The 226,527-nt window shown below is 39.4% G+C and overlaps 2 protein-coding genes and 1 pseudogene across 3 annotated transcripts; 2 read left to right on the plus strand and 1 right to left on the minus strand.

The window, feature by feature from the left end:
* Positions 1 to 46,769: 46,769 nt before the first annotated feature.
* On the minus strand, positions 46,770 to 56,321 carry MMGT1 (membrane magnesium transporter 1). Its single transcript, XM_053580584.1, has 4 exons — positions 56,156 to 56,321; positions 53,713 to 53,765; positions 51,404 to 51,507; positions 46,770 to 49,924 (listed from the first exon to the last, which is right to left on the minus strand). The coding sequence occupies exons 1-4, from the start codon at positions 56,232 to 56,234 to the stop codon at positions 49,765 to 49,767; spliced, it is 396 nt and encodes a 131-aa protein (XP_053436559.1). The 5' UTR covers positions 56,235 to 56,321; the 3' UTR covers positions 46,770 to 49,764.
* Positions 56,322 to 65,393: 9,072 nt separating this feature from the next.
* SLC9A6 (solute carrier family 9 member A6) lies at positions 65,394 to 134,256 on the plus strand. 2 transcript variants are annotated; one of them, XM_053579951.1, is made up of 17 exons: positions 65,394 to 65,781; positions 76,968 to 77,167; positions 78,545 to 78,622; positions 78,899 to 78,975; positions 79,280 to 79,392; positions 82,469 to 82,574; positions 89,117 to 89,258; positions 91,682 to 91,787; positions 92,045 to 92,133; positions 94,975 to 95,088; positions 97,935 to 98,046; positions 100,928 to 101,081; positions 105,356 to 105,445; positions 106,568 to 106,598; positions 109,210 to 109,289; positions 127,052 to 127,157; positions 131,584 to 134,256. In XM_053579951.1, exons 1-17 carry the CDS (start codon positions 65,457 to 65,459, stop codon positions 131,854 to 131,856), a joined length of 2,196 nt encoding a protein of 731 aa, XP_053435926.1. In that variant the 5' UTR covers positions 65,394 to 65,456; the 3' UTR covers positions 131,857 to 134,256. The 2 variants fall into 2 exon arrangements, with proteins under 2 accessions (XP_053435926.1, XP_053435925.1); XM_053579950.1 differs by lacking the exon at positions 105,356 to 105,445.
* Positions 134,257 to 139,372: 5,116 nt separating this feature from the next.
* LOC128577073 (zinc finger protein 41-like) lies at positions 139,373 to 220,785 on the plus strand (annotated as a pseudogene).
* Positions 220,786 to 226,527: the final 5,742 nt, after the last annotated feature.

Genomic DNA, 226,527 nt, shown 5'->3' on the forward strand with positions numbered 1-226,527 from the left:
AGATGAGAAAATGGAAAGACAGAACCAAAAACTGGATGGGAGATATGTAGAATATAGAAAGGATATGGCAGTACTTAAGGAAATGAAGGAGATGATCAGGGAAGGTAAAGAGGTAGTAGAAAGTATCAAAAATAGGTTAGACCATGGAGAATAAAGAACCTCAGAGCTAGAGGATAAAGTTTTCCAGTTAACCCAGGTTGTTATAGAGGCAGAAAAGAAGAGAGAGAAAGCAGAACAGGCACTTAGAGAACTACGAGACTCCATGAAGTGTTCAAATGTACAAATAACAGGGATTCATGAAGGGGAAGAAAATTGTCCCAAAGGAATGGAATCTCTACTGGAGACTATCATAAAAGAAAACTTGCCGAGTTTTACTAAAGTCTCAAACACACTCCTTTCGGATGGATATTGAACCCCAGGTCATCTCAACTCAAACAGAGCATCTCCAAGAGACACTGTAATGAGCCTGTCCAAAGTCAAGATGAAAGAAAAAATTCTGCAAGCAGCCAGGAGTAAGTGCTAACTGACCTATAGAGGCAGAGCCATTAAGATGACAGCAGACTTTTCAACTAAAACCTTCCAAGCCAGAAGAGCATGGTCATCCACCTTCAACATTCTTAAACAAAACAATTTTCGGCCCAGAATTCTGTATCCTCCTAAAATAAGCTTCAAAATACAGAACACACTATCCCAAAGCTAAGGAATATATATTTTTCTCATCAGCCCATGGTATGTACTCAAAAATAAACCACATCCTAGGATACAAATCAAACGTCAACAAAATTTCTTCTCAAAGAAAGAGGGCAATAAAGGTGGATCTCAACTCCAAGAAAAATGTTCATCCCCACACAAAGACTTGGAAATTAAACAACCTTATGCTGAATGATAGTTGGGTTCAGGAAGAGATCAAAGAGGAAATTGCTAAATTCCAAAACATAACAACAATGAAGACACAAATAACCAAAATCTGTGGGATGCAGCAAAAGCAGTCTTAAGAGGGAAATTTATGGCATTAGTTGCCTACATTTGAAAAACAGAACAAGAATGCATTGATAAATTCATGAACCATCTTATGGAATTGGAAAAAGAAGAACAGTATAATCCCCAACCCCAGCAGAAGAAAAGAAATAACCAAAATTAAATTAGAGATTAATGAAATTAAAAACAAATGAATCATTCAGAAAATTAATGAAACAAAAAGAAGCAGCCATCTATGACAAACCCACAGCTAATATTATATTGAATGGAGTAAAACTGAAAGCTTTTCCGCTTAGAACTGGAACCAGACAAGGTTGTCCTCTGTCGCCATTACTATTCAACATAGTGCTGGAAGTTCTAGCTAATACAATCAGACAAGAGAAGGAAATAAAGAACATCCAAATGGGGACAGAAGAGTTCAAACTCTCCCTCTTTGCCAATGATATGATCTTATACTTAGAGAACCCCAAAGACTCAACCACAAGACTCCCAGAAGTGATAAAAAAAATGCAGCAATATCTCAGGACATAAAATCAATGTCCACAAATCAGTAGCCTTTGTATATGCCAATAACAGCCGAGGTGAGAAGCTAAAGAAGGATATAATTCCCTTCACAGTAGCCTGAAATAAAATGAAATACCTAGGAATATACCTAACAAAAGAGGTGAAGGACCTCTATGAAGAAAATTATGAAACTCTAAGAAAAGAAATAGCAGTAAATATTAACAAATAGAAGAACATACCATGGTCATGGCTTCGAAGAATCAACATTGTTAAAATGTCTATACTTCCCAAAGCAATCTACAGATTCAGTGCAATTCTAATTCCCATTAGAATACCATAATCATACTTTCAACATACAGAAAAAATAATTCTTCATTTTGTATGGAACCAGAAGAAACCCCGTATAGCCAAGGCAATTCTTAGTAATAAAAACAAAGCTAGGGGCATCAGCCTACCAGACTTTTGGCTGTACTACAAGGTCATAGTGATCAAAACAGCATGGTAGTCACACAAAAATAGAGATGTTGACATTTGGAACTGAATAAAAAATATGAGGTAAAACTAATACCTAATCTTTGATAAGCCAAACAAAAACATACACTGGGGCAAAGAATCCCTATTCAATAAATGGTGTTGGGAGAATTGGATAACCACATGTAAAAGACTGAAACTGGACCCACACCTCTCACCACTTACAAAAATTGATTCAGGATGGATAAAAGTTTAAATCTAAGGCATGAAACAATAAAAGTACTTGATGAAAGTGTCAAGAAAACACTTGAAGATATCGGCCTGGAGAAAGATTTTATGAAGATGTCTTCTGTGGCAATTGCAACAACAAAAATAAGTAAATGGGATTAATTGAACTGAAAAGCTTCTGTACAGCTAAGGAAACAGCAACCAAAGCAAACAGACAACCTTCAGAATGGGGAAATATATCTGCATATTATGAATTGAACAAAAGCTTGATAACTAGTATCTATAGAGAACTCAAATTAATCAACAACAACAAGAAAAAACACAACAACCCCATATATCACTGGGCAAGAGACACGAATAGAACCTTCTCTAAGGAAGACAAATGAATGGCTAACAAACATATGGAAAAACGTTCATCATCACTAATTATCAGAGAAATGCAAATAAAAACTACCCTGAGACATCATCTAACCCAGTGGTTCTCAACCTTCCTAATGCTAAGACCCTTTAATACAATTCCTCATGTTGTGGTGACCCCCAAACATAAAATTATTTTCATTGCTACTTAATAACTGTAATTTTGCTACTGTTATGAATTGTAATGTAAATATCTGATATGCAGGATGTATTTAAGCGACCCCTGTGAAAGGGTCTGATTCTAACCCCAATGAGAATGGCTCACATTACAAAATCTCAAAACTACAGATGCTGGCGTGGATGTGGAGAGAAGGGAACACTTTTACACTGCTGGTGGGACTGCAAACTAATACAACCTTTTTTGGAAGGAAGTATGGAGAATCCTCAAAAAACTCAAATTAGATTTCCCATTTGATCCTGCAATCCCATTACTAGGCATCTATCTAGAAGAAAAAAATTCATTTTATCATAAGGATATTTGCACTAGACTATTGATCATAGCTCAATTTACAATGCCAAAATGTGGAAACAGCCTAAATGCCCACCAGCCCAGGAATGGATTAACAAGCTGTGGTATATGTATACCATGAAATACTATTCAGCCACTAAAAATGATGGAGACTTTACATCTCTTGTTAATACAACCTGGATGGAGGTGGATCACATTCTTCTTAGTAAAGCATCACAAGAATGGAGAAGCAAGAATCCAATGTACTCTTTCCTAATATGAAGGCAGTAGATGAGCAAATACAAGGGGGACATAGGGGAATGAGCAAGTGAGGGAGGGGAAGATGAAGTGGGGTGGGGGGTTCATGGTGTATGTCACACCTCTTGGGGGTGGGACACAATTATAAAAGTTAACAAATTCAATCACTGCAACCTAATTCTTTGTACCCTCAATGAATCCCAAACAATAAAAAATAATAATAATTAAAAAAAGAAGCAGGGAGAGGGAAAGGAGAGGAGAGGTAAGCCCCCACCTATAGTGAACACTATTCTAGTGATGGGCTGACTAAAAGCCCTGACATAAGCATTATACATGTATCCATGAAGGAAAAACAGGTGTATTCTATAAACATATATATATATATATATTTTCTTTTTGTCTGGTTTTTTTTTTGAGACCAATTTCTCACCCTTGGTAGAGTGCCATGGTTTCATAGCTCACAGCAACCTCAAAGCTCTTGGGCTCAAATGATCCTTTTGCCTCAGCCTCCCAAGTAGCTTGGACTATAGGTGCTTGCCACAAGGCCCAGCTAGTTTTAAGAGATGGGGTCTTGCTCTTGCTCAAGCTGGTCTTAAACTCTTGATCTACCACCTCGGCCTCTCAAAGTGCTAAGATTATAGGTGTGAGCCACCATGCTTGGTTATTCTATAAATATTTTGAAATTAAAAAATAAAATCAGAGCCCAGGCACAGTGGCTCGCTAGCACTCTGGGAGGCTGAGGCACTGGGGTTGTTTAAGCTTAGGACTTCGGACCAGCCTGAGCATAAGTGGGACCCCGTCTCTACTAAAATAGAAAACTTAGCCAGGGGTTGTGGCAGGAACCTGTTGTCCCAGCTACTCAGGAGGCTGAGGCAAGAGGATGGCTTGAGCCCAAGAGTTTGAGTTTGCTGTGAGCTGTGACACCATCACACTCTACCAAGGGCGACAAACTGAAATTCCATCTCAAAAAAAGAAAAAAGAAGAAGGAAAAAGAAAAAGAAACCAGAGAAGGTAAAATATGGACCTATTGTTAATAAACAGAAATGAGTGGGAGAATCCCGTCCTGGGGCTCTGCATGTCCAAGGAACATAGTAAATACACCTGTCTTCACCTTCTCTTCATGCTGTATCCAGTGCAAGCTGCCTCCTGCTTTCTCCACACTACTCAAACATTCCTTATCAAGGTCAACAGTTTCAGCTGATACCAACATTAATTTCTTAGCAGCTTTTAACACAGTTGTTCACACCCTCCTTCAGGGAAACTTTCTAGGATTTTCATTCTCCACAATGTTTTCCCTATTTCTTGTCCTGATTGGGGAATCTCTATCATCCTTTTTTCTGTCTTTCCGCCTTTCCTTTCTTCCTCTCCTCTACCTGTCGTAACAATTTCTGAATCCCAGCATTTCTCTCCATCCCTCTACTCCATTCTGCCGTGATCTACCACAAAGCCACTATTCTATCTACACGTTCCCTATGCTGGTTGCCATCTAGCCCATATTCTCTATGCCCTAGGCAGAGTGATCCTGTTGGCACAAGAGTCACACCATGCCATGTCCCTCTCAAAAACATATGCTCAACCTTCCTAAGCTCTTGGTACAGACACTGAGCTCCCGACTCTGGTCTGCAAGACTCTGCCCAGCCTGGACCCTGCCATGCTGTCCTAAAACATATCCCACAGGGCTCCTCCTGGCTACCTCTACCTCTGTCCTTTACTCCATAGTGCCCACCCTGCCCTTCTGTGGCCCCTGTCCCTGCCCTCCCCACAGCCTGCAGTGCTCTCTCCCTCCACCTCTGTACAGGTCACCACTGCCTCTTCCTCCAGGCCCTACCCGAGGAACCTCCTCAATGGCCCTGCCAGGCCCCTGGGCTCCCCCTACTGCTCCCCCACATGCCTGCACATCCCTTCCCTAAGTCCAGCCCTGCTCTGCTGCTTTCCTTCAAATGGAGAGCCTTGGTTTAATGACTCTGTTAAATTTGGTGTGTGGTTCAGTGCCCGTAGCACAGTGGTTATGGTGCCAGCCACATGCACTGAGACTGGCAGGTTCGAGCCCAGCCCAAGCCAGCTAACCAACATTGACAACTGCAACAAAAATATAGCCAGGCGCTCTGGTGGGTGCCTGTAGTCCCAGCTACTTAGGAAGCTGAAGCAAGAGAATCACTTAAGCCCAAGAGTTTGAGGTTGCTGTGAGCTGTGACGCTACAGCACTCTACTGAGGGTGACATAATAACACTCTGTCTCAAATAAATAAATAATAAATTTGATGTGATTCATATTTATTTTTCCTTGGCCTTCATACTCCGTCTTCAAGGACCATTTCCCCTCAAATTCCCTAGGTTTATGTTTATTTGTATTGGGGAAAAAAATTATGTGTCACGCTTTGTCACTCAAAGTTTTGGGCCTGGGGATAATTTGTGTTTAGTTACAGGGTTTCAAAGGAAATAGAGGTGGTGAGTGCAGCCTCTCAAGAGGCTCGGCAGTGTCCTGCAAGGCAACTACTTCAGATGAGACCATTGCAGGTTCTTCAGGCAAAGGAGAAAAACAGGCAGTTGTGCAGGTGAGTTTCTCCACTGGAAAAATATATCTCACAGAATTTATGGGTGCAAGGTACCCAGCTTCATCAGACCCTGTCATGTTCCAGTTTTCAGGATCTCAATTAATTCAAAATCAGTCCCCTAAATTAACAGAAGACACCTTGAGGGGTTAGAAATTCCATTTGTGTTGTAATTCACCCAATCACAACAACATCAGGTTTTGGATTTACTTTTCCCAAATCTTGCCCCTGTGGCTGTTGGAAATAATGATTCCTGTCATGGACAGTCATGGAAGCTTTGAGGTCCTTTATGTGGACCTTGATATGGGAACTTATGGATCTGAACACATAATTTTCTTTCCCTCTGTTCTTCAGCACAATTAGAGGCAGCCAATCATTTCCATTATACTCATTTTGGCTACTGTGTTCACAGGGAGAACCTCTTTGATCACCTAGACCAGTGTTTTTCAACCTTTTTTTATCTCATGGCACACTTGAACCTATAGTTAAACTTCCATGGCTCACTTAAATTATGTTGATAAAAAAGGAGTAAATAAAAGAATATACTTACTGTGTTTTCATTTAAAAACAATTTAATTAGACTCAGTGCCTGTAGCTCAAGCAGCTAAGGCGCCAGCCACATACACCAGAGCTGACGGATTCAAATTCAGCCTGGGCCTGCCAAACAACAATGACAACTGCAACCAAAAAATAGCCAGGCGTTGTGGCAGGCGCCTGTAGTCCCAGCTACTTGGGAGGCTGAGACAAGAGAATCGCTTAAGACCAGGAGTTTGAGGTTGCTGTGAGCTGTGATGCCACAGCTCTATCCAGGGCTACAGCTTGAGGCCCTGTCTCAAAAACACACACACACACACAATTTAATTAAAGATCTTCAAAAATTTTCACAGCACACCTAAGATCCCCTCATGGCACACCAGTGTGCTGTGGCACACCAGTTGAAAATCAATGACCTGGACGATTGCATTCTACAGGTGCTTGAGTATAGGTATCAGACGGTGATCATTTAAGAAATTCCCTTGCCACCCCTTGCCATAGACTACCAGTGTCATTTTATCATTGGAAACAGGGTCACTAAGGCCTTTAAAATGAATCTGATTAAAGAAAGAATTCCAAAAAAACCAGAACAATTTCAGGTAATTTCTCCTAAGATTCAGTTCTTCTGAAACCACATTTAATACAAAAAATCTGTATCAAACAGGCTTCAACCAGGGAAGCAGAACCAGCAGAAGATAATGTGTGTGAGTGTGTAGAGATTTGTTGTAGGGAAATGGCCTTATGCAATAGTGGGAGTTCATTAAGCTGTTTCTGTAAGATTGTTATGTCCTCATCTTATGCTGGAGCAGGGAAGACATTCCGGAAGAAAAGATTATATGCTGGCTGGAACCCACAGACAGGAGCTGGAATTCCCCGGAAGATTTATTAAACCCATGGCCCTTCTTTTACTCTGACCTTGGAGAAGAGGAGACTTTGCAGAGGTGGAGGCCCTTCAGAGCAGAACTAAATGCCCAACGCCCTTTATTCTCAGGTTAGATGTCTTCTCCTGAGAGAGGCTTTCCCTCACTACCAAATTCAAAGTATCATCTATTAATTTCCCATCTCTTCACTCAGCTTCAGCTTTTGGCAGACAATTTACCATTATTCTACAATTGCTTTGGTTGTTTAGGGCCTTAGCCCCAAATGGAATGTAAGATCCATGGGAACAGTGTTTAGTTCACTGTTCATTCATGCCTAGATAAGTGCCTGGCACTTGGGAGGTTTTCAGTAAATATTGAGTAAACATTTTTTTTTTTAATTCTCACAATAATCCTGGGAGGTAGCTACTATTATTCCTCAGTTTACAGAAGTCTATATGGAAACACAGAGGTTAGTTAAGTAGCCCCAGGTAAGAAGCAAATAAGGGCATACCTGGAACAGCACCTCAAAGCCAGGTCTGTCTTGAACCCAAAGCACTTTTCATTCCTCCAATGAGACCTCACCAGATATTGCAGCTTTAGGATCCTCCTGACCTACAGTCTCCCATTGTCTCCTACTTACTGGTCTCATAATCCTGGTTCCAGAATGTTCTTTACTCACTCACCCTTCCTAACAGGATCTCACAGGGAAGGAGGGCCTGGCCCTCATCTACATCTATTTCTGCCTCTGCTTCTTCTTGTCAGCTCTGACTACTCCCAGGAAGCTGTCTCTTGTCATACAGGGCCCATTTATTCTCCCTCAGCTTGACTCTGACCCTTACATCTGCTATGTTCCCCAGAACAGATACTTGAAAATCAGCAAATGGGGCTCGGCACCTGTACCTCAGTGAGGGCACTAGCCACAAACACCAAGGTTGGCAGGTTTGAGCCCAGCCAGGGCCAGCTAAACAACAATGACAACTCCAACCAAAAAATAGCGGGCACTGTGGCAGGTGCCTGTAGTCCTAGCTACTTGGGAGACTGAGGCAAGAGAATAGCTTAAGCCCAAGAGTTTGAGGTTGCTGTGAGCTGTAAACACCACGGCACTCTATTGAGGGCGACATAGTGAGACTCTGTCTCAAAAAAAAAAAAAAAGAGAGCGAGAGAAAGAAAAAGAAAATCAGCAAATAGCCCACCTTGAACCACTCTCTGCCCAAGAGCTGCAGTCTTTACTAGGTACTAGTACTGGTATTTGATTGTATATATAGGAGATGGGAATCTGGGAAGGGCTACTATCTCAGTCAGTTCAGGATGCTATAACAGAATCCCGTAGTGGGTGGCTTAAACACCAGACATTTATTTTGGTCAGTTTTAGAGGCTAGGAAGTCTGAGATCAGGGTGCCACCATCATCAAGTTCTAGTGAGGGCCCTCTTCCTGACTTACACTTGGCCACCTTGCTATATCCTCACATATTGGGGAGCAGGAGGAGCAAATTCTCTCTGCTCTAATTATAAGAGCACTAATTCCATCATAAGGGCCTCACCCTCATGACCTTATCTAAATCTGATTATCTCCCAAAAGCTCTACCTCTACATATCATATTGGAGATTGAAGTTTCAATGTATCACTTCTGGGGGGACAAAAGCATTCCCCAACCTACCACCCAAGCCAAAAATGGACAGCTACTATAGTACAGTCCCAACTGAGACAACCCTTAAGGCTTGTGGTGAAGGGAAATAATCCCAGAAAGAAGAACTTTGAGCAGTGCACTTAGTTGTTCATTCTGCCTTGAAAACAGAAGGCCAGAGGTATGCGTATGTATCCATGCATAGGCTCTGTCCCATTCATTGGCTGAATAGTCAGGGACTTTGAAGATACATGACTGAAAATTAGTGACAAGGAGGTCTGAGGAAGAGGTATGTGGATATACCTGTCCAAATGGACATACAATGTGAATGTATTAGGGCCTTATGAAAGTTTCCAGCAAAGAGCAACCTCAGAAGAGCATAATTTTAATAATCTGATGGATAGGAGCCTCATTATCTGAATATTAATATACCTCTTCCCCCATTACTTATGTCACAATCTTATGGGCTCAAGAACAAAGTGGCCAAGGTGGTAGGGATGGAGTTTATAACAGTAGCATGGACTTCTGCTCACCAAGGCCAACCTGTCTCGAAGCTGAGCACTCAATTTTCCAGAAGCAGAAACCAACATTGAGCCTCTTATGTGGCACCTGTCTCCATAGTGATCAGCCAGTTAGCTGGTGGCAGATGATTACACTGAACCACTTCCATTAGGGAAGGACAGTGCTTTGTTCTTACTCAAATATAGAGTACTTTGAAAAAAACATTTGTGGACTTAGGGAACGCCTTATTCACCATCATGGATTTCCATATAGCATCATCTTTAAAATAAAGGGACTCACTTCATAGGAAATAAAGAGCACCAATGGGTCCGTGTTCATGAGAAGTCACTGGTCTTATCATGTTTCCCCATTATCTTGAATTAATTTAATCAATAGAACAGTGGCATGGCCTCAAGAAGACTTGGTGATGAGGCTACCTAAGTAGCAGTAATTTGAAGAGCTGTGCAATTACTTCTAGGAAGCAGTGTTTGCTATGTATTAGCATCCATTAGTTTGTTCTCTCCCATAGTCAGGATTCATGGGTCCTAAAATTGAGGGGTGGAAATGGGATTGCCTCTATTCACTATTTCCCCCAGTGATTCACTAGCAAAACTGCTTTCCATTCCTCCGTCTTTAGGCTCTGCTGAGCTAGAGGTCTTTGTTCTAAAGGGAAAAATGCTTTCACCAAGGGACAAAACAGTGATTTCACTGAAAAAGAAATGATAGTTGAAACTGGCCATTTTGATCTCTGTCAGTCAAGAGGAGAAGGAAGGGCTCAGCACCTATAGCTCAGGGGCTAGGGCGCCACCCACGTACACTGGAGCTGGCTGGTTCAAACCCAGCTAGGGCCTGCCAAACAATGACAACTGTAACCAAAAAATACCCGAGTGTTGTGGCGGGTGCCTGTAGTCACAGCTACTTGGGAGGCTGAGGCATGAGAATCACTTAAGCCCAAGACTTTGAGGTTGCTGTTAGCTAGGCTAATGCCACAGCGAGTTCTAGCCTGGGCAACAGAGTGAGACTCTGCCTCAAAAAAAAAAAAAAAAGAGGCGAAGGAAGAGATGCTGTGATCCTGTACTGGCTGGGATGATTAAACCTGATGATCAAGGGGAGATTGAGTTCCTACCATATAAGTGGCTAAGAAATAGTATAGTCCCATGTTTTGTGATTATAGTCAATGGAAAATTACAACAATTCAATTGAGGAAGGATATCTACAACCCAGACCTTTCAGCAATTTTACTGAAAGATTTGAATCATTCCTCCAGGCAAAAAGCCATGACCAGCTGAGGTGCTATCTTGGGGCAAAAGAAATAAGAAATGGGTAAGTGGAAAAAGGTCATTATGCATATCAGCTATGATTGTGTGAGCTGCTGCAGAAAGCAGGACTGTAATACTAAATAGCTCAATGAGTTATTAACTCATCCCTTCCCACCCACCCCCGAGGTAGGAAAACACACAAAGAAACAAACAACAAACTATACTTTGACATAAAACTTTTAGGGCTTTTATTATCAGGAAAAGCATAACATTTTAAAAGCTCCAGTGTTTTGTCTTAGCTCTAAAAAAGGGAATTCTCTTGACTTCAAAATTCTAGGGAGCTTTGGTAATATCCTGTTCCACCCTAAAACACAGGAAACTTGTCTTAAATTTTTATCTTTGGTTTTTGCAATAACAGAATTATTTTTTTTTCGTGTAATAACTTGGCAGAATGGGTGGTTAGAAATCTGCTTTTTAAAGAATCTTCTCAAGCTGCTGAATTAAGACAACTCTTTTAAACCTGAAATTAAAGAGGCGTTTTGTTAATCAGAGGATATCAAAAGCATCTATGTTATGTAAGAAACAGTAGTGGATACAAGAGTTTACAATCTGTATGCATATAGAAAATGCATCCTCATGGAAAGATATAACCCATCAAAATACCAAGTGAGTAAGAAAAAATAAGGCCAGACCTGAAAAATAAGGCCCCCACCCCAAATTGGGCCCACGGCTTAAAACAATGGAAGAGTTCCTTTTTACACCCACCTTGCTGCTTCCTTGATGGTAAATTCAATAAATTTTTTCTTGACTTCCAACGGTCCTTGCACTTTGTCAAGCAAAACAAAAATTCTATCATAGTCTGAAAATAATTAAAAAACACTCAGTACTTCTCAAATTATGAAAATGCAATATAACTCAGTCTAAGTGCATCCACTAACAGTATTCTTCATGGACTACAATGTTACATAATATTTGTGCTTTGAATGCTTAAACCACAACACCTGTACATATTTACTAAAGAAATTATTGTAAATACTAACCAAGTAAAACATTTTAGAATATGTACTAGAAATTTTTAGTCAAATTAAAAAGAAAGTAGCCTAAATTATGTAAAAAAACCACTTTAGCCAAATGATGATCTCAAGAGAAATGGTGGGATTCTTGACTGTTCTAAACTACATGAGACTTCCGATGAGAGACCTTCTTTCACTACTTACTGCGTCCAAACTTTCGAACTTCTTTCATTAATTGATACTTTATATCATCGTTAATTTTCTGTGCCATGGCAGGACTGATCTGCCGTGGACTTGGCACAGTTTCCGTTGAAGATGCTGCTGCGACATTTGGGTCACTCATAGAGACACTGCAGCTTTTGCTGCTTCCTTCAAGTGCACTGCTACCAGGTTTGTGAATCAGAACATCTTTTCTAGAATTAATGAAATCCTCAGGCACAGAATCCACTTGGCTGTATGCAGCATCACCTCCTGCCATATTCACAGACTCCGGTGGAACATCTATAGACATGAAGTCTTCGGGAATAGGCATGAAGTCTTCGGGTGGTGGTTGATCATTTTCCACCTCCACATGGTCACTGCGAATGGCAGTAGCATCTAGAAACCAAATTAATAGAGGTTAAGCTGCCAGGTAAATGGGTTTTATCCCACACTCTCTCACAGGGCCATCCACATACACAACAATTTCTAGAGAATTATTTCATAAGACAGAAGGATGTATTAAGTGGAAATCTCATATCTCACAAATAGTTTGGAAAAGATAATACAATAAGACCATCTTTTCCCCTTTTGGCACTATGAATATATATGGAAAACAAACACGAGAGTACAACTAATTAAACATTCATGGATTCCTGGTACTCATCTTGTTGCCATTTAGAATTCTCACTTAATGTTTAAATTTTTATAATTTACATATAAACAAAATTTCCTGCCATGCTATACTGTGCTAGAATCCAGATTTAGTGAGCCCCCTCAACCTGCCTCCTCTCTACTTCAAACATTCTGAGAAAACAGAGGCAGCCACTAGGGCTGAACACGATCTCCACCCCATCACCAAAAACAGCTGCCTGTACAATCCTCCCCATCCTTCCCTTCTGTTTCAGAAAACTGACTTTCTTTTTACTCCAAGTCTGACCCTCTGTGTCATTTATTCATCCTCTGTGCCAGGCACCATGCCAGGAACCAGGATCAGCAGTGACCAGCACAGAAGAGACTTCCCTCCCCTGTGGCACTTACACCTCATGGGGAAGTCAGGCAGGAAGTGCACAGTGAGCAAGGGAAAGCAGCAGGGCTGGTCTGGGCTTAGGGAAGGGACCCACAGGCCAGTGGGGGAGCAGCAGACGGAGCCTAGGGGCCTGGCAGGGCCATCTGAAGAGGTTCCTTGGGCAGGGTCTGGAGGTGGAGGCAGAGGTGGAGGGAGGGAATGCTCTAGGCTATGGGTAGGGCAGGGGCAGGGACCGTAGTAAGGAGAGGCTGTGCACCACGGAGTGAAGGACAGAGGCAGAGAGAGCCATGAGAATTCTAGTGAGATAGTGGCACTAACATGTGATAACAGAGCACGTTGGGGGTCCAGGCCGGGGTAGAACCTCAAAGACCAAAGTCAGGAGCTCAGGGTCTGTGCTAAGTGCTTAGGAAGGTTAAGGATGGATTTTTAGGAAGGACATGGCATGATATGACTCCTGTGACAACATGATCACTCCAGCTGCAGAGTATAGGTTAGATGGGTGGGTGGGAATGGGAAACACTGAGATCAAATAAGAAGTTACTGTAGTAGTTTGATGACAGATGAAGGCAAGTGGAATATAAGGACAGAGAGAAATGGTGGGATGCAATACTTATACTGGGCATTAATTGTTGAACTTGGTAAGATGTTGAAAGTGTGAGAGTAAAAAAAAGAATAATAAGAGAAATCACAGGTGACTCTAAGCATTTTACCTGAACTACTTGACAAAAGGGCCAGGGTTGTACAGGGAGGTGTTAAGCAACTGATCATGAGAGTGAACTGTTACCAGTCCATCCTGATTCTGGTTCAGTGACCTCATGCTGACAGGTTGAACTAGGCCATGATATAAGTATTTACTCTATAAAGAGCTGCAAACTAAAAACCAGGACCTACCAAGCTCCATCCCTGTTATACATTTATGTATGCTACACCAAATGGATGGTGTCACTGAGATAGGGAGAGCTGAAAGTAGAGTGTTTTTGGAGAGAGGCAGGTCAGAAGTTTGAGTATGGAAGCCAGTTGAATTTAGATGTCTATTAGACACCCAATGGAGCTACCATATACACAGTTGTATTTGAATCTGGATTTCAGGAGCAGCTGTAGTCTAGGGGTGTAAAGGTGAGAGTTCTTGTAGTGTGTATCATACTTAAAGCTCTAGACCACATTACCTAGGCAGATAGCATATTGAAGATAAGAAGTCCCAGTATCAGGCTTTGGGGCCCTGCAATATTTAGAGATGAGAAGAAGGGTGGGGGGGGACAGAAAAAGGAGAAGGAAAATGAATATCCAGTAAGGGGGTAAAAAAACATAATGTGATATCTGGGAACCCAAGAAGCTTTCCAGGGAGGAAGGAATGAACAACAGTTATCACATGCTGCTGAGAAATTAATGCTAAAGTGCAGCAGATGCTGATGACTTTGATGATGGAAGTTTTGGTTAGAGTAGAATCTGAGGACAGGCAGAAAGTGAGCAGCCTCATCTTCTTTCTAAGCCCATCATCATCTGTCTCAGGAACATCCTTTATTCTTCTAACTCTTCCAGCAACTCCAAATTGTTGGACCTAATTAGAGACTTTACTTTCCTCTTGCAAATATGCTCACATCTGTTCATCTGCTTCAAATACCTGCCTGCAAATTTCCCTTGACATGGATGGCCCTAAAGATGGGATTCTCCCTCCCCTTTCTGTTTGCTTAACCACAGGGACATACTCTGCCGTCTCTTGGAAGATGAGTGCCTCTTGGAAGCTGAGCGCCTCTTGGAGGATGAGTGCTTCTTGGAAGATGAGCGTCCCTTAGGTTCTCCACAATGTTTCATTCTTTTTGGTTGGATTGCTGCAAACTGATTTACTTCAGTATTGGTTTGCGGATTTGCTTCAGTATTGGTTTCCTGATTTGCTTCAGTATCGATTTGCTGATTTACTTCAGTATAGGTTTGCTGATATGCTTCAGTATCGATTGGCTGATTTGCTTCAGTATCGGTTGGCTGATTGGCTTCAGTATCCGTTGGCTGATTTGCTTCACTCTCCGTTGGCTGATATGCTTCACTCTCTGTTGGCTGAAAAACATCAGTAAACATATTCCATTAAAGTCAAAATTCAACCATTACAAAATCATAGTCTTCATATGAATATCCAGCCATGCATTTATGTCAGCAACATAACTTTTAATCACAGGCCAAAGATTTATCACCTCCCAATACGTACTATGTTCTTAGAAAATGCAAACTAATTTTTAAACTCTACTCTGAGTGAAACAAGAATGTAAAGCAAAGTGTTGTCCAAAGCCAAACACAATACAATCAAACTTAATAAGAATCTTTGGGGAATGAGTGGCTCTCATTAACCAACGCAATAAACATATGGTCATCTCTTTGGTGAAGTACATATCATTTTATTTCATCCCTTCTTAGGGGAGAAAGAAGGGAACTTCTTTTTTCCTTTTGTGCTTTCAATTGATTAACAAATACTGATTAATATTATATTAAATTATACACATAGATAGTGAAGGGCGGGGAAGATTGAAAATGTAAGTCTTCCCATCCTTAACCTTACAGAGAATCAAATATGTCAACTTGGAACCAGGCAAGAGTAGGGAGTGCTTTTCAATGGTAGTGGTAGATAAGACATGAAATTGAAGGGTACAGTAGGTTAGTGAAAAGATGTTTGCACCAAAGGCTAACCCAAGAATATACCCCTACATTACTGAGTATAATTTTAATTTAAAATGTTCCAAACCATTTGCATTTTGCATAAAAAGAGGAGTTCAGAATGGGTGACAATATTTTCACCAAGCATTTAGTACCCTCCAGGTACTGTTTTGAATGATTTACATGTATTAACTCAATCCTTGGCTAAGCCCTATGGGTGAGGTATGATTATTATCTCTATTGTTAACAAGGAGAAAACCAAGCACAGAAAATTAAGGAAAAATGCAATTAATTGAGGATTTCTGGGGATGAGGTGGGATAGCTTTAAGTCTAGTTTTGTTACAGAAGAAATTGTATATAATTTCTTTATATATATAAAATAATTTATATATATATAAAATATATAATATATAAATATATAAAATACATAATATATAATATATAAATATATAAAATAATACATATTATTTATATATAATATATAAATATATAAAATAATATATAAAATACTATTTATATATTATTTTATATATTTATATATTATATATAAATAATATATATGTGGTAATATATATATTATTTTATATATTTTATAAATATATAATATATAAATATATAAAATAATATATATGTTACATATATATTACATATATATTACATTATATATATAATATATATAATGTATATATAATATAATATATATATTATAATGTCTTTAATATAAAGACATTATATTAAAAAAAATTTATATATATAAAAATTATAAAAAGTTATAAAAATTATTAAATATATATAAAAATTATATATAAATATATAAAATATATGTAAATGTATAAATATATAATTTATATATAATATAATATACAATAATAATTTATATATTATATATAAATATATAAAATAATATATAAACATATTTTATATATTTTATAAATATATAATATATAAATATATTATTTTATATATTTATATATAATTTTTATATATTTAATAATTTTTATAACTTTTTATAATTTTTTATATATATAAATTTTTTTTAATATAATGTCTTTATATCAATGGTCTCCTTCATAAGTACAGATACAACCATCTCTGTCTTCATGGATTTTATTTTTTTATTATTTTTTATTTACTGTTATTACCACTAAGTTCTGCACCTGCAGTGGCTGCATCTGGGCCAACTCCCTAGGGTTCAAAGGTCACCGCAGTGGCCCTCCCAGTGATTGCATCATAATGGCTGAGGATGGCTCAGGAAGGTTCTGGAGATTGCCCTACTCCCACCATCCATGTCCTCCGTCCATGTCCTCATGTTTTAATAGCGAAGTCAGTATGTTTCTCACACACACAACACATATACCACCTTAAGATCTCCATTCTGATGATCCAATTAAGCCAACATCACCTAGTACCTCATATTTCAAAAGGGACGCACAGTCATCACCTAAAGAGAACACTAATGACTTGAATAACAGAGTAAGAAGACTATAATCTCAATCGCAAAGGAGTTAGTGTGGGGAATGGGAAAGAATATAGACTCTAGAGTCAAAAAGATATGGGTTCAAACACTGGCTCTATCTCTTATCATCTGTGTTGCTTGGGGCAAACCATTTGAGGAATGTCAGCCTTGATTTCTTCTTATTAAAGAGTAAATAGTAATACACACTTTCAGAAAAGTTTTGAGTATTAAATGCAATAATTAAAAACACCAATTCCCACTACAGTAAATGGCAACTATTATTTCTGTTCAACCAACACACTCAGATCACAAAGCTCCCACTCTTTATGTTCACATAAGAATTCTTGTGTCATATTTTATCTTTTCAACAAACATAAGTAATCCACATGATTTATATTCATCTCTTCAAGAGGAAAATAATTACAGTAAGAATGTCACAATTTAAGCAGAAACAGAAATCATTATCCTACCTGATCATTTCCCAATGGTTCATCAAAAATATTTACTTCTACGGGTGGATCTAGATTTACCTCTTGAAATGGAGTAGTCAGGATTGTCATATACTCCTGATAATTCACTACTTGTGTGATTACAACATTCGGATTAAAAATTGGAATATAAGTGGATAAGAAATTGACGCTATACAGCTGAAAAGTGTGCTCTCCTTGAGAGTACATGGTCGTAGACAGCCTTAGTGACTGCCCTTCGGCACCAAACAGAATTTAGAATGTCGTATCTAGGATGTCTATCATGTTCTACTATATGTAATCATCTCCCATCATGGCAGTCATTCTTCAGTCCACCATCATAACTGCTTACAGGTTCAAACCACTAGGTCCAGAACAATTTCTTTATGCCTCTAGCCATAAGTTAGAATGGGCTGACCTCTCCTACAACACCATCTCAATTCAAAAACCATACTTGTTCCCCACTGGCAGAGCCCAGGCTCCATGGCATTCTCTTATCATCCGGACAACTTTAAGTACTGGGCCTAACCTCTTTGGATCATTTGATTAAATCTATAAATTTTTCCCCAGAAAAGTACCGTTACACACAAATTTTGGTGTATAGTTTCAGGGATGCATCCAGATCTGTTTAATTTAGTAAACAGATGGCCACACCTAAAATCACCACAATGAGGGTAAAGAAGGTTTGTAAACTGATGCCAATTATCCTAGATACTGTAAGTTTCATTATTTCCATGTAAATAAGGAATTCTTTGCTGAACTGGTAACAGTAGGCAATGTAATATAATATTTGGGTGTGTAGTCTCTGGAATCTGACAGACCTAGTTTCTGCTACTTTCTAACTGGTTAAACCTAGGAAAACTACTTAAATGCTTACTCTAAGATTCTATTTCCATGAAATGGGCACAAATAGTATCTAATTCATAGGGCTATTATAAAAATTACCAGAGATAAATCATGGAGAAGGTAGTATATAGGCTGATTAATACACACTTCCCTTTAAACTTGAGAAAAATAAACTTGTGGGTGGATGTAGGGATTAAGTGAAAACAGACATTCTAAATTTTAAAATATTAAAAAATAACCTAGTCATGCAATAAAACCTTTCTGAAAACTAGACTTGATTTTTTCAATATCAACAAAAGTCCTACATAAAAACCTCTCTGTTTTCAGCAAAATAAATTTCCTTCTAGTTAACTAAGTGACCACTATATGCAGTATTATAAATATCTATACATGTCTTAGGTTTCGAATCCTGTTTTAAATGAAACAAGTAAGTTTAATTACTCCTTAAGTTTTAAAATTGTGCATTTAATACAAGCAAGTAGAAAGAAGGAACTGATTAGAATAAAAAAATGATGTAACAGAAAAACAATGACAAAAGTCAATGAAATCAAGTTGGTTCACTAAAAAGATGAAAAAAAAAAAACTGTCAGGTGGCGCCTGTGCAGTGGTTAGGGCACCGGCCACATACACCCAGGCTGGTGGGTTTGAACCTGGCTTGGGCCAGCTAAGCAACAATGACAACTGCAACAACAACAAAAAATAGCCGGGCATTGTGGCAGGTGTCTGTGGTCCCAGCTACTTGGGAGGCTGAGGCAAGAGAATCACTTAAGCTCAAGAGTTTGAGGTTGCTGTGAGCTGTGACGCCACAGCATGCTACCTAGGGTGACATAGTGAGACTCTGTCTCAAAAAAAAAAAGTCACAATTTTAGCTTGAATGACCAAGAAAAAAGATAGGAATGCACAGATTATCAAAATCAAGAATGAAAGGGGAGACATTAATACTGACCTTATAGAAATTTAAAAAATTATATTATGAACAACTTTATGCCAACACATTAGACAACTCAGATGAAATGGAAAAATTCCTGGAAGACACAAATCATTGAACTGACTCAAGAAGAGAAAAATCTAAATATAACTACAGTAAAAAATAGATTTAATTTGTAATTTAAAATGCCTCCAAATTTCAAGCCAAGCCCCAGTAACTTCACATGTAAATTTTATCAAACATTTAAGAAAGAAATAATACCAATTATTAGCAATCTCTTCAAGAAAATAAAGGAAAAAAGAATACTACCTCATTCTATGATCTTGCTATTACCCTGATATCAAAGCCAGACAAAGACATTACAAGAAAACTACAGACTAATACCTTCATGGATAGAGAGCACGTAAAAGCAAAAATCTACACAATATTAACAGACCAAAGCCAGTTACATACAAAAAGATTATGCACCAAGATCAAGTGGGATTTACTCCACAAATTAAAGGTTGGATTAATATCTGAAAATTAATTAATGTAATACACCATATTAACAGAAGAAAGGACAGATCCACACATGATCATCCCAATAGACGCAGAGAAGGCATTTGACAAAATCAAAATCCTTTCATGATAAAAATAGTATACTTGGAATAGAGAGGAACTTAAATTGATAAAGAATATCAACCTCCCCAGGCCTAACAATATATTTAATGATGGAAGACTATGCTTTCTATCTTATTGGAAACAAAGCAAAGATGACCATTCTCAACATTTACATTTAATATCATACTGGAAATTCTAGCAGAAGAAACTAGTCACAAATCATAATAAAATGCATCCAGTTTGGCTTGGCGCTCATATCTCAGTTGAGTAGGGCGCTGACCACATACACTGAAGCTGGCGGGTGTAAGCCCAGCCTGGGCCTGCTAAAAAAAACAATGACAATTGCAACCAAAAAATAGCTGGGCGTTGTGGCGGGCGCCTATAGTCCCAGCTTCTCAGGAGGCTGAGGCAAGAGAATTGCTTAAGCCCAAGAGTTGGAGGTTGCTCTGAGCTATGACGCCACAGCACTCTACTGAGGGTGACACAATGAGACTCTGTCTCCAAAAAAAAAAAAAAAAAAAAAATGCATCTAGTTTGGAAAGGAAGAATAGTTACTACCATTACTTGCAGATGAAATAATTTTGTACATAATGAATACTAAGGAATCCATTAAAAATATGTTTTAACTAATAAACAAGATCAGCAAGGTGGCCAGATTCCAAAGCAATATAAAAAAAATCAATTGTTTCGGGCGGCGCCTGTGGCTCAAGGGGGTAGGGCACCGGCCCCATATGCCGGAGGTGGCAGGTTCAAATCCAACCTCGGCCAAAACTGCAAAAAAAAAAAAAAAAAAAAATCAATTGTTTCTCTGGACGCTAGCACTAACCAATCTGACAAATGTAATTAAGAAAATAATTCCATGGCTCGGTGCCTATAGCTCAGTGAGTAGGGCACTGGCCACATACACCAAGGCTGGTGGGTTCAAGCCTGGCCCAGGCCTGATGAACAACAATGACAACTGCAACCAAAAATATAGCCAGGCGTTGTGGCAGGTGTCTATATTCCCAGCTACTTGGGATGCTGAGGCAAAAGGACTGCTTAAGGCCAAAGAGTTTAGGGTTGCTGTGAGCTGTGACGCCATGGCACTCTACCGAGGATGACAAAGTGAGACTCTGCCTCAAAAAAGGAAGGAAGGGAGGGAGGGAGGGAGGGAGGGAGGAAGGGAGGAAGGGAGGGAGGGAGGGAGGGAGGGAGGGAGGAAGGGAGGAAGGGAGGAAGGAAGGAAGGAAGGAAGGAAGGAAGGAAGGAAGGAAGGAAGGAAGGAGGAAGAAAAAGAAAGAAAGAGAAAAAGAAAAAGAAAGCAATTCCATTTATAATGGTATTTAAAAATATAAAGTACTTGTGAATAAGCTTATCAAAAGAAGTACAAAACTTGTTCTCTGAAAACTATGCAACATTATTGGAAGAATTTAAAGAGGATATAAATAAATGGAAAGATCTCTCTTGTTCATGGGTTGGAAGACCTATTATTGTTAAGTTGGCAATACTCCCCTAATTGATCTGCAGATACAGCACATTCCCTATCAAAATCCAAGCTGGATTTTTGGGTTTTTGCAGAAATTGACAAGGTGGTCCTGAATTTCATATGGAAATGCAATGGATCTCAAATAGAAAAAATAAGTCAAAAAAAAATAAACATCACCAGATTTCCAAACTTACTACAAAGCTACAATAATCAAGACAGTATGGTACTTGCATAAGAACTGACATGTAGCCAGTGGCTCAGACCTGTATTCCTAGCACTTGGGAGGCTGAGGTTGGTAAATTGCTTGAACTCAGGAGTTCAAGGCCAGCCTGAACAAGAACAAAACCCTGGCTCTAAAAATAGCCAGGTGTTGTGGCAGGCACCTGTAGTCATAGCTACTCAGGAGGCTGGGGCAAGAGAATCACTTAAGCCCAAGAGTTTTGGGGTTACTGTGAGCTATGATGCCACAGCACTCTACCAGGGTGACAAAAGAAAACTGTCTCAAAAAAAAAAAAAGAATTGGCATATAGATTGAAACAATAAAATTGACAGTCTAGAAATAAACCCTTAATTTATGTAATATATGGTCAACTTAATTCTGGCAAGGGTGCCAAGACTCTTCAGTAGGGGAAGAATAGTCTTTTCTTTCTTTTTTTTTTTTTTTTTTTTTTGTAGAGACAGAGTCTCACTGTACCGCCCTCGGTAGAGTGCCGTGGCGTCACACGGCTCACAACAACCTCTAACTCTTGGGCTTACGCGATTCTCTTGCCTCAGCCTCCCAAACAGCTGGGACCACAGGCACCCACCACAATGCCCAGCTATTTTTTTTGTTGCAGTTTGGCCGGGGCTGGGTTTGAACACGCCACCCTTGGCATATGGGGCCAGCGCCCTACCCACTGAGCCACAGGTGCCGCCCGGGAAGAATAGTCTTTTCAACAAACATCACTGAAAGAATTGAATATCCCACATGCAGAAGAATGAAGTTGGACCCTTTCCTTGCCCTGTATACAAAAGTTAACCCAAAATGAATTATAGACCTAAATATAACCAAACAATAAATTCCAACTGCATACAGGCCTTCTGTGATCAGAAAACAAAAGCCCAATACAACATTCATTCATTGAGGGGGGGGAAGAAGGGGAAAGAGGAGAAGTAGGAGGTAGGTCAGTGTGCTGTCTTCTAATGGGCACACCTCCCAGGTGAGTAGCACAACTACAACAGGATCTTACCTAACAAACATAAACATTGTAATCTAATTGTTTTCACCCTCGTATTAATCTGAAATAAAAAGAAATCATTCACTGTCAAAAACTGAAATTAAAAAATTAAAAATAGAAAAGAAGGGATAAAAGCATAAAAGTACAAAGTAACTTGTAAATAGTAGTCCAACTATTATCTCTAATGACAATACAGGTAAATAGACTACATTTGCCATTTAAGATTGCCAGAAGAGATTTTTTTAAAAATCCTAGCTATATACTCCTTGAAAGAGAAACATTTAAAACATGAAAACAGAATAATTGAAAGTAAGGAAAAATGAATAGTTTATACAAATCAAATACTAAGCAAAAGAAAGCAGAGTCTTTTCTATCTACCTGAAATACCAGCCTTCTCATGTTTCTTAGCTTCCAGAGCTATTGGATGGGACACAAGATAATATGAATGACCTTGGAAAAGATGTGGAAGTATAAGAGTGTGCTGCAAAATCAAATTGGAGTTGAATTATAAGTAGAGTCATAGCAACCATGTGTTAGTTGCTAGCAAGAATAGTCAAGCCATAGATAACACCTAATTCCAATGCTGGAATAAAAGAAAAAATTGGAGCTCATCCAATCAAATCCTCTCACTTTTCTGATGAGAAAGTTTGACTTGCCTAACAACCTTTAAGGTTGATCATGGACAGGACCAGAATGAGATGTGAGCTCATATTAAGCTTAGCACTTTTACCATGTACCACCTTCTACATGTTTGTACCTCCTATAATTTCAATCCAAACAACATGTTTCCTTGTGGTATCAATAAAACTCAAAATATCAAACATCAAAAAAATGAAAGAAAACTGAGGAAGTCATATTGATATCAGGAAAGGAAACTTTAGGCTCAGCACCCATAGGGCGCCAGCCACATACACAGAGGCTGGCAGTTTTCGAACCCAGCCCAGGCCTGCCAAACAACAATGACAACTACAAAAAAAAAATAGCTGGGCGTTTTGGCGGGTGCCTGTAGTCCCAGCTACTTGAGAAGCAGAGGCAAGAGAATGATTAAGCGCAAGAGTTTGAGGTTGCTCTGAGCTGTGACGCCACAGCACTCTACCGAGGGTGACAAAGTAAAACTGTCTCAAAAAAAAAGTTTATTCCTCCATAAATATTTAACACTTGTATAGTTGTACGTACCTAATAAAAGTCTCAAAACACATAAACCAAGAATAAATAGAACTATTGAAGGAAACTGAAAAATTAACCAAACATCATTCTCTCAATTGTTGTTAGGGCAAATAGAAAAAAAATAGTAAAAAGATCAACGTGAACAATACAATTAAAGCTTTATTTATGGCTAGTTTATAGAAACTTGTACCCAACAATCAGCATCTAAATTCTTTTCAAGCATGCATGCAAAAATGGACCACAGTCTCAATGATGTTCAAACACTTAGTTTCATGAATACAATACTCTTTAACCGAAATTAAATTGAAGTCAACAGCAACAAAAATAATGTATTCGGAAAGTTTTAAACACTCTTCTAAATAAATACTTAGAAATGAATGATAAAAAATATTGCAATAAACATTCTGGTACAGATGCCTTTGTTATATTGTGATTTTTGGTCTTCTGGGTATAAACCTAGTAAAAGAATTATAGGATCAAATTACACTAATGTACACAGCTATGATTTAACAATAAAAAAATACTGCACATGAAAACTTTTTGAATGCAGTGCAAGTGAATCTTAGAGGGAATTGTTTGTATATATGGCCTTAAGCATTTATATTAGGGGAAAAAAAAACATAAAAGTTGAGCCGTGTCCAACACAAGAAATTGAGAGGACAGGGCAGCACCTGTGGCTCAAAAGAGTAGGGCACCAGCCCCATATGCTGGAGGTAGCGGGTTCAAACCCAGCCCTGGCCAAAAACTGCAAAAAAAATAAAATAAAAAGAAAAGAAAGTGGGAGAAGAGTAGAATAAACCTAAAGAGAGTAGAAATAAGGAGCTAATAAAGACAAAGCAGAATTCATGAAAAAGAAATTGCAACAGAAAAAAATTTTAAAAACTAAAAGTTGGTCCTTTCAAAACACTAATAACCTACACAAACTTTTAGAAAGATTTATCAAAAAAAGGTAATCTATAACAAAGTGTCTATAATCGACAATAAATTAGGATATACTTTGAACTGGAATGTTCCTAACACAAAGAAATGTTAAATGGCCGAGGTGATGGATACCATAACTAACGTGGTTTGACTAATTCAATTGTATGCATGTATCAAAACATCACAGGTACCCTATAAAAATATACAATTATTATGTACCCCTAATAATTACAATATTTTTTTTTCAATTTTAAAAAGAAAAAGGTAATCCATAAGTAAATAACATTAGGGGACATAATTATGGATCTAGCAAAGATTTTTAAAAAGGAAGTAAACTGCTGTGGACATCTTTGTATTAAATTTGAAAACTTAGATGAAATAGACAAATTTACATAAAAATATAACTGCATATCTGCTGGAAATGATAATCTTTTAAATAAATCCACTAAACAACCACAGGGAAAAATTAACTTGATATTTACCTCATTCTATACACCTAAGTTTATTTGGTCAGAACTCTAGAAGAAAGCTTGAGACACCATCTTCATGACTTTGTGGTTGGCAAAGTTTTTAAATAGTATACAAAAGAAAGATTAATTGGAATTAATTAAGAACTGTTCATCAAAAGACACTAATAAGCGAGTGAAAAAGCAAACCAGAGACTCATAGAAGACATTCATAACACATACATCTAACAAAAGAGTTGAATTCAGGACACCTACAAATTGTTAAGAAAAAGACACGCTAATAAAATATGGGCAAAAGGGCCTGAAAAGATATTCACGAGAACATACACAAATGGCTACTAAATATAGAAGTAGGTACTTCTACTCATTAATCAACATAGAAATGCAAATTAAAGCATAATGAGATACTGCTCAACACCCACCATAATGGGTACAATTAAAGACAGACCTTAGGGTGACGCCTGTGGCTCAAGGAGTAGGGCGCCGATCCCATATGCTGGAGGTGGCGGGTTCAAACCAAGCCCCGGCCAAAAAAAAAAGACAGACCTTACATGTGTTTATAAGGATATGGTACAACCACAACTCCTCTGTGTTCTTGAAACAAGATTAGTGTGCTGGTTCCTCAGCACTTCACTTGGCATGCCATCAGTTATCCACTGTGACATCTTGACAAACTGTGATGCCAAATGCATGGCAAGGCTTACTTTTGTATCATTTCCCACTGGGCAAGAAGCAGAAGCAGTATGTTCAAGTCCAAAAGTACAACCAAATAAATCCCCAAATCTCATATTAAAGATCTACCCCAAGGACCATTCACAGTACCAATTGTGCTTCAGACTTCATCAAATCAGGAGTTTTGTGAAACAAAACACAGTGAAAGTTTAATATAAAGAATTATTAACTATCAAATATAATGGGGGCCAGGCACAGTGGCTGACACCTATAATCATAGCACTTTGGGAGGCCAAGGTGGGTAGACTGCCTGAGCTCAGGGGTTTAAGACCAGTCTGAGCAAGAGCGAGACTCCATCTCTATGAAAAGTAGAAAAACTAGGCAGGCATGGTGGTGGGCACCTGTAGTCTCAGCTACTCGGAAGGCTGAGGCAGGAGGATCCCTGGAATCCAGGAGTTTGAGGTTGCTGTGAGCTAGCTGATGGCATGGTACTTTAGCCTGGGAAACAGAGTAAGGCTCTCAAAATAAGTAAGTAAATAAACAAAAATAATGTAATGGGAATAGAGTAAAACGAGATTGGCTAGTATGAAATAAAAAGAACTCTAAATATAGAAAGAGCAGATACTTTATATAAGGAGTGGTCACTATCCCCAAAACTGAGATAGTGTACCTAAGGAAGTTCACCTCCCCCCTCTAGCCCCTCACCTCCAAGCCATTGCTGAGATAGAACATCTAAGGAAAAGCCATCCTAATTCCTTGGGAAATTAAAGCATCCAAGGCAGAATACCACAAGGATTGAGTTAGATTCCACAAAGATTTTCCTGCTGGAAGATGAGAAGGAGCAACGAAAGAAGAATCCCACCTAAGCTGAGATAGAGCATCCAAGAAAAAGTCCCTTCCCTGTCTCCTGCCCCTGCACCATGGTAGAGCTGAGATAGAGGTCTTAAGAAGTCTCTCCCATAGGAGCTAAGATAGAGACCCACGGGAGAGCCCTCTCCACAGATGAGTTAAAGCATTTTTTTGTGTGTATGTGCAGTTTTTGGCCGGGACCGGGTGTGAAGCCACCATCTCTACTATATGGGCCCAGCGCCCTACTCCTTTGAGCCACAGGCGCCGCCCAGAGTTAGAGCATTTTTTTTCTTTTTTATTGTTGGGGATTCATTGAGGGTACAATAAGCCAGGTTACACTGATAGCAAGTAAAAATTCTTTTTTTTTTTTTTTTTTTTTTTTTTTGCTCTGAGGAAAACCCAGAGTCACTTTTTTTTTTTTTTTATTGTTGGGGATTCATTGAGGGTACAATAAGCCAGTTACACTGATTGCAATTGTTAGGTAAAGTCCCTCTTGCAATCATGTCTTGCCCCCATAAAGTGTGACACATGGAATTGGAAAAAGAAGAACAATCTAAGCCTAAACTCAGTAGAAGAAAAGAAATATCCAAAATCAAATCAGAGATCAATGAAATTGAAAATAAAAGAATCATTCAGAAAATTAATGAAACAAGGAGTTGGTTTTTTGAAAAAATAAATAAAATAGATAAACCATTGGCCAGACTAACGAGAAATAGAAAAGTAAAATCTCTAATAACCTCAATCAGAAGCGATAAAGGGGAAATAACAACTGATCCCACAGAGATACAAGAGATCATCTCTGAATACTACCAGAAACTCTATGCCCAGAAATTTGACAATGTGAAGGAAATGGATCAATATTTGGAATCACACCCTCTCCCTAGACTTAGCCAGGATGAAATAGACCTCCTGAACAGACCAATTTCAAGCACTGAGATCAAAGAAACAATAAAAAAGCTTCCAACTAAAAAATGCCCTGGTCCAGATGGCTTCACTCCAGAATTCTATCAAACCTTCAAGGAAGAGCTTATTCCTGTACTGCAGAAATTATTCCAAAAAACTGAGGAAGAAGGAATCTTCCCCAACACATTCTATGAAGCAAACATCACCCTGATACCAAAACCAGGAAAAGACCCAAACAAAAAGGAAAATTTCAGACCAATCTCACTCATGAATAGAGCATTTTTTTAAAGTATTGTGAGCTCGGCGCCTGTAGCTTGGCTCCGCGCTTGTACCTCAGCAGCCAGGGCACCAGCCACATACACCGGAGCTGGAGGGTTCGAACCCAGCCTAGGCCTCCCAAACAACGACAATTACAACAAAAAAATACCGCCTCTCAATGCTAGAGTTACAGGCCTGAGCCACCACGCGGGCCAGAGCGTCTTATAAAGACCTCAGCCTTGTCGAGGGAGCAATAAAGCACCGAAAATACAAGCGCTCCCCCGCCCCAGTTGAAACAGACCGCACAAGTAAAATCCCCAGGGAGAGAGTTACAGGTCCCAGAGAACAATTCCCCCCAGCCCAAGGAGATAGAGCATTCACTGAAAAGTCCTATTCCGGAGTTAAATACCTCACAAATGCCACAACAGAAAGCCAACGACGCGCCACCTCGGGGTTGCGGTAGAACCTCTACCCCAGAGGTTGTATATAGCACCCAAGGAAGAGACAGCGTATCCTGCGAGAGCAGCCCCCCGCACAACCATGATGGGTGCGCAAAGTAGAGTCCCCAGCAGGGCTGAGACAGCCCTTCCTCACCGGAGTTGGGCATCCAGGGAAGCTCCGCCAGGACATGTCTGACGAGGGTAAACCAGGAAAACATCTCCCCACGGCCCACACGACCGTGATGAGCCCCGGGAGAAGATCACTCCGCGGCGCCCACGTGAAGCACCTGAGTAAAAGTCCGCCTCCCAGGGGCTGAGACGGAGCCCCACGGAGTAATCCCTCGGGACCCAAATAGCGGGCCATATAAAATGCTTTCTGGAGGCAAGACAGAGCACCTCAGAAATAGCCCCACTCAACAGGGATGCGACAGAGCCACAAGGAGGCACGACCCACGACCCAGGATACGCTGTCTCTTCCTTGGGTGCTATACACAACCTCTGGGGTAGAGGTTCTACCGCAACCCCGAGGTGGCGCATCTTTGGCTTTCTGTTGCGGCATTTCCAAGGTATTTAACTCCGTGCCCAGATAAGACGTTCTCCCAGGATCAAGTTAAAGCACACAGAATCATCACCAGGAGGCTGAACCAGAGAACCTGATGAAGGGTCTCCCAAGGCCTTGGGGAGGGCAATGTGAGGAAACAGTTCTAACGCCACCATCACAAGGGTTCAAGTCCATCACGGAGAGGTCCAGCTGTGACTCGCGTTACAGCTAAAAATTAGCTGAGGTTCCACATTAGCAGAACTTATTGAGGCGACGCCTGTTGCTCAGTTGGTACGGTGCCAGCCACATACACCGAGACTGGCGGGTTTGAACCCAGCCTGGGCCAGCTAAAACAACGACAACTGCAAAAAAAAAAAAAAAGAAAAGAAAAGAAAAAAATAGCCGGGCGTTGTGGTGGGCACCTGTAGTCTCAGCTACTTGGGATGCTGAGGCAAGAGAATCGCTGAAGCCCAAGAGTTTGAGGTTACTGTGAGCTGTGACACCACAGCACTCTACCGAGGGCGACACAATGAGACTCTTGTCTCAAAAAAAAAAAGGCAGAACTTATTGGAAGTTCTGGAAATATGTCCCCTGGAATTTGAGATGCAATCCCCAAACGAACCCCCAAACGAATCCCTTTAATCAGTACTGAGACTGCTCACAAAAAAATTCTCCTGAAACACTGCCGAGATAGGGTGCCTTGGAAAGAGGTCCTCATACAGAGGGTGCCCTGGAAAGAGTTCCCCATACAACACTCGAATGGCTGCTGCCCCTCAAACACGCAGGACACATGATACACGACACCCAAGGGAGAGTACTTCCATCCCCCTTGTTGAAAGTCTAACCTTGTTGAGGGAACTTGAAAATACCTCACAAAATGATAGTAAAGTCACTGTGGTGCGCAATCACTGGTGGAACTTTCTAGAAATCTGCCCCCTGGGAATTGCCAGAAACGCACCCCTAGAGAGTCTAGGAATAATGTACACGGAGTTGGGGGGCATCTCACCAGAAACGCTCTAATATGTCACTGCCCAAGGGGATGTTAGGGAAGCTGCTGGCTCCGAGTGCCGCTGGCCACCGTGCCCTGCCCCGACTGGGCACTGGGGAGCCGCGTGTGGCGTCAGAGCCCCGCGTGGAGCATCCTGGTGCCTGCAGCCCACCAGACCAGGCCAGGCAGCAGTTTTCCCTTTCGGTGTCTCTGGCGCCCTCTACAGACAATCCTCGGTGACAACTGCCACAGCAAAAGTGATGGAAGGAACTCACCACCTTTCCACAGGGCAGGACAAAAGGGCGAGTTGACAGTTGACAGGGGCGGTATAACCCGCACACCGGCACGTTAAAGGAGGAAAGTCACGTGGTCGTCCCAATCAATGAGAAAAATGCGTGTTAAAATACAACATCCCCCAAAATAAAAAGATAATGCAACACCCACTCTTGAGGGAAAATTAAAAGGATTTAAGAAAGGTCTCTGTCGGAAATCCACAGCACACATTATTCCCACAGGGAGCAACATTAAAAGCATTCTCTGTCCAATGATAACAGGACAGGGTTGCCCACTGTCATCGCTTCTGTCCAACGCTGCACCGCAGGGGTTGCTGGCTTGCACCTAAAGTGGTAGAGGGGGCTGTTCACACACAGCCAGCTCTCACAGTTGAACTGAGCACAAGCTCTGAGAATGGTGCTTTTCAGGGGGTTTGGGGGCATGCCAAATAGTGACAATTGTCTGGAAATAGGGATTCCAGGGAGTTCCAACCAGTAATCGCCTCCAGTGGCTGATGGCTGGCGCTCAGAGCCACCACTGTGGTGAGGTTGTTGGTTTCGAGGTGACCTCGGAGCTGAGGACAGGAGCCTGGGAATAGGGAAAAGTTAAACACCACAGAGAAAGCTGTTCTTACTCTGTAATTTAGTCTGTTTTTTGTTTGTTTGTTTGTTTTTGTTGTTGTTGTTTTGTTTTTTTGTAATAGATGTTCTTCAGAATGTTGCATGTCTTTGCTAATTTTCAGAGTTCTGAAAACGTTGATATTGACAATATTTGCCCCTTATAGAGGAGTGGATTTTCACAGGACTATCCTCATGATTACAGAGCTGTCTCTTCCTATATGCTACATTTTAAACTAAGTATAAATCCAACCAACGAGATTGTGAGTGATATATATATATACTTTTAAAATTTTTTTCTTTCTTTTTTTTTTTTTTTTGTAGAGACAGAGTCTCACTTTATGGCCCTCGGTAGAGTGCGGTGGCCTCACACAGCTCACAGCAACCTCCAACTCCTGGGCTTAAGCGATTCTCTTGCCTCAGCCTCCCAAGTTACATTTAAAATTTTTTTTTTGTAAGAAAGCTAACATAGGTGGTGTCTGCATATTGTTCACCTGTGTGGGTAAACCAGTGCTGAGGCATTGCCTCTTCAGTCAGCTGCTTACAGTGTACTCCCCAAGGGGACATAGGTACAGACTGAGAGGGTGTATTTGCTTTATTGCCATGTAACAAATTGCTTCACACTTAATGACTTAGATCATTACCCACTTCCTATTTATTACCTCACAGTTCTGGGCCAGTCTTGACTTGGTTTTCTACTTTGGGTTTTAAAAGGCTAATATGAAAATTCTGGGCAAGTTGTGTTCTCATCTAGAAATCCTGGGGTGGAATGCACTTCCAAATTCATTCAGATTGTTGGCAGAATCCAATTCCTTTCCTTGTCGGATTCAAGTCTTTGATTCTTGGTGTCTGTGAGCTGGGGTCCACTCTCACCTCAGGCCATTAGCAGAGCTTTTCATGTGGCCCCCACCCCATCTTCAAGCCAACAGCAGTACATGAAATTCTTCTTTTGCTTCATAACTATCTCGTCATCTTGTGCTATCAGTTGAAGAAAAGGTTCTGCTTTTTCTTTGAGTCAGAATCTCACTTTGTCACCCTCAGTAGAGGGCTGTAGTGTCATAGCTCACAGCAACCTCAAACACTTGGGCTCAAGCGATTCTCTTGCCTCAGCTTCCCGAGTAGCTGGGACTACAGACGCCCGCCACAATGCCTGGGTTTTTTTTAGAGACGGGGTCTTGCTCTGACTCAGGCTGGTCTCAAACCCACAAGCTCAGGCAATACACCTGCTTCAGCCTCCCAGAGTGCTACAATTACAGGCGTGTGCCACTGCGCCTGGTCGCTTGTCCAAAAGTTCTGCTTTTAAAGGACTCAAACATGCTGGGTGCGGTAGCTCTCACCTGTAATCCCACTCTGGGAGGCCGATTGCTTGAGCTCAGGAGTTCGAGACCAGCCTTAGCAAAGGGAGACCTCATATCTACTAAAAATAGAAAAACTAATCAAGCATTATGGTGGGCACCTGTAGTTCCAGCTACTTGGGAGGCTGAGGCAAGAGGATCCCTTGAGCTCAAGAGTCTGAGGTTGCTGTGAGCTATGATGCCACAGGGTGAGACTCTTTTTCAAAAAATAAAAATAAAAATAAAATATAATAAATGGCTCAAACCATAGAATCCTCCTATATTTATGTTGACAGATGAATAAACTTAATTGCGTCTGCAAAGTCAGTTTTGTCATACTATGTGACATATTATGTAACATAATCAAGGGGTGAACTTCATGAGGACTATTTTAGGATTCTGCCCTGTATAGTGGGTAAAGTTACATAGCAGGAGTAGGACCCATGGCATTTTGGCCACTCCTTCATGGAACTTACTTTTGCTTTGAGGACATGCTTGAATTCAGACTTGTGTATACCACTTCCGTTGGCTAACAGGGTGCTTCTGTGCATAGTATGCCATGGTGAGTCAGAAAACAACCAGGTTAGGATGGGCAGTTCATGTAGCATGGTAAGGTGTTGTCCCATGGTCAAGGGTTCAGTCTCTATTAAGGCCCATAGTAAATCAAATATTTCTCAAAAGGACCTGAATGATATTTCTGTCTAGGAATTTAGTGCCAATGCAAAGCTAGGGTCCAATAATCACTGAGAAATCTAATAATTTCTTTCCCCCATGTACTCTTGCTTTAGTAAAGGACAATAGACCTTCTTTGTCTAGGAATGGGAGAAAGTTTAATGATATAAATTTTTTCAGTGTAGAAAGGTCCCTTCTCAAGAGGCCTCCTCTTAATTCATGAGGTTTTAGGTCTACAAACTAGTTAAGTCTGAGATTTGATTGAAGCACAGCTACTCAATTACCATGGGGTTAAGGAGGGGTATATCTGAAATGTACCGCTTAGTACTCCCAAGTCCAGTGGTTAAAGTCAATGGAAACTATAACAACCCAATTCATTTAGGACTGCTAATGCTAATTGCCACGAACCTCAGGAATGAAGGTTTGCATCAACCAACCAGGAAAAAGACCATCACCAGGGTAGGTGCTTGCTGAGGACAAAGGGAGTATGGAACAGGTAGTGGAAGAAGGGACCACATGACCATATAGAGAAACAAAGACTGCAGTGATTATTACTTCCTTATCTTCATACGAGCTCACTTAGGCAGCACATACACTTATCTTTATGTGAATTAATTCACATGTACATTAACCAGATATTTTTGGGTTTGACCCCCCCTCTCATCCTCTGATCTTCTAACACAAGATACATTATTATGTTAACTTTATTTTTTGGTATTTAAAATACAGGATATTAGGCCAAGCATGATGGCTCGTGCCTGTAATTCTAGCACTCTGGGAGGCCAAGGCAGGAGGATCACTTGAGTTTAGCAGTTTAAGACCAGCCTGAGAAAGACCCCCATGTCTACTAAAAAATAGAAAAATTAACTGGGAGTGGTGGTATGTACTGTGGTTCCACTACTCGAGAGGCTAAAGCAGGAGGATTGTTTGAACCTAAGAGTTTGAGGTTGCTGTGAGCTAGACTGATACCATGACACTCCAGCCTGGGCAACAGAGTGAGACTCCCTCTCAAAAAGAAAAAAAAAATACAGGATATTAAAGGCAGATAATGAATTAGGTAGCAGAATGAATATGATTAAGAAAAATATATGACTTTAATGCCCTCTTTTGGGGAAAAGTTAGTGTTTTCTTGGTTTAGGTGGGAGTTGTATCATGTTAGACAAAATTATGATTTTGTTATTGTCTCTGTTTAGAGATGTAAAATGGTATAAAGTGATGCTCATGGATACCAAAGTGATTGGTGGGGGTGGGGGAAGGCTATCATTTGTACTCTGTCAACTTGGCTAGGGTGAATTATATTACCCACAATTCTCTTTCTGGGATATCTGGTGGGCCACAAGAAGGTTCTTTAAGATTGTGCATGATGGCTGAAGAAAAACAGCAGTCATTTGTAGCTCACACTCACATTGTTGCTTATCTGCTAATTCACCTTATTGGCATGAAGCAGCAGTCAGACCTGCAATTTCTCTACCTGCCCTGGGATCCTCCCCCAGCTTCTCTAACTTCTGGGCCAGGTGTGTGTTTAGCTGTATGACAAAGGGCCCTCCCTGGCTTCTGCAGGATGCTCTCATTAGCAAGGTCAAGGCAACAAAAATGAACACATATCTCAATCTGTCCTTGTAGGGTTCCAGATCATATTTGTGGGTTTCAGCCTATTATCTCCTATTCTCAGCAGAGATGACAAAAACCTTACAGACATTGGTTAACCACCTCCTGTGATTGCATAAGGCCAATTCCTTTTAACAAAGCAATCTGTCAGTCTATCCCCTACTTTTACTAAGCCTCATTATATAACATGAGTTGTGTAGTTTTCCACTGTGCTGATAGCTTGTACACATGGCCTGTCTTGAAATCTATCTTTTAAAATTTTCTTGCTAAGCTCAATATTCCCTAATCAAGCAGGAACAAATAACCATTGTTAATGGCGAGTGATGTTTTGAAGTCTAAATCCTTATGTTCTCATCTTACTTTTTAAAAGAAAATAATACAATTTATTTTTCTGTGAGGGAATAACAAAGCACAACAGAGGAGACTAGAAATTTCTCCAGCATTAATGAACTTGTGAAAATCAATAAAATATTTTATTTTTATATATGCAAAGTCAAAATTGTTTTGCATACAAAATGTTTGCAAATTAATAACATTACTGCTAAGTATAAACCTTTGTATAAACATTAAAAGAAAACTACACAATATTTTGTTTTTCTTTTATTGCTTTTAAAGCATAGAATCTGCAAGTCATACCTGGAGAAAACAGCCTTATAGAAACTGCTGCTGCAACTCCAAATAATTATATCAGGTCAATTCCATGTAGCAATCACCTTTATTATATATGTATTTGCAAATATCCACATGCATATACATATACATAAACACACATACATTAAAATCTATTAGTTCTTGCTTTTCTTATTGAAGGCTGACTAATATACATTTTTTTAATTAAAAATGTTTCCAAAGTACCAAAATCTTTTTCTTGAGATGGAATCTTATTCTGTTGTCCCTGCTAGAGCACAGTGATGTCATCATAGCTCACTGTAACCTCAAACTCCTGGGTTCAAGCAATGCTTCTGCCTCCTAGCTTCCCAAGTACCTGGGACTGCAGGCTCCGGCCACTATGCCTGGCTAATTTTTTTTCCATTTTTAGTAGAGATGAGGTTTCATGCTTGTTTAGGTTGGTCTGGAACTCCTAAGCACAAATGACCCTCCTGCCTTGGCCTCCTACAGTGCTAAGATCACTGATGTGAGCCACTGGACTTGGCCTCCTGAAGTATTTTGACTCATACAAAATTCAGCTTTCACCATCACTGTTGTTTCGGAAAACTTGGTCTTTCTAATAGACTGATGGAACATTTTTAGTCACGGAGAATTGGCTGACTTCCATTGTGCACTTTGATGCTTTCTTCAGGGTCATGTTGGTACACCATGTTTCATCACCAGTGATTATGTGGCCCAAAACATTGTCCTGCTTCTCCACACGGCCTTGGCAAACTTCAACTCTCCTTTACTTTTGTGCATCAGTGAGCTCCTTCAAGACCATTTTTGCACAGATGTTTTTCTCATGCCAAGATTTTCAGTTAAGATTTCTCTGTTTCTTGGGCAGCCCCATATACTGAGGGTGATGGGTTTGAACCCAGCCCTAGCCAAACTGCAACAACAACAACAACAAAAGAATAGCCAGGCATTGTGGCAGGCACCTATAGTCCCAGCTACTTGGGAGGCTGAGGTAAGGGAATCGCCTAAGCCAAAGAGCTGGAGGCTGCTGTGAGCTGTGACGCCACAGCACTCTACCGAGGGTGACAAAATGAGACTCTGTTTTTTAGGGAAAAAAAAAAAAAAGATTTCTCTGTTTCTCTATCAATGTTTACTTGCTGTGCTATGCTTCTCACAATCAGCTGATGATTGTGATGCACAATTCGATGAATTTTTGCAATGTTGTAGTCAGTTCTGCTCATTACTGGCTTCCCTGACCTCTCTTCATCAGTGAGACTTTCTCTCTCCTCAGAAAAATGTTTAATCCATTTCTACACTGCCATTTTCCCCATGGAATTATCCCCATAAACTTGAACTAACATATCCCTGATTTCACTTCCACTCTTGTGAAGTTTATCAAGAAAGTCAATATTTGTTCATTGCTCTCATTCAAGCTCTGACATTCTTGCAACAGCACACAAAAACACGCAACAACAATGAATGCCACTCAGCAACACACTGCCACATTTCAACACCAAACAACTGAGACACCAATATACCAAGGTTATAAAACCTTGCTGAGCTGTTTTTACAGTGCTGCCAACATATGTGCACAGAGGTAAGTTTGTGAACTTAATTGTCAGAACTTGCATGTAGCTAGACCATGCATTTACTAGGATGAGTTCACAAACTTAATTGCCAGACCTCGTATGTGTAGAAATATATGGAATATTCATGAACCATATATATGCAGTATATATGAGTATATTTAAATATATATAATGAAACTAAACATATATAAAACCAGTATGCTAATAATTATAAAATTCTTACTGAAATATGTCAGAGAAGACTTAAAAGGAGGGCTACACTGCAGATGAGAAGACTCAGCATCCATCTCCCCCAAATTTAAAGCATAAATTTAGCAAAATTGCAATGAAAATCCCAACAGGTTTTTTTTTTTTTTTTTTATAGAACTTAACAAGCTGATTCTAAAATGTACATGGAAAAGTAAATTTTCAAGACTAGCCAAGACAAACATGAAGAACAAATTAGGGGACCGACTTTACTATTTCCAAGACATATTACTAACCTTTAGTAATAAAGATGATATGATATAGGTACGTATTTGGTACCAGAGGTACACAAATTAAACAGTGAAATCGAATAGCTGAGCCCAGAAAGAGTCCTATGCACATGTGGAATTTGATACATTTCAGAAGTGTCATTACAGATAAATGGAGAAAGAATAGATTTTGCATTATATGGCACTGGGACAGCTGGCAATCTATGTGAAAAATAACTCAATTGGATTGCTTTCTTTTCTTTTCTTTTTTTTTTGCAGTTTTTGGCCAGGGCTGGATTTGAACCTGCCGCCCTCAGTATATGGGGCCAACACCCTACTCCTTGAGCCACAGGTGCTGCCCTGGATTGCTTTCATATACTATATTTTTAAAAAATTCACATGGATTAAGTACTTAAATGTGAAAGAAAAATAACTTTAGACAAAATTATAGAATTTTGTTTTTTGAGACAGAGTCACACTATGTCATCCTTGGTAGAATGCTGTGGCATCACAGCTCACAACAACCTCAAACTCTTGGGCTTAAGTGATTCTCTTGCCTCAGCCTCCCAAGTAGCTGGGACTAGGGTGCCCACCACAATGCCCAGCTATTTTTTTGTTTAATTGTCTTTGTTGTTTAGCAGGCCCAGGCCATGTTCAAATGTGCCAGCCCCAATGTATGTGGCTGGCGCCCTAACCACTGAGTTATGGGCATTGAGCCTATAGAATTTCTTTAAAATGTCAAAATGAAAAATATTTCTTAGAGAGGACAAAAGGTACCAAACACAGGATACTGCAATAGCACTGGCAATACTCTAATTTTTAAGTTTGATGGTAAATCAACGTATTCCCCTTTGATTTTCTTCTTATATATGTTTCACATATTTTTGTACAAACCAAATATTACATTATAACACATTTGACCACGACAAGAAAGGGATATAAATTATGGCAGAGAAAGAGGTCAATATCCTTTAATAATCACAGAAGAAATAAGGCTGACTTTGAGCAGCATTCTACTCTTACTAGTGAATATGTAGTCTAAAGAAAATATTATAAAAGTAATGCTAATTTTAAGGAAATTTTAAAAACCAAGATCCTAGCAAGGCATTATTTTTAAGAAATACTTGTTTCATTGAATGAATATAAAGATGATTCAACATTTGAAAACCAATTCTTTTTTTTTTTTTTTGTAGTTTTTGGCCGGGGCTGGGTTTGAACCCGCCACCTCCGGCATATGGGACCGGTGCCCTACTCCTTGAGCTACAGGCACCGCCCTAAACATCTTTTCTTTCTTTCTTTTTTTTTTTTTGGCCGGGGCTGGGTTTGAACCCACCACCTCCATCATATGGGACTGGCGCCCTACTCCTTGAGCCACAGGCACTGCCCTGAAAACCAATTCTTACAATTCATCATTTATTAGGTAAAAGGAAAAAAAAAAATGCTTATTGTACTAGATACAAAAATGCATTTGACAAAATTCAAGATTCACTCCTGAAGTTTAAAAATAATAACAGAGTAGGATAAAAGATTAATATATAAAACTCAATAGCTTTCCTAAATGTCAACAATTAAAATTGAAATTTAAAAACAATATTTCCAGCAGCACCAAAATAATGAGATATGTATAAATCGAACAAAGTATGTATAGGATCTATATAAATGCACAGATATTCCATGTTCACAAGTTGGGAGATTCAATATTATTATCAGTACTTCCCAGTGTGATCCATAGGTTCAAAGCAATCCCTATCAAAAATTTCACCAAGCTATTTTATAGATATTGACAAACATAACAAAGTTTATAAGGGAAAGATGAAAAACCCTGAATAGTCAATACAATACTGAAAAATAATAAAGTCAAGGTCAGGCATGGTGGCTCACACCTGTAATCCTAGCACTCTGGGAGGCCGAGGCCAGTGGACTGCCTGAGCTCAGGAGTTTGAGACCAGCCTGAACAAGAGCGAGACGCCATCTCTAAAAAATAGCCAGGCATTGTGGCAGGCACCTGTTGTCCCAGCTACCAGGGAGGCTGAGGCAAGAGAATCGTTTTGAGCCCAAGAGTTTGAGGTTGCTGTGAGCTATGATGTCACAGCATTCTACCCAGGGCAACATAGTAAGACTCTGTCTCAAAAAAGAATAGAGTACTCATACTACCCAATTTTAAGACATCATATAAAGGTATAGTAACAAAAGACTGCGTGATAAGAGCAAAAGAACAGACACATTGATCAATGGAACAGAGTAAACAGCCTAGATATAGACCCACACATATATAGCCAATAGGAATTTTTTTTTTTTGAAACAGGGTCTTACTTTGTTGCTAAGGCTAGTGTGCAGTGGTGTCATCATAGCTATAGCTCACTGCAGCCTTGAATGTCAATTGGCTTTTGACAAAAGAGCAAAGGCAATTCAATGGAGAAAGAAGCCTTTAAAACTGGTGCTGGATCAAGTAGATGTCCAAATGGAAAAAAAAAAAAGTGAACCTAGACACAGACCTTATACTTTTCACAAAAAAATTAACTTAAAATAGATTATAGATCTAAATGGAAAATGAAAAACTATAAAACTTGTGTAAGAAAACACAGGAGAAAATCTAGGTGAGATTAAGTTTGGAAGTAAGCTTTTAAATTCAATACCAAAATCATGATCCATGAAAGAGAAATTTGGTAAGTTGAACTTTACTACAATTAAAAACTCCTTTCCGGTAGATACTGTTATAGGAACGAAAAGATAGCCGGGCAAGGTGGCTCATGCCTGTAATCCTAGCACTCTAGAAGGCTGAGGTGGGTGAATTGCCTGAGCTCACCAGTTCAAGACCAACTTGAGCCACAGCGAGACCTTGTCTCTAAAAATAGCCAGGCATTGTCGTGGGCACCTGTGGTCCCAGCTACTTGGGAGGCTGAGGCAAGAGAATTCCTTGAGCCCAAGAGTTTGAAGTTGCTGTGAGCTGTGACACCACAGCATGCTACCAAGAGTGACAAATATTATATTATAAAAGTAACACTAAAAATATAAAAGAATGAAAAGATAATCCATTGACCAAGAGAAGAAAAATTTTTTTTTTATTTAAGATTAATGTGGCAGTACAGTTAGAGTTCATAGTTTGCATTTACAAGGTTAAAGTCCAATTTGTAGGTGTGTCTTACATCCAGGTAGTACGCCACATACCTGTGCAATGCATCCGTTGGATAGAAATTTACCCAACCTTTTACCCCCGGCCCTCCTCTACTCTGTTTGAATTTCATTGAGTTTTTTCCTCATGTGAGCATGTTGGTGTTAATTTACAAGTTCCAATTTAATACTGGGTATATGTGATGTTTATTTTTCCGTTCTTGTGGTACTTCACTTTGGAAAATGATCTCTAATCCCATCCAGGTTGTTGCAAAAGATAATCTCCATCTTTTTATGGCTGGATAATATTTCATGGTATACATACACCACAATTTATTAATAATCCATTCCTGTGGTGAGGGGCACTTGGGTTGTTTCTACATCTTTCCAATTGTGAATTGTGCTGATATAAATATTTGAGTTCAAGTGTCTTTATGACAGAATGCCTTTTTCCCTTTTGGTAAGTATCTAGTAAAGTATCCCTTTACTAGATATTGTAAATAGGCCCCATGCCTCCCCAACCCCATCCCCTACCTGTTACCACCTTGTTTCATTTGTAAAAGGAAATACAGAAACGCATACAAAAAAAACAAAAAAGGATCAAATGGAATGTTACTTTCAGCTCTTTGAGGAATCTCCACATTACCTTCCAAGGAGGCTGTAACAAGTCTGCACTCCCATCAACAGTGCATAAGTGTCTCTTTCCTTCCACATCCACACCGTTTGGGAATTAATGATGTAAGCCATTCTCTATGGGGTTAGGTGGTATCTCAGTGTGGTTTTGATTTGCATTTCTTTGATGTTTAGAGACAAAGAGCATTTTATTCATGTGTTTGTTGGCCATTAGTCTACCTTCATGAGAAAGGCTCTTGTCCATGTCTCTTGCCCACTTTTAAATGAGGTTGTTCGATTTTTTTCTTGCCATAATTTATAACAGGGATTCTCTTTCATTGCTAATGGGAAGCAAAATGGCACAGCCACTTTGGGAAACAGTTTGGAAATTTCTTATAAAGCTGAACATAATCTTACCATATGATCTAGCAATTGTGTTCCTCAGTATTTACCTAACATGAAAAATTAAGTGTACACAAAAACCTGCACACAAATGTTTTATTAAGCATGTTTACTAGAAGAACAAAGATGTCCTTCAATAGGTGAACAGATAAAAAAAAAGGGTGGAAACATCCATGCAATAAGGTATTATTCAGAAATAAGAAGAAATGAGTTATCAAGCCACAGAGAGATGAGGAGGACCCCTGAATGGATATTGCTAAGTGAAAGAAGCCAGTCTAAAAAAAAATGGCTACATACATACATACTACCAAATATACTGCATGATTCTAACTATGTGACATTCTAGAAAAGGCAAAATTATAGAGATAGTTAAGAGATCAGTGGTTAATAGAGGCTCAAGTGAAGGAGAAGGGGGATGAATAAGTGAAGTATAGAGATTTTTAGGACTATGAAACTTTTCTACAATATTATGGATCTGTAAAAAAATCCACTGAACTTTAGAGTACAAAAAGTGAATTTTAATTGTATACAATTTAAAAATCATTTAGGAGGCCAGGAGAATACCAGAATAGAATTTGGAATATGACAAAAGAATCTAACTTTATTATAAATGTATGAAATCACCTTACTGAAAGGGGTAGAGAAAAAGGTGCTGACCTAAGGAACTTTGGAAATGAGTCTATAAAACTAATGGTAACAAACAAAAAATCTACATAATCCTCATGCTCTAGTTGATATAGTTGTTTTCCATAAGAGAATGTTTACATGTACACTGGAATTAAACAATTCAAGTAAGTGGATAGCAGATAGTGCGAGTCCGGTTTCTCAGCTGGAGTGGGAGTTAGATAAGCAAGGGGAAGAGGTTAGAATGATTTATGTGGTAATGGATTGAACATCAGTATGAACTCACGTTTCACTTACTAGAAATACAGATGCTACAGACAGAAATATTTACACTTATATATAAATACAGAATTTAATATGTACTCATATATTTCTTTACTATGTCTGCTAAAAGGGTTTAGAGGCAATGAAACTCCAATAGCAATGAGCAAACTTAGTGGCCAGATATTGGTTTATAATACTATTCTTCAACAAAAGGAACAAGACTCTTTGCAGAAATGGCTGATTCTAGGGCTGGGGGAAGGAAACAGACAACATGAGTCTTGGAACATCTTGTAGTGCCAGAAAGTAAGGAAGTGCTCCAAAAAAAAAAAAAAAAACTCACAGTTATGAAAGTATGTCAGACAGACACAGGAGCCCACTGAAAGAATTCTCAATATCTGAAAGTAGAATAATTTTAACAAAAAAATATAATATTAAATGATTGCTCAAAGTATAAAATATCCATGAGCCCCAACTCATCTGAATATATGATTATATAAATTAATAAGTGGGAGAAGATACATATCTCCCATCTCCCATGCAGAATTCCAAATAAGTTATGTAGATACTCTGTCCTCAAGGAGAAGGAGCACAATTCCTCACTCCCTAAGTGAGCTGCACATAGTGACTTCCTTTCAAAGAGTGCAGTATGGAAAAGGGTAAAAGAGAGTAACTTTACAGTAGAGAAACCTGACAACATACCTCAGCCAAGATTAACATCACAGCCGGGCATTGTGGCGGGTGACTGTAGTCCCAGCTACTCAGGAGGCTAAGACAAGAGAATCGCTTGAGCCCAAGAGTTTGAAGTTGCTGTGAGCTGTGACACCATGCCACTCTACTAGGGGCAACAAAGTGAGATTCTGTCTCAAAAAAAAAAAAAAGATTAACATCAACAGGGATAATAAATGTGTCCTACTTGTGATGTGATGAGAATAGCACTCTACCTCAGTGGTCTTCCTCCCAAAACATATATAACCCAGTCTAATAATGGAGAAAACTTTGGACAAATCCCAGTAGAGAAATATTCTACAAAATACCTGACCAGTACTTCTGAAAACTGTCAAGATCATCAAAAACAAGAAAAGTCTAAGAAATTCTCAGCCAAGAGCAGTCAAGCAAGACCTAATGACTAAAGCATCATGGATGGAATCCTGGAACACAAAAAGGATGTTAGACAAAACCCAAGGAAATGTGAATAAAGTATATATAGACTTCAGTTAATAATAATATATTAACGTAGGTTCATTCATTATATCAAAAGTCTTATGGTAACATGTTAATAACAGGCAATACTAAGTGTGGGCTATGTAGAAACTCTGTACTGTACCTTCCCTAATTTTCTATAAATCTGAAAGTTCTATAAGACAAAACTGAGAAAATATTATTTTAAAAAGGGGTGTTGAAAAGGGACTTGAGAGACACATTAATCAATGAATTTGTGAAGCATGAAGGACCAGCTATAAAAGCTATTTGGGGGGGACACATAGAAAGGCTTGAATATGAAATATTGGATGGCTGATCTTTTTTTTTTTTTTTTTTGTAGAGACAGAGTTTCACTTTATTGCCCTCGGTAGAGTGCCGTGGCATCACACAGCTCACAGCAACCTCCAACTCCTGGGCTTAAGCGATTCTCTTGACTCAGCCTCCCGAGTAGCTGGGACTACAGGCGCCCGCCACAACGCCCGGCTATTTTTTTGTTGCAGTTTGGCCGGGGCTGGGTTTGAACCCGCCACCCTCGGTATATGGGGCCGGCACCCTGCTCACTGAGCCATAGGCGCCGCCCAGGATGGCTGATCTTTTTGTTTACTTGTGAGAATAGAATTGTGGTTAAATGGAAGAATGTCCTCACTCTTGCAGTAGAGGCACAAGGACATATTTAGGGATGTGCTGATGACATCATGAAGGGCAATGATGAAGTCTTCAACTTATCTCAATGATTCAGGAAGACAAAAAGCACATTTGGAGAGACCCAAACCAACATTGGCAAAATGTTAGGAATGGCAAACCTAAATGAAAAGGATACTGGTGTCCATTACACTGTTCTGTCACATGTTCTGTAGGTTTGATAGTTTTTGAAATAACATTTCAGGGAAAATACCAGTATAACTTGAAATTTGGACAGAAATAATACTAAAGTATATCTGGAAAAATAAACATTCAAGAATAAGTAAAGAAGCTTGGCGCCTGTAGCACAGTGGTTACAGCGCCAGCCACATGTGCCAAGGCTGGCGGGTTTGAACCCAGCCCGGGCCAGCTGAACAACAATGACAAATGCAACAAAAAAATAACTGGGCATTGTGGTGGGTGTGGTTAGTCCTAGCTATTTTGGAGGCTGAGGCAGGAGAATCGCTTAAAGAGAGTAACTTTAAGAGAGTAACTTTACGGTAGAGAAACCTGACAACCTACCTCAGCCAAGATTAACATCACAGCCGGGCATTGTGGCGGGTGACTCAGGAGGCTAAGACAAGAGAATCGCTTGAGCCCAAGAGTTTGAAGTTGCTGTGAGCTGTGACAGCCTCCAGCCCAAGAGTTGGAGGTTGCTGGGAGCTATGATACCACGGCACTCTACTGAGGGCAACCAACATAGTGAGACTCTATCTCAAAAAAAAAAAAAAGAATAAAGAATAAATCCTGACAAAAAATGAAGTATGGACTAGCAATGCCAAATATGAAAATGCATAACAACTTAAAATGATTAAAATGCTGGTATTTCTTGCAATATCCAGAAGAATCCCAAACAGATCTGAATATATATGTGGAAATTCAAGGTATGAGTGAGCATTGGTTTTCCCAGTGTGGGAAAAAGTCAATAAATGGGATAACTATATTGAGGGAGAAATATGATAAATTCTTACCTCATTCCTACTATGTACCAGGGGTGTCCAACCTTATCTTCACCACATTGGAAAAAGAAGAGTTGTCTTGGGCTGCACATTAAATACACAAACACTAACAAAAGCTGATGAGCAAACAAAAAGGTCTGTGCATAATTTTCATTATATCCCCCACCACAGACAAGCAATAAAGTCTTCACATAATCCACATGTGGCCCACGAGCTACAAGTTAGACACCCCTGAAACAAACTCTAAATGAATCAAAGATTTAAAGGTTAAAAAAAAAAAAACCTTAAAAATACTGAGAAAATACATTAAATTTATTCTTAAATCCAAAGACCTTTCTAAGCAAGGCAAAGTGCCAGAAGCCATAAGACTGATAATTTTAACTATATAAATAAATCTCAAGAAAATATTCAACATATGACAATAGGCCAGTTTTCTTAGCTTACAAAAAGTGCATACAAATCAATAAAAACCAAGTCATCTAGTAGAAAATGGAACATGACCACATAGTTCACAGAAAATATCAGTAACTCATAAACATGAAAATGTGTTCCAGTTCCTTCATTAAAATGCATTTAGACCTTCACTAATCACAAAATACCATCCATTCACTTTCAGATGATCAAACTTCAAAAGCTTAGTACTGAGCCTGATAAATCATTTTTCTATGTTAGAGTATACTGTGCAAAGATTTCTGGAGGACAATTCAGAACTGAAAATAAAAAATACTCAGCAATTCTATTGCTAGAAATTAACCATGTAGATAAAATCTCAATATATGTACAAGCATGTTCACTGCAATATGATTTAGTAAAATATTGGAAACCTAAAAGCCTATCAATGTTTAAATAACACAAATATTAAAATACTATACAGTCATCAAAAAGAAAGCATTTCTATATGTGATTCAGAAACAGCTTATAAAACAGGCAGCAAAAATAGCAAGGTATAGAAGAATGTATATAGTCTGATTCCATTTCTGCAAAATTTTAAATTCGTTTTTTTTTTTTTTTTTTTTTTTTTTTTGTGGCAGTTGTCATTGTTTAGCAGGCCTGGGCTGGGTTCGAATCCGCCAGCTTAAGTGCATGTGGCCGGTGCCCTACCCACTGAGCTATGGGAGCCACCAAACTCTTTTAAAGTATATATTTGCTGGCAAACAAAACATTTGTTTCCTATAAAAACATATACTTGAAGCTGGTTACCTTTGGAGAGAAATATTAGTGTTATGAGGTAAGAGCAAGTTTTACTTCTATGCCCTTTTGTGCCATCTGATATTTTTGCCATCTGCACATACAATAGAACCTCTGTGAGTTGACCACCCAAGGCACTGTAACAAACTGGTCAACATAAAGGGGTGGTCAAAATAAGAAACTAGGCCTACTGTACTGATGAAAACATATGGTGCATGTCCAGTCTATGAAAATTAGGTCAGCCTAGGAGGTGGTCAGTGTAGGGAGGTGGCATCATGAAGGTTCTACTGTAGTGTCTTTCTTCTCTTCCACTTCTTAAGAACACTTGATTACCAGATTATTTTGAGATATCCTAGATAGATTTGAATACTGATGTTATTTTTCAAAATACTGTAGTTAAGTGTCAAGTTCTACAAACTAGAATTTCCCCTTGGATTTTCATTAAATTTTGTATTTGCCTCCTGATGAGTTAATAATAATGATTTCCTTGTAAGTATAAAGTGACATTCTGTAACAGCAGTTTGGCTCTATAAAAATTTATGATGGGATGATTAGGCATTGCTGCTCAAAGACCAATTCTTACACCCCAAAGGGCATTTGATGATTTGTAAATATAAACGAGATTATACATATATATATATATATATATTTTGACTACAAAACATCAAATTGCAGTAAGATTTCACATATAGAGTTTAATATAAAATATCCATTGAATTTAGAAAAACAGTATCACGGTGGAAAAAACAGTCATAAAATTAGCTCTTACATTTTTCTGGGGACAGAGAAGCAGAAGAAATGAGGTTAAAAGTCCCCAAAGCAAACAAGCAAACAAGTAAACAAACAAACAAAAAAAACCCACTACCAAAAACAGGGTGAGACAATCATTTATTTATTGGACAGAGCAAGGTCATTTAGAGAAGAAACATTTCCAAAAAAACATGTTTAGCTTTGTGTTACAGGCATCAATGTTCACAACAAACAACACTAGTCAATACATCATGGAAACAGGCCACATACAACCAGGAAGATGCTGTCATGCCACTCAGAGAAAAAAAAGCCACAATGCTTAGGAAACACTCATTGGGGAGGTACAAAGCATAATAGTACCGATAATTCACTGATCTGTGTTTTTTGCAGCTGGGCCATTCGCCCATACTATTTGGCTAGTTCCTTGGTTAAAAGTGAATCCTCCCATATTTTAGAGAGCTCCAACTCGTAAACACTTCTGAATGTCACTGAAATCATAGTCAACTGCAGTGTTAACCAGCTCACATCACTTATATTTTTTAACTACCTTAGGCAGCAATAGACTTTCATAGTACTGCAAATAAAATTCTGTACTTAATACATTTAGCAGTGCTACAATCAGACTATATACACCCAAATCACTTTTAGTCCTATGATACATACTTGAAAAAAATAGCAGAAATTCACTGAAGTTAATTTAAAAACATTGAGTTCACCTGATATACAGGTAGCAAATGTAGACACACTTGACAACCACCATGTCAATTACTTGCCAAATTATTTGGCATCATTTTTAGCAGGACTTTCTTTCCTGACCAGGCAGGATTAGCCTATTTTTTTGTTTGTTTTTTAGAGATGGAGTCTTGCTATATTGCCCAGGCAGGTCTCACGCTCCTGGCCTCAAGTGATCCTCACACCTCAATCTCCTGAATAGCTAGGATTACAGGTTCAAGCCACCACATCTGGCTTAACCAAAATGTTCTAAGGAGCAGTACACCATGAATGTTTGGCTTTGAGAAATTATTCAGCATAAGATAAACTGAGAAACCTGTTAGGTATCTGGCTCTCCCTCAAGTATATTGATTTTACCAACTACTTCCTTTCATAGCAATAAGCATTCTTATGATAGGAAGAAGAGTCTGTCACTCCACATAGAGTTCTGTTTATCTGAAGTGACTACAACAGGCAAACCTACAGAGATAAATATAATAGATTAGTGGTTCCCAGGGGCTGGAGCCCATTGGGAGGAAAGTACAGGTGACTGCTAAGGGTTAAGGGGCTTCTTTTCTGGGTAATAAAATGTTCTAAAATTGCGGTCATGGTTGCACAACTTTGTGAATATTCTAAAAACCACTGAATCGTACCCTTTAATTGCATGAATCACAAGCTATATGAATTACAGCTTGATTAACATTGTTACAAAAACATATTAGGAAAGGAAAACAACCTCCCCAACAGCAAACAAGAGGCTCTCTACAATCAAGTCATACCTGAGGAAATGGTAGACAAGCCTGATGGGAGGAGTTTGTTTCTCACATGTATTTTCATTGTCATCATTTTAACCCCTGATTTCATATGTTTAATTCATTCCTAAGTCATTTTAAGTTATCAGATTTCTAACTTGGTTCTCATTAGAGACCATAGTCAGTGTTCCACAGACAGACTGTGTTGGCAAAACAAAATTAAACAACAGTAAAAACCCAATGACAAAACAATCTTGTGCTTTGGGGCTACGTGTTACCAGGCAGCATAGAAGAGCTGAGGTTCATCTCTAACACGTGCCATTAAGTGCCATTAAGTACGGGTATAAGGCCATTTTATGACTTTTGCCTAAAGCACATTTCCTTTTCAAATTGGTGTACAGTTATTCCCTTTACACCTATACAATTTGACAAAAGCAATGTTTTTATACCTGTACAATTCAACAAGAGCAATGTTCTCTACAAAGAAATGTTGAGTTACCTGTAGCTTCCTAACTCAAAGAGCTAGCCAAAATTTCCTAAAAGTAAAATTACCGTTTCCAAAAAAATTCATCTTTGTATCCTCATCTTCACCTTCGGTAACATAAAGTGAAGGTGGGAAACTAAGCCTGCTACAAATAAGTACTACCAACTTCCTAAATGACCTTAATTTCCTAAAAAGTAAAAAATATCATTTAGTTCCAAATATTTAGAACATATTTGGCCCAGTTCCTTTGAAGTCTGTCTTTAGATTAATGAGAAGTTTCCTTATTTTCATTAACACTAGTTCAGTATGAAAGAAATAGAGACTTTGAATAAGTTATACTAGTTAATGACAGACAAGTAATCAGTTCTTCTCAGTGATTATTATTCTTTTACATAGGCAGGATAATGAAATCACGAATGGTCTTTTTGGTTTATCTCCCACTATTTTTACACTACATAATCAATCAGGGAAAAATTTTATAGATAAATAAAGAGAATACATGTAGCTTTACATCAAGTTGAGCTTGTTAAGTATATTTGTCACGACCAAGAATTTCTGACACAAAATTGCTCACTATACAGAACCTCGGAAGTACTGAAACAAGACAGCTGATGTTAGAATTTATATAGGAGTGGGGTAGGGTGAGAAGTCATGGATAAAATTAAAAGCTGGCAAGTATCTGCTGAAGCAGAGCCACTTTTTAAGGAGATACAAGAAAAACTGATAAATCACCATTTTGGTCTCATTAGGAAAATTCGTATGTTGAGAAGTAAAGACCATTTTGCTACAATTCATGCTGCAAAATGCAGTAGTCACACAGTATAAAGAATTCCAAAAACTGTAGTGCAAAAGGAAAGAAATCTAAGAAAATAAATAATCGCAAAAACCAACATTTTCTAAGAAAATGTGCTCAAAACAGTGGGTTTTACAAAAGACGTAAATTGATTTAAATGAAAAAAATTCTCTATGTGATATACCAAAAATTCATTTCATGGATAATGTAAACTCCATTGATTAATTGATTAACTGTATATAAATAAGTGCCATAGTTTTTTTTTTTAATTAGGTCTGAAAAATCAGTATAAATACTGATGAGGGGAGTGCTTTATACCCCAAACTCCAATATTCCAGCTCCGTGTCCTGTCCTATTATTATAATTTGTAAAAATCTTAACGACGCAGTGATTCGAGTTTGCGTAACTTCAATGATGTGTTAGAGGACAATGCATCTTGGTTTGAAGAATTTGATGTATCTGAAGGCCGGAACAGTACTCGACCACGATGATTAAATACATAAAAGGATGGGTGATTCCTTAATGTGTCAAATGTCCTTAAAAGAAAAAAAGCACCAATTTTAGGTAAACCTTTATAAAAGCCTATCTTAAAATAAGCAAGATTTCTAATGAATTATGAATTTGCTCTCAGTGATATTTTTAACAAGTATAAATCTATGAAATCAGACTGTAAATGATAAACACACTATATCTTGTTTTTTCGTATATAAAGAAAATAAGAAACTTGGAAAAGCAGCATAAAGACCTCAGATTTCTTTTTTATTCAGCCATTCCTTCTAGGATGCTTATGAATAATAACACAAATACTACTTCAATTTTAACCACCTCTGTCACTCTAACAGTAACCCATGCCAAAATAGTCTTTTAAAAACCCAGCACATAGATTACAACTTTGACTATTCTCGTTTGGTCCTCACTATTCAAACCATACAATAGTGTCACAGATCTGTTTTACAAGAATCTTTCTAGTATAATGAAAAATTCTTTTTGGCACTCTATTCCTGCTATTGTCCAAACTCATGTATTTTGCTACCACCTACTTAGTGCCATTCTGCTTGGCTTCTTTCTTTCCTGGCCGCTTGCTGGTGATTCTTGATAGACTCTTTGTAAAAGCAGTGGTGATAGCGGAATATCCTTTCCTCCTTTTCAGCGGGTATATGCACTGCAGTGTATGGCCTTTAGTGTTTGTTTTTAAACATTATTTTTCTGGAAAGAATAGACGAATTCTTCCTTTGATAAAAACTCAAAGTCAGTCCACCTAAACATCCAAGCATACCCCCACACAAAATAGGAGGGCTGACATGTGACTATTTAAAATGTTAAAAACAAACTAAAAAGGAAAAATTAGTTTAACACATAAATATTTACTGTGACTCCTAAGAAAATAATGTAAAGGGATATCACTTTTAGATAGGTCAAGTCCAGAGAGGGATTTGACAAAGCTAAGTTTTAGGAAAGTAAAAATGTGGGTAAAAAAGCAAACAAAAACTTAGTAAAAGGATAGGAGGAAAAAAAGGAAAGAAGAGTAACAAATATTCTTTAAATCCAGGGTAAAAAAGGGCCTGAGAGTAGAGTTTATATCACAGACTAGGCTCAAGTGAGAGAGGAAACAGAAAACCCCTTATTCTTCCAAAGACAAAGCTCTGACAAGAGGATAAAAAGAGGGAGGAAAGCAGGAGGGAGGAAAAGCAGAAAGGGGGAAGGAAAAAATAGGGAGCTTGGTTAAAATTTCTGAGAGATTATCTTTCTATATTATCTATTTCCATCCATCTGTCCATTTATCCAACCAGTCAACTAGTAGGTACCATGACATAGTATCATACTCTAATGCCAATAATCTGGCAATCAACTCCCATTTTTCCTATCATTCGAACATGTCCTCAAGATTTTTACATCATTATTCATACAAATTACATAATCAAAATGTAAAATGTATCAGAAATCATATATTTTAAATTACATGAATAAAGCAAACCCGTATAATATTCAGTGCCTATGAAAAGGGAAAGACTTACTTATTTTTTAGTTCTGAAGTGGCATCCATGTCTTTAAACTCCCCTGCAATATGAACTATACCATAACAGGTAACTGCAAAGGCCAGAAGTGTCTGAAGAACTATCTGTGAGTATAAAGATGAATTACTAGATAACACATAAATGTTATTATAAACATTTACAATATCCTCTCCACTTCTTAGAGCCTCTAACAGGTAGTCCTTTCAGGGATACTCATCAGGGAGTGAATTCTCACTTGAAATGAGTTGGACTCAGATACAACATCTCTAAATTCTGTGACTTGGCTGCAAAAATACTTCTGATACTTCAGTAAGTGAACTCAGCGACATGTTTGAATAAGCAAAATCACTGAGTACTGAATGGGACTAAGCCACTCAGAACTCAAATAGCAAATATTACCCACTTCAAAGAACAACTAAGAATTTTTAAGGTATTATTGTTAGATATCATACATAGAGTACATAAAGCCCATGTATACCATGTAAAGAAAAGCAATAAAAAAGGTCACCCACCACCCAGGTTAAGAAATAAAACATCCCTAGCACCTTTCAAGTCCCATGTGTCCCTCTGATTATATCCTTTAACTACTGTCCCAAATTGTGCATTAATCCTGCTATGTATGAATCTCTGAAAAACGTTATTACTTTTGCCCATTTTGAACTATTTTAAAATGGGCTCAAATGTCTTTTGTCTAGCTTTCCTCATTCAACATTGTTACTCTTTTTCGTTGTGTTTTGTATTTCATTATTATGAAACTACTACAATTTATCCAATCCACCCTTGCTGGATAAGTGGGTAATTTTCTGTTTGTTACTTTTATGATATCAACATGAACACCCTCGTGTACGTCTCCTAGTGCACATGAGCGGAAACACTGAGTGTAGAGAGTGCATATGTTCATCTTTATCAGGTAATTCCAAACTGCTTTCCAAAGAGATTAAGCAAGCAAAAATGTCAAACATTTGATACTAAATATGGAATTACAGGCATATTTTCTTGTGCTTTTGTGTATTTTCCAATTTGTAAGCAGAAGAAAGTTATTTAAAACAGATATAAATGACTATATGTGTGTATCCACAGCAAAGCAAAGGTGTTAGGAGAAGTTAATAGCCCCAATAACCATATCCTTAATTATAGACAACTACAGTCAAAATTAACTACAAGCTATTATTCTGTCTAAAGCCTAATGTCATATGTAATACCAGTTTACATTCCCACCACCAGTGTAACAAAAGTTACGTATGATGCAATCATAGGCACTTTTAACAAGAATGTAGTCAGTCTGTGAGCTGTCATGAAAATATGTTCAAGATAAATTGTTAATTAAAAAGCTAACTACAAAACTCTAATACATATGCATGCATTAACTTCCTAAAGAAAAAAAATGTATTTTGATTAGGTTAAACTCTCTATATATATATGTACATAAAGATAATGTTTATGCACAGGAAGAAGAGTGATCTGCTGGTATACTCCAAACTGATAGGAATAAAAATGGAATTGTTGAAGATAGGATCAGTTTTATTTTTGTTTTTTAATTATGTAGAATCAGTTTTAATTTTTATACTTACTGTTTGATTCTGTTACAAAGAACTTACTATTTTTGTAATTTCAAATTCAGTAAAGATAAAACACTTTACGGTTTTTCTTTAGTTTTACTGCCTACATGTGTCCCTAAACAATATTGCTAGCTTTGCTTGTTTTTAAATTTTATATAAAAAGAAACTTTTCTTAATAAGCCAGTCTGGGTGATGTGGCTCATGGTAACCCTAGCACTTTGGGAGGCAGGAGGATCACTTGAGGCCAGGAGTTTGAGACCAGCCTGGGCAACCTAGTAAGGCCCCATCTCTCTCTCTTTTTTAATTAGCCAGGCAGGGTAGTACATGTCTATAATCCTAGCTACTTGGGAGGCTTAGGTGGAAGGATAGCTTGAGCCCAGGAATTTGAGTTTATAGTGAGCTATAATCATACCTCTGCACTCCAGCCTGGGTGAGAGAGCAAGACCCTGTCTTTAAAATAAATAAATAAATAATCTTTTAAAAAGCCAAATAATCAACTTTTTAAAACATTCTCATGCTACAGATAGAGCAATTTCTAGAAAGACTATTTCAACTATAGTTCTAGAAACTAGAGAAATCTTTCAAGGTTTTCAAATCCTTGGGTTTTACAATAAATGATGAAAAGTAGAGAACATATGCTATTTAATGTCTGGAAATTTTTAAAAGAATAATGACCAGTAAAAAAATTATCATAAGCTATGTGGCTAATTTTAACAATATATTTTAATAGAATATAAATGACCAACTTACGTCTATTGGCAGTGATTCATCTTCCTTTTCTGTTAATCGCATATAAGAACGATCTATAAACCAGAAGCATACCAGTAAGGAAATTGTAGCCCATTTTTTCTTTCTTAAAATGCAAGCAAATCAATATACCAAAGAAGTGGCTGACATATGCTACATAAAGTAATTCTTTTTTTTTTTTTTTTTTTTTTGGCCAGGGCTGGGTTTGAACCCGCCACCTCTGGCATATGGGACCAGCGTCCTACCCCTTTGAGCCACAGGCGCCGCCCTACATAAAGTAATTCTAATACCAGATTCCTCAAAAACTTCTATCTTCTAATGCTGTCAGCCTTAATGAACTATCTTATTTTTCTTATGACTTGCTTTGTCACCTTATAAAACCAGTGATAGATGAGTATGAGGTAGAAATACCTAAACAAAACTTTTCTTTCATTCATTATTATGGAAAAAACATAAACCTCTGAAATAAATTTTCTTTCACAACCTGATCAAATAAATCATAATTTTTTAATTAATAAGTCTATAGAAAATCTCAACTCTGATATAGCACCACCATCACACAGTATGGACAAAGTGATTCTGGTATGGAAATGTTTCTCCTGAGAGAATATGCTGGGCAGTGGCGGAATAGGAATTCCAGCACATCAATTTCTGCCTCTACTATTTAATTATAATTCTGCTGCTTCCTCAACCTCATGAGGCAGCAAGGAGTAAAGGAAAAAGATCATGATTTGGAAGCTAATAAGCCTAGATCACAGTACCACCTTTTTAATTTACAAAAACTTCCCATAATCTCATTCAATTTAAGACACCCTCAGTGATTGTAACATGTATCTCAATTTTAGAGTTTAAAATGTGGGAGGGGGAGAACTTAGAATCAAAGAAACAGTATCTGTTTTTTCATTGCCCTAATTTCCACAACAGCTTAATGAATGTAGTATCAGAATTAAATGAGTCAGCCAGTACATGATTGACAAGCTGTTATAACAAAGTTCTCTACAGCAAAGCATGCCACAGCACCATGGTGTGCTATCTGTTACAATTTGACTTGACACAATTAGTCTTAAAGGTAAACATTAGTGTCTTCCCAGCATGAGCATTATAAATGCAGTGATAAACTCAGAATAATCCCTATTCAATAATGTACTTTGGACTAAGCACTCAAATTGTTTTGAGTGAACGGGTATTGACTCTTAAAGAGAATGTGTTTAGACACATTTCTGAATTAACTTACAAGTTTGTCATAAGGACAGGTGTAAAAGAAAAATACTACCAATACCAAAAATAGATTTTGACTAAACTCCTACTATCCATTCAATTCTCATCTAGCTTTCTTGTTAGCATGAAGGTTAATCTGACTCTGACCCTACCTTTAACCAGGCATTTCCTCATCTGCAAAATGAAGGAATTGGACTTCAGTGATCTCCTCCTTGCTCTGAGTCTATAATTTTACAGCTGAAGCTCACTGTAGAAAATGACATAATAGAGTACTCTGATATAACCTAATCTCCAGGACAGCGCTTCTCAAATCAACGTGCATACAAATCACCTGGGGATTTCATCAGATGCTGCGTTAATAGATCTGGGATGGGGCCTGAGTATGTTCCAACAAGCTCCAGGTGATGCCCATGATGCTGGTCTGTTGCCCACACTTTGAGCAACTCTGGAATACTTACCTTAATCCCTCAGCTCCCGCACAAAATGACTGTCCCAGCTTCCATACATCCTTACCTACTTTCAGCACTGCATCTGTCTCATCTTATTGTGATTATTTCTCTTTTATTTCCCAAGGTGAGAGGAAAGAATAGTCATTATCTCTTGATCCATTTGTTTCTCCAAGAGACTTTGAACTCCTTCAGGGTATCAATGTACCTCTAGCTCCTAACCACACTGCAACTTCAATAACCCAAGACTGAATTTAATAACGCAGTGTAGCACAAATATTTTCCCAAGGTCACACAGATTTAGCGGTAAAGCAAGTTCTTAACAACTAGCTCTTTGGACTCCCAGTCCAGTGCTTTCCCCAGTACCAGAGTGCCTCCCATTACTTAACTTCTCAGTCTCTGCCTGGACAGCCCAAGATGCTGTCTTCCTAGCTGTCGTGGGACCAGGAGGATTCCGAGACCTCCATTCCATAGTTTGCCTGATCTATACTACGCTGGATCTGACATCACTTGTCCTGGATTACCTTATAGACTTCCAGTTTGAACCCTCTCCCAGACACCTCCTCCATTCTTCCTGCAATCCCAAGTGTCCCACTCTCCACAAATCGAAACTTCAAACCTTACACCGGAGACACTTGCACTACTTTTCTTAGTCATCCCAAACTGTAAGGTCTCAAATGACTGTTCCTTGGACACTGGGTCCGACAGTCCTTTCAGTGTGCGCCCACATAGCGCCCCTAGGGACCCAAATGGGAGCGGTCCGCATCCCCCTAGACACTTACGCTGAGCAGCAGAAAAGGCGGCGTGGGCTAGGGCAAAGAGGCCAACGCCCACCAGCCCCTTCCACAGCGACGGCGCCATGATTCCGAAAGAGCTGCAAACCAACAAAAAAAGCGAAGGGCGGCGGAACTGCTCCTTCTTCCACCGCCCGGTGTCCGCGCGGCGCGGAAAGATGACGTCAACGTAGTCCTGAGGGCGAAGAGTCGCGGCGGTGGAAACCAGACGGCCGAGAAAAAGCGGAAACAGGAATGCCGGGAAGAAGCGGAGAGCGACACGGAAAAGGTCCACTAGAGCCTTTGAGTCTACGCCAAGTGGCCTCTCCGGGAGGGGCGGAGAACGTAAATGAAGAAGGCGAAAGCGGGAGCAATGGGGAAGCAAGGAGGCAGGGCGCCAGCAAATGAGCGCAGGCAGCAGGAGAAGGGGGCGAGGCCTGCGGAGATGATAGGGTGCGGCCGGGGGCGGGGCTGGAGGCGGTTGGGAAAGAAGGTGGGTGCTGGGTTTAGGCTGACTCAGTAGTGGTTGGTTGATTGGTTGGTTGGTTGATTGGTTGGTTTGGGTTTTCTTTCAAGCTTGTGCCATTTGTTTTCTGTAGGCCTTTTTGGTGCTTCAGCCCTCTGGGACCTGGTACTGCGGAAGAAGGCAAGGGTATTAGAGGAGGTAGACGTATCGAGGATAACAATCCTCTGTACAATCCTCTATTTGGAGCCTAAACTCTTAGCACGCGGGAGGTGCTCTGTAAACCTTTCTCCTTAACCTTCAAAATGTCTTGGAGAAAGCTTCGCATCAAAAGGGTTGTAGCGCTGCGGGAGTGTTTTGTCATGAAGAGTGCCAGCTAACATCAAGGAAGAAATGAAAGGGAGGAAATAAAAGGATGCTAACAACGCAGTCTCAGCTTCTCTCTGTCTTGATCAGGATAAAATGTGCTCTCCTTTCTTCGTTTTTCTTTGTCTTCATCACCTAAAATGAAAACATTCAATACTGAGGTTCTCCCCTTGACCTCTTTTTACTCTGCTGTCCTCTGGTCAACTCACCCATTCATTTACACCGCTTCAGCCAGTAGAGATTACAGTGATTCCAAATCTTTATCTCAAATATTTCTCCGGATCTGCGTTTCCGACTACATGCTAGATGTTTATTTCCACGTGAGTGGGCCTGTGGTGCTTTAGACTTAATATGGCCAAAGTTCTTCCAGTACCCCCTGGTTGAGTGGCAAAGCTTTGTAAACTTCATATCACAAAGTGAATGCAAAGTGTGATCACATTCTTTCCTCTTAATCTTATCAGAAGTCTACATTTTTGCTGCATTAATTCGCTCAGCTTCACTTGCTCAAAGATGCCTGCTATCCTGACCACCCCTTTAAATTTCGCAATATTCCCATTCCCGATCCCCTTATCCTGCTCTATTTTTTAACATCACCTTCTAACATACTATATATAATTTGCCTATTGTATTTGGTGTGTTATTGTTTACTGTCTCTTTTCCCCCACTGGAATGTAAGCTCTGAGAGGACAGAGATTTCTCTGTGCCCAGAACTTTGTTAACTGTCACATGGTAGGCATTCAATAAATGTTTGTTGAGTGAAAAATGTATGAATTATGGAAAAGAAGTGGGAAGGATGTATCCCTGTTTGAAAGGGTATCTACAGAGAGTCCTTTCATTATTTTGAATTGGGTTAAAAAATCCCTGTGGACTTGTATGCACTCTTAAATTTTTATAACATTTTTGATTATAAACATTTTTCTGGTACACTTGAGTTTTTTCAAAGCTGAAGAAAAAAATAAAATAAAGAAGACATCCAAGATTCATCATATTTCCTCAACTGTTTTTTTTTTTTTTTTTTTTTTTTTGGTCCTGAATCCTATTTCCGTACTGTTTGGTCCTGGTCATTATTTTTCTGTGGACCCTCTCCAATTTCTTCACCTCTAAACCAAAATTTTACACAGTAGTAGATCAATTGCAAGTGCTGTATAATGTGTTCTATACAAATGTAGTTCTATTTATAACCTTTACAATCAGGAAGAACCAGGAAGTAATCTCTCTCTAGTTGGCAGGAAACTGCTTCCTTCTTCACCCTTGGGAGGTAGCAAAATAGAAAAGATAACTGACAAAAAAAAAAAAACAAAACTTAAAACTTCGTTTTAGCCTGGATAATGGTTAAATTGAAATTAGTCTTTTCAGGTGCCCTGCTAAATGACCTCTTTTTGTATCAATTTATCTAAAACAGAAAATAATTAAGAGTTTTCTTAAAGAATCTGAGATCTGATTTCTTCCTTTTGTTTGTTTAGAGACACAGTCTCACTTTGTTGCCCTAGGTAGAGAGCTGTGGCATCACAGCTCACAGCAACCTCCAGCTCTTGGGCTTAGGCGATTCTCTTGCCTCAGCTTCCTGAGTAGCTAAGACTACAGGCGCCACAACGCCCAGCTATTTTTTGTTGCAGTTTGGCCGGGGCAGGGTTTGAACATGCCACCCTTGGTATATGGGGCCGGTGCCCTACTCACTGAGCCACAGGCACCGCCCTGATTTCTTTCTTTTAAAAAGATGACAGCATAGACAAAAAGAGAAAGTCTGTAAGGAATCTGGTATTTGTTTAAGCCACCAATGCATTATCCTAATCTTCGGGGAAGTGACTCATGTCCAGGTATTGAGTTTGTTTTCTCTATTTCCGCCTTAAAATGTATTCTCTATTTTCTTCTTTTTATCATCTTACCCTCCTGTACTGAATGCAAGAGAAACTACCCTAGTTTTGCATTTGCTGGTAATAAATGGTTAAATCATGTTTATGGAGTGGGATTTTAATTGTCTTTTCTATAGATTTCAACCTGAAGGGAAGCTAAGGTATTCATAGTCACAGTTACTAAGGACTGTATCATCCAAATAAATACCTTGCATCCACTCATTCGTGGTTCTCTAGGTTGGAGTTAGTATCAAAGGTGCAAGGTTCAGCTAGTGGCAACACTTTTTATGAGCTCTTAGAACAAAAGTCGAATCTGTGAGAAAGAATAAATTCCTATGTGACCGAGAAGTGCCTTTAGGTTTTCAAAGAAGCAGACATTTTCCATATGCAACATGGGTAAGTGATGTGGATGTCATTAAAGGTGGGGATAGTTATCTCTAAAGTGTTTCCTACCAAGATGTAATTTGTGAAGACTCCTCACATTTTCCAGGATAGTTTACTGGAAATAGAGAAAGTGCTGCTATCCCAGAATTGTCTTCAAGTTAACCGACTTTGTTACATGTCACGTAGCTTGACAAGTATATTCATATACTGCTCATCCATGTTTTCATTTCCCATGCAGATTCTTCCTCTATCTGGCACACTCTGTCGTTTCCTATCCAATTCAAAGATCTATTTTTCCTAGGAATATGTTCCTGACCATTATAGGTATCTATAAGAGGCACATATCTGTTGTAGGCACAAAACATTTCTTCAAGCTATTTATGTTTAGTATAACCGTCCTGGATAACACACTCCAGAAGTTTACTCCCTGCTGGGTAAACTAGTATTTTCAATATTGAAATTGCATTCTCCTTTTTTTTTCTTTACAAAAGTGGTGTTTGCTCATTGTAAGAAATTCAAACAACAAAAATATGTATTCCTCTAAAAGCATTAAGTGATGCCTTGGCATCTTAGTTTTGAATCTTAGTAAATATGACTGTGGTTATATGATTCATAGTTTTAAGATTTATTTTCTGAATGGTTTATATTGTAGTAGTTAAAACAATATACTCTGTAATTGCACTGGGTATGAATCCTGGATTTTCCTTTTCTACCTCTAGGAGACTGGACCAGTTACTTAACTTCACTGTGCGTCAGTTTCCTCACCTGCAAAATGAGGATAATAATATCCTCATGACATGGTTGTTATCAGCATTGAATGAGATGGTACATACTCATTTGAAGTGTTTAGAGTCGTCTGTTTCACACATAATAAGCACTTGATAGGTGCTAGCCATTGTCAATATTGACTTTGCTGTTTTTCCAAACCGAAGAAGGTCCTTATCCCTTTGGTTTTTCCTAAAGCATCAGTTGCTTCTCCTCCTTTATTATTTTAATTGCTCTTCTCTGGACCATTTCCAGAACTGCTAATATCTCTCTTAGGGTTTCATTACTGCAGCTGTACTCTGGAATATCCTAGGCTACTTGTGTATGAGGTTAATATGATTATTCATTTCAAATAGCCTTCCTACTGACACTGAAAATCTTACTTGCTTATTTAGCACTTTGGGTTGGTCTGTTCAGGAAATAAACTGAAAACTCCAGCACTTTTATGCTGGGTTATAACTGATACCTATGACCTATTCTTTGTTCCACTTGAATATAGGCATTCCCTATGCTACTGCCCTAGGACTGAGTCTCCTTTTACCTTCTTTTCTTTGGAGAATGCAAAAGCACCCACAGCTCCCAAATCTATCGCTAGTCCTGTCCTCACTCCTGCATTGTAGAGCCAAGTTTCTAAGTGCTGATGTTGATGTCTGTATTTGATATCCCACCAGCTGTCCATGGTTGAGCTTTACCTTCTGATGTCCAGATTAATGTTACTAATAGCACTCTTTTTTCCAGTTATCCAGGTTCCCCACCTTGGAGTTATCTTTCAATTCCTCTTCCTTGGCCAGGCACAGTAGCTCACACCTGTAATCTTGGTACTTTTAGGAGGCCAAGGCAGGAGGATAACTTGAGACCAAGAGTTCAGGACCAGCCTGAGCAAGAACCCCCCATCTCTACAACAAAATAAAAAAAAAAAATAGGCATAGTGGCATGCTCCTATAGTGTAGTTCCACCTGGGATGGGGGATCAGTTAAGCTCAGGAGTTTAATGCTGCGGGGAGCTATGATCACACCACTGTACTCAAGCCTGGGTGACAAAGATAAACCCAAAAAAAATTCTCAAAAAAAAAATTCTTCCTCAAGGGCAACCCAATCAATTGTCAAGACAGGTGAATCCAAACTCCGTGTTGGCTCCTATATCCAGCTTTCATTTGCATTCCCACTCTACCCACTAAAAGCCTCAATACTTTTTAGCAAGGCAAGTTTTCTAACCTCCTAACTGGCCTCCCTACTGCTCATCTCTCCATGTTTTATTCATCCCTTTTCTGTTGCCAAATTAATATTGAGAAGGTTTTTGGTCAGGAAAATGAACAAGTTAAAAATTTCTGTGGCATCGAGATCTTCCACAATATGACAACCTAGTTTTTCAGCCTCTCCCCCAGTACATGAATTAGTTAATTCAGTGCTTATCAAGCATCTTCAGTGAACCATGACTGTGTGGACTAAACTTATTTATGCTCTTCAATTATTGGGTATTTACTGAGTAAAGACCTTTTCCATTTTATCTTTGAGTTGAACCTATGTGTCCAGAGGAATTTGATGTCATCTGCAAACAGAGATTTCCTTGGCACTCAAACTTAAGAGACATTTATCAATGCACAGATATGCTTTATTGAGTACCTATTTTGGTTAAGCTTTGTACCAGATGCTATCAGTAAAGAAATAAGTGAGGCCTAGTTCCTGCCTGCAAGGTGCTCATGATTTGTTGAATAACAAACTTGTAAATCAAAGATGATGATGTATCATGGGGGCTAGGATAGAGATTTGCCCAGGAAGCTGTGGAAGCATTTTTCCAAAGAGGGGCCCCTAACTCAGCTCTGAGGGCATCCTGGAAAATTTGGTGACTTTTAATCTGATATTTTTTTGTCAGATAAGTAGAAGTGAGGTGAGAAAGGAGTGAAGGAGTATCCAAGCAAAGGGAACACAGAAAGGCACAAAGATGGCATGAAAACACATGAAGCATTCTGGGAATGAGAGAATGCTTTAATGGTTGAAGCAAAATTTATTTGTGGGAGGACAGGACATAAGGGTGAATGGGGTATTCTAGAAGCAGGGCATGTGGAGTATTGTGTGCTGGGCTAAGGAATCAGAATTGAAGGTAGAGGGGCCTATTTGAGGGTTTGGAGTGGAGTGATATATATATATGTACATATACATATATACAATCATATAGATTTCTGCTTTAGAAAGACCCCTCTTGAAGAAGTATGGAAGAATGGTCAAAAGATACTAAGGAAGAGGACAGCCCACCTTTCCAGCAAAGGACTAGATAGTAAATATTTTAGGCTTTGCAGGTCACACAGTTTCTTTTGCAACTACTCAACCCTGCATTTGTATAGGCAATACTTAAATGAATGGGCATGGCTGTGTCCAATACATTGTTATTGATGGACATTGAAGTTTGAATTTCATATAATTTTCACATGACAAAATGTTTTTGAAAACAATTTTTCTCAATCCTTAAAAAATGTAAAAATCATTCTCCAGGTAAGAATGAATGAATGAATAAACAAATGAATGTAAAAATTATTCTTTAGCTTCAGGTCAGAAAAAAAAAAAGGCAGCATGCTGGATTTGGCCAGTGGCCAAATTTTTCATAATCCCTGGACTAGGTTACGGGAGAGACTACAGGCAATGTAGACAACTCTGTTGAGAAGCTTATCTCTGAAGGGGAAGGGAGAGAGAGTGCAATAGCCATAAGAAGGTTTAGATGAAAAACTGTTTCTTAGAAGATACCTCAAAGTGTTTATGGAAAGCAGAAAGAAACAATGAAGAAGGGGCACTGAAAATGGTAGAGGATGACAGGTGTGATTATTGGAGTAGATCCTGGAAGAGGCAGGAAGGACATGATGAGATGTGGAGTACAGGTTGAGGAATTAGCTTCAGCTTCATGAGGGAAGAGGAGACACCTCTTCCGCTGAGGCCAGAGGGGAGGAAGAAATGATGGGCACTGATAGGATATTTAAGCGGATTGCAGGGTGGTATTTTCCCAGTGACAAAAGCTTTAAGGCTGAAATTCCAGTTGAGTTGTCTGTATGAGCATTGAAGTCACTCAGGATGATGGCAGGGCTGGAGAAGGGGGTGGCAGGAGAGAGGGAGCCTGTGAACCAGATGCCCAAGCACTCCGTGAATGTGTGGGAGTGACCAGGAAGTCATTAGATGAGGACAAGAAGGAAAGGGGAAGGTGTTAGAGCTTCAAGGAAGGGTGGGGGAATAATGGGCTTGAAGTCATAATGAGTAGGCAAAGAGCCAAATCCTCCTTTAGACCACATGATACAGGATGCAGTTTGTGTGTATGTGTGTGTAGAAAAGGTGGGATTGGAACGAAATGAACAGCTTTAGAGCATGTGATAACCTGGGAGAGATTAAGGTAAAGGGAGGAGATAGAGGGGCCATCAATTCAGCGACCAAGAAGTTTGGGTTGGTTTGTTCACAAGGAAGGGCATTCCAGAAAGGATATTGACAAAGATTGGGGGGTGCAGTAGTGACCAGAGAAAGTAGGGGTCGGTGGAAGTCAGCAGTATAGAGTAGTGCTGAGTCCAGAGAGAAGTACCTTCTGAGGGGAGTGGAAGACTCATAGGGGTTAGCTGCCTGGTAGCTATGGGCATCTCAAGATTCCTCCTAGAATTCAATACAAAGAGGTTACTGAGGAGGCATGCTATTGCTGGTGCCACATAAATAGAGGTAGAGTGTGGGGCTTGAAGACATTTGCTAACTGTGGTCAAGGAAGCAATCTGTGACTCTATTTCTCTTCCAGTTACAAACACTCAGAGAGTGAAAAGTAGTTTTGTGCTGAGGCTAAACAGCCTTGGAATAAGTGGTTAGGCTTGAAGAAGCAGATAAGCTCATTTGCTAGGTCTTCTGGGGTGACCAAGAGAGGTCTGACGATCGGAATCATGGCAATCCTGGGAAGGATCCTCACCTGGGTTTCTTGCCTCTACAAAGTCCAGCCCTGTGTGAATAGGGCAGTGTGGTTAGGCTAGAGTTGGGGTATAAGGGACAGCCAGATTTCCTGGGAAGACAAAGATAGGCCCAGGTACTAATAGGAGAGAATGGGCACACAGTCACTGTCTCTGGTCTGGCACAGTTTCTGACCTGACAAGGACGGAGCATGGAGTTGAACACCACCCTAGTTCTTTTATTTCATTTAGCTCACCATCCTTGCAGCTTAATTAGCTGATTATTGGGGGTGAAAACACCTTGGGGCAGCTTAGAGTTGCCTGAGTGTTGCTTTAGCAGGGAATTATATGGCCATGAGCTGAAAACATTTGAGAATCATGAATTCTAGGCAGAATGATAGGAATTGAATTGATAGTAGTACCACTGATGGTACGAAGAATTTGAGAAAGAACATATATTTGTAGAGGAAAAATAATGAGATCATTTCAAAATATTTTAAATTTTTGAGGGTGATAGGAGCTTCAACAAGATATGATCAGAATCTAACAGAGGCCTGAAGGTAGGGAGGCAAGCCAGGGCTTGAGATCTGTAGCTCATTCATGTAGAAATGGGAGTCTAGGGAACACAGAGAGCCCACACAAACTAAGGAGTGATCTGAAAAGTATGGAAAAATAGGAATCCACTGTTCTTCTTAAAGGCAAAGCTGGGGTATGGAAGTGAGATCAGTGAAAATTCTGATGTGAAAGGTTGAGATGCTGAGAACCAAAAAAAAAAAAAAAAAATACTGTTCTGAGCGGTACTGAGGAAGAGCAATGAGAGATAGGGGTCAGAGGTGACTTCCAGGCTGGGGACATTTATTTTAAAATAGCAGTACAATGGAGCAAGAGAAGGAGAAACCCACTGCACCACCCGAGGTTTCTTCTTGGGAAGCAGAGGGGGGCGTTTACATGCATTTGTAGATCTGAGCAAAAACTGAGTCTTTGAGAGGTTGATGAGTTTCTCTGTACAGGTTTCTGACGTGAGAGATGACTTATGTCAGGTGTTTAGATGTAAAGAAAACTGACTACACACATACACACACGCTCCACGCCTTTGAATTAATTCTACAATACTACAGTGTTGTTTTTCTCCAATGAGGACAAAACAAGGAGAATGCGATTTAAATTTAGAAATGGAGATTTGAGTCCACTCCCAAGGGGACAACTTATCCTGTTAAGAGACACTGGGGGACGATATTCAGAGGTTATGAAAGATCGATTCCCCTGATAGCTCTAAGAATAGGATCAAAGAATACAGAGTGCAATCTGCCTCTGCTTGATTACAGTGAGTGGATGTTTCTTTAGCATAGGTCAGTGGACTAGATTCGACGGCCTTTCGTTCCGGGAAGCGCCTGAGAGATGAGGCCGAAGGGCAAAGAGGTTAAGAGTGGGCTGGTGATGCCGCGGCCCCTTTAAGAACGGCGGCGGCGCGCCTCCGACGGCTTCCCTCGGGCTCCGCCCCTTTCCCGTGAGCCCTCGGGGAGTGGTCTGACCGCGGGCGGCTGCGGGTGCGGAGAGGGGCGGGGGGCGGGGGGAGACATGGCTCGGCGCGGCTGGCGGCGGGCAGCTCTTCGCCGCGGCGTTGGCGGCAGCCTCCGGGTTCGCCAGTTCGTGCGACCCGTCTGGTTGCTCCTCTTAGTGGGCGTCTTTGACTGGGCAGGGGCGTCGGACGGCGCTGGCGGAGCAGCTAGAGCCATGGACGAGGAGATCGTGTCCGAGAAGCAAGCCGAAGAGAGCCACCGGCAGGACAGCGCCAATTTGCTTATCTTCATCTTGCTGCTCACCCTCACCATTCTCACGATCTGGCTCTTCAAGCACCGCCGGGCCCGCTTCCTGCACGAAACCGGCCTGGCTATGATTTATGGCAAGTGCCTGAATCCCTGTCAGTCTCTTGGCGTTGCCCCTTTCTCTGCCTGCCGGCAGCTTCTCCTCCTCTCCTGGCCTTCCCTGGCCTACGTTCGGCTCCCTTTCTCATTCCTTCCATTTTCTGCCTCGCCTTCCCCCCTTCTCCATTTCTCTGCTTTGGCCCCTTTTTTTTCCTGCTACGTCCCCCCACCCCCCGTTCTCTGCCTCACCCCTTTTCCTCCTTTGCCTCATCCCCCCATTTTCTCTGCCTCTCCACACCTTTCTAGCTTCCGACCCCACCCCCTTTTTCCTCCACACTCTCCCCCCTTTCTCTGCCTGCTGAGCTCGGGACCCAGGCTGGAGATGGGAGGGGGGGTGCAGGGTCTTGGATTGTTCTGGGGGCTGGGGGAGGGGAGGACACCCTTGCGATGGTTTCCCAGAGGTATCAATTTGTTTAAGGTTCATTGAATCTGCGGTAGTATCTCTACTGCCCAGAATCTGGCGTTCTTTTGGAGCCAGAGTCGACCTTTACTCATCACCCAGCTCTTGCTACCGCCCTGTCCTTTAGAGGTTGAAGATGAGAACCATACTCTTGTGGAGCCGGAGTAAAACCCTGAATGTGAGATAGGCTGTAAAAGGCTTAGGGCATTTTTAATTACGTCCTGTTTGTCGTACTATGCCTGTAATATCTGATACGGATGCGTATGGTTGACCCTTCCAGTTCAGGCGTACAGAAGTGAGGACGAGGAAGAGTTAAGGTTCTTCTAACAGTGTGGTGTACTATACTATGATCAGGACAGTTCAGACAAACAGTAATTACAAAACCACGCATATGCAGTATGGGTGGCTTGCTGTTGCCATCAGGTTATTGACAGATTGTTGAATAAATGGCTTCGGTTCTGCGTCTCGGTGTGCTTTCTTTCGAGCTTTATTTATTTATTTGTTTATTATTTGTTGGTGATGAGGCGAGAAGAGTAAATCAAAACATGGGCTCAGAAGTATTTTGAAGTGTGCTGGGGCCTCATGAAGGGAAGAGATACCTATTGCCGACTGCCTTTATCTGACTGTGAGAGTATTGCTGAAGAAGTGAGGGCAGTACCTGCGTGAAGATTATCTTCATTTGAAACAGTCTTAAAGTGATAAGCTTGCTGAGATTTGTCTCTGCGACTAGCAGATAGGTAAATGAAGCTTTGGTGCAAAAAGACATTTCTCAATGCACACACCCCTGTCCCCCACTGCCCCCCCACCACCCCGCAGCCAGACTTTTGGAATGTGCATCTCGAGGATAGCAAAGAAAGGTAGTCTTGTACCTTAGGAAAATTCTAAGCCTTTGTGTAAAATATTTCTGCTCTCTATGGTTCCTAGGTATTTAGACATATTAGTGGTTTTGATACTTAATATGTTTTGTATTTTATTTGCAGTGCAGTACACCTTAAACCAAATTGACCAGATAAGGTATACATTTCTACATAATTTTCTGTGTAACAGTGATTTATTTACTATCCTCAACAAACATTTGTTGATCAACCTACTATGTATTATGCACAGAAAATACAAAGAGGTATAAAACACTTGCCATTAAGGAATTTATAGACAGGCCATACAAAGAAAATAATGGCATCTTAAATTTGATTAAATGCGTATCAGTATTATGGTGTTAAAATAAGGAACTGATCACAGATACCTCTTCCTTATAGAGACAGATAATATGATGTGGTTAAAGGTACAAGGCCTTAGACTAGAGATCAGGGAGTTTTTTTCTGTAAGGGGCCAGATAGTAAAGATTTTCAACTTTGTAGTACATAGATATCCAGGTCTCTGGTTAGATTTTGCTCTTTATTTTATTTTTTTACAATCCTTTAAAAAGGTAAAAACCATTCTTTTTTTTTTTTTTTTTTTTTTGGCTGGGACTGGGTTTGAACCCACCACCTCTGGCATATGGGACCAGCGCCCTACTCCTTGAGCCATAGGCGCCACCCGGTAAAAACCATTCTTATCTTTTGTACCATATAACAAAGAACCAAGGGCTGAGTTTTCCAACCCTTTTTTAGAGTCAGACCGAGATTCTTGTCCCACTGTGCCAACAGCTCTGTGTGGTCTAAGGCAAGTCACTTACCCTCTTTTACCCTCACTTATATATTTAGAATGATAGTAAGATTATTGTGAGGAAGAAATGTTTTTAGCCTAGTATCTGACCTCCAAGTAAATGCTCTGAAAGCAATAGGAGTACTATTATTATTGTTATTATTGCTGTTATAACTGCGTTTTCTCTGGTTATGCTCACACCAGTTCTTCTGATTGCTCAGTCTTTTTTTTTATTGAGACAGTCTTATTTTGTCTCCCTCGGTAGAGTTCTGTGGTGTCATAGCTCACAGCAACTTCCAACTCTTTGGCACAAGTGATCCTCTTGCCTCAGCCTCTTAAGTAGCTAAAATTACAGGTGCCCACCACAACACTTGGCTATTTTTAGAGATGGGGTCTTGCTTTTGCTCAGGCTGGTCTCGAACTCCTGAGCATAGGCAGTCCACCCACCTCAGCCTCCCAGAGTGCTAGGATTACAGGCATGAGCCACCAAGCCTAGCATTTCTCAGTCTTAAGAGGAAAACATAGTATTTACAAAAAAATCAAATAGGGACTTTGAATTGCCCTGAAAATATTTGTTCTTTGGTAGCTGATCTCATTAACTTCATCTAACTCTTTTTTTTTTTTTTTTGTGGTTTTTGGCTGGGGCTGGGTTTGAACCCGCCACCTCCAGCATATGGGACCGGCGCCCTACTCCTTGAGCTACAGGCGCCGCCCAACTTCATCTAACTCTTGAACTAAAGTAGAAAAGTAGAATGACTGATGGCATTTTATGAAGTTTCTAATTTTTTTTTTTTTTGAGACAAAGTCTCACTCTATTGCTCTGGGGAGAGTGCCATGGCATATCATACCTAACAGCAATATCAATCTCTTGGGCTCCAGAGATCCTCTTGCCTCAGCCTCCTGAGTAGCTGGGACTGCAGGGACCTGCCACAACACCTGGCTAATTTTTCTATTTTTAATAGAGATGGAGTCTCCCTCTTCTCAGGCCGCTCTCAAACTTCTAAGCTCAAGCAATCTACCTGCCTCAGCCTCCCAGAGTGCTAGGATGAAGTTTCTAAGTTAATAAAAGGTGATAGAGTACCTTAGTAGTGTTAGTATTTTGTGAAGGAAAAAGAAGGGCATCTCTTGTGCAAATAAAGTACAAATCTGGGGCTCATATCTGGGGTTGAGTTGGCATTTCTTAGCTTGTCCCATTTTCTCAGTATGGACAGTGGGTACTGTAAACTAACCAGCCTCCTGACTAACTCTCAAATCCAGTTCAAGAACAGATGGAATTGGGCCAAGGTATTTTCTTTTTTTTTTTTTTTTTTTTGTAGAGACAGAGTCTCACTGTACCGCCCTCGGGTAGAGCGCCGTGGCGTCACACGGCTCACAGCAACCTCTAACTCTTGGGCTTATGCAATTCTCTTGCCTCCGCCTCCCGAGCAGCTGGGACTACAGGCACCCGCCACAACGCCCGGCTATTTTTTTGTTGCAGTTTGGCCGGGGCTGGGTTTGAACCCGCCACCCTCGGCATATGGGACCGGTGCCCTACTCACTGAGCCACAGGCGCCGCCCATGGGCCAAGGTATTTTCAATACCATGGAAATTGAAGTTTTTAAATTCTAATTACTATCAGTCATTTATCTCCTCTTATAGCTCTCACATCATCAAAATTATTGCATTGGTATATTATTTTAAGAGCTTTATTTTGCAGCATGACTTCCAGGTGAAAAGGGAATGCCTAGACCTGCAAGATTCAGCTCACTGGTGATCTTATTCTCTTTTTTTTCTTTTTGCAGTTTTTGGCCAGGCTGGGTTTGAACCCACCACCTCCGATATATGGGGCCTGCACCCTACTCCTTGAGCCACAGGCACCGCCCTATTCTTTTTTTTTTTTTTTTTTTTTTTTGAGACAGAGTCTCACTTTGTCACCCTCGCATCCAGCTCACAGCAACCTCCAACTCTTGGGCTTAAGCAATTCTCTTGCCTCAGCCTCCTGAGTAGCTGGGACAGGTGCCCGCCACAATGCCCGGCTATTTTTTAGTTGCAGTTGTCATTGTTGTTTGGCAGGCCTAGGCTGGATTTGAACCCACCAGCTCCAGTGTATGTGGCTGGCACTCTTAGCTGCTGAACTATAGGCCCCGAGCCGGTGATCTTTTTCTTATGATGCCAGTTAAGGTCCTTAAATCATGGAAAAATGCTATTAAAAATAAGCTTTGTCTTTATCTTTTTAAAAAGCAAGGGTATAAAAATATGTCTAAATTGCCAATGTGGTCAGTTTGTACGTTGTAATATAGACTAATTGCTCCAGTTACAAACATAATCTCAAAGCACCCACGTGTTTTATTCACAGGGCGAGCTTTCTTAAGAAGCTTAAAAGTGAGTCACTGTTTGTAAACATTGTCCAGGTAGTTAATTAAGTCTGAAAAGTGATCACTCATTGCTGTATACTTATAGATGGTATAAAAAGCAAAAGATGGAAGAAAATATTTGTTTTGCATTAAACTCCAGGCACCCAAAGTCCTAGACTTAGCTAATGTGATTTCTTCAATAAACTTTTTTTATTGAGACAGAATCTCACTCTATTGCCGTTTTTAAATTCTAATTACTATCTGTCATTTATTTCTTACAACTCTAACATCATCAAAATTATTGCATTGCTATATTATTTTAAGCTTTATTTTTCAGCGTGACTTCCAGGTGATGCTCTGTTGCCCTGGGTAGAGTGCTGTTGTGTCATTGTAGCTCACAGCAACCTCAAACTATTTGGCTCAAGAGATTCTCTTGCCTCAGCCTCTGGAGTAGCTGGGACTATAGGCACCTGCCATAACTCCCAGCTAGTTTTTCTATTTTTGGTAGAGATGGGGTCTCGCTCTTGTTCAGGATGGTTTCCGATTCCTGAACTCAAGCAATTCATCTACCTCAGTCTCCCAGAGTGCTAGGATTATAGGTGTGAGCCACCATGCCTGGCTGTTCTTCAATAAACATTTATTAGATGTCTACAATCTATGGGATTTAATGAGAAATACAGATATGAGCCATAGTCCCTGCCCACAAAACACTTATAATCTGGTGGCTTAATATATAATGTTTATTGAGCATTGCAATGTGTTAGACACTGTGCTAAAGCACTTTGTAAGTAGCATTTTATTTAAACCTTGTAAAAACGTTGTAAGATAGATACTATTATTTTTTCCATTTTATGAATGAGAAAATTGAGGCTCAGAGAAGTTATAAGACTTGCCTAAAGTCAGATAAGTAACTTATGAATATTGAGCCAGGATTCGGATCCAGTCAGTCTGGCTCAAAAACCACACTCTCTTAGCCCTTAAACCATATTTCCTCATGTCAAAGAGGTAAAACTTAACTATATAGTTAAATTTGGTTATTATTTTCATCACTGCCTATGAGAAAAGGTCACAGACTAGAACTTGATGGAAAGCTAGAATTCATACAATTGTCTGACTTCCAGACTTGTGCTTTTTCTCCCACAGTGTACTCAGTCTCAAAAATACCAAACATATAAAGTGATAATACTTAAAGTTGTAGTGGTTTTGAAGGTAGATTGTGAAGGAAGTCTATGAGAGAATGGAGACCGAAACCATTCTGATTCTCCAAGAGAACCTCTGGAGAAGCAGGTGGTAGTGATCACGTGAGAGCAAAGAGATGATTAGAAAATTACAGTTGGCCCTCCATATCCCTGAATTTAACCAACCACAGATCGAAAATGTTTTAAAAAAGTAAAAATAAATAACAATACAACAATAAATAATACATTTTTAAAAGGCAGTGCAACAGGGCAGTGCCTGTGGCTCAAAGGAGTAGGGTACTGGCCCCATATGCTGGAGGTGGCGAGGTCAAACCCAGCCCTGGCCAAAAACTGCAAAGAAAAAAAAATAAGCAATGCAACATAACTATTTACACTGTAAGTAACCTATAGATGATTTAAAGTATATGGGAAGATGTGTCTAGGTTACATGCAAATGCTATACCATTTTATATCAGGGACTTGAGCATCTGTGGATTTTGGTATCTTCAACGGATCCTGGAACAAACCTCCCAGGAATACTGAGGGATGAATATACAGAGGCGTTGGAAACAGAAAATCTAGATTTCAATTCTGGTTTTTTATTACTTGATGACAATGTCAGGCAAGTCATTTATCCCCCTACTTTTTTTTTTTTTTTTTTTTTTGAGGCAGAGTCTCACTCTGTTGCCATGGCATCATAGCTCACAGCAACCTCAAACTCTTGGGCGCAAGTGATCCTCTTGCCTTGGCCTCCCAAGTAGCTGGGACTACAGGCACCCACCAAAACAGCTGGCTAGTCTTGTTTTTGTTTTTTTTTTACTTTTAGTAGAGTTGGAGTCTTGTTCTTGCTCAGGTTGGTCTCCAACTCCTGAACTCAGGCAATCCACCTGCCTCAGCCTCCCAGAGTACTAGGATTACAGGCATGAGCCACTGCACCCAGCCATTTATCCCAATTTTATAGATGGGGAAAGAATGATAGATTTATAGTAGTATCCATGTCATAAGGCTAAGAGGATCAAATGATACATGCAAAAAACAAGATAGGGATTGGTTTAAGGTCCTAGGTGAAAGATTTTCCTTGGAAAGAGATTTATCTTTTCCTGAGAGGGGAGTTGAAGATAAGTGAATTTATACTGAGAAGGAGAGACTTGTAATTAAGACAGCCTATGTAATTAAGACACCCTACTTTTTCAGAAAAGTGGGCAGTGGGGTTGAGGACTCAAGAAAGAGGATAAAAGCCTGAAGAACTACTGTGAAGAATGTGCTGGGAGACAGAGAGATGAATGAAGAAATGCATGTAAAGCTAACCAGAGGGTCAGCAAAAGGCTTGGCTATCTTGAAGTTGAATTAGCTTTTAACACAGAATCTAACAGTGTTCTTCAAGCAAGTAATGTTTATACACACTTTTTAATCTGTGGAAATTTGGTCAGTTTTGGCCACACTGAATGCCCCAGTGATATTCCTTCCATATTTTTGACTATTGGAGGCTTCAGGTATGATAGGCTAGAATAATGGGCTGGAATCCATGAGAAAACCAGTTTCTACTGACTGGGAGAATCAAACAGTGATGGAGGCTTGAGTGATGCCGAGTTCCTTATCACTGGGAGGTTTACCAGCACCAGTTAGGAATGTGGAGGAGGGATAGAACTTCCCTGTTTTGTCAGTGTTATCTCTTTGTACTTGTGTTCTTTGTTGCCTTTTGGTACTGACTTTAAATTTCATAATATCAATGTTTCTTTCTTCCTCTCTATATAAGAGGCTAGAAGTTTCTGCTATCTTCTTTTTAAAAATTAGATTAAATTTATTTATTTATTGAGACAGAGTATCACTCTCTTGCCCAGGCTAGAGTGCTATGGTGTCAGCCTAGCTTACAGAAACCTCAAACTCCTAGGCTCTAACCATCCTCCTGCCTCAACCTCCTGAGTAGCTGAAACTATGGGGATACACCACCAGGCCCAGCTAATTTTTCTATTTTTAGGACAGATGGAGTCTTGCTCTTGCTCAGGTTGGTTGCAAACTCTTGAGTTCAGGGGATCCTCCTGCCTCAGCCTCCCAGAGTGCTAGGATTACAGGCATGAGCCACGGCGCTGGGCCATATTTTATTCTCTTAACAAAACATTCTCTTTGTTTTGATTAGGATTTGGCCTTTTTAGGAACCCATGTTAACTTGATCTGTCAACTTTTTCAAAGAAATTTCATTTTTTTAGATGGCTGATGCTGTAATAAAAGGATCTTGATTTTTTTCCAACCTAAGTAATTATTCTCCATTATGTTGTTTTATCTGCCAAGGTGAGTGTTTCAAATTTGTTCAAGTGCTGAGCCTTCCTGACGGCACCTAGTGATGCTTCACCACAGGGCTAGGCAAGTAATAGAACCAGTGGATATCGTTCCTGCATAGGTGGGCTTGAGGACATGGAAAGAATTTATGCTACTGTTATTAGTATTTGTAGTAGCTTGTCTGTGACTTTTGCATGTAAATACAAGGACAGCTTCTACTGAGCTTCTTAATTTGGTTTTGTGGAATAAGCTGTTTCTATATCAAATAGGCAGAATGACTGGATTTGTAGCCTTTTCTCTCCTATGTCTGTTAAGCACAGTTGATAGCCAGCAGTCACTTTTTATTTTGTTTTTTGGAGGTGAGATATTTTCAGAGAGTATCTTTCATCTATTTTAAATTAGAAGCTTTGTTAAAACATTTTAAAAGTTGGTGTCATGGTACTGTTCACCAGTTAATCATTACTACTCTAAAAACGTATGTGACTGCAAGTTGACTAGAAGGATTCCTCATCTCTGCTCCCTCCCCTCTTCCTGTCTAACTACTGCCCTTACACCCCCTTGTTTTTGCTTCTTCACTTCTCACTCATGTCTGCCTTCTATCCCTACTATTCAACTGAAACTGCTCTTATGAAGGTCGCCCATTACCTTCTTTTTGCCAAACCCAATGGATACTTTCAATGCCCACCTTACTTGATGCTGCAATATTCAATTAGTTTTCATCACTTTCTCCTTCTCAACAATGAAATTTTCACTTCCTAACCTCTTTGCCTCCAGTGCTTCCTTTTCTCTTTCTACTCCTGCAGCTTTTCCTACTCAGACTCATTCATCCAGCCCCTTAATGTTGGCTATTAAGGGATAAAACCCCACCCTATATCTCCATAGTCTTCTTGCCATTGTATTTGCTCCCCTTTTGATTTCATTTGCACCTGATATCAACCGTCTTATGACTGCTAAGTCAGAAAATATCTCCAGTTGAGATCTTACTTCTTGAGCCCAGATCCTGCATGTGTCACAAGTACATTTAAGCTCAACATGCCCCAAACTGAACTTCTCTTTTTCCTCCCTGCCTCATTGATTGGCCCTGGTCTTTACCTAGTGCTCAGGAGGACACTTACCCACCCTGTTACCAAGTCAATTAAGGCTCTCGGTCTTTCATCTCCCTTTCCCCTACTCTGTTCTACTCAGTTACTAAATCTTTCTAAAATATAATAGCTTCTAAAAATCCTTCTTCTTTCCTGTCACTACTTTTTGAGACTAGATCCTAAGAGCCCTTATTGCCTGAATGACTGCAGTGGCCATGTAGCTAACCTTTAAGATCCTCTCTAGTCTAAACCAGTCTTTCTAAAATAGAAGTTGATGTCAGACCCCTACTTAGAACCCTTCTATGATTTCCTTTTGCTTTTGGGATAAAATCCAAACTCCCTTCCCCAACATATAAGGTCTTTTATGATTCAGCTCCTTGCTGATCTTTCAAACAGCTCTTGGCACTTTATAAGCCAGCTTTACTGAATTACTTATGATTCCCTGAGTGGGCTGTGTTCACTCCTTCCTTGACTGGATATGTACTACTATTCCCCTACCTGGAATATATTCTTCCTTCTGTTTTGTTACTTGAAGAGGTGACATCTCTGGAAAGACTTCCTTAATGTCCTACTCCCTCAGGCTTGGTTAGGTATCTCTTTTCTGTTTTTATAACACTTTATAAACATATATATTGTATTATGATTTTTTTTTTGTCTGCTTTAGTTAACTGGATATTCCTTGAAGGAGGGACCCTGTTTTCATCTCTGGACCCTGGAGGCCTTCTTAGTATAGTACTCCATTCATTCAAATATTAAAAGAATGACTGACTGGTCAGAATGAAAGGCAATAGGAAGGGAAAATGTAGCTAGTAGTAGTATACTGTGCATCTTGGAGTTAAGGAAAATTTCAGAAGTTCAGATTCAATTTGTTTAGATAGATCCACACAATGGACTATTATGTGGCCATTAAATGGGTGGTGTTCTAATGCATGCTACAATGTTGATAAACCTTAAAAACATTTTGCAAAGTAAAAGAAGCCAGATACAAAAGGCGCATATTATAAGATTCCATTTATATGAAATGTCCAGAATAGGAAATCCATAGAGACAGAAAGTAGATCAGTGGTTGCCAGGGACTAAGGGGTGGAAAGTGACTGCTAATAGGTATGGGGCTTTTTTTACAGGGGAGGGTGGGTAGGAGGTGATGAAACTGTTCTAAAATTAGATGCTGGGGATTGATATACAACTTTGTGAATGTACTGAAGACCACAGAATTGTACAGTTTAAAAGGATAAACTTTATATTATATGACTTAGATATGGATAAAGCCATTATTAAATGGACGCATTTGATCAGTATAGGTTTACAGTACCTAGAGCATTATGCATATTTGAATATCAATAGGATGATCCAGGAAAAATCCTAGCAATATGTTGATCTCATAGTGCCAGATTCAGTACTTCTATTCTGTGTTTTGATTTTGAAGCAGATATTTTAAAATTAAAATCTGTCCTTTTAAATAGCAGAACTCAAATCAATCTATAAATATTATTGATGTTCCAATTTGTTAAATATGTATTAACGTATTTGGTTAGCCATGTTCTGTGGAAATAAACTTGGGAAATGTATATGTTTTAAGTCTAGTGAATTGACAGAGGTCAGAAACCTATTTCTAGCATGATTGCACTGTCAGGTTAAGATGCCTTGGAGTATATTCTTTGTACAGGTGATTTGAAGGTTTTTTTTTCTCATTTTGTTATCTTTCTCATCACTTAATTAACATATTGATCTAGAAATGCAGTGATCTGCACTGTTATCTGAGGGACTAAAAGGTTTTTCCCTCCTTTATTACTGGGTTAAGATTGGGCTCTTGGATGTGTGAATTTAATAATACTTCATTTTTTCTTTTTTTAAGAGATGGGGCCTTGCCCTGTTATGTAGGCTGGAGTACAGTAGCATGATCATAGCTCACTGCAGCCTCATACTTCCTGAGTAGCTGGGACTACAGGCATAAGCCATCAGAACCCAGCTAAATTTTTCATTTTTGTTTTAGAGGCACAGGGTGTCATTGTGATACCCAGACTGGTCTCCAAACTCCTGGCCTCAAGCAATCCCCCCTTGTCAGTCTTATTGGTAGCTGGGATTGAATTTAGTAATTAATTCTTTAAAATGAACAGCATTTGATCTAAAAATTGGTCCTGAACTAAAGGGAACTATCATAAGAGATTTTCTGTTATCAATCCAGAGTTATGTGGAGGGTACAGAAGTAGTCTCTGTGTCCAAGGAAAATTTATGTTGTTTTGTTTCCAGGTCTTTTGGTGGGCCTTGTTCTTCGGTATGGCATTCATGTTCCAAGTGATGTAAATAATGTGACCCTGAGCTGTGAAGTGCAGTCAAGTCCAACTACCTTATTGGTAAACGTTAGTGGAAAATTTTATGAGTATACGCTGAAAGGAGAGATTAGTTCACATGAACTAAATAACGTTCAAGATAATGAAATGCTTAGAAAGGTAAGTGCTTACTTAAAGGGAATGTTTGAGGTGTTTTTTTTGTGTGTGTGTATAACTAAGCAAAATGATTCAGAAGAAAAGTAATAATGTTTAATGGTATTTAAAATAACTAGTCTTTTAAAATGGAGTAAAACCTCAATTTAACAAATGTAATAATATGACGAAATAGATATGTCTGTGTATCTCTTTTTCTGATTGAAGCTAAGTACTATAAAACCTTTTTGTTTCACTGTGCATTTTTTACAATTGTTGTGATAAGCGGTGACCAGGATTGAGTTAAGCACAATGTATAAGCATTTCTTTCAGCTTGCAGATGGACCTTTCACTTTGATAGCACTTCAGTACATTGGGTTTATTTGATATTACCTAAAATAGTCCATTAATATTTCTTTGAATCTTTTCTTGCCTCGATTGTGTTCTATACTGAGCACTATTTCATTTTTCTTTGATTTACAGTCTGGCACAGCTTCCAGGGCCTTAGTGTGAGTCTGCATTATTGTACCATGCTGTGCACAAAGGAGGAGGTGGTGGTGCAATGGTACTGGCTCCTAGACGTTCCTAGAGCTACTTTCTCCTGTCCCTTTTATACTTTCTTTCTGTCATGAGGTTTCTCAGTGCAACTTTGCTTGTATCTCTTTGTTTTTAACCATGTTTGGCTGTTTGCCATTACTTCTCCTGTCCTTCTACATTGGCAGGAATTTTATAGCTACTTCATTGTGTTGTTAACCATCTTTAATGCTTTTAAAATTTCCTATGAACTTCAGGTTTATTTTGTAGCAAGACTTCTTTTCACTTGTGCAAAATTCCAATTTCTTATAAGTTCTAGTAAACGAAGCATTAGCATAGGTATGTGTGTAGCTGCTTTGTGTTTGCGTTAGATTCTGCTGCAGCCTTGTGAACAGAGAGGGGCATCTGCAGTTTTTGTAGAGGAAAAAGTCTTAAAATGAGTGGGCTATCAGGACTAGAAATCTGAATTGTACAGAAACTTTTTATTACAATGCTGTGTTATATACCTTTAGAGATGAACTATGTATTTAGGTAAGAAATCTGCTTTTTCTTGCCAACAATAATATTGTAGCAGTTTTGGGTCTCTTATTTAAAGCAAAGATCTGGTCATGCTTTCTCCTACTTTTAAGAGTTTTAATATCAATGTTTTAACAGACTTTCCACAGATATGCCTTAACTGATTGTTCTAATACTATGTCTTTGTTGAGAAGTAGAACAATAGCTATCCTGTATGAAATATTGTTAAGTGATCACAATAATGTTCTTGCCTTTAATGAGTTTAGCATTTAATCTTTTTTCATTTTGATGATTTGATAATGTAATATGAGGCTTTCTATGGAATGCATCTAAGAGAACTCTTTATTTTAACAGGTTACTTTTGATCCGGAAGTATTTTTCAACATATTACTTCCTCCAATTATATTCTATGCAGGTTATAGCCTGAAAAGGGTAAGTGCTTTTGTATTGCATATACTTTCAAAAGCCTCAAACTAAAGTGTTTGACAGGCAGTTCTTTCCAGCTTTTCTTCCTTTCTCCTCTCCTTATCCTTTTTAGATGCTGAAAGTTCTGCCTATATGAGAATGCTTTCTCGTACTTATTTCTTCTAGTGAATAATGCATTTAACATTGGCTATAGCACACTAGAACAGAAAACCTTTTCTTTTTCAAATAATTAGTAAGTATTCTAACACAGTGTTTCACCGTTTTGTTTTGTTTTCTTGTCAGAGACATTTCTTTCGAAACCTTGGGTCTATCCTAGCATATGCTTTTCTTGGAACAGCAATTTCTTGTTTTGTTATTGGGTAAGTATTTGAAGCTTAAAATACTTCTTAGCCTTCAAATTGAAGTTTTAAAATAATGTATTTTTATTTGTTTGGTGTTGTATTTCTTAATGTGTCTAAGAACTTTTGCAGTAACGTGTATTCACATAAGTAATAAGTTTGAATTTTCCTTAAGGCCAAGGTATTACCATATTTAAATGACACAAACTAAATTTGGGATTCATCACAGAGTACTACAGTAGGCACATCTTCCTGTTCTTACTTTATTCTAACTTCTTTATCAGTTGATATTTTCTTCTAAAGAAGGAAAATGTTTATTGAACAGGTCAATAATGTATGGCTGTGTAACACTGATGAAGGTCACTGGACAGCTTGCTGGAGATTTCTACTTCACAGATTGCCTGCTGTTTGGTGCCATTGTATCAGCAACTGATCCAGGTATGTTTTACATGAGTGGAGTTTAAGTACTTCAGGTATGGTGTTTTATAGTCAAAGCACATGTGGTTATTTCTTTCTCTGAAGCATAGAATTCATGATTAATTACTTCCCTACTATTATACTTTCCAATTGTGGAGGATAAAACAAAATTTATTATTCCTTTTGGCTTAATCACCTGCTTATTTTTTATTCTTTTACTATTTTATTACACTTATCTATTACTGGTCCACAAATTGATGCTGCTTAGATAAGGGCTATAAAGTATTTTCTTCAGAAATTCAGGTTGATCTCTATCCTCAAGGATTAAAGAGAACTAGATTATAGATTAGTTAAACTGGGTAATAATACGCTTTCTTTCAAACTTCTTGTGAACCAATTCCCTAAAAATCTGTTTATATGCAGCTATCTGCATTTAATGTTTTTTTTTAAGACAGTTTCACTTTGTCACCCTCCTTAGAGTGCCATGGTGTCATAGCTCACATCAACCTCCAAATCCTGGGCTTAGGTGATTCTCTTGCCTCAGCCTCCCGAGTAGCTGGGACTACAGGTGCCTGCCACAACGCCCAGCTATTTTTTTGTTGCAGTTTGGCCAGGGCCGGGTTCGAACCCACCACCCTTGGTATATGGGGCTGGCGCTCTACCCACTGAGCCATAGGCGCCGCCCAATCTGCATTTAATGTTAAAAAAGAACAAAACATTTTAAATGATTGTTAGAAGGTAGTTCTGCTAATATGGGTATGGTTTTGGGTCATTTGTGGACTTTAATATACATTAAAGAATTGTTTTTATAAAATTGACCTTAAGGTTGTAAAATTGTTTTGATATTAACACAGCTTGTACCCTTGTGCTTTTAGTGTCAGATCTTTTAAAGGTTGTTATAGAATGAATTTAATTGTACTGCATTAGGTCTTAGTTATCCTAGCATAGTATTGCTAAGTTTAACAGCTATATTCAGATTAGGAATTTGGAGAAAATGTAGGATGAAAGGTTGGGTTAGGAACATAGACTGAAGTTTATGAGCTAAGGATGGAAGTTTTCTTTTACTAGGCTTTGGACCTTGATCAAAGTTTGTTCTGTTTTACTTTTTGACCTTGTAAGTTAATCATCTTCTTTAATTGTCATCTAGCACAATTAAAAAGGTAGGATCATAAGGTTATCTCTGAATTCCCTTGTTAACTCTGATAACACAGGGCATTATGGAAGGAGAAAAATGTCTTCTCTACTTTATAAGAGATGGTTTTGAAAGATTAGTCAGAGGGCCCTTTTAAAGAGAGACATTTGTGTAAGTTAGTATTTTTAAAACTAGAAATCAAATTGCTTCCTTGAAGTTTGTAGCTGCTTCCATTATCAACATGAAGGTAGGATGGTTTTTGCAAGGAGCCAGTCGTCTCTGGTGTCTGTGTCTTCTTAGTAGAAGCAAGTTCCTTGATTTTACAAAGGCTTTGAGAAATCTAAGTTGATTGGATTGGCTACATTAACCTTCTCATTTTGTTTTGGTAGGGCTATTGCCTGAACAGCTCAAGCAAAAATCTTTTGCTTGTATACAGATGGACAGTTATTTTTTTCTGAATTATGTAAGCAGTGGCCCTAATTCTATTATTTTGTGATTGTTACTTGCTCTTAGAAGAGTAAGCCATTGGTTGTCTTTTCAAAATTCTGCAGTACTGCTCTCCCCTCCTTTTCCCTGTCTTTTGATAAGCTTTGGTATCAGTATATTCCAGCTGCAATGTTTTTCAGTAGAGACTGTATCTTTTAAAATGCAAGTTTCCTGTTTTTATGGTTGGTATTTAAAAAGGCTCTCCCATCTCTGGTTATATTAATATTTCATGTCTGCTTGGATTTATTTAGCAAGTAAGGTGTATGTGACCTAGCAATTAAAGTTTTAATGCAACTCCAGTCTTACCTGATATTCTAAGGATTCTCATGATTGCTTTCTTAAAAGAATTGGTTGTTGTTTTTTGTTTGTTTGTTTGTTTGCTTTTCAAGCTGTAATATCCTGGTAGGCTTCATATTACATCAAAGATAGCAGCTATAGTTCCGGTCATAAATTTTACTCTAGCCCCAAACTAAACTTTTTTTTTTTTTATTTTGTACTGTTTTTGCTAAACTGGTGTGCTTGAAATTTGTAAGTCAAGTAGGAGTGAGGTGTAAGGCTTTAAGGAAAAAAATGAAGCTTGCAGCAGGTGTTTTTCATAACATTTTTCTTTTTTTTATTGTTAAATCATAGCTGTGTACATTAGTGCAATCGCCTGTACCCATTCTAAGATGCACCATAGATGTGGCCCCACCCATTACCCTCCCTCCACCAAAACCTCCCCCCTCCCTTCCCCTTCCTTGGCCCTTTCCCCATAGTCTTGTGCTATAGTTGGGTTATAGTCTTCATGTGAAAGCTATAATTTAGCTTCATAGTAGGGCTGAGTACATTGGATACTTTTTCTTTCATTCCTGAGATACTTTGCTAAGAAGAATATGTTCCAGCTCCATCCATGTAAACATGAAAGAGGTAAAGTCTCCATCTTTCTTTAAGGCTGCATAATATTCCATGGTATACATGTACTACAATTTGCTAGTCCATTCGTGGGCATAATATTTTTCTTTACTAAAGATTAAGACTACTTTATTTGTAAGAAATTCTGAATAGGGTGGCGCCTGTGGCTCAAGGAGTAGGGCGCCGGTCCCATATGCCAGAGGTGGTGGGTTCAAACCCAGCCCCGGCCCCAAAAAAACAAACCACAAAAAAAAAAAAAAGAAATTCTGACTATATTCTGTATGGAAAAGAAATATACAAGAAAAGATCATTAACATTTACTTGAAGAATGTAGGCCAACTCAGTCCTCCAAGGTTATTTTCAACTGCTTTTAAGAGAGCAAAAGGGGATGTTGCATGCACACAATTAGGGAAAAGAAAAATATTGATATAAAATCACTGAATCTTTAATATGGCAAGAGAATATTTATGAAGATTTAATTCTAAGAGGAAGAAATGAATTTCTATATAACTCTTCTCATCATCTATTAAGGGGAGTAAGTTATGTTTGTCACATGTAAATATTCCTCTGACTCTTTTCCCTTGCCAGTGACTGTTCTTGCCATATTCCATGAGCTTCAAGTTGATGTTGAACTCTACGCACTTCTTTTTGGTGAAAGTGTCCTCAATGATGCTGTTGCCATAGTGCTGTCCTCGTAAGTGTCTGCTTTCTTATTATGTTCTGAATATTAAATGTGAGGGTACTAGGAAATGGAAGTTACTTACTGAATAAAGTGCATTGTGAATGGAAACATTTGGAAGAACAAGACATGTTTTTCCCTCTTGAAGAAATACATACTTTATAGATAAATTGGGAAATTCAGGGAAGAAAAAATGAAAAATATGCACTCCTCCTACCTAAAGACAATCACTGTAAATTTTCTAGGGCATTTCCTTTTTCTATGTATGATATTTTTACATAGTTATTATATTGTCTATATAATTTTCTATTCTGTTTTAGCATTATAACCTGAGTGTTTTATTTTTTTAATTAGATCTAATTTGGGGGTAAATAATATACTTACATCATTCAAAAACCAAAACTATGTAAAAAGTTATACACTGGAAAAGTCACATTCTTACTCTTATCCTTATCCACCTGTCCCCATAGCCCCTTACAATCATTTTATTAGTTTCTTGTGTATCCTAGTATTTCTTTATTCAGTGCAAGCACACTTATGAATAAGTGATCTATTTACCTCTCATTTTTATTTTAATAGCAGCATACTACTTATGTTCTCTCACATAAGTATGTTCTGGAGAATTTTCCCTACCAATAGGGAGTGTTCTCATTCATTGTAGCTACACAGTATTCTGTGTATGAACTGTACTATAGTTTATTTGTTTATTCTCCTATTGCTGGACACTTGAAGGGCTTCTAATTCTTTGCTGCCCCAGATAGTGCTACAATGATGAACTACTTTGTTTTGTACATGCATAGATGTATCAGTAGAGTGAATGCCCAGAAGTGAGATTGGTGAGTTAAAGGGTAAATATATTTATAATTTTGTAGATATTGCTAAATTAGGTGTCAAAGGGATTATACGACTTTGTACTTTAACCACTAAATTATGGGAGTGTCTGTTTCTTCACAGCTCCACCAACAAAATATTTGTCAAACTTTTATATATTTACCAACTTGATAATTGAGAAATATCTCATTATAGTTTGTCTATTTTATTTAACATAATCATTTCAGAAACATTTAATCTTTAGAAGTGTTAAGCTATATACTTTTTATTGAATATAATTAAGTGAGCAGTATTTTTATCTAATTATAGAAAGTACTATACATGTTATTACAAAGTGTTTGCAGGTGAAAAAATGGATCTGAACCTCTGAAGAACTTAATCCTGTTGGCCTACTCTTAACTAAACAAAAATCCAACCCTATAGACAGTTGCCTTTATACCAGAACTTTCTGTAAGAGAGAAGTAAGAACCCTTCACATTTTCTCTTTATTTATCTTCTTAATTTCTACTTTGTTAATTATAAAAGGGCATACAATCACTGACTCTGGTTTATACAGCCTGATATCCCTATTGCCTTACTGCAAAGTTGGAAATTGTTCTTTCTGAGATATAACACTGATCCCTAAAATGATATGTATGATGATGTACAGAAGGTCAAATCCTTTTTTGTGAATGCAATGTATGTAAATGTTACACCCCATATTTATTTCTAGAATTTTTGTGTCTGTCTACGACTTATATAAATTTAACCTGAGAAATAAAACCTATAGGCTATAACTAATATCAATACTGAATATAAGCCCTTTTAATGATGATTGGTACCAAGTAAGAGTTTATATTATTTAAAGGAAGGGAGAAGTGGGTAATGTGCTTATAACTTATGTGTTTTTAAAAAAAAAAAGAAGCTACAGAGATTATTGAAGCTTCCAGTATGTAGGTCCATGTGAGGTCACAAGCACCACTAAGTGAAGAGAATAAGTTACAGGCAGTTACTCTTAGCATCAATTCCCTGTCCTAGATAATTCTTCTACTGTTTAATCATCTTACTAGTAAGTATTCCTTTATCATTCCCCTAACGTATTAAGAGTCAGAAAATCTCTGTTGTGGTCCTATCTTAAACTGATGTGTCCCATGCCTTAGTTTTTTCCGTTAATAAAGCAACCCATTTCCTGCGATTTTAGAAACAGTTGAACAGTGTTAAGAAAAAAAAAAAACCTTCATTGAAAGATTTTGAGCTTGGGGATGTAAGTAACCTCTTTCTTTCAATTTTAGGAACAAATGAATAGTGTTAAAGGGAGAAGAAAACCTCAGTGGAAAATTTGAAGCTTGGGAGTGTACATGTCAGTGTTGGTGAAGAATAAATGTGTTAAAAACAGAAAGCCCTTTCCATAGCACTTCGTACATGGGGCCATGCTCATCCTTCTCTTTCAGCCTTTCTCAAAAAGAGTTTTGTGAGAGGATGAAGCTTCATAGGAAAGAATATGAATAACTCTTTTCTCAATTCCCCCAAGGATGGGACATTGCTAGTAACATTCTAGATGGATAGGAGATAAATTAAGTCATTGCATCCACTGGTACTCTGGTGGAGAAGGACAATATCTGGAGAGTGTCAGCATAACAGGGAACTTGTTAGTTGAGCAAATGTGTACCTGTCCAGAAGCTGAAGAGAAACCAGTCCCATCGCTGGCTATGGTAGGTTACTAGCTAGAATGCTCAGTGGTATCTTGATCATCATTTTTCATTTGCCTTTTCTGTGTTTTTAAGTAGGTTAGATAAAAATGGTCTATTTTGTGTTGAATTCTGCTAGTTTAATGATTATCTACTATATATATTCTGTATAAGCAGCCTTGCATCAAAGTGGAGGGGACCCCCTTTCTGAAGTTCTGTTTGACTCTTAAGAGGTTAAGGCACCTCTTCTTTTTTTTTTTACAGTTTTTGGCCGGAGGCTGGATTTGAACCCTCCACCTCCAGTATATGGGGCCAGCACCCTACTTCTTTGAGCCACAGGTGCCACCCAAGGCAACTCTTCTTGAAATTTATGTTGGAAGTTGTTTTTGTTTCTGGTTTTTTTTTTTTTTTTTTGTTATTGTTGGGGATTCATTGAGGGTATTGTTTCTAGGGTTTTTTAATGTCACTTTTAATCAGGTGAGGGTGAAGTGAAACAAGTTCCCTCATACATGCTGTATGAGGTAGATGTATAAATATGGATATAGTATGCTATGTATAGTCTGTCTGGTTAGAGATAAAGTATAAGTTGCATAGTATTCCACTGACTGGAGACTCTGTCTCAAAAAAAAGAAAAAATGCTGAAGTTGAGAAACCCTGGTGTGGTAAAACTAGACTACTCATACATTGTTGTTAACATTGAAATTGGTATTACCTTTTATCATTATTTATGATGATAATAAGTAATATATGCTTGTGACAAAAATTCAAAGTATTTGACTCAGAAAGTAAACATTTTCTGAAATTTCAGCTCAGAAATAACCACTATTAGGGTTTTCATCCAGACTTTTTCCTTCAAGATATTAATATACAAGTATATTAATAATTTTTAAATAATAAAAGACATAGTACTATACATACTTTTCTGTAACTTGCTTTTTTTTCACTTGGACATTGTCTATTAATACCTTTATTATCCCATTGGATGAATGCATTATGAATTTATCTCTCTAATTCCCTGTTGATTAGTATTTGGCATTTCCTAATATTGTATTATTATGACTAGCATAGGTAGTGAACATACTTATGTGTAAATCGCTGTGAATCTTTGATAATATTTCTGTAGTTTTTTTTTTTTTTTTTGAGACAGAGTCTCACTTTGTCACCCTCAGTAGAGTGCCATGGCGTCGTACCTCACAGCAACCTCAAACTCTTGGGCTTAAGCAATTCTCTTGCCTCAGCCTCCCAGGAAGCTGGGACTATAGGCGCCCACCACAACACCTGGCTATTTTTTTAGAGACAGGGGTTTCATTGTTGCTCAGGCTGATCTCGAACTGAGCTCAGGCAATCCACCTGACTCGGCCTCCCAAGTGCTGGGATTACAGGCGTGAGCCACTGTGCCTGGTCCATGTGGGATTTTTTTAAAAAAGAGAACATTCTACTTATTAAAGAATAATGGAAAAGCAAGAATCCAGTGTACTTAATACTAACATGAAGCCAGCAGAGGAACAAAAACATGCCCATACAAGAGAAAAACTCAATTGAATTTAAGTTGGTGGGAGGAAAGGGGAGGATGGAGGGGGACTGGTATGCTTGCACCAAATAGGCATGATGTAAGGGTATATGGCACACCTCCTGGGTGAGGTACACAACTACAACAAGGACTTTACCTAACAAACACAAACAATGTAACCTAATTGTTCATACCCTCATATTAATCTGAAATATTTTTTAAAATGGTGTTCTTCCCAATAACATTGGAAAATTTTTATTCAGAGTATATTATAAACAAGTTTCTTTACCATTCATCAAAAAGAAATAATACATTTTTTAACAATGTTTGATTAAAAAAGAAAAGTTATGGCACAAAAATAGGCTGTTTTTTAGAAGTAGAGTTTCTAGGCCAATGGGTATGATCATTAAAAAATTGAGAGATATTGTCATATTTCCCTCCAAAAACATAATCAAAGGCTTTTTGAAAGCAGTGGAGCAACATGTAAAAAGAGCCACAGGTATGGTAATACTCTGTTGCCCCAGTTTAGAATGGCAATGCAAGGAAATAGTCCAAAGTCAGTAGAAAGCACAACGATGTTCTTCCATACTGTTATTTGCAGTAGCAAAAATATTAAAAGCAACTTTTAATTTTCTAACAATGGGGAAATGGTTTGGTTAAATTATGCTATATACATTTGGGCCATTTTTAACTGTAATTATAAAGACCACGACTTGTAGAAACAAAATTCAGAACTGTATATTCTCCTGTGATTATGACTAGACACAAATTAGCATGCATGTAACAAAAAGAGGGGAAAGGAATACAGAAGGAAAATAAAATAGATCTGTCAGGGCAATGGAATGATGAGGTAATTTCCCCCCCTAAACTGTACATTATATTACTTTCAGGATTTAAAGAATATGTTGCTGCCTCAAGCTAAAATGTACAAAAGATGAATTAAGATTTCAATTCAGAGGCCAGTATTTGTCTTAAAAAGAAGAAGACAAACTTCTCTTCTGTTCTCAGTCCATATAAAATGTACATGTGTTCTTGTACACTTTAGTGATTAAAGAATGAAATAATGATTTGCATGTACTAATCCAGGGAACACAACCTCAGGCGGCATGGCATAGATATTTTGTTCCAGCCAGCATTTTGAAAGAGAAAGAAGGTTGTTGTAGCAATATCCTTTCTTTTTTTCAGCCAACTACTACATTTTAATGTTATAACATTGTCAAATCTCATTCATGGTGGTGAGAACCTTTATACCTAGGTAAGCTAGCATGATAGTAAAGGTCATTTCATATTGATCAAAACAGTATCAAATCTGCTAGTCCCCAAATGATCCAGTTAAACAGTACACATTTAAACGCAAGTATTTAAAATTTTCAATTCAGATTGAGTTTCGGAAATTTCTAGATACCATTACCAGAAATTAATGTTAATGCTATACTTCCATAAAATAGCTACAAATCAGAATATTTTAGTTTGGTCTTGGGTTTTTTCCTTAACCTGGGAAGTATGAAAAGGACTTGTTTTAATTTACATGGTATAGCAAGCACATTTTTTTAGCTTTGAATCAGAAAAAAAAAAAATGCAGTAACCACAGAGAGAATTCATTATATTCTTAGGAATGTGTTTTTTCTCCTTTTCTTTGACGTGACTTGTATGATGTCTTTGAGTCTGGACTTTTTATAAGGCTGGTCCATCAATTAACCGAGATGAGAACTGATTTAATAACGGTAAGCACTGTTGCCAGAGACCTGCTGGCAACAGCGATTTTCTCAGCTATTTTTATTTCCTGGGGTGACTGTTATAAAAGAAGCTTTTTCAGGCCAGGTTTAGACTATGAGTTCACGATGGAGAGTGTCTCCTGTAATTGCCTGTCTTGGCCTGGTATAGAGTGACTTTCTTTCAGAAGTTTGGGGTAGAGGATCCAGCTGGTTATGCGAAAAGTGCTATTGAGTGGATTCTAATTCCTTAGAAGGCTTTTTGAACCCTTTTTCATATAAAAGTCCGTTTCAGTGAGTGAATAGATATTAGGCATTTGGCCCATTCTGGTATTCTAAAAGTTGGAAGGGGTCCTTCAGTCACCTTTTTTTCCCATAGGAAAAATAAAATGTGACCAGGTTGAGTATTGAACAATATCCTTTATATTCTTATGCTTCTGTTGGAAACAAATGGGATTTTTTCATTAGTTTGTTCCCATTAGTATGTTAGGGCTTTGGGGCACTCAATACTAGTAATTCTTAAGCAGAATTACAAAAGAATAATACTGCACAGTATCTTGAGGATGGAAGAAAAGGCTTGGTACAACTTTCATATAGAGGACTTTTAAAAATGTTCTATCTACTGAAATTATCATTTAAGAAAAAGCCAAGTTGTTTTTCTAGCTGGATATACTGCAGGGTTTTAGTAGCTTTTTGTCTTTATTTTGTCAATTCAAATCCAAAGGTTGTAGGGCTTTTTTCCCCCCTCCCTCTAATTTCATCTTTCAAGCTTTATACTAGACAATGTTTTTAAAGTATAAGTTGCTTCTAGAAGTAAGAGCAATCTCTCTTTTATAGCTCAATAGTGGCATACCAGCCAGCCGGAGATAACAGTCACACCTTTGATGTCACAGCCATGTTCAAGTCGATTGGAATCTTCCTTGGGATCTTCAGTGGATCTTTTGCTATGGGTGCTGCTACAGGAGTGGTGACAGCTTTAATATCCTTTTGTTACCTTGTTAACCTGACAAGTAGTCATATGCCTTATTCTATGATTTCTTTTTTTTTTTTTGTAGAGACAGAGTCTCACTTTACCGCCCTCGGTAGAGTGCCGTGGCATCACACGGCTCACAGCAACCTCCAGCTCTTGTGCTTATGTGATTCTCTTGCCTCAGCCTCCCTGGCAGCTGAGACTACAGGCGCCCGCCACAATGCCCGGCTGTTTTTTTGTTGTTGCAGTTTGGCCGGGGCCGGGTTTGAACCCACCACCCTTGGCATGTGGGGCCGGCGCCCTACTCCCTGAGCCACAGGCACCGCCCTATTCTATGATTTCTTATACTTTCATGATTAGAATTGTGTTAGAATTATTAACCTTATAACTAAGTACTTGGTTTGAAAACATTAAGCAATAATCTTTGCTAATAAATAAATATTTTCATTGTTCTGCACAGGGCACAGTGCCCTAAAACCTTTTCGTTGTTGTTTTTGTTTTTGAGACAGATTCTTACTTTGTTGCTCTCGGTAGAGTGCCAGGGTGTCATAGCTCACAACAACCTCAAACTCTTATACTCAAGCGATCCTCTTGCCTCAGCCTTCCCAGTAGCTAGGACTATAGATCCTCACCACAGAGCCCAGCTATTTTTAGAGGGGGGGGGTCTGAATCTAGCTCAGACTGGTCTAAAACTCCTCAGGTCAAGCAATCCATCCCCCTCGGCCTCCCGGAGTGCTAGGATTATAGGCATGAGCCACCACGCCTGGCATGCCCTAAAAATTTTAATGCAAAAGTGTCATTAGATTCAGTATCCCTTTGAGGGTAAATTTTAAGGTTGTAGATTAAATTGATATAAAGGATATATTCCAAAGAGCTTCTGGGTATTCTTTGCTGCTGGTCAGCCTGGCAGTCTTTTGCTCTTTGTTTAGTAGGACAAAATCTATAACCATGATGCCAAATGAACAAAATATGGTTCCTGGGTTAGGATATATGGGTTCATTTCAGCTCTCCTGATTTTAAACTTTGTGCTCTAGTGTCCTGAGACACCCAAAGGACCTAGGTTTTAGTCCTAGTACTGCTCTAGTTAGCTATTAGAAATATTGGACACATTATTCTTGTGTTCATTAAAGAGACATTTCTTGATTACATGCTATTTGCCAGATGTTGTGCCTTGGGTATCAAAGCTAAACAAGACAAACATTGACCTCTGGCTCCTCGGAGCTTTCATACAGTGGCAGACACATGTGATAGAAGCTTCAATACTTCACCTCTTTGGATCTCAGTGTAGGAAAGTGGAGTGTGGGGACAGTGGGAAGGATGAGTGGGACTAGATGATCTCTAAAGAGTTTCCCCCTCTAAAACTTCTATGATAATTATTCTCCGAAACAATACATCATTCTTTTTCAAGAATCACTTATGGCTAATGCCTGTAATCCTAATACTCTGGAAGGCCAAGACAGGCGGATTGCTTGAGCTCAGGAGTTAGAGACCAGCCTGACAACAGAGAGACCCTGTCTCTAAAAATAGCCAGGCATTGTGGCAGGCACCTGTAGTCCCAGCTACTTGGGAGGCTGAGGCAAGAGGATCACTTGAGCCCAGGAGTTTGAGGTTGCTGTGAGCTGTGACGGCATAGCACTGTACTGAGTACGATGAAGTAAGATTCTGTCTCAAAGAAAAAAAAAAGAATCCGTTTGATATACTTGAGCCTTGTCCTAGAAGAGGCTACTTTTACGGTTTTATATAGGTGAACTGAGGCATAGAGTGGCAATAAAAAGACTTCTGAAGAATGAGCCAGTAGAGATAGTATCTTTTCCCCAAAACAAGTCCCTTGAGGGTAGAAAGGATATCTTGTCAATCATTTTGTTGTAGTACCTAGTGGTTGAAGTGACTCTAGATCCTAGCCTGAGATTTGTAATAACTTGGCACAAGGCCTTCCACTGTCAAATACTTGTTAGACTTATACAAGTAAGTGAAGGGCTTCACTTTCTTCATCATGGAATGATTGCTGTGTATCGCAGAGGTGTTAGAGGATCAAATAAATGTGAAATCTCATGGAAATTACATGTTTTTATAAATGCAAATTGCTATATTAGAGAAGGTGTCTTGCTTTTAGGTTGGAAGTGAATAGAGTTGACATGTTCGTATACCTGATCTGTTGCTCCTGTCTCTACCTGTTCTTTATTGCCTGGTTTCTAGCAAGGTATGTGATAACCATAGAACAACTGGAGTGGTGAAACCGTAAGATGTCCTCACTGAAGGGAAGGCAACTGATGCCCATTTTAAGAGTGTCTTCATTGTGGTGCCTCCTTATCCTGTGACTTTTGTATAAAGCTGGAGAATCCTTTTGCTTTCCTACTTGCTTTGCTTAGACTGTTTTTTTCTAGTCGCACATCTGTAATACAAGATCTTGTTACCAACCTTAACAGTCTCACGTGACAAAGTTCACCAAATTACGGGAGTTCCAGTTGTTGGAGACAGGCCTATTTTTCTTGATGTCCTGGAGTACCTTCCTCTTGGCTGAAGCATGGGGTTTCACAGGTAGGTTACTTTCTCCTTTTGATTGTAAGTACTTATGAGTGACTTTGCCAGTCACATGAGTGGATCACCTCCTTTAGTGTTTGAACATACTTGTGGTTGGGATTTAAACTGTCACTTTAGAACATAAAAAAGATATGCAGTGGAAGTGGTTCCTTTCAACAGAGTAAGTCACAGATGAACATTTCTGTAAAAGAAGGACTGGTATAAAACTTGGGAACCATTCTTCTATGTGAACTTGTGACTTAATGTCTTTATAGGTGTGGTTGCGGTATTGTTTTGTGGCATCACACAAGCACACTATACATATAATAATTTGTCCACAGAGTCTCAGCATAGAACTAAACAGGTAAGAGAAACTTCATAGTTTATGAATAAACTTTTTGTTCTTTCAGCACAATGGAAGTCATTTTACTTAAAAGTAATCTTTGATCTGTTCAAAATGATGTTTGCACATTTCAGCTTTTCTTCCTTTGACGCTAGACATCGCTGAGATTGGCAAATTAAAGAGTGACAACTTTTAGGGTAGAGGTAGGTCAGCAGAATAGCCAGGGGCTATTATTGTGGCTCCAGTACACAGTCAATTAGCTTCCTTTTCTCTTAGTGTTTTCCTAATCTAATGGCTTTTAAAAAGAACCTTTTGGAAACTTACTCTGTCTTGACTAGAACTACTGCTGTGTGATATAGATAAGATTAACTTCCAACCTGATGGGTGTACGGAGAGAAGATTAACCTCCTTCAGTCTTTACTCTGACACTGCAAAACTGCTATGTTCTGGGAACGTCAAGGGTCAGGGAACTGTGTCACTGGTCAGGCTTCATATAGTACTGAACCATCAGTCACGCAGGGTGCCTGAAGGGAATCCTAAAGGAAGTAGGCATAAAATTTTCCAGCTTTATGAGGTGTATGGGACAAAAATATGAACAAAATGTAATGTCTGGAATAGAAACAGGTGCTTACTTGACTGTGGTTATAGTGAGAAATAGAAGCTATAAGTTTTGCTAAATAATTAGAACATAGTGAGATTAGCCTGGAAAGGACTGGTGCTAAAGGAAGAGCAAGAGTACTTTTTCTTCTTCTGGAGCCACAGATTTAGTTTATGATCTGTTTTCCCCCAACCCTCAAAAGAGGTTAAGCTTCCCCTCCCAAGCCTAAGCATTGAGGTTATAACTCCTTTTTATAAATTAATTTAGTACAGTAAATATAGAGGAGCAAATCAGCTGGGAAGTTCAACATTTTTCCAGGTAGTGGAGTTATGAATGAAAAGCAAGAACAGGATGAAAGCTTCTGAAAGCTTCTGGTTTATTGGTGATGTGAAGCTTTTATATGTAAAAAAAAAAAAAAAATGACTCATAGCAATCCTAGATTGTATGCATTTTATTGTGTGTCACAGAAGACATTAGAGAAGGGGGAAAATGGTTTGAGGCTTAAGGAACTGGAATGCTATTATAAAAGAAGTGGTGAGCTTAAAAGGATGGGAAGGATTTTGGGGGGAGCAGTACAGAAAAAGGCAGGAATAAAAAGAACCCCTTGAGGAAGGGTTGGCCAACTCCAGTCCTTAGGCCAAATCTGGCCCTTGCTGATCTATGAGTTAAAAATGATTTTATTTCCATCCATTTTGAAATGGTTAGAAAAAGATCAAAAGAAGAATATTTTGTAACCCATGACCATTATAAGAAATTCTCGTTTTCCTGTCTATCAGTAAGGTTTTCTCTTTTTTTCTTTTTCTTTTTTTAAGAAAAAGATATCTACATCTGGATATCAGTAAGGTTTTCTTGGAGCACAGCCACATCCATTTCTTTTTAATATATAGTCTGTGGCTGCTTTTGTGCTATCCTGGCAGAGTTAAGTAGTTGTGACAGAGACCTTGTAGCCTGCGAAGCCTCAAATATTTACTCTCTGGCCATTCACAGGAAAAGTTTGTAGGCCCATGTTGTGGCATAAAACTGGGACTTTGGAGTCACTGTAATGTTTCAAATTCTGGTTCCACTCTCAGGCTGTGTGGCCAGCAATAAGTTTCATAACTTCTTTGTGTTTCAGTTTTGCCATCTTTAAAATGGAGATAATAATAGTACCTACTTCATGGAATTGTTGTGAAATTAATATGCGATAATACATGTAAAGTCCTTAATATCATATTGAGCACATTGTCAACACTGGATAAAATGTAGCTTATTAGAATTAAACAAGAATAAGTAATAATAGTAATAATAATATATTAAATGGTATATTAAGTGGTAATTATAGTATAGTAAATCATTTAAAGAGAATTAAATATATACTTATTTTAATTTTTATTCAAATTTTTAGGTAACAAAGAATAGGTTTTAAAGAATGAATGAGCTTGCCAAAAGCTACACAGCTAGCAAGTAGGGAAGGTAGAGTTTAAGCCTAGGCATTTTGATTCTCGAGCCCATGTTCTTAACTTTTGTCCTGTTGTGGGGCGGAGGCTTGTGGTAGAGAGCAGTGGTAAATAACTGTGGTGGCTGTAAGGACAGCAGATCATGCAGGGCCTTAACTTCCTTCATTCAGCAAGTCTCCCACACCTGCTGGGTTAGTAACACATGCGGAGGCATGGTGTGAACAGGGTGGAGTGGGCGGGTAGTAGGTGAGGACGTGGTGTGCAGGATTATATGGAAGAAGCTGTGTCTGCAGGAAGCTTGCTTCCTAAAGGAGGACCAAGACCTATGGAAAAAGTGAAGTCACATGGCCAGCCAGTTATAAGAGTTGTCACAAAGCATTTTATGTCAGGATAAAAAGTTGAACTGAATCTTTTAGCTTGTAAAGCAGGAAATATCCTGAAAGTGATATTTTTAGAGAGGTTCACCAATTGGGTGGGGATGGCTGGGATACCAGTTAGGGTCCTTCTGCAGCATTATGGGTGGGAGTGGATGAAAGCTAGGCTAAAGCTGACAAGGTTTGGAGGAAGAGGAGAGAAGTGACTAAAGATGGGGGTGGTTTGGAGAAGAGAAGCTGATTGGAAAAAGTGAGAAAGCAGCATTTCTGGCTTTTTCTGTAGGACTAGACATTGTTGTCTCTACATTTGCTCCCCTCTGAATCACGTTTTTTTGGGTGTAGGCATGAACTTCACGTATTTAAAGTGTCTGTTTCATTATGTTAGTAATACTCATGTTTTCTGATTATATCACTGAATGTATTTACTGAACTAACCTTTTAAATTTCGTTTCAGTTGTTTGAGCTTCTCAATTTCTTGGCAGAGAATTTCATCTTCTCCTACATGGGGCTGACACTATTCACCTTCCAGAACCATGTCTTTAACCCAACATTTGTAGTAGGAGCATTTGTATCCTTTATCATGTATTCTATTTTGAAAACTATTTTAACTGAGATTTTCACGTGATTTGGGGGCATGTGGTTGATGAGAGTACATTTAAATATATAAAATTTTCCCTGAGTAAAACAAATATGGACCCCCCCCTTGTTTTCTGTTCTATTTATTCTATCCTATTTTATTTTTATGTATTGCACAAATAATGTTGACAGATCAAAGTAACAGAAAAGTTTCCTTCCGTCCTGCCCACCCCAAAAGATAAAACTGTTTGTCCTCTGTTGCTAAAGGAAAGAAAAGAGGATGGCTCCTGGGAAACATTTAGCAGCCTATGCCACAAGGCAGCAGGGTACAGATGGGGAAAAGCTGAGTGAGGCTGCTTTGGTTTCTTTCTTTCTCTGTCTCTCGTGAGTGAATTAAGTCTTTAGAAACTAGTTGGAAAGAAGAAGCTGAGAAGTTTCCTCTATTAAGATCTTACATTAGCCTGGTACATTTGTCATAATGAACGAACCAATATTGATATGTTATTAGTAACAAAAGTTCATACTTTATTCATATTTCCATAGTTTTCCCCTAATATTCTTTTTCTATTCCAAGGTCCTGTCCAGGATACCACATTACATTTAATAGTCACATCTTCTTAGGTTCTACTCGACTATCACAGTTCCAGATATGTTCATTAGTTTTGGTGACCCTTAATAGTTTCAAAGGGTACTGGCCAGCTATTTTGTAAGATGTCCTGTAGTTTGAACTTGTCTGATATTTTCCCCCATGATTAGAATGAGGGAAGAAGACAACAGAGGTGAAGTACATTCTCATCACGTCATATTAAGGGTCCCTACTTGGTAATGCTAATGGTAGTTGTAATCACTTGGTTCAGGTAGTGTTTGTCATTGTTCTCCATTGTCAAGTTGCTTTTTGTTCCACCTTTCTATATATTACTGCCTAGAAGGAAGTCACTATGCACAGATACTGAGAAGTGAGGAATTATATTCCACCTCCTCAAGAACAGAATATCTATAAAATTATTTAGAATCCCTTACACAGGAGATTCTCCCAAATTTATTGTTTCATTCAGTCATTTTTTTATATCAATATGGATTCATTGATATTTATTTTATATTTTGGGTTATAATATAATACAACTATTTTTTTTATTTTATTGCTCAAACTATTTCAGCTTTGGTCACTGGGAGCTCTTTCAGTGGGTCCCTGTGTCTCTTTGACATGCCCCATTATTGTTTGTTTGTTTGTTTTTTGAGACAGAGTCTCACTTTGTCACCCTTGGTAGAGTGCCATGGTATCACAGATCACAGCAACCTCAAACTCTTGGGCTTAAGAAATTCTCTTGCCTTAGCCTTCTGAGTAGCTGGGACTATAGGCACCGGCAACAATGCTGGGCTATTTTTAGAGACTAGGTCTTGCTTTGGCTCAGGCTGGTCTGGAACCTATGAGATCAGGCGATCCACCTGCCTCGGCCTCCCAAGTGCCGGGATTATAGGCATGAACCACTGCACCTGGCCCTTATTTTTATTTTTTTGAGCACTTCTCTACTTTCTGGAACTAAAATATTTTTTTTTAGGTTCATCTTGTGTATTTTCTGCCTCAGCTAAGAATTGGCTATTTCTCCAAGGAGCCCTGGTTCCTTTTATTAGAGAATAGTATTAGAAACCAATATCTGGGCACTTGATGTGTTCAGTGCCACCTGACAGAGCAAGGAAATGCGTATGTATATACTAACTCATGTATATTCATGGGTCTATTCATATATCTGTGTGTAACCATCTGTGTCTCTGTTAAGCTAAGCATGAGTTCATTCGGATATCTCCAACTCAATTCATTACCATGGAATCCTTCTGGCCTTCTCCCTTTGCTGATTTGCACTTTCCTTGTAACAGTAAGAAACCTGACTCCCACCACATGCCATCCGTTTACTTGATTGTACAGTTCCAGTACACGTGTATAACAGTATCAGAACTGTTAACCAGTACTTCCGTGGGAAATAGCTTTATCTCTAAGCATAGAAAGCTTCTGTGCAGTTCCTTTTGCCTTTAGTCTTATAGACTCCATTCTTTTCCAAAGTTACTTAGGCCAGCAATATTCTTCAAACTTTGTTCTGTTTTTAATCTTAGATTTTCCTTTCTGTTCCTCTTAAGAAATGGGATGGAGACTGCAATGTGACCCTTGTAAGAAAATTTGTAATTATAAAGTGGAAGTCTCTATAGATAGTAAACTGTAAAAAAAGATATTAAAATTGGCTTCCAGTTAAAACCAATCTGTATTTCACATTAAATTTTTCCTTTGAAGCAGGTAAGAAGTATAGACTATCCCTGGAGTATATTGAGGCTAGCAGGAATTTAAGTGGTATGAAATAGTTGAGCTGCCCTTTTCTTTGTTTTAAGGAGGGAAGAGGAAGTTTAGACAGTATTACTCCTCTTCCTACCAACACTCACAATGAAATGAATTATCCTATTCTATTAATAATCTTAAAAGTATAGTAAAAAAGTTTTGCTTTTAAACATCTTTCTCTTTAGCTAGTAAACTGCCTGTGTTAGACCTGTACTGTCTAATTTGGTTGCAATTAGCCACATGGGATTATTTAAATTTAAATTAATTCAAATAAAAATATTAAAATTTTCAGTTTCTTGGTCATACTAGCCACATTTCAAATGTTCATTGTATTGGACAGTGGAGGTACAGAAAATTTCCATTGTTGTAGAAAGTTCTGTTGGACAGCACTGTGTTAGACAATGAAACCAAGAGACTGTGTTAGAAACTGAGCTCCCTGAAATAGACTTTAACCATCTTGAATGTATAATCCAAATAATAAGAAATGATCCCTAACCTATTGATAATTTTAGATTGCTATTTTCTTGGGAAGAGCTGCAAATATTTACCCCTTGTCCCTCTTACTCAATTTGGGTAGAAGAAGTAAGATTGGATCAAATTTTCAACATATGATGATGTTTGCTGGTAAGTTATAACTTTCCTCTTTTTTTTTTTGAGACAAGAGTCTCACTTTGTCACCCTCGGTAGAATGTCATGATGTTATAGCTCACAGCAACTTCAAACTCCCAGGCTCAAGCGATCCCCTTGCCTCAGCCTCCTGTGTAGCTGGGACTACAAGCACCTACTATAATGCCCGGCTATTTTTGAGATGGGGTTTTGCTCTTGCTCAGGCAATCCGCCTGCCTCGGCCTCCCAGAGTGCAAGGATTATAGGCATGAGCCACAGCACCCGGCCTCTAACTTTCCTCTTTTGCCCACTCCCAGCAGTCATTCGCACTGCATGTACACTGATGTATACAGCTTGATGTCACACTGAGATGTTAATGCTGGTAATACAAGACTCCTTTAAGTATTGAAGTTGTATCCTCAAATAGAATTTTTTTTTTTCATTATGTCTCATTCCCTTCTATGGGAATGTCTTCATATTCTGGTTCCAAATCCTTGGTTCAGAAATATGACACAGAATGGGGGAGATAAAGATGAACACATTTTTTATACCAAAACCTGTAAGTGAATGATTTTTGCCATTCCATTCATAATTGCTAAAACTTGGAAACAGCCCATTTGTCTTTCTTTCAACGGATGAATAGCTAAACAAACTGTGGTGCATCTATGCCATGGAATACTACTGTGCACTAAAAGGAATAAATGACTGATCCCCTCAGCAATGTGGACAGATCAGAGGTATTATGCTGAGTTAAAGAAGCCAGTCTGGAAAGGTTATATGCTATATGATTCCATTTATGTGACTTTTTTTTTTTTTTTTTTTTGAGACAGTCTCACTTAGTTGTCCTCAGTAGAGTGTTGCGGCATCATAGCTCATAGCAACCTCCAACTCTTGGGCTCAAGCGATCTTTTTGTCTCAGCCTCCCAGGTAGCTGGGACTTCAGGCACCCACCACAGCGCCCAGCTAGTTTTAGAGACAGGGTCTTGCTTTTGCGTAGGCTGGTCTTGAACTCCTGAGATCAAGCAATCCACTTGCCTCAGCCTCACAGGAGTGCTGGGATTATAGGTGTAAGCCACCACGCCGGCCTTACATTTATGTGACATTCTTTTATTTGTTATTATTGTTGAGGATTCATTGAGGGTACAGATATTATTGTTGAGGATTCATGGAGGGTACAGAGAACAAGGTTACAGTGATTGCGTTTGTTAGGTAAAGTCCCTCTTATAATTGTGTCCTGCCTCCAAGAGGTGTGTCACATACCATAACCCCCAACCCCCTCCTTCCTTTCCTCTCTCTGCTCCCCTCTTCCCCCCCCACCATGTACTAGGTCATCAATTATCCTCATATCAAAATTGAGTATATTGGATTCTTGCTTCTCCATTCTCGTGATGCTTTACTAAGAATGTGTTTCAACTCCATCCAGGTTAATACAAAAGATGTAAAGTCTCCATCTTTTTTAGTGGCTGAATAGTATTCCATGGTATACATATACCACAGCTTGTTAATCCATTCCTGGATTGGTGGGCATTTTGGTTGTTTCCACAGTTTGGCAATTGTAAATTGAGCTGCGATAAACAGTCTAGTGCAGGGGTCCTCAAACTTTTTAAACAGGGGGCCAATTCACTGTCCCTCAGACTGTTGGAGGGCCAGACTGTACTTTAAAAAAATGAATGAACAAATTCCTATGCACACTGCACATTATCTTGTTTTGAAGTAAAAAAACAAAACGGGAACAAATACAATCACACCACCTCATGTGGCCCACGGGCTGCAGTTTGAGGACCCCTGGTCTAGTGCAAGTGTCCTTATGGTAAAATGATGTTTTTCCTTCTGGGTAGATGCCCAATAATGGGATTGCAGGATCAAATGGGAGGTCTAGTTTGAGTTCTTTGAGGATTCTCCATACTTTGTTTCAAAAAGGTTGTATTTGTTTGCAGTCCCACCAGCAGTGTAAAAGTGTTCCCTTTTCTCCACATCCACGCCAGCATCTGCAGCTTTGAGATTTTGTGATGTGGGCCATCCTCACTGGGGTTAGGTGATATCTTAGGGTGGTTTTGATTTACTTTTCTCTGATAATTAGGGACAATGAGCATTTTTTCATATGTTTGTTAGCCATTCGCCTGTATTCTTTAGAGAAGGTTCTATTCGTCTCTCGATATGTAACATTCTTAAAAAGACAAAGTCATATCAATCAAGAATATATCAGTGATTGCCAGGGGTTTAGTGAGGTAAAAAAGTTTGGAGTTCAAAGATAACACAAAGGAATTTGCAAGAAGCGGATGATAAAAGCCTTCTGTATCTTGACTGTGATAGTAGTCACACACTTCTATGCATTTGTCAAAACTTGTGGAGCTATAGACTGAAAGAGAATTTTAATGTATGTAAGTTAAAAAAAATAAGGCTGGGCATGGTGGCTCATGCTTGTAATCCCAAAACTTTGGGAGGCCAAGGTGGGAAGATTGCTTGAGGCCAGAAGTTCAAGACCACCCTGGACAACAAGCGAGACCCATCTCTGCAAAAAAAAAAAAAAAAAATTAGCTGGACGTGATGTCACATACCTGTAGTGTGTATTCAAGAGGCTGAGGTGGGAGGATTGCTTGAGCCTAGGGGTTTGAGGCTGCAGTGAACTGTGATCATGCCACTGCACTCTACCCTGGGTGACAGGGTGAGACCCCATTTAAAATAATTAATTAATTATATAAATAATAAAGAATTGTTAGGAGTTCAATGCTTGTCAGTGTCATACAAATTCTATTCCTATTTGTATATACAGGTATTTTAATATTGTGTATTTTTTCATGTGCTTCTAAGTTTTTAGAATGTGCTTTTTCTCTCTGAATTTATGAAGCTTGTGTTGGAGATAAGTTATTGGAGATACACGTTTTCCATTCCCTTGTAGGCCTTCGAGGTGCAATGGCATTTGCCTTGGCCATTCGAGATACTGCTACTTATGCACGGCAAATGATGTTCAGCACCACACTTTTGATTGTGTTTTTTACTGTTTGGGTGTTTGGTGGTGGCACCACTGCAATGCTGTCATGCTTGCATATAAGGTAAGTGATAACTGGACACCTCTTTTTAATATTAAATTTTAATTCCGTTTATGTTTCTGCTTATTTTCAGTTTATTTCTAAGCTTTGGTGAATATGTAGTATTTTATTTTTCCTTTTAAAATATCTACTAGGTGGCACAGAAGAAAGGAAAACATGCAAAAGGAAAACAAAAACCAGTGTTAATAATTTAAGGAATATTTTTACAGAATTTTTGCTATGCATTATGTATGCTTTTAACAAAGTGGGGCAACACTAAAGGTACTCTTGTAGCCTGACTTTTAAACGTCATATACTTTTAGCATGGACATTTACATTAGTAAATATATTAATTATTTTAATGGCTGTATATATCCTGATTTATTTAATCAAATCCCTGGTGTTGAACGAGGATTTTGCTATTACCATTACCATTTGAAGATTTTGTTATTACTATTACCATCAACAATGTGAACATTCTTAAATGTATACTCCACAGTGAGGTTGTTTAATTATTTCCTTAGGATACATTCCTAGAAACAGAATTAAATGGTCAAAAGGATATGTTATGGTTTTTAATTCATATCACCAGGTTGGATCAAATTTTTTTCTTCCATCTGCAGGAAGGAAGCACTAGATTTTATCATTTTTTTCACATCTTTATGATCAGCACTGTTTCCAACCTAATAATCCAAGGCCAAGATCATGAGGACTTAGTCTTGAATGTGTAACTAGTTAATGCATTCAATTGGAAAGCTCCTCGTATCTCAAGAGAAGAGTTCTGCATTTGTTTCCATGGATACAGCAGCCTATGTTGCTAAAGCCTTTGTTGATTTTATTTCTGTGTTTGGCTGAAACTTCATAGACATTAAGATGTACCAAGCTTCCAGAATACATAGGGTTCATTAGAGAAAACAGTATTTCACACTTTACAGATTCTGTCCTCCATTTTTTTTCATTCTAGTATGCCTTTCTTTTAATAGTCTAAAGACCAACCAGCCCTAAATCAATCACACTTTAAGTCACACTTAAGTGTTGTTGTTACTGTCTTAATCTCTCCTTACTATTCAAATCCATTTCTTAACATTTCTGTGCTGTTATTGTATATAAAATAAAATACAGAAAAAGAATGTTTTTAAATCATATGTTTTTAAAACAGTGTGTTTTTAAATCATAGCTGTGTACATTAATGCGATCATGGGGCACCATACACTGGTTATATAGACCATTTGACGTATTTTCATCACACTGGTTAACATAGCCTTCCTGGCATTTTCTTAGTTATTGTGTTAAGACATTTATATTCTACATTTATTACTTCAAGGAGGACCTGGCATTTATCGAGCAACTACTGTGTACTGGGCATTGTGCTAAGTGCTTTTAAACACAATAACTCCTTTTTACAAGTGAAAAAATTGGAGATTAGAAAGGTTCTGATTTGTTCAAGGTCATCCACATAATTAAATGGTGTCTAGAAGAGCCTCTGGGCTTTCTTAATTTCTTCTATACCATATTTCATCAAGAAATTAGGATGGTAAATTTTGAAAAGACAAAGCTGCTTTCTTTTCTCAAGAGCTTGTAATAAAGATTCTTCCTCATTTTACAAAGGAGAACAAAATTAAATGTAAGGACAAACCAAATAGAATACCCAGGCTTACCATCTCCCCTCAAAAGAAAAAGCAAAAACCCACCTACTGATACAAAGTTTAATCTACTTCACTACTTTTGAAAGTTCTTTGACCTCATTTTGCCTATCCCAATAACATACTTTGGCACTTAATTATAAACAGCGTTGACTTATAGTCTTAGATTATTTCTTGTTGCTTTCTTGTTTTATTGGGTTGGGAGGGGGGTGCTCTTTGCATCACAGGCTATATTTTAAGTTTCTCTTTTCTTCCCCCAAATTTATCTAGTACAATTTTGAAGATGCTGATAAACCCTGGAAGCTTAATATTCATGTTAGTTTGGTTGGTTTAAACTTGGTTTTGAGTTCTCCCCCCTTCACTTGCTAATTTTGTGATCTTGGGCAAGTTCTTTATGCTTTTAAAGCCTCATTTTCCTGATCTCTAATATCGTGTCATGGTACCTACCTCCTAGGGTTGTTGTTGCAAGGATTCAGTGAGTTAATGTCTGTAAAGCTCCTAGTATGGCACTTCAAATGTTTCTTTTTTTCATTTATTCAATAAATACTTACTGAGCAGCAGCTATGTGCCAGGCACTATTTTAAGCTTCAATTCAGTGGTTCTCAACTGAGGATAATTTTGTTCCCTAAGGGACATTTGGCAATGTCTGGAGACATTTTTGATTGTCACAACTAGAAGTGGGTGATGCTACTAGCATCTTCTGGGTAGAGGCCAGGAGTGCTGCTGAACATCCTACAGAGCCCAGGATGGAGAGGCTCACCCTCTTCCTCTCCACCAACAAAGAATTATCTGGACCAAAATGTCGGTACAGTAAAGCTAATACCAAGAAATCGTGCTGTAGAGAAGGGCAGTGATAGTAATGAGATAGAAAAGGTCCCTGGTCTCATAATATCTATGCTTTAATGGGAGAAACAAACAAAAAACTAGTAAATAAATGAACCTGACAGTTTTAGATGGTATTAAATGCTATGCTAGCTGTCAAGCAAGGTACTATGATAGTACCTTGGGGATGGGGGTGCATTATATAAGGAGGTCAGAGGTGGTCTGTCTGAGAGATTACATTTGAGCTCAGGCTACCTGAACGACAGGATATGGCTAGATGGCTAGTTAAACAATTATTAGGAAGACAAGCAGTCCAGGCAAAAGGAAGAGCAAGTACAAAGGCCCTGAGGCAAGAACAGACTTGGCCTTTTTAATGAACAGGGGGAAAGTTCACATAGCTGGAGTATAGTGATGGAAGGGTGGGTAGGAAATGAGGTGGACAAGATCCCATGGGGATAAGGCTCTGCAAACTTTTACTGAAAGGGTCAGATTGTAAATATTTAGGCTTTGCAGGCCATCCAATCTCTGTCTCAGCTACTTAGCTACTCTAGTGTGAAAGCAGCCATAGATCACATTTAAATTAACCTGTGTGGTTGTATTCCAGCAAAATTTTATTTACGAAAGCAGGAGGGCTACCAGATGTGGCCCGTGGGCTGTAGTTTATGGACACCTGCCATAGGGGCTTGTAGGACATGGTAAAGGGTTTGGATTTTTAAATATAATTCCAAATCTTGGAGGATTTTACAGTGACTTTGAACTAATTTAGAGTGGAAAAAGGTCATTCTAGCTGTTGTATAGATATTGGATCCTTGACAAATTAGAACTAGCCAGCTGTTCCTCTGACCTTTCATATAATGTGACAGTCACACTTGGCTCCCTATCATTTACTGCACATGCTTTGCACTTGTCTGTTTCTGAGCTTCTGTTCATACTGTTCCCTCTGCCTGAAATTATCTTTTACTCCCAGTAAATGACGCAGCTTAGTGCCATCTCCTTTGCCCCCGTTCTTGTCTCTTGGAACCACGCTTCTGTTTGTGTAAATTGATTCTCCTTATTATTGCACTTATTTATTCATTATTCAGCCTTGTAATGTTATAAGAGCTACCACTTAGTATTAATGATGCATCAGACATTCTTTTAAGATCTTCCAATACATTTTCTCATTTAATCCTTGCAGCAACTGTGTGGTAGATATTTGCCCCCATTTTCCAGGTGATAAAATTATAGTTCATAAAGCTACATAACTTGACTGAGTTCACACTGCTGAAAAGCAGCCAAACCCAGATTTGAAGCCAGCACTCCCTGATAGCAAGCCCTTAGGGATTATGCTCTAGTTGTGTCTGTTTCCCCCACTTGTCTGTGAGTTCCTTGATGGCAAGGGTCGTATTTAATTCACGTCTATGCCTTGTGCCTAGTACAGTGCCTGGCAAATAAGTGTTGTATAAATGCTTATTATGTGGAATTGGCTTTTAATAATATGCCATCTGAGTATTACAAATGTGCTATCTATAAGACCACTAGATGTCACTTGAGATGCATAAATGTGGTTAGAGTTTAATGTGACTGAGAAGATATTAAGTAGCTCCTGGCCATGTTAACAAAGAAAAGAAAAAGAGTTTTTCTTTGAATTATGAATCTGCTCATGGCCATCTCTTTTTAAGTACTTAACTGTGAGTCCCTTGCCTTCCAGATGTGGTCTTGCATCATTTTCCTCCCTTCAGTATTATTCATATTCTGAGATTCTACTGCTATAGCTGCTCATGCTGCTATTTTTTTGTGTGTTGTCTATAGTAAACTTAACTGATAAACATATGAGCACCTATTATGTGTCAGGTACTGTGCTAGACTCTGGGGATACAGAGATGAATTGAGACATGACCTTTATCCTCAAGGAGCTCACAGTCTTTTGGGGGACACTGACAGGTAAATAACTATACTGTGCTAAGTATTATATTAAAGGACAAGAAAATACAGCAAATACACAGAGGGAAAAATGATTCTGCCTGAATGGGTCATAGAATGGTTACTTTGGAACTTGATAAAATGAGTAGAAAAAAATAAGGGCAAGCACATTTCAGGTAGAGGGAACACCATGAGCAAAAGCATGAAGGTTTAGGAGAGGACAGGGATTTGGAGAGGAGTAGGTTGGTATGGCTAGAATAGAGTATGTAGAAAAGAATGACGGGAAATGAGGGTGGAATGGTAGGTTGGAGTGGAGCAAGGAGTGGGGGGGCACTCTTTTGTAGAGAGTCTTGACTGCCCCACCAAGGACTTCAGACTTGGCTCCCTGGGTTGTAAGCCACTCTCAGAGGCTCAAGGGAATAACCTAGTTCTATGCCATTGACAGCTAACTTTGGAGAGAGCCTGGTGACTGGAAAACCTGCTGCAACAGACCCTGTGAGTCAGGGTGAGGGCTGCGCGTGAGCTCTTGGGATGGAAAGGACAGAAGACCTGCTAGTGTAAAGGAAGAATGAACAGAGTTGGTTCATTCCTGTCAGAGTTGGTTAGAGCAGAGTCAGAGAGAACTCAATGAAGCATCTCCCTGGGGTAGGGAAAGCAGGAATTTTAAGTAGATAAAAAAGACTTGTGAAGAACCAAGGCTAATGTCTATTTGCCTATGAAAAACCTGTAGTTGAATGAAAGCTGTGAGGCGCCCAAAACATGCAGGTCCTCCCCAAATTGCCAGCCTTGTTTTTGGAACTACCTGGTAGTTCTTATTCAGCAACCCGGGCAGTGTTGCTCTCCCTGCCTTTGCTTGCAGGGATTTAAATTCAGAGAAGAAAATGCTATTTTCCTGAAACGGGTAAGTGGGATTGCAGGAGGAGAATCATTAGTACACCCTGCTTGCCTCAGAATCCAAGCTGTTGCTAAGAAAAGTGGCAGGAGCCAGAAATCTACACAACAGCCATAAAGAAACAAGAAAACATGAACTGTTCCATAGCTTCTGTGTTGAGAAAAGTAGTTGCCTAACATAACAATGTACATATGTGAATAGACCTTTTTTTGGCTTTGAAATCTCATTTGCTCTTTGTGTTTTTCCTTTAGGGTTGGTGTTGATTCAGACCAAGAACATTTGGTAAATATGCGTTTGTGTTGTCCCTAGCATTTCTGGCGAATGTGCAGTTGTTTGGAAAGAAAACAGTCTAATGTAGACTTCATGCCTCCATTCAGATCCTGTCTCATTTGCCTGAGCTTTTAACTGACATCATTCCTGGCTTTTCTCACTGCTCCACAGAGACAAAACCAAATTTTTGACAGCATGTGGTTATCAAGGGTGACAGCTTTCATATCTGTGGGCCACCCTGGGCTTTTGCCACAGAGGAAAGCAGTCTCTCAAGCGCTGCTGGGTTTTCAAGTGACTCCTCTGGCACAGGGAGCCTTTTTCCACTTGGGTTTGCGCATGAAGGCCTGCCTCTGATGTAAGCCCTGCTCCAGCTGCTCTTCCTGTGTACCTTTCAAATTGGACGACCGGCAGCTGTCCTTGAACGCTGCCTAGAAGCTTTTGACTCTCTAGTCAGTCTTCCCTGCCCATTCAGGGGAATGCACTTTCTTACCCTGTGCCTCAGCCTTGGCCCCATTTCCTTATTTTTTTTTCCTTCCATTTCCATGTGTCAGTTTCTCAGTTATCTTATGAACCTGAGCCTGTTGGACTGAATGCAGTGTAACTGGCTGCCTTCTCTTGAATGACCACCCTTTTCTGGTATTTTCTATCCACTTTTCTATGGTTTCTGAGTATCACTGAGTACTCAGTACTAGACATTAGATGAGAAATCACAGAAATTAGGTTTTTGAAGACAGAAAGCATCTTCTTCAAAATTCTGAAACAAGCCTTAGTATATTTGTCTTCAGGGTGTGGTTTAAAAAAATATATTTCTCAGATTTATTTCCTAAATGCTCACTTTGTTAGCTGTTGAGCCATGAGTGCAAATGTATGCATATGATATAGTAAGTGCTTGTCTCTTTTGTGGTCAGAGCCTTAAAGTAGAATTCCATGGGCTTGAAATATTCGTGCAAACCAGGCTGGATAAATTCCCATGATACCAAGCAGCTGGGGTAGCATTCAAAGGGTAATAGCTCCTCAGTGCTTCCTCCTGTGTCAAAACAAGAATGAAGTTAATTAACAGCTCCCAAGACAAATGCTTCGTCACTCTCTGCATGAGTCTCCACCAGCTGTGTCACCTCTCTCACCACAGAGGATAAGTGGAAATGGAGTGACATGGATAGAGCCATATAAGTGATACCAGTTATGACATACAGAACAAAAGGCCATTTCCCCCTTGCCTCCAAAACCCTATGGACATCTTGGTTTTACTGTTTACTTGATATTTTGAGTGTCCATTGGGAAGAACAGAGGGACATTATAGTAAGCATGCAGTGAGTGAGGGAATGGTGAGACTTAGAGATGAGCTGCTCATCAAGAAGTGGAGGCACACAGACCTCATGTTGTGAAAGGAAATACAGAAAGGTTTCTTGGCTCCTGTAAGACCCTACAGCATTCCCAAACAATTTTATGTTGGCTCGGCACCCATAGCTGAGTGGGTACGGCACCAGCCACATATACTGAGGCTGGTGGGTTCGAGCCCAGCCTGGGCCAGCTAAACAACAATGACAACTGCAACAAAAAATAGCTCAGTGTTGTGGCGGGTGCCTATAGTCCCAGCTACTTGGGAAGCTGAGGCAAGAGAATAGCTTAAGCCCAAGTGTTAGAGGTTGCTGTGAGTTGTGACGCCACAGCACTCTACCGACGGCAACATAGTGAGACTCTTGTCTCAAAAACAAACAAACAAACAAAGTGGAGGCACACAAACCTTATGTTGTAAAAGGAAGTACAGAAGGTGCTCTTGTCTCTTGTAAGCCCCTACAGCATTCCCAAACAATTTTATGTTGTTGATGTGTTGGTACATATTGAGGAAAAGAATAATTTATTTTGAGGATTAGGAAGGAACAAAAACCCTGAATCTAAACTCTTTGCTTTTAGAAAAGAAAACCATGGAACCATAGAACATTGGCACTGGAAGGGCCATACGGATTCTCTAACCCTCACATTTTATACATGAAGAAATTCAAGCCCAGAAAGGGAAAGAGACTTGCCCAAACTAGTTAATGTCAGTGAGCTGGGACTGGAACCAATCACCCAACTGCCTGACTGCTGACTATAACATATTACAAACAAGGACATGGTTTATCTTTTTGGAAGCTATTTTAGAAGATGCCTGTTTGCTATGTTAGCTTTCCCTCCTAGCCAGTCAGGCTTACCATGGAACTTTTACTTTATTCATTTATTAGTGTTCTAATAACACAGTAGCTGCTTTGAAGATGCCAGTTACTTTTGAGGACCAGGAGAACAAAGATAGGGGTGTCGATGTGATGTTTTCTGCTTAAGGTCCTGTTACATTACGGGGATAAGACTTTCAGATTTAGGATCTGAATGATCCCACAATGATTTTTTTTAATGACAATACATTTATGAATAAGCAAGCGACCTGAATAATAAAGGTGTTCAGAAAAACATTTCAATTTCTTATTCCACAGCTGTAATACATAAACTATTAAATTTCTAATGGTACCCATGTTGGCGAGTATCTTATATGTAGTGGCCTCTATTTCTGATTCTACAAAGGAATGGCTCAAAGTAAATGTGTTGGTATCTGTGTGTCCATATGGATTTCTGTTTTATCTGTCTGCAGGGTGTTCCTGAAAATGAAAGGAGAACTACAAAAGCAGAGAGCGCTTGGCTCTTCCGGTTGTGGTACAACTTCGATCACAAGTATCCTTAATTGTGGAAAAAAATGATAGTGTAGTCATGGATAATTATAGTTTAATGGAACAACTGTTTTGACTGCTCCCTTCCTAAAGCAGAATGTAAAGCCCACCTTTAGTCTTCCCTTTCCTCATCAGTGTTGCGGAGAAGGAAACCCACACAAATGAATTCTACCGCAAACCTAGGAAGTCAGAGAGAGTGGCTATTGCAGAAGCTGGCTGGGTGAAGGGAATCAAAAGCCCAAATGACACATTTCCTTTGCTATAGAGATTTATTTATGGAGCAAACTTTAATATTTGTTGACCTTTTGCTAATTTGGTGAATCTCGTAAAAGGTATTTGTTGGTTCTTGTCAATGTACTTCCTAGGGTGAAAGAAGAAAGGCTGCCCTAGGGAAAAGAATGAAAATGAAATAAAAGTTCAGCATTATTAGATACCACAACATGCAGTGAGATGCCTTTTTCCCCCGACCTTTCCAAAGACTGAGCGATTCTCCCTCTCATTTAGAATGCCACAATAGCTAAGGTTTTCATTGTCCAATTTCTTTCTTGTCCTGTTGTAAGGCTTCCTCATAGCTATACTTTTAGTGGTATTGATATTCTCTCACCTCTTTAAATTGTGCCTTTTAAAGAGCATCACTGTTGGGTGGCGGCTGTGGCTCAGTGAGTAGGGCGCTGGCCCCATATACCGAGGGTGGTGGGTTCAAACCTGGCCCTGGCCAAACTGCAACAACAACAACAACAAAAAATAGCCGGGCATTGTGGCGGGCGCCTGTGGTCCTAGCTACTTGGGAGGCTGAGGCAAGAGAATCGCCTAAGCCCAAGAGCTAGAGGTTGCTGTGAGCTGTGACGCCATTGCACTCTACTGAGGGTGACAAAGTGAGACTCTGTCTCCAAAAAAAAAAAAAGCACATCACTATTAAAATTAATACCTCATTTGAAAATGGAACTCGACATTTATCAGTACATGCATCAAAACTTGGTTTATGTTCTATTGAAGCAAATTTATTTTATTTTATTTTATTTTTATTGTTGGGGATTCATTGAGGGTACAATAAGCTAGGTTACACTGATTGCAATTGTTAGGTAAAGTCCCTCTTGCAATCTTGTCTTGCCCCCATAAAGTGTGACACAAACCAAGGCCCCACCCCCCTCCCTCCGTCCCTCTTAGACAACCATGTAAAATGTTTTTCTTTGCTTTCACCCTTCTGATTAAAGCCTTGTATATTTAAGAAAAATGTACTTAACAGTTAGGATTAGAAGCTGCTACTTAACCATATCCTGTTTACTAGATTTTTGCATTCAATTTGTATAAGTACTTCAAAATCAATTTATGGAAACAAGAATGCAAGCATATCTGTGGTATTAAGACTCCTATTAGGGAGAGTGAGCCTGGCTTTTGAAAATTGTTTAAAGATTATGTCATTACTTTTGGCTCCATTGTCAGCATTTTGGATATAAGCCACTCCCATATCTCTTGGGGCTTTTTCATTCCTCTGATTTAACAAAAATTTTTTAGTGCTTTCTACATAAAATACCTTACTTTTTTGCATAATATGCTTATACAATGCAGATGATCCTGATACAGAGAAAGAGTAGAATAATAGCTTATTTTTAAGTTTGTTCTTATAGAAGTAAACACCAAAACTTATTTGACTCCGTAATACCCTATTAAGTACTGCTCAACTAAGACCTGGTCTTTTTTTTTTTTTTTTTTTTTTAAGAGACAGAATTTTGTTCTGTCACCCAGGCCAGAGTGTAGTGGCACCATCATAGATCACTGCAGCCTCAAACTCTTGGGTTCAAATGGTCCTCCCACCTTAGACTCCCAGTTAGCTAGGGCTATAAGCATGCACATCACACCAGGCTAATTTTTTGAATTTTTTTGTAGAGATAGCGTCTTGCTATGTTGCCCAGACTGGTCTTGAGCTCTTGGCCTCAAGCAAGCCTCCTGCCTCTGGTTTCCCAAAGCACTGGGATTATAGGTGTGAGCTACCATGCACAGGCAAGACCTAATTGTTTTAATACCCAGTGCCCTGGTAGAATCAATTATTCATCTTTCTAGATTTTAGTTGTGTAGACAGATTGTTATAACTGAGATATAAGTTAACTACAATAAAGTATACAAATCTTTAGTGTACAGCTTAATGAATTTTGACCTGCGTCTACACCTTTGTGCCCACCAACCATATAAAGGTGTATATAAACATTTCTAGCACTCCAGAAGGTGACTGTGTTCTCTTGCCATCAGAAACACCTCCCTGAGTCTTGCTTCTTTCATGCAGCTTTTTTTTTAAAGCCACTTTATTGAGGTATGATACACATATAAAAAGCTGTACACATGTAATGTATACAACCTGATGAGTTTGGGAATAAGTAGGTACCCATGCAACCATTCCCACCATCAAGGCCATAAATATATTGATCACCTCTCAAAGTTTCCTCCTGCTACCTTTATTATTACCATTGTTGGATTTTTGTGATGAGAACCCTTAACATACGGTATAACTTAGCAGATTTTAAGTACACAATGTGGTATTGTTAGCTATAGGCACTATGCTGTGTAACAGATTTTCAGAATTTATCTTGCATAGATACAAGTGCATGTTCATTGACCATTACATCCCCATTTCCCCTCCCCCATCCCTGGTAACTCTATTCTATTCTGCATCTATGAATTTGACTATTTTAACCCCCATAGCACTCAACATCTTCTGTGTAATTTATTCTTATTGTTTCATGTAACAGTAATTCATTCTTTGTTATTGATGTGTCGTGTTCCACAGTATGAATATACTACAAAGATTTGGATTTTGCTGTTTGTTTGTTTTGTTTTGTTTTGTTTTTGAGACAGAGTCTCAGTCTGTTGCCCACACTAGAGTCCAGTGGCATCATCATGGCTCACTGCAACCTCAAACTCCTGGGCTCAAGCAATCCTCCTGCTTCACCTGCCCTAATAGCTAGGACCACAGGTGCATGCCACCACGGCTGGCTTTATTATTATTATTATTATTATTATTTTAGAGATGGGGTCTCACTCTTGCTCTAGATTCTGTTTTTAACCATTGTACTCTTAATAAACATTTGGGTTGTTTCTTGCATTTAGTTATTACAAATGAAGCTAAATATCTGTAAATATGTAACTTTCGATGGACATAAGCACTCATTTCTATTGGGTATATACCAAGGAGTAGAATTGAATATGTTTAGGTTTAATAGATATTGCCAAGCAGTTTTTTTTTCAGAGTGCTTGTAACCTGTTTTATCAGTTATTTGCTGAATTTATCATCACCCTCCACTAGCAAGTCAAGGGAGTTCTTGTTCCACATCTCTATCAACACTTGCTATTCTCAGCCTTTTAAAGTTTAGCCATTTTGATAGGTGTGTAGTGATATCTCAGGTATTTAAATTTGCATTTCTCTGACCAGTAAGCACTCTTTAATGTGTTTTCTGGCCATTGGAATGTCTTCTTTTGTGAAGTGTTTCTGTTTTGTGAAGTGTCTTCTGTCCATTGTTTAACTGAGTTGTTGTTGTTTTCCTTGTTGATTTATATTTCTTTGTATGTTCCTGAATTGGGTTTTTTTGTTGATTAATGTATGTTGTACCTTCTCTCAGTATGTAGCTTGCCTTTTCATTTTCTTATTCTTATATTTTGAGGAATAGAAGTTCTTCATTTTAATGAAGTCCATTTTATTAATCTTTTCTTTCATGATTAATGTTTTCTGTGTCTTAAGAAATCTTTTATATCCCAAGGTCATGAGGAAATTTTCCTAGACTTTCTTTAGAAGTTTCATTGTTTTAGCTATAACATTTAAGTCTTTGATCCATCATAAATTAATTTTTGTGTATGGTCTAAAGTAGGGGTCAAGATATACATTTTTCCCATATGAATAACTAACCCAGTGCCATTTATTGAAAAATACCATCATTACCCTACTGAATTGCAGTGGAGTGTTTGTCATAAATCACTTGACCATATAAGGGGGGGGGTGTTAGTTTCTAGAGTCTCTTTTCCATTCTATTTCTCTGTTTTTATATCACTACTATACTTTATAATAAGTCTCCTATCCAGTAGAGTAAATAAATCTCCAGTATTGCCTTGGCTATTTTAGGTGCTTTACATTTTCCTTTAAATTTTATAAACAGGGCGGTGCCTGTGGCTTAGTGAGTAGGGTGCCGGCCCCATATACTGAGGGTGACGGGTTCCGACCTGGCCCTAGCCAAACTGCAACTAAAAAATAGCCGGGCCTAGTGGTGCGCACCTGTAGTCCCAGCTTCTTGGAAGGCTGAGGCAAGAGAATCAGTTAAGCCCAGGAGCTGGAGGTTGCTGTGAGCAGTAATGCCACAGCACTACCGAGGGCAACAAAGTGAGACTCTGTCTCAAATAAATAAATAAATAATAATAATAATAATAATTTTAGAAACAGCTTGTTAATTTATACACACACCCAAAAAGTAACTGCTGGCAATTTTATTGGGTTTGTATTAAATCTATAAATGAATTTGGAGAGAAATGATAACAGTATTGAGTCTTCCAATTTATGAACACAATACATCATTCTGTTTAGGTCTTTGAAAATGTCCCTCATTAATGTTTTTTGGCTTTCAGCATACAGCTCTTATATATTTTTCATTAGATTTATCCATAAGTATTTGATGTTTTTGGTGCTATTGCAAATGGTTTTTATTTCCTACATGTTAATATATAGACATACAATTGAGTTCTATATATTGATCACATATCACTACTATAGAGTAAATAAATCTCCAGTATTGCCTTGGCTATTTTAGGTGCTTTAAATTTTCCTTTAAATTTTAGAAACAGGGTGGTGCCTATGGCTTAGTGAGTAGGGCGTGGCCCCATATACCAAGGGTGATGGGTTCGAACCTGGCCCTAGCCAAACTGCAACAAAAAAATAGCTGGCCCCGTATACTGAGGGTGTATACTCAGCAATCTTGCTAAGTTTACTTATTATTGTTAGTAGTTTGTAGATTCTTTTTGATTTTCTTTGTACTCAAATGATCTGTGAATAATGATATTTTTTTCCTTTTCTAGTCCCTTGTGTGTGTGTGGTTTTTTTTTTAGGTTTACCTTACATTTAATTTTCTTTAATCATTGAGGATTTATTGAGGGTACAGAGAACCAGATTACACTAATTGCATTTGTTAGGTAAAGTCCTTCTTGTAATTGTGTCCCACCTCTAAGAGGTGTGTCACACATCATGATCCCTCACCCTCCTCCCTCTTTCCCTCTCTCAGCTCCGCCCTTTCCTCACCCCCCACCATGTACTAGGTCATCAATTATCCTCATATCATAATTGAGTACATTGGATTCTTGCTTCTCCATTCTTTTATTCTTTTCTTTTTATTTTTATTGTTGGGGACTCATTGATGGTACAAGAAACCAGGTTACACTAATTGCATTTGTTAGGTAAAGTCCCTCTTGAAATCATGTCTTGCCCCCAAAAGGTATGGTACACACCAAGGCCCCACCCCCTCCCTGCTTCCCTCTCTCTGCTCTTCCTTTCCCCACCCCTCCCTCCTTTCTCTCTCTACTCTCCCCTTCTCCCACCCCCACCGTGTCCTTAATTGTCCTTATATTAAATTGGAATACATAGGATTCATGCTTCTCCATTCTTGTGATGCTTTACTAAGAATAATGTCTTCCACTTCCATCCAGGTTAATACAAAGGATGTAAAGTCTCCATTTTTTTAATGGCTGAATAGTATTCCATGGTGTACATATACCACAGCTTGTTAATCCATTCCTGGGTTGGTGGGCATTTAGGCTGTTTCCACATTTTGGCAATTGTAAATTGAGCTGCAATAAACAGTGCAAGTGTCCTTATGATAAAAGGATTTTTTTCCTTCTGGGTAGATGCCCAGTAATAGGATTGCAGGATCAAATGGGAGGTCTAGCTTGAGTGCTTTGAGGTTTCTCCATACTTCCTTCCAAAAAGGTTGTATTAGTTTGCAGTCCCACCAGCAGTGGAAAAGTGTTCCCTTCTCTCCACATCCACGCCAGCATCTGCAGTTTTGAGATTTTGTGATGTAGGCCATTCTCACTGGAGTTAGATGGTATCTCGGGTGGTTTTGATTTGCATTTCTCTAATAAATAGGGATGATGAGCATTTTTTTCGTATGTTAGCCATTCATCTGTCTTCTTTAGAGAAGGTTCTGTTCATGTCTCTTGCCCATTGATATATGGGATTTTTGGCTTTTTTTCATGTAGATTAATTTGAGTTCTCTATAGATCCTAGTTATCAAGCTTTTGTCTGATTCAAAATATGCAAATATCCTTTCACATTGTGTAGGTTGTCTATTTGCTTTGGTTGTTGTCTCCTTAACTGTATAGAAGCTTTTCAGTTTAATGAAGTCCCATTTGTTTATTTTTATTGTTGTTGCAGTTGCCACGGCAGTGTTCTTCATGAAGTCTTTCCCCAGGCCAATATCTTCCAGTGTTTTTCCTATGCTTTCTTTGAGGATTTTTATTGTTTCATGCCTTAAATTTAAGTCCTTTATCCATCTTGAATCAATTTTATTGAGTGGAGAAAGGTGTGGGTCCATTTTCAATCTTTTACATGTGGATATCCAGTTCTCCCAGCACCTTTTATTGAATAGGGAATCTTTCCCCCAAGGTATGATCTTGCTTGGTTTATCGAAGATTAGGTGGTTGTAAGATGTTTCATTTCTTGGTTTTCTGTTCGATTCCAAATGTCTATGTCCCTATTTTTGTGCCAGAACTCGGCACAAAAATGTTTCACAAGACAGTTTCACAAGACATGCTGTCTTGACCACTATGGCTTTGTCGTACAGCCTAAAATCTGGTATGGTGGATGCCCTCAGCTTTATTTTTATTACTAAGAACTGCCTTAGCTATACGGGGTTTTTTCTGGTTCCATACAAAATGCAAAATCATTTTTTCCTAATCTTGAAAGTATGATGTTGGTATTTTAATAGGGATGTCATTGAATTGGTAGGTTGCTTTGGGAAGTATAGACATTTTAACAATGTTGATTCTTCCCAGCCATGAGCATGGTGTGTTCTTCCATTTGTTAATATCCTCTATTTCCTTTCTTAGGATTTCATAATTTTCTTTATAGAGGTCCTTCACTTCCTTCGTTAGGTATATTCCTAGGTATTTCATTTTCATTGAAGCTATGGTGAAGGGAGTTATGTCCTTAATTAGCCTCTCATCTTGACTGTTATTGGCATATACAAAGGCAACTGATTTGTGGACGTTGATTTTATATCCTGAGACATTACTGTATTTTTTGATGACTTCCAGGAGTCTTGTGGTTGAGTCGTTGGGGTTCTCTAAGTATAAGATCATGTCATCAGCAAAGAGGGAGAGTTTGACCTCCTCTGCTCCTATTTGGATTCCCTTTAGTTCCTTGTCTTGCCTAATTATATTGGCTAGAACTTCCAGCACTATGTTGAATAGTAAAGGTGACAGAGGACAACTTTGTCTGGTTCCATTTCTAAGAGGAAAAGCTTTGAGTTTTACTCCATTCGGTAAAATATTGGCTGTGGGTTTGTCATAGATAGCTTCAATCAGTTTCAGAAATGTGCCACATATGCCTATACTCTTCAGTGTTCTAATTAGAAAAGAATGCTGGATTTTATCAAATGCTTTTTCTGCAACTATTAAGAGGATCATATGGTCTTTATTTTTGCCTCTGTTAATATGGTGGATAATGTTTATGGACTTGCGTATGTTAAACCAGCCTTGCATCCCTGAGATGAAATCTACTTGATCATGATGTATGACTTTTTTGATGATAAGCTGTGCAATCTATTGGCTAGGATTTTGTTGAGAATTTTTGCATCTATATTCATTAGTGAAATTGGTCTGAAATTCTCCTTTTTAGTTGTGTCTTTTCCTGGTTTTGGTATCAGGGTGATGTTTGCTTCGTAGAACATGTTGGGGAAGATTCCTTACTTCTCAATTTTTTGGAATAATTTCTGCAGTAGGGAAATAAGCTCTTCTTTGAAGGTTTGATAGAATTCTGGTGTGAAGCCATCTGGACCAGGGCATTTCTTTGTTGGAAGATTTTTTTATTGTTTCCTTAATCTCAGTGCATGAAATTGGTCTGTTCAGAAGCTCTATTTCTTCCTGGCTAAGTCTAGGGAGAGGATGTGATTCCAAATATTGATCCATTTCCTTCACATTGTCAGATTTCTGGGAATAGAGTTTCTGGTAGTATTCAGAGATGATCTCTTGTATCTCTGTGGGATCAGTTGTTATTTCTTCCCATTTATCATTTCTGATTGAGGTTACTAGAGATTTTATGTTTCTATTTCTAGTTAGTCTGGCCAAAGGTTTATCTATTTTATTTATTTTTTCAAAAAACCAACTCCTTGTTTCATTAATTTTTGGAATGATTCTTTTGTGTTCAATTTCATTGATCTCTGATTTAATTTTGGAGATTTCTTTTTTCCTACTGGGTTTAGACTTAGATTGTTCTTCTTTTTCCAATTCCATAAGATGGCTTATAAGTTTGTTGATGCACTCTCTGTTTTTCAAATGTAGGCATCTAAAGTGATAAATTTTCCTCAAAACTGCTTTTGCAGTATCCCACAGGTTTTGGTAGCTTGTGTCATCATTGTTGTTATGCTCAAGGAAGTTGGTGATTTCCTGTTTTATTTCTTCCTGCACCCATCTATCATTCAACAGAAGGTTGTTTAATTTCCATGCCTTTGTGTGGGGTTGAACTTTTTTTTTTTTTTTCTTTTTGTAGAGACAGAGTCTCACTGTACTGCCCTCGGGTAGAGTGCCATTATGTCACATGGCTCACAGCAACCTCTAACTCTTGTGCTTACGCGATTCTCTTGCCTCAGCCTTCCGAGCACCTGGGACTACAGGCGCCAGCCACAACACCTGGCTATTTTTTTGTTGCAGTTTGGCTGGGGCTGGGTTTGAACCCGCCACCCTCAGCTTATGGGGCCAGCGCCCTACTCAGTGAGCCACAGGGGTTGAACATTTTTGTTGGAGTTGAGTTCCACTTTTAATGCCTTGTGGTCTGAGAAGATACAAGGTAAAATTTCAGTTCTTTTGATTCTGTTGAGGTTTGTTTTGTGTCCTAGGATGTGATCAATTCTGCAGAATGTTCCATGGGGCAATGAGAAAAATTTATATTCTTTATCTTTGGGATGGAGTGTTCTATATGCATCTATCAAGCACAGTTGTTCTGGGGTCTCATTTAAGTCCCTTATATCTTTGTTTAATTTTTGTTTAGAGGATTTGTCCAGCTCTGTAAGAGGAGTATTAAAGTCCCCTGTTATTTTGGTATTATAGGATATCATATTGTTCAGACTGAGTAAGGTCTGTTTTAAAAATCTGGGAGCATTTAAATTGGGTGCATAAATAGTTAGAATTGAAATGTCTTCTTGGTGTATTTTTCCCTTGACCAATATAAAGTGACCATCTTTGTCTTTTTTGACTTTAGTTGCTTTAAATCCACATGTATCTGAAAATAAGATTGCAACTCCTCTTTTCTTCTGAATTCCGTTTCCCTGAAAAATTGTCTTCCAACCCTTAACTCAGAGTTTTAATTTGTCTTTTGAAGCCAGGTGTGTTTCCTACAGACAACAAATGGATGGCTTGTGTTTTTTAATCCAGTCAAGTAATCTATGCCTCTTCAGTGAGGAATTCAAGCCATTAGCATTTATTGAGATAATTGATAAGTATGATAGTGTTCTATTCATCTTATTTTGTGAGAGTCCATTGCTTGGTTTTATCTTTTGCATCAGTGTGGAAGCTAGGTTCTGTCCTTTAATTGCTGAGTTCTTACTTTGCTGTTGATCCATTGTGATGGTCAGTGTGTAGAACAGGTTGAAGTATTTCCTATGGAACTGGTGTTATTGTGGTGAATTTCCTCAATGTTTGTGTATCAGTAAATGATTTGATTTCTCCGTCAGTTTTAAAGCTTAACTTAGCAGGATATAGCATTCTGGGCTGGAAATTGTTCTGTTTAAGTAGATTAAAGGTAGATGACCATTGTCTTCTTGCTTGGAAAGTTTCATTAGAGAAGTCTGCAGTCACCCTGATGGATTTGCCCCTGTAGGACAACTGGCGCTTACTCCTGGCAGCTTGAAGAATCTTTTATTTTGTCTTGACTTTGGACAGGTTCATCACAATGTGTCTTGGAGAAGCTCGGTTAGAGTTGAGGCAACCTGGGGTCTGATATCCCTCTGAAAGGAGTGTGTCAGAATCTTTGGTGATATTTGGGAATTTTTCATTTATAATAAATTTTCATTTATTCTCTAGTATGGCTTCCATTCCCCTGGGGTGTTCTTCTTCCCCTTCTGGGATACTTATAACTCATATGTTTCACTGCTTCATAAAGTCCCATAATTCTGTCAGTGAATGTTCTGCTTTTTTCTCTTCTTTTCTGCCTGTTTAACTATCTGAGTTATCTCAAGAGCTTTGTCCTCTATCTCTGAGATTCTTTCTTCTACATGGTCTAATCTGTTGTTGATACTTTCTATTGCATCTTTAAGTTCACTAATTGACTGCTTCAGTTCCTTAAGCTCTGCTATATCCTTTCTATATTCTCCATAATGTTCATCTCTTATTTGAATCTGTTTTTGGATTTCCTTTTGGTTATTTTCCACTGTATCAGCAGTTTCCTTCACTGTTTCCATCATTTCCTTCATTGTTTTCATCATCTGTATTCTAAATTCCTTTTCTGTCATTTCTCACATTTTGTTATAGGTGGAATCCTCTGCATTAGCTACCTCACAGTCCCTTGGGGGGGTTGCTCTGGACTGATTTTTCATGTTGTGAGGATTTTTCTTTTTCCTTCTTTTTTTTTTTTTTTTTTTTTTGTGGTTTTTGGCCGGGGCTGGGTTTGAACCTGCCACCTCCGGCATATGGGACTGGCGCCCTACTCCTTGAGCCACAGGCGCCGCCCGAGGATTTTTCTTTTTTAAATTCATTTTTTATTTTTATTTTATTTTATTTTATTTTATTTATTTATTGCAGGTTTTGGCCGGGGCTGGGTTTGAACCCACCACCTCTGGCATGTGGGGTCGGTGCCCTACTCCTTTGAGCCACAGGTGCTGCCCCACCAGGATTTTTCTGCTGATTCTTTGTCATGAGTGATTTCTTTTCTCTGTTTCCTTGCCCTAATTTTCCTTTCACTTTCTCTTGCTCTTTCATTTGCCATGCCTCTGGACCAGGGTTTCGATGAGTCTTTTTGGTACAGGACCAAAAGGATGAGATGGTTAAAGAGCAAGAAGGGAAAAAAGCAAGAAAAAAAAAGGAAAAAAGAGAAAGGAGAGGGGGTGGATAAAAGTGAATATTGACAAAAAGAAGAGGGGCACAGAAAGAAGGAGACAGAGCAATATAGGTGTACAGTAGGGTACTTTGACCCAACCTTAAAACCCTGCCAACCTCTGGGGGTGCCGGTTTCGGTGGTTCCCTTGAGGTCAGCAGCTTTTTGCTAGCCTGTTCAGACTCAGTACCTCACCTCCACCAAGTAGAGAGGAATGACAAAAATGCTGTAAATCAAACCAAAACAAGCAAACAGAAAACTTTATGGAATAAAATTGGGGGAAAAACCATATAATAGGGGTAGAAACACTAGCAAAAATGAAGTTCTAATTGTTGAAAAACACAACAATGGGAAATTATATTTAAACTAGAAAAATGAAGAAAGAAGAGAAAAAAATGAAAAATCTATGGGGAAAATGTTGAAATTAAAAAATAAAACAATAACAACAACAGCAACCATAAAAAAAAAAAAGCGGTGTCTATCTCTTGCTGAATATTGTCTGGGCAACAGGTAATCTTCTGGGGTATGAGATGTTAATCACATTGCTGATACACCTGTACGAGATGGAGACTGGAAGCCTCTGCTGATTTCTCAAACCCCGCAGAGTGGAGAGCCTAAATCTCTCCTTAGTCCACGTAAAAGACACTTTAAACTGCTAAACTTGGCTAAGCAGAAGCTTTCCCAGGAAAGTGCTTGTTGCTAGGATCACGCCTGAAGTGGCTATCCGCTTAATCAGTGTGCCAAAACCCGTTTTGCTTATGCCCCTGAGGGCTAAGGCTGCAAGGTGTCTCAGTCCCTGCCTTTAGGCTGCTCATTCACTAGATTACTAACTCCCACCCGATCCTTGCTCTGCGACCCTGAGGGCTGACCTTGCTGGGGCACTTCTCCCACAATGGCTCCCCACAGCCCACAGCTGAACACTATTAGCTCCATCTGCCTCAGCAGCTCAGTCTGGGCCCTAGACAATGGTCAAAGTCCTCCGCATTCTTGCCCAAGTTCTCCCAAGGTAATTCAACTGAGTGCCAAGTCCAAAAAAACCAACGCAGCTTGCAGGTAAGGCCTTTCCAGTTTGCAATCTCACTGCTTCTGTATTTACAGCTGCTGGTGGGGTTAGATCTAACAAACACATGCAACCGCTTGCCTGTTTTCCACTGCTTTTGTCCTCCTCCTGGGGTCCAAAAGTCTCTTGCTGACTCCCTGTGTCCTCAAGGGGATGTTTATGGGCATATCCCACTAGCCAGAGATGCCTGGAGTCTTGTCTCCCCAGACTCACCGTGCCCAGTTGCAAGGAAGGTTTTACTTGGCCGTCATCTTGCTCCTCCTCTCTGCTTCTCCATTCTTATGATGCTTTACTAAGCATCAGAAGATGCTTTGTTTTCATCATCTGTATTCTAAAAAGATGTAAAGTTCTATTCATAACAGATGTAAAGTCTCCATCTTTTTTAGTGGCTGAATAGTATTCCATGGTATACATATACCACAGCTTGTTAATACATTGCTGGATTGGTGGGCATTTAGGTTGTTTCCACAGTTTGGCGATTGTAAATTGAGCTGTAATCAACAGTTTAGTGCACATGTCCTTATGATGAAATGAATTTTTTTCTTCTGTGTGAATGCCTAGTAATGGACCCAGTAATGGGATTGCAGGATCAAATTGGAGGTCTAGTTTGACCTCCATTCTCCATACTTCCTTCCAAAAGGGTTGTATTAGTTTGCAGTCCCACCAGCAGTATAAAAGTGTTCCCTTCTCTCCACATCCATGCCAGCATCTGCAGCTTTGAGATTTTGTGATGTGGGCCATCCTCACAGGGGTTAGGTGATATCGTAGGGTGGTTTTGATTTGTATTTCTCTGATAATTAGGGACAATGAGCATTTTTTCATATGTGTGTTAGCCATTTGTCTATCTTCTTTAGAGACAGTTCTGTTCATCTGTCTTTCAGGGATTATTGGCTTTTTTATGTTGATTAATTTGAGTTCTCTGTAGATCCTAGTTATCATGCTTTTATATGATTCATAATATGCAAATATCTTTTCCCACTCTGATGGTTGTCTGTTTGCTTTGGTTGTTGTCTCCTTAGCTGTACAGAAGCTTTTCAATATAATTAAGTCCTCTGTTTATTTTTGTTGTTATAATTGCCACTGAAGTCTTCTTCATAAAATCTTTCCCCAGGCTGATATCTTCAAATGTTTTCCCCACACTTTCTTCAAGGATTTTTATTGTTTCATGCCTTAAATTTAGATCTTGTATCTGTCTTGAATCTATTTTAGTGAGTGGAGAAAGATGTGGGTCCAGTTTCAGTCTTGTACATGTGGTTATCCAGTTCTCCCAGCACCATTTATTGATTTATCAAAGATTGGTTTGGTTTATCAAAGATTAGGTGCCTGTAAGATGTTAATTTCATTTCATAGTTTTCTGTCCAGTTCCAAATGTCAGTGTTTCTATTTTTATGCCAATATCATGCGGTTTTGATCACTATGGCCTTGTATAGATGAAAGTCTGGTAGGATGATACCCCTGGATTTGTTTTTATTACTACAAATTACCTTAGCTATATGGGGTTTCTTCTGGTTCCATACAAAACAAATATTTTTTTTTCCAAATCTTGAAAGTATGATGATGATATTTTAATGGGGATTGCATTAAATCTGTAGATTGCTTTGGGAAATACAGCCATTTTGACAATGTTGTTTCTTCCCAGCCATGGTATGTTCTTCCATTTGTTAATATCTTCTGCTATTTCTTTTCTTAGGTTTTCGTAATTCTCTTTATAGAGATCTTTCGCCTCTTTTGTTAGGTATTTTCCTAGGTATTTCATTTTCTTGCATGCTACTGTGAAGGGTATTGTGTCCTTGATTAGCTTCTCATCTTGGTTGCTATTGGCATATTCAAAGGCTTCTGATTTGTGGACATTGATTTTATATCCTGAGACATTACTGAATTTTTTAATGAATTCCAGGAGTCTTGTGGTTGAGTCTTTGGGGTTCTCTAAGTACAAGATCATATTGTCAGCAAAGAGGGAGAGTTGGACCTCCTCTGCCCCCATTTGGATGCCCTGTATTTCCTTCTCTTGTCTGATTGTATTAGCTTGGTCCTGTCTTTCCATTTTCTCATCCATTTCTTTTATTGTCTTTATCATCCATATTTTTAATTCCCTTTCTGTCAAGTCCATTAATTGTTTATAGGTGGAGTCTTCTGCTGTAGTTGCCTCATGGTCCCTTGGGAGAGTTCCTCTGTTTTGGTTTTTCGTGTTGCCTGAATTTTTCCCTTGATTGCTCCTCCTGTGTACTTTCTTCTTGTTCACCTCCTTGTCCTCTTTTTGACTTCTCCCTGCCTCCTGTAATTCAAACAGAAGTCCTTGCTCTTGATTACAGTATATTGCAGTGTGTCTCCCAGACACCAGGTGGCGCTATGATTTTTTAAAGGTGACAGAGTACAGTTAGCAACCTCTGTGATCCTTATTCTAAATTTAGTTACCTTTGGTGATGCCTGATTATTTCTTCAGCATTCAGACCCTGCCAGATTGGGATTTTAAAACTCATAAGAATCCCTCAGGGCAGGTCTCACAGTGCCCTCTGACTCCAGTTCCATGGGTCCTTCAGCCTGTCCCAAGACTGGAGTTCTGATCTGGGCAGGTGGAATTAAGACTGCCGTGCTTTAGGCCCCTGCTAAGTCCTTCTCATGACCTTCCCACAATGGCAGCCCCCTGGCCACCAAGACCTTCTCAGTATGGCTGCCTCTCCAGCCACCAAACCTATGGCAAGTCCAATCCAACCAGCATTCAAATTTGGTTGCTATATACTGTTGGAGTCTGCCCAGTCTTCCAAGCTTTCCACTCAATGCACAACTTCCCCCAACAATTGAAAATTCCTGAAAGGCTTCCTCCTATCCTGGGCCTCTGTTGGCAGCCAACCTATCCCAGCCAGTTGCAATCACTTGCCTATTTGATCAGATTTCCACCCTCCAAGAATCATATGCTGTATCCAGCTCACCACCTCCTCACTGTGCTCCCTGAGCTATGACTCTGGGTAAGGTACTGGTGCCAGGTATGGCTGGGTTCTCTCTTTTTCCCAAGTCATTGTAGGAGAGCTCAGCTGAACCCTTCTGGAGCGTCATCTTGCTCCACCATCCCCTTGTGTTTATTTATGTCTCATTAACTTCTCTAGTGCAGTGATGATACTGAGCATTCTTGTCTTTTTCCTGACTTTGGGAGACATTTTTTAAATGTTTCACCATTAAGTATGATGTTAGCTATACATTTTCTGAAGATAGCCGTTAGCAGGTTAAGAATATTCCTTTTTATTTCTAGTCTGCTGGTACTTTTTATGTGCTGTGGGTTTTTATTATCAGATGCTTTTTCAATATTGAGATGATCATGTATTTATTTTTTTCTTCTTTAAATTGTTGTTATACTGATTTTCATCAATTATTTGGGTGTTAAATCAGTTTTGCTTTACTATAACAAAGTCTGCTTGGGCATGATATATTATACTTTGTGTATGTCACTGGATTTAACTTACTAATATTTTGTGTCTGATTTTTGAGTGTATTTTAATGAGTGATAATTGGCTTATGATTTTTTTTTGTAATGTCCTTTTCAGGTTTATATAACATGATTACACTGGATTTATAAAATGAATTGGGAAGTATACTTTCATTTTCTATTCTCTGCAGAAGTTTATATTAAATTGGTGTTTTTTCCTTAAATGCTGAAACAATTTTACCAGTGGAGCTCTCACGCCTGGAGCTTTTTCTAAGAGAATGGTTTTAGTTTCTTTAATATATGGGGCTATTCATATTTTCTTTTTTTCTCTTTTGTCAGTATTTGGTAAGTAATTTTTTTTAAGAAATTTATTCTTGTAGAATCAGATACCAATATTTGTTAGCCTCAATACTACCCTATTCAGAACTACAGAACTAAGGTCTGATTATTTCTGTACTTGAAACACTAGTAGAATTCACCATTCCACTTTTTTAGAGCCTTTGTGTTTGGCCACAGATTTTATGAAGTGTGTTTGTATTGAATGCTTTATATTTACTTAGAATTTATTAATGTGGGAATTCATGAAATTTTCTCTGATTTCTTCATTTTTAATTGACAGCAACCTGAGGTTCTCATTTTAGAAAGTAGGGAATATATGTATCTGTCTCTTTCTCTCTGGTTTTACTTTTTATTTTTTTTTTATTTTTGTAGAGACAGAGTCTCACTGTACTGCCCTTGGGTAGAGTGCCATGATGTCACACGGCTCTCAGCAACCTCTAACTCTTGGGCTTATGCGATTCTCTTGCCTCAGCCTCCCAAGCAGCTGGGACTACAGGCACCCACCACAACGCCCAGCTATTTTATTTTTTGTTGCAGTTTGGCCGGGGCTGGGTTTGAACCCGCCACCCTCGGCATATGGGGCCAGCGCACTACTCACTGAGCCACAGGCACCGCCCTCTCTGGTTTTTCTTGTGAGTCCCTCTTTTATTGTCTATTTTTATTTGGGGGGAAGAAATTAATACTGATATGACAGTCTATGGTAGAGGAGCTCATGATACATAGTTTTAAGAGGGTGACAAAGTGAGACTCTGTCTCAAAAAAAAAAAAAGGAAGAAAGAAACAAGAAATGTCTTGAAAATTGACTTTCCTTTCCTCTGTATGGCTTTGTAAAAAAAGAATCAATGTGATTCTGATGTTTCAATGTATAGCATTCAAAAGGCCAACTAAGTGCTCAATAAATGATTATAACTGTTTTTGTTACTGTATTTACTGTATTCTACTACTGGAATCTCCTCTGTAACCATTATTATTGTTTACTTTCTCTTTTCTCCTTTAGTGCTAAATTTAGAGTGTTTTGTGTTTCTTTTGGTTTTAGTAAAGTCAGAAAAGCAATATGACATCGTGGAGAGGGCACAAGATTTGAAATTAAACCAGTCTGGGTTAGCAGATTTACTTAATTGTGTGGCTTTTCTTGTTTGTTTGTTTTTTTGAGACAGAGGCTCACTCTGTTGCCCAGGATAAAGATTGTCATGGCATGAGACTAGCTCACAACAACATTAAATTCCTGGGTTCAAGTGACCCCCCTGCCTTAGCTTCCTGAGTAGCTGAGACTAGCACCTGCCACCATGCATGGCTGGTTTTTCTATTTTTAGTAGAGGCGGGAACTTACTATTGCTCAGGCTGGTCTTGAACTCCTGAGCTCCAGGGATCTTCCCACTTCAGCCTTCCAGAGTGCCAGGATTACAGGTGTGAGCTACTGTGTCTGGCCAATTGTGTGACATTAGGGGTGTTATTGACCTCCCTGAGCCTCAGTTTCCATATCTGTGAAGTAGAGACGATAACAAAATCTCCCGTTGCTATCTCATTGCCATAATGTGATGATGAAATGAGACCACATTTGTGAAAGCCTTCTTGTCCTCTGAAGTAGTTATTAGACTGTTATGATTATTATTAAATTAATTGTTTTAAGTTTGTGAAAAAAAGAATGCAGCTCTTCCTTAACCAGCATAGCTATCTGAAGCCTCTGCTGACTCACAGTGGGCCTCCTCTGACAACAACACTTCCTGCCTGCTGTGGCCCCATCGCCAGGTGCCTAACCAGCCCCCAGGCTTACGAAGTAAGTTGGTTTTATCCCAACACTTAATTCTTCAGTAAATTAAATGTATCTGATGTGTGGATAGATTACTGATTTTGTTTTCTTTTTGTTTGGTTTGGTATTTTACCTTAGAGCTATAAAATCCATGAGGAAATTGAAGCATATTTTTCTCAACCAGAAAATACACTGAAATCTATAAATTTAATTTATAGCCTTTGAAACAACATTTGAAAGCAGATACAGAATAGTGCCTCATTTTACTGTGGGTGTTTTTGGAAAATAATTCTGTTTCCATGCTGTCTTTCATTTATTTGCAGGATGTACTCTGAGCTTAGTAGTAAATGTATATATTTTCACTTACAAATTAGGGTTGTCACAGTTACATTGAGAGGATTATAAAACCATTTTTGATGCCCTTAAAGTACAACAAATGGTCTATTATTTCACACCTACCAACTTTTGGATATTAGGGTATGTTTATCTGCCTCTGTTCCATATTGTTGGGAGGCATGAGCATACCTAGATAGAATCCAGATTACATATTTTTTCCTTAGCTATCAATATGTGATTGGTAGTTCAGTAAATATTGCAACTAAGGGGGAAAAATGACAGGTATGCTAACCAGACTTTATTTTTAAATGTGAAGATTTTTATTTTTCAAGAGATTTTTTTCTTTTTTAAAAAAAACTTTAATTCTAAATTAACCCTTCAGTAATAATCTATGGCATCACATAGGTAAGCCATTAACAAAGCCCACCAGTTTTGACTTCTTGGCTGCAACGCCTAGAACCTTGGATAGAGAGGGGAAGCTATAGTAAAGCAGTATAGACACGCACCCCACCTCCGGTTCCCTGTGACTCCTTTGTGGCATGTGAGAGCAGATCCAACAGGAAATGGACAGGAAAAAGAAAACAGAGTGGGGGTATCATCTGGGCCAAGGAGGAGCACACTACAGCTTTGTGCTGTGTTGAGTCAGCACATGTTTCTGATAGACTGTGCTGGTGAGGTGGAGAGAGCATTCCATGTTGCCTTTTCCCTCTCTCGCCCACTCTGTGCAGGCGGTCCTCTCAAGTATAGTGTCTATTTCCTCCATGTTCTGTTAGCCCACTTGACTCTATGCAGAGGGGACATCCAGTGAGGCGCTTAGGTTCCAGAGGCCCACTTGTCATCACCGAATGCTGAAAGAGGTCCATAATTATGTGTCCTATACAATGTAGCAAAACACAGTATACCATCGTCTGAGTTTCCTAGGGCTGAGGTAACAAAGTACCACAAACCAAATGGCTTACCCAACAGAAATGTATTATCTCATAGTTCTGGAGTCCAGAGTCGGAGGTCAAAGTGTGTTGTCAGGATTGGTGCTGTCTAGGGCTGTGAGGGAGAATCTGCTCCAGGCCTTTCTCTGAGCTTCTGCTTTGCTGGTGATCTTCGTCATTCCTTGACTTATTAGGTGCCTCACCACAGTCGTCACCTTCATCTCACATGATGTTTTCATTGTGTGTGTGCCTATCTCTGTGTCCAAATTTCTCTTACTCATAGACACCAGTCATATTGAATCTTGGCCCACCTTCTTTCCAAATAAGGTCACCTTCACTGGTGCTGGGAGTTAAGACTTCCATATTGGGGAGGTATAATTTAATCCACAACAACTGCCAAACTTAACTTTTTATATATTTGTTTTGTTGACTACTTTTTAAAGTTATAAAACTAACATGCTTATGGCCAAATCTTCAAACAGAATGTAATGTACAAAGTAAAAATTAAAAGTTGGCTTCTTCCCATCTACCTTCCTCAAAAGCAATCTTTATCACAGGTTTACTGTGGATACTTCCTGATATATTTTATCTGCACAGACATATATGTATATCTTTGTTATTATTTTACACAAATGGGATCATAATGGGTATATTGTCCCATTACTTTCTTTTTTCAATTGCTAATACTTAATGGGTATCTTTCCACGTGAGTGCATTAGAACTATTGCTTTTGCTTTTTCATAGTTATATAGTATTCCATTCCGTAGCTATACTAGAATTGATGTATTCAGTCTTTATGGATAAACATTTCAGTCATTTCCCCTTTTGGCTATTACAGTACTTAATAGTGAATATCCTTTTTTATTTTATTTATTTATTTTTGAGACAGAGTTTTACTTTGTCACCCTCGGTAGAGTGCTGTGGTACAGCAACCTCAAACTCTTGAGCTAAAGAGATTCTCTTGCCTCAGCCTCCCGAGTAGCTGGGACTACAGGTACCTACCACAACACCCAGCTATTTTTTAGTGACATGGTCTCACACTTGCTCAGACTGGTCTTGAACCTGTGAGCTCAGGCAATCCACCTGCCTCGGCCTCCCAGAGTGCTAGGATTACAGGCAAAAGCTACTGTGCCCAGCTGAATATCCTTTTACATATAAATTTACCTAAGTATGTTAAAGAGATTTTAAAGGTAAAATTGCTAGATCAAAAGGCATATGCATTTTAAAATTTGATAGATATTACCCCAAACCTCAAACAATGCTGACCTGTGAGGGAGCCACAGAGCTTTGTTGTATTGTCGAATTGAGTGATAGGAACTAGTTAGACTTATTGTTATAATTAGATTACACAAGGAGTTTTGGCTGGTTCATGGTTATGGTTTTTTTGTTTTTTTTTTTTTTAACTCACATGTTTTTGTCCTTGAGTATTTAAGGAAATTTCAAGCAAGAGCAAATTAAATTCTTAGATTTTATACAATAGTTTTCTCAGTCTATTTGATGATCTTAGACAAATTTAAATTTTTCAAACACACATAGGATTTAGAAAGCTGGAGAATCAACTTCACTAGCATGTAAGATGTTTTTATTAGCTCTGTTTCCCTCAAGGAGTATTAATCACAGATTTATTTTTTACTACATTAGTGTGAATGTTTAGAATGATTCTTTCTCTTTACATTAGAAAAAAAAGACTTCCTTGTGTTTTTTTAAAGTAATATTTATAATATCTTAGTACAGAAACATATACAGAAGAAAATAAAACTTGCAACCTTATCATGCAGAATTAAGTATTATCATTCTGTTGAAGGCCCTTCTAGACTTTTCTATGCACACATACTTTCTTTTAGACAGATTCTCACTTTGTTGCCCCTGGTAGAGTACCATAATGTCATAGCTCACAGAAACCTCAAACTCTTGGGCTCAAGTGATCCTCTTGGCTCAGCCTCCCGAGTAGCTGGGACTATAGGAGTCCCCCATAATGCCTGGCTAGTTTTTCTGTTTCTTTTTTTCTGAGACAGAGTCTCACTATGTTGCCCTTGGTAGAGTGCTGTGGCATCACAGCTCACAGCAACCTCTAATTCTTGGGCTTAAACGATTCTCTTGCCTCAGCCTCCCAAGTAGCTGGGACTACAGGCACCTGCCACAACCCCTGTTTATTTCGTTTTTCTATTTTTAGTAGAGACCAGGTCTTGCTCTTGCTCAGGCTGGCCTTGAACTCATGAGCTCAAGTGATCCACCTGCCTCAGCCTCCTAGTGTGCTAGGCTTATAGGCATGAGCCACCACGCCTGGCCACACATACATTTTTTTTCCCCTATGTTACTGATTGCTGCTGCTTCTTTTTTTTTTATTATTGTTTGGGATTCACTGAGGGTACAAAGAATTAGGTTACATTGATTGCAGTTGTTAGGTAAAGTCCCTGTTATAATTGTGTCCTGCCCCCAAGAGGTGTGCCATACACTGTGACCCCCCCCATCTCCTGATCACACAGACATTTTTTAATTTACCAAAATGGGACTATATATTCTTGGCTCTTTTCTCTTTTATACACTTTATTTCAGTATACTATTTTGGCCACAACATTTCTATTACAACCAAAGCTTATGGAGCTTGGAGACAAGCATGCTTGATATATTTCTCTGTGCCCCAAACTGTGTTAGGTGGTGGGACAACACAGCACTTACCCTTGTGTTATAACCTACCCCCGACTAGACTGTGAGCCCAGTGAAGGTAGACCAATACTCATGCTGTTATGGTTCAAGGGTAAGTACTACTACAGGGAGAGGCCCAAGTAGGAAGTCTCCTGAGAGACCACACAGGAGGAACACCTAACCTAGTCCTGGAAGATCAAGGAAGACTTGTTATGAAGGGGCTAGTCATGTGACAAGGATGGAGGAGTCAGCATGTAGAAGGGCCTGGAGATAAGAGGTAGCATGAGAGATCTGGCAGATGCCACTGCTCACATCTGGCTAGCATACAACAGGGCTGTTAAGGTGGGAAAGGCAGATAGATTGTGGCAGGAGATAATGCTGAAGGTGCCAGATCACACTGTCTTTAAGCCAAGGTCAGGACTTTAGGCTATATCCTGAGGGCTACCACTGAAGGGTTTTAAATAGGGAATCCTTTAAGATTCTCCCATTGGAAATGTTTCTTGAACTTCCTAACAGTTCTGAAACCTTATTTTATTTGCCTTTAGAACCAGGAACAATTGAAAGATGATGATTCTGATCTCATTCTCAATGATGGCGATATCAGTTTGACATATGGGGATTCGACTGTGAACACTGAATCAGCAACATCCAGCGCCCCTCGGAGATTTATGGGAAATAGTTCTGAGGATGCCTTGGATCGGGAGCTTGCATTTGGAGACCATGAACTGGTCATTCGAGGAACACGCCTGGTTCTCCCCATGGATGATTCTGAACCCCCATTAAATTTGTTAGATAATACGAGACATGGTCCAGCCTAAGCTTATTAATACTCACTTAGTGATTTGTCAAATTTGCACATGTGATTGTGAAGAAATTTGTACTACCTAAAAGTCCCAGTGCATGTCTCTGAATGTTAAGCTATATAAATGCTATTTATATGGCATAGAAAGAATATAAATATCATGTATAAGGCAGATTGTGAACCAACTATTCTCTTAGAGTGGATCTGTTTTAGAAAGTTACTTCCACCGTGATGTTGTGTGTTCTGTTAGCTTTATGTCTCAGTTAAAGTATAAAAAGTGACGGATTTTCTCTTTCTTATATTTACCTGACACTTAACCCAAGTACCAAGTTCTTGTGATGTGAATTAATTTTACTTTTTGTGGTAGGGGAGGGAAGAGGGAAGAGGGATTAGGGATTGTTATTTCCTTGGGAACCCTGGGAGGAAAGGTTCCTTTGTTGGGAAACTTTTGTTGATTGCTGCTGCCTTTGTCCTGACCTTTTTCTTTCCCTTTTCTGTGGTGGCCCATTGTGGTGCAAGGAGCTGATGGCATTTTGATCTTGCCCCATTCAGGTTGGGGAGTGAAGTGCAGGGGCCCTTTTTCCCCCTTGCCGTGAAAGAAAAGCTTCATTGACTACAGTATACTGCTGTTCAGAAAAGAAGGTTGCAAATGATTTCCAAGACCTTGTTTCTTTTTTTCCAGACCAGGACCACAGAAGGAGTCACATCTAGCCAGCTTAGCCAAAGTACAGTTGTATATAGTTCTGGACACTTGATTGAGATTTGAGGGAGCTGTGGCGGGCAGAGAGAGGGCAGAGGGCAAGAAAGGGGTAAAGCGAATGGTGGTTTCAGAGATCTCTCTTCCCAAATATGTACATATTCTATACCAGATAAGTTTAAATAAGAAATTTAATTGCTGCTTACTTTTTGATTCTGTACCTTATCTGTATAGCAAGCTTTGTCGTCAGAAGTTTTTATATCAATTTCAATTGCTGCTCTTTAGCAGCCAAACAGGAGCAAAATGTAAAATTTTTGAACTTACTGTGTCTGTAATTTGTTAGTCTGTATTTAATGTTAAAAATTAATTTATGATCGTTCCACACTACACCAAATTTGGCTGGAAGAGAAACAGAATGCTCCACAGCGTTTATTTTAAGTTGGCTCCTTGGTGTGCAGCAGGTGTAGTCTTCATTTTCATGTTACTTTTTAATATTAAATACCTAAGCTGCCATGTGTTTTTTTTTTTTTACAGTTTTCAAGGAAGAGCACAGAACAATTTCTCATTTCATATTTGGAATATGAAAGTGTATTCTATTTTATAATGTTGACAATACCTAAAGATGCATTGAATGCTGGGAAGGGGAATACTTTTTGATGTTGATCCTGACTTGTTAATGTTTCAGAAGAAAAATATAAATTCTTTTGGATTTTTTCCTCAGGTGTGAGTAGCATTGCCTTAAATCTTACCCAATCAGAATATTGCTTAATTTACCTGATGTTCAAATTTTCCAGTGAAAAATATCCTTCTAAACAAAGCATGTACTTACTCTGAAAAAGGTATCTGTGCTGTTGCAAACACTCCTTGGTATTTTAAGGGAATTTTAACGTTGTACCCTTTAGTGGCAGCTTTGACTGTTGGCATAGCCATTTGTTATGTAGTGGTAGCGACTTTCCTGCTATGCAGGAATCCCTCCCGTGAAGTGTACGTTTTATATGATGTGTGCCTCCTTATGCCGTAAATAATTTTGTGTTAATGTATGTTTGAGGGATTTGAATGTCAACGTCATTTACTCACGAAGTTATTCAAGTTGTAAAAGGTTATACAGTAATTTAACAACTACCTTTTTTATTCTATCAGGTTACTGAGCTCACTTTATGTAAATACTCAGCATGACAAATTCAGTAACTCATCTGTTTCAGCATGCATAAGACTTTTCATTACGGAAACTGATGAAGCTTGAGTCAACTAAATCTGCCTTCGTACTTTATCAAAGGGGAACCAAGCCTGCTGTGCTTACATCAGCATCTGGAAGATTTTTCTCTCCTCTAATCTGTGTGCACATCTCCAAGCAAAGAAGAGAAAACACACTCTGCTCAGACATCTGTTGGTTTTAGACACCTGATGAATTTGATGAATTTTGATGAAGGACAGTCTGAGTTACCACCATACATACACAAATAGAACTGCTCTTGGACTTGTTCGTCTATTGTTTGTGGAACCTACACATTTGAATGACTTGAACGTTGCAGCTTTTAAAGTTATTTTTTAAGGTTTCTTGGCATTTATTCTAGTTGTCCGTGTTTGCCAATGTGCTGTTAAAGTAATAGACTTTTAATCTTTATGTATTTTTTTGTTTTCCTTTGGACAGATGTTATAGTGGTTTCTTTTAGGAAAATCTGTCATTAAAAAAATTATAGCCTTGCAAATAACCACTCATCGTATGAGTCACAGTTTATTTTAGTGAGACGTAAAGAGTGCTGACTTCATTTATTTTTCTACCTATATACCTACTGGAAAAAGGGGAAGAATAATGTTTTAAAAAGAAACAAACAGAAACCTAACAGAACTTCACTTATGGGGTGGCAAATTTTTGGTGCTTATGTGTGAGGGTTGTTGTATTTGCTTATGGTCACAATTGGACCATTTAGGAAATATGACTCAAAGCAGTTGAATTCCATTACATTGATTTGTAGCCTGTTAGCTCCATAATGGATAATGCTATGAAAATGTTTGTTCCATTATATGGGGAGAATAAATTCTGGATTCAGTTAGGCAGAAAGACAGTTCCAAGTTTATCTGAAAGCATAATCGCACAAAAAGTCCTTCTTTTGAGGTTAAGATACATCTCTGTTTTTGTACATGAGAAGCTTTGTAGGTTAGAGTTTGCTGACAGCAACTTCATTTAGTCTACTAGTGACACCAACCTCACTATCGTGTTTTGTTGCCATCCACTCCAGCTTCCTTGTTTATGGCATGGTGAGAGACACCGGTGAGGGGCCCACACACAGCAGGCTTTTTTCTTGAACCAACTTGTGTTTTCTGATTCACCACTAAACCTTACATCACATACAAGCAAGTACATTTGTTAACCTGACCCAGTGCAGGAGTGTAAGGAAATGAAAGTACAGATGATTTGACATGATCAGAAAGTCCTTGACAGGAAATACACCACACAGATGATGCAGGAGGAGGCCTGAAAATACATTGCGAGTGATAACAATAGTAGTTCTTATTTTTCGAGCCCCTCCTAGGCAATGTGTATCTGAGGTCTTTTTTAATCTAAGTTTTAATTTAATCTTATTCATGCTATGAGGGTATGTTCTATTCTCTTTACACAGATGAGGAAAATGTCACGGCTAATAAGTCAGATCCAGGACTCAAATCCAGTCTGACTCCAAAGTCCAGATTCTCTGTGCTAATTTAGGAGGAAGATGAGGGGAATTGCAGATCTCTAGCCTGCTGCCCACCATCTGCTTGTTATCGGGTGAGGCTAGGGAATCTGTCAAGGCCATGAACAAGCAACTTGGCGAGCAGCATTCCTTCATGCTCTGCCTCCCAACATTTTCACTGATGGCCCCAGTAGTTTGTGGTCCTGAACAATGCCTTTGCGTCCACAAGGTTTGGTGGAACAAGAAAAGCCCAGGCTTTGAAGTTACACAGACCTGGGTTCAAACCCAGGCTCTGCTATGTGTTGTGTGATGTTGGCCGGGTGCGTGACTTCACTGACCCTTTCATTTTTCTTAGTTGTGAATTTATTCAAGAAATATCTGAATGCTTAACTCTGTATACACAGTGGAGGGAGATAGCAAATAACTAAACAGTCCCAGCTGTCATGGAGAGGATTCTACAGGAGATACAGCTATCTCATGGGGCTCTTAGGGATCATCATGTGAGAACGGCTGCCTCCTTGTCTTTCAGTAGGGGGATTTCTGTCTTAAGTAATCAACAAATAACAGCAAATATGTTAAACCTAAGTGCTATGCTGGGAAAGTGCAGGGTGCTTTAAGAGAGGGCTGTGATCTTGTGCAGGGACGGGGAGAGATTTTCCTGGTAAGGTGATCCTAAGCCTAGGCCTCAAGAGTACATCAAAGGTCAGCCAGGTGTAGGGCAGTGAGGGTAAGGAGCATTCCAGGCAGAGTGAACAGTTGGCCCATAATGGGTAGTCACACAACTTTGATTCAGATAGTTACTGAGTGACAAACACACTGTGCTGTGCTACTGTATGCTGAATGACAAATGTGGGCCACCCTCACAGCCCTTAAACGCATCAGTGAAGACAGTGAAGTAGCCAAAAGTTTTGTAATTACAAGCGTCTTGAAGAGCACCTTGAATCTGAATCTTGAAATCTGTGCCCCACCACTTCTTCCCCCTTCTCTTTGTCCCACTGAATCTCTTAGGCCAAGGTCACGCCTCTCCTCTGTGTTGCTGACGTTAGACATTTGAAAAGAGGAGCTAGCTAGTGTGTCTTCCCTGAGTCTGTCCCCAGGCTAAATAACGCATTCCCTTTCTATCTTCAGGACATGTACCAGAAATCCATTGTTTCGTTGTTAATACTCCTGAGACTCACTGGCTTTGTTTCAGTTGCTGCATCACACCCAGTGCATCACAATCCTCAGAGCTTGCATCCCATTTGGGGAAGGCAGATCACAGATTAAATGCGCACAGAAACTAAAAGTTGAGATAAGTGACAAATATGAAATGCGATAGAGAGTGATGGCCATGAGGATGCCTTGCTTGAGAGGTAACAGTAAAACCAAGAACTAAAAAAGCCGACTGGGCAGAGAACAGGGGAAGAACAGAGAACAGTGAAACGATCTGGGTGATGGTAGACGTTCAAGGAACGTCTGTCACAAAGGAGTGGGACACCCTGCTGACCTTTACTTCACTGGATCCTGAAGGCCAGCGTGGAGGGATGGGAAAAGCAATAGGCTAACAGTCAGGAGGCCAGAGGCTTAGCCCTGCCAGTCACTGGGCACTTTTCAGAACTCACTTAAGTCTCTGAGCCTGTCTCTTCCTTTAAAAAATGATGACAGGATGGGGGCACAGTGGCTAATGCCTGTAATTCTAGCACTTTGGGAGGCTGAGGCGGGTGGATCGTCTGAGATCAGGAGTTCAAGACCAGCCTAAGAAAGAGCAAGACCCCTTCTCTACCAAAAATAAGAAAACTAGCTGGGCATTGTGAGGGGGCACCTGAAGTCCCAGCTACTTGGAAGCTGAGGCAATAGAATCTCTTGAGCCCAGGAGTTTGAGGTTGCTGTGAGCTACGACACCACAGCACTCTACCCAGGGTGACAGAGTGAGATTATCTCAAAAAAAAAAAATGATGACAGTTCACTAATTCAGTAAACATCTATTGAGCTATTACTATGTACCAGGCACTGTGGTAGGTGCTGGGTTATGGTTCCAGCCCCACGTAGCTGCCAGGCCCGTTAGGGGAATCAGATGAAGTGATGTACATTGAGACATTTTGACTAGGATTCCGAAGGCCTTTGAAATGGAGGTTGAGCATTCTGTAAGGTTTTCCTGATGAGGTGCTATTTGAATAAAATATGGAAAACTCTTTGCAGACCATAAAGCTACTCGGAGCTGCTTTCCTTCAGAATCTCCAGTTCAGCTAGTTGGAGGGGCCCCAAGGGGTTGCCATGGTGAAGACTGAACTCTGAGAGCTGACTTAGCTGAGCTGTCATGGCTGGAGCCTGAACTCCATAAGACCTGACAGCTTCTGGCTGATTCTGCTGAGTGAAGGACCCCTTCTCCTTACCGTGACCCTGTATTGCAATTGCAGCCTGGGGAGTCCTGTCCTCCGTGTCCCAGTTAACACCAGGTTGGCTCATTTTCCACTCGGTGCTGTCTGACGGGGCCTGGGTCCCACTAAAGGATGTAGCTTAGTGGTGCAAGTTATTTCTCTTGCTGTGACGGAAAAATGTATTGAAAGCTCTGTGAGCACTTCTTGGAAACAAGGTTTAATTTCTCCAGATTTGTTGGAATTGTAGTGGTTCACTGTGTGTTTAAATATGAATCCTATAGAAATTGCTTGAGAAATATTCAATTCTTGGTTGCCTTGGGAGTCACGAGGCTTTATTGCATGATTTTGTTATTGTTGTTGTTCATTTGAATTTCTTATACAGCTGTGTTCCCATGTGGACTAGGCAAAAAGCATGTGAGCTGTTTTTTTTCATCTGAACAATCTGGAAGATTTCTGTCAGATAATGGAAATTGCCTGTTTTTCCAATTTTAGAGCTGGTTCAGTGTGAGAGAGCAAAATAATGGCAATTGGACCCCCTGATTGTGCGACAAAATTGGTTTTTCAACACTTCCTTGAAACTCAACAATCTAAGGGGGAAAAAGAGGTTGATATTTAAATATTCCACCCAACCAGTATTTTACTTACTAACTTCCAGTCAATAGACACTGAGTCCCTCACCTCAGCTGAGCCCTGAGCCAGACAATGGGGACACAGAAGTGGCTAAATTGTGATTTTAATCTAAAACTAATGCAGTCAAGTAGGTAAGATAATTGCAATTGTGTGAAAAGCATTAGAATGGAGCTTCTGTATGGAATTCAGGTCTCTCACCTGTTACTGCCTTTGGTGGGCAGAATAATTGTCCCCCTAAGCTGTCCACACCATAATCCCTGGAACCTGCAAGTATGTTAGGTTACATGGCAAAGAGAATTAAACATGAAGGAGGAATTAAGGTTGCTAATCAGGTGACCTTGAAATGGGGATATTATTCTGGACTATGCAGGTGGACCCAATCTAATCACACAGGCCCTTCAAATTGGAGACCTCCCCTGGCCTTGGTCAGAGAAAGAGATGTGACAATAGAAGCAGGGTCAACAAGATGCCGTGTTGCTGGTTTTGAATATAGAGGAAGGGGGCCTCTAGAAGCTGGAAATCGGCAAGAAAATGGATTCTCCCCTAGAGCCTGCCAAAAAGGAGCACAGCCCCGCTGTCACCTTGATTTTAGCCCAGTGGAATCTTTGTCAGTTTTCCTACCTACAGAAACATCAGATGACAAGTAAGTATTGTTTTAAGCCACTAAGTTAGTGGTAATTTGTTATGACAGCAATGGGAAATTAGCATGCTGTTGGCCAGGCATGGTGGCTCACACCTGTAATCCTAGCACTCTGGGAGGCTGAGGTGGGTTGATCGCCTGAGCTCAGAAGTTTGAGACCAGCTTGAAGAAAAGCGAGACCCCATCTCCATAAAAATTAGAAAAATTAGCCAGGTGTCATGGTGGGTGCTAGCTACTTGGGAGGCTCAGATAGGAGAATCACCTGAACCCAGGAGTTTGAGGTTGCTGTGAGCTATGGCAACATGGCACTCTAGCCTGGAGCAGCAGAGTGAGAAAGAAGAAGGAGAAGACTAACACGTTGCCTATGAGGGACAGAGTATCGTCTCTGTTACTGTTTAGTTCTGAATGTCTGCTTTGTACCAGCAGGCACTGTGCATGGTGCTGTGGATACAGAATGGAGCAAGACCCAGATTTCACAGTCCAGTGGGGGAGAATAGCAACAATACAGGCAACCATTACGTGATGTAATCGGAGCCATGGCGGAGAAAAGTCCAGGTGAGAAATCCTCCACCTGGGGCAGAATCAGGAGGCCTTGCAATTTCTATGGTACTGAACTAGCTTTAAGCAGCACTTTCACATCATTCCCTGGTGTAAGGAATTTTTCCAGGCCACCAGGCCCACTACATTGCCAGGGAGTGGCAGTGCACAGGAGACATGATCATATTGGGGTTTGGGAAAGATCACTCTCATTGTGGCTGCTGTGGGAAGAATGGATTATTTGGACAGAAATGAGAGTGAACACAGAGACGATGGTTAGAAGACTTGCCCAGGTGAGAGAGAATGGTGTCTGTCTAGCCTAGACAATCGTCAGTGGGGATGGAGTAGAGGGAACAGATACAAGAGACATCTAGTTGGCAGAACTTAACAGTCTCTTACTCAGAGACTAATGAAGTTAATGAGCGAGAGGGGGAAGTTTACAGTGATTCCCAGGGTGGTCAGAATGGTAGGAACTATGATTTTAGAATATGTCTCACAAGACCAAGAGGTTGAGAGAAGTAGCAGTCAAAGCACAAATCTAAATTTGCCTCTGGATCACTTAGGCAAGGGAATATGGAGCCCAATTGGGAAAAGAGGGCAGGAGACAGGGACTAAGGTCCCCAAATGAGAAGGTTCAGGAAGGATACAGGTTTGAAAATCACCAGGGTTTATAATCCATTTTCCCATTATAAGAACATTTGGAGCTTTTTGCTATGGGTGGTGTCTAGGGAAAATAATTTCTTTAACCAATGTACAATGGCTGGAGGAAAAAAGAAATTATTTTCCCTTCTTACAAAAAGCAGAAGGCCTCAGAAGTTCTCAGGGAATGATGAGCAATGTTATTAGGAAACTTTAAAAAGTGCGTCACTCTAGATTTCAGTGTATCCACCACTGGTCTGGCCAGAAGAATGAAAATATAACCTGTGGGCTCTCTAAAATGCGCTTTCTAGCATTTTCCAGGAGAGTCAAGGGCCAAGGAATGAACACTGGATGGGGAAAGGAAGCCACAGCCACTTGGCGAGACCCTTTCTGGTTCTGTGGAGGTTTACCTGCAAACAAAGAGTATGCTTCCCTGTTTTGCTTTTCCCCAAAGGCTGTTGCAAAACTTTTCTAGAAAATCCAGTCTAGCGTCCCAGCCTCTGGCATTCTGTTTTCAAACACTGTGTGCCCCTAGCTTGCTAAGACAGGCTGTGTGAAAGTTGGAGCCAGATAGCAACTGTTGGGAAAGAGTTCATCAAATAGGTATGGGTCCACAACTTTTGAATAATTGGCTTTTGCCTCACTAGAAGGAAATCAGCAAGTGACAATATCACTGAAAAAGAAAGCGTAGAAGCCTATATTAAGATGAAGGAAACATCTGGTTTTTGTTTTCTCAATGTTTATTAATGTATCTGAGGTGTGAGTCACCAGCTCACTCAGCCAACATTTCCCAAATGAAGTCTTTGTTGCCTCCAAAGTAGTTGGGAAAAGTCACTTCAGAACTACCTTGAGAGAAAGATGATTCACAGAGAGGTGTCATTTAAAAACGGGGGGTGGCATTGGTCCTGGTAGGTCTTTCCTAAAATTGCTTTTGTGAGAAACCATGATTACAGTCCTTCCTCACCAGGATTTTATTCCTTTTTCCAGAAACCATAGGACTGATGTGCTGACTTAAAAATATAGATTAAACCCAGAACCTCACACAAAATACCCTTCACCTATCGAGGTAGTTCAAAGCTGGCTGGCCTGTGTAATGATGGAGCCAGCAACTTTGTTCTCACTACACTGCGCTCTCCCCAGTGGGACCTCACTCTCTCTGACCCATTGGTAGGGATGTGAGTAGCGGGATTCAAAGCCTTTCATAGGAGACCAATGACTTGGTTCCACTAATCCTGCCTGCCTCGCTTTGTCTGAGCTCCTACCCACCCTAGGTACTGGAAATCAAGAGATGCATAAGGAGCTCACAGTCTAGTATCAGAGACAGAATTATGCTTAGGTGTAATTGGGTATATATATTTTAGAGCTCAAAATTCCTAGGATGTAAATATAATAGACTTTTTTCTGGAGAGTACTCCATGCCATCTTTTCATTATGCCTTTACCAGAATCAATAGCTTATATATTAGATATTTTTGGTATTTCTCTGAGATTTCTCAACTGATTTCTTTTGAACAAGGAGCATCTGTTCATGTAGTTTCAATACCACACATTTGGAGTCACCTAAGAAGAAACAGAGGAGCTTACACTGTAAATTAAAGACAAAAGTACGTGGAATGTTGCTTCTCTCTGTATTGATGTAGTTGCCCACCTCCTTCCCTTGACACTGATATCTGATGAAACTTTCTCTTGTTCTTAACAAGAGGAAGATATAAAAGGGTAGCTTCAGATTGTACCCCAATTATGCACAGCATCTAGTGTCAGTACTTATGGGAAAGGATCCAATTCTATTTTAAATAAAGCACAAAACAGGCCTCAAAAATTTAAATGATATGACTGAATTCAAACAACAGTGTCTTCCCCATGGAATTCAAGAAAGGAATTGCCAGCCTCTGGCTCATGTAGTTTCTTACTCTAAGGTAGACAGTCTTTATGTTATGTCCCTTGTAGTAAAATGGAAATCCCAATCTTCAGAAAGAAATTGATGTCATCGGCTTGTGTTTTTCTCTATTCCCTACCAGGTTGAATTGGGGATATGATACTGGCAAGAGCAGCAGAATAAATGATCAATTGGTGATGCATCTGCTCCAAGGCGAATTATTCTGACAGTCTGTTCTAACCATACAAACAGTGTTTCCAATAAAAAGTTTTATTAAGTGTTATCATAGATGCAACTGTTTCATAAAGATATCACTCAAGTTGTAAATCATATACTTGAATTCACGCTAAAATCACCTCATTAAATACTAAAAAAAAACTATGTCTTTCACATAAATCCTGGTCTCGAGTGACTTTAAAAAAAAGGAGAGAAAAAAAAATACTCAAGTTCCAAGCTCCAGCCACCTAGGGCTGAATTTTAAGAGACTGACAGAAATATGAAAATTTCTCCCAACTCTTTCTTTAATTTTTTTTTTTTTTTTTAGATCATACACTCCAAAGCTTTCATTATCTTCCTAGGTCCATTAGACTCTCCAGAGATAATAGAACCTGAAGAACAATCCGGACTCACTTTTTTAAAAAGTCTGATTTATTGAAGTATGATTTACATACCATAATGTGTATCTGTTTTAATGAACAGCTCTGTGAGTTTTGAAAAACACATACAGACATGTAATTATCACTGCAATCACCATATGAAACATTTCCATCTCTCAAAAAAAATCCTGTGCCCCTTTGTAGTTAACCTCTTTCCCCACTTCAGGTTTCTGGCAACCACTGATGTGTTTCCTGTCCCTGTCATTTTGCCTTTTCCAGAATGTCATATAAACAGAATCATATAGCGTGTAGCCTTGAACATATTCTTTTACTTTTTTTTTTTTTTTTTTGTAGAGACTGTTTCACTTTATGGCCCTGGGTAGAGTGCTGTGGCATCACACAGCTCACAGCAACCTCCAACTCCTGGGCTTAAGAGATTCTCTTGCCTCAGCCTCCCAAGCAGCTGGGACTACAGGCGTCTGCCACAACACCCAGCTATTTTTTTGTTGCAGTTCGGCCGGGGCCGGGTTTGAACCCACCACTCTCGGTATACGGGGCCGGCACCTTACCGACTGAGCCACAGGTGCCGCCCTATTCTTTCACTTTTGAAATTGATAACATTGTTTTCTAGATAATAAACATTCATTGTAGAAAAATTAAAATATTTAACTAAGAAACAAGATATGAAAATGCTTCCCAGAGATAACCACTGTTAACATTTTAGTGTATTTTATTCCAGACTTTTGGCTCTATATGTATACACTCTCACAAAGACAGAAATAAACTTGAGAAAATCAGAATCCTACAGTCTGCAGGATTTTGTATTTTTGAATCTATCAGTAGCATTTTCTTTTCTTTCTTTTTTTCTTATTTATTTATATAATTATTTTACTTTTTTTTTTTTTTTTAACAGAGCAGGGTCTTGCTCTGTTATCCACCTCGGTTGGAGTTCAGTGGCATGATCATAGCTCATTGCAGTCTTGAACTCCTGGGCTCAGGCAATCCTCCTGCCTCAGCCATCCAAGTAATTAGGATTACAGATGCGTGCCACCATGCCTGGCTATTTTTTTTTTTTTTTCTGTAGAGATGGAGTCTTGCTATGTGGCCCAGGCTGGTCTCAAATGCCTAGGCTCAAGCAATGCTTCTACCTCAGCTGGGATTACAGGCACGAGCCACTGTGCCTGGCCAAGAGAGAATTTTCTTTTTTTGTTTTGGAGACAATAGCAGTTTAATAGTTGAAATACTGGCTGAGACACAAATATTTACCTTGTCACCAGAGCAGTGATTCTCACTTTTTGGGTGTCTACAGGGTCACTGTCAGGAATTTGATCAAGAAAGAATTAATCCTTAAGAAAGGGGGAGTTTCTCCACAGGGACGCAGAGGTACAACCTCCAGAGCAGCCTTGGGATGCTCCGTGCCCCTTGCATTTGGTTTCCTAGGCTGCTGATTTGCCACTTGTTTTAATCAAAGGCTATCTCTCTTTTCTTTTCTTTTCTTTCTTTCTTTCTTTTTTTCTTCTTTTTTTGGATGCTGGCTTTTTCTTATACTAAAACAAAAACACCCCTAGGTTGAGTTCAGAGCTCATTCCCTGGGGACTGATAGCACCCTGTGCTCCTGTCCCACAGACAATTCTTCTTGCCATGTTAGAATTGCTCATTTCCTTTGTCCACCCCACTCCACTAGATAGCTAGCCTCACAGGCCTAGGCCCTTTTGTCTTGTTCGTGTCATTTTCCTGGTGCCTTGCATATGACTCAGCAGAGTAGATACAGGTACTTAGCAAGAATGAAAGTAAGTAATGAACAAATGAACGAATGAATGAACAAACCAAGATCAACTATTCCCTTCACCGGACCCATAATTGCCACTCATTTTTACCCACAGAACAAGAAGAAAAATACCTTTTTGAGCATTATTTTGGTGGTATCACAGAAGGGGTGAATTTAGCCTTCAAATACCTTGGCATTTCTGACTCACAGCTACACAGCCAACTAGCTGCCTCTCACATTGCTGTGGCGTGCCTCACACACTGCCCTGTGGAACCAGGCCAAAGTTGTGTTGTCAAGGAGATGGGAAGAGATGAGAAGTGGCAAAAGTGGATCTGGCGGGGGTGGGGGGGAGGAGGAGCTGTCTGCTCTGAGTTGCTGCCCGTGAGTGATTAATGCATGTGTCTGAATGGCCACACAAACTCTCACCCTACCTGGCCTTCCTGGGGGTGGGATAAAATCGAAGGAGTCTGTGTTGAAGACCCAGGGTAAGGTGAGAAGGGAGTGGTTGAGGGAAAAAAGAAGTACAGCAGAACTAGGGCTGTTCTCGTTTCCCCCTTTGATCTGAATCACGGGCTATTTCTCACGTGTGATAATGATGGTAGCAGTTGCCACCTGTTGAGGCACCCCGACCTGGGCCGGGCACAGGTTAAGCCCTTCCCTTACATTGCCTCACTGAATCTCCACAGTGGCCCTCTGACCTAAGCAGGATTTTATTCCTTCACCCAGATTCTTTTATCCCCTCACTCACTGATAAGAAAGAAATTGAGGCTGAGAGAGGTTTGGTGAATGTCCAAGGTCACACAGCTACTTCGCACAGGGCCAGGCTTCAGTGAACGCCCTGTCAACAGTAGCTGCTGTGATTATATCACTATTTTTAATCATAGGAAACAGCTGATGCCAGAGGCGACTCAAAGCCGACCATGGGCCCCAAGGCCCAACACAGAGTCTGAGACTCAGACTCCAGAGGCCTCTTGGAGATGCTGGAGGCCTGCTCTGGGGGCTATGAGGACTCTGACTTCTCTTTCTGCTTCTATAGGACTTGGGAAGGTGGCTCAGGGGGTGGGGAAATGATGCCATGCTTGTGTTTGGCTCCTTCTTGGTTCCCGCTAACATTTTCCATTCTCTGAGCGCCTTTGTGAAACAGCTCTGATGTGGCTGACAGCGTCTGTAGTGGGAGCCAAGTCAAGCCTTCCTTGGGAGGAGAGCTGGAAGCTTTAAAGGGTCTTGTCAGCATGTAGGTCTTGTCAGCCCCCTACCCGGTATCTCCCAAGGCCACAGCCTCCCAGCAGTCAGCTGCAGAACACAGTAGCTCATTGATTCCTGCGTAGTTTCTCTGGTGGGAAATCAATGCCCCATCAGCCTGGCTTGCAGGGGCCTCTTTCTCCAGGGAGAGCTCTGCTGGGGACTCTGATCTTCATGGTTTAGGGACTGCCACATCCAGCTCAAGATGATTTTCCCTTCTGTGTTTTCTGCAGCTTTTTCCACCCAGAATCCTGGAGAAACTTTGAAACTTCAAATTACCCACATGGCAGGAATCCCTACAGCTTCCTCGTGCGGGGTGGAAGAGCACCATATGCTGTTTATACAAAAATAAATGGCTTCCCCCCACAAAGCACATGGGCTGCACCACTGGCGATCCCCCTTTATACCTTAGCAGCTGGAGCACTGGGGGAGGATGCATATGCAGATAGAAATGTGGCTCTAAGAAGCCCAGTTTGTTTGTGTGAGAGCTTTGTCTCCTACAGAGGCAGGTGGAGAGCAGCCCAGCTTCCTTCTGTGGAACCAGCTGAAGAAAGAGGGTGAACAAAAATGGGTAGCGCTGGATAATTACCTTCTACTTCCCAGGCAGGCTTGCAGGGAGGGCCCGCTCATCCTAAAGGACTCCCCCAGAATCGTGAGTCCTAGGGCTGGGCATGAAGGTGGGTGTCTCTTTTCTTGGACTTCAAGTACTTGAATCTGTTGCTTGGCTTGGGAGATAGCTATTCATTTATTAATTCATCAAGGAATTATTGAGCACCTACTATGTTCACTTCTGAAATTGCAGTAAGTCCAGCCCCAACCACTTGTCCCCAGTGATGACCTAACTAAGACACTGGACCAAAAGTAAACATTTAGAAGCGAGGGAGGCTAATACTCGACAGCTTGGGCAGCTGGTGAGTGGAAGTGTCAATTGCCACATTTCAATGAGATTTTATTCATTAATTCTTTCATTCATTCATTCAACATACAGTTCATGTCATCTACTCTGTCCCAGATATTGTGGTAGACACTGGGGCTATCAGAGGCGAGAATGACTGCTGTAATCAGAAGGAACTTCAGATAACAGTAGCCAACATTTACTGAGTGCTTACAACGTGAGCCAAGAACTATGCTGAGTGTTTTCCATTCCTTATCTCTTCTTTATATATATAAAATATATATTTATATATAATATATATATATTTTAGAGACAGGGTCTATCGCCCAGGCTGGAGTACAGTGGTGTGATCATAACCTCAAACTCCTGGTCTTAAGCAATTGTCCCATCTCAGTCTCCTGAGTAGCTGGCATTACAGGCTTGAACCATGATGCCCAGCTAATTTATTTTATTGTATAGATACAGAGTCTTGTTATGTTGCAAAGGCTGGTCTCAAATTGCTGGCCTCAACCGATCCTCCTGCCTCTTCCAAAGTTCTGGGTTGCAGTATGCCTTATCCCTTTGAATGCTCATTCTAAAAGGTCCAGATAGATGGGGAAACTGAGCCTCACAGATTTTACTGACTTGCTGAAGGTCAGATAGCCAAAAAGTGGCAGAACAAAACTTTGAAAAATCCATGTGAGTCCAAGTGCCTGAGGCTGTGTTCTTTGCTCATTGCCACGTGTTACTGTGCATTCCTGCCCACTGCAGAGGTCAGCCAACTGCAGCCCACAGGGCAAATCTAGCCCATTACCTGCTTTTGTACTGCCTAGAAGCTAAAAATGGTTTTCACATTTTTAAATATTTTTTGTAGGGGCAGTGCCTGTGGCTCAGTGAGTAGGGTGCTGGCCCCATATACTGAGGGTGGTGGGTTCAAACCTGGCCCTGGCCAAACTGCAACAAAAAATAGCTGGGCATTGTGGTGGGCGCCTGTAGTCCCAGCTACATGGAAGGCTGAGGCAAGAGAATCACTTAAGCCCAAGAGCTGGAGGTTGCTGTGAGCTGTGATGTCACAGCACTCTAACAAGGGTGACCAAGTGAGACTCTGTCTCTAAAAAATATATATATATATTAAATTTCAAAATATTAAAGGTAGATAAATGTTTTTGTTATATGGATTCCTTTTCTAATACCTAAGTTGGGGCTTTTAGTGTGCCCATCACCTGAGTAGTGTTCATTGTATCCAATAGGGAGGTTTGAGACAGAGTCTCACTCTATTGCCCTGGATAGAGTGTCCTGGGGTCAAAGCTCACAGCAACCTCAAACTCCTGGGCTCAGGTGATTCTCTTGCCTCAGCCTCCTGAGTAGTTGGGAGTACAGGCGCCCGCCACAACGCCTGGCCAGTTTTTCTATTTTTAGTAGAGATGAGGTCTTTCTCTTGCTCAGGCTGGTGGTTTTTACATTTTTAAATGGTTGAAAAAATCAAAAGTCTATTTCATGACATGTGAGAAATATATATAATTCATGTTTCAGTAACCATCCATGAAGTTTACTGGAACATAGCCATGCCCATTCTTTTACTTCTTGCCTAAGGCTTCTCCACTGCTATAGCTGAGTTCAGTAGTTGTGATTGACCATGGCTGGCAAAGTGGAAATACTATGTAACCCTTTAGAGGGATAGTTTGTCAGCCCCTGGCTTAGTAGGTCACTGGCAGAAGAAGCAGCAGATTTCATCCCATCTCTAAGCTCAGATGGTCCCCCAGAGCCCTGTGGCCTTTCCCACATCTTCCTCAGGAATTTAGAAAGACCTCCAGGAAGCTCTGAGTGAGCATTTTGGTTGATGGTTGCCTTTGAATTATTTTCAGCACTTCTTGCAGAGTCTTTGAGGCCTGAGATGTTTAGGGTGGTATTAGGTTTTTCATCAAATGTTTAGATGAAAATGTAGACAGCAGACTTGGAGTTATTTGTGAACAAAGCCCTGAAGGCAATCCTGTTGGTCTTTGCTGAGAGGTGCCAAATTATCTCAGGCTCCGCTGGGAGCTGTCTGTGGGGCCTTATATGGGCATAATCTCCAAAGCCTGGCTTGTCTCACTCCACAGCATGGCTGGATCCACTTTTAAGGTTATGTGTGAGCTTTTCTTGTCTTCCTGTTTGCTCAAGCTGTGGGGAACTTAGCCTCTGCTGCCCTTGAAGGGACCATAATTGCTGTCAACTTCTGTATACGTCTTATTTGCATGTCAAAGAGAACAATTGCCTTCCTTTTGGCATTTATCTCCCTTTACATTTGTCTGTAGGTGGAAGGAAGCACTTTTGTAAGTTCTGGAGTAGGGGATATGTCTCTTTACTATCCTACTTGCTTCCTGGGATTAGTGTGTTTGAAGAGATGTTAATAAAGAAAACACTTCCTGTGTGCCTATAGACAAGGGGTCTGTATGAGGCATTCCATAGGCGTTAGCTTACTCAGACCTCTCAGCGTGCCTTCACTCATTCATTCAACAGGCATTTCTTGAATGCCTGCTAAATGCCAAGTGCAGTGCTGGGCCAAGACAGTAATGGCTAGACCTGCTCAAGGCCGTGGAGTCAGAAAACGTCCCTTGGAAGAAGGGACGTTTAAGATAAGACCAAAAGGGTAAGAAGGAGCTGGCTTGGGGCTCTCAGTAATTGGATTGGAAATCTTGGTGTAGAAGAGTTTGGTTGAGAGAGTTATGGAGAGAGCTGTGTCAGTGACTCAGTTGACCAGGGCCCCATGCTGAGGAATCCAGGGCTACCAAGGGTTTTGTTCTAGAGCCCTCAAACTGGAGCCATAGCCTAGGCTAGCTCTGGAATATAAAGCTCTGGTCCAAAAAGGCTTGACTTGGCAAGCAGGGTGCCCCAACTATTGGACATCCAATTCTGCAAATGTTCCTGGAGCTCTCCCCATGCACCCAGCACTGCCTAGCCTCTGGAAACCTAGAGATGGATGAAGCAGATGGCAAGAAACTCGTGGTCTAGTAGAGAAATTAAGTGATTTAAGCAAATAAATAATTCAACAGTATGGTAAGTACAATAGAAGAAATATGGACAAGATCCCAAGGTAGCACAGAAGGGGACTGCTGAACACATTTTCAAGGGACAGGAAACAGCCATAGGGGGCTGAATTTTGAAGGACCAGAAGGATCCTGAAGAACAAAAACCTGTATGACCAAAGACCCAGAGGCATGAAGCCACATGCTTCTGGGCCTTTGCGGGGAATTAGAAGACCTTCTGTATTTTTGAACCTGAAATTCACGATAGAAAGTGGTGGGCATTGAGATTCTAGGAGGGACAGGTGATGGGTGAGTTTGGGGAATGAGCGTTGCAGATTTGAGCAGCACTAAAGGTATGTAAATGTGAGAAAGGAGCTCTCCCTGTTAACTTGCCTCAATAATGCCCCTCTTGTTACCTAATCCTGCTGGTTTAGACTCAATTTTCTAGGAAGCTATGGTATTTCAAAGAAACTTCCTGATCCTTTTCTAGACAAATTTCATGCTTTTGGAAGTGGCTTACCCCCAATATTTTATACTTTTCTTGCAACTTTCCAAAGCATGTACCATATGGTATTTCTCCCAACTGAGAGATTATTGACCCTTTATTTGGCAGGGGGGTGCAGCTGAAATGAAGTCATCTGTCCACTGAAGTGACAGCTGCAAGCAGAAATGTACTCTCCAGGGCAGCAGGCCCACCATCTGAACCTGGTCCAGTGTGCCTTCTCCATGAGTGGCTGTCCCCTCCCCACCTCCTGTTGCTTCCCATTATATAAAAGCATTTTTGTAGAGATGAGCTCTCGGCTTGTACTGAATATTTTAGGTGTCAAACATCCTGTTTTTCTCTGAGTAATGTGACCCTGTCAATGACCCGCTGCATTTCAGGATGACATCATGGGATTAAACTGAGAGTGGTTGAAGAGAAGCAATTATGGGAGCCTGGGGATCTCTGCTTGCCCCTTTACCTTTCAGCGAGTTGTTTGGAGATGGTGGACAAGAAGTCTGCAAGTGACTGTCCGCTTTGCACAAGAGCAGGGGTCAGCAAACTAGGGCCCACGGAGCAAATCTAGCCCACAGAGCAAACCTGGTCCCAGCTGATTTTGCAAATAAAGTTTTAATGGCACACAGCCATGCTCATTCATTTGAATATTGTCTACTGCTGCTCTCACACTACAGTGGCACAGTTGAGCCATGTGACAGAGCCCAGGAGGCCAGCAAAGCTGAGAATTTGTTCTATTTAGCCCTCACAAAAGCAGTTTGCTGAACCTGGCACTAAAACCAGGGAAGAGGGCGTGTGAATGTAGTGACATCCCATGACAGAGTACCACTACACATTCCCTTTCCCTCCTCCCCAAACACGGAGTATACAACAAAAAGTAGTGATTGATTGTTTTTTCTTTGAGATAGAGTCTATGTCGCCCTGGGTAGAGTGCCATGGCGTCACAGCTCACAGCAGCCTCAAACTCTTGGGCTTTAGTGATTCTCTTGCCTCAGTCTCCCAAGTAGCTGGGACTACAGGCGCCCACCACAATGCCCAGCTATTTATTTTTTTGGTTGTAGTTGTTGTTTGGCAGGCCCAGGCTGGATTTAAACCCACTAGCTGTGGTGTAGGTGGCTGGCGCCCTAGCCACTGAGCTATAGGCGCTGAGCCTAGAGATTGATTTTTAATAAGCATATCGAGAGCTTTCATATTTATTAAGTGACACCAGAACGTGCACATTTATTAAATGAGTGCTGCCCTTCCAAGAAGTTCCCTTAGGACAGTGCACACTCACTCTGATGCTGCTGCTGGTGTGCTGGACATTCCAGGGACAGCTCTTCAGAGCCAAGCTTTGGGAGACCTGAGAAAATCTACTTCATCTTCTTTTTGGACCCAGAGAAACACAGCCCTGTTGGGATGTCTGCCTACTTACTACGGATCAATTTTGGCCTATTTAAGTAAAAATGAGCAGTAAGTATATTTCAAGGAACTGGCTGCAGGTTCTGATGGTAGTTCCTTAAAAGGTGCTTGACATACAATGTGTTCAGAAGTCAGGTGGCCTCACTGAAGGAACTGAGACAAAAGGTGACCCTTTGGAAACATATTTGGGGATTTTTGATGCATGTTTTCAGCATTTAGGCCATTTTATTTCTCATAGAGTGAAATGTTCACAATGTGGCTCCAGACCAGGCTCTGGTTAGGGACCATGTTCACACTTTGAATGACTTTACCATCTGTCCTGTATTTTCCCCTCTTTTGCCAGCTGGTGTCAGTGGATTTTTCTGTGGCTTGGTGCATTGTACCCATTTGGCTAAAAATGGCGTGTGCTAAAGGACAAGGAAACCTTTTTCTTAGTTCCAGTCTCACAATCAAGTTTGGATGGGAAAGAGTCCTCTTGGAGCTAGAATGTGGCATGCTGTGGGTGGGCCTGGCATTGCTGGGAGCAGAGGCAGTGTGCATGTCAGCCTTTGGCTCCTCTCATCTCACAAACCACTATGTGCTCTAGACTGCTGTGGTGGTTTTGGAAATCCATGAAATGCCTACTTATTGCTCCACATTTCTGCTTTCTCATTTTCCTTAAACTCATCATGCAATTGGTGTGGTCAGTCCTGAAGCAAAAAGATAACCGGTTAAGCAAGTTGCACTTTTTTTAGTCCTTTCTCACTTTTTCTTTCCTTCCTTTTCATCAAGAACCACTGTCTCTCACATAAAATGTCTATATTTTATGAACTCACAGTTGCTTCATGGTTTTCTGCACTGCTAGGGTGACAAACGCAGGACCCTGGGGGAGTTGCTCAAGTGCACGTCTGTGTCTACACTTCCCATTAGACTAAATGTGCTGGTGTGATGGAGAACGATCAAGTGGATTACTCAGAAGCAAGGAGGAGAAGGGCTGGAACCACAAGTGTAAATCCCTCCCCAGTGCTCCTGGATTCGCACACCCCAGCTCTGAATCAATCAGGGAGTCGTTTGGGGTGGGAGGCTCTTTTGTTCTGAGATTTTCTTGCTCCAAAGACCAGAATTTGAGCTGCTATCTCTAGCCTTGGGTGAGGACCTGGTCCTGATGTCTGGCTCCAAATCTTTGGGTCTTGGTACCCAAAGGAAAGCTGAGAACTTCAGACCAGAGGGCTGCAGAGAGAGAACACTGGTCAAGCCATGTTTGCCTGTGCTTCCTTATGAACGTGTGTGTTCTTTGCACATGCAGTGACCTGGCCCCACTGGACTCTTCCAAGGGTAAGAATGAGGCTTCTATTGTTGGTGCCACATAGAGATCAGTATCTTGAAACAGAGGGCACATAATGTACTTAATTGTCTACAACAATATGTAAAATAGCAAACAACAGGGTCTCTGGGGAATTTGGTTTTATATTTTGAAGCTTAGTGTCCATTCCAATAATACTTAATCAAGTGGCCTTCCAGTGTGAGTCCTCTAAGGATCGAATCCCACAGGACTTCCATCAATCAGCCAGAAACTGAAGGAACTTGTGCTTTCCTCAGAAAAATGGTCTGGCATCACTGGCCCTTGGGACAGGTCCAAACTGGCGTGGCTCCCCACCAGACAGAGAGGTGAGGGAGGCACTCTTTGCTAGAGAGCTCAAAAATAAAGGGGGGGAGTTCAGAACTGATTGTTGGAAAGCTTTTCTCAATTTTGGTGCTGAGAGAGGGAGAAGTTGTTTTGGCAAGGGTTCCATTTAGGGCCATTTCTTAGGATTCAAGTAGAGAGGCACTTTATTTAGTAGGTTGTACAAGTTCCCATGTGGGCAGAGCTTCTGGAGGTAGAGTGATGACTCTCTGTTCTTGTCATTGGTAATGTGGGGGTAGGGGACAAGAGGCATGGGGAAAGGTGAGGGGTTGATGACAGCTTGAGGCAGGGCAGTGATGGAGGTCAAGGACTGTTAGCCAATAGTCCTATTCACCGTCCTCTAGAAAAGCGGAGAGTTAAAAAGGGGCCATTAGACATCCAGATGGTTCAGTCCTGCCCTGGGTCTCAGCTTTAGCCAATGGTCTGCTGTTTTTCATGTGTGGCCACATGACATCTGTGTCCCAGGCCTTATCTGCCACTGATTAATCAATCTCTAGCACTCACCAAAAGTTTTGAGAAACTGACCTTCACCAATCTCTCCCATCAGCCCATCATGGGAGCTATTTGCTTTTTTTCCCCATACCAAGGGTCTTCCTCCTTTGGAAATGTTTAAAAAGAACCCTCCCCTGTGTCTTCCTTTAATGAGTGCTGGGGTGATTCATGCTGGGAGAATGTAGGCTACAGCCCCCAGGGAAGCCCTACTGAGCCATCTTAGAACCCGGCTGAGGCTTCCCAGGCTCCTCACTCAGTTTCCTGCTTCCACTTGAGGATGGCTGCTTTCCTGTGATGGCTATCTTTGGTTGATTGGTTGATTTGTTGATTGATCTATTCCTCATTCATTAGTTCATTCACACAGCCTATGCAACACATATTCATCCACCATCCATCCTACCATGTGGCAAGCTGTGTTAAAATGTGAGGCAAAACCAGATAAGGACCTGTTCCCACAGGGTGTACATCCTGCTGGGAAATGCAGACAACAAAAGGAACAAACGATAAAACACACAAACAAGGAAAACATTCGAGAGGGGCGAGTGCAACACAGAGAATGAAGGTGGGGGAGGTGACAGAGTGACTGGGTGGCTGTTTCAGGGACAGCATCCATGAGAAGATCAGCCAGCAACTAAGACGGATGGGTGAAATCTGAAGGGTGAATAGCCAGACTTTCAAAGGCTAGGGTGAGGTGTACTCCAGGTACAAGGATGAGCCTACTATGACCTAGTCACTTGACATTAAGAGGGGTACAGAAAAAAAGAGATCTTTGCCCTCCAGAGCTAACAATCTGGATGGGAAGACAGAGACATGGGCAGTTACAACGCAGTTACATCAGTGCGGTGACAGGAAGAGCAAACAGAGAGCTCTGGAGACATAAAGTAAGGGCTCTGAAGGCCGAGTGCAAGGGTCAGAGAAGGCGTCCTGGGGGAAGTAGCATTTAAGGTTAGTAGAAGTTAGCCAGGTCAGCAGGGTGAGGGTGGGGTGGGAGAAATGTGCTGCTCCCTCTAAGAGGGGACAATAAATGTGAAGGGCCAATGCTCACCATGCAGGAGCATGTCTGAGGGCCCAAGAAGTGCTCAGGTGAAGAAGAGGTGGAGGGGTTGGTGAGATGAGGCCAGAGAGGTAGACACGGTCATGCTATGGGTTTGGGATTCAGAGTCTGATAATATGATCGAGAAGCCATTAAACTGTATTAAGTAGGGGAGAGAGCTAATCCAATCTGTTTTGAAAAGACCATGGCTCTGGCTGCTTTGGGAAGAGTGGATTAGAGGGGAGCAAGAATGGAGGCAGAAAGATCAGCCATGAGACAAGTTCAGTTCCCTGGTGAAAGATGATGTTGCCTTGGACCAGGGTGGTGGTAGGAGATGAAGATAAATGGACAGATCCCTGAGACATTGAAAAGGTTACACTGATGGACAGAGTGTATGCAAGGGAGTGATTACTGTGATGAAAGTGGAGCAGAAGCCTAGGAGGTCAGGGAGACAGGACATCAGCGGGTAAGAGACAGTGAAAATGTAGGAGGATCAGCAGATTGGATGTCCCATGTAGTTAAAGGTAGTGCGGTCACTAGTGGGAATGAGCTGGACAAGTAGGAGACGGTAGCCTCCTATCTAGCCTTAAAGTGGAACATTGAAAGTTTGGCTAGAAAAACTGGTAATGGCTAGGTCTAGGGTATGATTTAGCTGGGAGTTACTAAGGTGGGGTCAGGGCTGGACAAAGTCATTGAAGGAGAGGAAGGGCCAGGCATGGGAGGCCCCTCAGTCCTCTTCAGGGATACTGAAGTGGCAGTTGCAGCCGGTGTCGTCATTATTGCTATTGTGAGGAAGGAGAAAAATGCGGCCCTCTCCTAGAGAGAGTACTTCTCTGACAATCCTGTCTCTCCCTCACCCTGGCACTGTTCATTCCATTACCCAATTTTTTTCTTTTCTTTTCTTTCTTTTCTCATCTTTTCTTTTTCTTTCCTTCTTCCCTTCCCTTCTTTTTCTTTTCTGTTTTCTTTTCAGAGACAAAGCCTTGCTATGACTCCCTGGCTGGAGTGCATTGGTGCAATCACAGCTTGCTGCAGGCTCCAACTCCTGGGCTCAAGTGATCCTCCTGCTTTAACTCTTCTTAGGCCGAGACACTCCTCTGTATTTTCCTCTGCCCACTAAACATCTCCACAAACTCAAAATGTCCAGAGAAGAGCTCTCTCTTATTTCAATCCCCTCACCAAATCTCACACTCTGTCTCTGTCCTCTCTTAAAAGGGCTCAGACCAGACACCTAGGAGGCATCATGGACTCCTCGCTCACTTTCCCTCACCTCCATATACAACTCCTTGCCCTTCTAAAATCGAATACTCCCTTGATGAAACCCCAAACCTGTTTAAATTTAACCCTTTCCTGCTCTGCACCTGCAGCCTAAACGTAGCTAAAGGAAAATACAAAATCATGATGACTGATGACTGGTCTTGCTTTAAATTCATGACACCTAACCACAGTGGGTCCTTAGAGCTGCCTGGCAACCAAACTATTTTCCTAGATATCCCCTCTGCAGTTCTTGAAGACTGTGCCACATTTGCTCCTCTTGCCTCAAGCCCCCCCACCTTCCCCCATCTTCACTCTCACTGGGTGATTTCCTTTTCTGTTTTGTTGAGAGTAAAGAACCAATCAAAAGGTAAGTGAAAAAAAGAACTTCCACAATTAAATATGTTACAATGGAAGAGGAATTTCCCTCCTGTCTGATGGCAAGTCTTCAATTCTTTGCTCACTAGATTTTCTCACTAGATTCCCCCCTCACCTACTCAAGAACACGGCTGTAATAGTTCTCCCCTCTCCTTTTAACCATTCATTTTTCCTGCTCTGCTAGATCATTCACATACGTGAACAAACATGTCTCTTGATACACTTCCACCTCTAGCGACTGCTTCATTCTCTTTCCTTTTATACTAAATCCCCTTAAAAGAGAAGTCTGTGCTCGTTGCCTCCAATTCCCTCCTCCCATTCATATTCTCTTTCTCTCTCGTTAATGTATCATACATATATGAAAAAGATGCAGAAAGATGGTTAACTCAGAAAGGAATTCAGAGTCCTAGAGGGCAGTGGAAATAGAAACTTTACAAAGTTAAGATCAAATGAGTTCTTCCTTAAACAGTGGATCCATCCTAGTGTCTGAGAGGAATAGACAAATATGTTAGTTAATGGTGAAAGGTGTGGGTCCAGTTTCAGTCTTCTACAGGTCGCCAGCCAGTTCACCCAGCACCATTTGTTAAATAGGGAATCTTTTCCCCACTGGATGTTTTTAATTGGCTTGTCAAAGATCAAATAACGGTAAGTAGCTGGATTCATCTCTTGGTTCTCTATTCTGTTCCAGACATCTACTTCTCTGTTTTTGTGCCAATACTTCTTGAAAATTTCCAAAACATGTAATTCCATTAAATGTGCAAGATTTCCTAAGATCTACAATAAGAATTCCAGTTGTATCAACATAAATTTCTAGACACCATAGGTACAGAAATGTATAAGACAATACATTAAGATTCTTCTATTGCACTTAAAAATGTATAGTTGTTGGGGTTTTATGAGAAATTGTAAAAAAATATAGAATAATATTTTTAATTATAATAATTATTATAATAATTATAATAATATATTCTTATTATTATAAGAATATAAAAGAAAAATAATAATATATTCTCACAGAGAATAATATGATAAATACTCATGCTCCTATTATCCAGAATTTACAACTATTACTATTTTTTCATATGTATACCATATCTTTGAAATTTACATTATGGAAAATTTCAAACATATATAAAAGTAGACTATAAAGTAGAAAATAGAAAGAATAGTATTATATAATCACCCCCCAGGTACCCATCTGCCAGCTTCACAAATGATCCAGTCATGGCAAGCATTTTTTTTATCTGTTCCCTCACCCATTTCCCCCCTAGATTATTTTCATCTGTCCCCTCACACATTTCCCTCCCATGCCTTGTACAATTTTAACTTTAACATAATTCAGTAAATTATGTTACTAGAAAACCTGAAAAATATAGCCTTAATTTCCAGTTCAAATTTACAATAGCACCATACTGTCATAATATTTCTTGAAGTTGGTTTGAATTAGGATCCATACATTGCAATTAAGTGGTGTGTCTCTTTTAATCTGTGAATTTATCCTCCCATCTCTTTTTTTCTCTTAAAATTATTTTTTTCCTCTTAAAAATTAATTTTAGGGCGGCGCCTGTGGCTCAGCGGGTAGGGCGCCGGTCCCATATGCCGGAGGTGGCGGGTTCAAACCCAGCCCCGGCCAAATTAAAAAAAAAAAAAAATTAATTTTAATTGGAGCAAGATGGCAGCCGAGTAACAGCTTCCTTGCATCTGGGCACCGTGAGTCTGGGGATATAGGACTCCAGGCATCTCTAGCTGGTGGGATCTGCCTATCATCACCCCTGAGAGGATACAGGGAGTCAGCGAGAGACTTCTGGACCCCAAGAGGAGGACTAAAACAGTGGAAAACCGGCAAGTGGTCGCGTGTGTTCAATCCGTCTAAACCCACCCACAACTGTAAGTTCAGTAGCAGCTAGAATGCAAACCAGAAAGGCCTTACCTGTGAACTGTTTTGGTGTCTTTGGACTTGGCACTCAGCTGAACTGACTTGGGGAGAGCCTGAGCGGGAGTGCGGAGAACTTTGGTCTTGGTCTAGGGCCCCAGTATGAGCCGCTGAGCCAGACGGAGCTAATAGTGTTTGGCTCTGGGTCACAGGCAGACATTGTGAGCGATCTGCCCCGGCAAGCTCCGCCCTCAGGGTCGCAGAGCTGGAATTGGGTGGGAGCTGGTAACCCAGTGACCAAGTAGCCTAAGGGCGGGGTCTGAGCCGCCTTGCAGCCCTAACCCTTGGAGGCAGAGTGAGACCGGTTTTGGCACACTGGGTAAGTGGATAGCCACTTCAGCAGTGATTCCAGCGACAAGCACTTCCCTGAGAAAGCTTCTGCTCAGTAAGTGAACAAGTTCAAAGTGCCTTTTAAGTGGGCTGAAGAGAGATTTAGGGTGTCTACCTGCTGGGGTTTGAGAAACTAGCAGCCTCCAGTCGTATCAGAACTGTGATTAACATCTCATACCCCAGAAGACCACGTGTTGCCCAGACAATATTCAATAACATATACATACTGTTGTTTTTGGTTGTGGTTTTTGTTTTTTGGGTTTGGTTGTTTTTTTTCTTTATTTTGATGTTGTTGATTGTTGTTTTGTTTTTTAAGTTCAACCTTTTCCATACAGATCCTTTTTCTTTCTCAATTTTTCTAGTTTAATTATAATTTCCCATTGCTGCCTATTTCAATAATTAGAACTTCATTTTTTGTTAGTGTTTCTACTGCTATTATTTGGTTTTTCCAGCCAATTTTATCCCATAAAGTTTTATGTTTGCTTGTTTTGGTTTGATTTATAGCATTTTTGTCTTTCCTCTCTACTTGGTGGAGGTGGGGTACTGTGTCTGATCAGGTTAGCAAAGAGCTGCTGACCTCAAGGGAACCACCCAACTGGGCACCCCCAGAAGGTGTTTTTTTTTTTAAGGTTGTATCAAAGTACCCTACTGTACACCTATATTGCTCTGTCTCCCTCTTTCTGTGCCTCTCTTCTTTTTGTCAATATTCCTTTTACCCACCCCCTCTCCTTTCTCTATTTTTCTTTTTTTTTTCTTATCACTCGGTCCTCCTTTCTTTCATCCCTTTTTTGCTCTTCAACCTTCTCACCCTTCTGGTCCTGTAACCCTTAGTCCACAGGCACGAGAACTTAAAGAGCAAGAGGAAGTAAAAGGAAAATTAGGGCAAGGAAACAGATAAAAGAAATCACCCATGAGGAAGAATCAGCAGAAAACTCCAGGCAACATGAAGAACCAGTCCAGAACAACCCCGCCAAGGGACCATGAGGTAGCTACTGCAGAGGATTCCACCTATACAGAAATGTTCGGAATGACAGAAAGGGAATTTAGAATACACATGTTGAAAACAATGAAAGAAATGATGGAAACAATGAAGGAAACTGCTAATAAAGTGGAAAATAACCAAAAGGAAATCCAAAAACAGAATCAAATAAGAGATGAACGATATAAAGAATATAAAAAGGATATAGCAGAGCTGAAGGAAATGAAACAGTCAATCAGGGAACTTAAAGATGCAATGGAAAGTATCAGCAACAGGTTAGACCATGCAGAAGAAAGAATTTCAGAGGTAGAAGACAAAGTTTTTGAGATAACTCAGATAGTAAAAGAGGCAGAAAAGAAGAGAGAGAAAGCAGAATGTACACTGTCAGAATTATGGGACTTTATGAAGCGTTCCAACATACGAGTTATAGGAATTCCAGAAGGGGAAGAAGAATGCCCCAGAGGAATAGAAGCCATACTAGAGAATATTATAAAAGAAAATTTCCCAAATATCACCAAAGATTCTGACACACGGCTTTCAGAGGGCTATCGGACCCCAGGTCGCCTCAACTCTAACCGAGCTTCTCCAAGACACATTGTGATGAACCTGTCCAAAGTCAAGACAAAAGAAAAGATTCTGCAAGCTGCCAGGAGTAAGCGCCAGTTGACCTACAGGGGCAAATCCATCAGAGTGACCGCAGACTTCTCTAATGAAACTTTCCAAGCAAGAAGACAATGGTCATCTACCTTTCATCTACTTAAACAGAACAATTTCCAGCCCAGAATTCTGTACCCTGCTAAGCTAAGCTTCAAAATTGACAGAGAAATCAAATCATTTACGGATATACAAACACTGACGAAAGGAAATTTGCCACAACAAGACCAGCTCTACAGGAAATACTTCAACCTGTTCTGCACACTGACCACCTCAATGGATCAGCAGCAAAGTGAGAACTCAGAAATTAAAGGACAGAACCAAACCCCCACACTGATGCAAAAGATAAAACTAAGCAATGGACTCTCACAAAATAAGATGAATAGAATACTACCACACTTATCCATTATCTCAATAAATGTTAATGGCTTGAATTCCCCACTGAAGAGACATAGATTGGCTGACTGGATTAAAAAACACAAGCCATCCATTTGCTGTCTGCAAGAAACACACCTGGCTTCAAAAGACAAATTAAAGCTCCGAGTCAAGGGTTGGAAGACAATTTTTCAGGCAAATGGCATTCAGAAGAAAAGAGGAGTTGCAATCTTATTTTCAGATACATGTGGATTTAAAGCAACTAAAGTCAAATAAGACAAAGATGGTCACTTTATATTGGTCAAGGGAAAAATACAACAAGAAGACATTTCGATTCTAAATATCTATGCACCCAATTTAAATGCTCCCAGATTCTTGAAACAGACCTTACTCAGTCTGAGCAATATGATATCTGATAATACCATAATAACAGGGGACCTTAACACTCCTCTTACAGAGCTGGACAGATCCTCTAAACAGAAATTAAACAAGGATATAAGAGACTTAAATGAGACCCTAGAACAACTGTGCTTCATAGACGCATATAGAACACTCCATCCCAAAGATAAAGAATATACATTCTTCTCATCACCCCATGGAACATTCTCCAAAATTGATCATATCCTGGGACACAAAACAAATATCAACAGAATCAAAAGAATTGAAATTTTACCTTGCATCTTCTCAGACCATAAGGCACTAAAGGTGGAACTCAACTCTAACAAAAATGCTCGACCCCACCCAAAGGCATGGAAATTAAACAATCTTCTGTTGAATAACAGATGGGTGAAGGAAGAAATAAAACAGGAAATCATTAACTTCCTTGAGCATAACAACAATGAAGACACAAGCTACCAAAACCTGTGGGATACTGCAAAAGCAGTTTTGAGAGGAAAATTCATCGCTTTAGATGACTACATTTGAAAAACAGAAAGAGAGCACATCAACAATCTCACTAGAGATCTTATGGAATTGGAAAAAGAAGAACAATCTAAGCCTAAACTCAGTAGAAGAAAAGAAATATCCAAAATCAAATCAGAGATCAATGAAATTGAAAACAAAAGAATCATTCAGAAAATTAATGAAACAAGGAGTTGGTTTTTTGAAAAAATAAATAAAATAGACAAACCATTGGCCAGACTAATGAGGAATAGAAAAGTAAAATCTCTAGTAACCTCAATCAGAAATGATAAAGGGGAAATAACAACTGATCCCACAGAGATACAAGAGATCATCTCTGAATACTACCAGAAACTCTATGCCCAGAAATTTGACAATGTGAAAGAAATGGATCAATATTTGGAATCACACCCTCTCCCTAGACTCAGCCAGGAAGAAATAGAGCTCCTGAACAGACCAATTTCAAGCACTGAGATCAAAGAAACAATAAAAAATCTTCCAACCAAAAAATGCCCTGGTCCAGATGGCTTCACTCCAGAATTCTATCAAACCTTCAAGGAAGAGCTTATTCCTGTACTGCAGAAATTATTCCAAAACATTGAGGAAGAAGGAATCTTCCCCAACACATTCTATGAAGCAAACATCACCCGGATACCAAAACCAGGAAAAGACCCAAACAAAAAGGAGAATTTCAGACCAATCTCACTCATGAATATAGACGCAAAAATTCTCAACAAAATCCTAGCCAATAGATTACAGCTTATCATCAAAAAAGTCATTCATCATGATCAAGTACGCTTCATCCCAGGGATGCAAGGCTGGTTTAACATACGCAAGTCCATAAACGTTATCCACCATATCAACAGAGGCAAAAATAAAGATCACATGATCCTCTCAATAGATGCAGAGAAAGCATTTGATAAAATCCAGCATCCTTTTCTAATTAGAACACTGAAGAGTATAGGCATAGGTGGCACATTTCTAAAACTAATTGAAGCTATCTATGACAAACCCACAGCCAATGTTTTACTGAATGGATTAAAACTGAAAGCTTTTCCTCTTAGAACTGGAACCAGACAAGGTTGTCCTCTGTCACCTTTACTATTCAACGTAGTGCTGGAAGTTCTAGCCAATACAATTAGGCAAGACAAGGAAATAAAGGGAATCCAAATGGGAGCAGAGGAGGTCAAACTCTCCCTCTTTGCTGACGACATGATCTTATACTTAGAGAACCCCAAAGACTCAACCACAAGACTCCTAGAAGTCATCAAAAAAGACAGTAATGTTTCAGGATATAAAATCAATGTCCACAAGTCAGTAGCCTTTGTGTACACCACTAACAGTCAAGATGAGAAGCTAATTAAGGACACAACTCCCTTCACCATAGTCTCAAAGAAAATGAAATACCTAGGAATATACCTAACGAAGGAGGTGAAGGACCTCTATAAAGAAAACTATGAAATCCTCAGAAAGGAAATAGCAGAGGATATTAACAAATGGAAGAACATACCATGCTCATGGATGGGAAGAATCAACATTGTTAAAATGTCTATACTTCCCAAAGCAATCTACCTATTCAATGCCATTCCTATCAAAATACCAACATCGTACTTTCAAGATTTGGAAAAAATGATTCTGCGTTTTGTATGGAACCGGAAAAAAACCCGTACAGTTAAGGCAGTTCTCTGTAACAAAAATAAAGCTGGGGGCATCAGCATACCAGATTTTAGTCTGTACTACAAAGCCATAGTGCTCAAGACAGCATGGTACTGGCACAAAAACAGAGACATAGACACTTGGAATCGAATTGAAAACCAAGAAATGAAACTAACATCTTACAACCACCTAATCTTTGATAAACCAAACAAGAACATACCTTGGGGGAAAGACTCCCTATTCAATAAATGGTGTTGGGAGAAGTGGATGTCTACATGTAAAAGACTGAAACTGGACCCACACCTTTCCCCACTCACAAAAATTGATTCAAGATGGATAAAGGACTTAAACTTAAGGCATGAAACAATAAAAATCCTCCAAGAAAGCATAGGAAAAACACTGGAAGATATTGGCCTGGGGAAAGACTTCATGAAGAAGACTGCCATGGCAATTGCAACAACAACAAAAATAAACAAATGGGTCTTCATTAAACTGAAAAGCTTCTGTACAGCTAAGGAGACAATAACCAAAACAAAGAGACAACCTACACAATGGGAAAGGATATTTGCATATTTTCAATCAGACAAAAGCTTGATAACTCTATAGAGAACTCAAATTAATCCACAGGAATAAAGCCAACAATCCCTTATATCAATGGGCAAGAGACATGAATAGAACTTTCTCTAAAGATGACAGACGAATGGCTAACAAACACATGAAAAAATGTTCATCATCTCTATATATTAGTGAAATGCAAATCAAAACAACCCTGAGATATCATCTAACCCCAGTGAGAATGGCCCACATCACAAAATCTCAAAACTGCAGATGCTGGCGTGGATGTGGAGAGAAGGGAACACTTTTACACTGCTGGTGGGACTGCAAACTAGTACAACCTTTCTGGAAGGAAGTATGGAGAAACCTCAAAGCACTCAAGCTAGACCTCCCATTTGATCCTGCAATCCCATTACTGGGCATCTACCCAGAAGGAAAAAAATCCTTTTATCATAAGGACACTTGTACTAGACTGTTTGTTGCATCTCAATTTACAATCGCCAAAATGTGGAAACAGCCTAAATGCCCACCAACCCAGGAATGGATTAACAAGCTGTGGTATATGTATACCATGGAATACTATTCAGCCATTAAAAAAAACGGAGACTTTACATCCTTCGTATTAACCTGGATGGACGTGGAAGACATTATTCTTAGTAAAGCATCACAAAAATTAATTTTAATTTGTTAGAAAAACTTTAGGTTTTAAATTTAACCTAGTAATTTCCCACAATATGGAGTTTATTGACTATGTCCCTGTGTTGCCATTTAACATGATTTTCTGTTGCCTGAGTTTCCTGTATATTGCTGGTTGGATCTAGAAGCTTAATCAGATTTGGGTTGATATATATATATATATATTTTTTTTTTTTTTTTGAGATCACTTTGTTTGTCATGCTGTATCCTTCCATCGGGAGGCATGGATTTGTGATAATGTCTTTTTATGTGGTGTTAGCAGTTGTTGGTGCTCCACTGGGGGTTGCAACATGGTAATTTTAGAATTCTATAATCCCATCTTTATTCATTAGCTGGAATACTTCTATAAAGAGAAGTGTCCCCTCATCAACTATATGATTTTGTAGTGGTATCTTTTCTATAGAAAGACAAGCAAGATGCTCTATTCTTTCCCGTTATTTACCAGTTTTCAAAGTAATGAGTTGGTTCCCTGACATCCTCCAACGATGACCAGTAAGTCTTTTCTCATCTCACTCCAGTCAGTTTTTACCCCCAACATTCCACCTAAATGACTCTTGATCTTCATGGTGCTCAGTGCAGTGGTACAGCCTTCTGTCCTCAACTTAGGACCAACAGCATTTGACACACTCCTGTTGCAACTTTTGTTTCTTCAGTTTTCTTCCAGAACAATTCTCTCCTGTTTTTCTTGCCACCTCCTCTCCCCTGAATTCTAGATTTGGATATCCAATGGCCTACTTATCCTGTCTGCATGGATATCTAATAGACATCTCAGACTTAACATGTATCAAAATGAGCTGCTGATCACCTAGTACCTGCTCCACCTGTATAGTCTTCATCTCAGATTCTGACAGTCCCATCCAGTCTATCACAAAAATCTTTCAGTAGATGCCCTACATCTACTAAATCATGAAAGCCTATTGGCTCTAATTTCAAAATATATCCGGAATCTGACCACTGCTCTTGTCTAAGCCACCTTCGTTCCACATCTTGTTATTCTAATGATCTCCTTGCTGCCACCCTTGTCCCTTTTATGGTTTATTTGCAATTCAGCTAAGAATGATGAACTATTTCAATCAGGTGATGATGATGGAGTTATAATAAAACCTATTACATACTATATACAGCACTTGCTACATGCCAGGTATGGTGAGGGGTTACCCCCATTGCCTCGCTGGCCTTGTTTCTTGCTACTCTCCCTGTCATTTGTTCATTCATTCATTCTTACTACTCCACACCGGCCTTGTTACTATTCTGAACCACCTCCCCAGCTTGCTTCTACTTTGGGGCTCTTGAGTTGCTCCTCTCTCTACCTGAAACACACACTTCCCCAAGATATCTCCAAGTCTCTTAGCTCACTTCTTCATTTCTTTCAGGTCTTAGCTCGAATGTCGCCCTCTTAGATGTCTATTCCACCCAAAATCTACCACCCCACACCCAATCCCCTCACTCCCTACTTTCCTTCCCTGCTACATTGCTTTCCATGGTAATTATTGTCTTCTCACAAACTACATGTTTTACTTATTTTTTTTATTGTTTGTCTCCCCTTGGTAGATATAAGGCATATTAGGGAAAGGATTCTGGTTACTTTATTCACTGCTGTGTTTCCAACACCTAGAACAGTATTTTGCAAATTTGTGCTCAATAAATATTTCTTAAATGACTGAATAACAAAGCCAGACACAACTGTGGTTGGACACTTCATATCACTTAGTTTTCATAACAACCCTAGGAAGGTAGATTATTATCCATGTTTTACAAATGAGGAAACTGAAGAGTTGAGTGAATTTCCCAAACTCAAACATCTGATAAGAGATAGAACCCCAAATCAAGCTTCCATAGCATCATAGTATGGCTGCTTTGCCATCCTTGAGGTGTCTTGCCTCAAAAGACGATTATTATATGGGTATCCCCAAACTCTTAATGTAAACACATATGTAGGATCCAAACAATGACATTTACATTTTATTTAAAGTTGCAAACTAAAATAAAATCTTAAAGCCCCCCTCCAACAACTAACTGAATGGATCTCCTTTGGGCCAAGGGGACCCCAGAAAAACCTTAAAGCTGAGTTGCTGGCCATGAGAAGAAGGGAGGTTAGACACACCTCAGTATGCCCCCTCTCTTTTGGAATTGACCTTTGTAAAAATAAGATACTAAATCATTAACAGGACCTAAAGCTGCATAAGACAAAGCTTTTTATTTAGTAGATCATTTGAGTCTCAACAGATGTCCAGTGACTTGTCTCTGATTAACAGACTTTCTTATCTTAACTAAAACATTCCAAGTCTCTAGAGTCTAGACAAAGCTTCATTTCTTTAACCAACTACAAATCAAAGAATCTTTAAATGCACCTATAATCCTCTGCTGTAAGATGTCTTGCCTTTTTGAGCCAAACCCATGTATGCCTTCCATGCATTGATTTATGACTTTACATGTATTTCCTATCTCCATTAAATCATAAAACCAAATTATAACCTGGCTGCCTTGGACACATTTCCTCAGGACATTTTGAGGCCATGTGCTTAGGCCATTGGTCACACACATTCAGATCAGAATAAACTTTTTTAAATGATTTTGTAGAATTTGGGTTTTTTCCCCATTAACTAAAAGCAGGGAATGCTTTATGGGTTTATTTTTCTTTAGTGGATTTGAATCTTTGGAGCTACAATCACAAAGGAGAAACTTGGTCCTGCTCAGACTCCAGAGATAAGGGAAATGACATATGCATCAGTAGGAAAGAACAATGTGACAGGAGCAGTAGATGAATTTTTTCTGGAGTGAAAACTATGTACAACACAGACAATTCATCATATATTATCGCTGAAATTATCTCCCTGCTGCCTGCCAGCCCATCAGAAGCTGTGCTTCAATGACTTCCTTACTGTTATTTAAGCAAATGAAATATGTTTCTAGCTTTATTTATGTAATTTTTGTGCTGTTTTAGTAAGAGAATGTATTTTATTAACTTTGTGTACCTAACAGTCATAGATATTTGCAATAATATTTTTGTAGCTGTATAATAAAATAAGCATTGCACAGTGGACAAGGTCAAATTGACCCACACATGCTGCCATAATCCTTTATATTTGGTGTCATCTCTACTAAATTAGATACAGTTGAAGCAAAAACACTTTATCATGAGCATAAAGATTCACTGGGTTTTCTACATAGCTGGACTTCAGTTTTGAGGGGCCAGGGGAGTGTGGTTGAAGAGGCTGTTTTTAAACGGTAAGTAATAGGCTTTCTCTGTGCTGCTTGATAGAGGTCAAACAAATGAGTGCCTCCACAAATGAAAAGGAGAATCTAGTTAGCATTTGGAACTGGTCTCTTTCTTCTGAAAGTATAACCTTGGGATTTGGTATCAGCTCCATTTTACAGACACTTCTTAGAAGTTGCAACAATCTTACCATCTATTGCTAGTTAATAAATGTTTAGGCATCCCTAATGACCATTTTTAAGAGTTTGTATAATAAATGAAGAATAATGATTGAACCCAGGTATTAGCATGTTTCCTTTCTCATTATCTTTTAGATTCCACCTTCCTTCTCATTGATGTCATGCTCTATTTCTTCATTTCTGGAAAGAGACACTATCTGGCAAGAATCCTCTGAGTACTGTCTAGTCTATGGCCATTCAGCAACTGCCTAAACTCTTCTCAGGAGGGCCAGCTGTTTTTCTTTTGGAGGACCTTGGACATTAGAAGTTTCCTTCTTTTTTAAATTTATTTTTGCCTTTTGTAGAAATGAGGTCTTTCTATGTTTCTATGTTGTTGAGGCTGGTCTTAAGCTCCTTATCTCAAGTTGATCCTCCCACCTCAGCCTCCCAAAAGTGTTAGGATTATAGGCATGAGCCACTGTGTCCAGTAGGAGTTTCCTTCTTAACACAGAACTCAAGTTGCTTCGCCATCACACCTATTTGTAGGTTTAACTCTGTCTTTGGGCATGAACAGATATGCCCTTTTCCATATGCTAGCCCTTGAAGTATTCAAAGTAAAAAAAAAAAAAAAAAAAAAAACCTCACATGTCCCCTCTTGGTTTTTCATCTCAAGCTCTTCCACATATGCCAGGGTTAATTTTCTCATTGCCATCATAACTCTTGGCCAATAGATCCTCTTAAATTTTTCAATAAGTTTTCGAGAATGTTTTGTATGGTCTCTAAACCCAAGTCCAGTTATTAAAAAAAAAACTCACTAGACTTTTGCTCATCATTAGAAATTCTTATTTTCATTAGAAAAATAGTTCCAAGGCTTTACTTTACTTTCCTAGTTAGGAGTTTTCTCTATTATCCCTTCTGTCCTAAATGACAAAACTGAGATTCAAAGAGATTTGAAAATGATAGGTTCAACAGAGAATATGAAATATAACAGATATTGCATCTGCTAAAGCAGATAAGATTACATGAACTTTTAAAATTGCCATGTCACATGGCTGACTCATACAGAACTTGTGGTCAACAAAAGCTTCCAAGTCTTTATGCTGCCAAATCAAGTCTTCCTCATGCTCTACTTTAAAATCATTAGACAGTATAGATCATCTTGTTGTTTTCAACTCATTCTTCCTGCCTACCTGGATCTTTTTATTATTTGTTTAAAAAATTATTAAGGTATAACTTATGTAAAGTTAATAGGTTTTAGGAGTACAACTTGATACACATACAAACACATGTAGTCATCACTCAGATCAAGAAACAGCATTACAAGCAACCCAGAAGTCTCTCTTGTGCCCTTTCTAGTCAGTAACTCCCACATCAAGGTAACTACTGTCCTGATTTCTAACAGGGACATAGATTGATTTTGCCTCTTTTTTAACTTTATATGAATGGAATCATATGGGATGTACTCATTTGTGAATGGCTTCTTTTGCTCATGATTATATCTGTGAGATCCATTTATACCATTGCATATAGCAGTAGTTTACTCTTTTTCATTGCTAAGTAATAGTTCTTTAAGTGGATTGAATATCATTTATTTACCCATTCTTCTTGATGGAAATTTCAGTGCCTTCCAACTTCAGGCTGCTACAAATAATGTTACAATGAACACAACTTTTGGTGATATATGCATTTATATTAGGTATCAACCTGAAAGGACATTTACTAGATCACAGAGTAAATTATGTTTAGCTTTAGTATATACAGTACAACCTCTGTAAGTTGACCACTCAAGGGATTGTAACAAACTGGTCAACATATGGAGGTGGACAACATAAGGAACTACTGTATTGATATGTACATGTGGTGCATGTCTGGTCTACGAAAATTAGGAAAACTTAAGGAGGTGGTCAGTGTGGGGAAGTGGTCAACTATGGCAGTTCTACTGTGCTATCAAATAACCAGCCTTTCAAGGTTGGTTCTTTTTTATTTTTATTAAATCATAGTTGTGTACATTAATGCAAGCATGGGGTGCAATGTACTGGTTTTATAAGTGATTGTGGCAATTCACAGTTTGTGATGTTCAGTTTTATGTATCTTTGGTTAAGCTATAGTCCCCAGTTACTCAATCAAACATTAACCTAGGTGTTCCTGTGAAGGAATATTTTGCAGATGTGATGGAAGTCCACAAACAGTTGACTTTTGGTACTTTATTCCTAGTGTATAGCTGGATTTTCAGTTTCCTGGTTAACACCCCCAATTCTACATGTTGGCACCAATTTGTTCCATGACTATCATCTTTCTATGAGTTTGTTCCTAGTCCACCACAAAATAGCGCCAGCAAATGGCCCCAGTTATAGCTAAAATATATGGAAAAGCTGTTGTTTACATACAAATAATCTCTCTGGTGATGCTGGCAATGTACTAATGTATAGGAATACCATTTGACCGAGAGTACTTATATACACACATATATACAGTTGTGCTTTGCTTAAAGAAGGGAATATGCTCAGAGAACTGCATTGATGGGCAATTTTATCATTGTGTGAGCATCATAGACTGTACTTACACAAACCTAGATGGCATAGTGTACCCACTACACACCTAGGCCATGATATGGCCTATCACTTCTAGGCTACAAATCTGTATAGCATGTTACTGTACTGAACACTGTAGGCAACTGTTACACGCTGGTAAGTATTTGTGAACTAAACATATCTAAACATAGAAAAGACGTAGTTAAAGGATGATATAAATGATGAAAAATGGTACAACTGTAGAGGACACTTGCCATGCAAAGGCTTGAAGGATTGGAAGTTGCTCTGAGTCAATCAGTGAGTTGAGTATTAAGCACGAATGTTGTTGTAGGCTACTATGGACTGTATAAATACTGTACACTCTAGCTACACTAAATTTATAAAAATGTTTTTCTTTATTAAATAATAAACTTACCTTAGCTTACTGTAACTTTTTTACTTTATAAACTTCTAAGATTTTTTAAACTTTTTGGCTCTTTTGTAATAATACAGCTGAAAACAGGGTGGCACCTGTGGTTCAAGGAGTAGGGCGCCGGTCCCATATGCTGGAGGTGGCGAGTTCAAACCCAGCCCTGGCCAAAACCAAAAAAAAAAAAAAAAAAGAATTACTAACCAATAAAAGCCAATCAACACACACACACAAAAAAAAAAACAGCTGAAAACACACATTGTACAGATGTACAAAAAATATTTTCTTTGTTTATCACCTTATTCTATATGTTTTTTCTATTTAATTTTTTTTTACCTTTTTTTATTAAATCATAGCTGTGTACATTAATGCAATCATAGGGCACCATACACTGGTTTTATATACCATTTCACATATTTTCATCACACTGGTTAACATAGCCTTCCTGGCATTTTCTTAGTTATTGTGTTAAGACATTTATATTCTACATTTACTAAGTTTCACATGTACCCTTGTAAGATGCACCATAGGTGTAATCGCACCAATTGCCCTCCCTCCACCCATCCTCCCCCCTCCCTCCACTCCCTCTCCCCCTTCCCCATATTCTTAGGTTATAACTGGGTTATAGCTTTCATATGAAAGCCATAAATTAGTTTCATAGTAGGGCTGAGTGCATAGGATACTTTTTCTTCATTCTTGAGATACTTTACTAAGAAGAATATGTTCCATCTCCATCCATGTAAACATGAAAGAGGTAAAGTCTCCATCTTTCTTTAAGGCTGCATAATATTCCATGGTGTACATATACCACAATTTATTAATCCATTCGTGGATTGATGGGCACCTGGGCTTCTTCCATGACTTAGCAATTATGAATTGGGCTGCAATAAACATTCTGGTACAAATATCTTTGTTATGACGTGATTTTTGGTCTTCTGGGTATATACCTAGGAGAGGAATTATAGGATTGAATGGCAGGTCTATTTTTAGATCTCTAAGTGTTCTCCAAACATCTTTCCAAAAGGAATGTATTAATTTGCATTCCCACTAGCAGTGTACAAGTGTTCCCTTTTCTCCACATCCTTTTTTTATTTTTTAAACATTTTTTGTTAAAAACTAAGATACAAATGCACATGTTAGCCTTGGCCTCCGTAAGTCAGGATCACCAAATATCATTGTCTTCCACCTCCACGTCTTGTCCCCCTGGATTGTCTTTAGGGGCAATAACAGACATGTAGCTGTCATCTCCTGTGACAACAATACCTTCTTCTGAAACACCTCCTGAAGGACCTGCCTGATTTATAGTTAACTTTTTTTTAATAAGTAGAAGTACACTCTAAAATAATAAAAAGTATAGTAAACACCTAACCTATAAAATAGTTGTTTGTTATCATTATCAACTATTATGTACTATATATAATTATATGTACTATACGTTTATATGACTAGAAATGCGGTAGGCTTGTTTACACCAGCACCATCATGAACATGTGAGGAACATGCTGTGATAGAATGTTACATCACTGGGTGACAGGAATTTTGTTTCCTTTAACCATCCCTACCTTATTCCTGCTATCCTTCCCACCTTCTGGAAACCATCATTCTACCCTCTGTCTCTGTGAGATGAATTTTTCAGCTCCATTATAATCTATGGGGTCACTGTCATATAAAAGGACCATGGATGAATGAAATGTCACTATGGGGCACATGGCTATGTGTGTGCTTATATACATATATATAATTTTATATAATCTTAATAATTTTATTTTGTGGGTTGGGGCAATGAGTTTTTGTATTTGACATCAAAAGCTCAGGCAACAAAAACAAAAAATAGACCAATGGGATTATCTCAAACTAAAAAGCTTCTGCACAGCAGAGGAAGCAATTAACACAATGAACAGGCTACCTGTGAATTTGGAGAAAATATTTGCCAGACTTTGAGTCTTCTTTTTCTCCCTCCTCACCCTTCTGTCCTCTAAACCCCAGTCAGACCTGGAGCACAGAAGCAGTCTGGACTGCCAAGGAATGCCCGCAGTGGGATGTATTATTTTCCATTGTCTAAGATTTTTTTGAAATCTATCATTTATGATTAATTACCACATGCCAGACACTGTGCTAAGAACTTTGCATACATTCTCTCTAATCTTCATACCAATGCTGTGAGGAAGAAACTAGTATTATTCTCATTTCCAGAGACGGAAATTAAGTCTCAGACAGGATTAGTAACTTTCCCAAGGCCACACAACCAGGTCTCTACAACTAGAAATCTCAAACTCTCAGCCTTGATGGTCTCTAATGACTTCCCTAATGAGTTTGGAATAAAGGGATTTAATCTTTGACTTGGCATAATTTACTGACCTAACTGCCTATACTAATTTATATTAAGCCATTGCTTCTCACTGATGCCATAATAGGAATTCCTTTCCCAGGCTAGGCCAAACATGAAGTGGGGGAGGCAGGGAGGGCAAAAGGAACTAGGAGGATTGGGGAATTTGGATTACAAGGAGCAAGGGATTCTGGGACCAAAGGAATAGTAAAAGCTACAATCCTGGGGCGGCAAGCCTATCAGGGCACTGCAGGGGCAAAGCAGCCTGGGGACAAGAATGGGAAAAGGACTAGGCAGGGACTCAGAAGAACTCAGTGTTAAAAGTCTCAGCAATGCCAGTATCAAGTAGGTCCTCAAACTTTTTAAACAGGGGGCCAGTTCACTGTCCCTCAGACCATTGGAGGAATGGACTATAGTTTAAAAAAAAAAAAACTATGAACAAATTCCTATGCACACTGCACATATCTTATTTTGAAGTAAAAAAACAAAACGGGAATAAATACAATCACACCATCTCATGTGGCCCGCGGACCGTAGTTTGAGGACCCCTAGTGGGAGCATTACTTGGCTTCTCTGAGTCTCATATATTTTTTTTTATTTTGGATTTTTTTTTACTTTTTTATTAAATCATAGCTGTGTACATTAGTATGATCATGGGGCACCATACACTTGGTTCATAGACCGTTTGACACATTTTCATCACACTAGTTAACATGGCTTTTGTGGCATTTTCTTAGTTATTTTGCTAAGACCTTTACATTCCACATTTACTAGGATTCACATATTCCCTTGTAAGATCTCATTTTTTTTCTCTCATTGAGATGGTTAGAGTATCGGAGGGCACACACACGTGTCCTGTGGGCTGAATAAGGCCAGTAGACATGTTTTGTTTGGCTAGCTCAGTGTTATAAGATTCTTTTTTAATTTAAAACACCTTTAGGCAAGATATGTACTCTCCAGATCAGCACAGATCCCATCACTCTCTCTGCTTTACTCCGAGGTGGTCTCACTCATTTAGCTCACTGCCAACTCCTGAAGTCACTTTGGTTTTTGAACGCTGCCCTTGCTACTGGAAAGATGTTCAACTCTAATTATACTCATTGCAAAGGAAATTATGTCTACCCCACCCCAGATCTAGCTTGATAGAGTGGAATGAGTACTGGCCTAGAAATCAGAAGGCCTGAGTTCTAGGTCTGCATCTGCTAACTCCTCTGATTTTATTTGCTCGTCTGTGACATGACATGCTTTGCTGTGCTCACATAGTTGTTATTTTCTTCAAATATAGGTTAAGCACCCCAAATCCAAAAATCCAAAATCATAAATGCTCCAAAATCCAAAAAAATTATTTATATTTATCTTATTATTATTATTTTTTTTTTTGTAGAGACAGAGTCTCACTTTATGGCCCTCAGTAGAGTGCCGTGGTATCACACAGCTCACAGCAACCTCCAACTCCTGGGCTTAAGCGATTCTCCTGCCTCAGCCTCCCAAGTAGCTGGGACTACAGGCACCTGCCACAACGCCCAGCTATTTTTTGGTTGCAGTTCAGCTGGGGCTGGGTTTGAATCTGCCACCCTCGGTATATGGGGCCAGCGCCTTACCGACTGAGCCACAGGCGCTGCCCTATATTTATCTTATTTTTAAGTATTGTGGGTACATAATGGTTGTATATCTTTATGGGGTACATGTGATGTTTTGATATAGACATATATGTTAATCAAATCAGAGTAATTGGGGTATCTGTCATCTCAGACATTATCATTTCTTTGTGTTAGGAATATTCCTATCCTACTCTTTTCATTATTTTAAAGTTTACCCTAACTTACCATAACCATCCCTACCTTATTCCTCCTCCCTTTCCAGCCTCTGGAAACCATCATTCTACCCTGTCTACATGAGATGAATTATTTTTAATATGTAGCTCCCACATCTGAGCGATAATATGTGAGATTTATCTTTCCATGCTGGGCTTATTTCACTAACATAATCTTCTCCAGTTCCATCCATGTTGTTGAAAATGGCAAAATTTCATTTTTTTGTGGCTATATAATTTCACTGTATACATATACCACAATTTCTTTATTCACTCATCTGTTGATGAATACTTAGGTTGATTCCAAATCTTGGCTATTGTGAATAGTGCTGCAATAAACAAGGGAATGCAGATATTGTTTCAATATACTGAATTCCCTTTTCTTTTAGATATATACCCAGCAGTATGATTGCTGGGTCATATGATAGATCTATTTTTAGTCTTTTGAGGAACTCCCATAATGTTTTCCATAGTGGTTTCATTAATTTACATTCCCACCAAAAGTGTATCCTCACCACTCATCCTCACCAGCATTCACTATTGCCTGTCTTTTTGATAAATATCATTTTAACTGGGGTGAGAAGATATCCAGTTGTATTTTTGATTTGTATTTCTCTGATGGCTGTTGGTGATGATGAGCATTTTTCCACACACCTGTTGGCTATTTGTATGTCTTCTTTTGAGAAATGTTTATTCAGACCTTTGCCCATCTTATAATCAGATTACCTGATTTTTTTCCTATTAATTGTTGGAACTCCTTATATATTCCAGTTATTAATCCTTTGTCAAATGGGTAGCTTGCAAATATTTTCTCCCATTCCTTGGCTTGTCTCTTTGCTTTGCTGATTGTTTCCTTTGCTGTGTATAAGCTTTTTAGTTTGATGTGATCTCATCTGTCCAGTTTTGCTTTGGTTGCCTGTGCTTTGGAGCTTTTACTCAACAAGCCCTTGCACAGACTAATGACCTGAAGCATTTCCCCAAAGTTTCTTTGTAGTAGTTCCATAGTTTCAGGTCTTAGATCCATTCAGTGTTTAATTTATTTTGATTGCCAACATGATGTTCAAAGGAAATGCTCATTGGAGCATTTTGGACTTTGAATTTTCAGATTAGAGATGCTCAGACAAAGTATCTGTAAATCTAAAATCTGAAAAAAAAGTGCAAGGTCCAAAACACTTTTGGTCCCAAGCATTTTGGGTAAGGGATACTCAACCTATAGTATAAACAACGTATTAGTCAATGTCTTCCAGAGAAACAGAACCAATATGAGATATTTATCTATATCTATTTTTAGCTCTACCTGTATCTTTCCATCTATATATTTATATATAGTTATATGCCACATAATGGCATTTCAATCAATGATGAACTGCAAACAGAATGGTAGTCCCATAGATGATAATACTGTAATTTTACTGTACCTTTCTATGTTTAGGAACACAAAAACTTACCATTATATTATAGTTACCTACAGTATTCAGTACAGTAATATGCTGTACAGGTTTGTATCCTAGGAGCAATAGACTGTACCATATAGCCTAGGTATGTAGTAGGCTATACCATCTAGGTTTGTCTAAATACAATTTGTATTCATGAAATGACCAAATGGCCAAATGTTGTAGTCCTCAGAATGTATCCCCATCATTAAGTTATGAATGATTGTATACTTATAAAATATAAATGTATTTTTATGTATAAACAAAATATAGTAGAACCTCTGTAAGTTGACCACCCAAGGGACTGTAACAAATTGGTCAACATACGGAGGTGGTCAACATAAGAAACTAGGCGTATTGTAAGATACATATATTTAGTGCATGTTTGGTCTATGAAAATTAGGTCAACTTAAGAAGGTGGTCATTGCAGGGAGGTGGTCAACTATGGAGGTTCTGTTGTATATTTATATACGTATTTGTAGAGAGATTTCTCATAGAATTTGGCTCCTGTGATTATGCAGGCTGAGAAGTACCATAATCTGCCATCTGTGAACTGGAGACCCAAGAAACCTGGTGTTATAGTTCAGTCAGAGTTCAAAGACCTGAGGAGCAGAGGAACCAGTGGTGTAAATCTCAGTTTGAGGGCAGAAGACTAATGTCCCCCTTACCAGTCAGGCAGAAGGGGCAAATTCTCCCTTTTCCTGCATTTTGCTCTATTCAGGCCTTCAAAGGATCGATGTTCACCCACACTATAAGAACATTCTGCTTCACTCAGTCCATGGATTCATGCTAATCTAATCCAGAAACACCCTCACAGATACACCCAGAAATAATGTTTAATCTGAGCACCCTGTTTCCTAGTCATGTGCACATAAAATTAACCATCACAAATAATATGAAAATACTCTGAAAACCAAAATTCTCCCTAAATGTGAAGGATTAGTAGTAAGTTACTACTGATATTCTGTTAATAGGCATCAATATGGAAGTGTCTGTTGATTATAGTGGGCACCATTCTGATGGGGTGCGGCTTCAATTCTGATAGGTTGGTACCTAGAGTCTGAGGCATTTGAGAAAGACTAGGATTCAGGAGAAGAGTTGAGACCCAAATGTGGTTCAGATGGTCATGGAAAGACCATGAATCTCTAAATGTTATGTCAACAAACGTAGTTAGTTGAGTGGTGGCCCTCCTCAAAAATATATGTCTACCTCCAAACCTCCAAAAGTTGGAGATCTTATTTAGAAAAAGAATCTTTACAAACATAATTAAGTTAAGGATCTCAAGATGAAATCATTCTGAATTATCTGGATGGACCTTAAATCTAATGACAAGCATCCTTATAAGAGACAGATGAGAAGACACAGGCACAAGGAGAAGAGAAGAAAGCCATGCAAAGATGGAGGCAGAGACTATAGTTTTGCAGCCACAAGCCAAGGAACCTGAAGTCCAGAAACTGGAGGAAGTAAGAGAGGATGTTCTCCTAGAGGCTTCATCGCTATTGACACCTTGATTTTGGACTTCTGGCCTTCAGAACTGTGAGAGAATAAATGTCTGTTGTTTTAAGCCACCCAATTTGTGGTCATTGGTACAGTAGCCACAGGAAACTAATACACCAGCTGCCACCTCTCATTCAGAATGTGTGCTTATAGTCCACATCCTGCTTAGAACACAGTAGCATTAAGCTCTTGGTGTTTCTTGTGCTTCTAACTTTTAAATTGTATGTCATGACTCTTTTTTTAACCATTCAAGCTATGTCAAAGAATGTCTCATTTTATCCTTCCACAAGAGGCTTTGGCATTATTCAATACTGTTTTGTAACTACAGGGATACATAATAAAATATAGCACAGAAACACTATAGAATATTGAAATGGCACAGGCTTTGCAGTCAGACAGACCCAGGTCCTAGGATTTATGTACTGTAGCTGAGTGACCCTTGGTAGGTCATTTAGCTTCAGTTGCTTCATGTGTGCAATGAAGTTAGCAGCACCTCCCTTACAGGGTTTTTGTTAGCAGTAGAGATAATGAGACTGTGGAAGGAGTACAATAAGTGACAGCTTGATATCCATGAAAATCTACTATATTGTGGGTATTGAACATAAGAGAAGCCTCCTGACTTCCAAGACCATGATCTTTGCTTGAAAGTGGTCCTCTTCCAAAGCTCAGTGATGCCTCCACCACCGTCCCTCTGGCTCACATTGTTCTAGCCATCCTGGCTTTCATGCTGGTCCTCATGAAATCTGTGGTCTTCACACTTGCTTCTTACTGTTCCCTCTGTCTAGAACACTCATAGATATCTGCATGGCTTACTTCCTTACTTCATGTCTTGGCCCAAATGTACTATCTTATTCAAGAGGTCTTTCCTTGCCACCCTAAACAGCATATCTCTCATCCCTCTCTATGGCTTTGACTTGTTTTCTTTTCATTTAAAGGCTTTATCACCACTTGACATATGTATTTGTGTATTACATGTCTCCCCTCTATCAGAATGTAAGCTTTCATAGAGCAGGAGCAAAGATTTTATCTCTTTTGTGAATTGCCACATCCCTGGTGCCTAGAACAGTAAATGTTCAAGAAGTATTTCCTGAATAAGTGAATGAATGAATAAGTGCACAGTGTAGCTCAGTTGGGAAGGAGACATTTAATTACAATGCAGTTCCATGATGGGTTTGTACAGAGTGTTATGAGAACCCTTAGCTGACTGGGGGTGGAGCAGGGGTAATAACTATTAATGAAGACTTGTGGCAAGTCACATTTGAACTGAATCCTGCAGAATGAGTAGACGTTTCCAGGCCGAGATAGTGGGAAAAGGGTGTGCCAGGGACAAAAAACAATGTTGCAAAGTCCTAGACACCAGAGACTTCAGAAACTTTAGATAGTTTGGTGTGATAGAAAGGAACAAAGAAGACCTCCCATTTGATCCTGCAATCCCATTACTGGGCATCAACCCAGAAGGAAAAAAATCCTTTTATCATAAGGACACTTGTACTAGACTGTTTATTGCAGCTCAATTTACAATCACCAAAATGTGGAAACAGCCTAAATGCCCACCAACCCAGGAATGGATTAACAAGCTGTGGTATATGTATACCATGGAATACTATTCAGCTATTAAAAAAAATGGAGACTTTACATCCTTCGTATTAACCTGGATGGAAGTGGAAGACATTATTCTTAGTAAGGCATCACAAGAATGGAGAAGCATGAATCCTATGTACTCAATTTTGATATGAGGACAATTAATGACAATTAAGGTCATGGGGGGGGAGGAAAAGCAGAGAGAGGGAAGAAGGGAGAGGGTGTGTGTCACACCTTCTGGGGGCAAGACATGATTGCAAGAGGGACTTTACCTAACAAATGCAATCAGTGTAAACCTGGCTTATTGTACCCTCAATGAATCCCCAACAATTAAAAAAAAAAAAAAAAAAAGATGTTGAAGAAACCTGCTTAGCCAGCGTACTGACTGGCATAGTATTTCTTTTCAGGAAATGTGCTAATTTTGTGAATTACTGTATTATGTTCAAAATTTTAGAAGTCAGACTACTATTCAAAAGATATTACACATGTATGCAGAAACTAAGCCTTTGTAACAACACTGCACTCTGTATTTTTAAAGTAACAATCACTTTGGGATATAAAAAAAAATACCAGATCCTAGAATTGTTCCTATTAAAGAAAATTTAAAAATTTAAATAAATGCTTTAATAATTAAAAAAGTACCAGATCCTAGAATTGTTCCTATTAAAGAAAAGAAAAAATTTTAAATAAATGCTTTAACAATTAAAAAAAAAAGAAAATAAAGAAGGAAGGAAAGATGGGGGAGGGAGTGAAGGAAGGAGGCAGGGAGGGAGTAAAGGAAGACAGGGCAGAAGGAAGGAATGGGGAAAGGAGGGTGGGGAGAGATGAAGGAGGGGGGGAAGAGGAGAGAGGGGTGAAGGGAAGAAGGAGGGAAGGAGGAAGGAATGAAGAAATGGAAATGGAGTGAGGGAAGAAAAAAGGGGGGAGGAGACAGGGAAGGAAGAGTGAAAAAGAAGGGAGGAAAAAGGAAGGAGGGAGAAAGGAAGGAAATCTATGTTCTCAAGGAGCTCACAACTTAGTACTAGGGAATAACCATGTAAACAATTGAAACTCAGTTTGATAAAATTGGTGGTAGAGCTATTTTCAGGGTGGAGTAGGGACACACAAAGAAAGAGTCCCCCCTCTGTGAAGGGAGTAGGAGCTGTGGAAGAAAAGAGAAAGCTCAGCAGAGACTACTGAAGGCCTGACTCGGTCCACAGGCAAACAGAGGGGAGTAGGCCACTGAAAAGTCCAACCAAGACTTGCAAGGACACAGATCCAGGAGAGATCTTGGAGGGCTGGAGTGCAGGTGCAATGAGAAGAGCATCTTTTGGAGAATCCTTGGCATAGAGACCTTTACAGCCACAGTAAGGGGTCAGGACTGTATTCCGGTAACATTGGGAGCGAAAGGGGACTCTATGTGGAGAGGGCTAAAGGAAATGTTACAGATTCCAGATTAGCTTCTAAATCAATCATTTCTTGTTTTTTTTTTTGTTTGTTTGTTTTTTGTTTTTTGTGGTTTTTGGCCGGGGCTGGGTTTGAACCCGCCACCTCTGGCATATGGGACTGGCGCCCTACTCACTGAGCCACAGGCGCCACCCAAATCAATCATTTCTATCTTCTCTGTGAAGAAAATAAGATCAAGCTGGCAGGCAAGAAGACCAGTTGGAAAGCTGGTATAAATACCCAGGTAATAGCTGTTATGGCAGCTACTAAAATGCATCATCTGAGAGATTGTTAAACAGGCAGAATACAGGCCCCACTACACAGGTGAGTCAGAATCTGCATTGTAACCAGATCCCCAGGGGACTGGTGTCCAGATCAACATTTGGGAAGCATTGACCAAGACAAAAATGAAGATGAAGTGATATGTGTGAGACTTGTTATGACAGAATTAACAGGAATTTAGCTTTGGAAATATTGAGCCTATTAAAATTACCTTATTTCTCCATCTGCTGAGTTTTCCTTTTTTTTTTGTCAACTAGAGCTCCAGGTGACCTCACACTTTCCAGGATTGGGTTCCCACTACAGCTGAGGAGCTGGCCTTCACTTTGGATCTTGAGTTGTCTGTAGATAGAAAGTTGGTTTCTTTTCAGGAGCTCCAGCAGATGGCCAAAATCAGGTCAAAATCAATAAAATGTAAAATAAAACAAAATAGGATGATTTCACATATTTTATTGTTTTTACCAAAGCAGATTGAGACTCCAGTTGTTCCAATAATTTCTTTAGGTCTGGTCAAAGACAACAGTTGACTTTCACTTAAAAGCACTGGAGGAGAAGGGGGAATTTATTAATGTTGAGAACTTTTGAAAAGTGAAATATGAGCTCTTTATTTTAGTTGCGGAGAACAAAGACATCGTTGCTTTCATTATGGAAATACATAGCTTAAAATCAGGAGTTCATGGGTTTCTCTTGCTGCTGTTTGAAATATGGGAAAACGTGGGTGGGTTAATGTACAGCATCATTAAATACCAGAGGATCCAGATAAGAATCTCTCTCCATGAACAATAATTTCCATATGCCATTTTCAGAAGGAAACTGACTTCACCCTTGAGTTAGTATGTTTATTTATCTTAGAGTGGAATGACAGTTACTGCAGTTTCTGACCTTTTGTTTCTTTGCACTTCAAAATCTACAAGGAAAGCTGTCACTTTCTTGTTGAGTAATTTCAAATTAGGGGGAAGAGGTCAGCCGCTTATTTAGAGCAGACTTTTTTTTTTATTTCAAAGTACAAATACTTTTGTGACACAGATTATTTTATAATGCTTGAGTCATGGTTATAAATGTGCCCAACACCCAGATAGTGTTCAGTGTACCCCTTAGATAGATATTTGTCCATCCCCTCCTCTCTCTCCACCCATTTGATTTCTGTTAAGTTTTGCTTCCCTCTATGCACATGTGTTAGTTATCAGTTAGTTCTAATTTAATAGTGGGTATATGTGGTGCTTCTTATTCCATTCTTTTGATACTTCACTTAGGATAATGGTCTCCATTTTCATCCAAATTGTTGCAAAAGATATTAAGTCATCCTTCTTCATGGCTAAGTAGTATTCCATAATGTATGTATACCACATTTGTTAATCCATTCATGAATTGACGGGCACTTGGGTTGGTTACACATCCTTGGAATTATGAATTTTACTGCAATAAATATTCAAGTGCAGGTGACTTTGATAAAATGACTTTTTTACTTTTGGGTCTGTACTCAGCAGTGGGATTGCTGGATCAAATGGTAAGTCTACTTTTAGTTTGTTGAGAAATCTCTAAACTGTTCTCCTACAGGTTGTACTAATTTTCAGTTCCATCAACAATGTACAACCATTCCTTTCTTTCTGCATCCACACCAGACATTAATTCTTTTTGGACTTTTTAAATAAAAGCCATTCTAACAAAGGTAGGGTGATATCTCATTGTGCTTTTAATTTGCATTACCCTGAAAATTAGTGATGTTGAGTATTTTTCATATGTTTATTGACCATTTGTCTATATTCTTTTGAAAAACTTCTGTTCATGATCTTTGCCCACTTTTTGATGAGATTGATTTTTCTTGCTGATTTGCTTGAGTCCTGGTTTATTATCCTTTTATTGGATATATAGCTTGCAAATATTTTCTCCCATTCTGTATTCTGATCTGTTGATTATTTTTTTTTTGGCTGAGCAGAAGCTTTTTAATTTAATCAAGTCCCATTCATTTATTTTTGTTATTGCTATGATTGTCATTGGTGTCTTCTTCATAAATTCTTTGCCTAGCTGATATCTAGAAGAGTTTTCCCAACATTTTCTTCTATAGTTCTTATGATTTCATGCCTTGCAACTAAGTAATTTATCCATCCTGAATTAATTTTTGTGAGTGGTAAGAGATACCGATCCTGTTTCATTCTTCTGCATGTGGCTATCCAATTTTCCCAGAGCCATTTATTGAATAGAGATTCTTTTCTCCATTGTATGTTTGTCAGCTTTGTCAAAGACCAGTTGGATGTATGTGAATGGTTTTATATCTGCATTATCTGTTCTGTTCCATTAGTCTATATCTCAAATTTTTGTGCCAATCCCATGTCGTTTGGGTTACTACAGCCTGGTAGTATAGTTTGAAGTCTGGGAATGTGATGCCTCCAGGTTTGTTTCTTTTGCTTAATATTGCTTTGGCTGGGCGGCGCCTGTGGCTCAGTGAGTAAGGCACCGGCCCCATATACCAAGGGTGCGGGTTCAAACCCGGCCCTGGCCAAACTGCAACAACAAAAAAAATAGCCAGGCATTGTGGTGGTCACTTGTAGTCCCAGCTAGTCAGGAGGCCGAGGCAAGAGAACCACCTAAGCCCAAGAGCTAGAGGTTGCCGTGAGCTGTGACACCACAGCACTCTACCAAGGGTGACAAAGTGAGACTCTGTCTCTGAAAAAAAAAAAAAAAGAAAAAAGAAAGAAGAAAAAGATTGCTTTGGCTAGTCAGGCTATTTTCTGGTTCCAAACAAAGTGTAGAATTGTTTTCTCTAGATCTGTGAATTATGACATTAGTATTTTGATGGAGATGGCACTGACTCTGTAAATAACTTTGAGTAGTATGGACATTTTAACAATGTTATTCTACCAATCCAGAGCATGATATATTTTTCCATTTGTTTGTATCTTTGAGTTGGTTTTCCATTTTCTCTTGAATTTCATTGAGTTTCCCTAGAATCCATATTTTGGATTTTTTATCTATTATTTCAATGTTTTCATTTTGGTTGGTATCCATTGCTAGAGAACTAGTATTTCCTTTTGGGGGTGTAATTTTGTTCTGATTTTTCATACTTCCAGAGTTGTTTTACTGATTCCATTTCATCTGGAGCTGCTGTTGCTTCTCATTTTTGGATTTTCCTTTATTTAGATGGAGCTTTTCCACTCACCTCACTCACACAGATGTATTTGTAGTATATGCTGAGTAAGAACCTTTGGCTTTGTTTGTGGGTGCTTTGATGGTAATCTAGGTTTTAGGTAGAAGCCTTGGTTATAGATATCATTAGTGTGGTGGTTTTCTCAGTTGCTTGTCATTTGTAGACTGTATCAGTGGTGAGGTATGTGTGTGGGCAGATTCCCTGTCTCGCTTTGATGAAAGTGGATCGAAGTCTTTGAAATCCTTTCTCTTTCCCCAGAACTGTGAACTTCTTTTTTTTTTGTTTTTGTTTTTGTTTTTGTTTTTGGCCGGGGCTGGGTTTGAACCCGCCACCTCCGGCATATGGGACTGGCGCCCTACCCCTTGTGCCACAGGCGCCACCCCACTGTGAACTTCTTAATTGTATGAATTGTATTGGCTTAGTTTAATCTCTGAGATAGTAGATGGCACTTGTGAATGAGAATCCATCTCACCCTCTAAGATTGAGTCAGTACATGCTCTATAAAAGGGCTGTGCAAACTGACCTGTCAGTAGGTGGACACTTGCTGGAGGGAATAAGCAGTAGTGTTGTTTTTGAGACCTATGACAGATTCTTGCCTCTTAGGTGGAGCACTCAAATGCTTCAGGTGGTGGGTGGCACCCTAATGCTTCAGATGAGTTCTTATTCTATGCCACAGTGGACATGGGTAGGGGAGTGAGGCTGGGCAGAGCTGGATTGGATGAGCTTGCCTTCAGGTTCCAAAACAGCTGGTAAGGTAGCTGTTTCCACAGGGTTCAAAGGTCTGCTCCTAGCTTCTGGGGAAAGCCACCAGGGAGGGACTGAACGGGCCCCACCCAACCAGAAAGTCTGCTTGTGGAGACAGGGCCAACTGAGATTCACAGTTTGGCTGTCCAGGTCTAAAATCTCCCTCCAACTTTCATGGCCTTCATATGTGACCCACTAGCGTATGTCTCTGTGAAATGTTTGTGTGTAGGGACATCCCAAATCAGGCACTCTGAGTCCACTATAAGTTCTCTAGGGAAGAGGCATGAGCCCCACTCTCTGTGGAGAACTCAGCCTGGAGAACCCATCTGTTGGAGGGAGACAGCTGCTTGCTAAAATCTTGGCTCAAACTTCTCTCTTGGACAGAATGAATGGGGAAGGGGGGCCACAGCTCCAGGTCAGCCTGAGTGCCTGAATGTGCTGCGCCTGATTGTTATGGGAGTAGGATCTTCCTCTCAGGAGTATCCACCCCAATCCCACAGAGTAGTTTTCCTGTGGGGGAGATGGATATTCTCCCAGCTTGCCACATCTTGGAGCTCCACAATTTTCTCCTGTTATTTCTGTTCACACAGGCCTCCTCTCCCCTCAAGTCCAGTTCCCAGACCTCCTTCACTGTGTTCCCAGCAGCCTGCTTGAGTCTGGGGGACATGGGGTCCAGCCTGACTATCTGATTTGCCAGTGTGCAACTCCACGAAATGCCAATAGGCAGGGAGCTCCAAAATTGGGTACCCTGGGACCCCTACAGGCCCTTGAGTGGAAAGGCATAGGGCCCACTCTCTGTGGGAATCTCAGACTGCAACATGCACCCACTGGGAGGAAGTGTCCACTCTTCAAATTATCAGCTCATCAAAGTACACTCCCTGTTGCAGTGGCTTGGGGAGAGGCAAGGGAGGAAGTATCTGAATGGAAGAGAGCTGGCTCTCTGGCCTCATGTGGCACTCTCCTCGGAGAGGAACCCCACATGGAAAAACCAAGCTTTGGTATTGCACAGTCTCCCCACTATTCTGTGTTGTTGCTGTGCCTGGACTCATGGGTTGGAAAAGCCTCCAAGAAACTTAGTATCCCACTGGACTTTGAAGGCTTGTGGAAGAAATGTAGGGGGATGCCTCCTTACCCTTTCACTTGGCTCTAAACCTCCCTGAGTTTGATCCCCATCCTTATCTTTTTTCTTCTGTCTTCCTTCTCTGCTTCAGTTTTCCTCCCTGAGTTCCCCAGAAGGCTTCAGCACTTCTCTTATCATCCACACATGATCTGTGTCTCTTCTTCTCTATTCTTTACCTGAAATCTATCCTTTCCACTGGTATGGTCCAGCAAGCAATGTCTCTAGTTGGCCATCTTGCCCCTCTCCCCTTATTTACTAAGTTCAAGGAATCGTTCTAACGGGGTTCTTAGTTGCAATCAACAGAAACCAACCCCAGTTAATCTAAGGAGAAAAAAATACTAACTGGAAGTTAGGTTGCAAACAAAATTGATGTGAAGGTTGGTGAACCAGGCTTGGAAAATATTCTGAGACTGAGGGGAAGCTCAAGTGTCAGAATCCAAACCAAGCTCACACCACAGAGAGACTAGTTAAGTCACCCTTCTATGACCACCAGACACTGAATGCTGACACTGGCACCACCAGCACTGATCGTGGATGTCATGCTGATAATCACTGCCAGTCGTTACCGGATGCTGTGGCTGCTACCATCAGAACAAACTAGAAACTGTCCCTTACATCTTTGTTAACACTGACTCCATATTCAATGTCCTGGTCATAAGTCCTAGAGTAGCTGAGCCTAGGTCACACGCTCTTGCCCAGATTGCCAGAGGTCAGGGAAAGTGAATGTCTGGCTTTTTCAGTTTTCTCAGTGGATGGCATTTCCATCATGACTCACACAATGGGGGTCCCACAACACATTCTCCCTAAGTGTTTCCACCCTGCCCTGTGGCTTTAAATACTAGGACATACTGATGGCTCCCAGATTTCTATCTCCCAGCCAAACATTTCTACTGAGATTCATCTTCCTACATCTACATGCCTACATGACATGCCCATTTGGATTTCTAATCAACAAGTCATGGCCGACAACAAATATTTGATCCCCCCATCTCCATCCTAATAAGCCAACATCTCCCTCAGACTTCCTATCTCAGTGAACGGTACCACCATTCTCTTAAGCCAAAATCCTAGGGATTTCTCTCCATTTCTCTTTCCCCTTTCCTCCACATCTAATCCATAAATATTCCTATGGTTTCTATCTCCAAAATATATGTTTTATTTTTACTTTTTAGAGATTGGGTCTTGCTCTGTCACCCAGGCTGGAGTGCAATGGCACAATGATAGGTCACTGTAACCTATACCTCCTGAGCCCTAGAGATCCTTCTACCTCAGCTTCCTAAGTAGCTGAGACTACAGGCATGTGTCATGATACCTGGCTAACATTTTTTAATATTTTTTTGTAGAGATAGGATCTATGTTATCCAGGCTGATATCAAACTCCTGGTCTCAAGCTATCGATCCTTCTACTTCAGCCTCCCAAAACACTAGGATTGTAAACACAAACCACCACGTCCAGCCTACCTTCAAGATATACCTTGAATCTGTCTTCTTCTTACCACCTCCAACGCTACCACTGTAGTCCAAGCCATCATCATCTTGTTGCCTACAACAGCCATGTGTGCTATTCTGAGCACCAGCAGGAAACAGATGGCATATTCCAAAGAGACTAACCAAAGAGAGTTTAATGATGTGACTATGAACCAATGCATGGACAAGGTTAACAGAACAACCAGAAGGTGGTAAAACACCAGGAATAAGCAACAGGAGCTATAGCTGCAGCAACATAGCCACAGTCAGGACCCAGTTAAGAAAGGAAGGAAATGGGATAGAGGGAGTGGTAATGAGTACCCTGATATATCTTCTCCTAATTCTCATCTCCTACCAGTGCCTCCATTGACTAAATTCAAACAGAAACTACCCAGCAAAGGAGACCTGGAGATGCTGCCAACAAAGGTCAACCTTCAGGTAAAAGAAGGGTAGAGAATGTAATGGGAGAAGAGGTAAAGAGTTTATGGGGAATAACCAACACACCTTCTGATTGGCCACTTTGCTTTCATTCTTCCCCATCCTCCACATCCCAAATCTCTTCTCCAAGAGCAGTCCTTTTTAATGCAAACCAAGTCGTGCTATGTGTCTGTTTAAACCCCTCTGGTGGCTTCTCATTACACTCAAAATCAATGCTCCTCCCCACTGCTTATATGGCCCTATATGACCTGGCTTCACTCCTTTGATATCATCTCTCACCATGTTTCAGGCACACACCAAGTTCAGTCCCATTTCAATCTTTGCATTTACCTTCTGTCTGTCTGGGATGTTCTTTCCTTAGTTTATTAATTGCCCTATTTAAATTAGTCACTCTTTATTATGTGACCTTATTTTATTTTCTTCATGGTGATAAAGATGTTTGAGACCACTACTCTGTATCTGAGTTCTATTTGAGATGTCTACTTAATCATCCAAGTAGTGATGTCAATTAAGTAGTTGTTGTAGACTTTGGGGCTGCATCTTTTTTAATTTTTTAATTGGGTTTTAATTTATACACAATAAAAATTTCATAAATCTTAAGTGTTCAGTTCAATGAGTTTAGACAATTATATACTCCTATGTAATCAACACCCAAATCAAATCATAACACATTTCCATCACTCCAGAAAATTTTTTCATGCCCCTTTGCCAGCAATCATCCCTTTCCCTTACCCACTGATATTATTTTTATCTTAAAGATCAGTTTTGTCTGTTCTTGAACTTCATATAAATAGAATCAATCATACATTATACACTTCTTTTTTTGTTTGTTTTTTGAGACAGAGTCTCACTATGTTGCCCTTGGTAGAGTGCTGTGGCATCACAGCTCACAGCAACCTCAAACTCTTGGGCTTATGCAATTCTCTTACCTCAGCCTCCCAAGTAGCGGGGACTACAGGTGCCCACCACAACACCCAGTTATTTTTTTGTTGTGGCTGTCATTGTTGTTTTAGCTGGTCCAGGCCGGGTTTGAATCTGCCACCCGCAGTGCATGTGGCCGGCGCCATAACCCCTGTGCTATAGGTGCTGAGCCTCATTATACACTTTTATGTCTGCCTTATTTTGTTTAACCAAATGTTTTTGAGATTCATCCATGTTATTGCATGTATCTGTAGTTAGTTTCTTTTACTGGTGAGTAATAGTATATTGTGTTAATTTCTCACAATTTGTCCTTTCTTCTATTGATGTATGTATATTTTTATCACCCATCCCTAGTTTTTGACTATAGAATTAGGCTGCTAGGAGGATTTTTATACAAGTTTTTTCACAGACATATACTTACATTTATCTTGGATAAATACCTGAGAGTAGAATTATTACATCATAAGGTACATAAATGTTTAACCTTATAAGGCTTTGCTAAGTAGTTTTCTGAAGTAGTTTGTCATTTTATATTTCCATCAGCCATGTGTGAGGTTTTCCATTACTCCACATCCTTGCTAATATTTTATGTTGTCAATCTTTTTTGATTTTAGACATTCTAGAGCATGGGTGTCCAACCTGTGACCCAGTGGCCACACGCTGATTTTGTGAGGACTTTTTTGCCGATCTGTGGTGTTGGATATCATGAAAAGTATGCATGAACCTTTTTTTTCTGGCTAATCAGCAATCATCACCTTTACATATTTGATGTCTGGCCAAAAACAATTCTCATTCTTGAAATGTGCAGCAGAAGAAAAAACAGTGTTGGACATCCCTATTTTAGAGGGTGTAAGATGGTATTTGATTGAAGTTTTAGTTTGCATTCCCTGATAATTAATAATGTGAGACCCTTTTTATGTGTTCATTAGCCCTTTATAGATCTTCTTTTGTAAAGTGTCTATTCAAGTATTTTGTCCTTTGTCAGTTATATGTACTACGAATATTTTTCACAGTGACATGATTATTCAGTTTCTTAATGCTGTCATTGATAAAGCGAAATGTTTAATTTTAATCAAGTTTCATTTTCAATTTCTTCTTTTATGGGCTGTACTTTATATGTCTCAACTAAGAAACCATTATCTGTCCGTATACCCAGTTCATGGAGGTATTCACTTATGTATCCTTTTAGAAGCTTTAGAGTTTTAGCTTTTGCATTTAGGTATATGATGTATCTGAAATTAATTTTTAATTAAGCAGTGAGGCAGGAAGTCAAGGTTCCTTTTCTTCTATAAGGATATCTAGCTGGTCCCAGCTCCATTTGTTGAAAAGACTAGCCTTTCCCCCATTAAATTGCCTTTGTAGCTTTGTTGAAAATTAATTGGCAATCTCTCCACTCTCTATCGTGTTCCATTGACCTATTTGTCTATCTTTGTGCCAGTACCACACAGTAGCTTTGCAGTAAGTGTTGAATTCAGGTAGTGTGAGTCATCCAAAGTTTTTTCTTTTTTAAAGTTTATTTTGTAAAAGAGCATTAGAGAATATATCAGGCAGTTAATAAAAATGTAATTTTTGTTGCATTAATCAAGTTTATTAAATTTATGATAAAAAATAAAGTTTATTTTTTCTAGGTCTTTTTACATTTTCATATAAATTTTAGAATCAGCTTGTCAATTTCTACAAAAGAAATTTAGTAGGGTTCTAAATGGGACTACATTAAATCCACAAATCAATCTGAGGATTTGGACATCCTAACAACATTTATTCTTCCAGTCCATCAACATGATCTATCTATCCATTTATTTAGGTCTTCTTTAATTTCCTTTAGCAGTATTTTTTATTTTTCAGGATAGTGATCTTGAACATCTTTTATTATTTTTTTGAATGTTTGAAGTTTTTTGATGCTATCATAAATAGTAATGTGTTTCACATTTTTTGTCCCTTTTTTTGTGCCAATATACAATTAGTTTTGTGTATTACCTTTATATCCCACAATCCTGCTTAATTTGCTTATTAACTTCAGTAGTCTTGTAGATTCTTTAGTTTTTTTCTACATACAATTATGATGTCTAAATAAAAAGTTATACTTCTTTATTTTCCAATTTGTGTGCCTTTTATTTCTTTTTGTTGCCTTATTTCACTCCGCTGAGACCAATATGATGCTGAATAAAAGTGATGAGTGGATATCTTTGTTCTGTTATCAATGTTAGGGGGGAAGTGCTCAATATTTCACTATTAAGTATGATGATATATGAGTCTCAGAAAGAATATTCTGGGGATGGGTATTGTGGCTCATGCTTGTAATCCTAGCACTTTAGGAGGCCAAAGTGGGAGGATTGCTTGAGGCCAGGACTTTGATACCAGCCTAAGCAACATAGCAAGATCCTCATCTCTACAAAAATAAAAAAATTAGGCAGGCATGGTGATACACATCTGTAGTCCCAGCTACTTGGGAGGCTGAGGCAAGAAGGTTGCTTGGGCCCCAGAGATTGAGATTGCAGTGAGATACGATGACACCGTGGTACTGTAGCCTGCACAAGAGAGTACGACCCTGTCTTAAAAAGATAATGATACTCTGGCTACTGTGTAAAAAAAAAAAATGATGCATTGGATCAGTAAAGGCTAGAGATAGAAATTTGTATTCATAATTATGAGTTCTGATGTGCAAAAACATTTAGAGGCTGGGTAATAAAATAAGAATATAAACAGATGCTAGGACTAGAAAAATAAAAAAAGATGCTACCAGGAGACCAGAAAAAATAATAGATACTGTTTATTGAGTGCTCGTTATTTACCATGAGCTATTCCAAGCACTCTTCATGTATTCTTTTATTTACTCTTTGCACGAGTAGAGGAAGAAGGGGATTCAGCAAAAGACACTGAAGGAGAAGCTTCTGGGTGTGGGATGTCACAGAAACCAAGAAAAGAGATTGTCTTAAGAACGAGAGAATGTCTGACTTTTGGATATTGCTGAGAAGCTAAATAATATAAGGACCTAAGAATGTTCCTTGGATTTGCTACATAAAATCAAGAGCAGTTTCAGCCAAGTGGAGAGTTTGGAAAAGATTGGAGTGGGTTGAGGAGTGGACGCGAGATGGGGAGAAAGGGGCAAAGTAAGCAGATGATCCTTTGGAGCAGTTGGGCTGTGAAGGGATCAGGGATAAAGTATCAGGTTCAGGGGTCAACAAAGGAATGTCTGTGTCCCCAGTGTTCCTGCCCCACTGTCTTTCTCAGAGTTTTCCCAAACTTGCATTTGCCCACGCTGTTCTTGCCACATGCCAACTTCTATCTACATCCTTTTCCATCCCCTTATCCTTTACAACCTATCTCAAATGCTCCCTCCTCTGTGCAAATTTCACCAACAACCAAGGTAAAGTGAGCCACTTACTCCACCATGTCCCTAGGTATCATGTATACACTTCTCACAAACTCACCACGTTGATTATAACATTAAACCTCAGTATTTTGTTTGTCATCTGTCTCCCCTGCAGGACTACATTTTCCTCCAGGGCCAAGGGTAGATCTTACCCACTTTTTTCTCATTCCCTTGTTACAAATCCTTCATTGCAAATGCGTAACTGACACCACAGGTGTGGTCAAGTGGTTAAGCTTCACCAAGCTCTACACTTACACTCAACAAAATGATTTTTTTTTATGTACAAAAAATAGGGAAATAAAAATTCTGTTTCCCCACCCCATTGTGTTCAGGTTAAAATCCAATCACTGAGCACCTACTATGAACCCACCATTGTGCTAGATTCTTAGATGACACAAGCAAACAACTCTGGCCTTCTTGTCTCTCTCTAGCTCTTAATCTGTGCTGGCTGTACTCTGGAGCAATCATAAACACATACTGCTCCAGGACAATGGGTTCCAGAATGGTCAAATCTTTGCTTGGTTCCGTAGGAAACTTTATAAGGAGCTGAAAATGCTAGATAAACAAAGAGGATGAATTTACAAATATTTTGGATTTCATGTTATCCTTCTGTTAATATACTTTGGGAAAATAGCAAAGTCTTTTGCAGTAAGGGCTGCATATTTCACATTCTGCTTAAGAGCTATTATCCACACATGCCTATTGGCCACACATCATTAACCAACAACCAGCAAAGTTTTGAGAAACTGATCTCTGCACCAATGTGATGGAATGTTCTACCTACTTTTTTTTAAGATTCAAAACAAATTTTTTGTATGTTTACCCCAAAATAAAAAAACAAACATTTTATTTCCTCATTTATAGCATTGGAGTGTATTACTTACACTTAATCTGTGTTTAGCAATCTGAAATAAATTTTAAGAGTGTTTGAATTCCTGGACCCCTTTCACATTTCTGGACTTCAGTTGAGTGAGATGAATGTACTACAAGAGTAGCAATCTGTAAACAAGGAAAATAAACCCATATTAAGCAATTGGAGTCAGAATATGACTTGCATAACATTCCAGTTTTGACGTCTAGCCATGGGTAAACGTCTGACTTCAGCTAAATTTCTCAACTTGCCTGATCCTTAGGCTCTCCATGTTATAAATGGAACAATTATACATGTAATATGATAATCTTTAAGATTAGCAATATATTAACAATTGTAGAGCTTTTTGCTAGGAGAAAGCATGATTACCCATATAAATCACTTTATCTGCAGGAAAGATAGTAATTCTTCTGATTACAAAACCTCCTTAAGTGTTCTCATGTAGAACTCATTAAGAAGACATAAGGAATTGCACACTTAAAACAGGTGAATTTTGTGTGTGTGAATATACCTTAATAAAGCTACTTTTTGAAAAAAGACATAGGTCCACTTGAGCACAACGTCCCCAACCTAACAGAACTCAAGAGAGAAATTTCTCTCAGGCTCCTAAGTTAGGAAAAGCTGTGTTTATCTTAAGCAAAACCATGGCTTATCTTACAGACAATATGAACTTTGCCTTGCTTCCTTCATTCCCTTTGTCCACAAGGAAGCCCAGAGCCAGGTTTGTGATCCACTGGTGGCATTTCAGCATATTATTTTAACTTTAAGTTTCATGTTCCTACCTATATTTTCTCTCAGTCACAAATTTTATCTATTATTTTGTATTCTATTATTTTACCTATATGTTTTTTCTTTGTTTTGATTTTGTTTGTGAGACTCTGTCTCACTTTGTCACCCTTGGTAGAGTAGAGTGCCATAGTGTCATAGCTCACAGCAACCTCATACTCTTAGACTCAAGTGATCCCCTAGCCTCAGCCTCCAAAGTAGCTGGGACTATAGGCGCCCACCACAACGCCCGGCTATTTTTAGAGATGGGCTCTTGCTCTAGCTCAGGCTGGTCTCAAACTCCTGAACTCAGGCAATCTGTCTGCCTTGGTCTCCCAGAGTTTTAGGATTACAGATGTGAGCTACCGTGCCCGGACATGTTACCTACATGTTGACGTGACCCACTTCACATCCTCTTTGGAAGAAGGTCATATGTAACTGATCAGACCACTACCTTAGTTACTTATTAATGAGGGGAGGTAGTATGAACATGACAAACACTACTCTGTGTTGGAAACATCATTCCTGTTAACCATTTTAGGGACAGAGAAAAGGGAATGGACTCAGGCTTCATCTGACTTACTAGGTTACTTGGCCATAACTATCTCCAAGAATAGGCTTGCATGTAACTGCTGTATTCAAATATCCACTTAAATATCTTTGAAATGTTTAAGGTCAAGGCTAATTTTTTATGCCTTCAGGCATTTCCCATTCCTCACAGATACCCTATAGCCATCTACCCAATGGCAAAGAGCCACTCTGGAACAGAAGACTAAGGAATAGGAGACTATAGGGAACTTTTCCATTTTTTTGGGGGGGGACTGAGTCTCACTTTGTGGCCCTCAGTAGAGTGCTTATGGCATCACAGCTCACAGCAGACCCAAAATCCTGGGCTTAACTGATTCTCTTGACTCAGCTTCCCAAGCAGCTGGGACTACAGGCACCTGCCACAACCCCCGGCTATTTTTTAGAGACGAGGTTTCGCTCCGGCTCAGGCTGGTCTAGAATCTGTGATCTCAGGCAATCCACCTGCCTCAGCCTCCCAAGTGCTGGGATTACAAGAGTGAGCCACCATGACTGACCCAACTTTTCCATTTTCTCAGTGCACTTGGAGTAAGACTCCGATTCCTCACCATGGGGCTGGAAGGCCCAAAAAATGTTGGCCCTAATCCATCTCTCCAACTTCATTTTGTTCCATTCTCCCTCTTGGTCCACAGCCCACATTGGCCTCCATCCTGGAAATGTCTAGCTTTTCTGTGTCTTGGATTTTTTATTAAAAAAAAAAAAAAAACACTGGTATTTATTTATTTATTTTTAATTTAATTTTTTTTTTTTTGAGACAGAGTCTCACTATGTTGCCCTCAGTAGAGTGTCGTGACGTCACAGCTCACAGCAACTTCAAACACTTGGGCTTAAGCGGTTTTCTTGCCTCAGCCTCCCAAGTAGCTGGGACTATAGGCGCCTGCCACAATGCCTGGCTATTTTTTTTGTTGCAGTTGTCATTGTTGTTTAGCTGGCCTGGTCCTGGTTGGAACCCACCAGCCTTAGTGTATGTGGCCGGCGCTATAACCACTGTGCTAAGGGTGCTGAGCCAGTGTCTTAGATTTTTTGATCCCACTGCTTGGAATGTTCTTTCTCCAGTTCTGGGCTTGGCTGATTCCTTTTCATCCAGGAGGCCTCAGCTGACATGGCACCTCCTCACAAAGAGAGGCTTTTTCTCTGATCACCCTTTGAACTTTTGTTTGTTTCTTTTATTGTAACCGGCATTATTTATTTGTCTACTTGTTTTTGGTCTACCTCCTTCACTACACTGACACCTTCTCAGGGCAAGGATATCCTGGTCACATAACGAAGGCTGAATCTCCATAGTAGGACTCCTCGGTGACACTCAACATCCTATTCTGTCCTGTTTATTTCCACTGTATCTCTAATTGCAACCTGAAAGCCTCTTTCTTTGAGCTCTTGGTTGTGGTCTGCCTCTGCCTACCAGATTGTGAGCTCCATGAGGACACAGACAGGGTCTGCTGGTCCACTTCCATGTACCTAGTCCCCAGATCAGGCACTGACACTGGATGAATGACAGAGCCTTCACTTTCATGTTTAGGACAAGACACCATGGTCACCTCTTTCTGAGTAAATACCACTTGCTCTTAACTATTTAGTCTAGAATTACGATGGTAATTCCAAAGAACTACTGGTAATTCCAAAGAACTACTACTGATTCCAAAGAAGTAAGAATGAAAGATAAATGGTCTTTCCTATTCCTGATGTGCATCTAATCAGCCCAACTTTTGAATGGTATCATAAGAATGCAGAAGTGCATAAGCAAATGTTTAGGAGACTGGAAAACTATTTGTGTTACTTAACAGCTGAAATGTTGAAAAACATATTTTATGCCTTGTGTTTTCTGTGAAAATACAAATGGCCTCTTATTTTTGAGCATTCTCAAACTCTTAATTTAAAAAACTTTTTCATATTATAAAAGTGGTAGTGAAACCAAACCACATAACACAGGATACATGGACTAGCTTAGAAATTCCAATGGTTAACAGGAATTAACAGGGTTAATTGGTTCAAGTTGGAGCAAAGTAGGAAGGTCCAAAATTTTGAAGTATTTTCAGAGGTGGAGCAGCCGCTGAGAGTTATGTCTGAGTGAAATTTATGTGTGCAAGTGAGGAGGGAGGTCGGGAAACCAAGTCACATCTCCACCTTGCACCTTACTCCCACCAACATGATGATTCTTGTCTTTCTCCTTGGCTTCTTGCCTTGGTAACTTGTCTTCATGCAGTTAACAGATTTTTCTTTTAATTTTAAGGGTACAATATTGCACCATACTAAAGTAATGAGATCTTAAACTTAAAAGTCTAGGGAATGCAACCACTATCCATAAATAAGGTCATTTTGTCTGTAATCTGCCTAGCAAGTGATGACATGGCAGATTTTATTTAAAAAATCAATCTAGCGGGCGGCGCCTGTGTCTCAGCGGATAGGGCGCCGGCCCCATATGCCGAGGGTGGCGGGTTCAAACCCAGCTCCGGCCAAACTGCAACAACAACAACAAAAAATAGCCGGGCGTTGTGGCGGGCGCCTGTAGTCCCAGCTGCTCGGGAGGCTGAGACAAGAGAATCGCATAAGCCCAGGAGTTGGAGGTTGCTGTGAGCTGTGCGACGCTACGGCACTCTACCGAGGGCAATAAGGTGAGACTCTGTCTCTAAAAAAAAAAAAAAAAAATCAATCTAGCCTTGCTTATGTCCTTTGCCAGTAGAACATCTGCTTGAAAGTCCAATTTTCAGAGTTCCGAGAGGATTCAGAAAGTGGACTTGCAGTCTAAACATAGGTTCAGTTGTTTTGCAGCTAGAAGGTATCCAACATCTCTTTCTTATTTTCTAATATACAGATCCAAAACTCCTTTGGCACTGCTTACAGACAGTTGTATAACTCGATATATTCTCAGGCACTTAGCCTCTTAAATATCACTTTCTCAGATTCAACCTAAGTTGGTGGTTATCTTGTACAAAAATCTGTTACAACACCTTGTACGAAAAATAATTAGATCATGTTTTTTTTTTTTGTAGAGACAGAGTCTCACTCCGTGGCCCTCGGTAGAGTGCCATGGCATCACACAGCTCACAGCAACCTCCAGCTCCCGGGCTCAAGCGACTCTCCTGCCTCAGCCTCCCGAGCAGCCGGGACCACAGGCGCCACAACGCCCAGCTATCTCTTGGTTGCAGTTCAGCCGGGGCCGGGCTCGAACCCGCCACCCTCCGTATATGGGGCCGGCGCCCTACCGACTGAGCCACAGGCGCCGCCCTAGATCATGGTTTTTCAATTACACTTTTGATCAGGGTCTATTTGCTAAAGATAAAGAGAATGGAATCTTGAAAACACTAAACACATAGGTCCAAATAAAACGAGCCTTCCCCACTATTCCCTCTAATGCTTTACCTGGGAACATGAACATCAGTGCTACAGATATTATCTGTGCTCCTGAGAACATCACCCTGCTTGTCATATGTGGGGCTCCCCCTTTTCTCTCTTGTCTGAGAAAAGCAGAGACAAGAGTGGTTTGGCATCATTTTGTTGCCATCTAAGGAAGCATTTTTTCTATCAATAAGCATCTCCTTAGGAATCAGACAGAATACAATTTGGCTTTGCAGAAATGTGTCAAGATTTGTTCATTCATTCATTCAACAAATATTTATTGAGCTTCTATAAGTGCCAGGCCCTGTGCTAGATGCTGAGGACATAGCAATGAGTAAAGAAGATAAGGTCCCCATTCTGAAGGAGATTATAGTCTAATAAGACTCCTCACAGAGAAAGGTCTTTATGGATATGAATGGAATAAATCTGTGATATAGTTTGAATACTTGTCCCCTCCAAATTGCATGTTGAAATTTGATCCCCACTGTTGGAGGTTGGGCCTGCTGAGAGGTGTCTGGGACATGGGGGCAGATTCCTTCATGAATGGTTCAGTGCCTTCCCCACAGTAGTAAGTGAGTTCTCACTTAATTCAGGTGAACCTATATTTAGACTGCAAGTCCACTTTCTGAATCCTCTCAGAACTCATCTTTAAAGAAGCCTGACACCTAGGATTTTGTGATGTGGGCTAATCTTACTGGATTTAGATGGTATCTCAAAGTGGTTTTGATTTGCATTTCTCTGATGATTAAAGATGATGAGCATTTTTTCATGTGTCTGTAGGCCACGTGCCTGTCTTCTGCAGAGAAGCTTCTGTTCAAGTCTCTTGTTCACAATGAAATGGGGTCACTTGTTCTGTACACAGTTATGATCAAATAAAAAAGAAGTCTTTAAAAAAATAAAAATAAAGAAGACTGACATGATCTCCTCCATCTCTTGCTCCCTCTCTCATCATGGGACACACCTGCTCCCTCTTCACCTTTTTTCTCAATTGGAAGCTCCCTGAAGCCTTCACTGGAAACAGACAGTGGTACACTGCTTCCTGTACAGCCTGCAGAACTGTGAGCCAAATAAATCTCTTTTCTTTACAAATTACCCAGCCTTAGGTATTTCCTTTGTGGTGACTCAAAATGAACTAATACAATCTGGTTAAATATTTGTTCATCTGACCAACCTAGGTCAGACTCTTATCTGTTGTCAGGACTATGTCACTATCCTAACTACGTTTCTACCTTCTCCAGGTATACCTTTATAACACATCCAGAGTTAGATTTCTTTTTTGCAATTGCCTAATTTATGCATTAATATAATATATTTATATAATAAAAAACTAATTCAGAATCAAAAATCACATAATAAAAAATCACAGTTCCCTTACCCACCCTTTACCATGCCCTAGTTCTGCTCCACAGAAGCAGACACCTAAATATTTGTAGCTGGTTCATTTAGTAATTATGACTGCATTCCTGTTTTGTTTTGTTTTTTGAGACAGAGTTTCACTATGTCACCCTTGGTGGAGTGCCATGGCATCATAACTCACAGCAACCTCAAACTTCCCCTTGCCTCAGCCTCCCAAGTAGCTGGGACTACAAGCACCCGCCACAATGCCCAGCTATTTTTTGTTGTTGTTGTTGCATTTGTCATTGTTGTTTTAGCTGGCCCGGGCCAGGTTCGAACCTGCCAACCTCGGTGTATGTGCCTCCCTGACCACATTTCTTTACAGTATGATTTTATTGCTATTTATAGACTAATCAGTTTTAGACATCATCTATCCATCTATTGCTAGAAAAATGCTAGATCTAACAATCTTACACTATCCAGTTGTATTGTATTTCAATTATATGAAGGGACTTCAAAAAGTTCACAGAGGCTTGGCACCCATCGCACAGTAGTTAGGGCGCCAGCCACATGCACCAGGGCTGGTGGGTTTGAACCAGGCCAGGGCCTGCCAAACAACAATGAGAACTGCAACAACAAAAAATAGCTGGATGTTGTGGTGGGCACCCATAGTCCCAGCTAGTGGGAGGCTGAGGTAAGAGAATCACTTAAGCCCAAGAGTTTGAGGTTGCTATGAGCTGTGACGCCACCGCACTCTACCGAGGGCGACATAGTGAAACGTCTCAAAGGAAAAAAAAAGTTCATGGAAAACGTGTATTATGAATAAGCTACACACAGACTTCAAAATTTTTTTGTACCAAAATAAACTCGCACTAATTTGTTATAACATGTCTGAACAGGATCAGTTCTTAGTTTAAGGCACTAAGAAGGATAAGACATCAGTTTGAAAAGAACCCCTATCAGAGCAATATCAATTCTGGTAAAATTGAAGCAAGAGTAAACATTGAATTTATATGATTAAGCTTGGGTAGAAGAATGGGGAAATCACTGCTGCTTTACAAAAAGTTTATGAGGGCCATGCCCCAAAGAAATCATCAGTTTACAGATGGAGAAATCATTTTAAGAAGGGATGAGACAATGTTGAAGATGAAGCCCTTAGCAGCCAACAATTCCCACCAATTTTCAAGGAAAAAATGAATCTTGTTCATGCCCTAATTGAAGGAGGACCAACAATTAACAGCAGAAACAATAGCCAACACCTTAGACATCTCAACCGGTTCAGCTCACACAATTCTGACTGAAAGATTAAAGTTGAGCAAACTTTCCACTTGTTGGGTGCCAAAACCATTGTACCTATGTCAGCTGCAGACGAGAGCAGAGCTTTCAATGGAAATTTTATACAAATGGGATCAAGATCCTGAAGCATTTCTTTAGAGCAGGCGTCCTCAAACCTTTTAATTCACTGTCCCTCAGACCGTTGAAGGGCCGGACTATAGTTTAAAAAAAAAAAAACAAAAAAATATGAACAAATCCCTATGCACACTGCACATATCTTATTTTGAAGTAAAAAAACATGGCGGCGCCTGTGGCTCAAGGAGTAGGGCGCCGGTCCCATATGCCAGAGGTGGCGGGTTCAAACCTAGCCCTGGCCAAAAACCAAAAAAAACAAAATGGGAACAAATACAATCCCACTGTCTCATGTGGCCCGCAGGCCTCAGTTTGAGGACCCCTGCTTTAGAGAATTGTAATAAGAGATGAAACATGGCTTTACCAGTGAGATCTTGAAGAGAAAGCACAATCAAAGCAGTGGCTGCCAAGAGGTAGAAGTGGTCCAGTCAAAGCAAAAGTGGACCAGTCAAGAGCAAAGGACATGGCAACAGTTTTTGGGATGCTCAAGGCATTTTGCTCGCTGACTTTCTAGAGGGCCAATGAATGATATCTGCTTATTCTGAGAGTGTTTTCAGAAAGTTAACCAAAGATTTAGCAGAAAAATGCCCAGGAAAGCTTCACCAGAGAGTCCTTCTTCATCATGACATTGCTCCTGCTTATTCCTGTCACCAACAAGGGCAATTTTGCAAGTTTCTCAATAGGAAATAATTAGGCATCCACCTTGAAGTTCCGATTTGTCTCCTTTTGACTTCTTTTTATTTCCTAATCTTAAAAATCTCTAAAATTTCTAAAAGACAATCATTTTTCTTTGGTTAACACTGTAAAAAAGACTTCATTGACATGGTTAAATTCCCAAGACTCTTGGTTCTTTAGGGATGGACTAAACAGCTGGTATCATTGCTTACAAAAGTGTCTTGAACTTGATGGAGATTATTCTGAGATATAAAGTTGAGATTTTTATCTTTTAATTCTATTTTTCCATGAACTTTTTGAAGCCTTCTTTTATTTTAAAATAAAACAAGTTGAGGGCGGCACCTGTAGTTCTGTCGGTAGGGTGCTGGCACATACACCCAGGCTGACAGGTTCGAATCAGCCCAGGCCAGCTAAACAACAATGACAAGTGCAACAACTACAACAACAAAAAAAGTAGCTGGGTTTTGTGCCGGGTGCCTGTAGTCCCAACTACTCAGGAGGCTGAAGCAAGAGAATCACTTAAGCTCAAGAGTTTGAGGTTGCTGTGAGCTATGATGCCACAGCACTCTACCAAGGGCAACATAGTGAGACTCTGTCATAAATAAATAAATAAATAAATAAAACAAGTGTTTATACTATTACTATGTACAACTATGTTAATATCAATTATTGTGCAGCCAAGTAATATACTATGATTATTTTTCTTTCCTTATTTTTCCTGGCATTTCTAATCACTTTTAGTTCTGTTTTATTTATCTATCATCCATTTATCTTCAATTCTTTTTATTTTAAGCAAATAAGAGTATTTATTGGTTCACATAACTGAAAGGTCCAGGGGATATGGTAGCTTGAGTCATGGTTGGATCCAGGGGCACAAATGTTATCAGGATTCAAGTCTTTCTATATTTTGGCTCTGCTTTCCTCTGCATTGACTTCATTCTTTAAATGGTTCAGTCAATGTGGTAGGCCCTGTTTAAGCTTCTTATTCTACAAAGCTAAAGCACCTCAATAAAGAAGGCTTCTCTTCCTCCACTGTTTATTGACTCTTAGGGTTAAGTATCACTGGACCAAATTGAATCACATAACCATTCCTGAACCAACTCACCATGGTCAAGGAGATGAATTTGCTGATTGATGGGGTCCAAATTACATGTCCACCCACAAAGCCCAAGGGTGGGTCAAACTGCTCAAACCACATGGACTGAAAAAAAGAAGATGTGGTCCCAAGAAACATCAGGGAGTTGTTACAATGATATGGAACAGATGCTGGGCAACCAAAAACAACTGATGTCCAGGATAAGATGAGACACCGTAAAAGCTTCACCTCTGCTCTTGAAGTTGAATGGTTACAGCTGGCCACTGTTTCTTCCTTGGTAATAAAAGCATTCTCAAAAAACCCCATGTGGGATAAGTTTGTTCTGTTCTCAGGAAGCCTGAGCGTAGTCCATTTGATATCTTCAATTCTTTGTAACCTCTCCATAATATTAGATATTCTAAGGTACTATAGATATATAATATCTATATCATAAGATTAGATATTCAAGTTCCCCTTTTATTCCTCAGGATCTACCATCTTCCTGCCCCAGTGTCAACTGCTGCACTCTAGGCCTGCTCCATGCTCCTTTCTTAGGTTGGAACCAGTTTCCTGAATCCCATTTCTTCTCTAGTCTTGTTTTATCCCCTCATTTTGATAGAGCATATCCTCCAGTGGTTTCTAAGAAAGATGCATGAGAGAAAGTTTCTGTTTATTTCTGAAAAGGTCTTTAACCTCACTCTTCCTTAGTGTCATTGCTGGGGATAGACTATTTTCCTTCACGTATTTGGTATTTATCAATTAATATTATTATTATTATTATTTGCAGTTTTTAGCCAGGGCTGGGTTTGAACCTGCCACCTCTGGCAAATGGGACTGGTGCCCTACTCCTTTGAGCCACAGGCGCTGCCCTGATCAATAATTTTTGTAGCATCTAGTGTTGTTCTTGAAAAGTTGGTACTGTTCAACTTCTCTTTTGTATCCTATGTGACTGATTGTCTGGAAGATTTTAAGATTTCTCTTATTCCCTGTTGTGCTAGCATTTCAGCCTTTCTATGCCTGGTGTCTTCAAGTCATGAGCCTCTGAAATTCATTGGCTCAGATATCTCATTTCAGTAGATGTGTAGTGGGCACTATATGATTCAGGGTGAGAATAGCAGTGAAGATAGGGTAGAAGGTGAGGGTGGTATCTAGAACACAGCTCTTCCTAAGTGACTTCCCTCTCAAAAGCCTTCATGTTTCTCTCTTGCGAAGTGAGGCAATCCAAACTCTTTGGCATGGCATTCAACGTCCTCCAGAACATGGCCTAACCTACCTGAAGCTGCCTTAGAGGGTTACTAAACCTTAGCTTTTACCTCCAGGGCAACTGGGGTACTTAACATTTTCTAAACACAGTAGGCACCTCTCACTTCCATTGTTCTTCCAATGAATTGCTAACCTAATCCTGCCCTAACCCCCACATATAGCGAGATTCCCTTCTCATTGAACTATACCAACTCTGAATACCACCTCCTTGGTTAAGAATTGATCTTAAGTGGTGGCTCCTGTCTGTAATCCTAGCACAGGGAGGCCGAGGCAGATGGATTGCCTGAGCTCAGGAATTCAAGACTAGCCTGAGCAAGAGTGAGACTCTGCCTCTACTAAAAATAAAAAAAAAATAAAAATAGCTGGGCATTGTGGCGGGCACCTGTAGTCCCAGCTACTTGGAAGGCTGAGGCAAGAGGGTCACTTGACCCCAGGAATTCAAAGTTGCTGTGAGTTACAATGCCACATCAGTCAGACTCTGTCTCAAAAAATAAAAGAAAATAATAAAAATATACAAAAAAAGAATTGATCTTAAAGCCTTTAAATTATTTTCTCTGACACTGACTTGAGCTATGGTAGATATACAGTTCTAGAGGCCTGAAGATTTCTATAAAGAATGAGCCTGCATCATCACAGTTACCGGAACATTAGTAGAACATTATTAGAACTGCACTTTGGCAGTTTGCTGCAGTCTCCTCCACTCCCTTTTAATCAACCCAATGTTTCTGTACCAATAATGGTTCCCTATCTCTGGGCTGTTTACTTCAAGGCCATTGTTGTACAGATAATAAAAGACGGATGAAGAAAAGGGAGATCCAGTTGTCCGGGGATGAGGCTTTTGTGATCTGGTCGTATTCCTCTTAACTCAGGTGGAAGTGGCCTTTACTGTTCAGGTTACAGTATTTCCTGCTACTGAGGTGAGGCTGCCCCTACCTAGGCAGGGGGAATTTAGATGGGAGAGTCAACACAGAGAGGCCAAACTTGATTTTCTGCCGAGTGGGAGATTTAGATTATTTATATGAGCCATTTTGAAACGTTTAATTAAAATACAATCGATTCAATTCAACCTTGTATATATTTAAAGTGTACAATTTGATAAGTTTTGACATAAGCATAAAGCAATGAAATCATTATCATAATCAAGATAATAAGCATATCTCATCAGCATTTTTTCTAGTTGGTGCATGCTTATAGCCATCCCTGGTTCTTTCATCAACTTTTGATTTACATTCCTTTATAGTTGATTGGTTTGTATTTTCTAGAGTTTTATGATTGGGATCATAAAGTACTTACTTTTTTCCTGATTTCATTCATGCTACATAGTAAGAGATTCATAAATGTTGCTTATATGAGTAGTTCATTCTTATTTTTGAACAGCATTGTCTTGGATGGATATGTGACTCTTTGTTTAGCCATTCATCTGTTTATAAACCTTAGGTTTATTTCCACTGTTTTGCTATTGCAAATAAAGGCACTACAAACAAAAATAAAACAAGCAAAAAAAATTGATCTTATCCTCATCATAACTTCCAGTGCTTCTTTATGCTCAATCTTCCCTTTCTTCCATGTATTGTAGCTACTGATGGACCTGTACTATACTAGAAATTCTGAGACAATAGTGATATAAAATTGTGTTTAGGGGGTTTCATTAACACTCAGCACAGTGCATGGCATATAGTGGGTACTCTATTGATGTTTATGAAATAAATACATCCTCAAATTTTTGTAAATATGGAAGAATATTATCATATCTTACCAACTTTATTGAGATATAATTCACATCACACACAATTCTCCCATTTTAAATATGTACAGGCCAGTGGTTTTTAGTATATTCATAGAGTTATGCAACTGTCACCACTATCAATTTTATTTATTTATTTATATTATTATTATCATGATTATTATTATTATTTTAGAGACAGAGTTTCACTTTGTCGCCCTTGGGAGAGTTCTGTGGTGTCATAGCTCACAGCAACCTCAAACTCTTGGGCTCAAGTGATTCTCTTGCCTCAGTCTCACAGCAGCTGGGACTACAGGTGCCAGCCACAATGCCCGGCTATTTTTAGAGATGAGGTCTCACTCTGGCTCAGGCTGGTCTCAAACCTGTGAGCTCAGGCAATGCATCTGCCTTGGCCTCCAAGAGCGCTAGGATTACAGGCATGAGCCACAGTGCCCAACCACCACTATCAATTTTAAACACTTTCATCATTCCAAAATAAACTCTAACAGGGGTCCTCAAACGATGGCCTGTGGGCCACATGCAGCGGTGTGATTGTATTTGTTCCCATTTTGTTTTTTTTACTTCAAAATAAGATATGTGCAGTGTGCACAGGAATTTGTTCATAGTTTTTAGCCTTTAGTAGACACTCCTTATTTCCTACCAAAACCCCTCCACTAATCTACCCTCTGTCTCTATAGATTAGCCTATTCTAGACTTTATATAAATAAAACCATGAATGTGTGAATTTTTTTTTTGCAGTTTTTGGCCAGGGCTGGGTTTGAACTCGCCACCTCCAGCATATGGGTCCGGTGCCCTACTCCTTTGAGCCACAGGCACTGCCCATGAATATGTGAATTTTTTGTAACTGGCTTCCTTCACTGATGGTTTCAAGGTTCATCCATGTTGTAGCATGTATCAATACTTCATTCCTTTTTATTGTGAAATAACATCTTCAGTGTATAAATATACCACATTTTATTATATTTATCCATTTCCTTTTGTTGTTTACACTTTTAGCTATTATGAATAATGGTCCTATGAACATTACTTTTCTGGACATATGTTTTCATTTCTTTGGCGACACACACACACATAAATGTAGAATTCTTAGGACATGGTAACTCCATGTTCAACTTAGTCAGGAACTACCAAACTATTTTCCAAAGAGGCTGACCAAGTTTATTTCAGTTCTACCAAGAATGTACAAAGGTTCCTATTTCTCTACATCCTCATCAACATTTGTTATTTTCTGTCTTTAGTAGTACAGCCATCCTAACAGATGTGAGGTAATAGCTCATCATAGTTTTGATTTGCATTTCCCTAGTGGCTAACAATGTTGACCAGTTTTTCATGTGCTTATTGGCCATTTGTACATCTTCTCTGGAGAGATATCTACTCCTTTACCAATTTAAAAATATTTTTAATTAGGGTAAAATACACATAACATGAAAGTTACCATAGTAACTATTTTAAGTGTACAATTCAGTGGCATTAAGTACATTCACAACACTGCACAACCATTATCACCTTCCATCTCTAAGACCTTTTACATCTTGCAAAACTGAAAAAATATATCCACTAAACAGTAACTCTTCATTCTCCCCTCCCCTCAATCTCTGAAAATAGTCATTTTACTTTTTATCTCTCTGAATTTGGCTACTGTAGGTACCTCATATCAGTGGAATCTACAGTATTTGTCTTTTTGTAACTGCCTTATTGCACATAGCATAATGTTCTCAAGGTTCATCCATGTTGTAGTATGTTGTGTTGACATTGTTTTCCTTCTTAAGGTTGAATGGTATTCCATTGTAAGTATATACCATATTTTATTTATCCATTCATCCATCACTTGGGTTGCTTTAACCTTTTGCCTAATGTAAATAATGTTCCTACAAACATGGGTGTACAAATACCTCTATGAGACCCTGCTTTCAATTCTTTGGGTTATACAGTATTCTTAGAAGTGGAACTGCTGGATGATGTACCATAATTCTATTTTTAATTCTTTGAGGAACTACCATACTATTTTCCATAGTTGCTGCACCATTTTACATTTCCACCAATATTGAATATGCTTCCCAATTTCTTTCCATCTGCACTAACATTTGTTATTTTTAATTTTTTTTTTTGATAGTAGCCATCTTAATGGGTATGAGGCAGCATCTCATTGTGGTATTGATTTGCATTTCCCTAATGATGAGTGTTGTTGAGCATCTTTTCACGTACTCATTGGCTATTTGTATACCTTCCTTGGAGAACTGCCTATCCAAGTCCTTCGCCCATTTTTAAATGGGGTTATTTGCCTTTTATCATTGAGTTGTAAGTGTTCTTTGTTCACAAACACGTTCCCAAATATGTGATTTGCAAATATTTTCTCACATTTGTTCATTTTAACTTTCCTGATGGGTCCTATGAGGTACAGAAGTTGTTAGTTTTGATGAAAACCAGTTTATCTATTTTTTTCTATTGTCATTTGTGCCTTTGGCGTTATATCTACAAAAGTTGTGTCTAATCCAAGGTCACCAAGATTCTCTTCTATATTTTGTTCTAAGAGTTTTATACTTTAGCTTTTACACTTAGGTTTTTGATTCATTTTAAGTTAATTCTTTTTTTTTTTTTTTTTTGTGGTTTTTGGCTGAGGCTGGGTTTGAACCCGCCACCTCCAGCATATGGGACTGGTGCCCTACTCCTTGAGCCACAGGTGCCACCCCTTAAGTTAATTCTTTAATGTGGTGGGAGGCGGGGGTCCAACTTCATCCTCTTTTGTGTGCATATTCAATTATCTAAGCACCATTTGTTGAAGAGACTATTCTTTCCTTATTCAATGGACTTACCGTTTATGTTATGAGTTCATCTCTTGATTCTCAATTCTGTTCCTCATGCCAGTAGCACATTGTTTTGCTTGCTGTAGCTTTGTGGTAAGCTTTGATATTGGAAAGTGTGAGTTTTTCAACTTTATTTTTCTTTTTATTTATTTATTTTTTTTTGTAGAGACAGAGTCTCACTTTACGGCCCTCGGTAGAGGGCCGTGGCCTCACACAGCTCACAGCAACCTCCAACTCCTGGGCTTAAGCAATTCTCTTGCCTCAGCCTCCCGAATAGCTGGGACTACAGGCGCCCGCCACAACGCCCGGCTATTTTTTGGTTGCAGTTCGGCCGGGGCCGGGTTTGAACCCGCCACCCTCGGCATATGGGGCCGGCGCCCTACGGACTGAGCCACAGGCGCCGCCCTATTTTTCTTTTTAAAAATTGTTTTGGCTATTCAGGGTTACTTGAAATTCCATATGAATTTAAGCATTGTTTTGACATTTCTGCAGAAATGGTTGATTGAATTATGATAGGAATTGTATTGAATTTTGGATCAATTTGGGGGAGTATTGACATCTTAACAGTATTAAATTGTCTGTTCCATGAACATGGATATCTTCCCATTTATTTAGATCTTCTTTAATTTCTTTGCACAATGTTTGTACTTCTCAGAGTACAAGTTTTGCATCGCTTTTGTTAAATTTATCCCTAAGTATTTTATTCATTTTGATGCTATTGTCAATGAAACTATTTTCTTAATTTTATGTTTAGATTGTTATGGTAACATTTTAAGTAAGATATAAAAAATCACTGTGGTCAATCCCTAAGTTTAAAACCAAAGTTTCATAGAAAAAATAATTAATTAAAACCAAAGGTTGTTATTAGTTTTTTTTAGGTTGTTGTCTTCAGGAATTCCGGAGTTTTACAATGGCTTTCACAGCAACAAAGATTTTAAAAAATTATCCTATTAGTATGTTTCTGTAATGTGGAAACAATTGACTTCACTAATGGATTTAATATTATCATAAAAATTGCAAGCCCACCCCATCCTATCTGAGAAAAGTTAATGTGAAACTGTTTACTTTGGTTGTTCCAGAAACACATCTACTAATAGAGTATTTAATATGCTCCTTGGGTAAGTGAGTATTTAATTATAATTCTCTTTCTAAAAAGTATGGAAAATTCTTAGGTGTTGGCTTTACTCTCCCCCTTTCTTTTTAATGAACTGGAAATCAGATCCAATGAAATTAAAATTTTCTCAAGTACCAAGATCAGGACTTTGTTGTTAATATTTGGATGAATTTTGCTTCTTACTTAGGCATACATTTACACCAAACCCTCACCTAGAGAGATTAGTCCCTTCATTTCTTCTCCATCTTGGCCTTAAGACATCACAGCTAGCATAGTCCCCTCTTTTTATATTGCTGGCTCTCCTTGCTTTATACCTGATTAAATAATTAACAACTTTATCAAAATACCTAATATATTGGCCAGAACTCAATATATAGTGAATATTAATGTATTTTACTTGAAACAATATTTTGTTTAGATCTTAAAAAAAGGTTTCTATGCTACTCAGGGTTTTAGAATGTTTACCCAGAATTTGTGTCAAGTTTTAAAAAGAAATTTCATAGACTGGAGCCATTTGAGAAGTTGGAAGGAAACTTAGAAAGCCAGGGCAGGGGTCTGTGAGCCAAGTTCAGCCTGTAGACATGTTTTATTTGGCCCCTGTGGTATTTAAAACTATTTAACTTTGTTGCCAACATTTAAAACTCAGGCAGTTTCACATAAAAGTCTGGATTTCTGCCTTTTCTCAAAAAAACTGGGTAAACCTGACCACCTCAGGCTAACACTTCAGCAAGGCACATTTTAGGGGCATGTGCACCAATTTGTCAAGATCCTCCTCTGGTTCATTTCCTTCATTTACCTGACCTGCTGGCCCCAGGAGGCCTTTGAGTCTATGACACCTATACTAACTCAACCCCCTCCTGGAGTTTTGAGGCTGAGGTTTGGAAAAATCATTACTGCCCAGAGTTCCTTAACAGCTAACTAGTCATCAATTTCTTGATCCAAATGCCAAGAGTATTATTTATAAAAACAGATAAGGTCAGGGGAGGGCTAATTATTCTAAATTTTCAAAAAATTTTCTTCTTTGAATGGCACACTCATTAATGTGTTCGTGTTTTTAAAATACAATTAACTGCCAGAGGATCTAAAGGGGTCACAGCTAGTCAAAGATTGATCACATCTAACATCTAAAAACAATAAAATGTGTTCTGAATTATCATTGTTTTAAAGTATCTCCTGGTTTAGGTCTGACCTCCTCTTAAAATTCTTCTTTCATTAATCTCCTCTTCTTCTAAACTCCTATGATTTACTTATACATTTGGGTAACAAGTAAGTTAATTAATCATCCTTTAATTAATTAATTATTTGAGGCCTTACTAGATACCAGGTGCTTTTCTAGGCACTTGGGATAGTGCAGTGAACAAAAGGGACAAAAATCCTTTGCACTACTTACATGCTAGTGGGAGAAAGTGATGGTAGATAAACAAACAAGATGAGAGTTATAGGCATTATTGAGGTGTAAAAGCAGAGTAATGTGACAGTGACCTGGAGTTGGGTGCTATGTAGATAGGGTGGTGGGAGAAAACTTGATGACAAGGAGCCAGCAGTATGAAGGTGTGGGAGAAGATTGTTCTAGGCAGAGAGAAAAGCAAGCACAAAGACTCTGAAGTGGAAACAAGTTTAGTGTGTTCAATGAAAGGACAGGCTGGTGTGGCTGGAGCAAGGCAGGGGGGAAGATTGGTATGAGTTGAGATGGGAGAGGGAGGCAAGGGCAAGGGACAGGCATGCAGAGAAGACAGAGCCTTGCAAGTGATAATTTTAGGTTTAGATTTTATTCTGCTGCAGAATCCATTGGAGGGGTTTCCATTATACTGACTACGACATATACAGTTGTCTCTCTCTCAGTATCCTCTGCAAACTCTGCAGATGCTTCAGTGCCTGATATAAGATAACGTAGTATTTGCATAGAACTTGTGCACATCCTCTGGTATACTTTAAATCATCTCTAGATTATTTATAGTATCTGATACAATGTTAAGTGTTATGTAAACAAACCAGGTGAGGTGGCTCATGCCTGTAATCCTAGCACTCTGGGAAGCCAAGGTGGCTGGATTGCCTGAGCTCACAGGTTCAAGATTACCCTCAGCACGTGTGAGACTCCTGTCTCTAAAAGATACCTGACTGTTGTGGTGGGTGCCTCTAGTCCCAGCTACTCAGGAGGCTGAGAAAAGAGAATCCCTTGAACCCAAGAGTTTGAGGTTCCTGTGAGCTATGATGCCATAGCACTGTACTGAGGGTGACAAAGTGAGACTCCATCTCAAAATAAATAAATAAATGTTATGTAAATAGTTATTATACTATATTTTAAAAATTGTATTATTTTTATTGTTGTATTATTATTTTTAATGTTTTTTCCATATTTTGGATTCATGATTGGTTAAATCTATAGATAGTGAAGGCTGACTGTTTTTCATCTGAGTCTTCCACCACAGACTGCATAGAGATAAGATGTAGTAGTAATTGGATATAATAGTATTTAATTTGTTGACTAGTTGGTAACTGAGTTGGGGACCCTGGACAATCCTCTAGAAGCAGCCTGTCACTAGGATGACCTGGAATGGCAGGGCTTAGCAATGCCCCAATTTCTCTAAGATACAACAACGGGGATGGAAGCGAGTGCCAGAAGTTCCTTAGTCTTTATATCTTTTATGATGTCATGAGAACTCTGTATTACCTCTATGGAGAAGAGAGTGAGCTTGTTACTCAGCATATCAAATTAGAAAGGAGAAGTTGTCATTGGATGTCATCAGTGTCATCAGTGTCCATCCTCTTGAGTATACACAATAGATACAGGTCTCCTCTAAGAGGAGGATCAGTGACCAGGTGGGACTCCAGTGTCTGGCTGTAAACAAGCATATTGTCTGGTCCTCAGAGCACTGTGGCTAGTGTGTGTGTGTGTGTGTGTGTATTGGTCTCTGGAATCTGATCAGATCTTTAAAACAGTTCACCATTTAAGGAAGAAATTTCCTAATAGAGGTTATAACAACAAGTCATAGCTGATGGTTAGTAAATATTAGCTTGAGTGAAGACTAAAGGGGTTCCACTGAGAACTCCATTGGGCTGCAATCTTAGACCCTCTGAACCTTCCACTTACTGGTGTATAAAAAGTAGCAGGGAGAAGAGAATCTCACCAATCTCTGGTCAAATATTCCTCTCAAATAATTACCTTAATCAATGGCAAATCATTATCCAGTGTCTCTGAAAGACTTAGATGCAGTGGTCAAGAACACATGTATTAAAAGAAGTCTTGTTTATTTAAGCATCATGGAGTCAGAGCAACTGGGCTTGAAAACTGGTAACCCCTTTTAATAACTGACATTTAGCAGGTTGCTTACCCCTTTGCAGCTTTGGTTTCCTCATCTATAAAATATGACACTATGGTACCTCACTCACAAGGTTACTGTCAAGATAAAATGAGATCATACATGTAAAGCACTTAAAACATTGCCAGGCACTTCAACAAAGGCTAGCTATGGTTATTTATTTCTTTATTCTTGCCTTGTTTTAAAAAGCACAGAATTAAGACACTTTATGTTTGCACTACACTCACAGCAGTTAATAGTGTGCTATCTTTTCTGAGGAAAAAGTGATGGTAATTTCAGTAACTGGCTTGTACTTTATGGCTGTCTTCTTAACAAGCCTTATGGAGAAGCGTCTCCTATGTGATTCCCAAATATAGGCCTAATCTTGACCAAGAATTGGCTCTCACTCCTAAATCATTCCAGTCTAGAAAACAAGTCAAGAATTTATTTTCCTCCATTTTTGTACCATTTTGCCAAAACTATTAATCAATGAAGAGCATAAATTATCTAATTCTTCAGAATTCAACTCAACTACTATTAATATTCAGCCAACTCCAGGAATGATTTAATCCCAGGCTGAGAAAAGCTGTGTCTATTTGCACCATAAGCATATAAGGGAGAAGTCTGAACATGACAATTTGGGTGCAGAAAAGAATTATTATAACATGATTTAACTCAAAGTAGAACAAACCTCCAAAGCCTAAGCTGGCTGTTTCTCAGTAGGTCTCTCTGGCCTCCCTCAGCTCTCATAATTCTAGAAAGAGAACATTAGCCTATGGTGCGTGTAACCTTATTTTGAAAAAGAAAAATGTTTTACACTTATCAGTGGTTTTCAGTTCTCGAGTAAAAGAACAAATGGTTGAATATTATATTTAGACGTTCTGAATATATATATGTACTTTTGCTTCGAATTGCTTTTTCTACGATATTGTGTTTAAACAGTGAACAACTGAAATATTAATGGATGAAAAGTAATGTTTAATTAACTTGCCTTTATCAGACACCATGTTCACTGCTATATTTAGCCAGTGAACTAAAAGAGGAGGCTGCAGCAGAATCAGCACATCAGCCTGTGAAATATCAAAGAGCAGAGGAGGCCTTTTGTTTCAGCCTTGAACCAGAGACTGAAAATGCATCTAATTTGAGCATTTTCAGAGGAGGATAAAATGATGTGAGACATAATAATCAGGAAAAATGTCATGCACAGCCTAAGTACACATTCATCAGAGGAAAAATGCCAGGAGGGTGGCAGCCTAGGTAAGAGGGCTGTCTGGAAGCTGCAATTCATCCTTACAAGTTCTTTAAAATAATTTACCATTAAAAAGCCAAGACTCCTATCTACACTGAAAGAGGTCCTAGGCAGCAATACAGAGTACTGAGCAGGTGGCAGGGTTGTTGCTTTTTGTTTTTTTCCTAGAAGCAGCTTTATGTGGTCTACTTGAGCATTTAAGGACTCAGAAGATATCATCAGTACAATTGAAGGGAAGGGGTAGAGAAATAAAAGAGAAATTTTCTCTTTGGAGTGAGCTTTTATTTTTTTAAGATTCTTTTCTTTTGAGAATGCATAACCAGATATAGGTTTGGGGGGAGAGTAGGAGAGATGGACACCCCTTCAAGATAGCATAGCAATTCTATTATATCTTAAAGGTTTTATTGTATCATGAAGGCTAATTGCACATTTTTTTTTTTTTGAGACAGAGTCTCACTTTGTCACCCTCGGTAAAGTGCCACGGCATCATAGCTAACAGAAACCTCAAACTCTTGGGCTCCAGCAATTCTCTTGCCTCAGCCTCCCAAGTAGCTAGGACTACGGCGCCTACCACAATGCCCGGCTATTTTCAGAGAGGGTCTCACTCTTGCTCAGACCAGTCTTGAACTCCTCAGCTCAGGTGATCTACTCTCCTCGACCACCCAGAGTGTTAGGATTACAGGTATGAGCCACCTCACTGAGCCTCCCATTTTTAATAAACAAAACATAAAGAGAAAGAAGATCGAGCATTGATTAGGTATGATAATTTTTAAATTTTATTTTGGTATCCCAAGAACCTGGACCAGTCAGTGCCTGGCACATAGTAGGTCTCAATAAATACTTGTTAAATAAATGAATAAATGGTTTTGTGTCAAATGGTACAATGAGCATAATTCTCCCCCAACGTTTCGAACACATAGGAATGAGGTCTTTAAGATATGTTCAAAACTATATAACTATCAAAAGTGAAACGAAATTGTCACAGGCCAGAACAGAAACAGAAATTACAATAATAAGACAGGAGCACTTGGGACTAGGGCTTCAAATCCATGGGGAACCAGGGCCACACTTGCCCAGTTTGAAGGATCCCGGTGTGAAGCCATACTTCCATCCTAGTCTGTCTACCCACCAGAATTGGGTCAGAATCTCCTACTTGCCTGTGGCAGCAGCTAAGGCAAAAAACTTAGCTACCATGAGACCTGTACCTGGTTTGAGCCACATGAGTATGGGTGCTAGAATGTCTACATGTGTAGGAATAATTTTTGATCTGAGCTTTTGATAACTTGAAAGGGCAGGAGAAACCACCTACATAGAGTGGGCATGTAGAAGAAAATCCCCACAGAAAATTAGTTCCCAAAAAACTATAAAATGTAGGGGGAAGTTGGGTACTATCAAAAGTGCTAAACAGACCCAATATCTGAGGAAATGAAAATAACAGAATGATCTAAAAATGAACTTCTAGCAAGCCTGTTTAAAATTTTCAAATTTTAGGCTAGGCACAGAGACTCATTCCCGTAACCCCAATGCTTTGGGAGGCCAAGGTGGGAGATTGCTTGAGCCCATAGGTTTAAGGTCACAGTGTGCTATGACCGTGCCACTGCTCTCTGGCCTGGGCAACAGAGTGAGACCTTAAAATCTCCAAATTTTATTTATTTATTTATTTATTGAGACAGAGTTTCACTTTGTCGCCCTTGGTAGAGTGCTATGACATCATAGCTCACAGCAACCTGAAACTCTTGGGTTCAAGAGATCCTCTTGCCTTAGCCTCCCAAGTAGCTGGGACTATAGGCACCCGCCACAATGCTGGGCTATTTTTTTTTAGAAATGGGGTCTCACGCTGGCTCAGGCTGGTCTCAAACTCCTCAGCTCAAGCAATCCACCCACCTCAGCCTCCCAGAGTGCTAGGATAACAGGCGTGAGCCACCCTGCCCAGCCCCTTCAAATTTTGCCAGATGCACAATACTATATATAATATGCTACCTTTTGTGTAAGAAAGAAAGGGAAATATATATATACGCATCTGCTAATATCTGCAAAATATCTTTTGCAAGAAGGATAAACAAGAATTTAAGAAAATTAATTACCTAAAGGGAGTAGGTATGAATGGAATATGAGGGAGAGCAATAGGACTTCTCTGAGTATTTTTTTGTATATTTTATTTTTAAATTACATTAATATTTTATAAATTAAAAAATAATTAAATAAGGAAAAAACTAAAATTCAATATGAACAAGTAAATTAACCCAGCTGCATATCACACTGAAAATAACAATGCCGTAGAATAAAAAGAATCATTCCAATAACTTTTGATATAGTACTCTTATTGTGCAGTCAGTGGGCTGTGTTATGTAGATAAAAGTAATGGCAAAGCAACCTTGAACATTCCTTCGTGGTTTTTTGCTGGTAATGGCATTGCTGTAGCAATTCTGAAGCTATTTTGTGTGTATAATTGGATTGAGCAAATGAATAAATACATCAAAAATGTGTAAATACATTCGGAATCAGAATTCTCATTGTGAGAAAAGAGAAATAAAAATTATGGGGGAAGTAGTGGAAGAACCACATGATGTTGAATTGGAATATAGCTATTAGTATAAACTTCTGATTTGAAAATGTGTATCTGTCTGCTAAAAGGGCCTGGAAGCAATGACATCTCAGCAGCAATAAGCAAACAGCACCTAGATCTTGTACAGTAGTCTTCCCTTATCTGAGCTTTCACTTTCTGTGGTTTCACTTATCCAAGGTCAACCTTGGTCCAAAAATATTACATGGAAAATTTCAGAAATAAGCACGTTTTAAATCAAGGGTCATTCTGAGTAGCATGATGAAATCGTTCACAGTCCTGCTCTGTCCCTCCCACTAGGATATGGATCATACCTTTGATGGGTGTTTCCACACTGTAGTTGCTGCCTGCCTGTCTTGGTTATCAGATAGGCTGACATAGTGTGTGGAGGCTTTGACACCATCTGTGGTTTCACACATCTGTTGCAGGTCTTGGAATGTATCCCCCAAGGATAAGGGGGGACTACTGTGTTCTAAATGTCACATGACTGAGGTTGGATTCTTTGGAAACAGATGCTATGATGGAGTTTGAAGTACAAGAGATCAACAAATGTGTAAGAATGGCGAAAGAAGCAGGACTAAGAAAAAGGAGATGAAATGTGTTGCATGCCTCAATCAAACCAGCAGGAGCTGGGAGCTAGTATTTTGCCTCAACAGTGTCCCATATGAGGCTGAAAAGTCTCTGGATGTGGCCAGCCCCAGGAAGGGCATGCACTGAGGTGAAGGGGTTTTGCAGCAGAAGCAGACCCAGGAGCTGAAAGGTGGAGGCTGTCCATTGATCACACTCCCCACAGCAAGTACTTTCTTGAAGGGTGATCTGGATGGCACATCTCCATGACTACCACACTACTACACTAAAGGAAACTAGATTTCCTTGGAGAAGTGGCTGGTTCCACATTCAGAGAAAGAAAGAACAAAATGAGCCTGGAATACCTGGTAATGTGAGAAAGAAATGCCCAAAACTCGATAGATTCATGTAAAAAAAGATAGAGATACCTGCTAAAAGGGGGCTCCACTAACCAAATTTGGAACAATTTGAACATCAAAATGAATAAAGACAGGAATAGATTGCAACACATTTAATAATAATAAAGAATTCATGTGTCTGGGCGGCGCCTGTGGCTCAGTTGGTAAGGCGCCAGCCCCATATACCGAGGGTGGCGGGTTCAAACCCGGCCCCGGCCAAACTGCAACCAAAAAATAGCCGGGCATTGTGGCAGGCGCCTGTAGTCCAGGCTACTCGGGAGGCTGGGGCAAGAGAATTGTTTAAGCCCAGGAGTTGGAGGTTGCTGTGAGCTGTGTGATGCCATGGCACTCTACCGAGGGCCATAAAGTTAGACTCTGTCTCTACAAAAAAAAAAAGAATCCATGAGTCCATACTGATACTAAAAAACAAAAGTTCAAAAGAAGCGGGAAAAGAAAAAAATCTTTATAGGAGAATTCCAACTAATAAATGTAGAAGAAATGACAAAAATAGAAAATCATCATTTTATAACCGCCATAGTAATAACTGATTCAGACAAAAAAATCATCCATGAATGCTAAAACTATCAAATGAAACACATTGAGAAATAGGATATTCACACAGTCTTAAAATATCACCTTATAGGACATTTATTAATTATATGGGGAAAAGGAACCCTTACAATGGAGAAATCTGGTGGAAACCACCTGAACTCAGTAATCAAACTGCACATGAACAATAATGGAACAAGCTGACTTCATATGCCTTCTAATGTGCTGCCCTAAGAAAAACACATCACTTCTGTTGTAGTCCTGAGTCAGACAACTGACCTGCACTCTTCAAAATGATAATATTATGAAAGCCAAAAACAGAAAAAAGTGGGGGCTGAAAAATTATTCTAGACCAGTTTTTCAACCGTTTTTATTTCATGGCACCTTGAACCTATCATTAAACTTCCAGGCACAAGGGCCTGGCAGGCTGGTTCCCACCTATAATCCTAGTACTCTAGGAGGCCAAGGCAGGTGGATCGCTTGAGCTCAGGAGTTTAAGACCAGCCTGAGCAAGAGTGAGATCCCGTCTCTAATAAAACTAGAAAAACTAGCAGGGCCTTGTGGCAGGTGCCTGTAGTCTGAGCTATTTAGAAGGCTGGGACAAGACGATTGCTCAAGCCCAAGAATTTGAGGTTGCTATGAGCTATGATTACACCATAGCATTCTACCCAAGACGACAGAATTAGACTCTGTCTCAAAGAATAAAAAAAAATCCGCAGCACATTTAAATTATTTTGATCAAAAAAAGAGTAAAAAAAGAATGTACTTACTGTGCTTTGAACTTCTTTCAAAAATAATTCAATTAATGATCTTCAAAAATTTCATGGCACACCTAAGATCTTCTCATAGCACACCAGTTGAAAATCACTGTTCTAGATGAAAGGATGCTAAAAGAAATATGAAAATGACACACTGTTTGATTCTTGATTAGATTCTGGATTAAAAACATTTATAAAGGATGTTATTGGAATGATGGGGGAAATTTGATTATGGATGTAAATTTGATGACACTGTTATTTATATCAAGTGTTAAATTTCCTGAGTGTGATTATGTAGGTATATGCCCTTGTTTTCAGGAGACATATCTTGAAGTATTTAGTATCATATCATTTGCAACTACAACTGCCAAATAGCTCATAGACAGATAGATCCTACATACAGACATAGACAACAGATAAAGCAAATGTGGAAAAATATTAAAAATTGATGAGTGTCAGTAAAGGGTATGCGGGTTTTCATTATACTGTTCTTGCAACTTTTTGGAATGTTTGAAATACTTCAAAATAAAAAAAGATTGAAAAAAAATGCAAACAAAAAATTTTCCAGAGATTAAAATAAAGAAATTAGAACTCATAAAATGATAATGATAGATTATGAAACAGGTACCTATAACAACACAATCCTCACATAAGCTGCCATGTCCCTCTGCAGTCAAGGCTGGGGGCCACAGGGGAGAGTCTCCATTAGCTGCCATGTCCACACTGGGCCTCAGGTCTCAGGCCCTCTTGCTGACAGCTCCACATGGCCCAGGAGCTTGAAGCTGGGCTGGCATCTGTGGATTCAACCAGAGATGCCGAGGTGAAGTCAGAAGGAAGATCTTGTAGTTCTCATACTGGGAGGAACTTTATGTGCGTACTGAGTGTGTAAAGGGCTTCAACCAGAAGTCACATCTCTTTGAACATCAGAGACTTCATGCTGAAGAAAAGTCTCATGAACGTGACCAAAGTGACAAAGTCTTCTCTCAGAAGCCATGAATTGGTGTACATCAGAGTATTTATATAAGAGAAAAACCTCATTTATGTACTCAATGTGGGGAAGCCTTTACCCTCGAGTCAAACCTCACTACACATCAGAAAATTCATACTGGACAGAAACCCTACAAAGGCAGTGAATGCGGGAAAGCATTTTTCCAGAGATAAGATCTCTTTCAACATCTGAGAATTAATACAAGAGAGAAACCTTATGAATGTATAGAATGTGGAAAAGGCTTCTCCCAGAATTCAGACCTCAGTATACATCAGAAACCTCATACTGGAGAGAAACACTATGAATGCAGTGAATGTGGGAAAGCTTTCGTAAGAAAATCAGGACTCAGGATGCATCAGAGAATTCACACAGGAGAGAAACCTTATGTATGCACTGAATGTGGGAAGGCCTTCATTCAGAAATCCCATTCAATACACATCAGAGAATTCATACAGGAGAAAAACCTTATGAATGCAGTGGCTGTGGGAAATCATTCACTAAGCAGTCACAACTCCATGCGCATCAAAGAATTCACACTGGAGTAAAACCTTATGTATGTACAGAATGTGGAAAGGTCTTCACTCACAGGACAAATCTCACTACACATCAGAAAACTCAGACTGGGAGAAACCTTACGTGTGTGCTGAGTGTGGGAAGGCTTTTACTGACCAGTCAAATCTTATTAAACACCAGAAAACTCATACTGGAGAGAAACCCTATAAATGCAGTGGCTGTGGAAAAGCCTTCATATGGAAGTCATGTCTCAAGATACACCAGAAATCTCATATTGGAGAGCAGCACTATGAATGCAAGGAATGTGAAAAAGCCTTGATCCAGAAGTCAACACTAAGTGTGCATCAGAGAATCCACACAGGAGAGAAACCTTATGTTTGTCCTGAATGTGGGAAGGCCTTTGTCCAGAAATCACATTTCATTGCCCATCGTAGAATTTATACTGGAGAGAAGCCTTATGAATGCAGTGACTGTGGGAAATGCTTCACAAATCACAACTCCGTGTGCATCAGAAAATCCACACAGTTGAGAAGCCCAATATATATGCTGAAGGTGGAAAGACCTTCACTGACAGGTCAAATCTCATAACACACCAGAAAATCCATACTAGGCAGAAACCCTTTAAATGTGGTGACTGACCCTCACCTGGAAGTCACGCCTCAATATACATCAAAAATCCCATACTGGAGAGAGACACGATGAATGCAGCAAATGCGGGAAAGCTTTCATCCAGAAAGCAACACTAAGTATGCATCAGATAATTCATACAGGAAAGAAACCTTATGCTTGTACAGAATGTCTGAAGGCCTTCACTGACAGATCGAATCTCATTAAACACCAGAAAACGCATAGTGGAAAAAAACGCTATAAAACCAGTGACTGAAAAAGCCTTCACCTGGAAATGACAACTAGGCATGCATCAGATATCTCACAGTGGGGGAGAGGAATGCCTGAGCCTGCAATCATCCTGCAGGGAGAAGTAGATGTGAAAGATTGGCCTGAATGAACAGAAGGCAAAAAGAGTGAAGTATCCCCTCAGTTCACTGGAAATTAAAGTTCCTGCATCACCACATTGATATGCAATGATGTGCATAGGGAGATTCTTTAGATAAAGCAGTTGAGCAATAATCAAGTTTGGTTACATGATTGATACAGTGACTCTTGAGCTCCTGCAAATGGTAGAAACAAAGGCCAGAGGAGATGACTTGTAATGTGTTTTATTTCACTTTTTGGATGAAGGACTTTATAAATTTAGCATTGATTTATTCATCATACCCTGGGAAATGAAAGTACTCAATACCTAGTCAAATTCATTTCAAATTTCTAGGTTGGGAAGAAAAATTTTCATTGTCTAAACACTTGCAGGGCATTGACATCAAGGCAGTAAAAGCTATTTGGAAATACAGATCTGTAAGTAGAAGCCAAGTTTTTGTGATCACTGACATTGACACAGAAGAGATTTCCATGAAGAACTGCTTTTTTCTCTTCCTTTTGAGAAATCACCATGGTAATGATAGACTATATATATATATATATATATTTTTTTTTTTTTTTTTTGTAGAGACAGAGTCTCACTTTATGGCCCTTGGTAGAGTGCCGTGGCCTCACACAGCTCACAGCAACCTCCAACTCCTGGGCTTAAGCGATTCTCTTGCCTCAGCCTCCCAAGTAGCTGGGACTACAGGCGCCCGCCACAACGCCCGGCTATTTTTTGGTTGCAGTTTGGCCGGGGGCCGGGTTTGAACCCGCAACCCTCGGTATATGGGGCCGGCACCCTACCGACTGAGCCACAGGCGCCACCCATATATATTTTTTTAAGTGAAATATAATATTTAAACTTCAAGTTTGACTTCGTGAATTGGGGAATTGGGGCCAGTGCTAGCCTAAGTTGAGGCTAGAAAATATGGTCATTGAAATGTTACAGACATCTAAAGGTGGCAATTGTCTTCTTTTTAATTCCCTGCTATGGAGCAGGTGAGTTACACCCTTTTAACCTGTGCCCCTAAAACTGTCATTTACATAAGTCCCTTAGTAATTGATTCTAAAACAATGGAACTGAGCCACAGCACTCTGGATTTTCAGTCTTGTCCACTGAAGCCTCTACTTTCCTTGTGAGTTCTGTTTGAAAAGAATGGTTGACAAATTACATTTCAATACATTAAATTTTGGGTTTTTTTCCAAAAAAAAAAAAAAAGAAAAGAAACCGATTGGGGGCGGCGCCTGTGGCTCAGTGAGTAGGGCACCGGCCCCATATGCCGAGGGTGGTGGGTTCAAACCCAGCCCCGGCCAAACTGCAACAAAAAAATAGCCGGGTGTTGTGGCGGGCACCTGTAGTCCCAGCTACTCGGGAGGCTGAGGCAAGAGAATCACGTAAGCCCAGGAGCTGGAGGTTGCTGTGAGCTGTGTGATGCCACGACACTCTACCAAGGGCCATAAAGTGAGACTCTGTCTCTACAAAAAAAAAAAAAAAGAAACCGATTGGAAAAATAAAATACCAATTGGATAAAGAACAGAAAAATAATACAGCAAAATCAACAAAACAAAGAGTTTTTCTGAAAATATCAGCAAAATTAACCATCCTTTAGTTAGACCTACCAAGGAAAAAATAGAGATGACTCAAATTACTAAAATCAGAAATGACAAAAGTATATTACTACCGACTTACAGAAATTAAAATAATTGTACATATATACTATAAACAAGCATATACCAACAAATTTAATAACCTAGATGAAATGGAAAAATTCCTAGAAAGACAAAAAAAATAGCTGGGCATTGTGGTGGGTGCCTGTAGTCCCAGCTACTTGGAAGGCTGAGGCAAGAAAATCGCTTAAGCCCAAGAGTTTGAGGTTGCTGTGAGCTGTGACATTATAGCACTCTACTGAGGGTGACATCATAAGACTGTCTCAAAAAAAAAAAAAAATCCTAGAAAGACAAAAACTACTGAAACTGACTCAGGAAGAAATAGGAAATTTGAATAGAGATTGAATGAATAATTTAGAAATTTCCCACAAAGTAAAGCCTAAGTACAGCCGGCTTCACTGGTGAATTTCGCCAGACATTTAAAAAACAATACTCAGCCAGCTGAAGTATTGCAGGTCTGTAATCCTAGCACTCTGGGAGGCCTAGGCATGTGGATTGCTAGAGATCAGGAGTTAGAGACCAGCCTGTGCAAGTTAGACCCTTGTCTCTGCTAAAGATAGAAAAATTAGCAGTGTGTTGTGGGTAGTGCCTGTAGTCCCAGCTACTTGGGAAGCTGAAGCAAGAGGACTGCTTGAGCCCAAGAGTTGAGGTTGCTGTGAGCTATGACACTATGGCAGTCTACCCAGGGCAACAGAGTAAAAAAGACTGCCACTAAAAGACAAAACAAAACAAAAAACCCAACAACAATTAATACTGATTCTTCACAGGCTCAAGAGGAAGGAATCCTTTTTAACTTTTTCTAAGAGGCCAGTATTACCCTGATATCAAAGCCAAACAAAGATATCACAAGACAGGAAAACTCCATACTAATATTTCTTTTTGTATTTCCACTTATGAATATAAATGCAAAAATTCTCAACAAGATAATTCCAAGCCAAATTCAAGAACATTAAACATATACAGGTATTTTAAGTGGAATTTATCTCAGGAACTCAAGGTCCATTTAAGATCAGAAAAACTATTAACAGGGCGGCGCCTGTGGCTCAGTCGGTAAGGCGCCGGCCCCATATACCGAGGGTGGCGGGTTCAAACCCGGCCCCGGCCAAACTGCAACCAAAAAATAGCCGGGTGTTGTGGCGGGCACCTGTAGTCCCAGCTACTTGGGAGGCTGAGGCAAGAGAATCGCTTAAGCCCAGGAGTTGGAGGTTGCTGTGAGCTGTGTGAGGCCACGGCCCTCTACCGAGGGCCATAAAGTGAGACTCTGTCTCTACAAAAAAAAAAAAAAAAACTATTAACAAAAAAAAAAAAGAAAGAAAAATGGTTAGCATAATACAATAATTTTCAATAGAATCAATAGAATTGATGTGAAATATATCAATAGAATAGAGGACATATTATCATCTCAATATACTCAGCAAAAGCATTTGACAAAAGCCAACATCACTTCATGATAAAAAACACTCAACAAGCCAGGAACAGAGAGTAAAATCTGCAAAGAAAAAATCTACAGCTAACATGATATTTAATAGTGAAAACTTGAAAGCTTTCCCTCTAAGATCAGGCATGAGACAACAATGTCCATTCTCACCACTTCTATTCAATAGTGTCCTGGAGGTTTTAGTCAGTATGATCAAGCAAGAAAAAAGGGCATTCAGATCGGAAAGAAAGGAGTAGGACTATTTGCAGATGACATGATCTCATGTATGGAAGATCTATAGAGGATCTATACACGCAAAAAAAACTTTAGAATTAATAAGGGAGTTCAATAATTGCAGAGTACAAGACCAATATGTAAAGACTGATTGTAGGGCTGCGCCTGTGGCTCAAGGAGTAGGGCGCCCGTCCCATATGCCGGAGGTGGCAGGTTCAAACCCAGCCCCGGCAAAAAAAAAAAAAAAAAAGACTGATTGTAATTCTATACATTAACAACGAACAACATAATAATAAAGAACAAAATACATAAGAATAAATTTAACAAAATAGTGTAAAACCTATATTCTAAAAACAATAAAACATTGTTCAAAGAAATTAAAGACCTAAGTAAATTGAAGGACATCTATATTATGTATTAGATGACTTAATATTATCAAGATGGCACGAGTTTCATAGATTTAAAGACTTAATATTGCAAAGACAGCAGTACTTCCCAAATTGATCTACAGAGTCAATACAATCCCAGTTGTCTTTTTGCAGAAATTGATAAACTGACCCTCAAATTCATATGTGAATTCAAGGGACCTAGAAGAACCAAAGCAATTTTGAAAAGGCAAAACAAAGTTGAAGGACTCACACTTAACAATTCCAAAACCTAATATAATGTCATAGTAATCAAGACAGTGTGTTGCTAGCATAAGGATAGACATAGATCAAGGGAGTAAAACAGGGAGTCCAGACGTTAATCCTCATATTTATGGTAAATTGATTTTTGATAAAAATTCCAAGATAATTCAGTGGGAAAAGAGTGCCTTTTCAATAAATAGTGCCAGAAAAACTGGATACCTGCACAGAAGAGAATGAAATTGAACACTTTCTCACAGGATACAACTAAATTAACTCCAGATGGATCAAAAACTTGAAACTATAAAACTCTTAGATGAAAATATTAGGAGTAAACCCTGGTGACCTTGGGTTAGGTAAAGACTTCCTAGATATGACACCATAGGTACAAACAACAATTAAAAAGTAGGTAAATTTTGATGAAGTCCCATCAGAATTAAATACTTCCGTGCTTTGTTAAGAACTGAATTGTATTCCCTCTCAAATTCGTATGTTGAGGCCCTAACCAACAAAGTGACTGTATTTGGAGATAGGGCCTTTGTGGAGGTAATTAGGGTTAAATGAACTCATGACAGTGGAGGCCAATCTGCTTGGATCTTTCTCCTTCTCTCCTAAAGGGGTTTCTTTCAGGGAAAATATCCTGTAATTAGATAGTGGTGCTGGTTTCACAACTTCATGAATATACTAAAAAGCAAGGAATTATACACTTGGAAAGCATTAGTTTTATTGTTGGTGAATTATATGTCAATGAAACAAACAAACTGGAACAAAAATCACAGAGAACAAAAACACCAGAACTAGGGTGGGGTGGGAGAAATTGCCTTGTCTGGGAGAAGGAAGGAGATACTAATTACATTTGGGTTAAATGATGGAAAAAGAATGCATAACTTCTAAAGTGACCAGGGGAGAGGAGGAGAGAAACAAAGATAGAGCTGGAATGTTGAGTCAAACAGACAAACGAACTCAAGTTACAGAATGACATATATATATAATAATGGTATCACTAATATACCTTAAACATAAATAAAAAAACAAAACCAACTCAGAGTAGTGGTTCACCCAGGAGAGAGAAGAGGGTAGGGCTAGAGGCAGTGACCAGTATTAAATATTTATCTATAATATTTTATTATTTTACTTCCCCAAAGTAAATATTTTTATTTCCTTAAAGTAAATATAAACTGTTAACAGTTGTTAATTCTAGGTAGTTAGGAGTATGATAGTAATGTTATTCTTTGTACTTTTTTAAAAAGTACAAATATACTGATTAGATTTGAGTCCAATTTTTTTTTTATTGATTATATCTGCAATCTCGGCTGAGTGACATAACTTTTGTTTTTCTTTTTAGACTGTAAAAAAAGACAAGGATAATCAGTCATGCTTGTGTAAAACTAGAAATGTCAAGATTAAAAGGTGAAGAAGGAATCTAACATTTCCTGACCACCTACTATATGTATATATGATGTGCAAAGTGCTTTTATATGTGAAATATAATTTCATTTCATCTCACAATAATCCTGTGATTTACATAATGCTAGTCATGAAGTGCAGAGTGAATACAGGGGCGAGGTAAATTAAGTCACAATAAAGTACACATACCATTGGAAATATATGAAGAATTGCTAGGAGACTGTGGGGACATTTAGTTGTGAAGAAATCAATTTCTAGACTCTCAGCTTTCTAAAATTGATCAGCCTGAGAACACTGT

Source organism: Nycticebus coucang, chromosome X (genome assembly GCF_027406575.1).
Source record: "Nycticebus coucang isolate mNycCou1 chromosome X, mNycCou1.pri, whole genome shotgun sequence".
NCBI classification, from domain to species: domain Eukaryota; kingdom Metazoa; phylum Chordata; class Mammalia; order Primates; family Lorisidae; genus Nycticebus; species Nycticebus coucang.

Bases quoted from the DNA above. Each gene is read 5' to 3' on its own strand.
- MMGT1 (XM_053580584.1), bottom strand. From the start codon at position 56,234: ATGGCGCCGTCGCTGTGGAAGGGGCTGGTGGGCGTTGGCCTCTTTGCC. The intron at 53,766-56,155 runs GTAAGTGTCTAG...TCTGGTTTATAG, and splicing joins CGCCTTTTCTGCTGCTCAGC to ATCGTTCTTATATGCGATTA. The intron at 51,508-53,712 runs GTAAGTTGGTCA...TTATACTCACAG, and splicing joins ATGAATCACTGCCAATAGAC to ATAGTTCTTCAGACACTTCT.
- SLC9A6 (XM_053579951.1), top strand. From the start codon at position 65,457: ATGGCTCGGCGCGGCTGGCGGCGGGCAGCTCTTCGCCGCGGCGTTGGC. The intron at 78,623-78,898 runs GTAAGTGCTTTT...TTTTCTTGTCAG, and splicing joins CAGGTTATAGCCTGAAAAGG to AGACATTTCTTTCGAAACCT. The intron at 101,082-105,355 runs GTAAGTGATAAC...ATTATGTGTCAG, and splicing joins CTGTCATGCTTGCATATAAG to GTACTGTGCTAGACTCTGGG.